Below are 288,358 nucleotides of genomic sequence, written 5' to 3'. Positions count from 1 at the left end.
GCCTGTTTTGTGCCAGCCTGATGTCTCACTGCCCTTTCAGGTTGAGGTGGATGCTTCGGAGATTGGGGCAGGGGCCGTTTTGTCTCAGAGAGGTCCTGGTTGCTCTACTATGAGACCTTGTGCCTTTTTCTCTAGGAAGTTTTCGCCTGCAGAGCGAAATTATGATGTGGGCAATCGGGAGTTGTTGGCCATGAAGTGGGCATTTGAGGAGTGGCGTCATTGGCTCGAGGGTGCTAAGCATCGTGTGGTGGTTTTGACTGATCACAAAAATCTGATGTATCTCGAGTCTGCTAAACGCCTGAATCCTAGACAGGCCCGCTGGTCATTGTTTTTCTCCCGTTTTGACTTTGTGGTCTCGTATTTACCAGGTTCGAAGAATGTGAAGGCCGATGCTCTGTCTAGGAGCTTTGTGCCTGATGCTCCTGGAGTCGCTGAACCTGTGGGTATTCTTAAGGAAGGAGTTATCTTGTCAGCTATTTCTCCGGATCTGCGACGTGTGTTGCAGAGATTTCAGGCTGGTAGGCCTGACTCTTGTCCACCTGACAGATTGTTTGTGCCTGCTAGGTGGACCAGTAGAGTCATTTCCGAGGTTCATTCCTCGGTGTTGGCAGGGCACCCGGGAATTTTTGGCACCAGGGATCTGGTGGCCAGGTCCTTTTGGTGGCCGTCCTTGTCTAGGGATGTGCGGTCTTTTGTGCAGTCCTGTGGGACTTGTGCTCGAGCTAAGCCTTGCTGTTCTCGTGCCAGCGGGTTGCTCTTGCCCTTGCCTGTCCCGAAGAGACCTTGGACACACATCTCTATGGATTTCATTTCTGATCTTCCGGTGTCTCGGGGCATGTCTGTCATCTGGGTGATATGTGATCGTTTCTCCAAGATGGTCCATTTGGTTCCTTTGCCTAAGCTGCCTTCCTCTTCCGATCTGGTTCCTGTGTTCTTCCAGAACGTGGTCCGTTTACACGGCATTCCTGAGAATATTGTGTCGGACAGAGGATCCCAGTTTGTTTCCAGGTTCTGGCGATCCTTTTGTGGTAGGATGGGCATTGATTTGTCGTTTTCGTCCGCCTTTCATCCACAGACTAATGGACAAACGGAGCGAACTAATCAGACTCTGGAGGCTTATTTGAGGTGTTTTGTCTCTTCTGATCAGGATGATTGGGTGACCTTCTTGCCGTTGGCTGAATTTGCCCTTAATAATCGGGCTAGTTCCGCCACCTTGGTTTCGCCATTTTTCTGCAACTCTGGTTTCCACCCTCGTTTTTCCTCGGGACATGTGGAGCCTTCTGACTGTCCTGGGGTGGATTCTGTGGTGGATAGGTTGCAGCAGATCTGGAATCATGTGGTGGACAACTTGAAGTTGTCACAGGAGAAGGCTCAGCGTTTTGCCAACCGCCGCCGCGGTGTGGGTCCCCGACTTCGTGTTGGGGATTTGGTATGGCTGTCTTCTCGATTTGTTCCTATGAAGGTCTCCTCTCCCAAATTTAAGCCTCGCTTCATTGGTCCGTACAAGATATTGGAAATCCTTAATCCTGTGTCCTTTCGCCTGGATCTTCCGGTGTCGTTTGCCATTCACAACGTATTTCATAGGTCCTTGTTGCGGCGGTACGTTGTGCCTGTGGTTCCTTCTGCTGAGCCTCCTGCTCCGGTGTTGGTTGAGGGCGAGTTGGAGTACGTGGTGGAGAAGATCTTAGATTCTCGTCTCTCCAGGCGGAGGCTTCAGTACCTGGTCAAGTGGAAGGGCTATGGTCAGGAGGATAATTCCTGGGTGGTCGCCTCTGATGTGCATGCGGCCGATTTAGTTCGGGCCTTTCACGCTGCTCATCCTGATCGCCCTGGTGGTCTTGGTGAGGGTTCGGTGACCCCTCACTAAGGAGGGGGTACTGTTGTGGATTTGCTTTTTGGCTCCCTCTAGTGGTTACTAGTGATTTGACTCTGGATATGTCAGTCATCCCTTGTATGCTCACCTGGGCCGTTAGTTCAGGGGTGTTGCTATATAAGCTCCCTGGACCTTCAGTTCCATGCCTGGCAACGTTGTAATCAGAGCTAATCTGTTGTGCTCTTGTCTACTGATCCTGGTTCCTGCTAGATTAAGCTAAGTCTGCTTTCTTGCTTTTTGTTATTTGTTTTTGTTTGCATTTTTGTCCAGCTTGTACTTAATCTGTATCCTGTCCTTGCTGGAAGCTCTAGGGAGCTGGTGTTCTCCCCCCAGGCCGTTAGACGGTTCGGGGGTTCTTGAATTTCCAGCGTGGATGTTTGATAGGGTTTTTGTTGACCATATAAGTTATCTTACTACATTCTGCTATTAGTAAGCGGGCCTCTCTTTGCTTAACCTAGTTCATTTCTATGTTTGTCATTTCCTCTTACCTCACCGTTATTATTTGTGGGGGGCTTGTATCCTACTTTTGGGGTCCTTTCTCTGGAGGCAAGAGAGGTCTTTGTTTTCCTCTTCTAGGGGTAGTTAGTTCTCCGGCTGGCGCGAGACATCTAGCGACCAACGTAGGCATGTTCCCCGGCTACTTATAGTGTTGGCGTTAGGAGTAGATATATGGTCAACCCAGTTACCACTGCCCTATGAGCTGGATTTTTGTACTTCGCAGACTTACCTATTTCTCTGAGACCCTCGCCATTGGGGTCATAACAGGTATGCAAAAGAACATCGAAACAAGCCTGATGCATTTTGGAAACAAGTCCTGTGGATGGATGAGGTTAAAATAGAACTTTTTGGACACGAGGTATGTATGGAGAAAAAATGGCACAGAATTTCAGGAAAAGAACATCTCTCCAACCATTAAGCATTGGGGTGGATCAATCATGCTTTGGGGCTGTGATGCAGCCTATGGCACAGGGAACATTTCACGGGTATAGGGAAGAATGGATTAACTGAAATTTCAACTAATTTTTGATTCAAACATAACACCATCTGTAAAAAAAGCTGAAGTTGAAAAGAGGATGACTTTTACAAATGAATGATCCTAAACAGACGTCAAAATCCACAATACACTACCTCAAAGGTGCAAGCTGAAATATTTTGCAATGGTCCTATCAGTCCCCTGATCTGAACATCATTAACCCCTTCCCGACCTTTGACGCCACGTAGGCGTCATGAAAGTCGGTGCCAATCCGACCCATGACGCCTATGTGGCGTCATGGAATGATCGCATCCCTGCAGATCGGGTGAAAGGGTTAACTCCTATTTTACCCGATCTGCAGGGAGAGGGGGAGTTGTACTTCAGCCCAGGGGGGGTGGCTTTGCCCCCACGTGGCTACGATCGCTCTGATTGGCTGTTGAAAGTGCAACAGCCAATCAGAGCAATTTGCAATATTTCACCTATGGAAATGGTGAAATATTGCAATCCAGCCATGGCCGATGCTGCAATAGCATCTGCCATGGCTGGAAATCATGTTCTGCCCCCCCCCCACCGCCCCCGATCTCCTCCCCAGTCCTCCGTTCTGTCCGGTACCCCCCTCCGTCCCCCTGTCCGCTCCCCCGTGCTCCTGTCCGCTCCCCCGTGCTCCTGTCCGCTCCCCCGGTCCTCCGATCCCCCCTCCTGTGCTCCGATCCACCCCCCCACCACCCCCTCATACTTACCGAGCCTCCCGAAGTCGGTCCGTCTTCTCCCTGGGCGCCGCCATCTTCCAAAATGGCGGGCGCATGCGCAGTGCGCCCTCCGAATCTGCCGGCCGGCAAAGTACATTTTGATCGCTGTGGTAGGTTCTATCACAGCGATCAAAATAAAAAAATAATAAATAAACCCCCCCTTTATCACCCCCATAGGTAGGGACAATAATAAAATAAAGAAAATATATATTTATTTTTTTTCCACTAGGGTTAGGGTTAGAACTAGGGTTAGAACTAGAACTAGGGGTAGGGTTAGGGTTAGGGGTAGGGTTAGGGTTATGGCATGTGCACACAGTGCAGATTTGGCCGCGGATCCGCAGCGGATTGGCCGCGGATCCGCAGCGGATCGGCCGCGGATCCGCAGCGGATCGGCCTCGGATCCGCAGCGGATCGGCCGCGGATCCGCAGCGGATCGGCCGCGGATCCGCAGCGGATCCGCAGCGGATTGGCCGCTGCGAATTCGTAGCAGTTTTCCATCAGGTTTACAGTACCATGTACACCTATGGAAAACCAAATCCGCTGTGCCCATGGTGCGGAAAATTCCGTGCAGAAACGCTGCGTTGTATTTTCTGCAGCATGTCAATTCTTTGTGCGGATTCCGCAGCGTTTTACACCTGTTCCTCAATAGGTATCCGCAGGTGAAATCCGCACAAAAAAACACTGGAAATCCGCTGTAAATCCGCAGGTAAAACGCAGTGCCTTTTACCTGCAGATTTTTCAAAAATCGTGCGGAAAAATCTCACACGAATCCGCAACGTGGGCACATAGCCTTAGGGTTAGGGTTGGAATTAGAGTTAGGGTTGGAATTAGGGCTAGGGTTGGAAATAGGGTTAAGATTACGCTTGTGGTTAGGGTTACGGATAGGGTTAGGGGTGTGTTGGGGTTACAGTTGTGGTTACGGTTGGGATTAGGGTTAGGATTAGGGTTAGGGTTGGAATTAGGGTTACGGGTGTGTTGGGGTTAGGGTTGTGGTTAGGGGTATGTTGGGGTTAGGGTTGTGATTAGGGTTATGGCTACAGTTGGGATTAGGATTAGGGGTGTGTTGGGGTTAGTGTTGAAGTTAGAATTGAGGGGTTTCCACTGTTTAGGCACATCAGGGGTCTCCAAACGCAACATGGCGCCACCATTGATTCCAGCCAATCTTGCGTTCAAAAAGTCAAATGGTGCTCCCTCCCTTCTAAGCCCCGACGTGCGCCCAAACAGTGGTGTACCCCCACATTTGAGGTACCAGCGTACTCAGGACAAACTGGGCAACAACTGTTGGGGTCCAATTTCTCCTGTTACCCTTGCAAAAATAAAAAATTACTTGCTAAAACATAATTTTTGAGGAAAGAACAATTATTTTTTATTTTCACGGCTCTGCGTTATTAACTTCTGTGAAGCACTTGGGGGTTGAAAGTGCTCACCACACATCTAGATAAGTTCCTTCGGGGGTCTAGTTTCCAAAATGGGGTCACTTGTGGGGTGTTTCTACTATTTAGGCACATCATGGGCTCTGCAAATGCAACGTGATGCCCGCAGATCATTCCATCAAAGTCTGCATTTCAAATGTCACTACTTCCCTTCCGAGCCCTGACGTGCACCCAAACAGTGGTTTACCCCCACATATGGGGTATCAGCGTACTCACAACAAACTGGGCAACAAATATTGGGGCCCAATTTCTCCTGTTACCCTTGTGAAAATAAAAAATTGCTTGCTTAAACATCTTTTTTGAGGAAAGAACAATTATTTTTTATTTTCACGGCTCTGCGTTGTAAACTTCTGTGAAGCACTTGGGGGTTGAACGTGCTCATCACACATCTAGATAAGTTCCTTGGGGGGTCTAATTTCCAAAATGGGGTCACTTGTGGGGTGTTTCTACTGTTTAGGCACATCAGGGGCTCTGCAAATGCAATGTGACGCCCGCAGACCATTCCATCAAAGTCTGCATTTCAAATGTCACTACTTCCCTTCCGAGCCCTGACGTGTGCCCAAACAGTGGTTTACCCCCACATATGGGGTATCAGCGTACTCACAACAAACTGGGCAACAAATATTGTGGTCCAATTTCTCCTGTTACCCTTGTGAAAATAAAAAATTGCTTGCTAAAACATCTTTTTTGAGGAAAGAAAAATGATTTTTTATTTTCACGGCTCTGCGTTGTAAACTTCTGTGAAGCACTTGGGGGTTGAACGTGCTCATCACACATCTAGATAAGTTCCTTGGGGGGTCTAGTTTCCAAAATGGGGTCACTTGTGGGGTGTTTCTACTGTTTAGGCACATCAGGGGCTCTGCAAATGCAATGTGACGCCCGCAGACCATTCCATCAAAGTCTGCATTTCAAATGTCACTACTTCCCTTCCGAGCCCTGACGTGTGCCCAAACAGTGGTTTACCCCCACATATGGGTTATCAGCGTACTCAGGAGAAACTGGACAACAACTTTTGGGGTCAAATTTCTCCTGTTACCCTTGCAAAAATAAAAAATTCTGGGCTAAAAAAATATTTTTGAGGAAAGGAAACACATTTATTATTTTCACGGCTCTGCGTTATAAACTTCTGTGAAGCAGTTGGGGGTTCAAAGTGCTCACCACACATCTAGATAAGTTCCCTTGGGGGTCTAATTTCCAAAATGGAGTCACTTGTGGGGAGTTCCTACTGTTTAGGCACATCAGGGGCTCTGCAAACGCAACCTGACGCCCGCAGAGCACTCCATCAAAGTCTGCATTTCAAAACGTCACTACTTCCCTTCCAAACCCCGACGTGTGCCAAAACAGTGGTTTACCCCCACATATGGGGTATCAGCGTACTCAGGAGAAACTGGACAACAACTTTTGGGGTCCAATTTCTCCTGTTACCCTTGGGAAAATAAAAAATTGTGGGCTAAAAAATCATTTTTGAGAAAAGAAAAATTATTTTTTATTTTCATGGCTCTGCGTTATAAACTTCTGTGAAGCACTTGGGGGCTCAAAGTGCTCACCACTAGTGTTGAGCGATACCGTCCGATACTTGAAAGTATCGGTATCGGAAAGTATCGGCCGATACCGGCAAAGTATCGGATCCAATCCGATACCGATACCCGATACCAATACAAGTCAATGGGACTCAAGTATCGGACGGTATTCCTGATGGTTCCCAGGGTCTGAAGGAGAGGAAACTCTCCTTCAGGCCCTGGGAACCATATTAATGTGTAAAATAAAGAATTAAAATAAAAAATATCGCTATACTCACCTGTCCGACGCAGCCGGGACCTCAGCGAGGGAACCGGCAGCGTTGTTTGTTTAAAATTCGCGCTTTTACTTGGTTACGTGAAGTCCCGGCTTGTGATTGGTCAGGGCGGCCATGTTGCCGGGACGCGGACCAATCACAGCAAGCCGTGACGAAATTACGTCACGGCTTGCTGTGATTGGTCCGCGTCCCGGCAACATGGCCGCCATTAACCAATCACAAGCCGTGACGTCACGGGAGGCTGGACATGCGCGTATTTTGAAAAGCGCGCGTGTCCAGCCTCCAGTGACGTCCCGGCTTGTGATTGGTTAATGGCGGCCATGTTGCCGGGACGTCACTGGAGGCTGGACACGCGCGCTTTTCAAAATACGCGCATGTCCAGCCTCCCGTGACGTCACGGCTTGTGATTGGTTAATGGCGGCCATGTTGCCGGGACGCGGACCAATCACAGCAAGCCGTGACGTAATTTCGTCACGGCTTGCTGTGATTGGTCCGCGTCCCGGCAACATGGCCGCCCTGACCAATCACAAGCCGGGACTTCACGTAACCAAGTAAAAGCGCGAAATTTAAACAAACAACGCTGCCGGTTCCCTCGCTGAGGTCCCGGCTGCGTCGGACAGGTGAGTATAGCGATATTTTTTATTTTAATTCTCTTTTTTACACATTATTACATTAATGTTGTTGCGATACCCGATACCCGATACCACAAAAGTATCGGATCTCGGTATCGGAAATTCCGATACAGCAAGTATCGGCCGATACCCGATACTTGCAGTATCGGAATGCTCAACACTACTCACCACACATCTAGATTAGTTCCTTGGGAGGTCTAGTTTCCAAAATGGGGTCACTTGTGCGGGAGCTCCAATGTTTAGGCACACAGGGGCTCTCCAAACGCGACATGGTGTCCGCTAATGATTGGAGCTAATTTTCCATTCAAAAAGCCAAATGGCGTGCCTTCCCTTCCGAGCCCTGCGGTGCGCCCAAACAGTGGTTTACCCCCACATATGGGTTATCAGCGTACTCAGGAGAAACTGGACAACAACTTTTGGGGTCAAATTTCTCCTTTTACCCTTGCAAAAATAAAAAATTCTGGGCTAAAAAAATATTTTTGAGGAAAGGAAACACATTTATTATTTTCACGGCTCTGCGTTATAAACTTCTGTGAAGCAGTTGGGGGTTCAAAGTGCTCACCACACATCTAGATAAGTTCCCTTGGGGGTCTAAGTTCCAAAATGGAGTCACTTGTGGGGAGTTCCTACTGTTTAGGCACATCAGGGGCTCTGCAAATGCAACCTGACGCCCGCAGAGCACTCCATCAAAGTCTGCATTTCAAAACATCACTACTTCCCTTCCAAACCCCGACGTGTGCCAAAACAGTGGTTTACCCCCACATATGGGGTATCAGCGTACTCAGGAGAAACTGGACAACAACTTTTGGGGTCCAATTTCTCCTGTTACCCTTGGGAAAATAAAAAATTGTGGGCTAAAAAATCATTTTTGAGAAAAGAAAAATTATTTTTTATTTTCATGGCTCTGCGTTATAAACTTCTGTGAAGCACTTGGGGGTTCAAAGTGCTCACCACACATCTAGATTAGTTCCTTGGGAGGTCTAGTTTCCAAAATGGGGTCACTTGTGCGGGAGCTCCAATGTTTAGGCACACAGGGGCTCTCCAAACGCGACATGGTGTCCGCTAATGATTGGAGCTAATTTTCCATTCAAAAAGCCAAATGGCGTGCCTTCCCTTCCGAGCCCTGCGGTGCGCCCAAACAGTGGTTTACCCCCACATATGGGTTATCAGCGTACTCAGGAGAAACTGGACAACAACTTTTGGGGTCAAATTTCTCCTTTTACCCTTGCAAAAATAAAAAATTCTGGGCTAAAAAAATATTTTTGAGGAAAGGAAACACATTTATTATTTTCACGGCTCTGCGTTATAAACTTCTGTGAAGCAGTTGGGGGTTCAAAGTGCTCACCACACATCTAGATAAGTTCCCTTGGGGGTCTAAGTTCCAAAATGGAGTCACTTGTGGGGAGTTCCTACTGTTTAGGCACATCAGGGGCTCTGCAAACGCAACCTGACGCCCGCAGAGCACTCCATCAAAGTCTGCATTTCAAAACGTCACTACTTCCCTTCCAAACCCCGACGTCTGCCAAAACAGTGGTTTACCCCCACATATGGGGTATCAGCGTACTCAGGAGAAACTGGAAAACAACTTTTGGGGTCCAATTTCTCCTGTTACCCTTGGGAAAATAAAAAATTGTGGGCTAAAAAATCATTTTTGAGAAAAGAAAAATTATTTTTTATTTTCATGGCTCTGCGTTATAAACTTCTGTGAAGCACTTGGGGGTTCAAAGTGCTCACCACACATCTAGATTAGTTCCTTGGGAGGTCTAGTTTCCAAAATGGGGTCACTTGTGCGGGAGCTCCAATGTTTAGGCACACAGGGGCTCTCCAAACGCGACATGGTGTCCGCTAATGATTGGAGCTAATTTTCCATTCAAAAAGCCAAATGGCGTGCCTTCCCTTCCGAGCCCTGCGGTGCGCCCAAACAGTGGTTTACCCCCACATATGGGGTATCATCGTACTCAGGACAAACTGGACAACAACATTTGGGGTCCAATTTCTCCTATTACCCTTGGGAAAATAAAAAATTCTGGGCTAAAAATCATTTTTGAGGAAAGAAAAATTATTTTTTATTTTGACGGCTCTGCGTTATAAACTTCTGTGAAGCACCTGGGGGTTATAAGTGCTCACTATGCATCTAGATAAGTTCCTTGGGGGGTCTAGTTTCCAAAATGGGGTCACTTGTAGGGGAGCTCCAATGTTTAGGCACACAGGAGCTCTCCAAACGCGACATGGTGTCCGCTAACGATTGGAGCTAATTTTCCATTCAAAAAGTCAAATGGCACGCCTCCCCTTCCGAGCCTTGCCGTGCACCCAAACAGTGGTTTACCCCCACATATGAGGTATCGGCGTACTCAGGAGAAATTGCCCAACAAATTTTAGGATCCATTTTATCCTGTTGCCCATGTGAAAATGAAAGAATTGAGGCTAAAAGAAATTTTGTGTGAAAAAAAAGTACTTTTTCATTTTTGCGGATGAATTTGTGAAGCACCTGAGGGTTTAAAGTGCTCACTATGCCTCTAGATAAGTTCCTTGGGGGGTCTAGTTTCCAAAATGGGGTCACTTGTGGAGGCGCTCCAATGTTTAGGCACACAGGGGCTTTCCAAACGCGACATGGTGTCCGCTAACGATGGAGATAATTTTTCATTCAAAAAGTCAAATGGCGCTCCTTCCCTTCCGAGCCTTACCATGTGCCCAAACAGTGGTTTACCCCCACATGTGAGGTATCGGTGTACTCAAGAGAAATTGCCCAACAAAATTTAGGATCCATTTTATCCTGTTGCCCATGTGAAAATGAAAAAAATTGAGGCTAAAATAATTTTTTTGTGAAAAAAAAAAGTACTTTTTCATTTTTACGGATCAATTTGTGAAGCACCTGGGGGTTTAAAGTGCTCACTATGCTTCTAGATGAGTTCCTTGGGGGGTCTAGTTTCCAAAATGGGGTCACTTGTCAGGGAGCTCCAATGTTTAGGCACACGGGGGCTCTCCAAACGCGACATGGTGTCCGCTAAAGAGTGGAGCCAATTTTTCATTGAAAAAGTCAAATGGCGCTCCTTCCCTTCCGAGCCCTGCCGTGCGCCCAAACAGTGGTTTACCCCCACATATGAGGTATCAGCGTACTCAGGACAAATTGGACAACAACGTCCGTTGTCCAGTTTCTCCTTTTACCCTTGGGAAAATAAAAAATTGTTGCTAAAAGATCATTTTTGTGACTAAAAAGTTAAATGTTCATTTTTTACTTCCATGTTGCTTCTGCTGCTGTGAAACACCTGAAGGGTTAATAAACTTCTTGAATGTGGTTTTGAGCACCTTGAGGGGTGCAGTTTTTAGAATGGTGTCACTTTTGGGTATTTTCAGCCATATAGAACCCTCAAACTGACTTCAAATGTGAGGTGGTCCCTAAAAAAAATGGTTTTGTAAATTTTGTTGTAAAAATGAGAAATCACTGGTCAAATTTTAACCCTTATAACTTCCTAGCAAAAAAAAAATGTTGTTTCCAAAATTGTGCTGATGTAAATTAGACATGTGGGAAATGTTATTTATTAACTATTTTGTGTCACATAACTCTCTGGTTTAACAGAATAAAAATTCAAAATGTGAAAATTGCGAAATTTTCAAAATTTTTGCCAAATTTCCGTTTTTTTCACAAATAAACTCAGAAATTATCGACCTAAATTTACCACTACCATGAAGCCCAATATGTCACGAAAAAACAATCTCAGAATCGCTAGGATCCGTTGAAGCGTTCCTGAGTTATTACCTCATAAAGGGACACTGGTCAGAATTGCAAAAAACGGCAAGGTCATTAAGGCCAAAATAGGCTGGGTCATGAAGGGGTTAAAAATCTGTGGCTAGACCTCAAAATAGCGGTGCATGCAAGACAACTGAGGAATGTCACAGAACTGGAAGAATTTTCCAAGGAAGAATTGATGAAGATTCCTCAAACAAGAATAGAAAGACTCTTGGCAGGCTACAAAAAGCGTTTACAAGCTGTGATATTTTCAAAAGGGGATACTAGTAGGTACTAACCATTCAGGGTGCCCAAACTTTTGCATGGGCCCATTTTCCATTTTGTAATTTTTAAAATTAAAATATAAGATTAAAATAAAAAAAATATATATATATATATATATATATATATATATATACCGTATATACTCGAGTATAAGCCGAGACTTTCAGCCCAAATTTTTGGGCTGAAAGTGCCCCTCTCGGCTTATACTCCAGTCACGGTCGGCGGTGGGGTCGGCGGGAGAGGGCGCTGAGGCATACTCACCTAGTCCCGGCGATCCTGACGCTCCCCCTGCCTGTCACACTGTCTTCGGGTGCCGCAGCTCTTCCCCTGTTCAGCGGTCACGTGGGACCGCTCATTAGAGAAATGAATATGGACTCCACTCCCATAGAGGCGGAGCCGCATAATTCATTCATCTAATCAGCGGTGCCGGTGACCGCTGACAGAGGAAGAGGCTGCGGCACCCGGAGACCAGCTGTCCGGGGGAAGGAGCCAGGGACGCCGGGAGCAGGTAAGTATCGCATATTTACCTTCCCTCGTTCCACACGCCGGGCGCCGCTCAGTCTTCGCGTCCTCTTTTTCTGACTGTGCAGGTCAGAGGGCGCGATGACGCATATAGTGTGCGCGCCGCCCTCTGCCTGATCACTCAGTGCGGAGAGACGCCGGGACGGGACGCTGAGGAGCTGCAAGCAAGACAGGTGAGTATGTATTTTGTTTTTTTTATTGCAGCAGCAGCGTTATATATGGCACAGATGTGGAGCATCTACGGGGCAACGGTGCAGAGCATTGTATATATGGCACAGATGTGGAGCATCTATGGGGCAACGGTGCAGAGCATTATATATATGGCACAGATTTATGTGGAGCATCTACGGGGCAACGGTGCAGAGCATTGTATATATGGCACAGATGTGGAGCATCTACGGGGCAACGGTGCAGAGCATTGTATATATGGCACAGATGTGGAGCATCTATGGGGCAACGGTGCAGAGCATTATATATATGGCACAGATTTATGTGGAGCATCTATGGGGCAACGGTGCAGAGCATTGTATATATGGCACAGATGTGGAGGATCTATGGGGCAACGGTGCAGAGCATTGTATATATGGCACAGATGTGGAGCATCTACGGGGCAACGGTGCAGAGCCTTGTATATATGGCACAGATGTGGAGCATCTATGGGGCAACGGTGCAGAGCATTATATATATGGCACAGATTTATGTGGAGCATCTACGGGGCAACGGTGCAGAGCATTATATATATGGCACAGATTTATGTGGAGCATCTATGGGGGCATAATCAAAGGTGCAGAGCATTATATATGGCACAGCTATCTATGGGGCCATAATCAAAGGTGCAGAGCATTGTATATGGCACAGCTTTCTATGGGGCCATAATCAAAGGTGCAGAGCATTTTATATGGCACAGCTTTCTATGGAGCATCTATGGGGCCATAATGAACTGTGCAGAGCATTATATATGGGGCAGCTTTATGTGGAGCATCTATGGGGCTATACTGAACGGTGCAGAGCATTATATGTGGCACAGCTTTATGTGGAGCATCTATGGGGCAATAATGAACAGTATGGAGCATTATATGTGGCACAGCTTTATGTGGAGCATCTATGGGGCCATAATGAATGGTATGGAGCATCTATTTTTAATTTTGAAATTCACCGGTAGCCGCTGCATTTTCCACCCTAGGCTTATACTCGAGTCAATAAGTTTTCCCTGTTTTTTGTGGCAAAATTATGGGGGTCGGCTTATACTCGGGTCGGCTTATACTCGAGTATATACGGTATATATAAAATTAAAAAAAAGGAAAACAGCACAAAAAATAACTAAAGAAAAGGTGAGAAAGGATAGTATATCCGAAACGTCGCCACGCCATTCAGGCATTAAAATTCAACTTTTCTTTAGTTATTTTTTGTGCTGTTTTCCTTTTTTTTATTTTATGTTTGGGGACCAGGAAAGTGCTGCACACTTGGAGATAACACTGGACGCTGTTCCAATTTTTTTTTATATATATATATATCTATATATATATATATATATATATATCTATATATATATATATATATGTAAATATATATATGTTTTGCCTAAAATACATAGGAAATCTGTCATTTATAACTTTAGGCCCTTTAAAGATCATTTCATCTTCAACTTGCTTCACAATAACAGTAGCTTTGACCAGGGGTGTCCAAACTTTTACATGCCACGGTGTATTTATCCATTTTACCATCATTATCTTCTCATCCAATCATTCATTCATCTTACTACTGAACCCATAATTCCCCAATTGTTTAGATCCTTATTCACACCTATATTTCTGGTATGTGTCTGTTTTAATTTCCTTGCCTGCTGTGTAAACTATCAAATTGTTTATATTAACTTATTTCACTTAGCACCTCCCCTTCCTTTGGTTCTGTGACCTGCCTCCCTGTAGCTCTTCCTTCTTGTTCACACCTGGTAACTTTCAAGTGTAAAGTTACAGAAATGTGTACAACCTACTGCTAACTGCACCTCCCTTTTATTTTTCCCATAACAACTCTATCACCATGCTTGCATATGCTCTTACAGTTATTGCTTCACTATTCCTTATTCTCCTAAGCAAATATTTCTCTCTTCTTCCCTCTTATCCACCCACCTGGCCTCATTTGCAGTCCTACGCCTAAACATCAGCATTGCACTATTCTTCTCATACCCCCTCTTCCTCTCTCTGTTTCTCCTGCTGGTGATATGTCTCCCAATCCTATTCCTCTGCAACTAGTACCCTCTATTATTTCTATTTTCTACCACTATGCAGCTACTAGAAAACCCCCAACCTCTCTATCCTAAAACCCATTCACTTGACCCACGCTCCTCTACTCATTCATTCTGGAGCATCTTCATCTGTAATAAACTCTTGTCATTCATGACCTCTTTACTTTTTGCTATATATTATTCCTGGGTCTCATAGAAACTTCACCCCCACACTACATTATGTCAATAAATTTGGTGGAGAAGTTGGCCTTCTCCTTTTTAGCACCTTCAACTCAATCCCACCATGGCCCTCCTTTATCCTACCTTCTTTTTAAGTGCACTCTGTCCGTATCCACTCTAAAGCCACCGATAAGTGGGGGTGTCATATTGTCAACTTTATCTAGGGTGCCAACCTCCTCTGGCAGGCAAGAACTCAGTGCTATAGGGTCTTCTAATCGGGGCCTAATAGCCTTTGAGATTTGCTTTGCACATTACATTAGGAACTTTTGTAATCTTTGTTTTTGCTTGCACAATAGCACTTTTTGCACATTGAATGATCTACCACTTTACATGGGGTTTATCACTGGCTAACGACTTTTAGGGCTTAGAACGGACAGCTGCCGTTGAGCAGGGGCGCCACTATCGATTACAATAACGGTGCCAACCTCCACTGTTAGGCAGCTACAGGCCAGGGAGACGTTCAGGTTTAATTAGGTTAACCCGATTAATGGGCCCCATTAACTCTGATTGAATTGGGTGTAGTTATATGGCTAGATTTTCTACACTTGGGAACATATTTTCTTGTTTTATAGAGATAATTAATAAAGTTTATTTTAGGGTATATGTTATACTTATTGTCATTCCGTGAATTGGTCTATTGAATTATGATTAGTGTATTGAAGTATGATTAGCGTATCCCCTTTATCTTCAGCCTTCTAGTGGTCATCATATACCAACACCCAGCCCCTGCCTTTATCAAAACCTTCTCCATCTCCACTTTCTCCCTGCTGACATTACGATCATCATGGGCGATTTCAACATCTCCATTGACACCCACCAGTCAGCAACCTCAAAACTCTTATTACTTGCATCATCCTTTGGTCTTATATAATTGTCCTCCACAACCACCCACACAGACAGACATACATTAGTGTGAAAAGACTGATGGAAAGCATGCCAAGACGCATGAAATCTGTGATTAAAAATTGTGGTTATTCCACACAATATTGATTTCTGAACTCTTCCTGAGTTAAAACATTAGTATTGTTGTTTCTAAATGATTATGACCGAGTTTTCTTTGCATTATTTGAGATCTGAAAGCACTGTTTTTTGTTTTTTTAATTTTGACCATTTATCCTTTTCGGGAAAAAAATAGAAAACGTATTGCTTGGAAATTCGGAGACATGTTGACAGAAGTTTATAGAATAAAAGAACAATTTACATTTTACTCGAAAAAATACCTATAAAGAGAAAAATCAGACAAACTGAACATTTTGCAATGGTCCCTTAATTTTTGCCAGAGCTGTATATTTTGCACGTAAACCTTTTTACTATGTGCAACATTATAAAATTAATGATGATTTAAAATAAATAATAACAATAATACTGTGTATGGGGGCATCATACTGAGTGTGGATTGTTGTAGGGGTATCATACTTTATATGGGCATCATACTGTATGTAGGGGGACTCTGTCGGGGCATTACACTTAGTGCGGGGAACTGTGAAAGCATCATACTGTGTGTGGGAGGCAGTATGAGTATCATATTGTACCTGTGGGAGAATCATACTGAGTGCAGGTGACTGGGGTCATCATATTATGTGTTTGGGCATTATTCCATGTGGTGGGCTGTAGGGGCATCATACTGTAGGGAGAATCATGGTATAAGCGCTGATTAACAGGAACAGTATGACATACTGCTTTTCATAAACTAAAAACAAAATAATAGATAAATACTTCTATGCCAAAAAATGACAAATGTATTCTAAGTATTCTAGGAGTGATACCTTTAATGGCTAACCAAAAGAATTATGTTTCCAAACTTTCGGAGCACAGAGATTCCTTCTTCAGGCAGTTTACAAGTTAATTACTGAGACAAGAGCACAACATTTAAAAGATATTACAATAGGACATTTGTGCATCCTGTAGGTTGGATGGGGTGATGCTTCTTAAAGATAAGACAGGAAATCAAATAAAGGGTTTTGTTACAAATAGAGAGGTGGTGGTAGTGATAGCTTTCAGTGATCTGGAGGTCTGGTGGAGGTGTGAACTGTGTCCATGCAGTGAGTCATAAATCCAGGTGTTAAATTGACCCATTATCAAGGAGATGGAAATCCTTATCAGTTTGAATTCCCAGATTTTCTACTCTCTGTTGTCCCTAAAATGACCTTTCAGTATTGAGACTTTTAAATCTAACATACAAGACCAAGGAAATATTTTCCCAGGAGCATATCCAGTTCATTCTTTATAGTGTGCTTGTGTAGGTTCATCCTTGTTTGTAGTTTTGCTAAAAGTTTCCCCAAGATAAGTACCTCCACATTGGAGGATGTGCATTTCTTAATCCATGATTTTATAGTGGGACTATACATTTTTTTCCCATAAATATTGTATTAGTCCCAAATTTTCCATTTTCACTAGAGTAGTTGGAGAAATTGGACAAATTGTTGCGCAATTTCTCCTGAGAACAACGATGCCCCTCATGTGGAGGAAAACTACTGTTTCGCACACAGAAGGGCCCGGAAGGGAAGGACTTGAATTTTGAAGTGGCATTTTGACTGGAATAAATTGTAAACACCATGTCATGTTTCAAGAGCCCCTAACATGCCAAAACAGTAGAAACGCCCTACATGTGAGCCCATTTTTTAAACTACACCTCTTGAGGAATTCATCAAGCGGTGTAGTGAGTATTTTTAACCCTCATGGAATTGCATAACACTGGGTTGTGAAAATAACAAATTATCATTTTTTCCACTAAAATGCTGCTTTGGTCCCAGGGGTAGTAGGAGAACAAGGATAGTGTACTTTGTTACACATTTTCTCCTGAGTTCACCAATACCCCATATGTGATCGAAAAGTATTTTTGAGGTACAGAGCAAAGCTCAGATGGGAAGAAGCACCAAATTGGAGTTCAGATTTAGCTGGAATGGTTTGGGAGTGCCATGTCACATTAGGAGAGTCCCTAACATGACAGAAGAGCAGAATCCTCACAAATGACCCCATTTTGCAAACAGCACCTTCACCTAGTGGTGCATTGAGCATACTGACACCTCAAGTGTGTTACAAAATGTTATACTATTGGCGACTGAGGAAAAATAAATTACATTTTTACTAAAATGTTACTTTAGCCCCAGATTTTGAAGGGGAAAATGTAAAAATGTGTTACATATTTTCTCTTGAATGTGGCAATACCATACATGTGGCTGTATAGTCCTGTTTGGCTTCACAGCAGGGTTCAGAAGGGAAGGAGCACTGTTTGACTACTGGAGCACAGATTTTCCTAGAATAATTTGTGGACATTTGAAAATTACACCCATCTAGGATGATTATGAAAATGAGAATGTAGGTCTTGCCGCAGTATTATTTGTTTTGATCTGGCAAGTGTTAGAATCTGTTTTGTTTTTGACCATCCGCCATCTTGTTGTGGTTTTCTGGCTGCTGGTCTTTTTCACCTGATGCTGGGTTGTCTTAGGTTAGGTGATTGTATCACCCTTTATTACCCAGCACCTGCCTCCCAGTCCTTGCTGGACAACAGTGTTAATCCACTAGAGTTCTGCCTAGGTGTTTTAATAGCTTTCTGTGTTTGACATTGTGCAGGTCTGGGACCTCCGGTTCTGCTATCCTTAAGGCCCCGGCACACATAGCGATTTACCAACGATCACGACCAGCGATACGACCTGGCCGTGATCGTTGGTAAGTCGCTGTGTGGTCACTGGGGAGCTGTCACACAGACAGCTCTCTCCAGCGACCAACGATCAGGGGAACGACTTCGGCATCGTTGAAACTGTCTTCAACGATGCCGAAGTCCCCCTGCAGCACCCGGGTAACCAGGGTAAACATCGGGTTACTAAGCGCAGGGCCGCGCTTAGTAACCCGATGTTTACCCTGGTTACCAAAAAAACAAACAGTACATACTCACCATCTGATGTCCGTCAGGTCCCTTGCCGTCTGCTTCCTGCTCTGACTGAGTGCCGCCGTACAGTGAGAGCAGAGCGCAGCGGTGACGTCACCGCTGTGCTGTACTTTCACTTTCCCTTTGCGGCGCTCAGTCAGTGTGGGAAGCAGACGGCAAGGGACCTGACGGACATCAGATGGTGAGTATGTACTGTTTGTTTTTTTTGGTAACCAGGGTAAACATCAGGTTACTAAGCGCGGCCCTGCGCTTAGTAACCCGATGTTTACCCTGGTTACCAGTGAAGACATCGCTGGATCCGTGTCACACACACCGATTCAGCGATGTCAGCGGGACCTCAACGACCAAAAAAAGGTCCAGGCCATTCCGACACGACCAGCGATCTCACAGCAGGGGCCTGGTCGCTGGTACGTGTCACACATAGCGAGATCGCTACTGAGGTCGCTGTTGCGTCACAAAACTTGTGACTCAGCAGCGATCTCGCTAGCGATCTCGCTATGTGAGATGGGGCCTTTAGTTTCTTTTTTCTGTTGGTTTCTGCAGCCTTCTCTGTATTTTCTATTAGGAGGTGACCTGTTTTTATACCCAGTCCTTAGATCTTTCAGGGAACTCCTTCCCCCTGTCTATAGTTCTTCACTTGAGATTAAACTAGGATCGTCGGTGGGTCTATTTGCAAGGAATGGGTTGCCCACTCCATTGTAGGGTATCAGCCTAGTCTCAGTGCAGGGTCAGTTTTCCCCCTTCTATCCTAGTTCTGTATTGCAGTTCCGTAACAGTTTGTCCAGCCACATATTTAAAAAAAAAAAAAATCTTTTCCCGGATTCCTTCAATAAGTGCAGCGTCCAAGAACTTGCTCAACGCTTGCAAGGTTAACTTTGGAAGTAGCCGACCTGCAACAGCACGTGAGTAATTACTCTGGAGCACGCTCTGAAGAACCTAAGGTAGGATTACCTGAGTTTTTTTTCTGGTAAACGGCAGGAATTTTTTACGCATAAAAATGCATGTTTACTATATTTTTGGCTTAGACCCAGATCCTCCGGGAGTGAATTACAGCGCGTAGGGATTATTATGTCTTTATTGCGCATTTGCGCATTTGCGCATTGGGCATTTTCATTACATCCTGATGATCCTTGTTTGATATCAGTAGAAGCATTTTTTCTGCTATGGGGTTGTTATATGATGATCCTGATCGGGTCATATCAGCTGAGGCAGAGCTCAGACGGCTTAAGCAGGGTTCTGTTGATGCTGAGAGTTATTGCACCCAGTTCAGACGATGGTCCGCAGAGGTCAGGTGGAATGTCTCAGCGCTCAAGAGTCAGTTTTTAGCAGGTTTGAGTGAAAGAGTTAAAGATTTGCTCATTGCATATCCTGCACCTGATACTTTGGAAACTGCTAGGCAGTTGGCTATCCGTGTGGATAGAAGATTGAGAGGCAGACAGAATGAAGAGAAGGCTCTTATAATGCTGGACCCAGTCTCTCAGGATAGCCCCGTCGACAGCGGGGAACCTATGCAACTTGGGGCGATGTCCTCTTGTTCACATTAGAGGGAGAAGAGGTTTTCTGAAGGGCTATGCTTGTATTGTGGTAAGGCTGACCATTTTATTAAGCAATGTGAGGTTCGCATAAGGAAAGATAAAAAAGGTCAGTAGGAGTAACACTCCAGTTCGTATTGCATTTTTACAGTTCGCAGGAGTTTTTTTTTCTGCTAATACCACATATCATGGTCATTCCATTGATTTTCAGGTAATGGTGGATTGTGGTTCTGCATTTAATTTGATTGATCAACAATTCCTAGCCAAATATAAGTTTGATTCTGAACCATTGTCATCTCCTATTCCTGTTGTGGCTATTGATAACACTCCTCTGGAACATGGGTGTATTTCTCGAAAGGTTATCAGGTTTCCACTTATTGTGAATATGGAACATCAGGAGTGTATAGACTTATTTGTTCTTGCTAAATTACATTGCCCAGTTGTCTTGGGTTTACCCTGGTAAAAGATGCACAATCCTTTGCTGGACTGGTCATCTAGTAGTATAAGGTCCTGGGGTCAGGGGTGTTATGGTAATTGTTGTAATGTTCACATTGCTGCTGTTGTGAAGAAGGAGCTACCTGAAGCCATTCAGGATTTCTGGAGGGTATTTTCAGAGGTTGAGTCGCAAGCTCTACCACCCCATAGAGATTATGACTGCAATATTGAGTTCGTCCCAGGTGCCACACTTCCTAAGAGTCGTTTATTTAATCTGACGATTCCCGAGAGGGAGGCCTTAAAGGAATACCTACAGACTAGTTTAGCTGTAGGTCATACCTTCTAAGTCCCCTGTGGCTATAGGATTCTATTTTGTCAAAAATAAGGATGGGGGCCTTAGGCCGTGTCTGGATTTTCGGGAGATTAATAAGATCACTATGCGCAATCCTTACCCGTTGCCGCTAATTCTGGATTTGTTTAACCAACTAAGCGGAGCAAAGTGGTTCTCTAAGATTGACCTTCGTGGGGCATATAATTTTCTGCGGGTAAAGGAGGACGATGAATGGAAGACAGACTTTAATACCCTGGATGGTCATTTTGAGTGTGTGGTGATGCCTTTTGGCCTTACCAATGCGCCTGCGTTTTTTCAAAATTTCATTAATGACATTCTGAGGTCGTTGATCGGTAGGAGTGTTATTGTTTATTTGGATGATATTTTGATCTATTCACCTGATCTGGAGTCACATTGGCAGAGAGTCTGCGAAGTTGTACAGATTTTGAGCGAAAACTCACTCTTTGCTAAATTGGAGAAGTGCGAGTTTGCAGTACAGAAAATGAGTTTTTTGGGGTACCTTGTCTCCAGTGATGGGTTTGAGATGGACCCGGTGAAGGTTCAGGCAGTGCTGGAGTGGCCTAGGCCTGAATGTTTGAAGTCGGTTCAGAGATTTTTAGGGTTTGCTAATTATTACAGAAAATTCATAAATAATTTTTCTGTGATCGCTAAACCTATAACTGATCTCACCAAGAAGGGTTCTAATACTGTCCAATGGTCCTCTGAGGCTGTTAAGGCTTTTGAGCATCTCAAGGAGAGGTTTAGCTCTGCTCCTGTTTTGATCCAAACAGATGAGACCAAGCCATTTCTGGTAGAGGTTGATGCCTCTTCAGTAGGGGTGGGGGTAGTTCTGTCCCAGGAGGGAGAGGATGGGGTGCATCCCTGTGCTTTCTTTTCTAAAAAAAATTTCGGAGACTGAGCTCAACTATGATGTTGGGAACAGTGAGTTGCTGGCTATTAAACTCGCGTTTGAGCATTGGTGACATTTTCTGGAGGGGGCTAGACATCCGATACAGGTTTTTACTGATCATAATAATCTAATATATCTGGATGCTACTCAGTCCTCTTCCTCCAAAACCAGCTTTTCCACCATTTTGAAAGATCAACTTTCCTCTCTATTCTCTAGATCACATCTCACCACCTCTGCCTTTGACCCGATCCCATCTCATGCCAAACCTCACCACAGTCTTCATCCCATCACTAATAAATGATGCCTTCCCATCATGCCCAAACATGCCTCAATCACCCCCATCCTGAAAAAGCCCTCCCTTGACTCATCCTCTCTGTCTAGCTATTGCCCCATATAACTTTTCCCCTATGCCTCAAAACTAGAGGAACAACACATTTATTTTGAACTGTCCTCCCTCCTCTTCTCCCACTCCCTCTTCAACCACCAATGACCTACTAACTGCCAAATCCAAGCGACACTACTCTTTCCTCTTCCTGGACCTGTCCTCTGCCGTCGACACAGTGGACCATTCCCTCTTACAACAGATTCTCTCATCTCTTGGCATCACAGACTTGGCCCTATCTTGGATCTCTTCATACCTAACTGACATTCCGCATTTCCCACTCACACACTACCTCCTCATCTCACCTCCTACCTGTCGGCTTCCCGCAAGGTTCAGTTCTAGGACCTCTGCTTTTCTCTATCTACACCTTGGCCTGGGACAGCTGATAGAAAATCCCAGAGCTTGCAGTATCATCTTTATGCTGATGACACACAGATCTACCTCTCTGGACCCAATATCACCTCCAGAATCCCACAACCAGAATCTCACCAGAATCCCACAATGTCTGTCTGCTATTTTATCTTTCTTCTTTGTTCGATTTCTAAAACTTTACATGGATAAAACATAATTTATCATCTTTCCCCCATCACTCAATTCCCTTCAACAGATCTATCCATCAAAGTCAATATCTGCTCATTTTCGCCAGTCGCCCAAGCTTGCAGCATCGAGGTAACCCTTGACTCTGATCTCTTCTTCAAAATACATATTCAAGCCCTTTCCACTTCTTGCTGACTTAACTCAATCAGTACTTTCCTTAATCATGAATCTTCAAAAACACTAGTGCATGCCCTTATCATCTCCCTCCTCGACTACTGCAACTTTTGCTTTGTTTTGTTGTCACCACATAATGTGGGACATTCTGAGATGTTGTGCCTGGTCTACATTAAATTGTAAAATCCAGATACGTGCACGGAAGAGCTACGCTGATACATTGAGCCTTGAAGGTCTCCCTTTATTACATCATGACATCACCTTATATAGGCATATATTAGTCATACATGGTAACAACATACATCTCATTGGCTAAAGGTAATTCTGTCTACACCCAGCTGAAGAGTTTAGGTTTCCTTAGGTTTCTTTTCTTCGTAATGTCTTCTCTAAAGGTACCTTCACACTGAGCAACTTTCCAACGAGAACGACAGCGATCCGTGACGTTGCAGCGTCCTGGATAGCGATCTCGTTGTGTTTGACACACAGCCAGCGATCAGGATCCCGCTGTGATATCGCTGGTCGGAGCTAGAAGTCCAGAACTTTATTTAGTCGCTGATCACCCACTGTCATCGCTGGATCGGCATGTGTGACGCCGATCCAGCGATGTGTTCACTTGTAACCAGGGTAAACATCGGGTTACTAAGCGCAGGGCCGCGCTTAGTAACCCGATATTTACCCTGGTTACCATTGTAAAAGTTAAAAAAAAACAGTACATACTCACATTCTGATGTCTGTCACGTCCCCCGGCGTCCCCAGGGTTAAAACTGCTTTCGGCAGGAGCGCTTGCTAATGCTGCGCTGCTGCCAAGAGCTTCCTGCACTGTGTCAGCGCTGGCCGTAAAGCAGAGCACAGCGGTGACGTCACGGCTGTTACTGCCGGCGCTGACACATTCAGTGCTGCAGGGAAGCTCTCGGCAGGAGCGCGTGCATATTAGCAAGCGCTCCTGCCGAAAGTAGTTTTAACCCTGTGGACGCCGGCGGGGGACGTGACAGACATCAGAATGTGAGTATGTAGTGGTTTTTTTTTTTACTTTTACAATGGTAACCAGGGTAAATATCGGGTTACTAAGCGCGGCCCTGCACTTAGTAACCCGATGTTTACCCTGGTTACCCGGGTGCTGCAGGGGGACTTCGGCATTGTTGAAGACAGTTTCAACGATGCCGAAGTCCTTCCCCTGATCGTTGGTCGCTGGAGAGAGCTGTCTGTGTGACATCTCCCCAGCGACCACACAACGACTTACCAACGATCACGGCCAGGTCGTATCGCTGGTCGTGATCGTTGGTAAATCGTTTAGTGTAACGGTACCTTAAGTCCGTTAGGCAAAGAAATTCCTAAGGGACCCCTTATCACAAAACACAAATACTAACTCAAACTCCATCTTGGAAAGCAGGAGAGAATACATGCAAAATATCCACAATAGAGTCAGGATAGATAAATAAATCCTGCTCTCACAGTGGCCTCCCCTCCAACACTCTCGCACCCCTCCAATCTATCCTGAACTCTGCAGCCGTACTAATCCACCTGTCCACCCGCTATTTCTCCGGCTTCCCCTCTCTATCAATAACTTCACTGGCTCTCCATTGCACAGAGACTCCAGTTCAAAACCCTAACCATGTGGCATGCAAAGCCATCCACAACCTGTCTCCTCCATACATCTGTGCCCTAGTCTCCCAGTACTTACCTGCATGCAACTTCCCAAGATCTCATTCTCTGCTCCCTTCTTACCTTCTCTTTCCACAATCGCATACAAGATTTCTCTACCCCACAAATTAGACTCTCGCCTTCTGTGTAAACCTTCAAAAGGAATTTGAACTGCAACCTGCAGTAAACATCGCTTCATTATAACGCTGCACGTCCAGCTCTCCCCTCACCTCCTGTGTCCTCTCCCATCCCCTTTAGACTATGAGCCCTTGCGGGCAGGGTCGTCTCTCCTCCTGGACCAGTCGGTGACTTGTACTGTTTAAAATTACTGTATTTGTTTTTCATTATTTATTACCCCTTTTCACATGTAAAGTGCCGTGGAATAAATGGCGCTATAATAATAAATAATAATAACAATAAAAAAAATATTTACATACTACTGTTTTATTGCATTTTATTCTACTTTTTTGTCAGCTGTATGATGACAAAAGTTTTTGCTACGATATTTTTCTTTCTTTTATTTTTTACAGTGTTTGCTGAAAGGGTTAAATAATGTGACAGTTACAGCTCTGGCAAAAATTAAGAGACCACCACATGAAAACCCTGTCATGGGCAGCGCAATCTCCAGACCTGAACCCCATTGAAAACCTCTGTAATGTAATCAGGAGGATGATGGATAGTCACAAGCCATCAAACAAAGAAGAACTACTTAAATTTTTGCGCCAGAAGCAGTGTGAGAGACTGGTGGAAAGCATGCCAAGACGCATGAAAGCTGTGATTAAAAGTCATGGTTATTCCACAAAATATTGATGCCTGAACCCTTCCTGAGTTAAAACATTAGTATTGTTGTTTCTAAATGATTATGAGCTTGTTTTCTTTGCATTATTTGAGGTCTGAAAGCACTGGGGTTTCTTTTAATTTTGACCATTTCTCCTTTTCAGAAAAAAAATACAAAATGTATTGCTTGGAAATTGGGAGACATGTTGTCAGAAGTTTATAGAATAAAAGAACAATTTACATTTTACTCAAAAATATACCTAAAAAGAGAAAAATCAGACAAACTGAAAATTTTGCAGTGGTCTCTTAATTTTTGACAGAGCTGTATATACAGCCTCAAATATGGCTGAATTACAACAATTCTGCAAAGTTAAGGGGGCCAAAATTCCTCCAGAGTGTTCTAAAAGACTCAAAAAGTTATTAGGTTTAGGGGGCAATCACTTTTTCAAACAGGCCCCTGCAGGTTTTCTTTCTTTCTTTATTTTTCCCTTAACAATAAAGACCTTAATTTTAAAAAAAAACTACATTTTGTGTTTACCTGTTTTATCTTTGTCTAATATCTAAACTTGTTTGGTGATCTGAAACATTTAAGTGTGACAAATATGCAAAAGAATAGAAAATCAGGAAGGGCTGTGAGGCAGTGAGGGGGATCATATGCGAGGGTCCCTATGTGTCCCCAGGATGCGGATGGGGTATTATTAACCCCTTTCTGCCAGCTGACGGAATAGTAAGTCAGCTGGCAGATCGCCTGCTTTGAGGTGGGCTCCGGCGGTGAGCCCACCTCAAAGCCGCGACATGTCAGCTGTTTTGTACAGCTGACATGTGCGCGCAATGAGCGCGAGTGGAATCGCGATCCGCCCGCGCCCATTAATTACTTAAATGCCGCCGTCAAGCGCTGACAGCGGCATTTATCTAGCGCTCCCGGCCGCGCGGCCGGATCTACTCGCACCGCTGACCCCCGTCACATGATCGGGGGTCATCGGTGCATTGCCATAGCAACCAGAGGTCTCCTTGAGACCTCTATGGTTGTTGATGGCCGATTGCTTTGAGCGCCACCCTGTGGTCGGCGTTCAAAGTACACCTGCATTTCTGCTACATAGAGGTGATCTGTACTTCACCTCTATGTAGCAGAGGCGATCGAGTTGTGCATGCTTCTAGCCTCCTATGGAGGCTATTGAAGCATGCCAAAATTAAAAAAAAAAAGTATTTAAAAATATAAAAAATAAAAAATATATAAAAGTTCAAATCACCCCCCTTTCGCCCCAATCAAAATAAAACAATAAAAAAAAATCAAACATACACATATTTGGTTGCCAAAAAATAGAGAAAAAGAAATTAGCACCGCTGTAGTGCACTTACCCCTCGTGCACGGAATTCATCCGAGTAGCTGAGACTCCATTGTCTCATATGGTCGGCCCTTTGAGGGTGCTGCATACGGTGAAAATACAAATGTGGAGAAACCAAAAAGAAAAAATGTAGCGCACTCCTCTTGTCCAGACAGAATCTTGATCTTTATTGGGACATCTTACAAAGACGAACGGGTGGGAGAAAACGTGTAGGAAGGAAAAGGACTACAGCTGTTTCGCGCAGAAGGCGCTTCTACAGGTCCCGGTGCCTGTAGAAGCCTGACCGGGACCTCTACAGGTGCCTGACCGGGACCTGTAGAAGCGCCTTCTGCGCGAAACAGCTGTAGTCCTTTTCCTTCCTACACGTTTTCTCCCACCCGTTCGTCTTTGTAAGATGTCCCAATAAAGATCAAGATTCTGTCTGGACAAGAGGAGTGCGCTACATTTTTTCTTTTTGGTTTATACACATATTTGGTATCGCCGCGTTCAGAATCGCCCGATCTATCAAGAAAAACAAAGGACTAACCTGACCGCTAAATGGCGTAGCAAGAAAAAAATCAAAACACCAAAATTATAGTTTTTTGGTCGCCGCGACATTGCATTAAAATGCAATAACGGGCGATCAAAAGAACGTATCTACACCAAAATGGTATCATTAAAAATGCCAGCTTGGCACGCAAAAAATAAGCCCTCACCTGACCCCAGATCACGAAAATTGGAGACGCTACGGGTATCGGAAAATCACGCAATTTTTTTTTTTACCACGTAGATAAAAAATAACCTAGACATGTTAGGTGTCTATTAACTCGTAATGACCTGGAGATTCATAATGGCAGGTTAGTTTTAGCATTTGGTGAACCTAGCAAAAAAGCCAAACAAAAAACAAGTGTGAGATTGCACTTTTTTTGCAATTTCATCACACTTGGAATTTTTTTTCCCATTTTCTGTTACAGAGCATGGTAAAACCAATGGTATCGTTCAAAAGTACATCTCGTCCCACAAAAAATAAGCCCTCACATGGCCATATTGACGGAAAAATAAAAAAGTTATGGCTCTGGGAAGGAGGGGAGCAAGAAACGAAAACTAAAAAATGGAAAAAGCTCCGGGGGTGAAGAGGTTAAACCCACTGGAGTGCCTTGTGTTCACAGCAGAACGCCTGTGAACACAAGACAAGATAAAAGAAAGAGTGGTTTGGGTCCAAGTAGTGACCCAGTCAGATTTTTAGGAAAATCCATCAAGGGCTTTTATTTTTAGAAGGATTTGTGTTGTGAACTCCGTTTTCAGGCTCCCTCTTGTGGTCACAGATGGTATTGTGTGACTTTGGTTTTTTGGCTCCCCCTGGTGGTTTGGTTTATTATCCTGCGGGTCTGCTGGATCAGCTGCCTCGTTATTCACCAGGGAGGCTCCTATTTAGCCCTGCTTCACTTCCACTTGTTGCCGGCTGTCAATGTATTCAGTGCTATTCTGATTACTCCTGATTATCTCGTTTTCTGCCTCTTCAGGATAAGCTAAGTTCTGTTTGAATATTTTTTGCTCATCTGCCTGCAATATGATTTCTGTGTATGATGAGTCTAGTCCAGCTTGCTAACATGTGATTTCTTTTTGCTGGTAAGCTCTGGGGTACGGAGTTGCTTCCCCCGCACCGTTAGTTGGTGCGGGGGCTCGAGCAATCTCTGCGTGGATATTTTGAATAGGGTTTTTTATTGACCGCACAGTTTCCTTCCTATTTTCTGCTATCTAGTATTAGCGGGCCTCATTTGCTAAATCTGATTTCATCTCTGCGTTTGTGCTTTCCCCTTAACTCACCGTTAATATTTGTGGGGGGCTATTCTATATCTTTGGGGTCTTCCACTGAGGCAAGTGAGGACTTACTTTCCCTCCAGGAATAGTCAGTTTCTCAGGCCGTGACGAGACGTCTAGGATTTTTAGGTAACGTTCCACGGCTGCCTATAGTTGTTTGCGGATAGGATCAGGTTGCGGTCAATCTAGTTACCACTTCCCCAGAGCTAGTAGTCTGTTCAGTTACTTAGCTAGTCCGACCTGCGATCCTTGCCACTAGGATCATAACAGTACAGCCAGCCCATAAAGTGTTAATTGCATGGCAGAAGCTGGAGAAAAGAAGCTTGGAGATTTTTTTTTTTTTTGCTGCCGTGTGTCTAGCTGCTGTGTGTCTGGCTTCTCTCCTCCTCTTAATCTTGGTGTGGCTCTGAGTTCAGCTGCTGATATGGATATCCAGAGTTTAGCCTCCAGTGTAGATCATCTTGCTGCAAGGGTACAAAGTATTCAGGATTTTGTTGTGCACAGTCCTATGTCGGAGCCTAGAATACCTATTCCGGAGTTGTTTTCTGGAGATAGATCTAGGTTCCTGAATTTTAAGAACAATTGCAAGTTGTTTCTTTCTTTGAAACCTCGTTCCTCTGGGGATTCTGTTCAGCAAGTTAAGATTATTATTTCTTTCTTGCGTGGCGATCCTCAAGATTGGGCTTTCGCATTGGCTCCAGGGGATCCTGCATTGCTCAGTGTGGATGCGTTTTTTCTGGCCCTTGGATTGCTCTATGAGGAACCTAATCTTGAGAACCAGGCTGAAAAAGCATTGTTGGCCCTCTCTCAGGGGCAAGATTATGCAGAGGTGTACTGCCAGAAATTTCGGAAATGGTCGGTGCTTACTCAATGGAATGAGTGTGCCCTGGCTGCAAATTTCAGAAAAGGTCTTTCTGAAGCCATTAAGAATGTCATGGTGGGGTTCCCTATGCCTGCAGGTCTGAATGAGTCAATGACTCTGGCCATTCAGATTGATCAGCGTTTGCGGGAGCGCAAACCTGCGCACCATTTGGCGGTGTCTTCTGAACAGACACCTGAGTCTATGCAATGTGATAGAATTCTAACCAGAAGTGAACGGCAAAATTATAGACGGCAAAATGGGTTGTGCTTTTACTGTGGTGACTCAGCTCATGTTATCTCAGCATGCTCTAAGCGCACAAAAAAGATTGATAAATCTGTCACCATCGGTACTTTACAGCCTAAGTTTATTTTGTCTGTTACCCTGATTTGTTCCCTGTCATCTTACCCGGTTATGGCTTTTGTGGATTCAGGTGCTGCCCTGAGTCTGATGGATTTGTCATTTGCCAGGCGTTGTGGTTTTGTTTTGGAGCCTTTAAAATTCCCTATTCCACTAAGGGGAATTGATGCTACACCATTGGCTACGAATAAACCTCAGTACTGGACACAAGTGACCATGTGCATGACTCCTGTTCATCAGGAGGTGATTCGCTTTCTTGTATTGCATAATTTGCATGATGTTGTCGTGTTGGGCCTGCCATGGTTGCAGACTCATAATCCAGTCCTGGATTGGAAAGCAATGTCTGTGTCAAGTTGGGGTTGTCAGGGAATTCATGGCGACGCTCCTGTGGTGTCAATTGCTTCATCCACTCCTTCTGAGGTCCCTGCGTTTTTGTCAGATTACCAGGATGTATTTGATGAGCCCAAACTCAGTTCTCTACCTCCTCATAGGGATTGTGATTGTGCTATAAATTTGATTCCTGGTAGTAAGTTTCCTAAGGGACGACTTTTCAATTTGTCAGTGCCGGAGCATGCTGCTATGCGGAGTTATATAAAGGAGTCTTTGGAGAAAGGACTTATTCGCCCCTCCTCCTCCCCTCTTGGTGCGGGGTTCTTTTTTGTGGCTAAGAAGGATGGTTCCTTGAGACCTTGTATTGATTATCGCCTTCTAAACAAAATCACGGTCAAATTTCAGTATCCTTTGCCATTGTTATCTGATCTGTTTGCTCGCATTAGGGGGTCTAGTTGGTTCACCAAGATAGATCTTCGAGGTGCGTATAACCTTGTGCGTATTAAGCAGGGTGATGAATGGAAAACTGCATTTAATACGCCCGAAGGCCATTTTGAGTACTTGGTGATGCCTTTTGGACTTTCTAACGCTCCTTCTGTCTTTCAGTCCTTTATGCACGACATCTTCTGCGAATATCTGGATAAATTTATGATTGTGTATCTGGATGATATTCTGTTTTTTTCGGATGATTGGGAGTCCCATGTTAAGCAGGTCAGGATGGTGTTTCAGGTCCTGCGTGCCAATGCTTTATTTGTGAAGGGCTCAAAATGTCTTTTTGGAGTCCAGAAGGTCTTTTTTGGGTTTCATTTTTTCTCCTTCTGCTATTGAGATGGACCCAGTCAAGGTTCAGGCTATTCATGACTGGACTCAGCCTACATCTGTTAAGAGTCTTCAGAAGTTCTTGGGTTTTGCTAATTTTTACCGTCGCTTCATCGCTAATTTTTCTGGTGTTGTTAAGCCATTGACGGATTTGACCAAGAAGGGTTCTGATGTTACTAATTGGTCTCCTGCGGCTGTGGAGGCCTTTCGGGAGCTGAAGCGCCGGTTTTCTTCGGCTCCGGTCTTATGTCAGCCAGATGTCTCCCTTCCTTTCCAGGTCGAGGTTGATGCTTCTGAGATTGGAGCGGGGGCTGTTTTGTCGCAGAGAAGCTCTGACGGCTCTGTGATGAAGCCATGTGCTTTCTTTTCAAGAAAGTTTTCGCCTGCCGAGCGGAATTATGATGTTGGTAATCGGGAGTTGTTGGCTATGAAGTGGGCATTTGAGGAGTGGCGACATTGGCTCGAGGGAGCTAAGCATCGTGTGGTGGTCTTGACTGATCACAAGAATTTGATTTATCTCGAGTCGGCCAAGCGGCTGAATCCTAGACAGGCTCGTTGGTCGTTGTTTTTCTCTCGTTTTGATTTCGTGGTCTCATACCTGCCTGGTTCGAAGAATGTGAAGGCTGATGCTCTTTCTAGGAGTTTTGTGCCTGACTCTCCTGGTGATTCAGAGCCAGCTGGTATCCTCAGAGAAGGGGTGATTTTGTCTGCCATCTCCCCAGATTTGCGACGAGTGCTGCAGGAGTTTCAGGCGGATAGACCTGACCGTTGTCCACCGGAGAGACTGTTTGTCCCGGATAGATGGACCAGCAGAGTTATTTCCGAGGTTCATTCTTCGGTGTTGGCAGGCCATCCTGGGATTTTTGGTACCAGAGATTTGGTGGCTAGGTCCTTCTGGTGGCCTTCCTTGTCGCGGGATGTGCGTTCCTTTGTGCAGTCTTGTGGAATTTGTGCTCGGGCTAAGCCTTGCTGCTCTTGTGCCAGTGGCTTGTTGTTGCCTTTGCCTGTCCCGAAGAGGCCTTGGACGCACATTTCCATGGATTTTATTTCAGATCTCCCTGTCTCTCAGAGAATGTCGGTCATTTGGGTGGTGTGTGATCGTTTTTCTAAAATGGTCCATTTGGTGCCCTTGCCTAAGTTGCCTTCCTCCCTCGAGTTGGTTCCTCTGTTTTTTCAAAATGTGGTTCGTTTGCACGGGATCCCTGAAAATATTGTTTCCGACAGAGGATCCCAGTTTGTGTCTAGATTTTGGCGGACCTTTTGTGCTAAGATGGGCATTAATTTGTCTTTTTCGTCGGCCTTCCATCCTCAGACGAATGGCCAAACCGAGCGCACTAATCAGACTTTGGAAACCTATTTAAGATGTTTTGTTTCTGCTGATCAGGACGACTGGGTGACTTTTTTGCCATTGGCCGAGTTTGCCCTTAATAATCGGGCTAGTTCTGCTACTTTGGTTTCGCCTTTTTTTTGTAATTCAGGGTTTCATCCTCGTTTTTCCTCGGGTCAGGTGGAGTCTTCTGACTGTCCTGGAGTGGATGTTGTGGTGGATAGGTTGCATCAGATTTGGAATCATGTGGTGGACAATTTGAAGCTGTCACAAGAGAAGGCTCAGCGCTTTGCCAACCGCCGTCGCTGTGTGGGTCCCCGACTTCGCGTTGGGGATTTGGTGTGGTTGTCTTCTCGCTTTGTTCCTATGAAGGTCTCCTCTCCTAAGTTTAAGCCTCGGTTTATCGGTCCTTATAGGATTTTGGAAGTCCTTAACCCTGTGTCATTTCGTTTGGACCTCCCGGCATCGTTTGCTATTCATAATGTGTTCCATCGGTCGTTGTTGCGGAGGTATGTGGTGCCTGTGGTTCCTTCGGTTGAGCCTCCTGCCCCTGTGCTGGTTGAGGGAGAATTGGAATACGTGGTGGAGAAGATCTTGGATTCTCGTATTTCTTGACGGAGGCTTCAGTATTTGGTTAAGTGGAAAGGCTATGGTCAGGAGGATAATTCCTGGGTTGTCACCTCTGATGTTCATGCGGCCGATTTGGTTCGTGCCTTCCATGTGGCTCACCCTGATCGCCCTGGGGGTTTTGATGAGGGTTCGGTGACCCCTCAAGGGGGGGGTACTGTTGTGAACTCCGTTTTCAGGCTCCCTCTTGTGGTCACAGATGGTATTGTGTGACTTTGGTTTTTTAGCTCCCCCTGGTGGTTTGGTTTATTATCCTGCGGGTCTGCTGGATCAGCTGCCTCGTTATTCACCAGGGAGGCTCCTATTTAGCCCTGCTTCACTTCCACTGGTTGCCGGCTGTCAATGTATTCAGTGCTATTCTGATTACTCCTGATTATCTCGTTTTCTGCCTCTTCAGGATAAGCTAAGTTCTGTTTGAATATTTTTTGCTCATCTGCCTGCAATATGATTTCTGTGTATGATGAGTCTAGTCCAGCTTGCTAACATGTGATTTCTTTTTGCTGGTAAGCTCTGGGGTACGGAGTTGCTTCCCCCGCACCGTTAGTTGGTGCGGGGGCTCGAGCAATCTCTGCGTGGATATTTTGAATAGGGTTTTTTATTGACCGCACAGTTTCCTTCCTATTTTCTGCTATCTAGTATTAGCGGGCCTCATTTGCTAAATCTGATTTCATCTCTGCGTTTGTGCTTTCCCCTTAACTCACCGTTAATATTTGTGGGGGGCTATTCTATATCTTTGGGGTCTTCCACTGAGGCAAGTGAGGACTTACTTTCCCTCCAGGAATAGTCAGTTTCTCAGGCCGTGACGAGACGTCTAGGAATTTTAGGTAATGTTCCACGGCTGCCTATAGTTGTTTGCGGATAGGATCAGGTTGCGGTCAATCTAGTTACCACTTCCCCAGAGCTAGTAGTCTGTTCAGTTACTTAGCTAGTCCGACCTGCGATCCTTGCCACTAGGATCATAACAGATTTGCAGGTTTGGTAGTGGGGTGAATCCCTCTCTCCACTCCGGGTTTTGGAAGTGGCTCTATGGCCACGATTCCATTTAAAGTCTGGCAGTTTTGTCTTGGGTGTGTCAGTTTTGGAGTTTGCAAGCTGCAGAGCAGGAGGCTCTGTGCACCCAGGTCTGTGTGGAGCTAACTCAGAGCCAGGCAACTCAAGGCAGCTGATGCACCTAAGAGACACAACGGTGCCATTGTCTATGGCAACAGGTTCTGAACACGAAAATATTTGTGGAAACCCGGCTGCGATTATTATTATTATAGCGCCATTTATTCCATGATGCTTTACATGTGAAAAGGGGTATACATAATAAAAAACAAGTACAATAATCTTAAACAATACAAGTCACAACTGGTACAGGTGTGGTAAACACACACACACACCCTTTCCGACAATGTTTGTAATATGACGCCCATGTCAGAAACCCTCCCTTTGATGCTCGGTGCTCAAAAAATAAGCCCTCACCCAGCATCAAATCACAAAAAATGCTGATGTTACGGGTCTCGGAAAATATCGCCATTTTGTTTTTTGGGGTTTTTTTACCTATGTTTTCATTTTTTTTTCACCACTTAAAAACCTAGAAATGTTTTGTGCCTATGAACTCGTAATGACCCTGGAGAATAATAATGGCAGGTCCGTTTTAGCATTTAGTGAACATGGTAAAAAAAACAAACAAAAACAAGTGTGGAATTGCATTTTTTTTGCAATTTCACTGCACTTGGATTTTTTGTTCCCTTTTTCCAGTACACGATATGTTAAAACCAAACATGTCATTCAAAAGTACAACATGTCCTGCAAAAAACATGCGCTTACATGGCCATTTTGACAGAAAAATCAAAAGTTATCGCTCTGGGAAGACGGGGAGCAAAAACCAAAAACGCAAAGATGGAAAATGGCCCAGGGGTTAAGGGGTTAATTTTAAAGATAAAAACAGGAAAAAAATTTGCGTGGGCTCCCGCATAATTTTCAGAACCAGCAGAGGGAAACCCGATGGCTGAGGGCTGATGTTAATATTCTGGGAAGGAGCCAATAGCCATAAAGTTTCCTAGGCTATTAATATCAGCTCACAACTGTTTGCTTAGCCTTTATTGTCTAGTTTACAGGGGGTCCCCAGAAAAAAAATTGACATAGGGTCCCATTATAGAATCTTACCAGCAAAGGCTAGATAGACAACTGCGGGCTGATATTAATAGCCTAGGAAGCGGCCATGGATATTGGCCCCCTCCCAGACTAAAAGCATCAGCTCTCAGCCACCCCAAATCTGGCATTTAGCCTCGCTGTTCCCACTTGCCCTGAAGTGGTGGAAAGTGGGGTTCATATTTGTGGGGTTGATGTCACCTTCGTATTGTCAGGTGACATCAAGCCCACAGGTTAGTAATGGAGAGGTGTCTATAAGACACCTATCCATTAGTAACCCCATAGTGATATCACATAAAAAAACACACACCCAGAATAAATTCCTTTATTTGAAATATTGACACAGACTCCTTTAATGAAACTTAATTAAACCATACTCACCAAACGCCTAATCCACCGAAGCAAACGTCTCCAGCAACAAAAATTAAATAACAAACCACAATATTCCTCACCTGTCCGCAGAGGAGATAATCCATAATGTCCCATGATGATCCTGATGACTTTGAGAGCAGTCACTGATATGATACACTGACAGGAGGTAATCGCTCCCACAGGGTAAAACTGAGCTGCCGTGAGAAAGTTCTCATGCAGTGGTGCCATAAGTGAGAGCTCTGGAGCTGATCAGCTGATGAACTCTGGTGAACTCTCTCACAGCAGCTCAGTGATACACTGCGGGAGCAATTACCTCCTGTCAGTGTATCGCCAGGTAGAGAAGTCACATCTCCCGATGTGACTGTTCTACACGTGAGATCGCCGGGGGACACTCGAGATTACGGGGACTACGGTGGATAGGTAAGTATATGTTGGTTTATTATTTTACATTTTTCTTTGAGATGAGAGCATCGGGAATTTGGTGTGAGGTTAGTATGATGTTTTTTTAATTTTTATTTGAATATGTAATTATTTAACTATTTTTTGTGAGCACAGGCGCCGGCTGATGAGACTAAGTCTCCCATCAGCAGCATCTGCTGTCACTGTTATCAGTGACAGCAGATATAACATGATGGGAGCAGTAATCTCATCAGCCCACGCCTGCTGACCTACGGTAAGCTTTTTACCGCAGGTCACAGTCACAGCTGCGGGGTCACACTGACATCTGACAGCATGACTGCAGCACTATGACTGACTATCTTGCAGGCGGTTGCTTTACCTCATCGGTGTTTCCCATGCTGTCATACAGATGAGAGCGAAAACTCAGCAAATCCGCAAACATTTTTATACCTGCATTTTTGCAGCGGATTTGACTGACAAAGTTGAAGGTAATGGGAGAAAAACACTGCTTGAAACGCACAAAGAATTGATATACAGCAGAAAAAAAACGGTTCCCAGAAAAATCCCCACAGGAAAATTGCCCACACGGAAAATTGCCCACACGGAAAATTGCCCACACTGAAAATTGCCCACACAGAGAATTGCCCACAAGGAAAATTGCCTACATGGAAAATTGCCCACATGGAAAATTACCCACACAGAAAATTGCCAATTACAGCATCACAAAGTTTCAGATCTATGATATTTGAGATGCAAGGTGAGGATGTTCCCATGATATATGATCAACTTGTGATTTACAGTTGACCTAGTGCAAAACTGCTAAAATGATGATCTGTGGTTTGCATCAGTCTGTCATTATCAACAATAGATATAGTCTGCCCTCATCTCTCACTGATTCTGCCTTACTCCTCACACCAGCCCAAAACAACAGCACAATGCACATGCAGAAACAGCAATAGTGTGATCCAAAAGAGCCATCACTGCTATCATACTCACAAAAATATCACTGCTGCTGGCAGAGATAGTTGGTCCTGGAAGCCTAGAAAGCACAGCAAAATGGTGAGTTTCTGTCACTTTTACCACTTGTTCTTGCTGACAATGTATGATGTGTTTTTGCAGTGGAGTAACTAGAGTCCGATGGGCCCCAGAGCGAAATTTGGACCTGCCCCCCCACACACACACACGTTGGTCAGATGTATTATTATTATTATTTATTGTTATAGCGCCATTTATTCCATGGTGCTTTACATGTAAGGAGGGGTATACATAATAAAAACAAGTACAATAATCTTAAACAATACAAGTCATAACTGGTACAGGAGGAGAGAGGACCCTGCCCGCGAAGGCTCACAATCTACAAGGGATGGGTGAGAATACAGTAGGCGAGGGTAGAGCTGGTCATGCAGCAGTTTGGTCAATCGGTGATTACTGCAGGTTGTAGGCTTGTCGGAAGAGGTGGGTCTTCAGGCTCTTTTTGAAGGTTTCGATGGTAGGCGAGAGTCTGATGTGTTGTGGTAGAGGGTTACAGAGTAGGGGGTGATACGCGAGAGAAATCTTGTATACGATTGTGGGAAGAGGAGATAAGAGGGGAGTAGAGAAGGAGATCTTGTGAGGATCGGAGGTTGCGTGTAGGTAAGTACCGGGAGACGAGGTCACAGATGTATGGAGGAGACAGGTTGCGGATGGCTTTGTACATCATGGTTAGGGTTTTGTACTGGAGTCTCTGGGCAATGGGGAGCCAGTGAAGGGACTGACAGAGGGGAGAAGCTGGGGAATAGCGGGGGGACAGGTGGATTAGCCGGGCAGCAGAGTTTAGAATAGATTGGATGGGTGCGAGAGTGTTAGAGGGGAGGCCACAGAGCAGGAGGTTGCAGTAGTCAAGGCGAGAGATGATGAGGGCATGGACTAGGATTTTTGCAGATTCTTGGTTGAGGAATGTGCGGATTCGTGAAATATTTTTGAGCTGAAGTCGGCAGGAAGTGAAAAGGGCTTGGATATGTGGTTTAATGGAGAGATCAGCGTCAAGGATTACCCCGAGGCAGGGAGCTTGTTTGACTGGGGAGAGTGGGCAGCCATTTACTGTAATGGAAAGGTTCATTGGGGGAGTCGCATGAGATGGGGAAAGATGATGAATTCTGTTTTGTCCATGTTAAGTTTCAAAAATCTAGCGGAGAAGAAGGATGAAATAGTAGACAGACATTGAGGGATTCTGGTTAGTAGGGAGGTGATATCTGGTCCAGACATGTAGATCTGTGTGTCATCAGCATAGAGGTGATACTGAAAGCCATGAGATTTTATGAGCTGTCTCAGGCCAAAGGTGTAAATGGAGAAGAGCAGGGGCCCTAGGACTGAACCTTGAGGGACTCCGACAGATAGGGGGTGAGGTGAAAAGGTGGTGTGTGAGTGGGAGACGCTGAATGTCCGGTCTGTTAGGTATGATGAGATCCAGGATAGGGCCAAGTCTGTGATGTCAAGGGATGAGAAGGTCTGCAATAATAGGGAATGGTCCACTGTGTCAAAGGCAGCCGACAGGTCGAGGAGGAGGAGGACAGAGTACTGTCGCTTGCTGTTGGCGGTTAAGAGGTCATTGGTGACCTTAGTTAGGGCAGTTTCAGTGGAATGGTGTGACCGGAAGCCAGATTGTAAGCGGTCAAAGAGGGAGCAAGAAAAGGATGGGAGGAAAGTTCAAGGTAGACGTGTTGTTCTAGTAGTTTGGAGGCATAGGGGAGAAGTGATATAGGGCGATAGCTAGATACAGAGGATGGGTCGAGAGAGGGCTTTTTGAGGATAGGTGTGATGGAAACATGTTTAAAGCTTGAGGGGAAAACACTAGTTGTTAGTGATAGGTTGACGAGATGGGTTAGGGTTGGGATGAAGACTGTGGTGAGGTTTGGGATAAAATGGGATGGGATTGGGTGAAGTGCACAAGTGGTGAGATGTGCTCTTGAAAGTAGACTGGAGAGTTGATCTTCTGTAATGGTGGAGAAGTTGGTTTTGGAGGTGGAGGGCTGGGAAGTCGGGAGGAAGGGCTCTGGGGGTTGTTGACCAAAACTGTCTCTGATGTTATCAATCTTCTGCTTTAAAAATGAGGCAAAGTCTTCAGCTGAGATAAGTGGGGAGGGAGGAGGTGCTGGGGGACCGAGGAGGGAGTTGAAGGTGTTGAATAACTATTTAGGGTTGTGAGACAGGGAGGATATGAGAGATGAGAAGTATGTTTTTTTTAGCTGTGGCGAGTGTGGTCTTGAAAGTAGTGAGGGACTGTTTGAATGCGATGAAGTACTCGTTGGAGTGGGATCTTTTCCATCTGCGCTTAGCAGCCCTGGAAGCTCGCCTCAGTTCTTTGGTCAGCCTGGTGTGCCAGGGCTGTCTGTTGATTTTGCGAGCTTTGGTATGTGTAAGTGGGGCAGCAGATTCCAAAGCTACAGCTATTGTGGTGTTATATAGAGCGGCAGCGTCATTCCCATTGTGTAAGGAACTTATATCTGTGAGAGGGAGGAGGGATTCAGAGATTGAGTGTAGGTCAAGGTGTTTAAGATTTCTGCGAGGGTGTTAAAGTTTGTGGGGTGGGGATTGTAGATATGGAGTGGAGAGGGAAGAAAATGTGAGAAGGTTGTGGTCAGAGAGAGGAAGAGGTGAGTAGGAGAGGTAAGATAGGGAGCAAAGGCGGGTGAAGATGAGGTCCAGTGTTTGGCCATCTTTGTGGATGGCTGTAGAAGACCATTGAGTGAGGCCGAAGGAGGAAGTGAGAGATAGAAGTTTAGTGGCAGCTGAGAGGGAAGTGTCAATGGGGATGTTGAAGTCGCCCATGATGATAGTGGGTATGTCCTCGGAAAGGAAATTAAGTAGCCAGGTGGTGAAGTGGTCAAAGAAGGTAGTGGCTGGCCCTGGGGGGAGGTAAATGACAGACAGTTGGAGGTTGGAGGGGGAGTAGATGCGCACAGCGTGCACCTCAAAGGAAGGGAGGGTAACAGAGGGTGGCAGTGGGATTGGGGTGAAGTTGCAGTTATCTGACAGGAGAAAACCAACTCCTCCGCCATGTTTGCTGCTGGGGCAGGGTGTGTGAGAAAGGTGGAGGCCACCATAAGAGAGTGCAGCAGGGGAGGCTGTGTCAGAAGGGGTGAGCCAGGTTTCGGTGATGGCGTGGAAGGAAAGTTTGGTAGTAACAAAAAGATCATGGATGTAGGAAAGCTTGTTGCAGACAGAGCGAGCGTTCCACAGAGCTCCTGTTAGTGGGACTGGGGAAGCAGGGGCTGGGTGAATGGGTATAAGGTTAGAGAGGTTATGGAAGTTTGTGAAGAAGAGCGTGGATGGGAGGTAGAAATGACTGTGGGAATGTGGTGAGGAGGACAAGGATTTGGAGTGATATCACCAGCAGTGAGAAGGAGCAGAGAAAGTGTTAGCAGGTGGGAGCAGGAGAGGGCATGAGGGGGCTGTGTGTGTTTGGAGACAGAGGATTGTATGTTAAGGAACAGTTTTGAGGAGGAGGTGAGATGGATGGGAAGGATTGAAGAAGAGATGAACAGTTCCTTACTTGGTGTAGGGATTAGGGGAGGTAGCAGAAAGTGAAGGATTATAGGGGTGAAAGTGAAAACAAACAGAAACATTGTTTACAGTGACTGGCCAGTTACCTTCAGTTCCCTTCTGGTTTTAATTCTACTGTAATCTTCACACTTATAGGAATCACACTGCAGACTGAAGTCATTGCAGACTTGAGCTATGCAATAGAAGTACAACTAAGTGCATTCAGGTGTGAAGCAGAGAGGAGTGGTCTCTGCTCAACTTGGTCAGAGAATTAAGAGTGGACCAGATGCATATAATCAAGCCAGAGTAAACAAGGTCATAAACAACACTGTTGTAGAGCTGGGGTTAGTTAAAAGACATACCATGTGAATGCTAGGTGCAGAGGCGAGTCTATGTGCAAAGCTGGGTGATGTACTATGTGCACTTCATAGACAGTCAGCAGGAGAGCTCGGTGGATGAACATACCATGTGAATGCTAGGTGCAGAGGTGAGTCTATGTGCAAAGCTGGGTGATGTACTATGTGTACTTCATAGACAGACAGCAGGAGAGCAGGAGAGCTGGGTGGATGAACATACCTGTCGGAAGAATAAAGATGCTTATTAGAGTGCGATGGTGGCAGGTAGCAGGGCACAGTCTGTATACATCTTTCTGTTGGGCTCCTGTATGGGCTCCTGTAGTGTTCTAAATTCTATAAAGACGTATGAATTGCCCCCTTCCTCCTTCATTATGTAGTAATGTCCCCCATCCTGGTATATATACCCATCATCCTGGTGAATATGTCCGCATCCTGGTATATATGTCCTAATGCTGGTATATATAGTCACCCATCCTGGTATGTATGGTCCACATGGTCTCCATCCTGGTATTTATGCCCCCTTTCTGGTATATATGTACCTATTCTGGTTTACATGGTCCCCAATCCTAGTGTATGTGTCCCCGTTCTGACCCTAATGCATAATTAAAAACAGTAACATTCATAGTTACATAGTTACATAGTTACATAGTTATTAAGGTTGAAGGAAGACTTTAAGTCCATCTAGTTCAACCCATAGCCTAACCTAACATGCCCTAACATGTTGATCCAGAGGAAGGCAAAAAAAACCCATGTGGCAAAGAGTAAGCTCCACATTGGGGAAAAAAATTCCTTCCCGATTCCACATACGGCAGTCAGACTAGTTCCCTGGATCAACGCCCTATCAAGGAATCTAGTGTATATACCCTGTAACATTATACTTTTCAAGAAAGGCATCCAGTCCCCTCTTAAATTTAAGTAATGAATCAATCATTACAACAACATATGGCAGAGAGTTCCATAGTCTCACTGCTCTTACAGTAAAGAATCCGCGTCTGTTATTATGCTTAAACCTTCTTTCCTCCAGATGTAGAGGATGCCCCCTTGTCCCTGTCTCAGGTCTATGATTAAAAAGATCATCCGAAAGGTCTTTGTACTGTCCCCTCATATATTTATACATTAACATAAGATCACCCCTTAGTCTTCGTTTTTCCAAACTAAACAGCCCCAAGTGAAATAACCTATCCTGGTATTGCAGACCCCCCAGTCCTCTAATAACCTTGGTCGCTCTTCTCTGCACCCGCTCTAGTTCAGCTATGTCTTTCTTATATACCGGAGACCAGAACTGTGCACAGTATTCTAAGTGTGGTCGAACTAGTGACTTGTATAGAGGTAAAATTATGTTCTCCTCATGATCATCTATGCCTCTTTTAATACATCCCATTATTTTATTTGCCTTTGTAGCAGCTGCCTGACACTGGCCACTGAATATGAGTTTGTCATCCACCCATACACCCAGGTCTTTTTCATTGACGGTTTTGCCCAGAGTTTTAGAATTAAGCACATAGTTATACATCTTATTACTTCTACCCGAGTGCATGACCTTACATTTATCCCCATTAACGCTCATTTGCCATTTATCAGCCCAAGCTTCTGGTTTACATAAATCATCCTGTAATATAAAATTGTCCTCCCCTGTATTGATTACCCTGCAGAGTTTAGTGTCATCTGCAAATATTGAAATTCTACTCTGAATGCCCCCTACAAGGTAATTAATAAATATGTTAAAAAGAAGAGGGCCCAATACTGACCCCTGTGGTACCCCACTGCTAACCGCGACCCAGTCCGAGTGTGCTCCATTAATAACCACCCTTTGTTTCCTATCCCTGAGCCAGCTCTCAACCCACTTACACATATTTTCCCCTATCCCCATTATTCTCATTTTATGTATCAACCTTTTGTGTGGCACCGTATCAAAAGCTTTTGAAAAGTCCGTATACACTACATCTACTGGGTTCCCTTGGTCCAGTCCGGAACTTACCTCTTCATAGAAGCTGATCAAATTAGTCTGACATGAACGGTCCCTAGTAAACCCGTGCTGATACTGGGTCATGAGGTTATTCCTCTTCAGATACTCCAGTATAGCATACCTTAGAATGCCCTCCAGGATTTTACCCACAGTAGAGGTTAAGCTTACTGGCCTATAATTACCGAGTTGAGTTTTGTCCCCTTTTTGTATATTGGCACCACATTTGCTATACGCCAGTCCTGTGGTACAGACCCTGTTATTATGGACTCTTTAAAGATTAAAAATAATGGTCTATCAATGACTGTACTTAATTCCTGCAGTACTCGGTGGTGTATCCCATCTGGGCCCGGAGATTTGTCAATTTTAGTGATTTTTAGACGCCGCCATACTTCCTGCTGGGTTAAGCAGGTGACACTTAATGGGGAATTTTTGTTATCACTGATCATATTGTCTGCCATGGGATTTTCTTGTGTAAACACTGATGAAAAAAAAGTCATTTAGAATATTGGCTTTTTCCTCATCCTCATCCACCATTTTCCCCAGACTATTTTTAAGGGGGACAACACTTTCATTTTTTAGCTTCTTACTATTTATGTAGTTAAAGAATATTTTGGGATTATTTTTACTCTCTCTGGCAATGAGTCTCTCTGTCTCAGTTTTTGCTGCCTTGATTTGCTTTTTACAGAATTTATTTAATTTTCTGTATTTATTTAATGCCTCATCACTACCTACTTCCTTTAATTCTCTAAATGCTTTCTTTTTGTCACTTATTGCGCCCCTTACAGCTCTATTTAGCCATATTGGTTTCCTCCTATTTCTAGTATGTTTATTCCCATACGGTATATACTGTGCACAGGTCCTATCCAGGATGCTAATAAACGTCTCCCATTTTCTTTGTGTATTTTTATGTCTCAGGATATCGTCCCAGTTAATTGCACCAAGATCATCTCTCATCTGTTGGAAATTTGCCCTCCTGAAGTTTAGTGTCCTTGTCACCCCTCTACTACACATCTTATTAAAGGATACACAAAAACTTATTATTTTGTGATCACTATTCCCCAAGTGACCCCCAACCCTTATATTTGATATGCGGTCTGGCCTGTTTGTAAATATTAGGTCTAGCAGTGCCCCCCTTCTTGTTGGGTCCTGAACCAGTTGTGAAAGGTAATTGTCTCTCATAGTTGTCAAAAACCGATTACCTTTGCTGGAACTGCAGGTTTCTGTTCCCCAATCTATTTCAGGGTAGTTGAAGTCCCCCATAATAATGACTTCTCCTTGAGTCGCAGCTTCATCTATTTGCTTTACGAGGATATTCTCCATTGCTTCCATTATTTTTGGAGATTTATAACAAACCCCTATCAGTAATTTATTATTTTTTCCCCCTCCCCTTATCTTCACCCACAGGGACTCTACATTTTCATTAAATTCACCTATATTATCACGCCGAATGGGTTTTAAGGATGATTTTACATACAAACACACCCCTACCCCTCGCTTATCTGTACGGTCATTTCTGAAAAGGCTATAGCACTGCAAGTTAACAGCCCAGTCATGGCTCTCATCCAGCCATGTTTCAGATATTCCCACCATGTCATAATTATGCTCCAACAACATTAATTCTAATTCGTCCATTTTGTTGGCGAGGCTTCTGGCATTAGTATACATGCACTTGATGTTCCTCTCTGTACCTCTATTCTTTCTTTAATTATTAACTGTTCTAACCCCACCCCCCATGCCACCGCCACCCCAACTTCCTTATTTGTGCCCAGGTCTCTATCTGCCCTATCTTCCCCTCCTATAAATTGAATACCCTCCCCCAATCCCTAGTTTAAACACTCCTCCAACCTTCTAGCCATTTTCTCCCCCAGCACAGCTGCACCTTCCCCATTGAGGTGCAGCCCGTCCCTAGCGTAGAGCCTGTTGCCCACTGAGAAGTCGGCCCAGTTCTGTAGGAACCCAAACCCCTCCTTCCTACACCAATTCTTGAGCCACTTATTAACCTCCCTAATCTCCCGTTGCCTCTCTGGCGTGGCACGTGGTACAGGCAGTATTTCGGAAAATACCACGTTGGAGGTCCTTGCTTTCAGCTTGCAGCCTAATTCCCTGAAATCATCTTTAAGGACCTTCCACCTACCTCTAACTTTGTCATTTGTGCCAATGTGCACCATGACCGCTGGGTCCTCACTGCCCCTCCCAGTAATCTGTCCACCCGATCAGCGATGTGTCAGACTCGAGCGCCAGGTAGGCAGCACACCATTCGACGATCCCTGTCTTTGTGACAGATTGCCCTATCTGTTCCCCTAATAATTGAGTCCCCCACTACCAGCACCTGTCTGGCCTGCCCTGCTCTCCTATTTCCATCCTTACTGTAGCAGTCACTCCTCCGGCTTTCAGAGGACATGCCTGGCTGCAGCAGTGCTACCCCTGTACTGGCACCCCCCTCATCTGCCAATTTAACGAACTTATTGGGGTGTACCAGATCAGGACTAGCCTCCCTGGCACTCTTCCCTCTACCCCGCTTTCTGAATGTCACCCAGCTAGCTACTTCACTGTCCTGCAGCTCCATCCTACCATCCACCCCTCATCTATCCCATTGAGCGTCTGCTCAGTGAGCAGAAGACTCCTCTCCATATTGTCTATGGATCTCAGTGTTGCTAGCTGCACATTTAGATCCAGAATCTGGGCTTCATAGTGCTCAACGTGCTCACATCTCGCACAGCAGTATGTACCCTCGACCGGCTGATCAAGGATTGCATACATGTGGCAAGATGTGTACTGGATGGCATTAACAATAGTGGAGCAATGGATTTCCTAATGGGGATTGCACCAGACAGAAACGTTAAATAAAAATAAATACAAAGTATTAATAAAAAACAGACAGCAATTCAGCAATTCCTCCCTTGGAAACTCCCTGAATCCAAAGTCACTGAATCACAAGTCACACTTACCGCCGTTCACACTTACGCTCAGGTCACACTCGCTAAGCTGAAGATTTAAAGATTTTTTTTTTCCACTCAGCAACAATCCACCTTGCTGTTCAATGCTCTACCAAAAAGGACTTGAGTCCCAAACAGATGCCCCTTATAACCCCTTAAGTATGAGCCCCCACCCTAAGTTAACCCCTTGTGAATATAGCTACTCCCAATTCAGCAACTCACACTAATTCACACAGGTATTTGTTAAAGGCTTTCCAAATACCTCTTCACTGAATCACAAGTCACACTTACCGCCGTTCACACTTACGCTCAGGTCACGCTCAGCTCGTTCACACTCGCTAAGCTGAAGATTTAAAGATTTTTTTTTTTTTCCCCTCAGCAACAATTCACCTTGCTGTTCAATGCTCTACTTACCTCTCCTCTGCTCCCATGTTGCCCAGTGTCCTTTGTAGCCACCGCACAGACCGGCAGCTGACATCAGAATGTGCGCCATTGTCATGCACCGCTCCTTGTGGCTGCACCTCTGATGTCAGCTCACAGCCACTGCACCGGCAGCATGTATCGCAGTGCAGGGACCCTACGGGTCTCTGCAACATGATGCATGCCATCTGGATCTGCTTCTTCAGTGAGGACGCAGATCCAGCAGAAGCAGGCACCTGTACCCACTTGCCTGGTCGTGGACTTGCTACCAGAGTCGTAACACATCTGTGTTTATTTCTATTGGTGAACCAATAGTCTTACCAATGTGTGTTCCCCTCCCCCTGTGTTGTCTGAATGATGTTCAACCCACGTGGAGTGCGGGCGTTCAGTGGCATGAGCCCTGGTTCTTGAGGGCTCTCAAAAGACAGCCAGGCCAGCAGAAAAGAGCACCCACTGACCCGTGTGTCTCCATAATGATGTCACTGACCAACAGAGGAGCCGAGAGCGCCATAGCTGCGTTGCTCTCCCATTGACTTCAGTGGCAGTGAATCTAGTGCCTGCACTTCCTTCCCTATCTACTTATGACTACAAAGAGTAAGAGTGAACAGATCCTACGTAGTTATGTATCATACACATATACTGCAGGAGGTGGTAGGCTTAGGATGAAAGAAAATGCAGAATGGATTTGAATGAGGGTCTCTAGGCCCAGACACACCACAATGACAGTGGAATAAGGGTCTCTAGGCCCAGACACACCACAATGAGAGTAGAATTATTGTTAGCACAGTGGAATGCCAACTCGTAAGAACAGAATCTGCACTCTGGGACTAGGGATGAGTGAACCGAACCTGTAGAATCTAGAGAAGTAAAGTGGACCCAGAGACCTTTGTTGAAATCCAGTCTGCATTTTCTTTGCTGCCTGTGTTGTGCTGTATTGTATTTCAATGGAGCCCATGGAAGTGAATTGGCTTTCCTTGTTGACATTATTTCAAATGGGCCTTCCAGCGCTCCCCCACCTCCATTGTTCCAATTGGCAATCCTGTCATTCCTTTTGGTACAACCCCAGTAAACAATGACTTTCCTGCTGTGCCAGCCAATTGTGTTTTGGTTAGTTAAAACATGTACTTTAATAGATCTATTATTATTATTATTTATTATTATAGCGCCATTTATTCCATGGCGCTTATCTATCCCCATATTTGTTAATTTATTTTCAATAAAAGTGTATTTTGAGTAAAATTCTATTTTTTCTTGTAGTGCAAACAATGGAGTTTTCAAAAAGCCAGAGGAACAACAAAGTTATGATTTACTTGGGATTTGAATATCTTGCATTTCGTACTATCAACGCAGTGGTGACTTGGAGATGCCGATTGCACCGCTCTTCAAAGTGCCATTCAATTCTCAAAACAAAGACGTCAACGTAGTTCAAGAACCAACAGAACATTGTCATGACTCCTACCGTCAAAAAGCAGAAGCAAACGTTGCCAGAAGCAAAATGAGAGAAGACATGAGAGCAGTAAGTGCTACTCCTCGCAACGTGATGGGAAAGGTGTTGTCTTTGTTGAGTAATGATGTATTGGCCCATATGCCAAGACAATGATTTCTTGCGAGAAGCCTGGTCTATCGTAGAACAGATGGTAATTTGCCTAAACCAAAAACTATACATTTTTGCATTCCGGAAAAGTATAGTCAACTGATGCTTCATGATTCAGGAAAGGAAGATCGAAACAGAATTCTGGTTTTAGAAGAATGCTTGAACTAAACAAAGATACAATCTATGGAGATGGCACCTTTGATAAAGTGCCCAATATGTTTTACCATCTGTACAGTTGACATGCCAAGGTGGGTAACTCATATCCGCCATGTTTGTACATTTTGCTACAAAGAAAGGACATGAACACGTATAAGAGAATGTTTGAAATAATGAAGCCACTGATTCCAAATCTGGCACCTCAAAAGGTTTTAGTGGATTTTGAGAAGACTTATATGACTGCAGTAAGGATTGCCTTTCCACATGCTGATGTTAAAGGGTGTTATTTTCATCTTTGTCAGAGTCTCATTAGAAAAATAAAAAATGTTGGTTTGAAAACAGAATATGAATCTAATATCAACATAAAAAATTACTCTGAAGTCTCTTGCTGCATTAGCCTTTGTGCCAATTGAAGATGTGAGATGTGTTTTTAATAAGCTTGCTGCCACCTTCCCAGATGAAGAATGCCATAATGAGGTGCTCACATACTTTTTTTCTACATATATTAAGGGTGCAGCTGGTAGAGATCCTCAATTTCCTATAAGAATATGGAATCATCATGATGCAGCCCTGGAACAGTCACCAAAAACCACAAACTGTTGTGAGGGATTTCACAATGCACTTAATTCCATGTTCCACTGCAGTCATCCCAGCTTGTGGTTTCTCTTTGATGGATTGAAGAAGGACATAGCTTGCCACAAATTAACACTGGCTAATGCACAGGCAGGTTGCCTTGAGATAGAAAAAAGAGGAAGTATGAGGGGCTATATCACATGGTGGCAACTTCTGTACAGGACTACCCCCAGGTGGAAGAGGTACTTAAGGAGAATAGCTAATTTGCAGTAAAATGGCTAATTTGCAGGTATGCAATGATTGTTTACTAAACCGGAGTTATTATTGTTATTAGACCTCTTTAATAAACCATACCTCCCAACCGTCCCGATTTCAGCGGGACAGTCCCGCTTTGGCACCGGGGTCCCGCTGTCCCGCTTCGGGCATTTAAAATCCCGAATTTGCGGCCGCCGGTGAAGCCCCGCCCACTTCCGGGACGTAGAGACGATTAGGACTAGTCCCGCACTCCGGGCGGGGTCAGTGACGTAAGCGGCCGGCATGATCACACTCTGCAGCCTTTGTTTAGTAAATCTGGGCCAGGAGATCGGGGAAGGAGGGACCAGCTGCGTGCGCGGCGCCGACTCCAGCCTGGTGTCTCCCCCACCACGCACCGCAACGCGCATGCGCGGGAATCTGTGGTACCCGATGCTGAGGCGCAGAGTCTGGTCCTTGTGTCACTCGGAGGCGGCAGCGGCGTGTGAGGGGGAGGCGGTCATCATTACCGGCACACACCGGCATGCATTGTGTATGGCGGATAAGGGGCGGCAGGGAGAAGCCTGCAAACCAGATAGTGCAGTGTGTCCATGCACCTCTCCATCCACAGGTAGCACTGTAACACCTCTAACAGTGCCAGCCAGCACCCTCCTAGTGCCAACCTGGCTGTGGGTGTGTGTGTGTGATGGCTGGGTGTGTGTGTGATGGCTGGGTGTGTGTGTGATGGCTGGGTGTGTGTGTGTGTGATGGCTGGGTGTGTGTGTGTGATGGCTGGGTGTGTGTGTGTGATGGCTGCGTGTGTGTGATGGCTGGGTGTGTGTGTGTGATGGCTGCGTGTGTGTGTGTGATGGCTGCGTGTGTGTGTGTGTGTGATGGCTGCGTGTGTGTGTGTGATGACTGCGTGTGTGTGTGTGTGATGACTGCGTGTGTGTGTGATGGGTGTGTGTGTGAAGGCTGCGTATGTGATGCATTTGTGTCAAAGCTGCATGTGTTTGTGAGCTGCGTTTGTGATGCTGCGTGTGTATGTGTGATACTGTGTGTGTGATGCTGCATGTGTGTGAGCTGCGTGCGTGTGTGAGCTGTGTGTGTGCTGCGTGTGTGTGGGCCGTGTGTGTGAGCTGTGTGCGTGTGCATGTGTGTGAGCGTGTGTGTGTGAGCTGCGTGCCTGTATGTCATTATACAGTATGGAGAACTGTGGCCATTATACAGTATGGAGCATCATGTGCGGTCATTATACAGTATGGAGCATCATGTGCGGCCATTATACAGTATGGAGCATCATGTGCGGTCATTATACAGTATGGAGCATCATGTGCGGCCATTATACAGTATGGAGCATCATGTGCAGTCATTATACAATATGGAGCATCATGTGCAGCCAGTATACAGTATGCAGCATCATGTGCGGTCAATATACAATACGGAGCATCATGTGCGGTCATTATACAGTATGGAGCATCATGTGTGGCCATTATACAGTATGGAGCGTCATGTGTGGCCATTATACAGTATGGGGCATCATGTGTGGTCATTATACGGTCTGGAGCATCATGTGCAGTCATTATACAGTATGGAGCATCATGTGCGGCCATTATACGGTATGGGGCATCATGTGCGGTCATTATACAGTATGGAGCATCATGTGCGGTCATTATACAGTATGGAGCATCATGTGCGGTCATTATACAGTATGGAGCGTCATGTGCGGTCATTATACAGTATGGAGCATCATGTGCGGTCATTATACAGTATGGAGCGTCATGTGCGGCCATTATACAGTATGGAGCGTCATGTGTGGCCATTATACAGTATGGAGCGTCATGTGTGGCCATTATACAGTATGGAGCGTCATGTGTGGCCATTATACAGTATGGAGCGTCATGTGTGGCCATTATACAGTATGGAGCGTCATGTGCGGTCATTATACAGTATGGAGCACTGTGTGGCCATATTTTTTTGTTTATAACTATTGTATATGAAACAGTGTGATCAGCAGTGCTAAATGGGTGTAGTTGGGACGTGGATATGGGTGTGACTAATTATGAATGGGTGTGGTCAGAGGCGTGGCCTAAAATTTGCCGCGGCGCGCTTCGCGCGCCGCTAACTTTGTCCCTCTTTCCCATCTTCAAAAGTTGGGAGGTATGAATAAACTGTTCCTGTTCAGGACTATCACCAGGTGGCAAATTATTTCCAGGTGTACAATGATTGTTTAATAAACTGAAGTTATTGTTGTTATCAGACCTCCTTAATAAACTGTTCTTAACCCCTTTACCCCCAAGGGTGGTTTGCACGTTAATGACCGGGCCAATTTTTACAATTCTGACCACTGTCCCTTTATGAGGTTATAACTCTGGAACGCTTCAACAGATCTTAGCCATTCTGACACTGTTTTCTCGTGACATATTGTACTTCATGATAGTGATAAAATTTCTTTGATATAACTTGCGTTTATTTGTGAAGAAAATGGAAATTTGGCGAAGATTTTGAAAATGTCGCAATTTTCCAACTTTGAATTTTTATGCCCTTAAATCACAGAGATATGTCACGCAAAATACTTAAAAAGTAACACTTCCCACATGTCTACTTTACATCAGCACAATTTTGGAACCAACATTTTTTTCTGTTAGGGAGTTATAAGGGTTAAAAGTTGACCAGAAATTTCTCATTTTTACAACACCATTTATTTTTAGGGACCACATCTCATTTGAAGTCATTTTGAGGGGTCTATATGATAGAAAATACCCAGGTGTGACACCATTCTAAAAACTGCACCCCTCAAGGTGCTCAAAACCACATTCAAGAAGTTTATTAACCCTTCAGGTGTTTCACAGGAATTTTTGGAATGTTTAAATAAAAATGAACATTTAACTTTTTTTCACACAAAATTTATTTCAGCTCCAATTTGTTTTATTTTACCAAGGGTAACAGGAGAAAATGGACCCCAAAAGTTGTTGTACAATTTGTCCTGAGTACGCTGATACCCCATATGTGGGGTAAACCACTGTTTGGGCGCATGGCAGAGCTCGGAAGCGAAGGAGCGCCATTTGACTTTTCAATGCAAAATTGACTGGAATTGAGATGGGACCCCATGTTGCGTTTGGAGAGCCCCTGATGTGCGTAAACATTGAAACTCCCCACAAGTGACACCATTTTGGAAAGTAGACCCCTTAAGGAACTTATCTAGATGTGTGGTGAGCACTTTGACCCAACAAGTGCTTCACAGAAGTTTATAATGCAGAGCAGTAAAAATAAAAAATCATATGTTTTCACAAATGATCTTTTCGCCCCCAATTTTTTATTTTCCCAAGGGTAAGAGAAGTAATTAGACCACAAAAGTTGTTGTGCAATTTGTCCTGAGTACTTCGATACCCCATATGTGGGGGAAAACCCCTGTTTGGGCGCATAGCAGGGCTCGGAAGGGAAGGAGCACTGTTTTACTTTTTCAACGCAGAATTGGCTGGAATTGAGATCGGACGCCATGTCGCGTTTGGAGAGCCCCTGATGTGCCTGAACAGTGGAAACTCCCCAATTCTACCTGAAACCCTAATCCAAACACACCCCTAACCCTAATCCCAAGGGTAACCCTAACCACACCCCTAACCCTGACACACCCCTAACTCTAATCCCAACCCTAATCCCAACAGTAAATGTAATCCAAACCCTAACCCTAACTTTAGCCCCAACCCTAACCCTAACTTTAGCCCCAACCCTAACTTTAGCCCCAACCCTAACCCTTACTTTAGCTCCAACCCTAGCCCCAACCCTAACCCTAGCCCTAACCCTAGCCCTAATGCAACGCCCCCACTGCCGCAGGGCCGAGGGGTACCCGGTACCGGGCCTCTGAGTCTCTGCTCTGGGGTTGTCACGGTGGCTAGGCCCCGGTCCGTGACCCTGCCGAGGGGCGCACAGTATCTGATGATAATGATAGAAGGATGTGGATGGTGGTAGTGGTGCTGTGGTGGTGCGGTGCAGTAAATAACGAGGACACCAGGTTGCAGTCTCTTTACCTCTTTACTGAAGATCTCTGGGTCCTCAGTCCGGAATCCGGATAACCAGGCTGCGCAAGTCCGGCCGGTCCGATGGCACCTCCAGAGTTCTCTTTGCAGGTGGAAATCTGTGCCTACCTGCTAGCGCTATGTGTTGCGGTCCTTCCCTGCTGTGCTTACAGAAAGTCCCCACAACTGTTATGTCTGTTTCTTAAGTTCCCTCACAACTCGATTAGATGATGTACTGCTAATCCTCCGTCCCTCCCTGATGTTACGGTTGGGACGGCACCCATTTGACGGGTAGGCTCGGAGCTCTTCCGGGACCCTAGAGTCGCCCCTCTCCACAAGTTGCCCCCCAAGACTGCATAGGTGATTTAGGTGAGACAGCCCGCCTTTATAACTGACTGTCCTGCCGTAGGTTCGAAGTATTGCCTGAAGCTGTATATAGAAATACTTCCTTCGGCGTTCCGGCCACCAGTTGTTTGCGCCTCAGTAGGATGTTGCCTCGGTCTTACAGCACAACCCCTACTGGTATTCTCCTTCTTGCTTTGATCTCGTTTCTCACTCAGCACAATCTATCTCGCTTCCAATCCCTCCTTGGGCACCGCCGCTATACTGAGCAGGCACGGTCCCGTTACGTTCGCTCAAGTTGCCAAGCCTCTGTCAGGATCCCACCCCTGACAGGGACCCTACTGAATCTTCTCCTGCAACACCCTCTGCCACAAGGTGTTGCTTGGCTCCAACCCAGTCAGCTTTCTGTCTAACTTCCTGCCTGACCCCCAGTTTTACCAGTGTGTGGAGAGTGGCCTAGTAAATAGAACCCTTAGCTCCCCCTGGAGGCCCGGCGGTGAAATGTATTGGTGTCTGTGATACCTGGTCAGATGAACTCCTTCAGTGCCATCAGACGTACCATAGCTCCCCTTAGTGGCGGAGCCACAGTACTGCAATGACCAGGACTCTGGGGCGCTGCACTCCCCCCTGGTTAAATCCAGTACTCCTGGACTGGGAAGAAAACAACAATACAGGTTAGCAAAAAGACATACAAATTTGTTGAGTGCAATAACAATAAGCATATTTGAACAGAGCTTCCCTTTATGGGAGGTGAGGACACTTGAACGTTACAAGCATGGTTAAATATTATAGCAACATGCTATAAATAACTTTTCTTACCCAACCGGGTATTCTACTTAGTACAAACTCTTGAACAATAATTTAACATCGCCTTTAAGGATGTACACTCTAAATCCGCTAAAGACCTTCTTATAATCACATTATAAGGCAATTTAACTTTTACATTCTCCTTCTTTAAATCTGCAGGACCGACTGTCCTAACGGCACCAGACCTACTGCCTCTCCTTTCTTACAGGACCGCTCCTTTCAGCCCGAGCCTTCTGTCTTTTCAACTACTATACACAGTATAGAACATAACATTACTTTCAGTTTAGGATCAATGAGCCATCTCTATATGGCTCCTAAGAGGACTCACTAACTAACCCCATACGGGTTCACTCTCTGTCCTCATTTTTCTATCAACATTATCAAACATTTTTCACAATTAACTTGTTAAGTACACATAACTTTCTCATGCAAACATTATCATCACTTTCTTTTTGTCAAGACGTTATCGCTATCTCTCAGTCTTAAAGCAATACCATTCTTTAAATGCAACAAGTGAACATCCCCTTTAAGAGGGGACCAAGTCTCTATGAGGTAGTATATCTTCTCAAGCTACCAGTCCATACTCAGCAAAGGCTCCGGTGCGGTAACTTCACAAAGAGTCCTTCTTTAAGTAAAACCAGTAGGGAGCACCTTTAAGAAGGTGCAAACTATTTACAAGCAGTTTGTATCATGCACTGTTCATGATTGCGGCAGTTCTGGAAACTTGTGCAAAACTTAGAAAAAGTAAACAAAACAATAGGGATCCCGGGTCAACAAAGGGATCCCTTTAAAAGTTAACCCAGGACGGGTTTAGCAGCAAACAGTAGACAAACAGTTAAGCAAGGAACTATTTACATTCTCGTGGTATCGAGGTTTATCTTCATAGTAAATCACAAGACATCAGCCGAAAGTGGGCGCCTTTCGACTGTGCAGGCCTTGATCCTAGGTCAGCAGCTGATGCCGCACCAGTATCACTGGTGGATTTTCCTGGTGCAGTCAGACCACCTGATGTCTGAACCCGAAGGCGGACTCTAGCCGTCAGCTCAGTCGCTGCAAGGAGACGTACGGCGGCAATATTGGTAAGATCTGTCGCGTCTGGTTCCATCATGGTTGACGTAGCAGATGACGCTCTCCCAAGCTCACAGCGGCGCACGTTCCGGGCATACCACCCGTATGCATTCTGATGACGGGTGTAAGTCACCTGATCCCCCTTTTGCAATGGATCACCACTTCGGCCACAGCAGGGAGTCTTCACGTTGCAATTGGCAACGAAGACGTCAGTTAGTAGCCCCGGTTCCTGTATGGAGCCCCATCCCCTCTTCGGGTGGAAGGCCAACACAGTGCCCCGCTTTACCATGTCCCTGTCATCACATGCAAGAGGCGATTGTTGTACCCTCGGTGGGTCGATCAGCTCTGCCTCTTTTTGCCTTTTCCAATGTAGGATCAAGCATTGTTTGTATTGTTCCCAGGTAAGCACAGGAAGGGTGAATCCTTCCTCCCGAACTCCATCTGGCCCAACCCGGGGGGTGTCCCACTGGAGGATCACCCCATCTGGGCCCACGTCGATGGGTTCTCCCATCCTAGTCGGCAGCGGTGGTACCAGCTTCCCCATCGCATCGGGGGGTAACACCACTAGCTCCGCCGAGAGGAGACTGCTTTTACTGGAGTGAGGGCCGGTCGCGGGAGCGGGATCGAGCGGGGGAGCAGGGGCGTCTTCCATACCTGCGCCTGATGCGATTCCACCGATGTCGATCCGGTCCATTAACGAGGGCGCTGGAGTCGGCTGCAGCCCGGACCGTGGCTCCTCCGATGTGGTCCCCGGATGCGGCTCCGTCCACCATGGTTCCTCCTCCGCTGGCTCTGAGGACGGGATGGGTAGACTCAGTTCCGCGGCCGGTTCCAAGGAATTCAGATCCTTCTGCTGCGGTGGACGTAGGTCCGCCTCTGGTGGATGAGGGCAAGCCGGGGTCACTCCTCCCTTGTTCAGGCACTTGCTGTTCATCATCGCTGCCTGATAGTCGGTGGCAGTGCATGCGCCTGGCTCCGCCATTCCTCTGAGGTCGAGCTTCTCCGTCACCCGCTTCCCGCCGTTGCACATCAAGGGGTCGTCCTCTGCTTTGAGGCAGGTCTTCGCTTTGCAGCAGGAGGTGCAGGGGGCGGTCGCCACTTCTGGCGCCACTTTTGTAGTCTCCTCCCAAGGCACGCCACCCTTCTTCTTCGGTGTAGCAATGGCGGCGGTTTTTGGCGGGAACTTTTGGCGGCAAACGGCACAGCACAGTCTTTATAATAAAGTACCGTCCAAGCACAATAAATCACAGTTCCAAGGCACACATGACCTGATTCTTCAGGCTTAAGTAGATCCTGTTCGTGATGCCAAGTTTTTGCAGCGCCCCCACTGCCGCAGGGCCGAGGGGTACCCGGTACCAGGCCTCTGAGTCTCTGCTCTGGGGTTGTCACGGTGGCTAGGCCCCGGTTTGTGACCCTGCCGAGGGGCGCACAGTATCTGATGATAATGATAGAAGGATGTGGATGGTGGTAGTGGTGCTGTGGTGGTGCGGTGCAGTAAATAACGAGGACACCAGGTTGCAGTCTCTTTACCTCATTACTGAAGATCTCTGGGTCCTCAGTCTGGAATCCGGATAACCAGGCTGCGCAAGTCCGGCCGGTCCGATGGCACCTCCAGAGTTCTCTTTGCAGGTGGAAATCTGTGCCTACCTGCTAGCGCTATGTGTTGCGGTCCTTCCCTGCTGTGCTTACGGAAAGTCCCCACAACTGTTATGTCTGTTTCTTAAGTTCCCTCACAACTCGATTAGATGATGTTCTGCTAATCCTCCGTCCCTCCCTGATGTTACGGTTGGGACGGCACCCGTTTGACGGGTAGGCTCGGAGCTCTTCCGGGACCCTAGATTCGCCCCTCTCCACAAGTTGCCCCCCAAGACTGCATAGGTGATTTAGGTGAGGCAGCCTGCCTTTAACTGACTGTCCTGCCGTAGGTTCGAAGTATTGCCTGAAGCTGTATATAGAAATACTTCCTTCGGCGTTCCGGCCACCGGTTGTTTGCGCCTCAGTAGGATGTTGCCTCGGTCTTACAGCACGACCCCTACTGGTATTCTCCTTCTTGCTTTGATCTCGTTTCTCACTCAGCACAATCTATCTCGCTTCCAATCCCTCCTTGGGCACCGCCGCTATACTGAGCAGGCACGGTCCCGTTACGTTCACTCAAGTTGCCAAGCCTCTGTCAGGATCCCACCCCTGACAGGGACCCTACTGAATCTTCTCCTGCAACACCCTCTGCCACAAGGTGTTGCCTGGCTCCAACCAAGTCAGCTTTCTGTCTAACTTCCTGCCTGACCCCCAGTTTTACCAGTGTGTGGAGAGTGGCCTAGTAAATAGAACCCTTAGCTCCCCCTGGAGGCCCGGCGGTGAAATGTATTGGTGTCTGTGATACCTGGTCAGATGAACTCCTTCAGTGCCATCAGACGTACTATAGCTCCCCTTAGTGGCGGAGCCACAGTACTCAACGACCAGGACTCTGGGGCGCTGCACTAACCCTAGCCCTAGCCCTAACCCTAGCCCTAACCCTAATGGGAAAATGGAAATAAATACATTTTTTTAATTTTATTATTTTTCCCTAACTAAGGGGGTGATGAAGGGGGGTTTGATTTACTTTTATAGTGTTTTTTATAGCGGATTTTTATGATTGGCAGCTGTCACACACTAAAAGACGCTTTTTATAGCAAAAAAGTATTTGCGTCTCCACATTTTGAGACCTATACTTTTTCCATATTTTGGTCCACAGAGTCATGTGAGGTCTTGTTTTTTGCGGGACGAGTTGACGTTTTTATTGGTAACATTTTCGGACACGTGACAGTTTTTGATCGCTTTTTATTCCGATTTTTGTGAGGCAGAATGACCAAAAACCACCTATTCATGAATTTCTTTTGGGGGAGGCGTTTATACCGTTCCACGTTTGGTAAAATTGATAAAGCAGTTTTATTCTTCGGGTCAGTACGATTACAGCGATATCTCATGTATATCATTTTTTTATGTTTTGCCGCTTTTATACAATAAAAGCTATTTTATAGAAAAAAATAATTATTTTTGCATCGCTTTATTCTGAGGACTATAACTTTTTTAATTTTTTGCTTATGATGCTGTATGGTGGCTCGTTTTTTGCGGGACAAGATGATGTTTTCAGCGGTACCATGGTTATTTATATCCGTCTTTTTAATCGCGTGTTATTCCACTTTTTGTTCGGCGGTATGATAATAAAGCATTGTTTTTTGGCCCGTTTTTTTTTTTTTTCTTACGGTGTTCACTGAAGGGGTTAACTAGTGGGACAGTTTTATAGGTTGGGACGTTACGGACGCGGCGATACTAAATATGTGTACTTTTATTGTTTTTTTTTATTTAGATAAAGAAATGTATTCATGGGAATAATATTTTTTTTTTCTTTATTCAGGAATTTTTTTTTTAATTTATTTATTTTACACATGTGGAATTTTTTTTTAAACTTTTTTACTTTGTTCCAGGGGGGCACATCACAGATCGCTGATCTGACAGTTTGCACAGCACTCTGTCAGATCAGCGATCTGACTTACAGCGCTGCAGGCTTACCAGCGCCTTCTCTGGACCCGGAAATAGTCCCTGCAGGACCTGGATGCAGCCCTGCGGCCATTTTGGATCCTGGGCCTGCAGGGATAGGAGGTAAGAGACGCTCGGAGCAACGCGATCACATCGCGTTGCTCCGAGGGTCTTAGGGAAGCAGGCAGGGAGCCCCCTCCCTGTGCGATGCTTCCCTATACCGCCGGAACACTGCGATCATGTTTGATCGCAGTGTGCCGGGGGTTAATGTGCCGGGGGCGGTCCGTGACCACTCCTGGCACATAGTGCCGGATGTCAGCTGCGATAGTCAGCTGACACCCGGCCGCACTCCCCCCGTGAGCGCGGCCGATCGCTATGACGTACTATCCCGTCGAGGGTCAGATAGGCCCAGGTCACCTCGACGGGATAGTACGTCTAAGGTCAGAGAGGGGTTAATAAACTTGTGAGTAGTTTTCTGTGTGGGCAGTTTTCGCTGACATTCTTCTGTGCTGCAGAGCATCTCACCTATAACTCAATACTATTCTCCTGCCCGGCAGAGCATCTCACCTACAGGGTAAAGGCACACTAGGGTATGCGTTATCGGAGCAATTTTTATTCACAACAGTCGCGTGAGTGCTTTCCGTATGGTCATGCGAGTGTGATGCGATTTAGCATTTTTTTTCTCAGCTAACATCAGTGTGACATCTGTGTCTGTCTGTGTGCTATGCGTTTTTACATGGTCTTTCTCATCTTAATATATATTTACCTTCACATCCTGTTCTGTCCAGATGTGTCTGGATCTCAGAATTCCAAGAGGTGGAAGTTCACCGACGGACCGTTATATTGGGACACCCAAGTGATGGGAGTCTCAATATGGAAACTGCTGGTGGTACTAGCCTCTTGAGCGGAATACCGTCGCACCACACACACACACACACACACACACAATCACACACTGTATATGCCATACACACCACACACACTGTATACGCCGTACGCACCACACACACACAAACTGTATGCGACGTACCCACTACTCACTCACAGTGTATACGCCGTATGCACCACACACACACACACACTGTATACACCGTATGCAGCCTCTTGCGTGGTACCACCAGCGGAACACCGTCGCGAACACGCCGCCGCCTGATTCACTGACTGCCGCCATCTTTGTACAGGAGGAGTGCATGCGCAGTTTTAATGTGACCGCCGCTATCTGTCTGCACAAAGATGGTGGTGGTCTGATTTTCTGCGCCTGCGTGAATTCCGCGCAGGCGCAGTGAATCATTCGGCTGATCCCGGCGGCAAATCCACGACATGTCTACAGGCATGGAGGAAGCCGGTCACATTAAAGGGGTTTTCCCATGAACGAAAATTCATTTTAAAAATTGTCTGTGTCTGACCATGGCAGGGGAGGAAGCAAAAGACAATACAGACATTACAGAGGATTCATTTTGTCAGGTAAAACAGTGGTGGAGAGACAGAGAGAGCACACAAGGGGGAGAGCACAAGGGGTACAGAGGTCAAAGAAGAGATGGCATGAGAGAAGACAGCAGATGGGGGAGAGAGAAAGCGCATAGGGATGAGAGAGACAGAGCACAGGGGGGAGACAGCACAAATGGGACAGCACATGAGGGGAGAACACAGCACAGGAAGAAGATACACAGCAGACAAGGGGGATAGCACATGGGGAAGACAGGTCAAAGAAGAGAGCACAGACTGGAGAAGTCAGCACATGGGGAAAGAGAGAGTGGATAGGTGGGCGAGCACATGGGGGGGAGAGATTCTCAACGCTGCAAAACCTGCCCCATCGTGACATTACCGCCCTCCCGATGTGATAGCATCGGGCCTCCATCTAGTGCTGTGTAATGTTCGTATAGAGAAAACAGACAGATAGGATAGATAGATTGAATAGAATAGACAGATAATTGCTGTAAAATGTAGATCAGGCTTACCAGTCTCTCGCCCATTAAGCCTCACACATATTCACTGCATTGACTGGCAAACAGCCAATCACAGAAGCTCACACTCTGTGAGAGCCTCTGTGATTGGCTGTTGCAGTCAGACTGCATTTCCTCGATCTGGACGGTGTTTGTGTTTGGTTGCCACCCCTGAAAATGGCGCTAGTGTGGCTGTAGCCATACCTGTATACTATCCCCCTGCCCTGCAGAGCATCTCACCTATAATTCCATGTTATTCTCCTGCCCTGCAGAGCATCTCACCTATAATTCTATATTATTCTCCTGCCCTGCAGAGCATCTCACCTATAATTCTATTATTCTTCTGCCATGCAGAGCATCTCACCTATAATTCTATATTATTCTTCTGCCCTGTAGAGCATCCCATGTATACATGTATACTATCCCCCTGTCCTGCAGAGCATTTAACCTATAATTCTATGCTGTTCTCTGTCCTGCAGAGCATTTCACCTATAATTCTATATTATTCTCCTGCCCTGCAGAGTATCTCACCTATAATTCTATATTATTCTTCTGTCCTGCAGAACATCTCACCTATACCTGTATACTATCCCCCTGTCCTGCAGAGCATTTAACCTATAATTCTATATTATTCTTCTGCACTGCAGAGTATCTCACCTATAATTCTATATTATTCTTCTACCCTGCAGAGCATCTCACGTATACCTGCATACTATCCCCCTGTCCTGCAGAGCATTTAACCTATATCTCTTTGCTATTCTCTGTTCTGCAGAGCATCTCACCTATAACTCTCTACTGTTATCCTGTGGGTATTCATGTCTGTGGGCAATTTTCTGCGGGCATTTTTCACTTATCATGTGAACATCTTCACCTTGCACCTCAAATATCATAGATCTGAAACTTTATTATGCTGTAATTGGCAATTTCCGTGTGGGCAATTTTCCATGTGGGCATTTTTTTTGTGGGAAATTTTCCTGTGGGCATTTTTCCTGTGGGCATTTTTCCTGTGGGCATTTTTCTGGTCACTGAAAAAAACGCACTGCAAATACTCAAAAGGAAATTTACTGATCATGTGAACAGCACTTCAGGATTGTCATTGAATTAGCTGGCATAGGGTTTTCATAGCATTTTTGGCTCAATTCACAGTGAAAAAACGCCTTGACAATGAAAACACATCAAAAACACACAGTAAGGCTACGTTCACATTAGCGTTGTGCGACGCAGCGTCGGGCGCCGCTGCGGCGACGCATGCGTCATGCGCCCCTATATTTAACATGGGGGCGCATGGACATGCGTTGCACTTGCGTTTTGTGACGCATGCGTCACTGCGGCGCACGCGTCAGGGCGCAGAGGATGCAGCAAGTTGCATTTTTTGTGCGTCCAAAATCAAGCAAAAAAAGGACGCATGCGTCACAAAACAATGCGTTTTGCATGCGTTGTACGTTGCGTCGCCGATGCGTCGCCGACGCAACACACAACAACGCAAATGTGAACGTAGCCTAGAACACAGCCTAAAATAGTAACACTGATAGTAATAAGCAGAATTAAGTTTGGCCTGACTGAATTTGAGAACTGCAGCATGAAATCTGCAACATATCAATTATTTCAGAATTTTTGTACCACATGTTTTATCTATGTTTTTGCACAATTTTTTGGTGAATAAAACTATTTTTATTAAACATGTACTATGAACAAAGCACACGTGTAATCCGCACCCAAAAAATGCTGGGACAAAAAATGTGCATTTTGAACTCAGCGTTTTTACTGCCAAAAGAGCAAGTGTGAACATAGTCTAAGGAATGTGCCCCTGAGACCTCATGGGGGATTGATAACCACAGAACCTCTAAACTATTGGGCAGTAAAACTGTGAGTCTTTGAACTACTCCAATCAACTGCTACAACTGTTTATTCTTTTCCTCATATTGTTTATTCGGCTTTAAATCACTTGTTTACCACAGTATTTCTCTAAGCTGACCCGGACAACAGAGAATGGGGATGGATAAGGGAACAATTGGAAGTTTTATTGCATTTCCTATGGTATGATTGTCTGAGGAAAGACAATTTTCACTAATTTCTCAAAAAAGCTTGTTCGGTTTAAATCCTTAAACATGCTTTATTTAACACACCTTTGTAAAATGCTTTGAGGGATGTAGATTGCCAAAAAGGGTTACCGGTACTTGGAGGTTTATATAAATATTTTCACCTCAGGGGCTCTTAGATTATTTTCTTATGATATGTAAATCATATAATTAAGAAAATTTGAAGGTAGAAAACGTGAAATTCCCTCAATGCACAATTGTGCACATCTATACTACTGAATTCCTTGAGGGTGTAGTTCCCAAAATTGGGTAACTTCTACTTGGTTTTCTGTGTGCTGGTAGTTCAGGTGCTCTACAAGAATGTCATGGTGGCCAAAAACTATTCTAGCAAATTCTGCACTCCAAAAACAGAATTGGACTCCTTCTCCTCTGAGCCTTGCTGTGTGTGCAAATAGCAGTTAAAACTACATAATATTCTAAAAAAAAGTTACACTAACATATTTAGTCAGAGGCATAGCTAAGAGTTCATCTCAAGAGGGGCGAAATATGTAAGTGGACCTGTGCAGGTAACTATGTTGTGGGTATAGGGGAACCTCAACAGATGACCATGGTGTTACTTGAAATTAATCTCTATTTAAAGACAAGGAAAGATATATATCTTGGTACCGTGTTAGCCAGTATGCTGCTCATTTTTTCCCTACAGATTTGCAGCAGATTAAAATCTGCATAATGTCAATTCTTGCAGCGTATTTCACCCATACTACTGAGTGGGGGAAAGTACACAACAAAAGCATGTCAAAAATGTGTAAAAAAAATAAATTTTACCCAGCGTTCTTCTTCCAACACATTAGGACATGCAGCAGAATTTTCTATCAAATACTGAACATGAGCACATAGCCTTAGTCTCTGTCCTGTGCCCCCCCCTTCCATTCATTATAAGTCCTTGATAGCATCACAATGAATTTGGGGGTGGGAGAAGACGCTATCAGGTACTGAACATCCTCCGCCACCTCCCAATTCATTACAATTCCCTGACAGCATCTTCTTCCACCTTTCAATTCATTATAAAGTGTCCTATGTACTTTACCGCCTCCTCTCCCACTCCCCAATAAATTTTATGTCCCTGAGAAGGGGGAGGATTCTATCAGGGACTTAGCACCCTCCTCCACCACCCAATTAATTTTACATCCAAATCTAACATCCTTCACCCCCTAAGTCCATTATAAGCCCCCCTTCCAATCCCCCACATTCCTAATTGAAACCCCATCCCATGATTGTCCTCTCCCCCACCTCCATCATTGCCTTCTCCCCCACCTCCATCATTGCTCTCTCTCCCTCCTCCATCATTGCCCTCCTCACCACCCCATCATTGACCTCTCCACCACCTCCACTATTGCCCTCTCCATCGGCTCCATCATTTTCCTCTCCACACCTCCATCATTTTCTCTCCACCACCCCATCATTGTTCTCCCCAACGCCTCCATCATTGCCCTCTCCACCACTTCCATCATTGTCCTCTCCACCACCTCCATCATTGTCCTCTCCACCACCTCCATCATTACTTTCTCCACCACCTCCATCATTGCCCTCTCCACTACCCTATCATTGCCCTCCCTACTTTCCCCCAAATGTATTGTTACAAAAACAAATAAACAGCACCACTCACCTCTCTGTATATTCCCCAACAGCATCAGCATCACCAGCAGCTTTCTGTCTGACACAGGCGTGTGCTGAATGCTGACGTCATCCAGCCGCACAACTGTGTCAGACAGAAAACATGGGCAGCAAGCAGAGAATGGATCCCTACAGCTCTGCTCTGTTGACATTTTCTCCTCTAGGCAACAGAGCTGCTTGGATTGCTCCCTCCTCACCACCCATGAGGGTAATCTGGCCATGGGCACCCCGGAAGCTCAGGGCAGGAGAAACAGGCCAGATTGCCATCATTATTAGCCACCCTGCAGGGGCCCCCCTCCAACTCCGGGTGCAGCTGCACCGGTTGCAGCGGTGGTATGTCCGTCCCTGATGCCCACCAATGAGCCCCTTACAAAGTAAAATGCCTTCTTCGTATGCTCTAGAGGGTAAAATTGCCCCGTCAGAAATATTAATGACCTATTCAAGTGCCCTAGCAAACAGTACCCATATTTTGCCACTTAGAAAATAATAATGCCCTCTGTGTACTCCTCTGACAGTCAGAATACTCTGCCTGCCCCTGTAACAATAATGCTTTTTAAATGCACATGTAAAATTTTATAATGTACGCTGACTCTCCCCATTTACAGCTTCCCTATACACAGTATAATGCCCCCACAGCTCCACAGTACTCAGTAAGGTGGTCCCACAGCTCCCCTATAAATTGTATGATGTTCCACTGCTCCCCCAAAAGACAGTATAATGACTCCCACTGTAGCTCCCACTCTGTATAATGGGGGATGCACTGTATTAGGGCCACACACTGTACGAAGACCAAACACTGTATGAAGGCCCCACATAGTTGCCCCCACACTGTATGATGGCCCCTTACACTTTATTATGTCCCCAAAGTCACACCACAAGTACTAATTAAAGTAAAAACATCATATACACCTAACCCCAGATCCCGACGAATCCGCCAGCAGACAACTATAAGGTTTGAGGCGATCAACGTGTTGATGTCATTATGCGAGCATATGCACAGGATCTCAGAGTCCCAGCACGGTGATGTGATCATGATACGCAGCCCAGACCCATCCTTGTCCTATGCATTACCCTCCTGTTTTGTGGATCTACGGTCTACAGAACGAAGAGCAATGTCGTAGGTAGACCACGTCTTCGGCCGGCGTCACACTCGGCGTAAGACAATACGGTCCGTTTTTTACGTCCGTACTACGGCCGTAATACGGAGAAATGTTCCCAAAATAGTGATCCGTAGTCAGGGTGTGTCAGCGTATTTTGCGCATGGCATCCTCGGTATGTAATCCGTATGGCATCCGTACTGCGAGATTTTCGCGCACGCTTGCAAAACCGACATCTAATGGATTTATGTGCTCAAATGTTCGGGAAAACATATATACAGTATATATATATATATGTCATTGAGACACATATATATATATTCTGTATTTAGATTTCATTCAGCGCGATATCTGTGAACAGCCGGTAATTCAATTACCGGCTTTTCATTTCTCCTGCACAAACCCGACATGATATGAGACATGGTTTTCATACAGTAAACCATCTCATATCCCCTTTTTTTTGCATATTCCACACTACTAATGTTAGTAGTGTGTATGTGCAAAATTTCAGCGCTGTAGCTGCTGAAATAAAGGGTTAAATGGCGGAAAAAATTGGCGTGGGCTCCCGCGCAATTTTCTCCGCCAGAATGGTAAAGCCAGTGACTGAGGGCAGATATTAATAGCCAGGAGAGGGTCCATGGTTATTGGCCCCCCCCGTGGCTAAAAACATCTGCCCCCAGCCACCCCAGAAAAGGCACATCTGGAAGATGCGCCTATTCTGGCACTTGGCCACTCTCTTCCCACTCCCTGTAGCGGTGGGATATGGGGTAATGAAGGGTTAATGCCACCTTGCTATTGGAAGGTGACATTAAGCCAGATTAATAATGGAGAGGCGTCAATTATGTCACCTATCCATTATTAATCCAATTGTTGGAAAGGGTTAAAAAACACACACACACATGATTTAAAAGTATTTTAATAAAATAAACACAGCGGTTGTTGTAATAATTTATTGTTCTCTCAATCCATAAGGAACACCCTCGCTTGGAAAAATAATAAACGCACAAGATACATACCTTCTGGTGAACCGTCTCGTCCCACGAAGTAATCCATCTGAAGGGGTTAACTAATATTACAGGCAGGAGCCCTGCTAATGCAGCTGTGTGCTCGTGCCTGTAATCCCCGGGTGCTGAAAGGAAAGCAGTGATCTGTACTTACATTGAGTCGCGGTGATGCGCCCCTGCTGGATGTTCTCATGAACTGCAGCCTGGGAACTTTTTCCCACGCTCCAGGTCATATGAGGACATCCACCAGGGGGCGCATCACCGCGACTGAAGGAAATGTAGGTCAATGACCTACATTTCATTCATTCGCCGGGGATTACAGGCACGGAGCACAGCTGCATTTAGCAGGGCTCCTGCCTGTAATATTAGTTAACCCCTTCAGATGGATTACATCGTGGGACGAGACGGTTCACCAGAAGGTATGTATCTTGTGCGTTTATTATTTTTCCAAGCGAGGGTGTTCCTGATGGATTGAGAGAACAATAAATTATTACAACAACCGCTGTGTTTATTTCATTAAAATACTTTTAAATCATGTGTGTGTGTGTTTTTTAACCCTTTCCAACAATTGGATTAATAATGGATAGGTGTCATAATTGACGCCTCTCCATTATTAATCTGGCTTAATGTCACCTTCCAATAGCAAGGTGGCATTAACCCTTCATTACCCCATATCCCACCGCTACAGGGAGTGGGAAGAGAGTGGCCAAGTGCTAGAATAGGCGCATCTTCCAGATGTGCCTTTTCTGGGGTGGCTGGGGGCAGATGTTTTTAGCCACGGGGGGGCCAATAACCATGGACCCTCTCCTGGCTATTAATATCTGCCCTCAGTCACTGGCTTTACCATTCTGGCGGAGAAAATTGCGCGGGAGCCCACGCCAATTTTTTCCGCCATTTAACCCTTTAATTCAGCAGCTACAGTGCTGAAATTTTGCACATACACACTACTAAAATTAGTAGTGTGGAATATGCAAAAAAAAAGGGGATATGAGATGGTTTACTGTATGTAAACCATGTCTCATATCCTGTCGGGTTTGTGCAGGAGAAATGAAAAGCCGGCAATTGAATTACCGACTTTTCACTAACACCGCTGCGTATTTCTCGCAAGTCACACTGCAGGTCCGTGTGGAATCCGTATTTTTCTCGCCCCCATAGACTTTCATTAGCGATTTTTTTGCGCAATACGCTGACAAACGCAGCATGCTGCGATTTTGTACGGCCGTAGAAAGCCGTATAATACTGAACCGTAATATACGGCTAATAGGAGCAGCCCCATTGAGAATAATTGTGCTGTATGTAATGCGAGTTTTACGGATGTAGTTTCTGCGCTCTTACGTCCGTAAAACTCGCCAGTGTGACGCCAGCCTTCCAGCATCTACTGCAGAGCTCAGCTGTGTACAGCAATACAGTTAAGAGTAGCGCTACAGTACAGTAGCAACTGTCCCTTTTACTTCCTCAGTAGCTACACTACTGGTTACAGCTCTTGGAAAAAAGGAGCAAATAAGAAAAGTGCAAAACAAGAAGTTCGTCTAGTTGGGAATAAGTTAATGAAATGTGCTTGTAAAGAAAAACTGCTGCTCTGAATCTTTCACTTACATCTGGGGGATGTATAGGTGCCCTATCTGCAAAGTTTTGTTCTCTAAATTAAGAAAAAAAATCTGCCCTCCTCCACCCCTTACTAGCCGGCCATTTCTCTCCTCTTCCTCAGTCTCATGACAGCAGTGTCATGAGTGTCATAAGTCTAAGGAAATCCAACTACTGGTAATAAGAAATCCTATATTAGGCATGTGCTAGATGTTATTTAGAAAAAAAAATCCATCCTCCTCCACCCCTTAAGGGCTGTCCCACACGTCCAGATAATTCCGGTACCGGAATAAATCGGTACCGGAGTTATCCGTGTCCGTGTGCCTGGGAACTCACGGAGGCCATACGTGCGGCACACGTGTGCCGCCCGTATGGCGAGTGGGTACCACACGGAGCGTGTGGTACCCACTCTGCATGGTGCTGAAGCTGCTGAAGCTGCGATTCATATCCTCTCTGCAGTAGCGTTTGCTGCAGAGAAAATATGAAGAATAGTGTTAAAAATAAAGATTTAGGTGTCCGCCGCCCCCCCACCCCCTGTGCGCCCCCCCGCTGGTCAGAAAATACTTACCCGGGTCCCCCGTCGGCTGTCGCTCCTTCCTGATCTGGCCGCGGCTTCTCCTGCATGCGGTCACGTGGGCCCGATCATTTACAGTCATTAATATGTGGCTCCACCCCCCATAGGGGCGGAGCCGACTATTCATGATTGTAAATGATCGGCCCCACGTGACCGCATACAGTAGGAGGCGCGGCCAGACCAGGAAGGAGCGAGGGAGCGGGTAAGTATTTTCTGACCAGCGGGGGGGCGCACAGGGGGTGGGGGGGCGGCGGACACATGGATCTTTATTTTTAACACTATTCTTCATATTTTCTCTATAGCAAACGCTGCTACAGGGAAGATATGAATACCGGCTTCAGCACCATGTGGGGGGGACAGCGCTTACTGTAGCGCTGTCTCCGGCACGCCACACGGACCCCAGACGGAGAATGTCCGTGTGAGGTCCGTGTTTTACGCGGACCCATTGACTCTATTGGGTCCGTGTAAAACGTGCGCTCCCACGAACACTGACATGTCTCCGTGTTTGGCACACGGAGACACGGTCCGCAAAAAATCAATGACATCTGAACAGATGCATTGATTTTTATGGGTCTACGTGTGTCAGTGTCTCCGGTACGTGAGGAAACTGTCACCTCACGTACCGGAGCCACTGACGTGTGAAACCGGCCTAATAGCCAGCCATCACACACCTAGCTATTTCTTCTTTGCCCAAAACAGCACCAATATTTAGAGCCGCCATGAGCATGAGGAAATCCTATTACGGGTAACTATAAAATGTTTGGCACATGTCTATGATCATAGGAAAATGCAGATATTATGGCGCTTATACTTTCCGCCAACTCGTGATGGGATTTGCTGGCTCCGCCATCTTCAGTGCTTTCTTAAAGGGAACCTGTCAGCAGGATTGTGCACAGTAACCTACAGACAGTGTCAGGTCAGTGCCATTATACTGATTACAATGATACCTTGGTTGATGAAATCCATCTTGTGGTTGTTGTTTAATCTTTATTTGTAGTTTTAAGTTAATGATATGCTTGCGCTCCTGGGCGGCCTGTGGGGGAGGGGGGTCTGCATGCGGTGCTCTCATTAGGTATTCATCTGTATGGCTTCTGACAGGTCACTGATCCCTCACTGACCTGCCCCCTCTTTTACATAATGAATATTATATATTTATTGAAAAAAAAACACATTCTGCAGGCAGGCGGCGGCACTCGCATCTATAATGTGTACTTAATTATTTTCTTTGATAGTATCCATAAATCCTAGCTGGCTAAGGACATTTCCTCTGGTACACAGCCACTAATTTGTCAATAAGCCTGGGGAGAGTGCTTCTGGGTAGCAAATAACGCATCAGGCTGAGAATCTATAAGCTCATCATCACGCCCCAGTGCACTTCCAGATACAGAATTACCTATTGTACGCCTGGTAGTAAGGAAACTAGAAGTATTGTCCTAATACTCTAACAAATCTAAGAAAACCATTGTTTTACTGCCAAGAGCCCCATGTTCACTTAGATGAATGGTTTAAGCCTGAGTCATCCTAAACATCAATTATTACACTGCACACACCCAAATAAAAATACAACAATGGTAAATTATATTACGCTCAGCTGTTTCCAGATGTCAAAAGCAAATAAGTTTCACTTTCATGTATTAGAAAACTGTAAATGTTAACACCTGGAGAAACATTCTTGTCACTTCACAAATTCTGGTGTGGCTCAGTAAGGTGGAGACTGAGGCAGCTGATCTGACTAGTGGCTGAGAGCTGCATGTTATCAGTGTGTGCTGAGACCTTCAGGACTCTTCATCCCAGTCCTAGCACATCTCATCTGGAACTCTAGCTGGCAAACATGTACTGCTGGGGCAACAACAGGTTCAGGCAGCTGGGTCTCATAGACAAAGGAGAGGAAGATGTTGCCTTCACACAAAATGACTACTTTTCATGTCAGATGGAGATGGGTGTCCGGAAGGTGGCATGTGGAGGGAGGCATACACTTTTTCTCCAAGAAGATGGCATTGTACTGTCATGTGGTGAAAATCTCTGTGGACAGTTGGGTAGGAAGACAAATACCAGCTCCTTAGGTAAGACATGAAACCATCCTTGTGTGTTGATGTTGACACATTGGTCCTTTTGTTTTTCCTATCTATCTATCTATCTATCTATCTATCTATCTATCTATCTATCTATCTATCTATCTATCCATATACATAGATAAATATCTATATATAGATATGTGTGTATAGATAGATAGATAGATATGGGATAGATAGCTAGATGTATATGCCAATACAGCTGAATTTGAGATCCAACTTTATGTAACTGTGTCTAGTTTAAAGTAATGGAATAAGTGGACTAAAGTCCTATGTAACTGCACAGGCTTCTGCTAGTCTGGGCTCCTGTGTGTGTTCATTCTTCTGCGTGATGCCTGACAAACCTGTCCCACAAGTAAATCAACACTTGTCATAATAATACTAAAAATTTCTCAACAGTCTGGGTTCATTTGTGATCATATAATGCTTCTATATTTAAAAAGCACAGAAAACATTTCATGTGATGCTATACAGAAATATAATCTAGATGTAATAAACTTCCTATTCACTGCCATATAAAACATAACATGAGCCTGTAATGTGTAGGATTCTCCATATTCCACATAAGGAAAGTCTGGAAAAATCAAGTTTCGTTTCTCCTTTTTCTGGTTGCTAAGTTTCACTTTCCTTTTACTCAGAGATAGATGGCACATTTGCACATTTGCACTCTGGGTGGAGGATGGAAAATGTGACACATAGTTTTCTATTTGCTTCCAATGTGCCATTTAATTAACCCATAAGGGAAAAGTTCATTTTTGACATTACTATATATTTTTTGGTAGCATTTCAGCAGCTGTAACCTTTATAATTTGAAGTTTGTCTCATTTGTTTGCAATTTGCAGAATTATAAAACACCAAAAAACGGAGTATATAAATCCCAAAACACATTATTAATATAAATAATATACTTTTATTAATTTAATCAAGACAGTAACACTCAAGTGAGACAGTACTACAAAATATCTATCACAGAATAAAATGCCAAGGAGGAACCAGATGACAGTGGGGGAGCAGTTAGAGACCATATAACACCACAGGAACTGCTAATATATAATTCATAATAGTTTATGCATACATATATCCATTATTTAAAGAGATAGTTAGTTTAATAAAGTAAAGTGCCATAGTGCCAGCCTACACTAATAAATAAAGTGTCACAATGCGCCCTTAGGCTAAGTGCCTCAGACCGGCGATGGCAAATAAAACTATGTATACCAGAGTACAATTGTCAACACTCCACTATACCAGGTGAAATGCCATAGTATCAACTTATATCCACCGATAAAGTGTCACAGTGCATCTTAGACTAACTACCTCATACTAGTTAACAAATAGCAGCTTACCCATCAGGTTCCAAGTGTCTCAAACCGCTCCGCTCACCGCCCCTTAACGCACGTTTCGCAAATATGCTTTCTCAAAAGGGGTTTAGTAATGCCGCGCTCTCCCACGAGTTAAAATAGGACGCTGACCGGAAGTCTCACCCGGCATAACGGCGCATGCGGACCCAGAGACTCCAATCCCTTGTTCCCTGCGGTCGTCTAAGTCGGGCACACACAGGGCGGAAATCCGCTCAATGACGTCAGAGTGTGTGTGCTCGGCATATGGAGATAACCGCTCAGGAGTTCCGGATCACAGAGCTCAAGGTGCGCACGCGCACAGCCGAAAAGGACGCCCTAAGGAGACCATAAGCGCAGCCATTTTCCAGGTGATCCAATATCAATGTCTGTCTTGTATAGAGATCTGCAAATCACAAGAGTCATACAGACTCACTCTATCAGGGCAGAACCAAATGTCATTCAAGTTCTTAGATACAGTATGGTACCAAGTGTACCGTGGCTCAGAGATATCAACACATCTAATAAATAATGACAATCTACCTCTTATGCAGGGAATCACTTCCCAACATGGAAATAGCCATGGAAGATGCTTATTCGCAAAGTGCCTCTAAGAGCAATCATTATAAGCAACATCCCTAACCAAATAAGTCCCACTATGTGCGATACCACACATTGGGACCGATCAGGAGGGATAAAAATACATTGCCCTGACACAGTACATAACATAATACAATGATTGTAGATATTAATGATGTATAACACAAATGACATTAATCCAAACAAAACATCAGAATACACAACATTTTAACACAGTATTATGTATACAATGACATATATAGTTATTCACAGTATCTTATATAACTAGCATTGTTCCAAGAAGCAGCTATCCGTCTTGATCTTGCTTGACAGCAGGCCTCCAGAGGTCCAATAATTGGTTATATGAAAAATCATATTGCGGCAGCGTCCCATACATATATAACTAAAACAAGAGAAACACACTTATTAGACCACAAAGAATTAAAAACAGATAAAGGAGTGTCATATGGAGAGAGGATACACAATATGCAATAATAAAGAATATGCAATAATAAAGAAAGTGAGGGACGAAGCTATGGTGGAACATATCCTCCCACCAAATTTTTGGTATCACAAAAATGGAACAAAACTAAGTTGTTCATTAAGTCCCTTCGGGGACATGGTGTCAAGGGTGACAATCCACCTGCATTCACGTTGTGCGAGTATTTGTTTGAGATTGCCACCCCTGACACCCCCACGGACCCTATCAATTCCCCTAACCTTAAGGCCAGTAGGATCGGATCCATGACATATACGGAAATGTCGTGGCAACGTTTTCAATGCTGCTATGTCCTTTGCCTCTTTTGCTGCCAAAATGTCGCGGACATGTTCGCGCGTCCTAACTTTCAATTCCCTTGACGTGAGACCAACATAAATAAGGGAGCAGGGACACGTAGCATAATACACCACGTGAGTAGTATTACACGAGATGTATTGACGTATTGTATATTCCCTGCTCCCGTCAGATGATTTAAAGGTCCCACATCTAAGGATGTTAGGACACGCGACACATGACCCGCAGGGAAAACAACCCAGTCTGGGATTAGATCTTAATAAAAACGAAGAAGAGGACTCCTGTTTGGCCACATAGTGGCTCTTCACCAGATTGTCTTTTAGGTTCTTTCCCCTGCGTTGCACCATACATGGGGCTGGAGACAAGTGTTTAACCAGGACACTATCTGTTAGCAAAACAGACCAATGTTTGGTCAAAATGTCACGGATCCGATCCCACTGGCAATTAGCTGTCGAAATGAATCGTATCTCAGGATCCCTTGACTGCCTCTTCCTACCAGATGGTACCAATAGATCCTGTCTCTGGGTTCGCTTAGCCCGTTTATAACCTGCCTTGATACACCGACGACTATACCCCCTGGCCATGAACCTATCCGCAAGTGTCGCGGACTGTCCCTCGAAGCGGGCCTCGGTGGAGCAGACACGCCTGTTCCTCAAAAACTGGCCAACTGGGATGGCCTTAATGGTTGAATAATTGTGTGCCGAGGAGGCATGAAGTAAGGAGTTAACAGCCGTCTCCTTTCGATAAAGATCTGTCTAATTTGCAGAATTAGTTGTAGATCTTTCAAGCACTATGATAGTTACTGTTTCATCGATATATTATTTTTTTTTCTATTTTTTTAATAACTTGCATCTTTACATTTAACCTTTATTTTAAGTCTGCGCCCAACACTCATTTTGCAATTCCCTTTTTTCTGCCCCTTTTTATGAAAGCCATTACTTTTTTTTTTTTTTTTTTTGCATCGACATAACGGTATGAAGTCTTGTGCTTTGTGGGATGAGATGTACCGTAGTTTTGGATTTTACCATACAAAGGAATGCAGAATGCAAAAAAAAATAATTCCAAGTGCGGTAAAAGGGTGAAAAAAAATACAATTCCACTATTTTTGGGGGGTTTTGTTTTTACAGTGATCTCTGCAGTAAAAATGACCTGGCAGCATGATTTTCTAGATCAGTTTGATTAGAGCGATGCCAAATTTATAACTTTTTTTTGTTTATTTAAATAGTGAAAATAAACTTGGAAATATGTAAAAGAAAAAAAAATAAGTCAATGGGGACCCGAACTTCGAAGCTGTAAAATGGCTATAAAATGGTCATACTAAGGAGCTGCAAAAGGAAGCAAAATGGGGGTAAGAGCAGGACAATTGCCCTGCAAAAAATGTGGATAGAAAAATGACTTAGGCTACTTTCACACTAGCGTCGGGCTCGGCCCGTCGCCGTGCGTCGGGCCGAGGTCCCCGACGCTAGCGTTGTCCCCGCCGCACAACGGGGGCAGCGGATGCATTTTTCCCACGCATCCGCTGCCCCATTGTGAGGTGCGGGGAAGTGCGGGGAGGTGGGGGCGGAGTTCCGGCCGCGCATGCGCGGTCGGAAAAAGCGGACCGTCGGGAGCAAAAAACGTTACATGTAACGTTTTTTTTCCCGACGGTCCGCTAACACACGCCCAAGCGTCGCAAAACGGACGCGACGTTTTGCAATGCGTCGCAAATGCGTCGCTAATGCGTCGCTAATGTTAGTCTATGACGAAAAAACGTATCCAGCAAGAACTTTTGCTGGATGCGTATTTTCGGCAAAACGACGCATTTGCGACGTATTGCAGTTAACGCTAGTGTGAAACTAGCCTTAAAGGGGTTATTTCACCATAGAAATCATGGTAAAATAGGAAGTAAATGAATAACAGAGACTGAGTTTTGCTACCGCCAGTCCAGTTAATAATTTTGCCCACAGAACATGGGGGAGAGAGTATCTCTACAGAAGCAGCTTACAAACGTCACCCCCAGGTCATGGGGCACAGTACCCCCACAGAAGCTGATTCAAATTTCCCCCACAGAGCATTGGAAACAATATCCCCACATAAAATTATTTTCAAATTTTAGCCTCAGACCATGGGGAACAATACCCTCACAGAAGATTTTAACAAATCTCAGCCTTAGGGCTGTCCCACACGTCCAGATAATTCCGGTACCGGAATAAATCGGTACCGGAGTTATCCGTGTCCGTGTGCCTGGGAACTCACATAGGCCATACGTACCCTGCATCGTGCTGAAGCCGCGATTCATATGTTCCCTGCAGCAGCGTTTGCTGCAGAGAAAATATGAATAATAGTGTTTAAAATAAAGATCTATGTGTCCGCCGCCCTCCCACCCCCTGTGCGCCCCCCCCCCCCCCCGCTGTTCAGAAAATACTTACCCGCCTCCCTCGTTGCTTCCTGGTCTGGCCGCGGCTTCTAGTGTATGCGGTCACGTGGGGCCGATCATTTACAGTCATGAATATGTGGCTCCACCTCCCATAGGGGCGGAGCCGACTATTCATGATTGTAAATGAGCGGCCCCACGTGACCGCATACAGTAGGAGGCGCGGGGCAGAGAGGAAGGAGTGACAGCCAACGTGGGAGTGGGTGAGTATTTTCTGAACAGCGGGGGGGCGCACAGGGGGTGGGAGGGCGGCGGACACCTAGATCTTTATTTTAAACACTATTATTCATATTTTCTCTGCAGCAAACGCTGCTACAGGGAACATATGAATCGCGGCTTCAGCACCATGTGGGGGGGACAGCGCTTACTGTAGCGCTGTCTCCTGCACGCACACGGACCCCAGACGGAGAACGTCCGTGTGAGGTCCGTGTTTTACACGGACCCATTGACTTTAATGGGTCCGTGTAATACGTGCGCTCCCACGAACACTGACATGTCTCCGTGTTTGGCACACGGAGACACGGTCCGCAAAAAATCAATGACATCTGAACAGATGCATTGATTTTTATGGGTCTACGTGTGTCAGTGTCTCCGGTACGTGAGGAAACTGTCACCTCACGTACCGGAGCCACTGACGTGTGAAACCGGCCTTAGAGGCAATTGGTGCCTGAAATTTTGTGCTGTAAAATGGTGGTAGTAAGGGGTAGGGTGCGACAAAAGGAAGCAAAATAGGGGTTAGAGCAGGACAATTGCCCTGCCAACAAATGTGGATAGGAAATTTACTTAAAGTGGTTCTGTTGTGAGGGGGTGGACCAAGGTTCTTGCACCCCTCTACAAATGGAGATTTGGCACTTACTTAAAATAAAAGAAGCAAAATCTTGAACCAGGGTGCCGAGGTCCAAGTGGAGATGGAGGTGGATGTGGTGATGTATGTGCAAGAGGCAAAGTAGGAGCTAGCCAGCACAGTTTTTTTTTGCTTTTATCTTTTTTGGTATTTATTTTATTTTTAAGGGGAACTAACGGAAAAAATAGAGAATAAATCACAAAAACAAAGTATTATCTTGAATAAGGAGGCCGAAGTCCAAGTCAAGGAAGAGGTAGACGTTGTCATGTAGGTTTAATAGTTAGTCAACCAAATAAACAACTATATGTGTGGTCGTGTATCTGTTTAAATACATAACACCTATAGATATGAAACAACAACCAATGATTTAAGATTAAAATATACATTTTATTATAAACACAATAATAACAGTTTAAAATTCAGGAAAGGACCACCAGGTGGCAGTAGAATGCAGGTTATCATACAAGGGCATGTCAATAAATTTGGAATAATTAATTTCTTAAGGAAATCAGATAATGTAACGAGCATGGAAATCTCACCATAAATGATCAAAAATTGAGGTAATTTTGCTTATATTGCACTGTTCACATTTCATAGTATATTCCATATGGAAAAGTAATAGATAAACTGAACATAGTGCATGTGGCAGAATTGATATTACAAATAAGTACTCAAAAAATAAATACAGTGACAAAAAAGTCAAATTTACCCAGAAAGTCTAAATAAATAAATAATTAATAATAAACTACCTCTAAAGTGCACCAAATAAATCACATTGCACTGCGTGTTAATAATTCAATATAAAGTGCATATGTCAGGAAAGTATCCATTTAAAGTGAACGCTGTGCATGAGTAAACGATATAGATAAATAGATAATATACCTCCAAAAATAGATATAATAAAGTGCCGTGCACAGTAAATAAAGGAGGGAAACAAGGATATAAATAAAAATCAAATAGTTACCAAGTACACCAGAATGTAATCATGTGAAATGTTTCCATGGTCAGACATACCCTGATGATAAGCCCGCACGGCCCAACACGTGTTTCGCTTCAGCTTTGACGAGGGAGACATTTATGGTGAGATTTCCATGCTCGTTACATTATCTGATTTCCTTAAGAAATTAATTATTCCAAATTTATTGACATGCCCTTGTATGATAACCTGCATTCTACTGCCACCTGGTGGTCCTTTCATGAATTTTAAACTGTTATTATTGTGTTTATAAAAAAATTTATATTTTAATCTTAAATCATTGGTTGTTGTTTCATATCTATAGGTGTTATGTAGGTTTAACAGTCAAAGTAGGAGTTATCCCACATGTTTTTTTTGTTATTTTTATCTTTTTTTGGTATTTATTTTATTTTTAAGGGGAAGTAATTGAAGTAACAGAGAACAAAATACAAAACCAAATAGTTATCTTGAACCAGATGAGGTACATGTTGTGATGTAGATATAACAGTTCAAGTAGGAGGTCGCCAACATTTCTTTTTTAATTTTTAAGAGGAACTAATGAAAATAACACAAATAAATACAAAAACAAATTATTATCTTGAAACAAGAGGTTGATGTGCAAGTGGAGGATGAGGTAGACTTTGTCATGTAGGTTTAACAGTCTGATGTGGACAGGTACTCTTCCACCGTGTTGCGGAAATGCTGCCTCCTGCTGATATGAACCATATCAGATGGTGGTGCCGGATGTTGTGGCCTGCAGAAGAATTGTTTTCACATTTCATCCGTGCTGACCCTGCCTTCCGAGGTGCTGACAGTGTCCCACTTGCGTTAGTGACTTCCTCCTTCTCCTTCACCTTGTTCTTTCACTGAGCTTCTCCTGTCAGGTGGGAAAGCCATCAGTGGTTTCTGTACCAGCATGTGCTGGACCATTAACCTAACCAGCTTGCTCTGCATCTATCCTGCCCTCTGTAACCATGTCCACAGCACGTTGTTGAAATAAAGGACAAAGGTTTTTTTATCGGAAGATTTGTGTGGTGCTGCTACTTTCTTCCCTGTTTGGATTTTTTCATCATAGTGACTAACAAAAAAGTGAATAAAAGCGATTAAAAATTTGTATGTAAAAAAAAAAATTATATAACTAAAAATGCCAAATCGTCCTGCAAAAAAAAACAATCCCTAATATGGCCCATTCAGCAAAAAAAATTAAAAAGTTACAGCTCTCAGATTATGACGATTCAAAAGCAAATTCATTTTTGTAAAATATTGTTTTTAGTCTGTAAAAATAGCAAAGCATAAAAAACCTTAAATCTGGTATCACTGTAATCGTACCAATGCTACGAACAAATGGGTCTTATCACTTTTACTGCACAGTGAACGGCGCAAAAAATAAAAACTAACTGAATTGCTTGTTTTTGTTTATTCAGATTTTTCAAACACAGAATGAAAAGTGATGAGAAAATATTATGTACCTCAAAATGGTACAAAAAATTTTTCAACATGTCCTGCAAAAAATAAGCTCTCATACAGCTCTGTTCGATAAAAAATAAAAAAGGAACAGCTCTCAGAATGTGGCTATGAATAAAACTACCGTACTCTTCATAAAATAGGATTTTTACTGTGTAATGTGCTGCAACAAAATGTAAACACGTGATAAAAATCTGGTATCGCTGTAATCACACAGACCCGCAGAATAAATCATCATAAATTATCACTATTACTGCACGGTGAACCCCGAAAAATAAGAACCATTGTACTACTGTCTATTGACTCATTCTACCTCCAAAAAATTGTAATAAGGCTCAACTCACATTTATTCTGCGCTCTCCACTGAGAGCTTACGCTGGGGTTTCCGTGTAAATTCCCCAAAACCGCAATAGAAAAAAACCCAACAGAACCACTCACTTATGAAGCAGATGGAGTCACTTTGGATTTGTCTCTGTTCCAGCGGTGTCCCATCATCTTCAATGTCTTTTTACAGCACAAGTGTGGATGACTACAGATCTGTGCACGCCTAAAAAGATGGATACCACCGGAGCAGACTCTAAACGGAGTACAAATCGTCTCCATCTGCCTCATTATGGTAGGTGGTTCTGTTAGGGGTTTCGTCTAAATCACATTTTTGTGGGATTTACACTGAAACCCAAAAGTAAGTGCTCAGCATAGGACACAAGAATGTGATCCCATCCTTATACTGGAAGTGATCGAAAAATATAATATACCCCAAAATGTTACCAATAAAATCCCTAATTTATCCAGCACAAACCAGCACCCACTCAGGTCCGTCATTTGTCACTGGAACTATAGGGGGTTCCCACATTACTGGTAGAACAATGACTCTGGAAAAGCGACATGGCTCCTGCCCCCCTCAAATAAAATCCAGTGAATTCTGTTCCCAAATCCAAATGCCCCCTTCCATCTGAGCCCCACTGTGCCTAAACCACAGTAAGCTGCCACATGTTTAGCATTACTGTAATGGAGAGAAGGAACTTAATTTACAGATGGGTATGGCAAGAAGCAAAATCTAGGCACAATGTATGGGGGCACTATATGAGGGCTCTACATTGTATGGTGACACAATGTATGGGTACTAGAATTGCATTTTTCAATTACCCAGAAAAAAAGCCTGGCATGGATGTTACAAAATTGTCTCTGTAGCCATAAATGAATTAATAGATGCTGTTTTCACATGTCAGTAGCTCTTCAAATGCGACATGGCATTCACAATCTATCCAAGGCAAATAGCGCTCTTACCTTTCCTATCTCTCCATGTGCCCAGGCAGGAGTTTTTGACCACATATGGGGTATCATTGCACTCGGGATAAATTATGGAGTCTGTTTTCTCCATTGTGAAAATTACAAATTTGGGGCTAAAACGACATTTTCATGAAAAAAAATTACGATTTTCAATATGACAACCTAATGTTATCAAATTCTGTGTGGCACTTGCTCAGAATGCTCACAATACCACTGGGTCAAATCCTTGAGGGGTGCACCTAAATTATAGTTTTCTCCACATATGGGGTATCGCTGTACTTAGGAGAAACTGCACAACAAATTTTGGGGTCCATTTTCTCCTGTTATACCTGTGAGAATAAAAAATATTGGGGCTTGAAGTACATTTGTGTGGGTAAATTTTTTTTTTCACATCTCTACGTTATATGATTCTATGAAGCACCTGGGGGTTCAAGGTACTCAAAACACATATACAGTTGTGCTCAAAAGTTTACATACGGCAGAATGTTTGCTTTCTTGGCCTTTTTTCAGAAGATATGAATGATAACACCAAAACTTTTTCTACACTCATGATTAGTGGTTGGGTGAAGCCATTTATTGTCAAACTACTGTGTTTTCTCTGTTAATATCATAATGACAACACAAAACATCCAAATGACCCTGATCAAAGGTTCAGATACCCCATTCCTTAATACCTTGTATTGCCCTCTCTAACATCAATGACAGCTTGAAGTATTCTGTGGTAGTTGTGGATGAGGTACTTTATTTTCTCAGATGGTAAAGCTGCCCACTCTTCTTGCAAAAAGCATCCAGTTCCTGTAAATTCCTGGGCTGTCTAGCATGAACTGAGCACTTGAGATCTCCTCAGAGTGGCTCAATGATATTGAGGTCAGGCCACTAAAGAACCTTCACTTTATTCTGCTGTAGCTAAAGACAGGTCAACTTGGCCTTGTGTTTTGGATCGTTTTCATGTTGGAACGTCCAAGTACGTCCCATGCACATCTTCCGGGCTAATGAGTGCAAATTTGCCTCAGTATTTGCTGATAACATACTGCATTCATCTTTCCTTAAACTTTGACCAAGTTTCCTGTGCCTTTGTAGCTCACACATCCCCAAAACATCAGCGATCCACCTCCGTGCATTACAGTAGGAATGGTGTTCCTTTCATCATTGGTCTCATCACTCCAAATTACCTTGTTCCAGAACTTTTGAGGCTTGTCTCTGTGCTGTTTTGTGTATTGTGGGCGAGATATTTTGTGGCATTTGCGCAGTAATGGGTTTCTTCTGGTGACTTGACCATGCAGTCCATTTTTCTTCAAGTGCCTCCCTATTGTGCATCTTGAAACAGCCAGACTGCTAGTTTTCAGAGATTCCAGTATTTTAGCTGATGTTATTTGTGGGTTTTTCTTTGCATCCAGAACAAATTTCCTGGCAGTTGTGAACAAAATTTTTGTTGGTCTACCAGAGCAGAGCCTGCTCCACCTGTGTCCGCCATAAAAGATCAATGAATATTCACTTCTCTCCATGCCTATAGGAGTGGAGAGGAGTGAATATTCAATCCCTTAAGTAGCGGGCAGAAAGGAAGCCGGCTGCTGCGGCTAACAGCGTGTCTGCTATTAAAGAGAAATGAATATTCATTGCTCTCCACTCCCATGGGTGTGGAGAGCAGTGAATATTCATTTCTCTTTAGCAGCGGGCACAGGAGTTAGCTGCAGCAGCCGACTCCTGCCTCCTGTGACCAACTGCTCCTCCGCTGTCGCTCCCCCACATTTTACTCCACATTTTTGGAGGAAAAAAGTGCATCTTATAGTCCAAAAAATACAGTATATATAGATCTATTTCCTAAAATACAATGAAAAAATGCCAACTTTAACTTTAAGCCTGTTAGCGATCATTTAATCTTCAACTTGCTTAACTGTTCACAATAGCATTAATTTTAACCAGGGGCGCCCAAACTTTTACATGCCACTGTATGTATGTATATATATACCGTATATACTCGAGTATAAGCCGAGATTTTCAGCCCAAATTTTTGGGCTGAAAGTGCCCCCTCGGCTTATACTCGAGTCATGATCGGTGGTGGGGTCGGCGGGTGAGCACTGTCACATATTCACCTGCTTCCGGGGCTCCTGTCGCCCCCCCTGCCCGTCCAACTGTCTCCGGGTGCCGCAGCCTCTTCCCCTGAGCGGTCACGTGGGACCGCTCATTAGAGAAATGAATAGGCTGCTCCACCTCCCATAGGGGCGGAGCCGCCTATTCATTTCTCTAATGAAGCGCTGCCGGTGACCGCTGATAGAGAAAGAGGCTGCGGCACCGAAGACAGGCAGGGGGAAGGAGCGGGACGCCGGGAGCAGGTAAGTATGTCATATTCACCTGTCCTCGTTCCAAACGCCGGGCGTCGCCATCTTCCCGGCGTCTCTCCGCTCTGACTGTTCAGGCAGAGGGCGTGATGACGCATATAGTGTGCGCGCTGCCCTCTGCCTGATCAGTCAGAGCGGAGAGACGCCGGGAAGATGGCGCCGAGGAGCTGCAAGCAAGACAGGTGAGTATGTGTTTTTTTTTTTTTTCTTTATTGCAGCAGCAGCAGCACAGATTTATGTGGAGCATCTATGGGGCAATGGTGCAGAGCACTATATGGCACAGCTATGGGGCAATGGTGCAGAGCACTATATGGCACAGCTATGGGGCAACGGTGCAGAGCACTATATGGCACAGCTATGGGGCAACGGTGCAGAGCACTATATGGCACAGCTATGGGGCAATGGTGCAGAGCACTATATGGCACAGCTATGAGGCAACTGTGCAGAGCACTATATGGCAGAGCTATGGGGCAACTGTGCAGAGCACTATATGGCACAGCTATGGGGCAATGGTGCAGAGCACTATATGGCACAGCTATGAGGCAACTGTGCAGAGCACTATATGGCAGAGCTATGGGGCAACGGTGCAGAGCACTATATGGCACAGCTATGAGGCAACTGTGCAGAGCACTATATGGCACAGCTATGGGGCAATGGTGCAGAGCACTATATGGCACAGCTATGGGGCAACGGTGCAGAGCACTATATGGCACAGCTATGGGGCAACGGTGCAGAGCACTATATGGCACAGCTATGGGGCAATGGTGCAGAGCACTATATGGCACAGCTATGAGGCAACTGTGCAGAGCACTATATGGCAGAGCTATGGGGCAACGGTGCAGAGCACTATATGGCACAGCTATGAGGCAACTGAGCAGAGCACTATATGGCAGAGCTATGGGGCAACGGTGCAGAGCACTATATGGCACAGCTATCTATGGAGCAACGGTGCAGAGCACTATATGGCACAGCTATGGGGCAACGGTGCAGAGCACTATATGGCACAGCTATGGGGCAACGGTGCAGAGCACTATATGGCACAGCTATGAGGCAACTGTGCAGAGCACTATATGGCAGAGCTATGGGGCAACGGTGCAGAGCACTATATGGCACAGCTATGGGGCAATGGTGCAGAGCATTATATATATGGCACAGCTATCTATGGGGCAACGGTGCAGAGCATTGTATATATGGCACAGCTTTATGTGGAGTATCTATGGGGCCATAATGAACGGTGCAGAGCATTATATATGGCACAGCTTTATGTGGAGCATCTATGGGGCCATAATGAATGGTATGGAGTATCTATTTCTAATTTTGAAATTCACCGGTAGCTGCTGCATTTTCCACCCTAGGCTTATACTCGAGTCAATAAGTTTTCCCAGTTTTTTGTGGCAAAATTAGGGGGGTCGGCTTATACTCGGGTCGGCTTATACTCGAGTATATACGGTATATAATTTTCTGATGATTTTTCCTTTTAATAGTGGTTCATGTAATTATTTATTACAGAGCAAATATATTCCCTGGAAGCCCAGACAATTATAGATGTCAGTTGTGGGTTTAACCATTCTGTGGCAATTTGTAATGAAGGTAACATATTCACCTGGGGTCAAGGATCAGAAGGACAACTTGGATCAGGACAATTTCCTCAGCAGTCTCCTATTCCTAGGTATAGTATTATCCTAACCAGCTTTTATATTTGGTTCTTTTAGTGTCAGAGAGAAAGCCAAGACTAACATGGTACAGTGCCTATACTGTGTTGGTGTGTTCAGATTATATGTTCTTGCCAGTGATGTTTGCTTAAGTTGCCAAAAGACGCTATTTTATAAAAAATTATAACATAAGTGTTTTCAGATAGTTTTTGATAGTGTTAGGGTGTGAAGTGATGATTGCCCATTTTTTTCATACCATAGGAAGATAACCGGTTTGTCTGACATAAGAATAATACAGATATCTTGTGGACACTTCCATACAGTTGCCCTTTCAGAAGGTAAATAATCACCAAGCTTATATTACTGTAAACTGACCAAATTATAGTGTTAATTAGGTCCTTTCTTTAGAATATTTACAGTAACTTTTGAACACGCTTTAGATTCCTTTATGGAAGGTTGTTTGTTGTAGGCTCTGTAGGTTCCTAGGGCCCTTAGTATACAGAGCTTTTTCCAGTCTCATCCTTCTTATAATAAAATGATCACTACACTCAGTCACTAGAATTCTTACCTGGAAATTAGAGACAGGGATAAATTTAGATAAGAAGGTGAATCCACATCAATACATTGAAGTGGACCCCTATTTTGTGGTGGATCATGCTGGGAGTTTTCTACACCTAGGGTGACCCACTGTGATTCTTCTTCAACCAAGGCATAGTGAGATGTCTCAAATCTTATAGCCAGTACTGCTCCTCTGCCCTATCCCTTTGCATTTGTAGGGCCTCGGTCACATCTGTGAAAGCAAAATCGCTCCGCTGTTGATACAGAAAAGTAGGACGAGTGTCATGCAAGTACAATGCACTTTTTCTCACCTAGAATCCATATGACATGCATATGCAATCTGTATGCAATGCGTTTTTAACATGATCTTTTACATACTGTAATTCTATGTAGTTTAAAGCTACAAACTAATAAAGCAATCTAATAGATAGACAGATGCCACAAACCCCCTACATATAATAAACTAGCAACCTTTAGTACCTTTCATGTGGTACTAAAAGGTGTTTTTTAGGCTTATTTAACCTATTAAATAAAACATTTAAAAAAAAATGACGTGAGGTCTCCCCTATTTTTGATAACCAGCCAAAGTAAAGCCGACAGCTGTAGGCCTATATTATCAGGCTCGGAAGGTCCATGGTTATTTTGCCCTTCCGAGCCTAAAATTACAAGCCTGCAGCTGCCCCAGGATTGGCGCATCACATTAGATGCACCAATTCTGATGATTTGCCCGACTCTTCCCGATTGCCAGGGTAATGGTTTATTGATATCAGCTGTGCAATGTCCACTGGCATCAGCCCGTGGGTTTAGTAATGGAGAGGCGTGTATCTGACACTCCCATTATTAACCCAGTAAGTTGAAAGAAAAAAACACAAACACATATTTTATTTTAAATAACCCCCCCTCCTGACTCACCTGTTTCACCAATTTATTTAAAAAAAAAAAGATGATCCAAAGTAGTCCTGGGAATCCAAAGTAGTCCACAAATGGGCACCTGAAAGATATAAAAAGAGAGAAATAACCAATTTATTATTACAAAAAAATCCCCGCAGCTCTGACGTAATCCATGACGTTCCCATGACGTCCACCGATTCAGTACTGCAACCTATGGAATGTTGTTCTGAGAACGATGCTTCATAGGTCACTTCCAATCATGTCTCATCATCTATCCTGTATCTATCTATCTGTTCTATCTATATATCTATTCTATTCTGATGGTTCACAATGTGAATTTACGGTACTTGGCTGATGAAATGTCGGGTTTCCTTTGAGATAGGTGCATAAAAATCAGGTGGCACATACATGGCCCATGTGCTGTTCGATTTTTTCTCTCTCATCCGTTGACTTGTATGGATGAGTCTCGTCCGATATTATTATTATTATTATTATTATTCATTTTTATAGCGCCATTTATTCCATGGCGCTTTACATGTGAAATACGGGGGAAATATAGACAAATACAAGTACATAAGGAGGGAGCAGACATTCGCAGCATGCGGTAATTTTTTTCTCATCCAAATTTCAGCTGAGAAAAAAAATCACAGATCAGTACTGGCTCATTGAATAACATTGGTACAAGTGAAATCCGAGTTTTTATCGGATTGTACTCGTCCGATTTATACGCAAATGTGAACAAGGCCTAAGATGCTTAGTTTTTTAATGTGGGATTTCACTTTGGTGTAGACATGATATTCTTAATAGTATTCTTGCCATTCTCTTTCAGATAGTAATGTTTTTTCTTGGGGAAAGAATGATGTTGGTCAACTGGGCCTGGGCAAACAGGTACCTAATCAAGCAAGCCCTCAACTTGTGAAGTCTTTGAAGGGAATTCCACTGGTTCAAGTCTCTGCAGGAGGTTCTCAGAGTTTTGCTCTGTCGATGTTAGGAATTGTGTTTGGATGGGGAAAGAATAATGCAGGACAAATAGGTCTTCAGAGCGATACTTTAAGAGGTAGATTGTGCTTACGGTCATATTAGTCATCTCTATAAATACTTAGTTCAAAGAGTTACCTTTGTGTTCTTTTTTTCTTTTTTGTTTTTATTAGCTGGTGTGTTTAAGCCATATGCAGTAAGCTCTTTGAGAGATAAAGGTGTTATCTATATCAGTTGTGGAGATGAACACACGGCTGTATTAAGCAAGGTAAGTATGACATTTTATACTCGCTGTGCCCAATATCAGAATAGTTACTGTAATACATGATATACCGTATTTTTCTAACTATAAGACGCACTGGACCATAAGACGCACCCCAAATTTTTAGAAGGAGAATAGGGAAAAAAATGTATCAAATGGGGGTCCGTCTTACAGTCCGAATTCAGCTTACCGGGGGGGGATCAGCAGCGCTGGTGGAGCGTAGTCACAGGGGGTGTTTGGTTTGTTTCGGTGATTTGACTCCCATCCCAGGCTGGTGTGGGCAGGTGAGGCTGGTGTGGGCAGGTGCGGCTGGTGTGGGCAGGTGAGGCTGGTGTGAGAAGGCGGCTGTTGTGGTCAGGTGCGGCTGGTGTGGGCAGGTGAGGCTGGTGCGGGCAGGTGCAGCTGGTGTGGGCAGGTGCGTCTGGTGTGGCCAGGTCCGTCTGGTGTGGTCAGGTGCGGCTGGTGTGGACAGGTGCGGCTGGTGTGGGCAGGTGCGTCTGGTGTGGACAGCAGCGCCTGGTGTGGGCAGGTGTGGCTAGTGCAGGCAGGTGAGAGGGTGGTACTCGGTGGTGCGGGGGGGGGCTCCGCCGGCATTTTGTGAAAGTCCAGAGGCCACCGCACATCCAATGCTGTAATGCCTCCGGGAAAATGGCCGGCGGCGGTGCACGCTCAGATTGAGATCTCATCACCAAGATCTCGTCCTGAGATCTCAGGAGATCTTGGGATCTCAGTCTCAGCATGCGCCACCCCTGGTGGCCATTTTCCTGGAGGCCAACCGCATAGCAGCAATGGATGTGTGGGGCCTCCGGGCTTTCATAAAATGCTGGCGGAGCTCCCCGTTCCACAGACCACCACCACTGAACCTGCTGCACCAGCCTGGTAAGGGAGTGTGATCATTGCCCAGCAGCTTCGGACCGGGACCGCCGCAGAATCACCTGACTCCTGCTGCCACCACAGTATTTGTAAGTATATTCCGACTATAAGACGCACCCCCATTTTCCCAAAAAATGTTTGCGGAAAAAAGTGCGTCTTATAGTCTGAAAAATACGGTAGTAAAAATATTGAGGGCTTTCATACTCCTAGAACATTGAATTATCCATTAGTATAATATCGCAGAAAAGGGTATGTTTAAGTGTATAATGATCATATAAAACTCATTTCGAGACATCATGCAGTTGTAGTCACAATAACAAGCTTATATATCTTCTCCAATCTCCATAATTGTCAAAAAATAATAAAAGGTATTATATTAGTAATACATCTGTTGGTTAACTAGGAAAAATGATATTTGCAAGCTTTCGGAGTACAGAGGCACCTTCCTCAGGAAAGTTTACAAATGAATGACTGAGATAACAGCACTACATTTAAAAGATGTTGCAATAAAACATTTAGACATGGGGTGATATATCGTTAAGATAAGCAAAAGACTTAAAACTGAGGTTTTTGTTACAGATAGAAAGGCAACAGAATGGCTTAAGTATTCAGAGATCTGGAGCCTGTCTGACGGAGCCAAGTATATCCATGAAGTCTGTCATAGGTGTTAGATTGAGTGCTTAGACCAATGACTTGAAAATTATTTTCCTTCTCTGTCATTCCTAAAATAACCTTTCTATATTAATGCAGTTTTCCCAAAGTTATCCTCTATCGATAGGACATGGAATACAGTCCTACTAATCAAGTTTAAGTACATAATGTGGAATATCTCCTGAAAAAAAATGAATCAAGTGAAACAGTTTTTTATAAAGAGCACTAGTGTTAAATGCAAAAGAGCAAATGATAAACAATCATTTAAAACAAAAAAACAATGAGATGAAAAAATAGAAAAACCTAAAGCATGATATGACACTGGTAGTGGCACCCTTCACATTAAATTAGTATGGAAACACATTTTGACTCGCCTGTGGTAAATCAAAAATGAGAATCACCTGTGATTAATTGTCGGTGTCCATGTGACATGAATTAGCCAATAAATGATGTCTTCAGTGTTTTAAAAAGCCACATAGTAGGCCATGTTCCTTTATCACAGTGGTGAACACAAAGGAGCTGTCTGAGGACATCAGACTTGCTGTTATTTGCAAACACAAGACTTCAAAAGGGCATAAGGTCATCTCCAAAGACCTTGGTATCCCAATTTCAACAGTGCGCGATATTATTAAGAAGTTTGTCAAGCATGGAGCTGTCAAGAACCTCCCTGGACCAGGAGAGAAAGAGGAAAATTGACAATAGATGTCTTCAAAAGTTGGTGCAAATGGTGGAAAAAAACACTAAGTCAAACATCCAAAGGCCTGAAGGCCAACCTGGAACAGCCTGGGGTCATGGTTTCAACAAGTACCATATGCCACACACTACACCAAGCAGAGCTTTATGATGATGGCCAAGGAAGAAACCATTGCTGAAGAAAAGTCATGAAAAGGAATGTCTGATCTTTGCCAAAGAGTACCTTGACAAACCACAATTCTTCTATGAAAATGTTCTGTGGACAGATGAAACAAAAATAGAGCTTTTTGGCAATACAGAGCAACAGTTTGATACAGACAGCGCAATGAAGCTTATAAGGAAAAGAACACCCAATCAACAGTTAAGCATGGTGGAGGATCTATAATGCTGTGGGGTTGCTTTGCTGCGTCTGGTACTGGAGACCTTGACCGTATCACAGGAATCATGAAATCAAAGAATTATGAAGAGATTTTAGACCGAAATGACCTACCTAGTACAAGAAAAGTTGGTGTGAGTCGAAGATCATTAGGTCTTCCAGCAACACAATGACCCAAAGCACAAATCCAAAAGTACACAGGAATGGTTTAAAAAGAAAAAATGTAGTTTTAAAATGACCAGCAATCAATGAGTTCTGACCTCAATCCCATTAAAAATCTTTGGGTTGAACTGAAATCTGCTGAAATCTGCCATTTGCAAAAAGAACCCTGCAATCATTGAAGAGCTTGAACAAACTGCAAAGGAAGAGTGGGAGAAAATACTGGCTGAGAAGTTCAAGAAGCTTATTGATGACTACAAGAAATATTTGGAGGCTGTCATCAATGCCAAAGGGTGTGCAACCAAGTATTAATTACGGGTGCCTTTATTGCTGCACATACTGTTTATTCTGTTTCTTCTTCAAAACTGCAACATGTAAGTTGAAAAACAATGTTTTATTGTTGTATCACTTTGGACCACTAATTAAAAAATCCTGAGGATATAACGTTAGTACATTTCCATTTATTTATGATGATATTGTACAGTCTATGAAAAAAAAATGAAGGGGTGCCAATAATGATGCGCAGGACTGTAACTTACCGATTGCTAGAGGTTTGACTGCTGAGAATTCTCCTTGGCGGAAACACTCCTTGCTCCATTGAGCATGTGTAACTCTGCCCCATTTATTGTCTATGGGAATGTCAGAGAAAATGAAGTAAAGAAATATTCTTGAATTTACTTTTCTTCTCATGCACACAGCCACCCAACTTTAAAGGAACATAACCTAACAAAATTACTGATTATGCTAACCCCAGACTCCTGCAGGCAATTACATAGTTACAATGATGTTTTAGCCAAACTGTGTGTAGTGGTTTTGCTATAATTATAAAGTAAAAACTTGCCTCAGAGAGTAGAAAACCATTACCCCAAGTCATCCTGCAATATACTGGCTGAGACACAGCCTTGGTTTAACGAAACATCCTTTCTCTTTGATTGAGTGCTCCAGGCAAGTGACATCAGCGCTGATGTCTTTGAAATACATCACAGTCACTTGCATGATCCGGGTTCAGTGTCAATGTGCAGTGAGCTTGGTGAGACTTAGGTGCAGACACTTTGGCTCATTGCTCATGAACTACAGTTGTGCTCAAAAGTTTACAAACCCTGGCAGAATTTTTGCTTTCTTGGCCTTTTTTCAGAGAATATGAATGATAACACCAAAACTTTTTATCCACTCATGGTTAGTGGTTGGGTGAAGCCATTTATTGTCATATTACTGTGTTTTCTCTTTTTAAATCATAATGATGACCCAAAACATCCAAATGACCCTGATCAAAAGTTCACACACCCTGGTGATTTTGGCCTGATAACTTTCACAGAAGTTGACACAAATGGGTTTGACTGTCTACTAAAGGTAACATACTCACCTGTGATCTGTTTGCTTGTAATGAGTATGTGCATAAAAGCTGAGTGAGTTTCTGAGATCCAGACAGACTCTTGCATCTCTCATCCCGCCACTGATGTTTCTGGATAGTGAGTCATGGGGAAAGCAAAAGAATTGTCAATGGATCTACAGGAGAAATGTAGATGAACTGTATAAAACAGGAAAGGAATTCAAAAACATATCCAAGGAACTGATAATGCCAGTCAGCAACATTCAAACTGTGATTAACAAATGGAAAATCAAGGGCTCTGTAGAAACAAAACCACGGTCAAGTAGACCAACAGAACTGTTGCCCACAACTGTCTCGCTTGCCCTGCATTCCTGGGAGTCTGTGGCTCTCTCCGGGTCTGGTCTTCCTAGGAGATAGCATCGGTGAGTGTCACTTATAACTCCCTTCATGATAAAAAGTTTGTATGGAGAAAGAAAGGCACAGAATTCAGGAAAAGAACATCTCACCAACCATTAAGCATGGGGGTGGATCAATCATGCTTTGGGTTGTGTTGCAGCCAATGGCACAGGGAACATTTAACGGGTAGAGGGAAGAATGGATTCAATGAAATTTCAACAAATTCTTGATGCAAAGATAACACCATCTGTAAAAAAGCTGAAGTTGACAAGATAATGGCTTCTACAAATGGAAAATGATCCTAAGCACATGTCAAAATCGACAATAGACTACCTCAAAAGGTGCAAGCTGAAGGTTTTACAATGGCCCTCACACCCTCCTGATCTCATCATTGGAAATCTGTGGCTAGACCTCAAAATAGGAGTGCATGCATGACGACCCAGGAATCTCACAGAACTGGAAGAATTTTCCAAGGAAAAATGGATGAAAATCCATCAAATAAGAATTGAAAGACTCTTGTCTGGCTACAAAAAGCATTTGCAAGCTGTGAAACTTGCAAAAGGAGGTGTTACAAGATACTAACTATGCAGGGTGCGCAAACTTTTGCATTGTCCCATTTTCCTTTTTGTAATCTTTAAAATGTAAAATATGAAAATATTTTTTTTTCTAAATTACAAAAGAAATGTGTCACCTTTAACTTTAGGCCTTGCTTAACTGTTCACACTAACAGTAATTTTGACCAGGGGTGCCCAAACTTTTATATGCCACAATAGATACTCACTGATGATGGTTTCATGCAGAGTAATTTGAATGTCCCTATTTATTATCCCATCCAATCCAGAATCCAGTACAAAACTACTACCCTCATCCACAAAGCACTCCATGGCTCAGCACCACCCTACATCTCCTCTCTGGTCTCAGTCTACCAACCTACCCGTGCCCTCCGCTCTGCTAATGACCTCAGGTTAGCATCCTCAATAATCAGAACCTCCCACTCCCGTCTCCAAGACTTTACACGTGCGGCGCCGATTCTTTGGAATGCATTACCTAGGTTAATACAATTAATCCCCAATCCCCACAGTTTTAAGCGTGCACTAAAAACTCATTTGTTCAGATTGGCCTACCGCCTCAACGCATTAACCTAATTATCCCTGTGTGGCCTATTAATAAAAAACAACAACATAATCACGTTCCTCCATCATGTTCTCATACACTTTACGCAGTTAATAGCCTCTGTGTCTGTACTGCTACATACTTAGGCTGTTAACTGGTTCATGCAGCTTTACATGAACACCCGAGCCTTACACTATGGCTGGTCCAAATAACTAAAGCAATTGTTACCATCCACCTCTCGTGTCTCCCCTTTTCCTCATAGATTGTAAGCTTGCGAGCAGCAGGGCCCTCATTCCTCCTGGTATCTGTTTTGAACTGTGATTTCTGTTATGCTGTAATGTCTGTTGTCTGTATAAGTCCCCTCTATAAGTTGTAAAGCGCTGCGGAATATGTTGGCGCTATATAAATAAAATTATTATTATTATTATTATTATTATTATATTGATGCCTGGACCATACAATACAAGCACTTTTTTTATCTTTTGTGTCACCCATATTTCCGTGCAATTTGGTTTTGAATTGTTCTTGGATGGTAGCCCTGATTCAAAAAGGTCTTTCTGAGGCGACCTAGAGACAAATTCAGGAATTCTAACCGATAAGAAATGTCAAGTCTATGAGAAATGGGCTTAATTTAGGCTTTGCATATATGCCCACTACATGTATACACTTTACACCCTTATCAGACTGACTCTAGATCCCTAAAGTCTACACCTCCTTTGCCCTCTGTCTGTAATAAAAACCTCAATTTTATGGCTTTAGCTTATCTTAATGATATATGAGCCCATGTGCAGATGCCTTGTAACATCTTTCAAGTGTTCATTTGTAAACTTTCTAAATTAAGAGGTCTTTGTGCTCCATAACTGCACTACTTATAATACTTATAGTTTTTTTTACATCACATAAAATATCTGATTAAAATCATTCTATGCCTATTTAGAGCGGATTTATCGCCATAAATTAAAGCTGCTTCTTATTACGCCAAGTAATAATTATGACCTGAACTACATCTACTGGTAGACCAGGCCTGCTTTCCTAATTAGTATTAAAACTTAACAATTAAAAATAAAAAAATAAAAATTAAAAAATTAGAAATTAGAAAATTTCATATAAATTTAGAGAACATTTTAATTTAAGTTCAAAAGGCATCTGTCAGAAGGAACGCACAGGTCATAGAATGTTGAATAAAATGATACCTTGATATCTGCGATCCAGTGGTTTATTCCAGAGAAATCAACAATTTTCTAAATACGTAAATGAGCAGTTAAAATCTATGGTCCGACATAGATCTCCCTAAGAATCTGCCTCTTGTGCTTATTTTAAATGAAAGGGGGCCCTACCAGTGTAGGACTTGAATCTCAGTAGAACAGAATTTCCATCATTACATGTCTCACATTGGTAACTCCCGCTTTGGAGGCAGATTCTTAGGTCACGTTCACATGTTCAGTGTTTGGTCAGTATTTTACATCAGTATTTGTAAGCCAAAATCAGGAGAGGAACAATCAGAGGAAAAGTATAACAGAAACACGTCACCACTTCTGTATTTATCACCCACTCCTGGTTTTGGCTTACACATACTGATGTAAAATACTGACCAAATACTGCTAGTGTGAACATGGCCTTAGACAGATCTGCATCTGGCCCATAGATTTTAATACCTCATTTACATATAAGAAAAATGTGGACTCATCTTGAATAAAACATCAAATTGCAGAGATAAAGGTATAATTTTATTCAGCTTTCTATTACAACAATGCAGGGCCGGTGTTAGGATAGGGCAAATTAAGCATTTGCTTAGGGCTCACACTCCCCAAGGGGTCACTAGGCAGCGTCGGCGTGCTGTTAATAGCGGCAAACCACGTGGCCACTATGGGGGCAATGAGTCAGGGGGGCCCGATGCCAGCGCTGACTCCAGACAACCCCAGCGCCTGGCATCACACATTCAAATGTATCAGCATCCTAGATCGATGTCGATACAGTTCAAAGTAATGATAGAGGAGGAAGTGTCAAGCGATGCTCCCTCTCCCATTATTCCCTCTCTGTGTCTGACATAGTAGGTGCGATGATGTCACTTCATTGCACCACGCTGTGTCGGGCAGTGGAACTGCAGAGGGGACATGCTGCAGAGACCGTACCAGCGGGTGAATGAGGGGAGGTGAAAATTGTTTAAAAAAAAAAATCAGTGAGTACGTGGTGGCAGTAATACTGGGAGACTATGGGGTGTGTATTATACCATATGGAACTGGAGGACTATGGGGGCTACATTATTCTACATGGAGCTGCATTATACTATATGGGGTTCCATTATACTATATGGGGGCTGCATTATACTCTATCAAGTCCTATAGGTTGTGTATTACACTATATGTACTATATGGGGAGAGCATTATACTCTTATCAAGGACTATGGGAGCTGCATTATACTATATGGGGTCTGCATTATACACTATCAAGGACTATGTGGTGTACATTATAATGTATGTACTATATGGGGGCTGCATTATACTCAATCAAGGACTATGGGGTGTCCATTATACTATGTGAACTATATGGTGGTTGCATTGTACTATATGGGGGCTGCATTATACTCTATCGAGGACTATGGGGTGCATTATATTGTATGGAGAAATATGTGGAGTGCATTATACTGTATGGAGGACTATGGGGAATGCATTATACTATATGAAGGACTATCAGGTACATTATGATATGAGGAGTGCATTGTACTATATGGAGGACTATGAGGGTGCATTATACAATATGGAGGATTATGGGGTGCATTATACTAAATGGAGGACTATGGGTCATGCATTATACTATATGGAGGACTATAGGGTGCATTATATTAAACAAGCAAAATGCTGCCTATTAAGTGGAATGCCCGCCAGGGCCGTGGGGTACTCTGTACCGGGTCAGGTCTTAAAGGGGATGTCACGGTGGCTGCGACCCGGTCCGTGGCCCTGTGGCACCCAATAAAAGGGGAATGTCTTTTAGGGGTTTTATGAATAAAGTCTATTGTTCGTGACGCCACCTGTGGTTCTCGGTCAATTGGGACCGACGCTGCTTAAAGGGGTCCTCTGGGGTGATGTTGTTGCAGCAAGATGGTAGCGCTTCCCACAGGTGAAGCGGGGTCCCCAGGGCTCCCAAGGTGTTTGGCAAGCATGGTGTATGCCGACGAATAAGTGGATGACACAGAGTTGTAAAGTCTTTACCTGGTTTACTGGTAGTAGCAGTCCACAGTCCAAGGTACCAGGTACAAGTGTTCTGCGGTCTGGCCGGCTCGGAGGCAATGGGAGAATCTCCTTCCCAGTTGACGTCTGTGAGCCTTTCCTCATTGCGCTGTTTTGTGAGGTCCCAGCTGCCTGAAGCTTTCTAACAAGGTCCTCGTTCTTTCCCCCTGTCCTGGGACAGGTACCTGCATGATGGACAGCTTGAGCCGTTTTAGAGGGACTCTATCGTGCCCCGGGCTCTTCAGGTGCTGCTGCGTCTCAGGTGTCGTGTGGGCCAATTACATACAGTTCTTGGCCCTCCGGTTCTGCTCTGTGTCGTAGGGTCCCACAAAAGCCTCTGGCTCCCGGTACCCGGCTGCTGTGCTCTGGCTCTGAGGGTGTCTGATCGCAGTTCCCCTCTGTGCCTTTTTCTCTCCTTTGCTCCTTCCCTCAGTAGCTCCACCACATACAACCCTTCAGGTTTTCTCACTCCTTCCATAGGCTGCAGCTCCCTCGTGGCTGCTCGGTGTCTCTGTCTGCTCTCAGTTCCAGACTTCCTTCTCCTTCAGTATCTCTATCAGACTGTCCTAACTCCTCCTCCAGGTCAGGATACATATAGCTCAGGGAAGCTCCCCTGAATCCGGGTCCTGAGCTCCCCCTCCTGGCCTGGATTTGGAATGTGTTGTGTGTGGGTGCCTTACCTGGTAAAGAGATCTCCGTTGCCTCCAAGCATGATATTACCCTCCCCGAAGGGAAGGCAACATCTCTAACAACCGGTTACTTGGGGTATTACACTTGCATTGTTTATACCAGAACAAAAATCATCGTTCTTAGCAGAACATCGTCCGGTGAAAACTGCAGATATGCTGCTCATAACATTATACTGTATGGGCACAGATTGATCTGTGCCCATCATTTTTCCTCAGCCGATATAAAGAGGCCGGGAAACAAGCATCAAACGACTTAATTAATGTCGATCACGCTCATTTAGTGGCCTGAACTCAGCGCATGTAAATACAACCAAAATGTTTCTGTGTGATGGTGCGATATGCTAGCATTTGGAACCCCACTTTAAACTTTTGCCCAGTCCCCCACTTTGTCTAAAACTGGTCCTGCCTGCATGCTCGGGTAGATGCATTTAGGAGGTTTAATCCTACTGACAGATTCCCATTATTTAAGTTAATCTGTTAGTAGGTCACAATTTATTATAATAATAATTTTATTTATATAGCACCAACATATTCCGCAGTGCTTTACAAATTATATAGGGGATTTCTACAGACAATAGACATTACAGCATAACAAAAATCACAGTTCAAAATAGATACAAAGAGGAGTGAGGGCCCTGATCGCAAGCTTACAGTGTCACGGGGCTACCGCGACTGAGAGGTTTCAGAAAACCGCAGCGCTCTGGGCCTCGTTCACACACAGTGAACAGAAGCTCTTCTCCTGAATTCTGACCTGGCTGCCTTGTGCCAGCAGTGCAGGAATTAACCTTGTTGCTGAAGTTGCTGAGAGCTTGGTCTCTCAGCTGAATTGGATTTTGTAATATCACCTGAGATAAGGGCAAGTCAGGGCCCCTTTATAGTGTCAGGGACAGGTGCGGGTCCCAGTATGCCGTCCTGCCCCTTTAACACCATTTACGGCGTGACATACAGTGTATGAGGAATAAGGGGAGACATGAGAGGTGGATGGTAAGAATTGATTTGTTGTTCGGACCAGCCATAGTGTAAGGATCGAGTGTTCATGTAAAGCTGCATGAACCAGTTAACTGCCTAAGTATGTAGCAGTACAGACACAGAGTGCTATTAACTGCATAAATGAACATGAAGCGAGGAACCTGATTTTGGTCAATTTGTGTCAAAAACTGGACTATACATTAATAAATATAGACTAAAGATTTTCTATTATTCATGTGATCAGAATACCACACAAAAAGTTCTAATTTTCAATGAAGGATGAGAGGTCCATGCTCTGGAACTTCCATTATTGTTGAGGGGTACTCAGTCTTTGTTTTCAGCTGAGGAAACAGACTATGATACGTTAATTAGGGTGGTAAAAATTCTTGACAGCCCTATTCATATTGGCTAACATATGTAAAAAAAAAAGAGGTTGTGTTAAGACAGTCGATGTCCGATAAGAAATCCCTTTAATTTAAAGTGGTGATTTTCTCATCAATGTTGTATTTGTAATTCATTTCTAACTACTGCATGTTCTAGAAAAAGTAACGCCAACATATTCCAAATTTTGTTTGCTGACTTTATATCTGTATATTTGTATCAGGCGGGCACGGTGTACACTTTTGGAGAAGGCTCACGTGGACAGCTAGGGAAGAGTTCTGTTACTCACACTTTTGTGCCTCAGAAAATTGAAGAATATGAAGGTCAGGTTTCACAGATAGCCTGTGGAAGGTAAGACAAATATGGGAAAAAAAACAACAACAAACAGTGTGGTCTGCAGATTTGAAGATCCACAGCATGTTCTCGGCTGACCTGCATTTTTCTGCTGCATGTGAATGGGGTTTTGTTTAGTATTATATTATCAAGGGTAATATAACACAAATGAAACATCAAATATACAGCGTTAGGCTGGCTTTACATATCCGAGCCTGGACCACGATTTACAGGGCAGCAGATCTCCTGACTCGAACTTGACATCCTCATAGACATATATGTGTGAAGCAGGCATAAGGCTAGGATCACATTGCGTTAACAGCAGCCGGTTCAACACATGCGTTAACGGGCTGCTGTTAACGCAAGTGCCGACATTCCATCACGCTAGCGCAGATAGAGCTAGCAGATGCTCTATCTGCGCTACCAGTGACGGACCCGGAAATGCTGCAGCCCGCGTCCCAGGGTCCGTCACTCAATGACGGCACATCGCTAGCACATGCCCATTGTGGGCGTGCATTAGCGATGCATCCGACATAGGGCATAATGGCGGAGTTAACGGACTGCGTCTAACGGACGCCACAGACGCAGTGTGAACCCAGCCTTAGTGAAGTATTTCTACAAACTATTATTATTATTATTTATTTATTATTATAGCGCCATTTATTCCATGACGCTTTACATGTGAGGAGAGGTATACATAATAAAAACAAGTACAATACAATCCTATTCAATAGTATTTTTTTGTGTTTCTAGTTATCACACACTCCTATATGTTTTCACATCTCATCAAATTATATCATTTGGTCCTGGACTGCAAATGAAACCAGATAACCTTCCATCCGAAGAGTCACTGACATCTGACATTAGCAATCTATTCAGCTCAAAAGGTACAGTGTTCTTTGTTCAGAATGAATTAGATATGTAAAAATGTTGCAATCTTATTAACAGATAATATAACACATGCTAGATCTATTTCTACAATTTTCAGTGACTGCATTAAAGTGAACTGTCAGCAGGATTGTGCACAGTAACCTACACACAGTGTACTACTTGGTTGATGAAATCCATCTTGTGGTTGTTGGTTAATCTTAATTTTCAGTTTTGAGTTAATGAGACTCTCATGTTCCGGGGTGGCCTGTGGGGAGCGTCTTCATGTGGTGCTCTGCTTAGGTATTCATCAGTATGGTTTCTGACAGGTCACTGATCCCTCACTGACCTGCCCCCTAGTTTACATCCTGAATATAATATGGTTTGAAAAAATATTCACATTCAGCCTGCGGTGTAGCATGATACGGAGGATAATATGCATATTTCCAATTTATTTACACATATAGCTTTGTCTGTAGGTTTGACGCTGCCTGCAGGTTACTGTGCACAATCCTGCTGACAGGTTCCTTTTAAAGTATTTTCATGGAGGTTTTGTAATGTCTCCTATTTTCAGATCTGAAGGACATTCATTTAAAGCAGATCTTCACAGGAAACAATGTCGGCTTTGTAACCTCCACTCTTCAACCACAGGTTTGACTTCATTTAGCATGATACAGTATGAGACTTTTTTTGATATGACGCTAAACATTGCACACCTAATCCCATTTAGGGCCCATTCACAAGTTCAATTTTTCCATGTATGAGAAAAAATGACCCATTATTCTGATTAGACTCTGACCAGAAAGTGGTGCGAGTGTCATCCGTTTTCTGCTTCCATGGAAAAACTTTTTGAAAAAAAAGTTTCTCCATCTTCTCTATTCTGATAGTTCATGAAAATTGGACTGCACTCGGATGTCTTACGAGCATCATCTGATTTTTTAAATGTGATCATTGACTTATATTGCCGATTAAGATCCGCCCCTCTGATCAAAATCAGACATATGTCCGATATTTTCCGCTGATCACTTGGTCTGAGAAAAAAATCGTACATGTGCACAGCACCATAGAATATCGTATGTACAAGTGTCCTTCATTATTATTCTTGAGAATTCAATGGACTTTGTTTGAGAATATACATCTTATACCATGTATTCATCTGGTTTGGATCACAACTGTAGAACAAAAGTTACAATTGGAGCTCCTGTGCTACAAAAACTCTTTGTTTCTGAGCCTGCAGAGAAGCAATACTTTTCCTAACATACTTTTACCCTGTTTAATCATTCACAACATTTAAAAAAATATTAACTCACTTCACATTTCTCTTATCCTAATCTAATCTAAATTTTTTTATATAGCGCTAACATATTCCGCAGCACTTTACAGTTTGCACACATTATTATCGCTGTCCCCAATGGGTCTCACAATCGAAATTCCCTATCAGTATGTCTATGTCTTATCCTAGCAAAGTACTGTGAGCAAACATGTTTCTGTTGTATATATCTCCAATACATGTGAGCTACAGAAATGTCACCATCTTACAAGATGAAACTCATATTAACAACACACTTTCCCTTTAGTTGCTCTTTGTAGTGTCAGAGGTTGCATGGGTGTCACACCAAAATATTTACTCACATGATCCATTCACCCTAGACTTCAACTACCAAACATGGCATAATCCAGTTGTACAGCTTGTACACATGTGTGTTGTCTGAGGGTAAAACATTTTTGAAGCTACGAAGAGTAAGGGATCATTCAGATGCCAAAATTTTATCAGTGTTTTTTTTTAACAGAGTTTCATCAGAGCGTCAGTTTTTCCAATCACATCTTGGTCCAAGTGTCATCAGTTTTTCTCGGATGAAAAAGCAAAAAGTAGAATCTTCTCTACCTTTTTAATTCTAGCAGTCCATGCAAAAGGACATCATTTTGATTAACTATGGTCTTTTTTTCACAGACCCATAAACTTACATTACCAATTTTGGTTTGACATTAGGATCAGTATTGAACACTTTTCCCTGATTTAATGAGGATTGCAAGGTCCGCCAAAGATTACAGACCTGTGAACGGCCCAATTCACTAATATAAGAATGATTGGTATCTGTGAAAAACACTAATAGCACTCGTACCCCAAAAAATACCTTGTGAATGATCCCTGGGGTGAAAATGCTGCAGGTTTTAAAGTGATTTTACCAGCAAAAATCAAGAAAATAGTCTCATAAAACAATCTTTTATTGACGTAGATTTAATAAATAAGTAACAACAAGCAAATAAAAAGCAAAGTAACCAAAAGGAGGACCACATAAACCATGTGTATGAATGTTTGTAAGTTATATGGTATGGTCACGACTCTGTTGTCGGGTGTCCTGGGTCTAGGAGAACCTTCCCTGTCCCTAGAGCTAGGGGCACGATAGCTCACCCTGTTTTCCGGGTTACTTCTGATGGTGAAGATGCCGGGGCCACGTTCCTTGCCTTAGCTCCTGAATCCGCCTTTAGTCTGTACCCTTCCCCCACCCAGGGAAGAGGGGAGTAGTAGTGTACTGTAATACACCAACCAGACTAACAAGGTTATGCAAATAGGGATAAAAGAAAATACCAATCATAGAAATATACTCACACAAACAACAGAGGCGTACAATGGGTAATGGAGGATGGGATAAAACCACAGTAGGAGAAGAGGCATTTGCACACACTCAAAACTTAGCATTCACAGATAAATCCATCAAACGCCTTCTAAAATAACTACCAACAACAACCTTCAACCATGCAGCATAAGCTAGCTGTGACAATGAGTGCTTGCCAGGTCCCAGATTATATAGGAGATGGGAGTGGATAACAGTGAACAGCTGAGATCCTTAATACAGGAAAGCTTCCAGGAGCTCTCAACTGAGCAGATTAACACCAGCACTGCAAAAAGAATCCTGCACCGTTTAATATAAAGGTGAAGTGCTTCTAATCAGTGCAGAAGTAGGAGAAATGAGACGCTGCTGTATTTTGGCTCCTTTCTGTCATGGTAAATCCGTGACAGTATGCTTTCCAGTGCCTAGTGTACGTCCCTGTGAACAATGCCAAATTAAATATATGTTACACTAAAAAGCACTTACGTCTTGTGATGAGGAAAATAAATAGTTGCTATGTAATCCTGGTGCCCAACGCACAATTCTCCCTAGCTTTGTCAGGAGGCGTGCCTTTTTTTAAACTGAACCTGCCACATCGGATAACACTATTATCCTGCTGATATAGTGTCAATCTTAAATGGATGAAAATTTACCAGAAATGGGATGAACATTTTTTTTTAAGGAATAGATTTAATTTTTGATCCGTGCATTAGATGTATGGAGTTGTGAGGTAATTATGATGAACAAAAGAGTATTGTTTTAAAAACGTCATCTTTTCCTAGGTTTCATCAACTGTATATCATTACCCCCTCGTATAGTGGAGGCCGATCACAGAACTTGTAGTGTAGATGGTGAAATCCAGGACAAATCTGTAGCAAAATCTGCATGTAGCAGAAAAACGTCAAGGAATCTGGTTGATAGTTTGTCAGCAAAGTAAAAATGCAGATTGTGATGACTGTATTTGTGAATAAGACTGCATTCACACATCCATGTGACATGTCTTAAGTGTGGTCTGATGTTTTAGCAGACAGCACTTTGACCTTTAGAGTAGAATGGATATTTTCAAACATTCAATATCGATTAAAACTATGGATCTGAGGGCTCGCTCACACTTGCGTAGCCATTCGATGAGCGCCATCCCATGTTTTATCGACTAGCACTCAGACCAATGTTATACTATGGGGGCAGTGCTGATCAACTTTTTTTCTCATACTGATTCGGCATAAGAAAAAAAGATCGCAGGCATGCTGCTAATCGCTCCGTTATTCGAATGATCTGCATCCATTCTAGTCTGTGGGTGCGTGGAAATCATCAGACTGCATCCAGATGATTTCTGAGCGCAGTCCTATTTCCACGGACTCACAGAATGAAGAACATAGAGATATTTTGTGCTTCATCTTTTCCTGATAGTGTGCTACAATTCTCACATCCAAGAGAATAGGATCACACTAAGGGCCCCTTTCCACTTGCGAGAAACACGTCCGTGTCTCGCATGTGGAAACCAAGCTGTGGCGCCGGCACTTTGGAGCGGAGCGTGCAGCTCCATGTGTTCCTATGCAGCCGCACGCTCCGCTCTGGAGTGCCGGCGCCACAGCTTGGTTTCCACACGCGAGACACGGACGTGTTTCTAGCAAGTGGAAAGGGGCCCTAAGCTGACACTCCGAGCAGAGTTTGATCAGAGTGGCATTAACATAATCGATCTAGATTCTTGCATGAGAAAATCTAGGCTCGTGTGACTCCAGCTTGAAAGTGAGATTGGTGCGACTGAGAACATGTCTATTCTGATCCGATTTTGCGGATAAGAATTAGCTATTAAAGTCAATGGGGATCCATGAGACACATATGCAAATCAGGAGGTTTCTGACTGTCTTCTGTTTTGCATCAATGTCTCATACATTTGTTGCTCATTGACAAATTTGAATAAAAACACTGGAAGGTAAAAAGCGGAAGAGACTAGGATGATACATGAGTTAAATAATCAATCTGTTTCTCTTGAATTGTAAGGCTATGTTTCCACAATGAGCTTTTGTTACGTTTTTGACACTGCATATTTTTGCCATGTCAAAAATAAAGCGTCATACAGTTTCAGCAATGTGGATGGGATTTATAGAAATCTGTGGTGCATGTTTCTGATCTGCTGAACGTCAATTTCTCATGTGGGGACACTGAGTTTTCTGTGCAAAAATTTCCCATAGACTTGCATTAGATGCAAAAAATCCGCAGGAAAAAATGTACGCGTTTTTAGTGCATTTCCATGGCAGAAACGCATCAAAAACGCATGTAACCCACAGCTAAGTATATCAATAAAGTTTTGTTAAAGCCAAACACAACACAGGACGTATAAAAAAATCAGCTCAAATTTAAAGCATGACACCAAAAAGAGACAAAACCCGCAGCGTTAAAACGCGATAAAAACACGATACAAAAAAGTGATGAAATAACGCAATAAAAATCCCAAGTAACCTAATTTAAATAACAGCTGCAGAAACGTTGCAGAAATTCTGCAGCCACAAAAACTCAACAAAAGCTCATCGTGGGAACATAGCCTAACAGCAGTCATATGGATGTGTCAATGCAGCCTTATTCTTAGGCCTTCTTTCTCCAGGAAGAATCATATATATATATTTTTTGCATTATTCATTTATGTACAGTTATTAAAAAAATGCTTCTGTTTCTTCCTGTAGACTCACACTATCACTCTGATAACTGATAACCTACAAAAGATTTGCCGACTAGATGGGACGGTGGTAAAGAACTGGATAGATACAAAATCTGGAAATCCAAAGCGGCAGGATGCAAAAAGGTTTTTATTTCATAGTTTTATTATATGGAACATTGTGTCATGTAAGAAAAAAACCCACAAAGTATCCTTAATTTGTAGAGTAAGATGCAGCAGCCTACTACATACCGTCCATTACATAAAATACTCATTCTCCCTTGATTAACTGAGGGAGACATAAAATGATCAATATGGCTTCATATTTAGCAATACTTTAATACAATTGTATCATGTGAATGTCCCTACAAGCCAAGACCATCCAATACAAGGCCTGTGGATTAGCGAAATGTGTGAAAGAAGAAGGATGAAGCAAAAGACCCATGTGCCGTGTGAAAAGACCCATGTGCCGATTCATCATTTTCTAAGTCAATATCCTTTATTATGACTTTAGCTGCGGTTTTGGTGCCAAACTCATCAACATGGTGCACGCAATTCATGTATATGGCGCAAAGTCAAAAATGGGCTTTATTCTGGTCTTGAACTGTTTTGTGACTCTTGGCACCAAAAAGTTGCAAAAATTGCACAAAAATTGGAGTTGCATCAAATTTTGTGACAATTGATGAATAAAACAAACATCTGGAATTGCTAGACTCTTCCAACAAAGGGGAAAAAAACAAACAAATGAGTGCGTATAAAACAGACCGTAACTAGAATAATGAATTGAGAGTAAACAAAAATAACACACAAAACGACAAAAAAAACAAGCGCAAAGGCAATGATGAATCGGGCCTCAGTGGTGTCTGGAGCTACTTGTCTTCCACTGGCACTGGAAACCTGCAGCAACGGGATGGCAAGATGGATTCAATCAAATATCAAGGAATCCTTGAAGGAAAGCATCATATCTTCTGTAGGAAGCTGAAACTTGTCAGTGATAACATGGAAAGAGGGTAGACTAGTCTGGAGACACTAACGTCCTATCGACTAGTCAAAGTCCGCTTTAGCAAAGTAAATGGAGACATTATAAATGCTTTTATACCTTGTTTTCACTCAATAATGTTATACAGGGCTGGTTAGAAAGGAAATTTGCTCATGCATGGATGAAAAAGCAATCCATATGCTTAGATAACTTTTTTTTTCTTTTTCAGGGAAATTCACAAACTTTTTTCATCACCTGCTTGCCTGACTGCAAGTTTTTCAAAGAAGCGGTATGGAAAAAACTGCATTTCTTTCGGTTATTTTTTTTTTGCTACATTAGAAAATTACAGTTTGAAAGTAGTTGTAAGAATTTTTTTATTTTATTTGTGCATGAAAAAATGACAAACAAAGCGCTGTGAGAATACTAATATGTTTTTAGAATAATATGAAGAAACGCACTTATTTTGAACATACTGTTCCAGTGCATATACATTTATAAGTATTCTTCATTAAAGGGAACCTGTCAGCAGGATTGTGCACAGTAACCTACACACAGTGTCAGGTCGGCACCATTATACTGATTGCAATGATACCTTGGTTGAGGAAATTCATCTTGTGGTCGTTGTTTAATCTTTATTTTCAATTTTGAGTTAATGATCTGCTCCTGCTCCTGGGCGGCCTGTGGGGGTCTTCATGTGGTGCTCTGATTGTGTATTCATCTGTATGGCTTCTGACAGGTCTGTGACGGCAGTCACAACCCACGGACAGGCCATGAATCAGTGCAGTCAGACGTTCTGGGGTCAATACCAAAAGATCAAGTAGTAAACCAAGGGAAAATACGAAGTCATAAGTCAGGCGGCGTCTGCAGCAGGGGGAGAAAGGCCTGCCTCCAGGACTGAAGAAAGGTATTTTCTGACAAATTACAAAACGGATTATTTCTGCAGTTACAGCACCCAGAACTAAAAGCCACCTTGTCAGAATGCAGCATTACTGCTGCACAAGGTGGCTCTTTTAGTTAAAAACGCCTGGGGGGGGGGGGGGGCAGGTTCCCTTTAAAGCAAGCTTTTGACTGGCAATGATCTGGGCCAGACAGTTCACCTAAACAGCAGGGCAGTTACCCAGAACATGGATCACCTGTGGAAATCTCTGCACCTCCCAGTCAGATAGGTCAACCGAGCTGTCAATCAAAGCACTGACAGCTCAGCACACCCCAGCACAGAATAAGAATGACAGAGCTGTCCATCACAGAGTCCCAGACACTCTGAGCAGAGGAATCGTGACCTGCCCTCTAGTTTACATGATGAATTATATATATATATATATATATATATATATATATATATATATATATATATATATTTATTTATTTATTTTTATTTTTTTTACTCCAGTAGATGCTACTGCGCAGACATCGGTGGCACCATCTTGGCATTTTTTTCTCTAGCAAAATGGCGCTGCCGGTGCCCGGCTATGTGGATTACGCAGGAAGCATAAATAATCAACATCAATCAGAGCAGGAGGACGACGATCAGAAGCCGAGAGGAGGGATAGACTCCTCAGCAAAGACGCCTATAGGACAGGACCGAAAGGGTTTACATAGAGCACAGGAGAATTTCAAAAGCTTTTTGGGATGTACACAGAGGGAGTCAGGGGATTATATACCCCTTCATAAAATGCAGCACAGGTGCTGAGTAAGGTGATAGTCTTAGTTCACACATGAAAAATCTGGTGACAATCTTCCCTTTAAGGCCTATAGCTATCACTTGTCTGTAAATTAACTTTTCATGCACTCTAATGTTTTGGAGCATTGAAGGTGGGGGTGGGGGGGGGTGTTGCGATCACCTTCCTTACATCTAGCAGATTTTAGAATATAAAAGGCTTGACAGTAACATACATATAAAATAAATAGATATGTCTACAATTATATAACTTATGTTTTCTGCCTTATAGTGATTCTTCATCTGACCCATCTCCTCCAATAGTGGATCTTATTGTTGCAGAACAAATGTTCACAAAACTGTGCCAAAACAAGTGGATTGCTGACATTGTAAGTGATTTTCTGTAGTTGATTTCTTATTCATGCGATGAGCCGAAACCCCCCCTGACATGGTAATTTCATTGTTAATCTACAGTACAACTAGTTGGTCCTTTTGTATTTTAGTTCAGAATATAATGATGTTACTAAGGCCTCTTTCACACTTCCGTCTTTTAGCTCCCGTCGAAATCTGTCGATTTTTGAAAAAACAGGATTTTGCAAATTTTTCTGCAGGATCCTGTTTTTTCCCATAGACTTGTATTAGCGACGGATTGTGACGGATGGCCATCCGTTTCAGCCGTCGTGCACTGGATCTGTCGGAAAATTGCTGTCCGTCGGGCGGAGAAAACGTTCAGAGGAACGTTTTTTCTGCACGTCGGAAAATCGCTCAGCGACGCTCGCTGACCGTCACACACAGGAATCCTGCGACGTATCCCGTTTTTCTATTCTGAGCATGCCCGGAAGGATTTTCTAGCCAGGGGAATCTCTCTCTATATCCAGAAATGTCTTCATTCAAATTCAGGCAGCGCCTAACTCAAGTCATCCGTCAAGAAACTGGATGCGTTACATCCGTTTTCCACTATTTTTAAGACATCCGTCGATATGTCACATTCTGACGGCCGCCTGCCAACGGAAGTATGAAAGAAGCCTAAGAAGTTAAAAAATGTGAATTTCTTTAGTTTTTGTTCTTTTTCTGCCCTTCTTCCAAGAGTCACAACTTTTTCCTATCAACATAGCTTTATTTTCCTCGACTAGTTGTAGTTTTGAAGGACACCATTTACTTTACCACACAGTATACTGAAAAACTGGAGAAATTTCCATGTGGAATGAAAAGGTGAAAAAAAAAAAACCCCTAAACAATGCCACCATTGTTTTTCAAATTTTGTTTTTACGGCGTTTAGTGTTCTGTAAAAGGACCTACCAAAATTATTTTGCGGACCAGTAAGATTACAGCATTAGCAAAGCTAAATAGTTATTTTCTTTTTTACAATTTAGTCATTTTTAAAAATACTAAAAACTTTGTAAAACTAATTAAATTTGGTTTCTGTTGCCATTTCCTGAGACCCATCCATTTTTTTTTTCTATCAATAGAGTTTATCAGGGCTTGTTTTTTTTGGGTGGTGAGCTCTAATTTTTAACAGTACCATCATATTGTTCGATGACATTTTTTTTGGGGGGGATGATCAAACATGGCACTTTTTGCATTGCAGGATAGGCACAGCACTCTGGAAAAAGGTGCTCAAGTTGCTCAAGCAATACCATATGTAGGACTAAATGCATATGGGATGGAAGTTATACCACTGAGGACTAATGGTGCTACTTAGCTCCATTAGTCCTTTGAGGTATACAGTGACATGTAAAAGTTTTGGTTCCCTGGTCAAGTTTACTGTTATTGTGAACAGATAAGCAGGTTAGAGATGAAATCATCTCTAAAAGGTTAAAGATGCCACATTTCCTTTGTATTTCAGGCAAAAATATATATATTTTCTTTTTTTCCTTTTACATGTTAAAAATTAAAAAATGGAAAATGGGTTGCAAAAGTTTGGGTTCCCTGCATGGTAAGCAGGGCTGCCACTAGAAATTTCGGGGCCCCATACTGGCAACATTTTCGGGGCCCCTTTAAGACTCCGCCCAGGCTCCACCCCAGCCCCGCCTCCAACCCTCGAACTGTCCACAGCACCACTGCTGTCTCTTGGAAAAACTCCACTTCTCACCAATCACACATTAACAGTTCCCATCACCAGATCACACACATAGCCAGCAGATTTTGTTTTGGCCAAAAGGTTTTTTTAATGTGACACGATGACAAGGTAGACTCTTTTGGCCGGGCCCTACTCTACTCTAACTTATCAAACATTTGTTAAAATATGCAATACAATTTAGGTATATTTTTATTTATTTTTCAATTTTTCAAATGACCAATAATACCACATACAAGGGACAAATACCACAACACCATGACCAGACACCACATTATCACCACATAGTGACCTATAATACCATCTACAAGGAATAAATACTGCCACACATGTGCAGACCACATATTACCACCACAGTGACCGAACAATATCGCATACAAGGGACAAATACCACCGCAGCATGTACAGACCGCATATTACCACCACATGGTAACCAACTACATACAAGGAACAAATACCAACACAACATGACCAGACCACATATTACCACCACACGGTGACTGAATAATAGCACGTACAAGGAACAAATACCACCACACCATGACCAGACCACATATTACCACCACATAGTGACCAAATAATAGCACATACAAGGAACAAATACCACCACACCATGGCCGGACAACATATTACCACCACATTGTGACTGAATAGTACAATACTGATCGTTAATAAAAAAAAAAATACTATCACCATAAGTGCCATTATACATAGGAGATCTGTACTTATTATGCAGTGTCTGTGTACAGGTAATACAGTGGTCACCGGTGCCATTATACACAGGAGCTCTATATATAGTGTCAGTGTACATGTAATACAGTGATCACTAGTGACATTATACACAGGAGCTCTGTGTATAGTGTCAGTTTACAGGTAATACAGTGATCACCAGTGACATTATACACAGGAGCTCTGTATACAGTATACAGTGTATGGTGTCAGTGTACAGGTAACATACTGATTCACCAGTGACGTCTCTAGCTGAAGTCCTTCATCTTTGCGTTTCTTTTTAATCCAGCACAGATCGCCATCACTTCTTTCAGCCAGGACTCGTCTCTGCATAAAATAACACAGTTATCTAGAGCACCGCTTCCAGAGCACATTCCCCACTTTTTCCCTTTCTTCTACACTACACATCTGAATACAGACATTCACCCACCATTAATATATACTGTAACTGGTTATTATGCAACCCACCATTCCAAATATAAATTATAATACGCCACTGAGCCCCTTCTAGCTATACATAGCCACTTCCCCCATTTAATATATACATTAATTAGCACCTGTACTCTTTCCCCCCAATTTATTTCCAGTCACTTTATCCTCAACGATCCCACTATGTACCTCCTGCTCTAACCCTAACTCCGATTCATTATAGTTACATGCCCCTTCTGCCTCAATTCATTGTCATGTCTTCTCTCTCTCCCACCCCCTATTCATTATCAACTGCTCTTCCCCACCCTGAAAATTCATTTGCTCTCCCTACCTTCAATACACCATTGGCTCTCTCCACCCCCACCTTCAATTCAATTGCTGTCCACCGTCCCTCACACTCACTTGATGTACAATCCCCATTACCCCCACTTCATCATTTGCAGTTTACCTTACTTCATCATTTAGTCCCCTTTCCCCCCTTCACTTCATCTGCAGTCCCCCTTACTTTATCATTTGCAGCCCCCTATCATTTCATCATGTGCAGTACCCCCTCAAACACAATTCATCATCTGCAGTCTCCATCACTCCCACATCATTTGCAGTCCCCATCACTTGCAATCACCATCACCTCATCATTTCCAGTCCCCATCACCCCTGCATCATTTTCAGTCCACATCACCCCCACATCATCATTTGCAGTCCCCATCATCATTTGCAGTCCCCATCACCCCCACATCATCATTTGCAGTCCCCATCACTTGCAATCCCCATCACCTCATCATTTCCAGTCCCCATCACCCCTGCATCATTTTCAGTCCACATCACCCCCACATCATCATTTGCAGTCCCCATCATCATGTGCAGTCCACATCACCCCACATCATCATTTGCAGTCCCCATCACCCCCACATCATCATTTGCAGTCCCCATCACCCCAGCATCATCATTTGCAGTCCACATCACCCCCACATCATTATTTGCAGTCCCTATCACTCCCACATCGTCATTTGCAGTCCTCATCACCCCCACTTCATCATTTGCAGTCCCCTATCATTTCATCATGCGCAGTGCCCCCTCAAACACACTTCATCATCTGCAGCCCCCTATCATTTCATCATGCGCAGTGCCCCCTCAAACACACTTCATCATCTGCAGCCCCCTATCATTTCATCATGCGCAGTGCCCCCTCAAACACACTTCATCATCTGCATCCCCCTATCATTTCATCATGCGCAGTGCCCCCTCAAACACACTTCATCATCTGCAGCTGCAGCCCCCTATCATTTAATCATGCGCAGTGCCCCCTTAAACACACTTCATCATCTGAAGCCCCCTATCATTTCATCATGCGCAGTGCCCCCTCAAACACACTTCATCATCTGCATCCCCCTATCATTTCATCATGCGCAGTGCCCCCTCAAACACCCACCATTAATATATACTGTAACTGGTTATTATGCAACCCACCATTCCAAATATAAATTATAATACGCCACTGAGCCCCTTCTAGCTATACATAGCCACTTCCCCCATTTAATATATACATTAATTAGCACCTGTACTCTTTCCCCCCAATTTATTTCCAGTCACTTTATCCTCAACGATCCCACTATGTACCTCCTGCTCTAACCCTAACTCCGATTCATTATAGTTACATGCCCCTTCTGCCTCAATTCATTGTCATGTCTTCTCTCTCTCCCACCCCCTATTCATTATCAACTGCTCTTCCCCACCCTGAAAATTAATTTGCTCTCCCTACCTTCAATACACCATTGGCTCTCTCCACCCCCACCTTCAATTCAATTGCTGTCCACCGTCCCTCACACTCACTTGATGTACAATCCCCATTACCCCCACTTCATCATTTGCAGTTCACCTTACTTCATCATTTAGTCCCCTTTCCCCCCTTCACTTCATCTGCAGTCCCCCTTACTTTATCATTTGCAGCCCCCTATCATTTCATCATGTGCAGTACCCCCTCAAACACAATTCATCATCTGCAGTCTCCATCACTCCCACATCATTTGCAGTCCCCATCACTTGCAATCCCCATCACCATCACCTCATCATTTCCAGTCCCCATCACCCCTGCATCATTTTCAGTCCACATCACCCCCACATCATCATTTGCAGTCCCCATCATCATTTGCAGTCCCCATCACCCCCACATCATCATTTGCAGTCCCCATCACTTGCAATCCCCATCACCTCATCATTTCCAGTCCCCATCACCCCTGCATCATTTTCAGTCCACATCACCCCCACATCATCATTTGCAGTCCCCATCATCATGTGCAGTCCACATCACCCCACATCATCATTTGCAGTCCCCATCACCCCCACATCATCATTTGCAGTCCCCATCACCCCAGCATCATCATTTGCAGTCCACATCACCCCCACATCATTATTTGCAGTCCCTATCACTCCCACATCATCATTTGCAGTCCTCATCACCCCCACTTCATCATTTGCAGTCCCCTATCATTTCATCATGCGCAGTGCCCCCTCAAACACACTTCATCATCTGCAGCCCCCTATCATTTCATCATGCGCAGTGCCCCCTCAAACACACTTCATCATCTGCAGCCCCCTATCATTTCATCATGCGCAGTGCCCCCTCAAACACACTTCATCATCTGCATCCCCCTATCATTTCATCATGCGCAGTGCCCCCTCAAACACACTTCATCATCTGCAGCTGCAGCCCCCTATCATTTCATCATGCGCAGTGCCCCCTTAAACACACTTCATCATCTGAAGCCCCCTATCATTTCATCATGCGCAGTGCCCCCTCAAACACACTTCATCATCTGCATCCCCCTATCATTTCATCATGCGCAGTGCCCCCTCAAACACACTTCATCATCTGCAGCTGCAGCCCCCTATCATTTCATCATGCGCAGTGCTCCCTTAAACACATTTCATCATTTGCAGCCCCCTATCATTTCATCATGGGCAGTGCCCCCTCAAACACACTTCATCATCTGCAGCCCCCTATCATTTCATCATGCGCAGTGCCCCCTCAAACACACTTCATCATCTGAAGCCCCCTATCATTTCATCATGCGCAGTGCCCCCTCAAACACACTTCATCATCTGCAGCTCCCTATCATTTCATCATGCGCAGTACCCCCTCAAATGTAAGGAGGTTGCTTTCCCTGCTCCTTGCCTGGAACCACTTAGTCAGACAGCTGGGTTGTTGGGGGGAAGACTTTCTGCCCTGGACAGAGGGGACGTGGTGACTGCTGGGAAAAGAGAGGGGAGTGGTCAGAAAAGTGCGGGAGAGAGAGCGCGCCAGAGAGGGGACAGCGTGCCAGAGAGAAAGCAGGCTACAGTGCCGCGCTCCCCATGACAGAGTGCTCCCCGTGAGGGCACTAAGGCTGGAGTGAGAGTGGGGACTTGGAAGCCTCCATAATCTGAGAAGACTCTTCCCCTGACAGTGCAGAGACAGTGACTCAGTGCAGCCCTGGTGACCGCAGTCACAAGCAAAGATCCCTGAGTGTGATAAGTAACTGCCCAGTGTGTGTGTGACAATCGTTATTACAGAGAAGCTGCCAGGCTTACGGAGACTCCTGCAGCAGTGACGGAGAGACTGTTATTTCCTGGTTCCAGATTCACTTTGGGAAGAGCAGGCTGCAGAGACTTAACCCCGGACTTTCCAGGAGACACAGAAAAGACCAGAATCTCAAGCCCTGCTGGTGACTGTATCCACGTTGGAAAAAGGACCCTCCAGTCAGGATCTCCCTGGGCTGATAAGTTACCAGAACACTCGTTAACCCTTTTGATTCCGCTTAATTGTTTACTGTTTACTGTTTGACTCCATTAACCCCCTGTTTACTCCCTGCGAGGAGAATTTTACCCCTGTTAATAAATTCCCCTCAACAGTTGGTCTGTCTGTTCCGTGGTGACATACTCAGTACCTGCATCCTATTACACTTGGCGTAGTCGGCAGGATGTCACACGGTAGCGCAGAAGGGGCAGACCAAGCAGTTGAGAGAGGTCCCAGGTCTAGCATCTCCCTGGGAGCCATGTTAGCTAACCTGCCAAAATTTTCAGGGAGTAATGTCATGTTGTGGGGTTGGACGGAGAGCATCCGAGGGATGATGCGGATGCATCCTATGACACCGGCTCTGCAGGCGGAAATAGCTGTGATGGCCCTAGAGGGGGATGCACGGGACTCTGTTATGCTCAGACCCCCCCAGGCGAGAGATACCCTGGACAAAGTAATATGTATACTTGAGGAGACGCATGGGGACCCCACTGACGTAGGGGAGCTGCGCATGCGACTGTTCCGCCGGGTACAAAGAGAGGGGGAGACCGTGACTCAATATATGAACGCACTGCAAGAGCTTCATACTGCCATTATACGGAAGGACGGCGTAGGTGTGGGGACAGTTGACATTGTGCTGCGAGACCAACTGGTGACAGGCTTGCGAGACGTGTTGATGAAACAGGCCCTGCAAGAGCGCATGCGCGTAAAGCTAGATATGACTTTCTCTGAGGTCGGGAGTGAGGCACGCACGCGCGAGCAAGAGCAAGGGGTGGTAGGGCCAGTGGGAAAGGTATGGAGCAGGGAGGTAACAGCCCCTCAATGGGTAGAAGACTTGAAGAAGGAGGTTAAGCGAGTCCGTGAGGAGGTGGCTGAATATAAGAAGATCCGTGCTGCAGAGTACAGCCCTCCGGTGCGAGAAAGAGAGGCCGCCTGTTATGAGCCTTAGTGGCTGAGGATCACAAATAGACCAGCAAGTGAATAAACTAAGGACGAGCTCTAGGGAGATGGTAACTGGACTGATCGCAAATCTGAACCTATCCAACACAACTAGAGGTAGCCGGTGAACGTGCCTAAAAAATTCCTAGACGTCTCGAGCCAGCCTGAGGAACTAGCTACCCCTAAAGAGAAAGAAAGACCTCGCTTGCCTCCAGAGAAATTATCCCCAAAGATATAGAAGCCCCCAACAAATATTAACGGTGAAGTAAGAAGAAGGCACATACATAGGGATGAAATCAGATTCAGCAAAAGAGGCCCACTAGTACTAGAAAGCAGAAAATAGAGCAGGGGTCTATGCGATCAATAAAAAACCCTTACAAAATATCCATCCTGAGATTTCAAGAACCCACACACCAACTCACAGTGTGTGGGGAGAAACTCAGCCCACTAGAGCAACCAGCAAGCGAGGGTATTACATTTTAGCAAGCTGGACAAGAAAACATGATAAACACTGCTGATCAAAAAATGAGCAAACAAAACTTAGCTTATCCTGGATGGACTGGGAGCAAGGTAGTCAGAAGGAATCTGAGTAGCACTGATTACATCGACAGCCGGCAACAAGTGGAAGTAAAACAGAGCTATATAGGAACCTCCCAGAGGATAACGAACCAGCTGATAGCCAGAGACCAGCAGGATAACAGACAAAGCCACCAGGGGGAGCCCAAAGCAAAAGTCACACCATACCACCAGTGACCACAAGAGGGAGCCTGAAAACAGAGCTCACAACAGCCGCCCTCCAAAGTGAGACTAGTGCCGCTCGGCGAAGAGTACTGCCTAGATGCTACAACTGTGGAGCACCCAGTCAGAATGAAGAGGAGGCAATGTGGACCCTTGATTCCCAGCTGAAGATAAGAAGAATCTGGGAGGAGATTGAGAGTCTGGGGAAAGTGTCATGATCTCAATGGCAAGAGATCATAGCATCAGCATATATAGGAACTAGCTCTTGGAAGATGGAAACTGAGCTGACCATGAACTAAACCTAACGCACAACTAGCAGTGGCCGGGTAGCATGCCTACGTTGATTCTAGATGCCCAGCACCAGCCGGAGGACTAAATAAAGCTAGCAGAGGAAAATATTAGTCCTAGCTCACCTCTAGAGAAATACCCCGAAAGGAGACAGAGGCCCCCCACATGTATTGGCGGTGAATCAAGATGAAATAACAAACGTAGTATGAAAATAGGTTTAGCAAATTTGAGGTCCACTTACTACATAGCAGAAGACAGAAAGGACACTTTCATGGTCAGCTAAAAACCCTATCAAAACACCATCCAGAAATTACTTTAAAACTCTGGCATTAACTCATAACACCAGAGTGGCAATTCCTGTTCACAAGAGCTTTCCAGACACAGTAACGAAACTACAGCTGTGAACTGGAACAAAAATGCAAAAACAAACATGGACAAGAGTCCAACTTATCTAGTAGTTGTCTAGGAGCAGGAACAAGCACAGAGAGGCTTCTGATAACATTGTTGACCGGCAAGCAACTAACAGAGCAGCAAGGTTATATAGCGACTCCCACATCTTGATGGGAACAGGTGAACAGAGAAGATGAAGACACCAGTTCAATTCCACCAGTAGCCACCGGGGGAGCCCAGAATCCAAATTCACAACAGTACCCCCCCCTCAAGGAGGGGGCACCGAACCCTCACCCGAACCACCAGGGCGATCAGGATGGGCCCTATGAAAGGCACGAACCAGATCAGAGGCATGAACATCAGATGCATTCACCCAAGAATTATCCTCCTGGCCGTATCCCTTCCACTTGACCAGATACTGGAGTCTCCGTCTGGAAACACGAGAGTCTAAGATTTTCTCCACAACGTACTCCAACTCACCCTCAACCAACACCGGAGCAGGAGGCTCAACGGAAGGCACAACCGGTACCTCATACCTGCGCAATAATGACCGATGAAAAACGTTATGAATAGAAAAGGATGCAGGGAGGTCCAAACGGAAGGAAACAGGGTTAAGAATCTCCAATATCTTATACGGGCCGATGAACCGAGGCTTAAACTTAGGAGAAGAGACCCTCATAGGGACAAAACGAGAAGACAACCACACCAAGTCCCCAACATGAAGACGAGGACCAACACGACGACGGCGGTTAGCAAAAAGCTGAGTCTTCTCCTGGGACAACCTCAAATTGTCCACCACCTGCCCCCAGATCTGATGCAATCTCTCCACCACAGCATCCACTCCAGGACAATCCGAAGATTCCACATGACCAGAGGAAAATCGAGGATGAAACCCCGAATTACAGAAAAACGGGGACACCAAAGTGGCAGAGCTGGCCCGATTATTGAGAGCGAACTCCGCCAATGGCAAAAAAGCAACCCAATCATCCTGGTCAGCAGACACAAAACACCTCAGATATGTCTCCAGGGTCTGATTAATCCGCTCAGTCTGGCCATTCGTCTGAGGATGGAAAGCGGACGAAAAAGATAAATCTATGCCCATCCTAGCACAGAATGCCCGCCAAAATCTAGACACGAATTGGGTCCCTCTGTCAGAAACGATATTCTCAGGAATACCATGCAAACGAACAACATTTTGAAAAAACAGAGGAACCAACTCGGAAGAAGAAGGCAACTTGGGCAGAGGAACCAAATGGACCATCTTAGAGAAACGGTCACACACCACCCAGATGACAGACATCTTCTGAGAAACAGGCAGATCTGAAATAAAATCCATCGAGATGTGCGTCCAAGGCCTCTTAGGAATAGGCAAGGGCAACAACAATCCACTAGCCCGAGAACAACAAGGCTTGGCCCGAGCACAAACGTCACAAGACTGCACAAAGCCTCGCACATCTCGTGACAGGGAAGGCCACCAGAAGGACCTTGCCACCAAATCCCTGGTACCAAAAATGCCAGGATGACCTGCCAACGCAGAAGAATGAACCTCAGAGATGACTCTACTGGTCCAATCATCAGGAACAAACAGTTTATCAGGTGGGCAACGATCAGGTCTATCCGCCTGAAACTCCTGCAAGGCCCGCCGCAGGTCTGGAGAAACGGCTGACAATACCACTCCATCCTTAAGGATACCTGTGGGCTCAGAGTTACCAGGCGAGTCAGGCTCAAAACTCCTAGAAAGGGCATCCGCCTTAACATTCTTAGAACCCGGTAGGTATGACACCACAAAATTAAACCGAGAGAAAAATAATGACCAGCGCGCCTGTCTAGGATTCAGGCGCCGGGCAGTCTCAAGATAAACCAAATTTTTGTGGTCAGTCAATACCACCACCTGATGTCTGGCCCCCTCAAGCCAATGGCGCCACTCCTCAAAAGCCCACTTCATGGCCAAAAGCTCCCGATTCCCAACATCATAATTCCGCTCAGCGGGCGAAAATTTACGGGAAAAGAAGGCACAAGGCCTCATCACGGAGCAGTCAGAACTTTTCTGCGACAACACTGCCCCAGCTCCGATCTCAGAAGCGTCGACCTCAACCTGAAAAGGTAGAGCAACATCAGGCTGACGCAACACAGGGGCAGAGGAAAAACGGCGCTTAAGCTCCCGAAAGGCCTCCACAGCATCAGGGGACCAATCAGCAACATCAGCACCCTTCTTAGTCAAATCGGTCAATGGCTTAGCAATATCCGAAAAACCAGCAATAAATCGACGATAAAAGTTAGCAAAGCCCAAAAATTTCTGAAGACTCTTAAGAGAAGAGGGCTGCGTCCAATCACAAATAGCTTGAACCTTGACAGGATCCATTTCAATGGAAGAGGGGGAAAAAATATATCCCAAAAAGGAAATCCTCTGTACCCCAAAAACACACTTAGAACCCTTCACACACAAAGAATTAGACCGCAAAACCTGAAAAACCCTCCTGACTTGCTGGACATGAGAGTCCCAGTCATCCGAAAAAATCAGAATATCATCCAGATACACAATCATAAATTTATCCAAATAATTGCGAAAAATATCATGCATAAAGGACTGGAAAACTGACGGAGCATTTGAAAGACCAAAAGGCATCACTAAATACTCAAAGTGGCCCTCGGGCGTATTAAATGCGGTTTTCCACTCATCCCCCTGCCTGATTCGCACCAAATTATACGCCCCACGAAGGTCAATCTTAGAGAACCACTTGGCCCCCTTTATGCGAGCAAACAAATCAGTCAGCAACGGCAATGGGTATTGATATTTAACCGTGATTTTATTCAAAAGCCGATAATCAATACATGGTCTCAAAGAGCCGTCTTTTTTTGACACGAAGAAAAAAACGGCTCCTAAGGGAGATGACGATGGACGAATATGTCCCTTTTCCAAGGACTCCTTTATATATTCACGCATAGCAGCATGTTCAGGCACAGACAGATTAAATAAACGACCCTTTGGGTATTTACTACCCGGGATTAAATCTATGGCACAATCGCACTCTCGGTGCGGAGGTAACGAATCAAGCTTGGATTCTTCAAAGACGTCACGATAGTCAGACAGGAACTCAGGAATTTCAGAGGGAATAGATGATGAAATGGAAACCACAGGTACATCCCCATGAGCCCCCTTACATCCCCAGCTCAACACAGACATAGCTTTCCAGTCGAGGACTGGGTTGTGAGATTGCAGCCAAGGCAATCCTAGCACCAAATCATCATGTAGATTATACAGCACCAGAAAGCGAATAATCTCCTGGTGATCCGGGTTAATACGCATAGTTACTTGTGTCCAGTATTGTGGTTTATTATTAGCCAATGGGGTGGAGTCAATCCCCTTCAGAGGAATAGGAGTCTCCAAAGGCTCTAAATCATACCCACAGCGTTTGGCAAAGGACCAATCCATAAGACTCAAAGCGGCGCCAGAGTCGACATAGGCGTCCGTGGTAATAGATGACAAAGAGCAAATCAGGGTCACAGATAGAATAAACTTAGACGGTAAGGTGCAAATGGAAACAGATTTACCAAGCTTTTTAGTGCGCTTAGAGCATGCTGATATAACATGAGTAGAATCACCACAATAGAAACACAACCCATTTTTCCGTCTAAAATTCTGCCGCTCGCTTCGGGACAGAATTCTATCACACTGCATACTCTCTGGCGATTTCTCAGTGGACACCGCCAGATGGTGCACTGGTTTGCGCTCCCGCAAACGGCTATCGACCTGAATAGCCATTGTCATGGACTCATTCAGACCCGCAGGCACAGGGAACCCCACCATAACATCCTTAATGGCATCAGAGAGACCCTCTCTGAAAGTCGCCGCCAGGGCGCACTCATTCCACTGAGTAAGCACAGACCATTTACGGAATCTTTGGCAGTAAATTTCCGCTTCATCTTGCCCCTGAGACAAGGACATCAAAGTTTTTTCTGCCTGAAGCTCCAAATGAGGTTCGTCATAAAGCAACCCCAAGGCCAGAAAAAACGCATCCACATTGAGCAACGCAGGATCCCCTGGTGTCAATGAAAAAGCCCAGTCTTGAGGGTCGCCCCGGAGCAAGGAAATCACAATCCTGACCTGCTGTGCAGGATCTCCGGCAGAGCGAGATTTCAGGGACAAAAATAATTTGCAATTATTTCGAAAATTCTGAAACCCAGATCTATTCCCCGAGAAAAATTCCGGCAAAGGAATTCTCGGCTCAGATACAGGTGCATGACAAACAAAATCTTGCAAATTTTGTACCTTCGTGGCGAGATTATTCAAACCTGCAGTTACACTCTGAAGATCCATTGCAAACAGGTGAACACAGAGCCATTCAAAGGAGAGAAAAAAAAAAAAAAAAAATTTTCAGCAGACTACTTATTTCTCTCCTTTCTCAGCCAAGGATTTTAACCCTTTAGTGGCCGGTCAAACTGTCATGATCTCAATGGCAAGAGATCATAGCATCAGCATATATAGGAACTAGCTCTTGGAAGATGGAAACTGAGCTGACCATGAACTAAACCTAACGCACAACTAGCAGTGGCCGGGTAGCATGCCTACGTTGATTCTAGATGCCCAGCACCAGCCGGAGGACTAAATAAAGCTAGCAGAGGAAAATATTAGTCCTAGCTCACCTCTAGAGAAATACCCCGAAAGGAGACAGAGGCCCCCCACATGTATTGGCGGTGAATCAAGATGAAATAACAAACGTAGTATGAAAATAGGTTTAGCAAATTTGAGGTCCACTTACTACATAGCAGAAGACAGAAAGGACACTTTCATGGTCAGCTAAAAACCCTATCAAAACACCATCCAGAAATTACTTTAAAACTCTGGCATTAACTCATAACACCAGAGTGGCAATTCCTGTTCACAAGAGCTTTCCAGACACAGTAACGAAACTACAGCTGTGAACTGGAACAAAAATGCAAAAACAAACATGGACAAGAGTCCAACTTATCTAGTAGTTGTCTAGGAGCAGGAACAAGCACAGAGAGGCTTCTGATAACATTGTTGACCGGCAAGCAACTAACAGAGCAGCAAGGTTATATAGCGACTCCCACATCTTGATGGGAACAGGTGAACAGAGAAGATGAAGACACCAGTTCAATTCCACCAGTAGCCACCGGGGGAGCCCAGAATCCAAATTCACAACAGGAAAGCCCTTACTGCCGTTTTGGGGACCAGCGGCATACCCCGAGGTAACGTGCGGGAGCCGCCAGAAAGAGTTAGAGGAGAGGTGCGCAGCATGAAGAAGGCTTCGGTGGTGGCTCCAGAGTGTAACTCTGTATCCTGGGGTGAAGAGCAACCGCAGATGAGAGGTATTCCCCGCCGAGGTCAACGATCCAGACTGAAGCGCCCTCCAGACAGACGCAGACGTGAGTGCTGGACGTGCAGAAAGGTGGGACACATGTCCAGAAATTGCCCTACCCGAGAAGAGCGGTGGCAGAGATCTGCTCACCCCTCTGAGGGTCCTGCAAACTGGAGGGAACGTCGCCCCTGGAGGCAATGGTACGGCAGGAAGAGAAGAGTTCCACCTAAGGCAAGACAGTACCACGATGTCGGACGCCAAGGAGAGATGGAGAAGGTGTCAAGCATCTCTGGTGAAATTACTGCGCTGTCCCAACGCGTAAAGGCGAGCCTAGTGGATCTACAGCCTGGGTCTGAAGGTTTTATTGGTGAGACTCAGCCCGGAGGAAAGAAAGTGACGTTCGCTCGAGAAGACCACCGAAGTGCTTTACTACCTTGCCCAGCACGAGTTCCCGAAGAAGGAGAGAAAGTGCCAAGTGTTCCTGCGACACTCGTTTTCAAGGTCCGAGCTGATGAGAAGGAGGAACCACTGATGTCGTCCCCTGATGTGAAGAGTGTGTTGGCTGTCAGCTCACCAGTTCCTGTTCGGACAGGGGAAATGGAGCAGCTGTGTGAGACAGGGCGTGTGGCTGAGAAGCCCTGGGAAATGATGCCCGCAGAGCCCGGCGCAGATGACAAAGAGTCCGGCCTGCATGGTCTTAATTCATCTGACTCAAGCTGTGACGAGAATGCTCCTGTCAAAGAGAGGGGGAGCTATGGAGAAGAATTGCTTAAACTAAGCCCCCAAACTGAGGAGCCCGAACAAGAAGTCCCTAAAGTTTCCGATAACAACAAGGAGGAGGAAGAGTCATCTACGCAGACATCTGCTAGCGGCAAAGCTAAGAAGAAGAAGAAAAAGAAGAAGACAGCAGTTGTTGATGAAGCAGAGAAAGCATATCTCAACCTGACTGATGAGCAGCTCCTAAACCATTTAGTCTGGGAGTATGTACAAGAAGAAAGGCAGAAGGATATGCGAGAATCGCAGGTATCTGACTCCCCTCCAAAGAACAAAGAGAAGCACGAAGAGTCCTCGCCCGTGGAATGGCGAGCTTTAAGAGAGGGGGAATGTAAGGAGGTTGCTTTCCCTGCTCCTTGCCTGGAACCAATTAGTCAGACAGCTGGGTTGTTGGGGGGAAGACTTTCTGCCCTGGACAGAGGGGATGTGGTGACTGCTGGGAAAAGAGAGGGGAGTGGTCAGAAAAGTGCGGGAGAGAGAGCGCGCCAGAGAGGGGACAGCATGCCAGAGAGAAAGCAGGCTGCAGTGCCGCGCTCCCCATGACAGAGTGCTCCCCGTGAGGGCACTAAGGCTGGAGTGAGAGTGGGGACTTGGAAGCCTCCATAATCTGAGAAGACTCTTCCCCTGACAGTGCAGAGACAGTGACTCAGTGCAGCCCTGGTGACCGCAGTCACAAGCAAAGATCCCTGAGTGTGATAAGTAACTGCCCAGTGTGTGTGTGACAATCGTTATTACAGAGAAGCTGCCAGGCTTACGGAGACTCCTGCAGCAGTGACGGAGAGACTGTTATTTCCTGGTTCCAGTTTCACTTTGGGAAGAGCAGGCTGCAGAGACTTAACCCCGGACTTTCCAGGAGACACAGAAAAGACCAGAGTCTCAAGCCCTGCTGGTGACTGTATCCACGTTGGAAAAAGGACCCTCCAGTCAGGATCTCCCTGGGCTGATAAGTTACCAGAACACTCGTTAACCCTTTTGATTCTGCTTAATTGTTTACTGTTTGACTCCATTAACCCCCTGTTTACTCCCTGCGAGGAGAATTTTACCCCTGTTAATAAATTCCCCTCAACAGTTGGTCTGTCTGTTCCGTGGTGACATACTCAGTACCTGCATCCTATTACACAAACACACTTCATCATCTGCAGCCCCCTATCATTTCATCATGCGCAGTGCCCCCTCAAACACACTTCATCATCTGCAGTCTCACTCCCCTCACCTCACCCATTTGAAAAAACAAAAATAAATTTTTTTTTTATACTTACCTCAGTCGTTCCGGGGCGTCTAGTGTTTCCAGCAGTGAAGCAGCAGCTAGAATGTATGGGCTGCTGAGAGGACCTGACAGGAGCCCATGCATTCTAGCACATTCACTACTGAGATTGCTAGAATGGATGGGCTGTAGTCAGGACCTGCAGGGAGCCCATTCATTCTAGCTACAGCCGAGCAGGAGCTGTGCAGCCGACTAGACGGCCATGCACAGCTCCAAAATGGCTCCCGGGCCCCAGCGCCGACGTGTGCGCGGCACTGCACAGTATTTTACTGCATGATGGGGCCCGATCAGTAGAAGCACAACAGTTGGGCCCCGGATCTGCGGGCCCCTCTGTGTACTGCTGCTGACTGGGCCCCATACAGCAGTAACGGCTGTAATGCCCTGATGGCGGCCCTGATGGTAAGTATCTAGTGGCACCCCCTTTTGCAAGTATCACAGCTTGTAAATGCTTTTTGTAGTCTTTCAATTCTTGTTTGAGGGATTTTCATCCATTTTACCTTGGAACATTCTGACAGTTCTGTGAGATTCCTGGGTCTTCTTGCATTCACTGCTATTTTGGGGTCTAGCCACAGATTTTCAAAGATGTTCAGATCAGGGGACCATGAGGGCCATTGTAAAACATTCAGCATTTGCCTTTTGAGGTAGTCTATTGTGGATTTTGACATGTGTTTAGGATAATTATCTATTTTTGTAGATTCCATCCTCTTGTCAATTTCAGCTTTTTTACAGTTGGTGTTATGTTTGCATCAAGAATTTTTTTGAAACTTCATTGAATCCATTCTTTTCTCTAGCTGTGAAATGTTCCACATGCCATTGACTGCAACACAACCCCAAAGCATAATTGATCCACCCCCATGCATAATGGTTGGCGAGATGTTCTTTTCCTGAAATGCTGTGCCCTTTTTTCTCCACCCATACGTTTGATCAATGTATCTAAAGAGTTCTATTTTAACCTCAGCGGTCGACAGAACTTGTTTCCAAAATGCATCAGGCTTGTTTAGATGTTCTTTTGCATACTTCTGACTCTAAATTTTAGGGCTTGTTTCCATTTGCGAGAAACACGTCCGTGTCTCGCATGTGGAAACCAAGCTCTGGCGCCGGCACTCAAGAGCGGAGCGTGCGGCTCCATGTGTTGCTATGCGGCCGCATGCTCCGCTCCCAAGTGCCAGCACCAGAGCTTGGTTTCCACATGCGAGACACGGACGTGTTTCTCGCAAGTGGAAACAAGCCCTTATGGTGAGGACACAGGAGAGGTTTTCTTCTGATGACTCTTCCATGACGGCCATATTTGTGCAGGTGTCTCTGAACAATAGAACAATGTACCACAACTCCAGAGTGTGCTAAATCTTTCTGAAAGTGTTTTGCAGTCCCGTAGGGCTCTGATTTGCCTGACGAGCAGCTCTCACTGAAATTTTACTCTATCTTCGAGACCTTATCTTGACCTCCACTGTACCTGTTAACTGCTATTTCTTAATTACAGTTTGAACTAAGGAAAGGGCAACTTGAAGATGCTTTGCTTTCTTCTTATATTATTCTCTTTCTTTGTGGGCTTGCACCATTTTTCATTTTCAGAGTGCTAGGAAACTGCTTAGAAGAACCTATGGCTACTGTTTTTTGGCACAAGCTTACAGGAAACTGGGTTTTTATAAAGCTGGGAAAATTGCATCACCCTACCTTTCATAACTATAATAGTTAATAAGCCATAACCCTAATAGGCTAATTAAGGTCTGAAAACGCAAATCTCCAAGGGTGCCAAAACTTTTGCATCAGCCCATTTTCCTTTTTGATATTTCTAAAATATAAAAATGACAAAAAAATATAAAAAATGACAATTTTTTTTTCTTCTAAAATATGAAGGAATTGTGTCATCTTTAACTTTAGACATTTTAGAGATCATTTCATCTTCGACTTGCTTAACTGTTAATAACAACAGAAATTTTGACCAGTGGTGCCCAAACTTTTACATGTCACTGTACCTGCTGTCACACATGTGCACACGTGGGATAGCATGTATACTTCAAAGGAAACAGATAAGCACCAATCTATCTGGAATCTGATGTCTGATGACAGTCATGTGTAATGAACAAAATGTCACATGTTTTATCCTGGGATTGTGCAACTATGAACGCATTCAATTTACAAATGATAATTGATCAAAGAGTTCTTTCTATAATATTGAAGTTCCATTTTTTATTTATTACCGCTTTTTACATACCGGGTATGTGCTAAATACTTTTATATTTTGATAGATTGGAGTTTTACAGGAGCTAAGACATTTAGGCTTTATAGGACCAATATGATGGTGGAAATGGGAGGCTTTCAGTAGGCCCCATCACAACACCCCACGATGCAAGCGCATCTGAACGGAAGCCCACACCAGTTAAAACAACAAAGATTTACACTGGCATCCAAGAACTTAAACAGAGAAGATAATCCATATATTGGGGTAAATGCTGTTATAACACAGCCCTGTATGGAGCAGGCTCAGCCCTGTATGGAGCAGGCTCAGCCCCTGAGCCAGCTCCATGCACCTGATGTGTGATTTACATGCACATCAAATGTCAAGAAAAGGATAATATTGAGAAAAAGCGGTTTTAGAATTTATTGAATAATTTTCATTCTGCAAATCTGTGGAGTTTTGAAATCACAGTGTTATGCTAGTCCAGATAAGAATCTTAGTGTAGAAACACAAATTCTATAAGGTTGAACTATTATAACTTGTTTTTCTTGCTTCCTTATAGATATATTCAAGTTTGAGAAATGAACTGATTCCAGCAACTGAGAATCTTCCAAATCTCTTTGAGGCACTGTCCATCTTTCTTATAATCCCAGCATTCCCTATAATGCACGATCCTGACATATGCTTGCCATTGGCAGCTCCTTTTGCCCAGGCCATCAACAATCTCAGCTCAAATGCTTTAAAAATGTTGGGTATGTTCTTGCTTTTACACTTCTCAGGACATGTTAGTATTATAATTGTATGTTATTCCTGAGTTTTATAATGATGGCTCCCACTTGGGGTTTAAAGATATCGAAGATGTGGAATCTCTTCTTGGACTTCTCAATATAAGAGATTGGTGTTCCTTCTTTGATAGACTCATCCATGGTTTACATTGTTATCCATTAATTTTGTTCCCATCCAATCAGGTGATATTGCTGGAAACCTGTAATTCGATTCATACAACTAAAAGTATGGGGAACATGAATCAGAACCTGGCTGCACTATTGTCAGAGAAAATGTAGCTTGAGGAGTCCACCAATGACTGTATGAAGAGAGAAGACTTGTCCTACCTGCTCCCGGCCCTCCTCTCCCCTCACCTCTGTAGCTGACTAACCGGTCTCTATCGTGTGTGTATTTAGCTGGGAAAATATCTGAGAGCATTTCAGAGAAAAATAAACCTGGCTGCAATCGTGTAGCATGGTTCTGGTTCATGAATCTAGTGACATGTTCCCTTTAAGACAACCACTTTAAAGGCGACCATTTATCATTTTTCTTTTTGCTTAAAGGGGTTGTCCCACAAACAAAGTACATTTTAATTAATAGATCTTGAAATAAAAATAGGTTCCACAATTGGATGTGTTTAAATAAAACATTCCTGTTGTGAGATAATCTTATAAATGTGCCCCTGCTGTGTACTGTGTAATGTCTGTGTCTGACCATACAGGAACATGGTCTGACCATACCACAGCTCCTGGGCATGGGAGGACGCAAAGAATATACAGACAGGACAGCAGGGGATCGCAGCTGATTTTTTTAATTTTTTATTTTGTGAGGCAAAACATTTCACTTCCTGTTTTTAAGCAATGTTTTACCTCAAAGAATCAGCTGTGATCTGGTGCTGTAATATCTGTATAGTATTTTGCTTCCTCCCCTGCCCAGGAGCTGTGGTATGATCAGACCATGTTCCTGTACGGTCAGACACAGCCATTACACAGTACATAGCAGGGGCATTTTTCGTTTATTACATCCAATTGTGGAAATTTTAATTATTCAAAGACCTATTGATTAAAATGTTGATCAAAATTAGCTTTGTTCTTGGTAAAACCCCTTTAAGCGCATCTGAAATGGAACATTAGACAAATACAGTTGATTCAAATTTTTCATACATTTTGCATCTACAGCTTCTATGAAGATCTATGATTCTTCAGAAACTCTGTAGCTCGATCCTGTGGTCATTGTCTTTTCCTTCTGTCTCCTACATCTTACCAACCTACTAAATGTTTGCTAACAAAGGGCAGGGGCCGATGGAAGTGAGTATGGCCATAGGATCAGAATATAGGGTTTGTTTATAGTCCGCTAGTATGGAGACGCATGGATCTTCATTGAAGCAGTAGTCTCAAAATAGTTGGAAATTTTTACTCATGACCCATTGCAAAGTTAATGTGCCTTTTATGTTACTGTACATACTGAAGCCGGGAAGTGTACACCCAGCTACAGAGGCGCAGCGAGGCTGCCAAAATGAGCGATTTATTGCAAAGCTGTGCCTTACTAAAGATACGTTCACTGAAGTTGCAAAAAATGTTGACAGAAGCTAAAGAGGCAGAATCATTTGATGCCCAACCAATTCAATAAACTTTTGTAAAGCCTCTGAAAGAAATGAAACTACCTAAAAGGAAAATTGCCTTTGTTGCTCAAAGTAACCAATCACAGCGCAGCTATTATGTCAAATTCTGCCTTTGTAATAAGAAAGCTGTGTTGTGATTGGCTTTTCAGGGCAACAAATACTTGTTTTTTTCCCTTTAGACTTTTTTTCTATAAATCTGCCCCATAAAGTTTAATGAATCACATATTTTCTTTTATATTGTAGGCAGTATATTGTGGTGTATATAGTTTTCTTTAAGTGTACTTTTATATACAGCTCTGGCAAAAATTAAGAGACCATTGCAAAATTTTAAGTTTGTCTGATTTTTCTCTTTATAGGTATATTTTTGAGTAATATGTAAATTGTTCTTTTATTCTATAAACTACTGACAACATGTCTCTTAAGTTCCAAGCAATACATTTTGTATTTATTTTCTGAAAATGTGAAATGGTAAAATAATTAAAAAAATGCATTGCTTGCAGACCTCAAATAATGCAAAAAAACAAGCTCATAATCCTTTAGAAACAACAGTACTAATGTTTTAACTCAGGAAGAGTTCAGAAATCAATATTTTGTGGAATAACCATGATTTTTAATCACAGTTTTCATGCATCTTGGCATGCTTTCCACCAGTCTTTCACGGTTCTTTTGCGTGACCTTATGCCACTCCTAGTACAAAAGTGTAAGCAGTTCTTCTTTGTTTTATGGCTTGTGACTATCCATCTTCCTCTTGATGACATCCCAGAGGTTTTCAATGGGGTTCAGGTCTGTAGATTGGGCTGACCATGACAAGGTTTTGATGTGGTGGTCCTTCATCCACACATTGATTGACCTAGCTGTGTGGCATGGCGCATTGTCCTGCTGGAAAGAACAGTCCTCAGAGTTGGGGAACATTGCCTGAGCAGAAGGAATCAACTGTTTTCCAGGATAACCTTGTATGCGGCTTGATTCATTCGTCCTTCAAAGATTAACCTGTCCAATTCCAGCCTTGATGAAGCATCCCCAGATCATGACTGATCCTCCATCAAATTTCACAGTGGGTACAAAACACTGTGGCTTGTACGCCTCTCTAGGTCTCCATCTAACCATTAGACGACCAGGTGTTAGGCAAAGCTGAAAATTAGACTCATCAGAGAAGATTACCTTACTCCAGTCCTCTATGGTCCAATCCTTATGGTCTTTGGCAAACTTCAGCCTGGCTCACCTCTGCTTCTCATTGATGAAAGGCTTTATTCTAGCTTTATATGACTTGAGTCCTGCTTCTAGGAGCCTGTTACGAACTGTTCTTGCTGTGCACTTCACCCCAGCTGCCATTTGCCATTCCTTTTGTAGGTCACTTGATGTCATCCTTCGGTTGCTGAGTGACATTCGAATAAGATGACGGTCATCCCGGTCAGTGGAGAGTCGTTTTTGCCCTCTGCGGGTCTGTAGCTTTGTTGTCCCCAATGTCTGCTGCTTGACCTTGTTGTAATGGACTGCCATCTTTGAAGTTTTAAGGATGGAGGAAACATGATGCTCACTGTGTCCATCTGCTAGTAAAACCAGAATTGAGCCCTCCTTTTCCTCACTCATCAAGACTTTTCTTTTCAACTCCTTTGGCATGGTTAAAGTTATTTTTTCATTCCTATTACTTTTGGCATATTACTAGCACTTGTTTTGCCATCAAGCTTGTCCTATTGCAAGAGGATTGTGAACATCACAGTAGGGTTTTTATACTTTTCTTTGTTAAATAAGATTTGGTTCAGGTGATCACCTAATCAGAAGCACATTAAGTAAAATGAGGTTTACTCTGGTTGGAATTCAACTGACACTGAAATGGAAGGCTGTCAGTCATGTAGAGAAGCTGATTTTTATAAAACTGTGCAGTGGTCTCTTAATTTTTGCCAGAGCTGTAGATACCAGTAACAAAAAATATCCTATTCTCAAAGCAGTGACTTCTCTGTTGTCATTTTTCAGAGGCATTATGGTCATCTTTGCTTGAACCTTCACTGACGAAGCAAATCCAAACGTTTAAGATTGCCTTGGTATTATCTGTTTTTGATCACAAGGATTCTACTAAGAATGTACTAGAAGTGCTAAAGAAGCTGTATAAGGTGAGTGTGAGCTGGGATGGAATCTGTGTGGTCTTATTTTAAAAACTACAAGTCGACAATTATGACTCCACCACAATTGTGACTCTTAAAATTTGCATATTTTTGTGCAATGCCAAACTTTGGGTGCGTAGTGGGTGGGGGGTTAACCTCCTGCTAAATTTGCTGCTTATTAATTCATTGGGCTTTTTTGATTGAGACCTGTGTATGAAAAGCAATCTTAGGCTACTTTCACACTTCCGTCGGTACGGGGCCGTCGCAAACCGTCGGCCCGACGTACCGACGGACGTTGTGCTAAATTTAGCACAACGTGGGCAGCGGACGCAGTTTTACAACACATCCGCTGCCCAGTGTGATGAGTGGGGAGGTGGGGGCGGAGTTCCGGCCGCTCATGCGTGGTCGGAAATGGCGGACACGTCGCACAAAAAAAGTTACATTGAACTTTTTTTTTGTGCGTCGTGTCCGCCAAAACACGACGCATCCGTCGCACGACTGATGCAACGTGTGCCCATCCGTCGCTTATTCAAGTCTATGGGCAAAAAAAAAGCATCCTGCAAGCACATTTGCAGAATCCGTTTTTTGCCTATAAGGACGGATTGCGACAGAGGGCAAAAGACGGAAGTGTGAAAGTAGCCTTAGGCTGGGGTCACACTATTGAAAAAACATTGCATAGCACTCGGAACACTGTTTATCTATGGGGCAGCTTCCATCACCGTTTGTTTTCTCTGGCATATTCTACGTGAGAGTGAAATCGCAGCATGCTGCGTTTGTATGCATATATTCCCCGAGTCTCGCCAATGCAAGTCTATGGGTGCGAGAAAAAAAAATCGAACACCACACATCAGTGTGACGTGCGACAAATACGCTCACATTTTCCTCATTTCAGCCCATTGAGCCATTAAATTCATTGGGGAAAAGCAGTGAGAAATGTAAAGCCATATGGATGTCATACGGATACATAGATGCGAGAAGATCGCATTGCAAACGCATTACACACAGATGACCATACGGAGAACATTTGTGCGACTATTGGCTGAGAAAATTGGACCAATTTTTCATACGTTAAGTGTGACTCCGGCCTTAAAGTTGTTGTCTGGTCTTCTTTTGAAAGTCTGCAGTCACTCTCTGTGGCTGGAGACTTCTGAATCCTTACATCGTGCACCCTGCATGCTGTGTTATGACCCCAATGGCGAGGGTCTCAGAGGAACGTGGAAGTCTGCAGAATACAAAAATCCAGCTCATAGGGCAGTGGTAACTGGGTTGACCATATATCTACTCCTAACGCCAACACTAGAAGTAGCCGGGGATCATTCCTACGTTGATTCTAGATGACACGCGCCAGCCGGAGAATCTAGCTACCCCTAGTAGAGGAAAACAAAGACCTTTCTTGCCTCCAGAGAAGGGGACCCCAAAGCTGGATAGAAGCCCCCCACAAATAATGACGGTGAGGTAAGAGGAAATGACAAACACAGAAATGAACCAGGTTTAGCACAGAGAGGCCCGCTTACTAATAGCAGAATAAAGAAAGGTCAACAAAAACCCTATCAAAATCCACACTGGAAATTCAAGAACCCCCGAACCGTCTAACGGTCCGGGGGGAGAACACCAGCCCCCCTAGAGCTTCCAGCAAAGGTCAGGATATAGATTTGGAACAAGCTGGACAAAAATACAAAACCAAAACAAATAGCAAAAAGCAAAAGGCAGACTTAGCTGATATAACTGGAACCAGGATCAGTAGACAAGAGCACAGCAGACTAGCTCTGATAACTACGTTGCCAGGCATAGAACTGAAGGTCCAGGGAGCTTATATAGCAACACCCCTAACTAACGACCCAGGTGCGGATAAAAGGAATGACAGAAAAACCAGAGTCAAAAAACTAGTAACCACTAGAGGGAGCAAAAAGCAAATTCACAACAGTACCCCCCCCTTAGTGAGGGGTCACCGAACCCTCACCACGACCACCAGGGCGATCAGGATGAGCGGCATGAAAGGCACGAACTAAATCGGCCGCATGAACATCAGAGGCGACCACCCAGGAATTATCCTCCTGACCATAGCCCTTCCACTTGACCAGGTACTGAAGCCTCCGCCTGGAGAGGCGAGAATCCAAGATCTTCTCCACCACGTACTCCAACTCGCCCTCAACCAACACCGGAGCAGGAGGCTCAGCAGAAGGAACTACAGGCACAATGTACCGCCGCAACAAGGACCTATGAAATACATTGTGAATAGCAAACGACACAGGAAGATCCAGACGAAAAGATACAGGATTAAGGATTTCCAATATCTTGTAAGGCCCAATAAAACGAGGTTTAAATTTGGGAGAGGAGACCTTCATAGGAACAAAGCGGGAAGAAAGCCATACCAAATCCCCAACGCGTAGTCGGGGACCCACACCGCGGCGGCGGTTGGCAAAGCGCTGAGCCTTCTCCTGTGACAACTTCAAGTTGTCCACCACATGATTCCAGATCTGCTGCAACCTATCCACCACAGAATCCACCCCAGGACAGTCAGAAGGCTCCACATGACCCGAAGAAAAACGAGGATGGAAACCAGAGTTGCAGAAAAAAGGCGAAACCAAGGTGGCGGAACTAGCCCGATTATTAAGGGCAAACTCAGCCAACGGCAAGAATGTCACCCAATCGTCCTGATCAGCAGAGACAAAACACCTCAAATAAGCCTCCAAAGTCTGATTAGTTCGCTCCGTCTGTCCATTAGTCTGAGGATGGAAAGCAGACGAAAACGACAAATCAATGCCCATCCTACTACAAAAGGATCGCCAGAACCTGGAAACGAACTGGGATCCTCTGTCTGACACAATATTCTCAGGGATGCCGTGCAAACGAACCACGTTCTGAAAAAACACAGGAACCAGATCGGAAGAGGAAGGCAGCTTAGGCAAAGGAACCAAATGGACCATCTTGGAAAAGCGATCACATATCACCCAGATAACGGACATGCCCTGAGATAGCGGAAGATCAGAAATGAAATCCATGGAGATATGTGTCCAAGGTCTCTTCGGGACAGGCAAGGGCAAGAGCAAACCGCTGGCACGAGAACAGCAAGGCTTAGCTTGAGCACAAGTCCCACAGGACTGCACAAATGACCGCACATCCCTTGACAAGGAAGGCCACCAAAAGGACCTGGCCACCAGATCTCTGGTGCCAAAAATTCCCGGGTGACCTGCCAACACCGAGGAATGAACCTCGGAAATGACTCTGCTGGTCCACTTATCCGGGACAAACAGTCTGTCAGGTGGACAAGACTCAGGCCTATCAGCCTGAAATCTCTGCAACACACGTCGCAGATCCGGAGAAATAGCTGACAAGATAACTCCATCTTTAAGAATACCAACAGGATCAGCGACTCCAGGAGCATCAGGCACAAAGCTCCTAGAAAGAGCATCGGCCTTCACATTCTTTGAACCTGGTAAATACGAGACAACAAAATCAAAGCGGGAGAAAAACAATGACCAGCGGGCCTGTCTCGGATTAAGGCGTTTAGCAGACTCGAGATACATCAGATTTTTGTGATCAGTCAAGACCACCACACGATGCTTAGCACCCTCGAGCCAATGACGCCACTCCTCAAATGCCCATTTCATGGCCAACAACTCCCGATTGCCCACATCATAATTTCGCTCGGCAGGCGAAAACTTCCTAGAGAAAAAGGCACAAGGTTTCATAACAGAGCAACCAGGGCCTCTCTGTGACAAAACGGCCCCTGCCCCAATCTCCGAAGCATCCACCTCAACCTGAAAGGGAAGTGAGACGTCAGGCTGGCACAAAACAGGCGCCGAAGTAAACCGGCGTTTCAACTCCTGGAAAGCCTCCACGGCAGCAGGAGCCCAGTTAGCTACATCGGAGCCCTTCTTGGTCATATCCGTCAAAGGTTTCACAATGCTAGAAAAATTAGCGATAAAACGACGGTAGAAGTTAGCGAAGCCCAAGAACTTCTGAAGACTCTTAACTGACGAGGGCTGAGTCCAATCAAGAATAGCTCGGACCTTGACTGGGTCCATCTCCACAGCAGAAGGGGAAAAAATGAACCCCAAAAAGGGAACCTTCTGTACACCAAAGAGACACTTTGAGCCCTTGACAAACAAAGAATTTTCACGCAAAATTTTAAAGACCAACCTGACCTGCTCCACATGCGAATCCCAATTATCAGAAAAAACCAAAATATCATCCAGATAAACAATCAAAAATTTATCCAGATACTTCCGGAAAATGTCATGCATAAAGGACTGAAAAACTGAAGGCGCATTGGAGAGCCCAAAAGGCATCACCAAGTACTCAAAATGACCTTCGGGCGTATTGAATGCGGTTTTCCATTCATCACCTTGCTTAATGCGCACAAGGTTGTACGCACCACGAAGGTCTATCTTGGTGAACCACTTGGCACCCTTAATCCGGGCAAACAAGTCAGACAACAGCGGTAAAGGATACTGAAACTTGACAGTGATCTTATTTAAAAGCCGATAATCAATACAAGGTCTCAAAGATCCGTCCTTTTTTGCCACAAAAAAGAATCCCGCACCAAGAGGGGAAGAAGACGGACGAATATGTCCTTTCTCCAGAGACTCCTTGATATATGAACGCATAGCGGTATGTTCAGGTACCGACAGATTAAACAGTCTTCCCTTAGGAAATTTACTGCCTGGGATCAAATCTATAGCACAGTCACAGTCCCTATGAGGAGGCAGTGCACTGGACTCAGACTCACTGAAGACATCCTGATAATCAGACAAATACTCCGGAACTTCCGAAGGCGTAGAGGAAGCAATAGACACAGGCAGGGAATCCCCATGAATACCACGACAGCCCCAACTTGAGACTGACATAGCCTTCCAGTCCAGGACTGGATTATGGGTCTGTAACCATGGCAGCCCTAAAACAACCAAATCATGCATTTTATGTAAAACCAGGAAACGTATCACCTCGCGGTGTTCAGGAGTCATGCACATGGTAACCTGTGTCCAATACTGCGGTTTATTTGCTGCCAATGGTGTAGCATCAATACCCCTAAGAGGAATAGGATTTTCTAATGGTTCAAGAGTAAAACCACAGCGCTTAGCAAATGAGAGATCCATGAGACTCAGGGCAGCACCTGAATCTACAAACGCCATGACAGGATAAGATGACAGTGAGCAAATCAAAGTTACAGACAGAATAAATTTAGGTTGCAAATTACCAACGGTGACAGGACTAACAACCTTAGCTATACGTTTAGAGCATGCTGAGATAACATGTGTAGAATCACCACAGTAGTAGCACAAGCCATTCCGGCGTCTATGAATTTTCCGCTCATTTCTAGTCAGGATTCTATCACATTGCATTAAATCAGGTGTCTGTTCAGACAACACCATGAGGGAATTTGCGGTTTTTCTATCACATTGCACCGAATTAGGTGTCTGTTCAGACAACACCATGAGGGAATTTATTTATCCGGAGAACAACGAGTAAATACCAAAAACAAATAATTTAAATATGACAATTGCTTTTATTATTACCAACATAAATTAATTTATATACAAATTAGATACATAGGTCATGATAAAACATGTGAATCACACCAAAGTGTTTAGATATGACACAGGATGGGGCATATCAGACTATAATCATAAATAAATAATGGGGGATCATTAGATGCTTTTAAATAAATATCAACAAATTCACTGGGGACAGTGCATCACAAATTGTGATTGCACTTCCTCCTGCTCATACCAGTGTACTCACACCATGTGCTAGAGACAAAAATAGATGGTTCAGTTAATCACCTACTGCCAGTGCAGCTTATCCTATGCACACACATGCTGCGATTAACTAATCCCTCATTAGTAAAAGACAATAGTAGCTGTATTTACCCATAATGAGGTCCGATATCCAGCTCCAACCTGTGTCAGGAACTTAGGGGTTCCTGACACAGGTTGGAGCTGGATATCGGACCTCATTATGGGTAAATACAGCTACTATTGTCTTTTACTAATGAGGGATTAGTTAATCGCAGCATGTGTGTGCATAGGATAAGCTGCACTGGCAGTAGGTGATTAACTGAACCATCTATTTTTGTCTCTAGCACATGGTGTGAGTACACTGGTATGAGCAGGAGGAAGTGCAATCACAATTTGTGATGCACTGTCCCCAGTGAATTTGTTGATATTTATTTAAAAGCATCTAATGATCCCCCATTATTTATTTATGATTATAGTCTGATATGCCCCATCCTGTGTCATATCTAAACACTTTGGTGTGATTCACATGTTTTATCATGACCTATGTATCTAATTTGTATATAAATTAATTTATGTTGGTAATAATAAAAGCAATTGTCATATTTAAATTATTTGTTTTTGGTATTTACTCGTTGTTCTCCGGATAAATAATATATCTATGAGTGATTATACCTACATAGGTCAAAAATAGTGTCTGGTGCCGTATAGAAATAACCATGAGGGAATTTGCGGTTTTGCGCTCCCGCAACCGCCGGTCAATTTGAATAGCCAGTGCCATAGTATCATTCAGACCTGTGGGAATGGGAAAACCCACCATAACATTCTTAATGGCTTCAGAAAGGCCATTTCTAAAATTAGCGGCCAGTGCACACTCGTTCCAATGTGTCAGCACGGACCATTTCCGAAATTTTTGGCAATACACTTCAGCCTCGTCCTGCCCCTGAGACATAGCCAGCAAGGCCTTTTCTGCCTGAATCTCAAGATTGGGTTCCTCATAAAGTAAACCGAGCGCCAGAAAAAACGCATCAAGATCAGCCAATGCCGGATCTCCTGGCGCCAGCGAAAAAGCCCAATCCTGAGGGTCGCCCCGTAAGAACGAAATAACAATTTTTACTTGCTGAGCAGAATCTCCAGATGAACAGGGTCTCAGGGACAAAAACAATTTACAATTATTCACGAAATTCCTAAACTTAAACCTGTCTCCGGAAAACAGTTCAGGAATCGGTATTTTAGGTTCTGACCTAGGATTTCTGATAACATAATCTTGTATGCCCTGCACACGAGTAGCCAGCTGGTCCACACTTGTAATCAAGGTCTGGACATTCATGTCTGCAGCAAGCATAGCCACTCTGAGGTAAAGGGGAAAAAGAAAAAAAAAACTCAGAATCTTCTTTCTTATAATCCCTCTTCTGCAATGCATTAAACATTTAATACTGGCCTGGCAAACTATTATGACCCCAATGGCGAGGGTCTCAGAGGAACGTGGAAGTCTGCAGAATACAAAAATCCAGCTCATAGGGCAGTGGTAACTGGGTTGACCATATATCTACTCCTAACGCCAACACTAGAAGTAGCCGGGGATCATTCCTACGTTGATTCTAGATGACACGCGCCAGCCGGAGAATCTAGCTACCCCTAGTAGAGGAAAACAAAGACCTTTCTTGCCTCCAGAGAAGGGGACCCCAAAGCTGGATAGAAGCCCCCCACAAATAATGACGGTGAGGTAAGAGGAAATGACAAACACAGAAATGAACCAGGTTTAGCACAGAGAGGCCCGCTTACTAATAGCAGAATAAAGAAAGGTAACTTATATGGTCAACAAAAACCCTATCAAAATCCACACTGGAAATTCAAGAACCCCCGAACCGTCTAACGGTCCGGGGGGAGAACACCAGCCCCCCTAGAGCTTCCAGCAAAGGTCAGGATATAGATTTGGAACAAGCTGGACAAAAATACAAAACCAAAACAAATAGCAAAAAGCAAAAGGCAGACTTAGCTGATATAACTGGAACCAGGATCAGTAGACAAGAGCACAGCAGACTAGCTCTGATAACTACGTTGCCAGGCATAGAACTGAAGGTCCAGGGAGCTTATATAGCAACACCCCTAACTAACGACCCAGGTGCGGATAAAAGGAATGACAGAAAAACCAGAGTCAAAAAACTAGTAACCACTAGAGGGAGCAAAAAGCAAATTCACAACAATGCTGTCAGGATTCTCCGGTGTTGCCAGCGAGAGCGAACAGTTGTGTGGCCGCAAGTATACGATTTGCATACATGTGGTCAGATGCTGTCTTGACGTGCTCCACTGAATTAAGCAAGGCTGAGCACATCTAGTCGGAAGTATGGAAATCACGTGGCCGTCCGCTCTCAAGCTTAAACACCATGTGATGCAGCGGTAGCACTGTATGCAGTGAAATGGCAGTGACCCAAGCAAGTTCAAACAAAACGTTCCTTTATTGTGTTACTTCACACAGTCTATTAGCAATACACAGTACACGACTTCTTCACACAGTCCATTAGAAATACACCATACATGGCTTTAGATTGCAGTCCGTACACAGGCCAGACTTCCCTTTGTCCCTTTGTCCAGTTTCCCTGGGGCAACCGCACGCTGGTAAAAGTCTCTTTACTCACGCTGTGCGCCACACGCTATCCTCCGGATTGCAGCCTGGCAAACACAAGACAGCCTGGGACGCACGGTGTCAGTCTCTTTGGTTCCTTTTGCCCGTGTTGCTCCACACACAATGAGCTCTGCAGACAACTGCTCTGTCTGTCCCTCATGGCCTCACTATGCCTCCATGCGCATTCTGGAGAGCACAAACAGCGCCCCCTAGCTGTAACGGGTCACTGCCTCACAACCATAAAATCATAACAGCATGCATAGTATGCAGCTACTTTAAGTAAATGCTATCCAAGAGTGAAATCTGCACATATGCCCTTAAGAAACTCTGGCTAAAGATTCAGAATAAGATTTAAGCCATGTTTACACGTTCAGTATTTGGTCAGTATTTTACCTCAGTATTTCTGAGCCAAAACCAGGAGTGGCTGATAAATACAGAAGTGGTGACTAGAGATGAGCGAATATGTTCGGCTCCCTCCTTATTCGGCAAGCTATAGCGCTTACTGAAGAAGCTGCAGCGGGAACCCGGATACCTGGAGCGCTCCGATAATCAGGTGTCCGGTGCTGCAGCTGCATGTGTCACGGCTGTGTGACAGTCACTCACAATATATGCATGAGGAGCCTGTTTGTTGTGACTGTCACACATCCGCGACACATGCAGCTGCAGCACCGGACACCTGATTATCGGAGCGCTCCAGGTATCCGGGTTCCCACTGCAGCTTCTTCGGTAAGCGCTATAGCTTGCAGAATAAGGAGGGAACCGAAGATATTCTCTCATGTCTAGTGGTGACGTGTTTCTATTATACTTTTCCTCTGATTGCTCCTCTCCTGGTTTTGGCTACAAAAACTGAGGTAAAATACTGACAGTGTGAATGTGAACTTACTGTTTAAACCTGATTCCTATCTAGTGTAGAATTTATAACCAACATTTCTGTATATTTGTGATGCAGGCAAACATGAAAGCTGGTTACAAAGTACCAATAAACTTCTTCTGCGTGCCTGAAGTCTCCATTGTAATCATCATCCCTGCAGACCTTCAAAACTGGCGGATCTATCAAAGGGAAACTGTGAGTAAATGATTTTACTTTCATAAAATTTCATGGGCAAAGCTGGTGTGTATTTTACCAAGAAACCACAACAGAAATACGAGGCTGACATTTGATTTCTGGCATAAATGTGTCTCCGGAGCCGCAGAAGTATTTGCCCTATTGTGGGATGCCAGTGGTTTCAGCCAGTTAAGGACTGACTATAGATATTAAATATCCTGGCAGCCTGCTCATAACTTGAAATGATGTTTTAGAAGTGTTTCTCCCTCTGTGCTCCTCCCTTTGCTCTAAGCTTCATGACCTCGCTCAGTGGCTTACCATCTCTGGTGGCAGACCACCGGCCACTAGGGGGCCCCATGATTTCTATGTACGCCCCTGTCCTCGCTGATACTAGACTGTATATCCCAAAGCCCAATCCTCACTGTCTGTGCAAGCAGTCACAGAGAAGTGTTAGTAAATGCTATTATTTTACATGGCGAAGATTGGTAAGAGTACATTTAAAGCACCACGCCGGCTTTTTCTTTAATTTTACTGTTGGGATGGTATCACTAATGTATGTTCCCTGCTCCTTGTAATATACCTACCTACCATCGTCTTCTGCCACTCCAGTCATTTTCTTCAGATTGTGACCTGTTGGATCATTCAAATGTTTGCTGAGTGATCTGGAGGTCAGTTCTAAATGTAACTCTTAAAACCCAAACAAGGGAGCGCTTGTGACTGTTAGATCAGATTTCCGGTCAGTCAGAAGATCCGGTCACAAGATAGCAGAACGGGACTGGAGCGGTACAGGGAAGAGTAGAAGACAGCAGCTGCTATGTATATTACTAGGGGTAGGGAACATGCACTGAGATCACTCCAGGGGTGAAATAGTAAAAAAACCTCAAAATGCTAAAGTTGTATGCAACATGTAAAATACTTTACACATTATATGACACATAACCCTAACAAAGCCATAACCTAGTCTTATCCCAGTCCTACCCATATCCATTCATATCCAATCTATCCCTATTGGTGATGAGCGAACGTTCTCGGATAGCGTGTTATCCGACCATGCTCAGGTGTTATCTGAGTATCTCGGGCATGCTCGGATAATATGTTAGAGTCCCTGTGGCTGCATGTTTTGTCGCTGTTTGACAGCCGCACCACATGCGGGGATTGCACAGCAAATCTGTCATGCTTGCATTTACCTTAAAGTGAACCTGTCAGCAGGATTGTGCACAGTAACCTACAGACAGTGTCAGGTCGGCGCCGTTATACTGGTTACAATGATACCTTGGTTGATGAAATCCGTCTTGTAGTTGTTGTTTAATCTTTAGTTTCAGTTTTGAGTTAATTATATACTTGTGCCCCCGGGGCGGCCTGTGGGGGGTCTTCATGTGGTGCTCTGATTAGATATTCATATGTGTGGCTTCTGACAGGTCACTGAACCCTCAATGACCTGCCCCTTATTTTACATACTGAATATAATATGGTTTGAAAATAAAAAAAATTCACATCCATCAGGCAGGATCTGGTGGCGATAATGTGGATAATAAGCCTGTTTTCATTTTATTTAGACATATAGTTTTGTTATAAAAAAATTATCAAAATGGTGCTGCTACTGCACAGGTGTGGCCAACGGCGCCATTTTGATTATGATAATTTTTTTTTTACAACAAAACTATATATCTAAATAAAATGAAAACAGGCATATTATCCACATTATCTCCGCCTGCTCCTGCCTGATGGATGTGAGTTTTTTTTTATTTTCAAACCATATTATATTCAGTATATAAAATAGGGGGCAGGTCACTGAGGGATCACTGACCTGTCATAAGCCATACAGATGAATATGTAAGCGGAGCACCCCATAAAGCCTGGGCAGTGCACAGCTAACACATACACAGATATGGCAGGAACCAGCCAAGCGGAATAGCAGGATACTGGTATCAGTGGTACAGAAACAAGAATGCCACCTGTAAGCCCTTGTGAAGGATTGCCGAGATAGGAAATGCAAAGTGCCCCATCTGGAATTATCTAGTCTGGTGACGATCTGACAATTATACACCCAGTAAAGTGGCAGCTGGACAGGTCGTGGATGGGAAGTATGTGTCCGCGAGATGCCAAGTCTCGGTAATGTAAGACCCGGAGAAGCAGGCTCCAGCACACTTAGTGCTGAGAGGTGTTTTTATGAGCTCAGATTATGGGTCCAGGCTTTACGAGCAGCTGAAAGAGCTGGGTGGGATCAGCTGGGTGGCTGCTCATGTACCTCCAGTCCAGGTCTTGGAAGGTCTGATTTAAAGCAGCTGGGGCTGGTGCATTTGAAAACATTAATCAGGCTTTTTTCTGGTTGTATAGGATTATTGTCTTTTTCCTGGCAGAGTGGCCTTTCAGCCCATGTTGATGCAGTACTTGTTTCACTGTGGATATTAACACAATCGTACCAGCTTCCGCCATCATCTTCACAAGGTCTTTTGCTTTTGTTATTGGGTTGATATGCACATGTCGGACCAAAGCACGTTCATCTCTGGGACACAGAACCCGTCTCCTTCCTGAGCGGTATGGTGGCTGGACATTCCCATCTTGTTAGCACTTGCATATAATTGTTTGTACAGATGAACGAGGCACCTTCAGGAATCTTAAAATTGTATCCAAGGATGAGCCAGACTTGTGCAAGTCCACAATTCTCTTCCTGATATATTGGCTGATTTCTTTAGACTTTCCCATGATGCTACACAAAGAAGCAGTGTGTTTCAGGTGTGCATTAAAATACATCCACATGTTTCTCTAATTAACTCAGATGTTGTAAAAAAATCAGAAGCTTCCAAACACATGACATCATTATATGGGAAATCTAGAATTGTTTAAAGGCATAGTAATCTTAGTATATGTAAACTTTGACTTTGCAGTAATTAATAAAAATGCCTTAAAACATTCTCTCTCTATCATTATTCTGGCATTTGGCAAATATGAATATTTATGGTAATCTATATTAACCTAAAACCGGAAAGATTTATTCAGATTTCATGTCAGATACTGAGAAAAAAATGCATATGTGTCTTTTTATATAGTATATTTAAACTTATGGTTTCAACTGCATGTATTCAACTTTTTTGTGATAACACCCTTAAAAATTTCAGGTGCAAGCAATTCCCTTCATAAGTCACATGCTTAGTTAAAGGAAGTCCATCTGTGTGCATCTAAGTGTCACATGGCCTGTCATTATATACATACATTTGCAGAAAAGCCACAGAAGCTGCAACACCATTAACCCCTTCATGACCTTGGGATTTTTCCCGTGTTCGTGTTTCGCTCCCCTCCTTCCCAGAACCATAACTTTTTTATTTTTCCATCAATATGGCCATGTGAGGACTTATTTTTTGCGAAACGAGTTGTACTTTTGATTGACATCATTGGTTTTACCATGTCGTGTACTAAAAAACGGGAAAAAAACTCCAAGTGCGGTGAAATTGCAAAAAAAGTGCAATCCCACACTAGTTTTTTGTTTGGATTTTTTACTAGGTTCACTAAATGCTAAAACTGACCTGCCATTCTGATTCTCCAGGTCAGTACGAGTTCATAGACACCAAACATGTCTAGGTTCTCTTTTATCTAAGTGGTAAAAAAAAATTCCAAACTTTGTTAAAAAAAAAAAAATTGTGCCATTTTCCGATACCCGTAGCGTCTCCATATTTTGTGATCTGGGGTCGATTGAGGGCTTATTTTTTGCGTTCCAAGCTGACGTTTTTATTTATAGCACTTTTGTGCAGATATGTTCTTTTGATCGCCCGTTATTGCATTTTAATTCAATGTCACGGCAACCAAAAAAACGTAATTCTGGCGTTTCAAATTTTTTTCTCGCTACGCCATTTAGCGATAAAGTTAATCAATTTTTTTATTGATTGGGCGATTCTGAACACGACGATACTAAATATGTGTAGGTTTGATTTTTTTATTGTTTTATTTTGAATGGGGCGAAAGGGGGGTGATTTAAACGTTTATATTTTTTTTATTTTTTTGACGTTTTTTTTTACTTTTTTTTTTTTACTTTTGCGATGCTTCAATAGCCTCCACGGGAGGCTAGTAGCTGGCACAACTCGATCGGCTCAGCTACATGGGAGCGATCATCAGATCGCTCCTATGTAGCTGAATTCCTGCATTGCTATGAGCGCCGACCACAGGGTGGCGCTCACAGCAATCCGGCATCAGCAACCATAGAGGTCTCAAGGACCTCTAAGGTTACTATGCAGATGCATCGCTGACCCCTGATCGTGTGACGGGGTCGGCGATGCGCTCATTTCCGGCCGATGGCCGGAAGCGCCGGTTAAATGGCGCTGTCAGCGTTTGACAGCGGCATTTAATTAGTTAATAGCGGTGGGTGGATCGCGATTCCACCCGTCGCTATTGCGGGTACATGTCAGCTGTTCAAAACAGCTGACATGTCCTGGCTTTGATGCGGGCTCACCGCCGGAGCCCGCATCAAAGCGGGGGTTCTGACCTCGGACGTACTATCCCGTCCGAGGTCAGAAAGGGGTTAAGCAAGAGCCACCACTAACCAAACAACACCATGAAGACCATAGAGATCTCCAAACAAGTCATGGACAAAGTATCTCTGATAATCCCCCGGAGCACCATCAAAATCGATTATCATCAATTAGAAAGAACATGGTACCACAGCTAACCTGCAAAAAGAGAGCTGCCCACCTAAACACTCAGACCGAGCATGGAGGGCTTTAATCAGAGAGACAGCAGAGAAACCAAAGGTAACTCTGAAGGAGCTGCAGAGTTCCCAAGCAGAGACTGCTTCATCCATACGACCACTACAAGCGAGACACTCCACAGAGGTGGCCTTTATGGAACAGTGGGCAGAGAAAAAAGCCTTTACTTACACACAAAAATTGTAAGGCTCATTTTGAGTTTGCCAAAAGACATGTGGGAGACTCCACAAATGTAGGAAGGTGCTATGGTCAGATGATACAAAAATTGAACTTTTTGGCCACCAAGGTAAGCGCTATGTCTGTCGCCAAACAAACACATCTCATCACCGCAAGAACACCATCCCCACAGTGAAACGTGATGGCAGCAGCATGCTGTGGAGATGTTTTTTGGCAGCAGGGACAGGAAAAATGGTCTGCGTTTTTGGGGAAGAAGATGGGTGGGGCAAAATACAGTTATGTTCTTCACCAAAATCTGTTTTAGTCTGCAGTGATTTAAGACTGGGACGGTGGTTCACCTTCCAACAAGAAAATGACCCAAAGCATACTGCTAAAACAACACTTTTTAGAGGAAAAATGTGAATGTTTTGGAGTGGCCTAGTCGAAGCCCAGACCTTAATCCAATAGAGAATCTATGGTCAGACTTGAAAATTGCTGTTTACCAGAGGAAACCATCTAACTTGAAGGAGCTGAAGCAGTTTTGCCTTGAGAAATGGGCAAAAATCCCAGTGGCAAGATGTGGAAAGCTCACTAAGACTTATCGAAAGCGACTTGCAGCTATAATTTCCACAAAAGGAGGCTCTACAAAGTACTGACTTTGGGGGTGAATAGTAAAGCACACTGAAGGTTTCTGTAATTTTGTCCTCCTTGTTGTTTGCTTCACAAAAAGAAAAAAACGAAATGTTCACAGTTGTAGGCATGATATTTACATAAACTGATGCAAACCCTAAAAAAAAAGTGAAATTCCAGGTTGTGGGTTAGCAAAACACAAAAATTGCCAATGGGGTGAATACTTTCGCAAGCCACTGTACTTCACAAGTGTCCCACTTCTCAAGCATCTTAATGAGGAAGCACAGTTTAATGTGGAATATTTAGATCCAAGGGCTTCTCAGTCTCTTGTCAACAAATAACTAAAATTGGGAGAAACCCTTTTTAGCTATTTAATTAAACCCTCATATCTCTGCAGTTTACAACTGCTTGCCATGAAATACTGGTTCAACAGGAATGTGTTCCTGCTCAGCGCCATTTACACAGCAACAACAGTAAAAGTACTAGTGATTCTTAGTCAAAGAAATGTCCATGCAAAAAAAACGGAGTGCATAGTAGATTATTATAAATTTACCGGAATGTGTTGCCCATGCTACACCAACATGATATTTCTGGAGGATACACTGATCCGTCATCCGTCAAACTCTGTACCGTTTCAATAAGGCCTCTTACTCAGCCCCTCTCTTATTTCTCATGCACCACAATTAAAAAATAGACGCGGGGAAAAAATTCCTTGGAAGTTCACATGGCCATGATTAAGACATCAAGTCGAAACGAGTCGGAATAACGCTGCTACTCCATGAATTCTTTGTGCATGAAGCTGTAAGATAAGTTTTATCTTTTATTTTCTTTGAGTGGATTACCATAATAATAATTTTTAAAATGAAGAAATAAGCAAAAAAATTTCACTTCAAATTCCTGCTGGATTTTTTCGTATCTTTTTCTATGGACTGTGTGCTCCACCTTCCGTGCAGGAGCAGATGAGAGGTAGCAGATCATCAGGTGAGCTGACCACTTGCGTGTTTTTGTATGATTAAAAAATGTTCAGGAACATAAAAAATACTGGAAAGATGGAGGTTACATTAAAGGATCACTACTGACATATATGGCAGACAATTTTAAATATAACAGTATAACCACAAATAGCAACCAATAAATGAATGGCAAATTATATTCATCAATAAGACTGCATATCAATATCAAAATATTAAATAAAGTGCTTAGTGCAAATAGATTATTTATTAAAATATTTATCCATTAATGCCATTAATATCACAATTGGCCACTAGGTGGTACTCTAGTTCAGAAAATTAGAGGAGTGAATATATTTGCTGCCAAGATCAAGCCAACACAGCTATAACAGCGTTCTAGGTACAAATCCACAGACAATAATGTTTAGACTATATACATATTCTAAGGTGCAATATCCAATCAAAATAAATACATATTAATATATAGATCAACCCCAACTGTGTCCTGCAAACTAGGAGATACAAGTGGCCGATGTGATTAATGAATGGAGTTTTTAAACACCGCAAGTAATTAACTGGAGAATTCAGAGTCCGCTGTGTGTGTTGCTGTCAGGACCTAAACCTCCCGCCCCGACGCGTGCATTTCGCTGCCCTGCTTCAGAGGTAGGCTCAGGAACACTGTCTCATTAAGTTCTTTCACAGGTTTATTATATATATATGGCATAAATAGTGTTGAGCGATACCGTCCGATACTTGAAAGTATCGGTATCGGAAAGTATCGGCCGATACCGGCAAAGTATCGGATCTAATCCGATACCGATACCCGATACCAATACAAGTCAATGGGACTCAAGTATCGGACGGTATTCCTGATGGTTCCCAGGGTCTGAAGGAGAGGAAACTCTCCTTCAGGCCCTGGGATCCATATTAATGTGTAAAATAAAGAATTAAAATAAAAAATATTGCTATACTCACCTCTCCGACGCAGCCTGGACCTCACCGAGGGAACCGGCAGCGTTGTTAATAATAAATAATAATAATCTTTATTTTTATATAGCGCTAACATATTCCGCAGCGCTTTACAGTTTGCACACATTATCATCGCTGTCCCCGATGGGGCTCACAATCTAAATTCCCTATCAGTATGTCTTTGGAATGTGGGAGGAAACCGGAGTACCCGGAGGAAACCCACGCAAACACGGAGAGAACATACAAACTCTTTGCAGATGTTGTCCTTGGTGGGGTTTGAACCCAGGACTCCAGCACTGCAAGGCTGCTGTGCTAACCACTGCGCCACCGTGCTGCCCATTGTTTGCTTAAAATGCGCGCGTTTCCTGCTTCCCGCGACGTCACGGCTTCTGATTGGTCGCGTGCCGCCCATGTGGCCGCGACGCGACCAATCACAGCAAGCCGTGACGTAATTTCAGTCCTGAATGCAGAAATAGGCATTCAGGACCTGAAATTACGTCACAGCTTGCTGTGATTAGTCGCGTCGCGGCCACATGGGCGGCACGCAACCAATCACAAGCCGTGACGTAATTTTAAAAATGCGCGCGTGTCCTGCCTCCCGTGACGTCACGGCTTGTGATTGGTCGCGTCGCCCATGTGACCGCGACGCGACCAATCACAAGCCGGAACGTAATTTTAAAATCCTGAATGCCTAGAATTAGGCATCCAGGACCTTAAAATTACGTCACGGCTTGCTGTGATTGGTCGCGTCGCGGCCACATGGGCGGAACGCGACCAATCAGAAGCCGTGACGTCGCGGGAAGCAGGAAACGCGCGCATTTTAAGCAAACAACGCTGCCGGTTCCCTCGGTGAGGTCCAGGCTGCGTCGGAGAGGTGAGTATAGCAATATTTTTTATTTTAATTCTTTATTTTACACATTAATGTTGTATTTTACACATTAATGTTGTTTCGATACCGATACCCGATACCACAAAAGTATCGGATCTCGGTATCGGAATTCCGATACCCGCAAGTATCGTCCGATACCCGATACTTGCGGTATCGGAATGCTCAACACTAGGCATAAACCATGATGAGGACAAAGTAAACATGGCCCCTCAGGACAAAACAAGAAAATAAAACAAAATAGTATATTAGTCCATTCATGTGTGGGGAAAACTGCCCGCTCAGCAGAAATCAGCATCCAAAGCTTCAGTTTCCTTCACAAGACACAACGCACTGGAGCTCCATTACCTACCAAACGCTGACTGCCTCTGGAAGCCAGCTATTTAAGCCCCAGACAACACCCTGGGGTGGAGATAAGGTGAACATCCTCCCACTCACTCTATGGATGTCCACATAAAAGCTAGTCCATTATAAGCTCGCTGCCTCGGGGTAATCCTTGACGCTGATCTCTCCTTCAAACCACATATCCAAGCCCTTTCCACTTCCTGCCGACTTCAACTCAAAAATATTTCACGAATCCGTTCATTCCTCAACCAAGAATCTGCAAAAACCCTAGTCTATGCCCTCATCATCTCTCGCCTTGACTACTGCAACCTCCTGCTCTGTGGCCTCCCCTCGAACACTCTCGCACCCCTCCAATGTATTCTAAACTCTGCTGCCCGACTAATCCACCTGTCCCCCCGCTATTCCCCGGCCTCTCCCATCTGTCAATCCCTCCACTGGCTCCCCATTGCCCAGAGACTCCAGTACAAAACCCTAACCATGACGTACAAAGCCATCCACAACCTGTCTCCTCCATACATCTGTGACCTTGTCTCCCGGTACTTACCTACACACAACCTCCTATCCTCACAAGATTTCCTTCTCTACTCCCCTCTTATCTCCTCTTCCCACAATCGCATAAAAGATTTCTCTCGCGTATCACCCCTACTCTGGAACCCTCTACCACAACACATCAGACTCTCGCCTACCATCGAAATCTTCAAAAAGAACCTGAAGACCCACCTCTTCCGACAAGCCTACAACCTGCAGTAACCACCGATCAACCAAACCGCTGCACGACGAGCTCTATCCTCACCTACTGTATTCTCACCCATCCCTTGTAGATTGTGAGCCTTCGCGGGCAGGGTCCTCAACTCCTCCTGTACCAGTTATGACTTGTATTGTTTAAGATTATTGTACTTGTTTTTATTATGTATACCCCTCCTCACATGTAAAGCGCCATGGAATAAATGGCGCTATAACAATAAATAATAATAATAATAATAATAATAATAAATTAGCATAACCCCTCCAGCACTTATTGTGCTGGAAAAAACTCTGGGTTTTATATCACTGACTCAATCAAGCGTAGTGACACATATCTCCCCTCCAGTACTTTACCAGTGACTTTGTCAAAAGGGATTATCGGGGACTTTTCATTTTTTCATATTGGGATAAAAACTTACCAGCGCATACTTGGTAACTACCTACATGTTCTGTCCGGCAATGATCTCTGCCAGCTCAGAGTGGTCACGTACTGCTCATGCTGGCTATTGTCCTGTTACCGGTAATGTCATTGTAAGAAGGTAAAACACAAGAAGAGTCTGGGGGCGGTTACCTTCTCGGCTCTATGCCTGGAACCATTGAGCTGTGCTGCAGGTTCCCCAAGGGGCAGACTTAGAGACTGGGACAGGAAGGAAGCGGGCAGAGAGCGGGAAAGGCACGCGCGCAGGGGACAGAGCAGCCTGAGCAGCTTGCAGAGCAGGGTGCAGCTGCGCTCTGGAGAGAGAGAGCTCCCGGTCTGAGGACTAATAGAGGGAGACTGCCCAGAAAGACTGCATCTTGTGAGTACATGAAAGCGGACTCTGCTGTGACTGGAGAGGGGCGCTTTGAGACCTGTGTAGAGACATTGGCCCGTGCAGAGACTTCGACCCCCTGGTCCCCGCGGTATCAGTACAGAGACTGCGATTCCTGGTACAGTGACTTAACAGTGCAGAGCCCCTGATTCCTGGTACAGAGACTTAACTGTGCAGAGCCCCTGATTCCTAGTACAGAGACTTAACAGTGCAGAGCCCCTGATTCCTGGCTGTGCTGTAAAAGCTAAAGACTCAGAGCCTGTGCATACCACATTAACTCCCGAAACCCCAGGCAGCAGGCTCCTACAGACTACTCCGCCCACGGACAACAGAGGGACGACAAGTGCCGCTGTTTCTCGGCGCCTACGTTGGAGAAGACGACCCTCCAAGCAAGTCCTCATCAGACTGATAAGTGTCCTTTTCTCAAGAAATCCTACTTAATTGTGTTATATTGTTTGACTCCCATATTTTTGCTCTGTTTTGTTGCTAGTTATTTTCCATTTCTTCCTCCCTGCGAGGAGAGCCTAATTCCTGTTATTAAACCCCTCAACTGTTGGTCTGTCTGTTCCGTGGTGCCTAACTGCGGGGAGCACTATGTCCCGGAACACAGCGAAATACTTCCGGGACATAGTGCGGCGGCGCATGCGCACTAATGCTTTTCAGCTTTGCCCGCAGTTGGGCAAAGCATACTGCGCGTGCGCAAGGCAAGACTGCATTGCGCACGCGTGTACTACGGAGGAAACCTACTGCAATTCAAAAAAACATTGCGGCCAGCGGGAAAGGAAGGGGTGAATGAAACAAGAGAAAACATCGCCCATCGGACCGGACACAGGGCCCGCCAAATTCAGGTGACAGAGTCCCTTTAACCCTTAGGCTGGGATTACACAAGCGAGAAATACACCCGAGTCTCACATGTTAATACCTGGCCCTGCCACAGGCACTCAGGAGCAGAGCGTGTGGCTCCATGTATTGCTATGCGGCCCCACGCTCCACTCCTGAGTGACGGCGGCAATGCTGGGTATTAGGCTGGGGTCACACATGCGTGTTTTACGGACGTAAGAGCGCAGAAACTACGTCCGTAAAACTCGCATTACATACGGCACAATTATTCTCAATGGGGCTGCTCCTATCAGCCGTATATTACGGTTCAGTATTATACGGCTTTCTACGGCCGTACAAAATCGCAGCATGCTGCGTTTGTCAGCGTATTGCACAAAAAAATCGCCAATGAAAGTCTATGGGGGCGAGAAAAATACGGATTCCACACGGACCAGCAGTGTGACTTGCGAGAAATACGCAGCGGTGTTAGTGAAAAGTCGGTAATTCAATTGCCGGCTTTTCATTTCTCCTGGACAAACCCGACAGGATATGAGACATGGTTTACATACAGTAAACCATCTCATATCCCCTTTTTTTTGCATATTCCACACTACTAATGTTAGTAGTGTGTATGTGCAAAATTTCAGCGCTGTAGCTGCTGAAATAAAGGGTTAAATGGCGGAAAAAATTGGCGTGGGCTCCCGCGCAATTTTCTCCGCCAGAATGGTAAAGCCAGTGACTGAGGGCAGATATTAATAGCCAGGAGAGGGTCCATGGTTATTGGCCCCCCCGTGGCTGCAAACATCTGCCCCCAGCCACCCCAGAAAAGGCACATCTGGAAGATGCGCCTATTCTGGCACTTGGCCACTCTCTTCCCACTCCCTGTAGCGGTGGGATATGGGGTAATGAAGGGTTAATGCCACCTTGCTATTGTAAGGTGACATTAAGCCAGATTAATAATGGAGAGGCGTCAATTATGTCACCTATCCATTATTAATCCAATTGTTTGAAAGGGTTAAAAAACACACACACATGATTAAAAAGTATTTTAATGAAATAAACACAGCGGTTGTTTTAATAATTTATTGCTCTCTCAATCCATTTGCAGGCCCTCGCTTGGCAAAATAATAAACGCACAATATACATACCTTCTGATGAAACGTCACGTCCCACGAAGTAATCCATCTGAAGGGGTTAATTATTTTACAGGCAGGAGCCCTGCTAATGCAGCGGTGTGCTTGTGCTTGTAATTCCCCGGCGAATTAAGGAAATGTAGGTCATTGACCTACATTTCCTTCAGTCGCGGTGATGCGCTCCCTGGTGGATGTCCTCATATGACCTGGAGCGTGGGAAAAAGTTCCCAGGCTGCAGTTCATGAGAACATCCAGCAGGGGCGCATCACCGCGACTCAATGTAAGTACAGATCCAGCTTTCCTTTCAGCACCCGGGGGATTACAGGCACGAGCGAGTGGTTTATCGCAGCTCGTGCCTGTAATATTAGTTAACCCCTTCAGATGGATTACCTCGTGGGACGAGACGGTTCAGCTGAGGGTATGTATCTTGTGCGTTTATTATTTTGCTAAGCGAGGGCCTGGAAATGGATTGAGAGAGCAATAAATTATTAAAACAACCGCTGTGTTTATTTCATTAAAATACTTTTAAATCATGTGTGTGTGTTTTTTTTAACCCTTTCAAACAATTAGATTAATAATGGATAGGTGTCATAATTGACGCCTCTCCATTATTAATCTGGCTTAATGTCACCTTACAATAGCAAGGTGGCATTAACCCTTCATTACCCCATATCCCACCGCTACAGGGAGTGGGAAGAGAGTGGCCAAGTGCCAGAATAGGCGCATCTTCCAGATGTGCCTTTTCTGGGGTGGCTGGGGGCAGATGTTTGCAGCCAGGGGGGGCCAATAACCATGGACCCTCTCTAGGCTATTAATATCTGCCCTCAGTCACTGGCTTTACCATTCTGGCGGAGAAAATTCCGCGGGAGCCCACGCCAATTTTTTCCGCCATTTAACCCTTTATTTTAGCAGCTACAGCGCTGAAATTTTGCACATACACACTACTAACATTAGTAGTGTGGAATATGCAAAAAAAAGGGGATATGAGATGGTTTACTGTATGTAAACCATGTCTCATATCCTGTCGGGTTTGTGCAGGAGAAATGAAAAGCCGGCAATTGAATTACCGGCTGTTCACAGATATCGCGCTGAATGAAATCTAAATACAGAATATATATATATATGTGTCTCAATGACATATATATATATATATATATATATATATATATATATACACTCACCGGCCACTTTATTAGGTACACCATGCTAGTAACGGGTTGGACCCCTTTTGCCTTCAGAACTGCCTCAATTCTTCGTGGCATAGATTCAACAAGGTGCTGGAAGCATTCCTCAGAGATTTTGGTCCATATTGACATGATGGCATCACACAGTTGCCGCAGATTTGTCGGCTGCACATCCCAAAGATGCTCCATACAAGGCAGGATGGATCCATGCTTTCATGTTGTTTACGCCAAATTCTGACCCTACCATCCGAATGTCGCAGCAGAAATCGAGACTCATCAGACCAAGCAACGTTTTTCCAATCTTCTACTGTCCAATTTCGATGAGCTTGTACAAATTGTAGCCTCAGTTTCCTGTTCTTAGCTGAAAGGAGTGGTACCCGGTGTGGTCTTCTGCTGCTGTAGCCCATCTGCCTCAAAGTTCGACGCACTGTGCGTTCAGAGATGCTCTTAGGCCTACCTTGGTTGTAACGGGTGGCGATTTGAGTCACTGTTGCCTTTCTATCAGCTCGAACCAGTCTGCCCATTCTCCTCTGACCTCTGGCATCAACAAGGCATTTCCGCCCACAGAACTGCCGCTCACTGGATTTTTTTTCTTTTTCGGACCATTCTCTGTAAACCCTAGAGATGGTTGTGCGTGAAAATCCCAGTAGATCAGCAGTTTCTGAAATACTCAGACCAGCCCTTCTGGCACCAACAACCATGCCACGTTCAAAGGCACTCAGATCACCTTTCTTCCCCATACTGATGCTCGGTTTGAACTGCAGGAGATTGTCTTGACCATGTCTACATGCCTAAATGCACTGAGTTGCCGCCATGTGATTGGCTGATTAGAAATTAAGTGTTAACAAGAAGTTGGACAGGTGTACCTAATAAAGTGGCCAGTGAGTGTATATATATATATACACTCACTGGCCACTTTATTAGGTACACCTGTCCAACTTCTTGTTAACACTTAATTACGGATCAATATTTTGGGAACATTTCTCCGTATTACGGCCGTAGTACGGACGTATAATACGTGGCGTATTGTCTTACGCCAAGTGTGACCCCAGCCTTAACATGCCAGACTCGGCCGTATTTCTCGCATGTGTGATCCCGGCCTTAGGGTATGTGCACACGTTGCGGATTTTGCTGCGGATCCACAGCGGTTTTCCATGAGTTTACAGTACCATGTAAACCTATGGAAAACAAAGTACGCAGTGCACATGCTGTGGAAAATAACGCGCGGAAACGCTGTGTTGTTTATTCAGCAGCATGTTCATTCTTTGTGCGGATTCCGCAGCGGTTTACACCTGCTCCATTATAGGAATCCGCAGGTGTAAAACCGCAGGTGGAATCCGCACAAAAACCGCATAAAATCCAAGGTAAATCCACAGGTAAAACGCAGTGCTTTTTACCTGCGGATTTCTCAAAACAGGTGCAGAAAAATCCGCAGAGGTTCCATCTACGTGTGCACATACGCTTATAACTATCCTAACAAAAAAAAAAATGTTGTTTCCAAAATTGTTCTGATGTAAAGTAGACATGTGGGAAATGTTATTTATTAACTATTTTGTGTGAAATATCTCTCTGATTTAAGGGCATACAAATTCAAAGCTTGAAAAGTGCTAAATTTTAAAAAATGTCTGCCATATTTCTGTTTTTTCATAAATAAACGCAAGTAATATCAAAGAAATGTTACCACTAACATGAAGTACAATATGTCACGAAAAAACTGTCTCAGAATCAGCGGGATCCGTTGAAGCGTTCCAGAGTTATAACCTCATAAAGTGACAATGGCCAGAATTGTAAAATTTGCCTGTTCATTAAGCTGAAAATTGGCTCTGTCACTAAGGGATTAAGGCTCATTCTCTCTACATTGTTTTCACAGGAGACTGAAAATATTGCATCACTTCCAATATATTGTCGTTATCCATTCATCCTTACATTTGACATCAAGGTTCAGTATTTGCTTGTGGATGCTTTACTGAAGAAAGAAGTAAGTTCCCTTTTTAAAATTGAATAAGGCTGGAATGACACATGAGGTTTTTTAACCCCTTTCTGCCATTGGATGTACTATTCCGTCCATGTGGGGTGGGCCCTAATTCCCAAGGACGGAATAGTGCGTCCAGCGCGATTGGCCGCGCTCACGGGGGGAGCGTGGCCGATCGCGGCCGGGTGTCAGCTGCCTATCGCAGCTGACATCCGGCACAATGTGCCAGGAGCGGTCACAGACTGCCCCCGGCACATTAACCCCCGGCGGTATAGGGAAGCATCGCGCAGGGAGGGGGCTCCCTGCGTGCTTCCCCGAAGCAACGCGATGTGATCGCGTTGCTGCAAGGGTCTCTTACCTCCTATCCCTGCAGGCCCCGGATCCAAAATGGCCGCGGGGCTGCATCCGGGTCCTGCAGGGATTACTTCCGGGTGCAGACCAGGCTCTGGTAAGCCTGCAGCACTGGAACTCAGATCGGTGATCTGACAGAGTGCTGTGCAAACTGTCAGATCAGCGATCTGTGATGTCCCCCCCGGGACAAAGTAAAAAAGCAAAAAAAAAAATTTCCACATGTGTAAAAAAAAAAAAAAAAAAAAAACCTAAATAAAGAAAAAAAAATATTATTCCCATAAATACATTTCTTTATCTAAATAAAAAAAAAAAATCAAACAATAAAAGTACACATATTTAGTATCGCCACGTCCGTAACGACCCCACCTATAAAACTATATCACTAGTTAACCCCTTCAGTGAACACCGTAAAAAAAAAAAAAAAAGAAACGAGGCAAAAAACAACGCTTTATTCTCATACCGCCAAACAAAAAGTGGAATAACACGCAATCAAAAAGACGGATGTAAATAACCATGGTACCGCTGAAAATGTCATCTTGTCCCACAAAAAACGAGCCGCCATACAGCATCATCAGCGAAAAAATAAAAAAGTTATAGTCCTCAGAATAAAGCGATGCCAAAATAATTATTTTTTCTATAAAATAGTTTATATCGTATAAAAGCGCCAAAACATAAAAAAAATGATATAAATGAGGTATCGCTGTAATCGTACTGACCCGAAGAATAAAACTGCTTTATCAATTTTACCAAACGCGGAATGGTATAAACCCCTCCCCCAAAAGAAATTCATGAATAGCTGGTTTTTGGTCATTCTGCCTCACAAAAATCGGAATAAAAAGCGATCAAAAAAAATCTCCCGTGCCCAAACATGTTACCATTAAAAACGTCAACTCATCCCGCAAAAAACAAGCCCTCACATGACTCTGTGGACTCAAATATGGAAAAATTATAGCTCTCAAAATGTGGTAACGCAAAAAATATTTTTTGCAATAAAAAGCGTCTTTCAGTGTGTGACGGCTGCCAATCATAAAAATCCGCTAAAAAACTGCTATAAAAGAAAATTAAACCCCTCTTCATCACCCGCTTAGTTAGGGAAAAATAAAAAAATTAAAAAAAATTATTTATTTCCATTTTCCCGTTAGGGCTAGGGCTAGGGTTAGGGCTAGGGTTAGGGCTGGGGCTAGGGTTAAGGCTACAGTTAGGGTTGGGGCTAAAGTTATGGTTAGGGTTGGGGCTAAAGTTAGGGTTAGGGTTTGGATTACATTTACGGTTGGGAATAGAGTTGGGATTAGAGTTAGGGGTGTGTCTGGGTTAGAGGTGTGGTTAGGGTTACCGTTGGGATTAGGGTTAGGGGTGTGTTTGGATTAGGGTTTCAGCTATAAATGGGGGGGTTTCCACTGTTTAGGCACATCAGTGGCTCTCCAAACGCAACATGGCGTCCCATCTCAATTCCTGTCAATTTTGCAGTGAAAAGTCAAACGGCGCTCCTTCCCTTCCGAGCTCTCCCATGCGCCCAAACAGTGGTTTACCCCCACATATGGGGTATCAGCACACTCAGGACAAATTGTACAACAACTTGTGGGGTCCCATTTCTTCTCTTACCATTGGGAAAATAAAAAATTGGGGGCGAAAAGATAATTTTTGTGAAAAAATATGATGATTTTTTATTTTTACGGTTCTGCATTATAAACTTCTGTGAAGCACTTGGTGGGTCAAAGTGCTCACCACACCTCTAGATAAGTTCCTTAGGGGGTCTACTTTCCAAAATGGTGTCACTTGTGGAAGGTTTCAATGTTTAGGCACTCTCCAAACGCAACATGGCGTCCCATCTCAATTCCAGTCAATTTTGCATTGAAAAGTCAAATGGCGCTCCTTCGCTTCCGAGCTCTGTCATGCGCCCAAACAGTGGTTTACCCCCACATATGGGGTATCGGCGTACTCAGGACAAATTGTACAACATCTTTTGGGGTCCATTTTCTCCTGTTACCCTTGGTAAAATAAAACAAATTGGAGCTGAAGTAAATTTTGTGTGAAAAAAAGTTAAATGTTCATTTTTATTTAAACATTCCAAAAATTCCTGTGAAACACCTGAAGGGTTAATAAACTTCTTGAATGTGGTTTTGAGCACCTTGAGGGGTGCAGTTTTTAGAATGGTGTCACACTTCGGTATTTTCTATCATATAGACCCTTCAAAATGACTTCAAATGAGATGTGGTCCCTAAAAAAAAATGGTGTTGTAAAAATGAGAAATTGCTCGTCAACTTTTAACCCTTATAACTCCCTAACCAAAAAAAATGTTGGTTCCAAAATTGTGCTGATGTAAAGTAGACATGTGGGAAATGTTACTTTTTAAGTATTTTGTGTGACATATCACTGTGATTTAATTGCATAAAAATTCAAAGTTGGAAAATTGCGAAATTTTCAAACGTTTCGCCAAATTTCCATTTTTTTCACAAATAAACGTAGGTAATATCAAAGAAATTTTACCACTATCATGAAGTACAATATGTCACGAGAAAACAGTGTCAGAATCACCAGGATCCGTTAAAGCGTTCCAGAGTTATAACCTCATAAAGGGACAGTGGTCAGAATTGTAAAAATTGGCCTGGTCATTAACGTGCAAACCACCCTTGGGGGTGAAGGGGTTAATGGAAACACGGGAGTTGATACAAACGGTAGGAGAGTATTAGTTTTTCCTTTTGGATTTGCTCCTGACATTGATTCTAAAAACTGAACCAAAAACTGTGATTCATTAAATGTGTATGGGGAAAAGCTTTCTCATGTGTATGGCCACCTTTACACAGAAAGGGCTTATGCACATGGCTGTATGTGTGATAAGGATCCCAAATATAAAAAAAACCACTTAAATCTATGGGCCTTTACTATACTTCTATACAGAACAGCACACAGGAGGGATTATACTCCACACTTGCCATCTGATATCCCATGAAAGTTAATGTAGTTTCCCATATAACTCTATGTGAAGTATAAGGGTATGTGTCCACGTTCAGGAAACGCTGCGTTTTTGACGCTGCGTTTTTCTGCAGCGTCAAAAACGCAGCGTCCAGATGTTACAGCATAGTGGAGGGGATTTCATGAAATCCCGACTCCACTATGCGTTAAAAAACGCATGCGTTTTTGCCGCGAAAACGCACATGCGGTGCGTTTTTTCAGAACGCAGCATGTTGCTACAATGAGCAAAACACGCAGGAACACCGCAGGTGACCTGCCAGTGACCTCAGGTGCAGTTTTGGTCAGGATTTTACTTGCATAAAATCCTGACCAAAGCCTGAAGCAAGCCTGAACGTGGACACATACCCTAAGGACATACCTGCAGAGCTGCAGCGTCAAACAAGCAGCGTCCAGATGTTCCAGCATAGTGGAGGGGATTTTATGAAATCCCGTCTCCACTATGCGTGGAAACCCGCACGCGGCGGGCCTGCGACTACGGACATGCTGCGCGTCTTTTCAGGTCGCAGCATGTCCATACACCTTGCGGGGACGCAGCGTCCCCGCAAGGCATATCACAGGGCGCTATGGGAGAGAGCGATCATCCCGGATGTGAAGAGTTAACACATCCGGCATGATCGCATCCCAGAAAGGGGGCGGGGCATAGCGCCGAGCGGCTTCGCCGCTGCGGCGATACCGCCGGCCATCCTGAACGTGGAAACTTACCCTAAGTGTACCCACTGTGGGTGATTTTAGTGGTGGAGAAGAGTCAGTATGGACACTGAACCTTTGCTTGCCAGCAAGCTGTGATTGCACTGTATGCTCTAACACTTTCTATCATCACTGTGCTACAAAAACTCCTCTGTGGGATTGGACAGACCACATCGCAAACCTTTACTCCCTATGTGCATCAGTGACATCTTAGTATGCACTTGCTCTCTTGAGTATTGAACATTGTGTGTGCTTACTGCCCAACAAGCCAGTAAAGCCTCCACCAAGCAAGAGGGAACTACACTTAGTTATTTTACTTGCTTATATTGCACCATTATTTTTCACAGTGCTTTACAAACATCAGTAGCATCACTGTCCCCATTGGGCTCATAATCTAAATTCCCTATCAGTGTGTTTATGAAATGTGGAAGAAAACCCATGGAAACATAGGGAGAAAATAAAAGGTCCTTTTAGAGGTCCTTGGTGGGATTTGAAACGAAGACTCCAGTTGTCCAAGACTTCAGTGCTAACTAGAGCGGAGCGACTTTTACTTTTTTCAGATCGAGTCGGGTTTTGCGAAACCCGACTTTGTCAAAAGTCGGGTCGGGTGAAATCGGCCGATTATTGCAAAAAGTCGGGGGCTGACTGAAACACGAAACCCAATGCAAGTCAATGGGGAATCAAAGTCAGCAGAGAGTGGAGGACAGGAAAACACCTACAGTTCCCATTTTAATGCGAAAAACATCAATTTTTATTACTTAAGCTTGTCAATCTTAATTTACTTTATAATAATAGTTAGGCATTGAAAACTGGGGGTCATTTGGCTAAAGTTGTGGGGGGTAGGGCTGGCTCAAGATTTTCGTGGGTCCAGGAAACGCGGAATACGTCACGGCAGTGGAGCAGGGAGAGGTAAGTATTTCAACTTTGCAAGTGCTGTGATCCTGAGCAAGCAGGGGGCCCACTCGTTGGCACTGGCACAGGGCCCCTCATAGTACGGCGGTGTGTTTGACGGCGGGTGGCGCCTCCCACTGGCAGAGACACTTTTGCGTACTATGAGGGGCCCTGTGCCAGTGACGTCGCCAACGAGTATGCCCCCCCCCACCTGATGAAGGAACCTGCACTTTCATCTGCACCTTCCTCTTTGTCCCTGTGTAAGGTGGTATAGTATGCGGGAAGGGGAACCTGACTTTCAGCAGGGTCAGATTCTGGCTGTGTAGAGTGCAAGGGGAATGTCTTGGTCTGGGTCAATGTACCAGCAGACTCATCTAGCAGTGGCTGGGCAATGGGCAGAATGAGGAGGAAATACAGATATAGGCCCAAATAATAAAGTAGGCTAAATGCAGTTCAAAATTGGTAACAGGACTAAACAGGCGGCATTGCTTTGTTCAGTGGAGGAAAACTGTAATGAGTGGCCGACACAGTTAGTAGGCCCAAATAATAAAGTGAGCTAAATGTCTGCCAAAAAATTGTTCATAAATAAACAGGCGACATTGCTTTGCTCAGTGTCGGAAAATTGTAATGAGTAGCAGACTAATTTAGTAGGCCCAAATAATAAAGTGGGCTAAATGTCTGCCAAAAAATTGTTCATAAATAAACAGGTGGCATAGCTAGGTACAGGGATGGGCTCCTCTGCTGAGCAGCAGACAGTGGTAGTAGGCGCAAAGTATTAACTGGTCTAAATGGAGGCCAGGGCCCCTGTATATTTTAACGATCATCTATCATTTCAACAAATTTGTATTGGCAGTGCCATTGAAGGATTTAACAGCACAGACTACACAGTGGTGGAGCAGGGAGAGGTAAGTATTGCAAGTGGTAGAGCACTGTTCGAGCTGGGGGGGAACACTCTAGTGGGCGGCGGTACTGGCACAGGGCCCCTCATATTACGACGGTGTGTCTGACGTTGGTTGTGCACCACCACCGTCAGAGACACTTCATTGTACTATGAGGGACCCTGTGCCAGTGCCGTCGCCGAAGAGTGGGCCCACCCACCTGTCCAGGCAAACGGCACTCGCACGGGTGCTTGCGCCAGGTGGTGACCACAGCCCTGTGGGGGGAGTCAGCCCATTTAGGGAGGTATAAAAATGGCCTATGGTGGACATTCAGCAGCTGCAAATGGAGGAATTGGAGAAGTCAGTAAGAGGAGGCCAAAAGCAAGACATTTTTCAGGCAAGCTATTTGTCAGCAGGGGAGGTGGGGCAAAATAATTTGAAATCCATGATTGGTTCATTTTAATGAAGGTTAGATCATCAACATTTTGGGTAGCCAGACGTGTCCTTTTTTCAGTCAGTATTGAACCAGCAGCACTGGAGACTCTTTCTGATAGCACACTAGCAGCAGGGCAAGCGAGCTCCTGTAATGCATATTCTGCCAATTCAGGCCAGGTGTCTATTTTAGATGTCCAGTAATCAAAGGGGAATGACCTGTGAGGGAGAACATCGATAAGGGCGGAAAAGTAGTTTGTAACCATACTGGACAAATGCTGTCTCCTGTCACTTTGAATCGGTGCAGTAGTACCTGTCGTGTCAGCGGTCATTGCGAAATCACTCCACAACCTAGTCATAAAACCCCTCTGTCCAACGCCACTTCGGATTTGTGCACCTCTAACACCTCTGCCATGTTGCCCCCTATGGCTCGTGTGAGAACCATCACCGCCGCTGTGTGCTGGGAATGCCTGAACCAAACGGTCTACAAGAGTTGCTTGTTTGGTAGCCAATATTTGCTCAAGGTTCTCATGTGGCATGATATTTTGTAATTTTCCTTTATATCGTGGATCCAGGAGGCAGGGCAACCAGTAATTGCCATCGGTCATCATTTTGATTTGGGGCAATGTTCCAGGTGTCAATTCTCTGCTTGTGTTGGGTTGAGGAGCACTTTCTTGCAAACATCAACATTTCAACATCACTTGTGTCCCGCAAAAACCCTGTACCTGACCTTGCAACGCCACCAGTTTCTATTGCCCCCTGAGAAGCATCCTCCTCCCATAAATATTCATCCCCATCATCCTCCTCCTCCTCCTCTTCATCCGCCACCTCGTCCAGGAGAGTTCCCTGAGCAGACAATGGCTGACTGTCATCAAGGCTTCCCTCCTCCTCGGCTGCAGACTCCTGCTCCTTAATGTGCGTCAAACTTTGCATCAGCAGACGCGTTAGTGGGATGCTCATGCTTGCGTCGTCTGCACTTACCAGCCGTGTGCATTCCTCAAAACACTGAAGGACTTGACAGAGGTCTTGTAGCTTCGACCACTGCACACCAGACAACTCAATGTCTGCCATCCAACTGCCTGCCCGTGTATGTGTATCCTCCCACAAATTAATTACAGCACGCCTCTGTTTGCACAGCCTCTGAACCATGTGCAGTGTGGAGTTCCACCTTGCTGCAATGTCGATTAGTAGGCGGTGCTGGGGAAGATTCAGCGATCGCTGATGGTTCAGCATACGGCTGGAGTGCACGGGCAACCGGCGGATGTGCGAGCAAAGTCTTCGCACCTTCGGGAGCAGGGCTGGTAACTCCGGATAATTTTTGAGGAAGCACTGCACCACCAGGTTCAAGGTGTGAGCCAGGCAAGGTATGTGTTTCAGTTCTGAAACGGCTATGGCAGCCATAAAATTCCATCCGTTATCACTGACTACCTTGCCTGCCTCAAGATGTACATTGCCCAGCCATGACTGAGTTTGTTGCTGCAAGTACTCGGCCAGTACTTCCGCGGTGTGTCTGTTGTCGCAAAAACACTTCATTTGTAACACAGCCTGCTGACGCTTACCACTAGCTGTTCGATAATGGGTCACCTCGTGTGCAACACTGGCAGCTGCGGATGGAGTGGTCGTGCGACTGCGGTCTGGATGAGCTTTCGCTTCTGGAGGAGGAGGAGGAGGAGGAGGGGTGGCGAACGCCTACAGCCAACTGTTTCCTAGACCGTGGGCTAGGCAGAACTGTCCCACTATGGCTGTCCCCTGTGGACCCTGCATCCACCACATTAACCCAGTGCGCCGTGATGGACACGTGGTGGACATGGCGGATTGACAGAGGGTTGGTGATAGTATTCTTGATGTTGGCCTACATACAGTGTTTCCTACCAATAACCTTGTGATTCCCTGACTGCTTTGGCCTTGCAATGATACCTCCACATTTGCTGCTGGTGGTGTCCTAACCGGTGGGCTTACAGTGTGGGAAGCAATGTAGCGTTGCTGACTACCTTCATTCTGAGCAGGTGCATCAACGGTACGGGACGTTTGGTAGTTAGTCCAGGCTTGCAAGTGCATGCTGGTTAAATGTCTAAGCATGCACGTTGTATTTAAATTTTGAAGATTCTTCCCTCTGCTAAAGGTCTTTGAGCATTTCTTACAGATAACTTTTGACTGATCATTTGGATCTTGGTAAAAAAAATTGCCACACTACACTCTTCCTACTATGGAATACCTTTTCAGGCATTGCACGCTGTGCTACTTTCACCGGATGGCCACACTGTGCTAAAACTGTTTTTGTTTTTGGCAAACGTTTTTGGCCTGATACGGGCCTGCCAGAGGACAGCTGTTGCGATGTAGATGGCTGCTGCGGATCATCCTCCTCCACTTCTGGGCTACTGGCAGCGGCACCCTCTTCCCCCAATGGCTGCCAATCTGGGTCAACAACTGGGTCATCTATCACCTCCTCTTCAATGTCATGTGCACCTTCCTCTGTGTCACCGTGTAAGGTTCTATAGCGTTCGGGACGGGGCACCATAGTCTCATCAGGGTCAGATTCTGGCTCAGTACACTACGAGGGCAATGTAGTGATCTGAGTCAATGGAACAGCATAATAATCTAGCTGTGGCTGTGCAACAGAGCACTCCATGTCTGATTCATCTTGTAATGGGCAGTTAACAATTTCCCTTTCTAACCCAGGCACGGTATGTGTAAAGAGCTCCATGGAGTAACCTGTAGTGTCGCCTGACGCATCCTTCACTTTTGGTTTGGGTGAAGGACACAAGGAAACGTCTTGTTCCTGACCGGGAGCATCCACTGACAACTCGCTGCTTTTATATTTGGAACTTTCTGAAGAGGAGGCGAAAGAGCTAGAGGCTGAGTCAGCAAGGAAAGCCAAAACTTTTTCCTGCTGCTCCGGCTTTAAAAGCTGTTTTCCTACTCCCAGATAAGGGAGCCATCGAGGCCTTGTGTAGCCAGACGATGACGCTGGCTCAACACTTCCAGCCTTAGGTGCTATTGTGCTTTTTGCCACTACCACCAGATGCACCACCACCACCACCATCAGCACCAGCTGGCAACCACCGCCCAAGGGCTCTTCCACCAGACTTCCTTATTTTTTGGAAAATCTAACCAAAATAACAACCTTTATATGGTACTGTAAAACAAGGTAGAAGGTGTATATAAACTTGTTGAGAATGTAAATCTCCCTTTTTTTGGGGGGGAGACTGAACCAAAACAACATAAAACAACACAATGTAAGTGGCAGAAAGTGGCTGGCTGATATATGACAAACTAACAGGACTGAAGTATATCCACTTTGTGAGAATTTGAATCTCACTTTTTTTTGGGAGACTGAACCAAAACTCAGGCCCAGTGTATATAACAACACAATGTAAGTGGCAGAAAGTGGCTGGCTGATATACGACAAACTAACAGGACTGAAGTATATCCACTTTGTGAGAATTTAAATCTCCCTTTTTTGGGGGGAGACTGAACCAAAACTCAGGCCCTGTGCATAAAACAGCACAATGTAAGTGGCAGAAAGTGGCTGGCTGATATACGACAAACTAACAGGACCGAAGTATATCCACTTTGTGAGAATTTAAAGGGACCCGGTCACCCCCTCCAGCCGTTAGAAACTAAAAGAGCCACCTTGTGCAGCAGTAATGCTGCATTCTGGCAAGGTGTCTCTTTTAGTTATTGGTGCAGTCAAAGCAAAAATAAAGCATTTTATAATTTCGCAAAAATACCTGTCTTTAGCCCTGGAGGCAGGTCTTAACCCCCCTGCTGCACATGCCATACTGCCGATGCTCAAGGCTTCTTCGGCGCCAGGCGCCTCCCCCTCCACGCTGTTTTCAAATCAAATCCGGCGCCTGCGCTGTTTTGTTCTGCCTGGGGCAGGCGCAGTGAGCGCTGCCCATCATTCCTCAGATGCAGCCCAGCTGACTGCGCCTGTGTGGCCACCCAGCTTGTGAATCCCAGCCCCGCAGTGTGTTATGCATTATGGACAGTGCGGGGCTGGGATTCACAAGCTGGGTGGCCACACAGGCGCAGTCTGCGAGACTGCATCTTAGGTCAGACGGGCAGCGTTCACTGCGCCTGCCCCAGGCAGAACAAAACAGCGCAGGCGCCGGAGTTGATTTGAAAATAGCGCGGAGGGGCGGCGCCAGGCGCCGAAGAAGCCTTGAGTGACGGCAGTGTGGCGTGTGCAGCAGGGGGGTTAAGACCTGCCTCCAGGGCTAAAGACAGGTATTTTTGCAAAATTATAAAACACTTTATTTCTGCTTTAACTGCACCAATAACTAAAAGAGCCACCTTGTCAGAATGCAGCATTAGTGCTGCACAAGGTGGCTCTTTTAGTTTCTAACGGCTGGAGGGGGTGACAGAGTCCCTTTAAATCTCCCTTTTTTTGGGGGGGAGACTAAACCAAAACAACTCAGGCCCTGTACATAAAACAACACAATGTAAGTGGCAGAAAGTGGCTGGCTGATATACGACAAACTAACAGGACTGAAGTACATCCACTTTGTGAGAATTTGAATCTCACTTTTTTTGGGGGGAGACTGCACCAAAACTCAGGCCCAGTGTATAACACAACACAATGTAAGTGGCAGAAAGTGGCTGGAAGATATATGAAAAAATACAAGGACTGTAGTACAATTTCAATCTCCCTACAATGATCTCAGGACAAGTATGGCAGCAATAAAAAGGACTGCTGCACACAAAAGTGTGGACAAATAAACAAGATAACTGTGCAGAATGGAGCAACAGGATTTTTGCTTTTAAAAAAGCAGTTGGTTTGCACAGCAGCGTGCAAACAACAATGCAGCTATCAGGGAGCCTTATAAGGCAGCCTAATAAGCTACAGAGCTGATGCACAAAAATCGAGCCTCCACTGTCCCTGCAAAAAAAAGGTGGTGTTGGACAGTGGAAATCGCTACAGTACAAGCAGTTTGGGGGTTAATCTTCCCTCCCTAACTATATCCCTTCTTCTGATGAAGCTGCAGCAACCTCTCCCTATGCTGAGATCGGCAGAAGTAAGATGGCGGTCGGTGTGCACGCCCCTTTATAGCCCCTGTGACGCCGCAGAAAGCAAGCCAATCACTGTCATGCCCTTCTCTAAGATGGTGGGGACCGAGACCTATGTCATCACGCTGCCCACACTCTGTGTCCTCCTTCATTGGCTGAAAAATGGCGCTGAAAGTGTCATATGAAACGCGACTTTTGTGCGCAGATCGGCAACCTCATGGCCAATCCCACACTAGGATCGGGTCGGGTTTCATGAAACCCGACTTTGCCGAAAGTCGGCGATTTTTTGAATTTGTCCGATCCGTTTCGCTCAACCCTAGTGCTAACCACTGAGCCACCATATATATTTATTACACTTCAGACTGGTTTTGCAATTATAATTGTAATGTAAGTATTACATCATTGGGTTTGAGATGAATAACAGCAGCTGCAGGAGAAAGGTTTTAAACATACAATTCCTTCTTTGGGCTATGAAAGCTCAGGTTATTACAAGTTGAAGCCAGTGATTGAGGTGTGTCCGAAAATCTGCTAGTGTTATCCACCTGAAACCAAATAAAATAAATACCTATAATTTAAAAATAAATTCTAAAGTGAGGTTCCTCTTCTTTGGGTGATGCTTGGTATGCATCGGAGCCTTGGGTGCCCATCACCCTCTCACTGGCTCACCGGTTGTCCTTTTTTTTAACCACTTTTGACGTGTATTAGCCACTGCATACAAGGAACGTCCCACAACACCTGCTGTTTTGAAGTTGCTCTTATCCAACAGATCAACTTCAAGATCTAACTGTTCACTTGGAAACTAATATATTCCATCCCTTGACAGGTGCTATTGAAATCACATGATCAATTGTATTCCTCTCAATTGCCCATATGCTTCATCCTAGGAAACTAAGGTACAAGCCGGTCAAGAGCTTGTGCGGAATAGAATGCAGGGCAACAGCGATATCCCCAGAATACCTTTCTTACACTTCAAACTCAGACGTCAACATCTCCTGGAAGACGCACTGAAGAAGTTGAGCATCGTGGAAGATTGTGACCTACAAAAGCAATTACTGGTAAAATCCGTAGAGTGTTCACTATAAACTATGAGTACAGATCGTTGATTTTTTTTTGCATCCAGCTAGTAATCCATATCTAAAAATATCCTTCTCTTTCCATAAGGGCATATGCCAATTACATTTTCTTTAAAATTTAGGGTAGACAGGAATATCAGAGTCCAAAAAAACTAAGGTTCTTGGGGATATTAAATGAAAGTTGTCATATCTCAATACGTTTTCTTTTAAGGTGGAATTTAATGGTGAGACGACAACTGGTAATCGAGCAGCAATGACCGAATTCTTCCTGTTAGTGGCTGAAAAAATGGTACAACCTGACTGTGGGCTGTTCACTTGTTCTGATCCACTATTACCAATGTGGTTTCCCAATCATGTAAGTTCTTTTCAATCTTTAATAGCATTTTTTGGTTTTTACATGAATACAAACTATGTAGGATACTAAAATCTGACCTTGATTTTACAATATTGCAAAATGATCTGGATAAGATGTCTGACTGGGCAAACCCTTGGCAAATTAGATGTAGTGCAGATAAATGTAGAGTAATGCACCTAGGACGGAGTAATCCTATTGCTGCACATACATTAAATGGGAGTATACTTGTGACTACAGAAAAAGAGATGGACTTGTGTATTCTGGTTACAAGTAAGCTGAGCAGCAGTACTCAATGTCAAGCAGCAGCTGCAAAAGCAAACAAGATTTTAGGGTATATAAAAAAAGATAAAATCCTGTGATCCCAACGTATTATTACCCCGTTTATAAATCACTGGGGAGGCCATATCTAGAATATCCAGATCCGGTTTTGGGCTCCACATTTTAAAAATTATATTCAGAAGTTAGAGTCAGTTTGAAGGCGGGCAACTAGATTATTACAGGGATGGAAGGCCTCTCATATGAGGAGAGGCTGGAAAGGTTGGGCTTTCTTAGCTTGGAAAAAAAACGCCTCAGAGGGGATCTCATTTACATGTATAAATATGTGTGATCAGTACAAAGGACTGGAACATGACATATTCCTTCCAAGGACCATACTAAGGACCAGGGGGCACTTATTACTGGTGGAAGGAAGACGATTCCGGCAGCTAAACAGGAAAGGGTTCTTTACAGTTAGAGCAGTCAGACTGTGGACTACTCTACCACAAGAGGTAGTAATGGCAGACACTATAACAGCTTGTAAAAAAGGGCTGGAAGATTTCCTCAGTACACATAACATTGTGGGTTATAGGTAATTTAGTGACAAAATGTACAAGTGGTGAAGAAAGGTTGAACTTGCTGGACCTAGGTCTTTTTCAACCTATGTAACTACGTAACTTAGCAAACCTTTTTAAATGTATTTTGTCAGACATAGTATTTTGTGACACAGTTGTCTATGGGTTGTGTCTGGTATTGTAGCTCTCTAAATTGTCAATACTTGTGGAAGCACATAGGAAACTTGGCTACTATCTAATACAGGGATAGTGGATAATTCCCTTTTCAAAAGTCATCTTTATATTATTAATGATAACACAATAATTATTATTTTTTTATTGCAGCCACTGGTGGACAAAAAAATGTATTATCACTATGGAATACTATGTGGATTGGCAATTTTCAACGAGTTCACTATTTATCTACCATTTCCGCTTGCCTTGTTTAAGAAACTTCTGAGTAAAAAAGTTACCCTAGAGGACCTAAAAGAGCTACAGCCTACCATGGGGAAGTAAGTCACAGCTAACTTCCTACTGATTAACACAACATATGCTTTTCTGGAGGACGTATATATTAAATTTGTGTCACCCTAGTGTTCATTACTACGCATACAGCTGCTTGTTAAATGTTACTTACATTTAGGGCTTGTGCAGAGAATTTTATTTTTGGTCTGAGTGAGATCCAATAATTCATCGGATTGCATTTGGACCGATGATAGTCTGTGGGGCAGTTCATGTCCAATTTTTTTTCCTTTGACAGAGTCTGCTTGAGAAAAAAAAATTGCAGCATGCCCAACTTGTATCTAATATTCAGATCGCACTCGGCCATGTAAGTCAATGAGTCCATGGAAAATATCGAACTGCAGTTGGATGATATCTGAGTGCAGTCTAGTTTTCATGGACTTACAGAATGGAGAAGATGGAGACATTTATTTTCTTCATTTTCTCCTCATCCGAGAAAATCGGATCACACTGATCAAACTGTGATCAGAGTATGATTAGCACAATCAGCCCGATTTTCTCGCAAGAGAGAATATACAGAGGTATGACCCTAGCCTTAGTTCGTAGCACAAGGCAGAGAATTTCATTGCAAAGAAAAAAACTATTCCACTTTTAACAAAAAATTGCCATGGATTGCAATGAAATTTGGACATGTGAATAACATTCAGTAATTTAATTGAGCTTCACCTGTTAAAGCCACATGCCCGTAAAACGCATAGAAAATCCCCTTCAATGTGTGTTAAAATTGTGTGCGTTGTACGCCATGTAGCTTTCAGATGTGTACTGTTTAGAGGCAAAATCTTGAGGTAATTAGTCCAATGTAGGCAACAATATTCATTGTGGAGCTAGATTAACGGGAACCCACCATCAGGTTTTTTCCTATGTAAACTTGCAGCACCACGCTGTTATCTCTTGTTTTAGTTACCTAATATTCCCTCTACCTCACCCTTGCAACGACGGATAACTTATAATAATTACTTTGAACTTGTCCTGTGTGGTATGACAATAAACAGCTAGAGGTCCAATTTTCACCTCCCTCCAAATAGTTTCTATTCGGTTCAGGTCTGTAGACTGGCTAGGCCACTCCAGGACCTTGAAATGCTTCTTACGGAGCCACTCCTTAGTTGCCTTGGCTGTGTGTTTTGGGTCATTGCCATGCTGGTGTTGGGTTGAACAAATTAATAAAATGTTCACTTCACTTAAGTTGCCTACTCCTGGCCTAATGGATATTGATCAGGTGCGCACTAAAGAAATAAACATATGACACACACACAGTCAGATGTAAACTCTCCATGATCAATCTATGGCTCAGCTCCAAAGGGCTTTATTCAGTCAGAACACAAGTTTATATATTTCCTGTAAGGGGGCTCGGTTAGCTCTAAAATGGGAGTGATCGGATGTATTCCATTGGTTAGTGGGTTGGGCAATGAGCAAGTCCATGGGTGGATCCATGAGGTCATCAGGGTGGGTTGGTCCATGAGGTCATCAAGGTGGGTGTCACTGTGGGCGGATCCATGAGGTCATCAGGGTGGGCATCATCTTGGATACCAGCACATGGCATGCTGATACAGGAAATGGCAGCCATCTTTAGTGTCTCACTTTGATCTGGGAAAACTTATGTAAGGTTAAACAATACACGTTATGGGTCACTTCTATCAATCTCTTACGTCTTGAGGTTAATTAAGTATTTGATCTTATGGCTCTCCTCAACACTGGAAGACCCAGCCACGACCCATCCTCAATGCTCTTACTGAGGGAAGGAGGTTATTGGCCAAATTCTTGTGATACATGACCGGATCCATCCTCCCTGCAACATGGTGCAGTCGTCCTGTCCCATTTGAATAAAAGCATCCCCAAAGTATGATGTTTCCCCTACCATGCTGCACAGTTGAGATAGTGTTCTTGGGGTTGTACTCATCCTTCTTCCTCCAAACACGGCCAATGTAGTTGATACCAAAAAGTTATATTTTGGTCTCATCTGACCACATGACTTTTCCTATGCCTCCTCTGCATTATCCAGATGGTCATTGGCAAACTTCAAATGGGCTTGGACATGTGCTGGCGTGAGCAGGGGGACCTTTTAATCCATGACAGCATAGTGTGTTATTAATGGTAATGTTTGAGACTGTGGTCCCAGCCCTATTCAAGTCATTGACCAGGTCCTCCCGTGTAGTTCTAAGCTGATTCCTGACCTTTCTCCGAATCACCCTTACCCCACAAGGTGAGATTTTGCATGGAGCCCAAGACTGAGGAAGATTCACAGTTAATTGGGGAGGGTGCCTTATATACAAGATGCCTCCCAGCTATTGGCTGAGCACATTACTAAATGCCTCCCAGGTGTTAGTGGGGGGCATTTACCATGTGCGCGTGCTGCCCTTTTAAGAGACTTGGAAAATACCACCGCCTTGACATTCTCTTCACCAGACCTACTAGAGACTGAAGATCCCTGCTCAGGATCCATCTTCAGCCTGGTCTACAAGACAACACGTGCACGACGTAGGGAGGCTCCTGGGGTGGGTCATTGGTACAATCATCGCGACTGTGTGGGGACATCACCTCCGCTTCTCTTTTTTTCGGAGGCAGCAGCACACAGAGACTCAGCGACTAGCAAACCTGATGGAGAAGATGGCAACGCTGCTAGCTGACCTGGACAATGGGGACCAGACACCTCTTGTGACTTGGCTGTCCCCAATGAAGCACCCCACGGAGTCTCCAGACCAGAACGGGCACTTGAGTTATTAGGTCTGGCCGATCGATGGGAATACCAGACAGCACATGTAAGGCAATCTTCTCTGTGTATGATGCTCCAATCTGGGGCTCGAGCTGTTCAGACTTGACTTGACTGTCTCTGAGTAGGCCTCTTCCTTCACCTAACAACACCCTTACCGGATTCTGGAGCTGTCGGATGGGAATCTGACACTAACTCTTCATGGCTTGCAGCACAAACTCTCTCGCCGAACTGAAGCCTCCACATGCCACGGATAGTCACAGTCATTTGTGGAAAGGGAATACTAACGCCAAGGGCAGTCTCTCTGACTTGCCCAAGATTTAGGATTTTTTTAGGCTTCACTGGACAAAGAACGTCAGGATGTTCCACACAACCATAGCGGTACTGCAATCCTATCTCGCGTATGAGTTCCAGATTCTGCTCAGCCTGCCAAACACAGTCACCTTTACGGATTCCACACGGGTAGCTGCCTCAACAGGCTGGGGAATGGGTGGTCTTGGAAAAAGGCAGAGTCAGACATGACGGTTTCCTCACACACGTCACTCATCTGGACTGCTCTTGGAAGCTGGGAAAATAAGTTTTTTCAGAAGATTTTGGGTTTGGCGCATCAATGACCATTTAGAATGCCACCAGGAAGGTCTGCAGGTCCGAGGTGATAGGAGCCCCTTTCTCCCATAGTAGGTTGAGCCATTCCAGGGCATCTCCTGCTAGGTAGAACATTAGAAATCTCCCCTTGGCCCGATCGGAGGAAAACTGCTGACAGAAAACTTAATAGTGCCGCATGCACTGCTCAAAGAACCCAATGGCACTGCTTCAGATCCCCATAGTACCAAGGCAGAACAGACAGGACAGGTTCCACTTCAGAGGCATAGGTTCCTGGTTGCATAAACACAGCTGTAGGTATTGCAACTTGGGCTGGTGTAGTCAGGGCTTCTGATTGGGAATCCTGAGTCTCTGGATGAAAACTGGCCAAACAACGATTCAAATATCTCCAAGAATGGAGGACCATGGAGCTCAATGGGGCCCATAGCCTGAGCAAACTGTTACACTCGCAGGTGGCGTATGTGGTTCATGGACCCACTGTGCAAAGGACTAGACCTACCCTGGAGGGGCGTAACTAATCAGCCACCTTGGTGTTCACTGGAGCCTCTAGTGGTGAGGTCAGGCTTGTGCGGCAGGTTGCTGCCAGGTACCACTCCAGGGCGGTGTTCTGCAGTAGCAGCTGACCTCCAGCATCCAAGCTGTTAATCAAGATTCCTACACAGGGCAGGACGTCCACTGGGACAAGTGCAGACAGGATGGCTACTTGGAACAGGTTCAGCGTGTGCAAGCAGGACAGCCATTTGGGACAGGTGCAGACTATACTGACAGTATGACCACTAGGGACAGGTACAGACATACAGATCTCGGGTAACAGTTTTGGTATTGCCAGTGTGGCCGCTGGGTAAAGATACCGCAGATGCGGTTCCAGGAAATAGACACTGCCGAAGTGTTCACAGGACAACAAGGACAACGTATACTGGACTATTGAGACACAGGATACGGGAATAGCTTTTAACAGACTAGGGACAGGGAACCTGGCAACATACTGTTGCACACACCAAACCACCTTACAGTAACTATAGGGGTTGCTCAGGCACCTCCCAATTGGGGAGGGTGCCTTATATACAAGATGCCTCCCAGCTATTGGCTGTGAGACACCTTGCAGGGGAGCACATTACTAAATGTCTCCCATGTGTTTGCAGGGGACATTTACCATGTGCGCGCACTGCCACTTTAAGAACAGGGGAGCGCACGCTGCTAAGACAGTGTGGCATGACAGCATCAGACAGGGAGTACACCGGTACCATGCCAGAGGGATGGGGTGGTGAGTAAGCCGGCATCCTTGCATGGAGGAAGAAGGGAACACCATGCAGGGGCACCAGTCATAGCACTACATATGGCTCATTGGTGAAATCCATATCTCCTATATAGTTATGGCTAGTGATGAGCGAATATACTCGTTACTCGAGATTTCTCGAGCACGCTCGGGTGTCCTCCGAGTATTTTTTAGTGCTCGGAGATTTCGTTTTTCTTGCCGCAGCTTAATGATTTACATCTGTTAGCCAGCATAAGTACATGTGGGGGTTGCTAGGGAATCCCCACATGTACTTATGCTGGCTAACAGATGTAAATCATTCAGCTGCAGCAAGAAAAATGAAATCTCCGAGCACTAAAAAATACTCGGAGGACACCCGAGCGTGCTCGAGAAATCTCGAGTAACGAGTATATTCGCTCATTACTAGTTATGGCACATCTTGGGATATGTTATAAGTGTTTGAGATGGGAATACTGCTTAACTGGTGTGGCTTATATGAATGAGCTACATATATGAAGAGCCCCTACATTAATATTAGACCTCAGACCTCTGAACATCAGGCCCCAGAACAGACCCACTAAATATATTTAGACATGTTTCTTACTTAACCAATGGGATAACTATAACTATTTTTTAGGAGTATGCAGAGACTACTGGATACTGAAAATGAAAAAGATGTGGAGAACCTAGATCTGTACTTTACTGTAAGTATATTATTACACAATAAGAAATTGTCAGTTTTCATTGAACAAGTCCTTACCTGCTCTGAAGTTTATTAAAGGTGCATATTACACATACTCTGCAGTTCTACTAACACATTTATTATCATTGGCTATGGGTAAAACTATCATCATTAGAACTGGTGATAAAGTGGGTGACTGATCTGATTGAACTAATTACCCAGGTCATAAAACTGAACCTGCGTACACTGGATAGTCTGCTCACGTAAAAAAAAACCCTTATGTTATTCCTTAGTTTAGTTGTGTAATCGTGAGCTATAGCTTAGTGAATAAAAGGGTTATTCCCAATATTATAATTATGTACATGCATTTTTATTCAAGTGTGCCAATATAAATAATCTTGAAATCTGGGATATTTTTCAGATATTATTCCCTAATGATGCAATCTCCCGGCTCTATTTATCTTCTATTGTCATTGGAACCGTCCTACTGTAGATCCAACGGTATTGATTGACCATGTGCCGTTCCTTCTCTCTGACTGCCCTAGGCTGCTACTATAGCTCTTATCAGATAACTCAAATATGGGCAGTTTTGCTGTTCTGTATCACTGGCCCTGTACTCCCTCAGGTCATGCTCTCACTAAATCAATAAATTTCACATTCTACACAGAAATACCGGAGCTAGCTTCCAGCACTGATAATCTCTTCTGTGCCTGCAATCAAATCTGCTGTGCAGAGGACAGTTCAGCTCTAAAAGCAGCTAGATTCCAACACAACTGAACGTTGCTGGGAATGCACTCAAATCAGCTATGCCAAGGACAGTTTACCTTTAGTGCAGTCAGTATCCAACACAGCTCAACTGTGCTACCTGCACTAGAATCAGCTGTGCAGAAGAGAGCTTAGCTTAGAGAGCAGCCAGCTTCCAACACAGCTCAACTCTGCTGTGCCTCCACTAAAATCAGCTGTGCAGATGAAAGCTCACGTCAGAGAGCAGCCAGCTTCCAACACAGCTCAACTATGCCGTGCCTCCACTAAAATCAGCTGTGCAGATGAAAGCTCACGTCAGAGAGCAGCCAGCTTCCAACACATGTCAACTATGCTGTGCCTCCAGTAAAATCAGCTGTGCAAATTAAAGCTCCCGTCAGAGAGCAGCCAGCTTCCAACACAGCTCCACTATGCAATGCCTGCACTCAGATGTGTAGAAGAATGCTCAGGTCAGAGAGCAGCCAGGTTATAACATAGCTGAACCCTTCTGTGCCTGCACTAAAATTAGTTATGTAAGGGAGAGCTCCCCTCAGATAACAACCAGCTTCCAGCACAGCTCAATTGCTGTGATCAGCTGTACAGAGGAGAGCTAAGCTTAGGCCGGTGTCACACTGCCGTAGGATACGGTCAAGTGCTATGTAAGAAAACATTGCATAGCACACAGACCAGTGTTAATCTATGGGGCAGCTCACATCACAATTTATTTTCTCAGGCGAATTCGACGTGCGTGTAAAATTACAGCATGCTGCGATTTTCACCAAGACTCGCCAATGCAAGCCTACGGCGAGAGAAAAATTATCGCACAGCACTCGGACCATGCGAGCGCTGTCCAATTTTTACACATTGGTGTCCTTTAAAAGTCAGCAATTCATGTGCCGCATACGGTAAAATCACACTGACAGGTTAGAGTAGAAGAGATAGAATAGATATATACACATAGAATAGAATACATAGATATATAGATGTCAGTGACACACACATACATATTTATATATATTACATAGATAGATAAATAGGGTAAAAGCTGGCAATTCATGTGCCACGTACAGTAAAATCATACTGACAGGTTAGAATAGATACAGTATATACACATAGAATACATAGATATATGTAACTGGATAGTCACTGGAAACAGTGTTTCTGTTTGTTTTCACTCTCACCCCTATAATCCCTCACTTCACTTTCTGCTAAACCCGTAGTCCCTACACCTAGCAAGGAACTGGTCATCTCTTCCTCCATCCTCCCCATCCATCTCACCTCCTCCTCAGATCTGTTCCTCAACATACAATCCTCTGTCTTCAAACACAGACAGCCCCCTCATGCCCTCTCCTGCTCCCACCTGCTAACACTCTCTCTGCTCCTTCTGACTGCCGGCCAGGTCTCTCCATATCCTGGTCCTCCTCACCACATCTTCACAGTCATTTCTACCTCCCATCCATGCTCTATCACAAACTTCTGTAACCTCTCTAACCTTATACCCATTCGCCCGGCCCCCCTTCCCCAGTTCCACTAACAGGAGCTCTGTGGAACTCTCACTCTGTCTGCAACAAACTTTCATACATCCATGATCTTTTCATTACTAATAAACGTTCCTTCCTCGCTATCACCAAAACCTGGCTCACCCCTCCTGACACAGGCTCTCCAGCTGCACTTCCATATGGTGGATTCCACTTTTCCCACACACCCCGCCCCAGCAGCAAGCATGGCGGAGGAGTTGGTTTTCTCCTGTCAGATAACTGCTCCTTAACCGAAATCCCACTGCCACCCTCTGTTACCCTCCCTTCCTTTGAGGTGCACTCTGTGCGCATCTACTCCCCCTCCAACTGGCTGTCATTTACCGCCCTCCAGGGCCAGCCACCACCTTCTTCGACTTCTTCACCACCTGGCTACTTCATTTTCTCTTCGCTGACATCCCCACTATCATCATGGGTGAATTCAACATCCCCAATGACACTTCCCTCTCAGCTGTCACTAAACTTTTATCTCTCACTTCCTTCTTGGGCCTCACTCAATGCACTTCTTCAGCCACTCACAAAGATGGCTACACACTGGACCTCATATTCACCTGCCTCTGCTCCCTATTTAACCTCTGTAACTCACCTCTCCCTGTTTTCCCACAACCTATTTACATTTTCTTCCTTCTCCTCTCCAGGTCCACAATCCCCTCTCCACAAACTCGCACATACTCGCAGAAATCTTAAACACCTTGATTTACACTCACTTTCTGAATCCCTCCTCCTTCTTACAGACATAAGTTCCTTACACAATGCGGGCACTGCTGGCGCTTTATATAACACCACAATAGCTGGAGCTCTGGAATCTGTTGCCTCTCTCACACATACCAAAGCTCGCAAAATCAACACACAGCTCTGGCACACCAGCCTGACCAAAGAACTAAGATGGGCTTCCAGAGTTGCTGAGCGGAGATGGAAAAGATCCCACTCCAATGAGCACTTCATCACATTCAAACAGGACTTGTCCTCTGCCTTTGACACAGTGGACCACTCCCTATTTCTACAGACCCTCTCATCTCTAGGAATCACAGACTTGGCCCTATCTTGGATCTCATCATACCTAACAGACTGGACATTCAGCGTCTCCCACTCGCACACACCTCCTCACCTCGCCACATCTGTCAAGGTTCAGTCCTAGGGCCCCTGCTCTTCTCCATTTACACCTTTGGCCTGGGACAGGTCATAGAGTCCCACGGCTTTTAGTATCATCTCTATGCTGACGACACACAGATCTACATCTCTGGACCAGATATCACCACCCTACTAACCAGAATCCAACAATGTCTGTCCGCTATTTCATCCTTCTTCTCAACTAAATTTCTAAAACTTAATATGGACAAAACAGAATTCATAATCTTTCCCCATCTCGCTCGATACCCCCAAATGGACCTATCCATTAAAGTAAATGGCTGCTTACTCTCACCAGTCCCACAGGCTCACTACCTTGGGGTAATCCTTGACTCCGATCTCTCCTTCAAACCACATAGCCAAGCCCTCGCCACATCCTGCCAACTTCAACTCAAAAATATTTCCCGCATCCATACATTCCTGAACCAAGAATCTGCAAAAACCCTAATCTATGCCCTCATCTCCAGCCTTGACTACTGCAATCTCCTGCTCTGTGGCCTCCCCTCTCGCACCCATCCAATCTATTCTAAACTCCGCTGCCTGACTAATCACCTGTCCCCCCGCTATTCCCCAGCCTCCCCCCTCTGTCAATCCCTGCACTGGATCCCCAGTACCCAAAGACTCCAGTTCAAAACTTTAACCATGACATACAAAGCCATCCACAACCTGTGCCCTCCATACATCTGTGACCTCGTCTCCCGGTATGTACCTGCATGCAACCTCCGATCCTCACAAGATCTCCTTCTCGACTCCCCTCTTCCCACAATTGCATACAAGATTTCTCCTGCGCATTCCCCCTACTCTGGAACTCTCTACCACAACATAGCAGACTCTCACCTACCGTGAAAACCTTCAAAAGGAACCTGTAGACCTACCACTTCCGACAAGCCTACAACCTGCAGTAACCACCAATCCACCAAACCGCTGCACGACCAGCTCTTTCCTCACGTATTGTATCCTCACCCAAATCTTTTAGATTGTGAGCCCTCACGGGCAGGGTCCTCTCTCATCCTGTACCAGTCGTGACTTGTTTTGATTGATTAAGATTATTGTACTTGTTTTTATTATGTACCCCCCTCCTCACATGTAAAGCGCCATGGAATAAATGGCGCTATAATAATAAATAATAATAATATATAGATGTCAGTAACACACACATATTTATATATGTATTTATATTGCATAGATAGCTACTGTAGATAGAAGAAAAGCCAGCAATTCATGTGCCGTGTACTGTAAAATCACTGCAGGAGCCGACAGGATAGAAGAGATGGATTACATACTGTAAATACAAATAGAATAGGTAGATATATAGATGTCTGTGACAAATACAATTAGTGCAGTGTGTGTGCAAATTACTGCACATGTATTAATAAAAGATTACAGTAATTTTTGGAAAAAAATGGCGTAGGCTCTCGCGCAATTTTCGTATCCAGCAGAGGGAAAGCCGATGGTGCAGATGTTTATAACCTGGGATGGGGGTAATACCCATGGAGCTTCCCAAGCTCGCAGCTGTATACTTAGCCTTTACTGGCTATTAAAATGGGAGATCCTAAAAAAAAAAAAAATACAGAGGGTCCCCCTATAATAACCAGGATATGCAGACAGCTGCGGGCTCATATTAAAAGCCTAGGAAGTAACCATGGATACTGGCCTCCCCATGCTTAAGTCCTTTAATTGAAAGAATGACACAGATTCCTTTAATAATCTTAACTAAACAATACTTACGACCTCGCCCATTCCCTCAATGCCCTTGTCATCTGCAAAAGAGCTAAAAAAACAAACAATATTCCTCACCTTTCCGCAGAGATGCTTTTAATCTATTTGTCCCACAACGGGTCCAGCTCTGCTATATCTAGATGGCAGGCTGCATGATGCGACCATGCAGTCTGTCATCCAGCAGACACACTGAGCACCGTGTGCTCAGTTTCTCTCTGTGAACTCCTATTACCTATCTGACGGTACCGCGAGCGTGAGAAAGTTCTCCTGCTCGCGGTGCCATCTGACAGGTCCTACGAGTTAACGGCCAATAAACTCACTTCACCTCTCTGATGTCAGCGCTCGCGCCAACGTCACATAGGTGAAGTGAGTTCATTGGCTGTGAACTCGCAGGACCTGTCAGATGGCACCGCGAGTGTGTGTGTGTTTTGACAAATATTTCCTTTGAAAACGATGTGTGACTTAGAGAATTGCTCTATGTAAAAGCTAATGTTAAAATCACATTGCAATCGCACTGCATTCGGATGCTAGTTGTGAAAAATCGGAATGTACTCTCATGACACTCATGCGACTTTCATCAGGGAGACTCTGACCGATTTTTCATACGTTTAGTGTGACTCCGGCCTTAGAGAGCCGCCGGCTTCCAGCACAACTTATATCTGGTATGCCTATGCTGGGTTTATTATGGAGTTTTCAAAATAAAATGAGTCTTATAGTTAAATTCTATTGTTTTAATTGTTTCTTTTTCCATTACAACCTGAAGTTTTTAGGGTTTTAGGGTTGCATACACATTTTGGGACATACAACTACTTTTTTTTGTTTGTTTTTTTAAATTTCAATATTTTTATGGGAGGTGAGATGAACAAAAACTCTAAATGGATTGTGGCTATTTTCTTAGGAGTCATTCGCATAAAGATATAGAACACAGACATGCATGACAGGTCAAATGAACATGTTCCTTTTTTGAGTTCGATATAAGATATTAACGTCTTGCTGATTCTTGCAGCTGTCCTGGGAAAACCAAACCGTAGAGCTGGTCCCCAATGGAGCAACAGAGCGTGTGACCCATTTAAACAAGTATGTATAAAGTGATCCTGACTTTCTCAAATGGCACCAAATGCACGTAGTACAGCTTTTGCTAGATTCTGGGTGGTTATAAACCCTTTAAGAACCAGGCAGTTTTTTTGTTTTTTTTGCTCTTAAGTTTTTTCCTTGCTTTCTTCCAAGAGCTATCATTTTTTTTATCTGCCGACATGGCTGTATGAGGGCTTGCTTTTTTATGGGACAAGTTGTACTTTTGAATGACACCATCCATTTTACCATGCAACATACTGGAAAATGGGAAACAATTCCAGGTGCGGTGAAGTTTAAATAAAAAAAACCTAGGTGAGCAATTTTTTTTTTATGTTTTGTTTTGAGGGCAATCATTGTTTGGAAAGAATGATCTAGAAATATAATTCTACCAAACTTGCAGATTTTGCTTTATTTAACAGTGAAAAAAAAATTGTTTGTGTCATCATTTTCTGACATCTGAAACCAAAATCATTCAATGAAGGTGGGTGATGGCTTGTTTTTTTTCGTGGCAAGCTGACGTTTTTATTGATACCATTTTGGGGTAGATAAGACATTTTGATCGCTTACTATTGAATTGTTTCCAGATGTTTGAAAAATCACAATTCTGCCATTTTAATTTTTTTTTCTTGTTACGGAGTTTACCTGATCGGATTAATTCTACATTTTAACTGATCTGACTTTTGCATACAGGTGACATTAAATATGTTTATTTTTTAATATTTTTATTTTTAATTGGAGAAAAGAGGGGTGAGTCAATTCAATTTGTTTATATATTTTTAGAATTTTTTTTAATTCCCCTAATGGAATCTGAACCTGCGATCATCTGATCACCTATGCTATACACCGCAATACAAGGGAATAGTAGCATATAGTAAAAATCATGGTTTAATATAAAGCCCAACGACAGGATGAGATTCAATGGAGTACTGTAATTCCAGGCACTGGGTTCTTCAGCAGACCCCGAGCTCTCATGGAAATCGCTAGGCACCCCATGATGTAATCTCATGGAGGGACCGATGGGCCCATGGAAATACGCGCGCTGTCCCTTTGTCATACATTGTAAATTGAGAGATTGGCAGCAGAATTTAGCATGTTAACAACAGCAGGTGGAGCTCGGTTCCTCTTATAGTTGTTAGAGGCAGATGATGTCTGAATAACATGACCACCATCTGCCGTGGGTGATGCAGTCTAAGCCCTGGACAGGGCAACGTAATCCATTTTACTCAACTCTACCACTGAGCCTAAGGTCTCTGCTAATGATTCACACACACATGTACGGTAATGACAAGCGACAGACATCTGGACTTCCTGTCAGTCATCCCACTGAGGAATAATACATTTAGCCATAGATATTTAATAGCTGGCTGACCAAAGTCAGCCATATACAGTTATATGAAAAAGTTTGGGCACCCCTATTAATCTTAAGCTTAATGTTTTATAAAAATTGTTTTTTTTGCAACAGCTATTTCAGTTTCATATATCTAATAACTGTTGGACACAGTAATGTTTCTGCCTTGAAATGAGGTTCATTGTACTAACAGAAAATGTGCAATCTTTATTCAAACAAAATTTGACAGGTGCATAAGTATGGGCACCCTTATCATTTTCTTGTTTTAAATACTCCTACCTACTTTTTACTGACTTACTAAAGCACTTTTTTTGGTTTTGCATCCTCATTGAGCCTTGAACTTCATAGCCAGGTGTATGCAATCATGAGAAAAGCTACTTAAAGTGGCCACTTGCAAGTTGTTCTCCTGTTTGAATCTCCTCTGAAGAGTGGCATCATGGGCTCCTCAAAACAACTGTCAAATGATCTGAAAACAAAGACTATTCAACATAGTTGTTCAGGGGAAGGATACAAAAAGCTGTCTCATAGATTTAACCTGTCAATTTCCACTGTGAGGAATATAGTAAGGAAATGGAAGAACACAGGTACAGTTCTTGTTAAGGCCAGAAGTGGCAGGACAAGAAAAACATCAGAAAGGCAGAGAAGAAGAATGGTGAGATCAGTCAAGGACAATCCTCAGACCACCTCCAGAGAGCTGCAGCATCAACTTGCTGCAGATGGTGTCACTGTGCATCGGTCAACTATACAACGCACTTTGAACAAGGATAAGCTGTATGGGAGAGTGATGCGAAAGAAGCCGTTTCTGCAAGCACGCCACGAACAGAGTCGGCTGAGGTATGCAAAAGCACATTTGGAGAAGCCAATTTATTTTTGGAAGAAGGTCCTGTGGACTGATGAACCCAAGATTGAGTTGTTTGGTCATACAAAAAGGCGTTATGCATGGTGGCAAAAAAACACAGTGCGTTGTATAGTTGACCGATGCACAGTGACACCATCTGCAGCAAGTTGATGCTGCAGCTCTCTGGAGATGGTCTGAGGATTGTCCTTGACTGATCTCACCATTCTTCTTCTCTGCCTTTCTGATGTTTTTCTTGGCCTGCCACTTCTGGCCTTAACAAGAACTGTACCTGTGTTCTTCCATTTCCTTACTATGTTCCTCACAGTGGAAATTGACAGGTTAAATCTCTGAAACAGCTTTTTGTATCCTTCCCCTGAACAGCCATGTTGAATAATCTTTGTTTTCAGATCATTTGACAGTTGTTTTGAGGAGCCCATGATGCCACTCTTCAGAGGAGATTCAAACAGGAGAACAACTTGCAAGTGGCCACTTTAAGTAGCTTTTCTCATGATTGCATACACCTGGCTATGAAGTTCAAAGCTCAATGAGGTTACAAAACCAAAAAAAAGTGCTTTAGTAAGTCAGTAAAAAGTAGGTAGGAGTATTTAAAACAAGAAAATGATAAGGGTGCCCATACTTATGCACCTGTCAAATTTTGTTTGAATGCAGATTGCACATTTTCTGTTAGTACAATAAACCTCATTTCAAGGCAGAAACATTACTGTGTCCAACAGTTATTAGATATATGAAACTGAAATAGCTGTTGCAAAAAAAAAACAATTTTTATAAAAACATTAAGCTTAAGATTTATAGGGGTGCCCAAACTTTTTCATATAACTGTACACTTTGAGATAACTGTTTCTCACTACTTCATCATAACCTTGGCCAAATATGCCTATTTAGTTCAATGAGGAGTAAGGCTGATTTCCCAGCGATCAGACATGCTGAAATCCAACATGCCCAGTCTAGAACCACACACATGAAATTGTCATCCTTTTCACTTATGTAGGAGGTGTAATAATACTAATATTAGCAAATACCTCCAATTAGAAATGTAGTATAGTTCTTCTGATTCGCTATGTCGTTTATCTCACGTACAGGTCATTGCAGTAGTTTAGGTATCCATGGTCACTAGAACTCATACAGTGACAGTTAGTTGCTAGTGGTCACAACCATGGATACCTAAGCTACTGTAATGCCCTGCACATGGAGTTATCGACATCGTGAATAAAAACTATACTACATTTCTAATTGGAGATGGGAATACCCATTTAATATTTGACCAGCTATATAGTGTTATATATGCATGCTGAGTAGCAGTATTTAGAACAGACTTCCAATGGAAATAACCACTAGAAGGAAGTCAAAGAAAACTCGTCAGAGAAACACAGCCAGCTTTTTCTTGAAGCTTCTTCCTACATCAATAATGATGCGGGAATGCTGGCGTCTAAAAGACACCATGTGCACACACCATTCTAGATTGTTCACTACTCCGCGCGCCAACGGACATTCTGCACACAAAACACTAAGGGACAATGCTACTTGTAGCAGTTCTGGTGAGCATGTGATAGATCACCAAGTGTCTGGTAGGGGTTAAACATATTAAGTCTTAGGCTGGGTTCACATTGCGTTCCTGGTGTCCGTTAGACGGACTACGTTACACCGTGGCATAACGCGGTGTAACGTAGTCCGTTAACGCCGCCATTGAATACAATGTCTGACACATCGCTAGCGCACACCCACAATGGGCGTGTGCTAAGGATGTGCCGTCATTGAGTGACAGACCCCGAGACGCGGGCTGCGGCGTTTTCGGGTCCGTCACCGCTAGCGCAGATAGAGAAGGCAGATGCTCTATCTGCGCTAGCGTGCTGCCATACCAGCACTTACGTTAACAGCAGCCCATTACCGTATGTGCTGAACAGGCTGCTGTAAACGCAATGTGAACCCAGCCTTAGAAGATCTAGATCAGCTCTGTATTGTGGGTTTAGAGTGTTGAATTGCTTTGTAAAAAAAGATAAAAAGATAAATTCCTAAGATACCTTTATAGGAAATTTTAAGTGGGGACATAATGTTTAAAAACAAATAATAAGGTACACCGTGAAACAAGAAGTAATTCCATTAGTGCAAAGACAATAACTATAAAGAAAGTATCCCAATTAAAGGGTTGTCTGTCTTCCATTTTTTATTCCATTGTTTTCTTCATTCAAAATAACAAACTAAGCTGGACTTACCCATACCACACTATGCCCCCAGTCTTTGTTGATATTGTAAGTGTTTGCCACCTATCCCGGTTATCGCGGTCACTGCTTCCCTCCCCTGGGTCTGCTGCCCTCTGTTTTGCAAGTTGACCGGCATGGCTCTATGACTCTAGAACTTTTGTGTTTAGTTTGTATGGGGTTCTTCACCATCAATTCCTATTGTGCATTCACCTGGTTCTACCATTTCAACACGTAATACCCTTTGCCTACTGGAGAACCCTCTGCTACCCACCCTCTGGATTTACCCCGTGGTTGCAGTTAGCTATTATACTGTTGTTGGCTTTGTTCACATGGAACATCCATTCCTGCACTATGCCTGTGGTTCCTCTGTCTCCCTTGATTATTGCTTTGGCCTTGCCTGCATACTCTCTGCATCTGTCTCCATTAGTGTGTGCCAAGTCCTTGCTCCACCCATATATTCCTGCCTGCTGCACAAAGTCCCAGGTCTCTGTGTGCCCACCTAGACACAAGGCTTTGTGGCTTCACTTCACCAGGTAAGCCTAACAATATTGCTCTAGCAGTGACCATCACATGACCTCTGCAGCCAATCACTGGGCTTAGTGTTCTACTGCATTTATGGAGCGCCCCCATGGGGCCATGGGGTACTCGGTACTGGGTGCTTCGGTTCACAGAGGGAATGTCACGGTGGCTGACCCGGTCCGTGGCCCTGGGACGTCCGTGTAAAAGGGAAAGGTCTTTAAAGTGGAAATGTTTGTGACGCCACCTGTGGTATTCGGTCAGGGTGACCGACGCTGCTTTAAGGGGTCCACTGGGGTGATGTTATGGCAGCTAGATGGTATACTTTCCCACAGGTGCAGTATGTCCCCAGGGCTTCCCAGTATGTAGATGGTGGATGTGAGAGGCGCAGAGAAGAACGAGGACACAAGGTTGCAGTCTCTTTACCTTTACTGAAGACGTCAGAATCCACAGTCCTGGGCACCAGACCACAGGGTAGGAATAGTCTGGCCGGTTTGGAGGCAAGTCCAGAGTCCCCTTTGTCCAGGTGGAAATCAGTAGCCTTCCCTTGTGCTGCAGTGGTGTAGTCCCTTACTGCCTATGGCTTCACATAAGGTCCTCACAGATGTAATGTCTCTCTCTCTGTTCCCCATATAGGATAAGACAAACCCGTATGACTGGTGGCTTGAGGCTGTTTATAGGGACTCTAGCACACCCCAGCCTCCAAGGGGTGCCACCGTGCCTCCTGGGTGTAGGGTGGACAGATAACTTGCAATTAGCTGTCCTGACGGTCTCTGGAGCAAAGCATAAAGGTCGCTACTCCCTCGGTGTTCCGGCTACCGGGATTCTGCACCTCGGATGGAGGCAGCCGGTCCCCTTCTGGTTTCCTCTCCTTTGCTCTGACTTCCTTCACGCTCTCTGCAATCTGTTCGGCTTTCTATCCGTCTGTTTCCTAGGAGCTGCCTCACTTTAGGCCACAGGGCTCCTCTCCTTCCTTTCCCTCTGTCTCTCTGACAGGAACTCAACTCTTTCCCTGCAGATCAGGATGTTTTTAATGGGGGAGTTCACCTTAAACAGGCTTAGAGCTCCCCCTTCTGGTCAGGAGTGTGAACATGTTGCATGCATTGTGTTACCTGACAAAAAGTTCTCCTTCATTGCCTCCAAACGTAGCATCACTCTCCTTGAGAGGAAAGCAATACCACTGCGACGACCACAACCCTGGGGCGCTGCATTTACATTGGCATCTCCAACAAGCTCAGTGATTGGCTGCAGCAGTTGTGTGATGTCATGGTGACATCGCTGCTGCAGCTATATTGACCAGGGAAACCAAAGAGAGACATAGAGGAAGCCTCTGGAAATAAAAAAGGACACACAATATAATGTAACAACTTTATGCCTTAAAATCATTGTACAATTATATTATCTACATTACCCAATCATTATCCAGCATTGCTCATTCATAAAAACCCTGATCCTCGAAGAGTGTCAGAGTGATTTTTAACAATTTTTTAGGAGTGACATATGTTTTGTTAACGTGCACATTCAACTTTATTTTAGTAGAACTTTGTATAGTTGAAACTTAAAAAAAAATGTAATAAACAGAGAATTGTTTTTCTCATTTTCCAACAAAATAGTAAAATACTACAATAGGAAATACTTCATTGATGATTGGAAAAAGAAGCAACTCATTGATAGCTTGGTCAAACCTGTGATTGTTGTCAGACCTGCATGTTGTAAGAAATTGCTGCTTTTGTAATAGCAGCTAATAAAGGCAGGCTGCTTTATAGGACTGCACATTCATTATATGGCATTATATCTTCTAGGCAGAACTATGTCAATAAATGTGTGGACTACATTCTCAATACATCAGTGGCAGAGACGTATGAAGAATTCAAGAAAGGCCTCTACAAAGTCTGCGACAAAGATATATTCTTATTTTTTCAGCCTCAGGAGCTGAAGGATCTTGTCGCCGGTCACAGCAACTATAACTGGGCTGCATTCGAACAGGTAACTGGCGGGAAATGGTGTATGTTATAGCCGGCAGTGCTATTACTGTACAGGACTGTGCAGAGGAAAGCGACAGAAAGCAACAACGAAAAATATGGACAGAATTAAAAAAGAATGGCTGCTCTTTTTCAATCCATGGGTTCGTGGACTCCACAGTAATTACTGTGTCGCTTTGTGACGCTCTCTGTGACAGTGTGTGAGGTGCACACTTGGGCCATTTTGACCGGAGTCTTGATGAGGGGGTGCGCTGGAATTAGACACTACTGATTCAAGAAGGGTGCACGCTTCTTCATGAATCTGTAGCGTCTCAAAAGAGGCGTGCACCGCAAGAATAATCTTACTCCAGTCAGGTCCTGGAGTGAGATTTCCGACATACAGAATGCCACAGCTCGTCACGATTTAGTAGAGCTGTGACCTCCCGCCTGTTAAAAGTCATATCGAACAAATTCTACCACTAACGTGAAGTTTAATATGTCATCATGAAATAACAGTCTCAGAATCACTGAAGAGTTCCAGAGTTATTACCACATAAAGCGACAGTGGTCAGAATTGTTACATTTGGCCTCGTCATGAGGGTGAAAACAGGCTTTGGGAGGGTGAAAGGGTTAACAAGTTACTATACTGTATAATTTTCTGCGTTGATAGCTGAGATTATGGTAAATCTGCAAGTTTAGATCAACAACATTCATATCGATATGAACACATCTTTTAAACTTCCCTTCCACAGACCACGGTTTACATGGGCAAGTATTCTGCCAAACACCCAACTATTATTAGGTTCTGGAAAGTTTTCCATCAACTGCCACTGGAGAAAAAGAAAGCGTTTCTCTGTAAGTACATCACTTTTAGCAAACAGTTTTGTGCAATTTTTTAAAAATTTCTCTTCAAGTATATTCACACTTTGTAGAAGTCTTGCAGGAATAAATGGGACGATGGCAGAAACGTCTATGAGAAATCTGCCTCGTGGCCAACCTTACCGTATGTAAGACAATCTGGCCATGCATATCTGCACTTATTCTATATACTGGCACCTAGTGGGTTACTTTATATACTACAACTATACGCTGCTTTTGCAACCCGAGTTGTCAGAAAACGCAGTCATCCTGGAATGAGGCCTTCATAACACAAAGTTGGGGGTAAATCCTCAAAATAAATTATCTGTTTGTATTTTAGATTTCATAACAGGAAATGACAAAATCCCAGCGCTTCTGGCACAGAATATTTGTATGAAGATCTCCTCGTTTGGGGTCCCAAATGAAAGTTATCTTCCAGAGGCAAACACCTGCTCCCGACTACTCCTTCTCCCAGAATACTCAACCAACGATGTGCTGCGCAGAAAGCTCCTTCTTGCCTTGGAGAACAACAAAGGGTTTGATAAAGATTAGATACCAGGTCTTCAGCACTTCTAGTTACAGAGAATGAAGGCATGTTCTGCTTGAACCTAGGCTATACCCTCCGGTTTGCTGTGCATTATTTTATAATTACCGTATATATGATTATATAAGACGTACAGACTGATGTACAATAGTCTTTCATTTTTTACAGAATACCAAGTGTAAATGTTAGAACTCAAGAACATTCGCTATATGTATGAAGGAAATATACTCTTAAAGTATTTTAGTACACACATTAATAGCCCATGAAAATAATTCTGGAGCATCTTTTCTTATTACTGTTCCTTTGTTATTCCTCCTAACACTGTTTGAATAAATGAAAACTACCGGTAGTTGTTACCACGTCCGGGTGTCTCACTTTTATACCAGCCTTTTGCTATTTGACCAGAGATTCAAAGTTTGTTTCATCACACCAAACAAATGGCTGACCACATTACACGTGGATGCCCGAGGAACTCTTTGTTTCCATCTCTCCAGTCACAGAGGGGTGCTGAGTTGGAGAGCCTTAATCTATGACATTCATATTCCATAAGACCTATGGATCGGTTGTTGCCTTATCGAGACAAGTCCTCTGCTTTTCATAGGGTTTAAAGTGTAAAATCCTCATAGATGACCACTGTCCCCCAGCGATATCAGCTAAAGTCTGAGCAACAAGACCCACCGCTTCCTATTGATAAAGAGTTGTCCATTTGAAACAGCCCCTTTAAATAAACGTCTAGCATTCATACTATGGGAGTGCAGGTAAGGTGCATTTAGCATACATTTTGTGAGATCCCCTTTTCCATGTATAGACATTAGTGATGAGCGAGTGTACTCGTTGCTCGGGTTTTCTCAAGCACGCTCAGGTGACCTCTGAGTATTTATAACTGCTCGGAGATTTCGTTTTCGCACAGACTCAAGAGTGACAGCTTCATAGAAATATATGAAGCTGTCATACTCGGGATAGCGGTGGCCAGTCTGTGCATTAGCAATCCGTGTTTGGACTGATTGACACGGACTTTTCAATGGGCCCAAAGATGGAAGCCCCAATAGTTAAATGAAGCCGCAACACAATGTGAACATGGCCTCAGAGAGAAGTGTTTTGTCCAAACAGCTGCTCTTGGAAAAAGAAATGCTTCACACCTCTTAATGAATCAGTGTCTGACAAATAGCGTGCGCATCACCACTAATCTAATTCCAGTCAGTGACTGGACTAAGATCTCTGGTGTAAGGTACACTACAGTTCGCCATGATTTTGACAATCTATGGTATGTGATGCAGTGACCCCTGTGGCAGCTAGGGGGGCGCTGCATGGTCTCCCCAGTATACGCACGGAGGCGTATTGAGGCTGTGAGAGTGCATGGCAGTTGCATGCATGGATGTGATGTGAAAAAGTCCGGCATTGTGGTGAATGGCCGATATGTGTGTCGCAGAGGAGGAGACTGCGCTGCCAGCCTGAAGCGATGTGTTCTGGGACCTATAGTCCCACAAGTATTTTGCATGTTTATAATGGGAGGTTGGCAGGGCTAGTTATGTGAGATGGGCGGGACAAACTAGCCACACACCCACACTCCCACCCAGGGGATGGGTTACGGGTATGTAATGAGACCAGGGTGTGGGTCACATGGGCTGGGTGTGTAGACCTGTATGGTACAGGTGCAAGGTCCTGATAGAAACCTCTGTGTTGGGCGTGCTAGCCCTGAAGAGCATGTGATGGGACTTTGCTACTGGTGGCCTGGGTATTGGACGGTCCCAGCTGGGGATGGACGTCCTGAATAGTACCCGGACTGGTCACCTGTGTGATCCTGAGTAACCTGGGTGTTGGCAGGTCCTGGGAGTAGGACCGGATCCCTGAACAGCCCGAGGTGTGGACCGGGATCTGCAGAGCCAGTGACAGCTACTGTGTGGGGAAGCTACAGTCCTTCGATGGGTCTGGACTGACTAATGTGTGCCGGCCTGGCAAGTTGGTGATCCCTGAGGCAGCTTACCCGGAAGAGAGGACTGACAAGGGGTCAGCAGGTGGAGCAGGAGCTCCCGTAAGGTACCTCCATAGACTGTTGGAGCTTATGGTTTCTTTGAACTGTGTGGTAATCCACGGCAACTGGTCACTAGAGGACCAGCGTGTTTAGTTGCTGCAAATGGATAATGTATGGCGTGCGGTCACCCACGATAACTGGACAGAGGTTTGGCGTGTTTAGTGACCGCGGTTTAAAGCCGTATACTGCGATGTGAAGATTAATGTAAAGACTGTTTGCTGGTTGTTCATATTTTCTGTGGTTTATGATGCCATAATAAACCATATAGACTGTTTTGTTTGGAAAAACCGTGCATGAATCCCGTGCCAAGTTAGTGTCCCCCAATACACTCAGTGAGAGCAATCTTACAGGTATCACACCCCAGCTCTGCCCAATTGGCATGAAAACTCCAATGGTCAACATTTTGCAAGTTTTTGAACCGATGTATATGTTCTCGTTTTAGCAAAATACAAATTGCAAGTCCATATATAGAAATATAAATAAGGATATGCAGCCACCCAGCTAACAAGGAATGTTGCACAATGTTCGCATAGGAAATAGTAAAGAGAATCTGACATCCTATGAGGAATCTGAGGATTCATCAAGACAGGCCATTTCTTGCCGGTGGAGTAAGATGCTCCTTATTTATAAAGAGGTTCAATGCTAGAAATGTTACTCCAATGCCCGACTGGAGTAAGGTTTCTGGTGTAGGGCATGCCACAGCTCGTCATGAATTAGATGAGCCATGGCATCACACCCCAGCTACATCCATTTTGGTGCAGCTGTGGATATCGACTTGAAATTGTCAAAAGTCACAACATTTTTGTGCAATTCTGAGAATTCTGGCGAAATTGCTTTGATTATTATTATACATTTTTATAGCGCCGTTTATTCCATGGCACTTTACATGTGAACCGGGCAAATATAGACAAGTACAATAAACATGAGTAAAACAAGGCACACACAAGTACAGGAGGAGAGAGGACCCTACCCGCGAGGGCTCGCAGTCTACAGGGGATGGGTGAGGATACACTAGGAGAAGGTAGAGCTGGTCATGCGGCGGTTCAGTAGACTGGGGATCACTGCAGGTTGTAGGCTTGTCGGAAGAGGTTGGTCTTCAGGTTCCTTTTGAAGGTTTCTGTGATAGGCGAGAGCCTGATGTGTTGGGGTAGAGAGTTCCAGAGTATAGGGAAAGCACAGGAGAAGTCTTGGATGCAGTTGTGGGAGGAAGAGATGAGAGAGGAGGAGAGGAGATCACGAGAGGATCGAAGGTTGCGCTGAGGTAGGTACCGGGAGACCATATTACAGATGTATGGAGGAGTCAGGTTGTGAATGGCTTTGTATGTCATGGTTAGTGTTTTGAACTGTAGCCTCTGGGCAATAGGAAGCCAGTGAAGGGCCTGGCAGAGGAGAGGCTGGGGAATAACGGGGAGACAGGTGGATTAATCGGGCAGCAGAGTTTAGGATGGATTGGAGTGGTGCCAGAGTGCTGGAGGGGAGGGCAGAGAGTAGGAGGTTGCAGTAGTCGAGGCGGGAGATGATAAGGGCATGTACTAGTGTTTTTGTGGCTTCATGGTCAAGGAATGCACGGATCAGGGAAATGTTTTTGAGTTGGAATCGGCAAGAGGAGGCAAGGGCTTGGATATGTGGCTTGAAAGAGAGGGTAGAGTCAAGGATCACCCTTTGATGAAGTGGAACCTTAGTGTATGTGTATTGATAATAATCACTAACCCAGTAATAGGTCTTCTACCCAAGCCTAAAATTCACAGCATTTATGTGAAAGACACACAAAGCAAAAGAATGCTCCAAGCAACGTTTAGTTGCTCCTCCTTCACCCCTGCTTTAATCACAACTCCAATAGTTTGTGTCAGTACTCAAATTTTCAAAGCAACTATACAATCTTACCACAGTCTGGTATCCTTCACACAGCCATAGCGTTAAAGGAGTTATCCGATGTAGGGAAAAAAAAAAATACATTTTAAAAGGGGTGGTCCAAAACTCAATTTTTAATCCTAAATGTCTATTTATTGTAATTAATTGTTATTCTCATATACCTTAATTAATAAGTTCCTACTGTTCCCTCTCTAATCTAACTGCTTTATTTTTTTTTTACCTACTTCAGTCTTGATGACAATTCCTTTGGGAATCCCTAGTGCAAGCTGTGATACTCAGACGGGACATCAAAGGGAAAAGGCTGTGGTCACTGCTGCAGTCTGTGTCCCCACCTTGTAATGAAGAATCATAAGTGACGCCCTTTTCAGGGGCGGTGGTCAATTCCGACGTATATGCTTAGTTCAAGCTCCCTTGTCACTGCACAATATTTTTCTCAATGCGCAGTGACAGTGCACTCCCTCGCCGTCTCTAATGATAAGTGACAAAGACAGCAAAATAGCCCATGTTCAATGTGCATTGTAAGTAGAGAACATGGCGAGTAAGGACCAACCCCTGAAAGTGACATCTGTTTTGGGGCAAGGCAACAGTGCACTCTTGCCGGCTTGTTACTTTTCATCAGAACCGGCGAGGGAGTGCATTGTCAATGTGCATTGAAAAGAATATTGCAGCTCGTACTGAGGATATGTTTGACTTGACAACAGATACATGCTCAGTAGGGCAGGGACTACCTCAACCCCTGAAAAGGACTTCACTGATGATAAGACAGCCTGCAGCAGTGAGTGCAGCCAAGGAACCCTGATGACGCTACTGGGGAATGTCAAGCAAAATATTAAAGGGAACCTGTCACCCCCAAAATCGAAGGTGAGCTAAGCCCACCGGCATCAGGGGCTTATCTACAGCATTCTGTAATACTGTAGATAAGCCCCCCGATGTATCGTGAAAGATGAGAAAAAGAGGTTAGATTATACTCACCCAGGGGCGGTCCCACTGCGGTCCGGTCCGATGGGTGTCGCGGTCCGGTCCAGCGCCTCCCATCTTCTTACGATGACGTCCTCTTCTTGTCTTCACAGTGCGGCTCCGGCACAGGCGTACTTTGTCTGCCCTGTTGAGGGCAGAGCAAAGTACTGCAGTGCGCAGGTGCCAGGAAAGGTCAGAGAGGCCCGGCGCCTGCACACTGCAGTGCTTTGCTCTGCCCTCAACAGGGCAAAGTACGCCTGTGCCGGAGCCGCAGCGTGAACACAAGAAGAGGACGTCATCCTATGAAGATGGGAGGCCCCGGACCGCGACGCCCATCAGATCGGACCGCCCGTGTGAGTATAATCTAACCTCTTTTTCTCATCTTTCAGGATACATCGGGGGCTTATCTACAGCATTACAGAAGGCTGTAGATAAGCCCCTGATGCCGATGGGCTTAGCTCACCTTCGATTTTGGGGGTGACAGGTTCCCTTTAAGACATAAGTAGGTAAAAAAAAAATAAAAGCAAATTGGAGAGGGAAGGACATATCAGAAAAAATTATATTACAATAAATAGACATTTAGGATTATAATTAGTATTAGTATCAAACCACCCTTTATAAGGCAAAGATGGGCTTAAAGTAAAAAAACTGGTTGCATACTCCCTTCCAACAGATTGAGAGGTATGTACTGCCTGCAAAAGCAATACTTGTTCCATTTGCAAGAAACAAAACCGCTTCAGTGGCCAGGTGACTAGAAGAGACATGCTCTTCTAGTCCCCAGACCGCTGCAGCCAATCACAGGCTGCAATGGTCCTGTTAATTTCAAACAGACCAGACATGGCTTCCAGGGCAGACAGACAGAGCAATCTGTGCTGGAAGATAAATGTCAACTTTTTTTTTTAATCTTAAGCGCATCCATGCCTTAAAATCATTTTCTTCCTATATAGGACAACCCCTTTTAAGAGTTTCCACACAATCTCACATGAATCTATTATGTTATAACCATATCTTGGTGTGGAAGTTCCAGGCTTAAGTAACAGTGGCCCCCCTTTGAGATTACAAGCATTGCCATAAAGCCAGCCGGGATCACTGCCGGGAGTACAAGCACGGAGCTGTCAATCAGGATTGCACGCACCTCCAGCAACCAGGAAGTCAAGAGGCATAGGAGTGGTGTGCGCCTGAGGAAAAAAGATAGGACTAACACTTTAATATTCCAGAACAATGGGGCCACAGCCCCACAGAAGTAGCAATCTTGGAGCGTTTTATCTCTGCCAAGTGTAACTTCCAAACAAGCACTGTACAGGTACAGCTCCCCCCTTCGGATGGCTGATATGGGAGACGGATGATTCAAAGCTCTGCATTACATATTGTCCCCCATGATAGCATATAATAATAAATAATTTTATTTATATAGCGCCAACATATTCCGCAGCGCTTTACAACTTATAGAGGGGACTTGTACAGACAATAGACATTACAGCATAACAGAAATCACAGTTCAAAACAGATACCAGGAGGAATGAGGGCCCTGCTCGCAAGCTTACAAACTATGAGGAAAAGGGGAGACACGAGAGGTGGATGGTAACAATTGCTTTAGTTATTTGGACCAGCCATAGTGTAAGGCTCGGGTGTTCATGTAAAGCTGCATGAACCAGTTAACAGCCTAAGTATGTAGCAGTACAGACACAGAGGCTATTGACTGCATAAAGTGTATGAGAACATGATGCGAGGAACCTGTTTTTTTTTTTGTTGTTTTTTTTTTATTAGGCCACACAGGGATAGTTAGGTTAATGCGTTGAGGCGGTAGGCCAGTCTGAACAAATGCGTTTTTAGGGCACGCTTAAAACTGTGGGGATTGGGGATTAATCGTATTAACCTAGGTAGTGCATTCCAAAGAATCGGCGCAGCACATGTAAAGTCTTGGAGACGGGAATGGGAGGTTCTGATTATTGAGGATGCTAACCTGAGGTCATTAGCGGAGCGGAGGGCACGGGTAGGGTGGTAGACTGAGACCAGAGAGGAGATGTAGGGTGGTGCTGAGCCATGCTGAGCATATTGTAGAAGTACTTAAAAACTGGGGTTGCATAAGGTTTATAAATAGTATTTATTACAGAAGAGAATAAATCATTGTGACTCTTTTCCAGGAAAGAAAACTGATCTTACAAATCACAACGTGGTTTAATTATGTCTGAAAAGCTTGAGTCCCATCCATGTCCACAGATGAAAAAACACATAGACGGGTAGGGTGATGGGCAGCAGCAGACTGTAGAAACACACACTTGACATGCTGGTACATCCTTTGGGGAAATCAGCGTCAACTGAGGCCGAATAAAGGATTCCAGAGAGTGATAAGAGAGGCACGAGCACAGTCAGTGTGGGGAGAGATAGAAACATGGCTTCAAGGTTGGCAACCACGTTCCTCCAGAATGCTACTGCTGTGTGTCATCAGATTCCTTTGTCGTCTGGTCTTTGTTAATCATCCGAGCATCCTGAGGAATCATATTGGGTATCCCATCTACTATAGGATAAGCAATACCAAGCTCGTCGTTAATTAGTTCGTTAGTAGATTCGTTATACCTGGAATATAAAAATAGGGTTTTAGTGAGATGTCTAGTATATCATATACATGAGGGTTGAAAAGAGTGACACTAATATTATTGTTACAACTCCCATAAAATACAATAGTGAAAGCTGCACACAGACATAATACCTTCGTGGAGCATAGATATCTATTTTCTAAATCATTTATAATGCCCAACTTCAATTTTTTTTTTGCAAAGGCATAAATATTTCCCTTACTATCATGAAAATACACATTTCATAGACAATATACTATGAAGGTCAGGGGACCATACTACTGTAGTCTGATTCTAGCCTGCAATGCTGCAAGTGATTGACAGGTCTCCCTTGCATGTATGTAGGAAGATCTGTCACTACTAGCAGTGATGGAAAGATGTGGCCAGAGCCAGAACCGGACTAATCTCATCTCTTCTCTCCCTATACTCCCTGGATTTTCAACATGCATCTTAAAAAAAAAAATAAAAATGCTGCAACATGTTAGACAATAAATCAGGCTGCAATTGTGCAGCGACGCTCTGATTCATGCTTCCCGCAGCTTCGACAGCAGAGCTGACTGACATTGTAAAACTTCCAAAAGTCAGAATTTTTTGTGCAACTATAAATTGCAGAACATTTTGCAACCTTTCAAGCAGTTTTATGCCAGAAAGCTGCTTGAGGAATCAGCCCCTAAACATGCACTCACACATCCTAGATGCTTCCACTATCTAGTCGGCACCCGCACAAGGCTAAGGAAACAGTTGGAAGCAAGAATGAGCGGTGCGGTGTAGCAATTTGTATGATCTAACTACCTGCTGTCCTACTCAACCTCATTTCCCAGGGAGCACAAAGCATTGTAGACAAAAGACAAGCAAGCGCTTCTGAACTGCACGATTTCTCACTACAGATACAAAGTGCCGCTACACCGTAGAGCCAGGGCTGTGAAGTTGGTAAGCCAAACCACTGCCACCAACTCCAACTCCCCAGCCCTCCTTCACTACTGAGCATGCACATAAAGTGCAGCACAGATTCAGCTCAACTTAAAGCGGAAATCCTTAGATCAGGAACAGAACAGACATTTATAGGACATTTTATAACTTTCCAAAATTCTTATGAAAAACATTTACAGCACATCCTGCATTGAACTACTGTACCAATTTATTATATATTTTAGCAGTTGGAGTCGGTCCATTTTATACTGACATAATGAACACCAAGTCCACTGTAGAGCCATGAATGCCCAAGCTCAACTTGAAATAAAAAGGAAAATACACTGGAGGGAGTAAAGCTTTCTAGGGCACCTACAGATGGGACAAAATTGGCCACAGCAAAGTGTACATTTGTTATCTATGGATTGTATTAAGGATTTTGCCCTATGCCAAGGAAAACCCAGAGAAAGAATTGGAATGCTGCTATTTCACAATCTGCATGTATAGATAGGATTTGTAAGCTGTTTTCTGCACAAATGTCTGAGGAAACTACATATGTGCATTTAACACTGTGTGCTTTAATGTAGGGTCACACTGCATTCAGTGCCTGGAAGTCTGACACCCTCATGATGCTACACAATGGCCAGTTATTCCCATGTACAAAAATGCTGCTTTTATTTTGCCCACACAATAGCAATCTGTTCTGATGATTGCTATTTCTTTCTGCAACGTTATGCAATTTCTATGCATTTTTGGTGCAGATTTGGCATTGCTTTTTAAAGCAGAAACAATTGGGTTCTGCTAAAAAAGGGCATCTGCATTGTTACATGCCTTCTTTCAGGCTCTCCACAGAAAATTATTAAAGCACCAGTATTTTTTATTTCAGCACTCGAGTGGAGTCATTAATGTAAGCTCCCTGCCCCATGTCTCATACTTACCAGCCGCCATCTTCTTCTATTATCAGCGCTGTTCCGGTCAGTTGTTGTGACCTGTCAGACCGCTCCAGTGTTTGCTAGCTGAGCCAGAAGTCACAACTCAATGCAAGTCTATGAGTGCCAGAATGAAACCCTCAGACTTTAGGTATGTGCACACGCTGCGGATTTTTATGGATTGATTTACGTAAATCTGCAGGTAAACCGCACTGTGGATTTCCTGCGGAATTACCTCGATTTTTTTGCGGATTTTGTGCGGATTCCTATTATGGAGCAGGTGTAAATCGCTGCGGAATCCGCACAAAGAATTGACATGCTGCGGAATAAACAATGCTACGTTTCCGCATGTTTTTTCCGCAGCATGGGCACTGTGGATTTTGTTCTCCATAGGTTTACATGGTACTGTAAACACATGGAAAACTGCTGCGAATCTGCAGCGGCCAGTCTGCTGCGGATGTGCAGCAAAGTCCACAACGTGTGCACATAGCCTTACACTGAGAGCTTGTGACCGTTCAGCCAGTCAGAAGTTGCAGTCGCAAAATGGAGACATGAGACCAGTACAGCGCCAGGAAGAGCGGATGATGGCAGCTGGTATGTATAGGAACTTAGATTACCGTATATACTCGAGTATAAGCCGAGATTTTCAGCCCAAATTTTTGGGCTGAAAGTGCCCCCTCGGCTTATACTCGAGTCATGATCGGTGGTGGGGTCGGCGGGTGAGCACTGTCATATACTTACCTAGTCCCGGCGATCCTGTCGCTCCCCCTGCCCGTCCCACGGTCTCCGGGTGCCGCAGCCTCTTCCCCTGAGCGGTCACGTGGGACCGCTCATTAGAGAAATGAATAGGCGGCTCCACCTCCCATAGGGGCGGAGCCGCCTATTCATTTCTCTAATGAAGCGGTGCCGGTGACCGCTGATAGAGAAAGAGGCTGCGGCACCGAAGACAGGCAGGGGGAAGGAGCGGGACGCCGGGAGCAGGTAAGTATGTCATATTCACCTGTCCGCGTTCCACACGCCGGGCGCTGTCTCCATCTTCCCGGCGTCTCTCCGCTCTGACTGTGCAGGTCAGAGGGCGCGATGATGCATATAGTGTGCGCGCCGCCCTCTGCCTGATCAGTCAGTGCGGAGAGACGCCGGGAAGATGGCGCCGAGGAGCTGCAAGCAAGACAGGTGAGTATGTGTTTTATTATTTTTATTGCAGCAGCAGCAGCACAGCTATGGGGCAATAATGGACGGTGCAGAGCACTATATGGCACAGCTATGGGGCAATAATGGACGGTGCAGAGCACTGTATGGCACAGCTATGGGGCAATAATGGTGCAGAGCACTATATGGCACAGCTATGGGGCAATAATGGACGGTGCAGAGCACTATATGGCACAGCTATGGGGCAATAATGGTGCAGAGCACTATATGGCACAGCTATGGGGCAATAATGGTGCAGAGCACTGTATGGCACAGCTATGGGGCAATAATGGTGCAGAGCACTGTATGGCACAGCTATGGGGCAATTATGGACGGTGCAGAGCACTATATGGCACAGCTATGGGGCAATAATGGTGCAGAGCACTATATGGCACAGCTATGGGGCAATAATGGTGCAGAGCACTGTATGGCACAGCTATGGGGCAATAATGGTGCAGAGCACTGTATGGCACAGCTATGGGGCAATAATGGTGCAGAGCACTGTATGGCACAGCTATGGGGCAATTATGGACGGTGCAGAGCACTATATGGCACAGCTATGGGGCAATAATGGTGCAGAGCACTGTATGGCACAGCTATGGGGCAATAATGGTGCAGAGCACTGTATGGCACAGCTATGGGGCAATAATGGTGCAGAGCACTGTATGGCACAGCTATGGGGCAATAATGGACGGTGCAGAGCACTATATGGCACAGCTATGGGGCAATAATGGTGCAGAGCACTGTATGGCACAGCTATGGGGCAATAATGGACGGTGCGGAGCACTATATGGCACAGCTATGGGGCAATAATGGTGCAGAGCACTATATGGCACAGCTATGGGGCCATAATGAACAGTATGGAGCATCTATTTTTATTTTTGAAATTCACCGGTAGCTGCTGCATTTTCCACCCTAGGCTTATACTCGAGTCAATAAGTTTTCCCAGTTTTTTGTGGCAAAATTAGGGGGGTCGGCTTATACTCGGGTCGGCTTATACTCGAGTATATACGGTAATAGCACCACTCCAGTGCTGCAATAAGAAAAAAAATGTTGGTGCTCTAAGGGGAAAAAACAAAACACACTAAAAAAGTAACAGGATGTTATATGGCGGCTCGCGTACAATCTGATATTTTTGAGCGCTCCCATAGACTTGTACAGAAGACTCATGTGACACTGAAGAAACTAGAGCAGACGGCGACACTTGTCAGGGAGGAAGGCCGTCACCTGACAACTGGGCTGAATTACATTGTTCCTGGAGCGGAGAGTCTGACACTGCCGGCACAGGGCCGTGCAATACACTCATCTGAACAAGCCCTTACAGCGGCTGACTCCCAGCTGGAATACGGGACAAGTAGTGCATGCGCAGATTTTTTTCTTTTTTCACAGGCAGAACATTGGTCCGTAGACGACGTTCACTCTGTCAGTATTTTACCTCAGTATCTGTAAGCCAAAATCAGCAGTGGAACAATCAGAGGAAAAATATAATAGAAACATAAGCACCACTTCTATATTTATCACCCACTCCTGGTTTTGGCTACAAATACTGACCGTGTGCACGTGGCCTACCGCATTGCATTGGTCACCGTGCCGTCCGTAATGATAACACAGGTAAGTACGCGCTCTGTCATGGCTACACCCGGCATCGGAGTTACCTCAGAGCCTTCCTGGAGAGGGGGCAGACCAGGAGCTGCAGCACTGAGGGGTCAAACGCCGCGCTGCCTGCGCCCTCCCGCCCGCCGGGGGCCGAGTGCAGACCCTGCCGCCTCACTACCGCCCGCTGGAGGATCCCTCTCCACACACCGAGCCCCGGCATGCTCCACCGGCTCCAAGGACACCAGCACCGGCCTCTTACCCACAAGCCTCCGCTCCTCCAAGTCACAATAGTACGCTGAGAACTCCCAATCATTCACTTCCGGGTTCAATAACTTTATTAACACAGTGAACCGTCTACACTCACACCAGGCATTATACATGCTCTGTAGTGTGTAACCCTTCCTCTGCCGTTCTGTGGAGTGCACACTGGCTTATAAACGCTGATAAATTCGGCCATTATGTTCCTCAGCCACGACCCTCGGATCAGCAGCTGACGAACGTCAGTGTCCAGGGAAGGTGACCGATAGCAGAACCAGCCACTAGGGGGCGCATGAAGCACGTGTACTTATAGGGCTGATACTGCCTTTCCCCCAGTGACGGCTACAGAGGCACAGGGCTGCAGAGGCTCGGGGCTACAGAGGCACAGGGCTGCAGAGACTCGGGGCTACAGAGGCACAGGGCCGCAGAGACTCGGGGCTACAGAGGCACAGGGCTGCAGAGGCTTGGGGCTACAGAGGCACAGGGCCGCAGAGACTCGGGGCTACAGAGGCACAGGGCCGCAGAGACTCGGGGCTACAGAGGCACAGGGCCGCAGAGACTCGGGGCTACAGAGGCACAGGGCCGCAGAGACTCGGGGCTACAGAGGCACAGGGCTGCAGAGACTCGGGGCTACAGAGGCACAGGGCTGCAGAGACTCGGGGCTACAGAGGCACAGGGCCGCAGAGACTCGGGGCTACAGAGGCACAGGGCTGCAGAGGCTTGGGGCTACAGAGGCACAGGGCTGCAGAGACTCGGGGCTACAGAGGCACAGGGCTGCAGAGACTCGGGGCTACAGAGGCACAGGGCTGCAGAGACTCGGGGCTACAGAGGCACAGGGCTGCAGAGACTCGGGGCTACAGAGGCACAGGGCTGCAGAGACTCGGGGCTACAGAGGCACAGGGCTGCAGAGACTCGGGGCTACAGAGGCACAGGGCTGCAGAGACTCGGGGCTACAGAGGCACAGGGCTGCAGAGACTCGGGGCTACAGAGGCACAGGGCTGCAGAGACTCGGGGCTACAGAGGCACAGGGCTGCAGAGACTCGGGGCTACAGAGGCACAGGGCCGCAGAGACTCGGGGCTACAGAGGCACAGGGCTGCAGAGACTCGGGGCAACAGAGGCACAGGGCCGCAGAGACTCGGGGCTACAGAGGCACAGGGCTGCAGAGGCTCGGGGCTACAGAGGCACAGGGCCGCAGAGACTCGGGGCTACAGAGGCACAGGGCTGCAGAGACTCAGGGCTACAGAGACTCGGGGCTACAGAGACTCGGGGCTGCAGAGACTCGGGGCTACAGAGGCACAGGGCCGCAGAGACTCGGGGCTACAGAGGCACAGGGCTGCAGAGACTCGGGGCTACAGAGGCACAGGGCCGCAGAGACTCGGGGCTACAGAGGCACAGGGCCGCAGAGACTCGGGGCTACAGAGGCACAGGGCCGCAGAGACTCGGGGCTACAGAGGCACAGGGCTGCAGAGGCTCGGGGCTACAGAGGCACAGGGCTGCAGAGACTCGGGGCTACAGAGGCACAGGGCTGCAGAGACTCGGGGCTACAGAGGCACAGGGCTGCAGAGACTCGGGGCTACAGAGGCACAGGGCTGCAGAGGCTCGGGGCTACAGAGGCACAGGGCTGCAGAGACTCGGGGCTACAGAGGCACAGGGCTGCATACACACAGGGCTGCAGAGGCTCAGGGCCACAGGGAGCAGCGGGGCTACAGAGACTCAGGGCTGCATACACACGGCTGCAGAGTGCAGAGGTCATGGCTACAGACGCACAGGGCTACAGAGACTCAGGCTATGTGCACACGCTGCGGAATGGTGTGCGGATTATTCCGCACTGTTTTTGGTAAATCTGCAGGTAAACCGCACTGCAGAATTTCTGCGTTTTTTGTGCGGATTCCACCTGCGGTTTTACACCTGCGGATTCCTATTGTGGAGCAGGTGTAAACTGCTGCGGAATCCGCACAAAGAATGGACATGCTGCGGAATGTAAACCACTGCGTTTCCACGCGTTTTTTTCCGCAGCATGTGCACTGAGGATTTTATTTTCCATAAGTCTACATGGTACTGTACACCTCATGGAAAACTGCTGCGGATCCACAGCAAAATCCGCAGCGTGTGCACATAGCCTCAGGGCTGCAGAGGCACATTTTTACGCCGTTCCTCATGCTTTATAAGTGATTAGGCAACTTTATTCTTCGGGTCGGTGCGATTACAGCGATACCAGATTTATATCGGGTTTTTATGTTTGGCTGCTGTCATCCACACATGCATTTTTTGCAAAAACTAGTTTTTGCATCGTCATATTTTGATAGCTATAATTTTTCCACATTACTGTTGACAGTTATATGAGGGCTTGTTTTTTGCGGGACTAGCTGACGTTTTTATTGGTATCATTTTTGGGTACATGACATTTTTTTGATCGCTTTCTATTCTAATTTTTGGGAGGCAAAATGAACAAAAAACAGTAATTCAGGTAATCTCTCCTGCAGTGTATCTCTGAGCTGCTGTGAGAGTTCACTGGAGTTCATCAGCTCCGATGCTCTCACGGCACCGCTGCGTGAGAACTTTCTCATGCAGCAGTAGTGCTGTAAGGGCTGTCCCACACGTCCAGATAATTCCGGTACCGGAATAAATCGGTACCGGAGTTATCCGTGTCCGTGTGCCTGGGAACTCACGTAGGCCATACGTGCGGCACATGTGTGCCGCCCGTATGGCGAGTGGGTACCACACGGAGCGTGTGGTACCCACGCGTGTGGTACCCTGCATCGTGCTGAAGCCGCGATTCATATGTTCCCTGCAGCAGCGTTTGCTGCAGAGAAAATATGAATAACAGTGTTTAAAATAAAGATCTGTGTCCGCCGCCCTCCCACCCCCTGTGCGCCCCCCCGCTGTTCTGAAAATACTTACCCGCCTCCCTCGCTGCTTCCTGGTCTGGCCGCGGCTTCTAGTGTATGCGGTCACGTGGGGCCGATCATTTACAGTCATGAATATGTGGCTCCACCTCCCATAGGGGCGGAGCCGACTATTCATGATTGTAAATGAGCGGCCCCACGTGACCGCATACAGTAGGAGGCGCGGGGCAGAGAGGAAGGAGTGACAGCCGACGTGGGAGCGGGTGAGTATTTTCTGAACAGCGGGGGGGCGCACAGGGGGTGGGGGGGCGGCAGACACATAGATCTTTATTTTAAACACTATTATTCATATTTTCTCTGCAGCAAACGCTGCTGCAGGGAACATATGAATCGCGGCTTCAGCACCATGTGGGGGGGACAGCGCTTACTGTAGCGCTGTCTCCTGCACGCACACGGACCCCAGACGGAGAACGTCCGTGTGAGGTCCGTGTTTTACACGGACACATTGACTCTATTGGGTCCGTGTAATACGTGCGCTCCCACGAACACTGACATGTCTCCGTGTTTGGCACACGGAGACACGGTCCGCAAAAAATCAATGACATCTGAACAGATGCATTGATTTTTATGGGTCTACGTGTGTCAGTGTCTCCGGTACGTGAGGAAACTGTCACCTCACGTACCGGAGCCACTGACGTGTGAAACCGGCCTAAGGGAGATCACTGGAGCTGATCAGCTGATGAACTCCGGTGAACTCTCTCACGGCAGCTCAGAGATACACTGCCTGAGCAATTACCTCCTGTCAGCTCCCAAAGTGATCAGGATCGTCATGGGACATTATGGATTACCTTCTCTGCGGACAGGTAATGAATATTGTGGCTTAATATTTTATTTTTGTTGCAGGAGATGTTGGCTTCGGTGGATTAGGCATTCGGTAAGTATGGTTTAATTAAGATTCATTAAACGAGTCTGTCATTATTTCAAATAAATTACTTTATTCTGGGCGTGTGTTTTTTTTTATACAATATCAGTATGAGGTTACTAATGAATGTGTCTTATTGACACCTCTCCATTACTAACCTGTGGGCTTGATGTCACTGACAATACAAAGGTAACATCAACCCCACAAATATGAACCCCACTTGCCACCTTTACACGGCAAGTGGGAAGAGTGACGCTAAGCGCCAGATTTGGCACATCCTTGTTGTGAATTCTGCTCTTGGGCTCCCTCCGGTGGTTATTGGTGGTAGTGCAGTTGTCTTGGGGTTGTAATCCGGGCAGGTGTTTCTGCTGATTGCAGCTCTATTAGGTATTTAGGTGTGCAGGATCCATGAGTCTGTGCCAGTTGTCCATTGTACTTGGAGGGATTGCATCTCTCTCTGGCTCCGCATGCCCTGCTGCAAATTCAGCTAAGATAAGTGTCTGTTTTTTTGTCTCTGTGCATACATGCAGTGTGCTTTGCAATCCAGTGCAATTTATTGTGTTTTTGTCCAGCTTAGACTTTGTTTGGATTTATCAGTCATGCTGGATTCTCAGGAGATGCAGATATACTTTCTATGTCTTTAGTTAGATGTGGAATATTTGTATTATCTGCTGTGGATGTTTTTAGAATTCTGTCCTATCCTTTTCTATTTAGCTAGAAGTGCCTCTTTTGCTAAATCCTGTTTTTCTGCTTGCGTGTGTCTCCTCTTATACTCACAGTCAATATTTGTGGGGGGCTGCCTATCCTTTGGGGTTCTGCTCTGAGGCGAGATAGAATTCCCATTTCCATCTATAGGGGTATTTAGTCCTCCGGCTGTGTCGAGATGTCTAGGACGTGTTAGGTACATCCCACGGCTACTTCTAGTTGCGGTGTTAGATTAGGGTTTGCGGTCAGTACAGGTACCACCTACTCCTGAGAAAGTCTCTCATGCGGCTCCAAGGTCACCAGATCATAACACATCCCATAGATGCACCTTTTCTGGGGCGGCTGAGAACTGATGTTTTTAGTCTGGGAGGGGCCAATATCTATTGTCCCTTCCCAGGCTACTAATACCAGCCCACAGTTGTATGCCTAGTCTTTGCTGGTTAGATTTTATAGGTGGACCTCATGTCAATTTTTTTCTGGTGTCCCCCTGTAAACTAGCCAGTAAAGGCTAAGCAAACAGCTGTGAGCTCGTATTAATAGCTTGGGAACCTTTATGGCTATTGACTCATTCCCAGAATATTAACATCAGATGGCGGCTTTCCCTCTGCTGGTTGTTAAAATTACATGGAAGCCCACGCAATTTTTTTTTTCTTTAAAATTAACAGTTGCTGTGCTGTCTGGTTACAGCCTATGTACGTTCGTTTTGTTAACGCTTTTACATAGGCTGGTGACAATGTGTGTTTGTGTGCGTTTGTGTTTACTTATCGGCTTAGCGATGAAGGTGTCAATGACGGCTGCTGACTCAGCCCTAATCACATTACCCTGATGCCATTGCATCAGCATGAAAAAGTTTACAAATTATATCACAAAACTTCTTTTTAAATATCTTTATTTAGCTCAAAAAAGCCTTCATTGCTGTATAAAAACACATACAAAAAAACCCATCAAAAACTTGCCTTTTGTCCTCAGCGTTTTTCCTGCCAAGAGATGCAGAAACTTTGTGCACATAGCCGAAATCTCACACACAGGAACAGCCTTAGGTTGAATGGTGGCCTGTGTAAAGTTGATAAAATAGTTTTTTTACTCAGTTTCACCAGGAAAGGTGTGCGCAGGAGGCTTTTTATTATGTCCTAGGAAAATTCATTGAGGCCAGGTACACACATCAGTGTTTTGTGGTTCATCCGAAGGTCACGCTACAAGGACTAGCCGCTGGTCTCCTCACCCGAACTCAACAGATTCATCTATGTAGCCAGTCCACACATTGCGCTCCTAAGAACCCTGAAACACTAATGTGTGAATCTGTCTACCCACATGTAGTGTTTTATAAACTACTGCAAATCTGTGGTCAGCAATTTGTTCCTGAAATCCTCATCAAATAGACCTCTGTTCTCACTCTTAGGGCTTGTTTCCACTTGCGAGAAACACGTCCGTGTCTCGCATGTGGAAACCAAACTGTGGCGCCGGCACTCCAGAGCGGAGCGTGCGGCCGCATAGGAACACATGGAGCTGCACAGCTCCGCTCCAAAGTGCCGGCACCACAGCTTGGTTTCCACATGCGAGACATGGATGTGTTTCTCGCAAGTGGAAACAAACCCTTAAAGGGGTCTTCCCATCTCATACGTTCATGGCATATCAAAAGAACAGGTTCCACTGATGCATATCATTCAAAAGGTAATAGGAATATACCCTATAAATTTGGACAGCATATAATTACCACGGACAGGCCAGTACTATAAATCCTACATCAAACCTTGGAGTAAAAAGTCCCAAAACACTTACTTAAAAAGAGTAACAATGAGTTTTATTAACATTAATTTTATCAAAAGATCACATACAGACTTAAAAAACAAGGTCCAGACAGAGTTAGTGTACAGGGGACATAGCACACTGTAGTTGCAACACGGGTTCAATGAGCAGATCACTTGAAAATATATATACTATTACAATCCTCAAAAAAAGTGCATAGTAAAGTGCAAGAGTATATAATGTTAAAGCCTCCAGATAGATAAATCTCTATATGGCCCATAATATATCCATAGCCAGGAAGAGGTAAAGTAATGAAGACATGCTAATCTTACCCATTAAGTATGTGCCAGTGTGTGTCCAGCAGCCCCTTCATGGCATGGCATATCAACAGGATATCCCATAAATGTATAGTAGGTGCGATCCCACTAATGGGACCCATATCTATCTCAATAACAGGACCATTCTCTGATTTTCATGGAAATTCTTGTACAAATGAATAGCAATTTTGACCATGTTTTGGTCTCCTGCAGCGTCAATGCCCCATTCTCTTTTGTGGCATCCGCATCTACTATACATTTGTGGCATATCCTATGGAAATATCATAGATGTATAAGAGGGGAATGCTTCAGTGAGCCCCCTGTTGCTTGTTGTAGTGGCCCTGTATTTACACCACCCACCTCAAAATCAAATCATACAAATATTAAAGGGATTGTAAAAAGATAGAAAATACTATGGCAGCTGTTCATGGGTCTGTCTGGTACTGACCCAAACATCACTGCCTTATGGCTAAGCTGTCAATTATTTACTTATGAACAACCACTTTAAAGGGAAGCCGTCATCAGAAAATTACATAGTGTTTAAATCTATTTTTTTGTTGTTTGTTTTTAAACCTTGGTAATGTGCATTTCTTCACATCGTGATTAGGTATGAAGGGACCTGTGGAAGTTCAGGTTCACCTGAACTTTAGTCCGAAGTTCGTTTCAGGTACCAGATCTGTACCCAAACTTGAACCTGAATACGAAGCCCATAGAAATAAATGGAGACCCAAACTTTGAATCTCAAAATTCTTTCTCTAGCTCTATTTCTCTCTGTAAAAAGAATTCCAGGAGAAGTCCGTGTACAAAGCCCTAAATTTACAGTTTGGATTCACTCATCTCTAATCGTTATCTTTGTAAAAAAAAAGATAGTAATCTTGCAATTTTCACACAGGGTGCAGGGCCTTCTTAGACTTCCTATCCTTTCAGGAAGAGTCTGAATCAAGGCTCCTTTTTTGGCATTTTAGAATCAGAATTACAATAAAAGATAACACCTATAGATAGAGCTGATAACACAGGATCCACCAATCACAATAAGTGATGTCATACCCGACCCTATTCCCCTCCCTTCATAATAACCTTTGCACATGCTCATTAGATGCACCAATACAAAGGATAAGGTCAGGATATGACCATTGTGGGTAATGTACATGTGAAATAGCACTTTCGTACTAAGAAAGGTCCATTGCAAGTACATTAGATAGAGCAGCTATTGAGCACATACTAAAGCTCACGTAACTGAAATGTAATGCAGATACAATTGGATTTAGATTGGATATTTTAGCATTTCATATATTATTTTGTGGAAGCATAAATATTGTGACAAAGGCCATTTACACTCTATGAACATTCAAAAACGTGTGAACCACTGTAGTAATTAACAAAGTACTCCCAGTCATTTTTTTATTACCTAAACCTATTTAAATGTGTGTGTACTGTAGTGATACATGTGTTTATATACTTACTTCTCACGATCTTGCCGGGTTTCCAGCACCGCTCTGGTCCTCCTTTTAGTCACATGATGACAGAGATGAGGGTTTTCAGCAGACCCCTGATTGTCATAGCCACACATCTGTCCTCAAACGGGAGGCTGGCAAGCGTTCCAATTAAATGCTACTGTCAGAGATTGACAACGGCATTTAAATAGTTAACCCGGCATCAGATGCCACCTGTATAATATAGCTAGAATCTGACATGTGTAGTGGGAGCTCAGCTCTTTAGCTCTCTCCACACTTAAGGAGCCCTAACCAGAACATTAATACACTGTCTTTTTACTGGAAGGGGTTAATTTTTGATGTATTGATTATTTCTCATCACTACTATCCATTCTTGAGATCAATCTAGTTAGATACTTTCATACCTTACAATAAATCATCTCAGAAAAAGGCAGTTTAAAGAGGAAAAAAAAGCAACTGTGTCATTTACTTTAAATTAATTCTAAAGTTTAGGGCTCTTTGACTAGGTCATCGGCTACGGCTGCAATCTATCGGAGGTGGAGGGGTCTTCTACCCATAGTGTACAGCCCTTGTAAGCGCTTTCCAGCTGAGCTTGTAAGCATTACTCTGAAGCTGAATGCCAATTCATTTCTCAGAAGCTGAAGAGGCAAAACTGCATCTTTTTAGGCCATGGGAGAGCCCATAGTTCAGGGCAGCTGTGCCCCTGGTCCAAACTGTCAATTATCAGGAGTGCACCATCCCCTGGTAAGCAGGAAGCTGGGAGGCAGAGGAGCTGTGTGCTCCTGAATAATGAAGATGGGATGAACCCTTTAACTTTTACCATTTGTTAATAAAAACAAAGTTTACAAAAGTTTCATAACCTTTTTAAAAAAATTATGTTTGCCCACCACTGTTTGGCCTCTGTAAACACTGAGATTATATTTAAGTCCATTTTTTCCTTATCCCAGAGCATCAAACACCGGTATAATCTTCAAGTCCAATTTCCTTGTATCTGTTTTCTCAGCCAGTCTTACTTTTGTGTGACAAAATCTTCCCCATATATTTTATTTGGCACACAATTTAGGTTTGCTTCATAACTTCTCATTTGAAAACAGTAGACAGTAAAGCTCCAAAAGTTCGAAAGGCTAAGTTACTCACATGTCTTGCTGACATCAACAAGCCAAGTCTGAGCTTGATCATTTCTTACCTATGGCAAAACTGAAACGTATTTCTCTCACCTCCTTTAATCATTGAAATTAAATGCTCCAGGTATGTCCCACAGGAAACAAAAGTAGCTTTATATTTTACGTGAGAATTTCTCAAGTAGTAGTGAATAAATTAGAGTATGGAGAACACTGAAAAGCCTGTATTGCTGGGAAACCATTTTTAACAGCTGCAAATAGGAAAATATAGTTCAGCACATCAGGGAACATGTAAGGGAACTATTGTCAGCAGATCAGGGAACATTTATTCCCATTACAAGGTAATGTGGCAGATTAGACGCCCAACTGCTGCTCCATTTGTTTACTATGGGGCTGCGGAGTGCTACACTCGACTTCTTTCAGAAGACCCATAGAGGATGAATGGGATGGCGGTCGGTGTCCAACCTGTCTCTCCATGTTCTTGGATTAATGCTTCTCAATTTAGATTGTACAGTCAAAACCCCGTTCAAAGGTTCTTCAGTTTACTCCTAGTGGTTCCCAATGACCTTGTGACCAGAGCAGACAAGGAAAACTCACCGAGATCAAGTTGTGAGATTATAAATAGATCTGATCAGAAAAGCCAGCCTCTTTTATAGGAAAATAAAGAGCATAATACAGTGTAATATGACATGATTCCAATCACTTGACCATGCTCGGGTGTTGTCCTCCAATCATATTAATAAAAAACATATTACGTAGATAGACACACATACCTCCCAACCGTCCCGGATCCCGCGGGACTTGTTGTGGATTCTGTTGGTGGGCTCCCTCTGGTGGTTACTGCTGGTACTGGGTGACTTTGGTGGGTTGCGGCCTTTGGTTTCCACCTGTCCATCAGAGGCTGGGTGTTTCCTATTTTACCTGGCCTTTCTGTCATTTCCCTTGCCGGCTATCAATGTGTTCAGATGTGCTCTGTTTGGTTCCTGCCTACCTGCTCCCAGATCTTTCAGGATAAGCTAAGTGCTGATTTTCAGTTGTTTGGTTTTTGGTCCAGCTTGCTTAGAATGTCTCTATGCTAGCTGGTTGCTCTAGTGGACTGAGGTTCTCCCCATGTGCCATGAGTTGGCACATGGGTTCTTGTAATCTCAGGATGGTTTTTTTGATTAGGGTTTTTTGCTGACCGCTCAGTCCCCTTTTGTATCATTCTGCTTTCTAGTTTTCAGCGGGCCTCTATTTGCTAAAGCTATATACATCATCTCTATGTGTGTGCCTTCCTCTCATTTCACCGTCAATACATGTGGGGGGCAACTATACCTTTGGGGTTAATTCCTCTGGAGGCAAGTGAGGTCTTGTTTTCTCTGCAGTACTAGTTAGCTCTTAGGCTGGTGCGTGGCGTCTAGAACCAACGTAGGAACGCTCCCTGGCTATCTCTAGTTGCGTTTGTCAGGCGTAGGGCAGCGGTCAGCCCAGGTTCCATCACCCTAGAGCTCGTCCGATATTTGTTATACTTTGCTTGTCCTGTGCTATCCCTAGCCATTGGGGATTCATGACAGGGACTGTCCTGATTTTGACAGTCAGCCCCGGGATCCCGGGCGGGACACTAATGTCCCGCACTACGTGCCTGGGGCGGGGACAATGCAGGGGGCGGCACCTGAGTAGCTTAGGTTTGTGGCTGTTTTTTTTTTCTTATACATGCTGGGTCTCCTCCACCCGCCCCCTGTGTGTGCGGCGCTGCCACGCTGAGGCAGAGAGCCAGCAGCGATCAAGATGAGAGGTCAGCGACTCACTACCTCCTGTGTGTGCACGGAGCTCCGGCTTCTCCTGCTCTTAGCTGCTATCCCGGCAGAGAAGGAGAGACGGGGGAGGTGCCGGGACAGTGCAGAGCTGTGAGCAGCCGGAGAAACTGAAGAGCTGCACATGGACAGATCAGCCGCCCCTGCACCACAGAGGAGATTGTGTGTGTGTGTGTGTGTGTGATGTGTGTGTGTGTGTGTGATGCTGCATTTGTGTGTGTGTCATGTGTGTATGAGGTATCTGGTGTGTGTGATGGCTGGCTGGGTGTGTGTGTGATGGCTGGGTGTGTGTGTGATGGCTGGGTGTGTGTGTGTGTGATGGCTGTGTGTGTGTGTGTGTGATGGCTGGGTGTCTGTGTGATGGCTGGGTGTGTGTGTGTGTGATGGCTGTGTGTGTGTGTGTGATGGCTGCGTGTGTGTGTGATGGCTGTGTGTGTGTGTGATGGCTGTGTGTGTGTGTGATGGCTGCGTGTGTGTGTGTGTGATGGCTGCGTGTGTGTGTGATGGCTGTGTGTGTGATGGCTGTGTGTGTGTGATGACTGCGTGTGTGTGTGTGTGTGTGTGATGACGACTGCGTGTGTGTGTGATGGCTGTGTGTGTGTGTGTGATGGCTGCGTATGTGATGCATTTGTGTCAAAGCTGCATGTGTTTGTGAGCTGCGTTTGTGATGCTGCGTGTGTATGTGTGATACTGTGTGTGTGATGCTGCATGTGTGTGAGCTGCGTGCGTGTGTGAGCTGTGTGTGTGCTGCGTGTGTGTGAGCTGTGTGTGTGAGCTGTGTGCGTGTGCATGTGTGTGAGCGTGTGTGTGAGCTGCGTGCCTGTATGTCATTATACAGTATGGAGAACTGTGGCCATTATACAGTATGGAGCATCATGTGCGGTCATTATACAGTATGAAGCATCATGTGCAGCCAGCATACAGTATGGAGCATCATGTGTGGTCATCATACAGTATGGAGCATCATGTGCGGTCATTATACAGTATGGAGCATCATGTGCAGTCATTATACAGTATGGAGTGCATGTGCGGCCATTATACGGTATGGAGCATCATGTGCAGTCATTATACAGTATGGAGCATCATGTGCGGCCATTATACGGTATGCATGCCGTCATTATACAGTATGGAGCGTCATGTGTGTTCATTATACAGTATGGAGCGTCATGTGTGGCCATTATACAGTATGGGGCATCATGTGCGGTCATTATACAGTATGGAGCATCATGTGCGGTCATTATACAGTATGGAGCATCATGTGCAGTCATTATACAATATGGAGCATCATGTGCAGCCAGTATACAGTATGCAGCATCATGTGCGGTCATTATACAATACGGAGCATCATGTGTGGCCATTATACAGTATGGAGCGTCATGTGTGGCCATTATACAGTATGGGGCATCATGTGTGGTCATTATACGGTATGGAGCGTCATGTGTGGCCATTATACAGTATGGAGCGTCATGTGTGGCCATTATACAGTATGGGGCATCATGTGTGGTCATTATACAGTATGGAGCATCATGTGTGGCCATTATACAGTATGGAGCGTCATGTGTGGCCATTATACAGTATGGGGCATCATGTGTGGTCATTATACGGTATGGAGCGTCATGTGTGGCCATTATACAGTATGGAGCGTCATGTTTGGCCATTATACAGTATGGGGCATCATGTGCAGTCATTATACAATATGGAGCATCATGTGCGGTCATTATACAGTATGGAGCATCATGTGCGGTCATTATACAGTATGGAGCATCATGTGTGGCCATTATACAGTATGGAGCATCATGTGTGGCCATTATACAGTATGGAGCGTCATGTGTGGCCATTATACAGTATGGAGCGTCATGTGTGGCCATTATACAGTATGGAGCATCATGTGTGGCCATTATACAGTATGGAGCGTCATGTGCGGTCATTATACGGTATGGAGCATCATGTACGGCCATTATACAGTATGGAGCATCATGTGTGGCCATTATACAGTATGGAGCATCATGTGTGGCCATTATACAGTATGGAGCATCATGTGTGGCCATTATACAGTATGGAGCACTGTGTGTGGCCATTTTACAGTATGGAGCATCATGTGGGGTCATTATACAGTATGGAGCACTGTGTGGCCATATTTTTTTTGTTTATAACTATTGTATATGAAACAGTGTGATCAGCAGTGCTAAATGGGTGTGGTTGGGACGTGGATATGGGTGTGACTAATTATGAATGGGTGTGGTCAGAGGCGCCGCAAACTTTGTCCCTCTTTCCCATCTTCAAAAGTTGGGAGGTATGGACACATATGGATCTAAAAAGCCTACACACCCCTGTTTTTTAACACATACATTGTGGCATGTAAAAGTTTTGGCACCCCTGGTCAAAATTACTGTTATTGTGAACAGTTAAGCAAGCTGTAGATGAAGTGATCTCTAAAGTGCTAAAGTTAAAAATGACACATTTACTTTGCATTTTAGGCAAAAATGTATGTATGTGTGTGTGTGTGTATATATATATATATATATATATATATATATATATATATACACACAGTATATATATATATATATATATATATATATATATATATATATATATAAATATATCTAATCTATAAAGCTGAATGTGTGTGTATGTTCGGGATTGGCATCTGCACCGTCGCAGCTGCAGCCACAAAAGTTTGCACAGTCACACGTCTGGACCCCGAGAGCGTCATAGGCTATGTTGTGAGGCGAAATTTTTTACCCCGCGAGTTCCAATTCACCAAACAATTTTGCCCCTATCTACATAATGGGGAAAAAGTGAAAGGAAAAGTGTTGGAGGCAAATTGACAGCTGCCAGATGTGAACAAGGGGGACTTAAAGAATGAGAGCGATGGCGCCAAAGAGTATATACCATACAGTTGCTAAGGTGGGGCCCCGACATGGGATATGAACACACACACAAAATGCGCCACACACTACCACGTGCTTGAACACATACATCACCCTCAGCACACATTTCACCACACATACACCAACCTCGCCACATAAAAGTCGAAACACAAAAGTCGCCGCTCAAAACTCGCCACGCGCAAAACTCGCCACATGCAAAACTAGGCTCACGCAAAACTCACCTCATGGAAAACTCACCTCATGGAAAACTCGCCACATGCAAAACTTGCACACGTGGAAAAATTGCCACATGCCCAAAAGTTGCAACACATGCAATTGTTGCCTCACACAAAACTTGCACCTACTCAAAACGCACCACACATAAAACTCGCCACACGCAAAACTCGCCATGCGCAAAACTTGCTGCACACAACTTGCTACACTAACCTGTCACATGCAACTCGACACACAAAAAGTTGCTACACGCATGTCGCCACACAAAACTCATCTCACAAAAGTCGCTACATGCATGTCGCCACACGCAACTCAACACACACAACTTGACACATGAAACTCGCCCTAAAACACACACAAGTCTGGTATTATCCTTCAAAAATAAAAATCTGATTAATAAGCAGACAAACCACAAGAGCAACAAATGGACCATATAGGAATCCGGCAGCTGTCAGTCACATGACCTGTCTATTATGTGTATGTGTGAGCTAATATATACTGCCAGGGGGTGGGCTTACTGTTGGCTGGGGATTTATCAGGCTGCCAATTTAGCTTACAAATACTGAGGTAAAAATACTGACCAAATAACGTGTGAACGAGGTCTAATATAGGAGGAGATGACACAGATATATACTATATACAGGGGAGATGACACACAGGTATATACTATATACAGGGGAGATGACACACAGGTATATACTATATACAGGAGCAGATGACACACAGGTATATGCTATATACAGGAGGAGATGACTTACAGGTATATACTATATACAGGAGGAGATGACATTCAGGTATATACTATATATAAGAGGAGATGACATGCAGGTATATACTATATACAGGAGGAGATGACTTACAGGTATATACTATATACAGAAGGAGATGACATACAGGTATATACTATATACAGGAGGAGATGACTTACAGGTATATACTATAAACAAGGAGATGACATACAGGTATATACTATATATATAAGAGGAGATTACACACAGGAATATACTATATACAGGAGGAGATGACATACAGGTATATACTATATAAAAGAGGAGATGATACATAGGTATATACAGGAGGAGATGACATACAGCAGGTACATACTATATACAGGGGAGATGACATACAGGTATATACTATATACAGGAGATGACATACAGGTATATACTATATATAGGAGGAGATGACATACAAGTATATACTATATACAGAAGAGATGACATACAGGTATATACTATATACAGGAGGAGTTGACACATAGGTATATACAATATACAGGAGGAGATGACATGCAGCAGGTATATACTATTTACAGGGGAGATGACATACAGGTATATACTATATACAGGGGAGATGACATACAGGTATATACTATATACAGGAGATGACATACAGGTGTATACTATATATAAGGGACATGACAAACATGTATATACCAAGAGGAAAATGAGAGGTGTGAGGTGAAAATGAAAAGGTGTGAGTGCAAAATGAGAGGAATGAGGGAAAATTAGAGGTGTGAGGTGAAAATGAAAAGGTGTGAGTGCAAAATGAGAGGAATGAGGGAAAATAGTGGAGTGATCGGAAAATGACAGATGTGAGGTCGAAATGACATGTGTTAGGGGGGAATGAGAGGAGTGAGGGGGGAATGAGAGGAGGGGAAAATAAGAGGAGTGAGGGGGAAAATGAGAGATGTGAGGGAGAAAAAGAGATGTGAGGGGGAAAATGAAAGATGTGAGGGGGAAAATGAGAGGCGTGATGGGAAAATAAGAGAAGTGAGGTGCTATAACTAACCACAGATATTTACTATGCCCAGGCAACGCCGGGCTCTTCAGCTAGTATATATAAATATATATATATATATATATATATATATATATATATACACACTCACTGGCCACTTTATTAGGTACACCTGTCCAACTTCTTGTTAACACTTAATTTCTAATCAGCCAATCACATGGCGGCAACTCAGTGCATTTAGGCATGTAGACATGGTCAAGACAATCTCCTGCAGTTCAAACCGAGCATCAGTATGGGGAAGAAAGGTGATTTGAGTGCCTTTGAACGTGGCATGGTTGTTGGTGCCAGAAGGGCTGGTCTGAGTATTTCAGAAACTGCTGATCTACTGGGATTTTCACGCACAACCATCTCTAGGGTTTACAGAGAATGGTCCGAAAAAGAAAAAAAATCCAGTGAGCGGCAGTTCTGTGGGCGGAAATGCCTTGTTGATGCCAGAGGTCAGAGGAGAATGAGCAGACTGGTTCGAGCTGATAGAAAGGCAACAGTGACTCAAATCACCACCCGTTACAACCAAGGTAGGCCTAAGAGCATCTCTGAACGCACAGTGCGTCGAACTTTGAGGCAGATGGGCTACAGCAGCAGAAGACCACACCGGGTACCACTCCTTTCAGCTAAGAACAGGAAACTGAGGCTACAATTTGCACAAGCTCATCGAAATTGGACAGTAGAAGATTGGAAAAACGTTGCTTGGTCTGATGAGTCTCGATTTCTGCTGCGACATTCGGATGGTAGGGTCAGAATTTGGCGTAAACAACATGAAAGCATGGATCCATCCTGCCTTGTATGGAGCATCTTTGGGATGTGCAGCCGACAAATCTGCGGCAACTGTGTGATGCCATCATGTCAATATGGACCAAAATCTCTGAGGAATGCTTCCAGCACCTTGTTGAATCTATGCCACGAAGAATTGAGGCAGTTCTGAAGGCAAAAGGGGGTCCAACCCGTTACTAGCATGGTGTACCTAATAAAGTGGCTGGTGAGTGTATATGTAATCATTTTTTTACATTTTAAAAATTAGAAAAAGGAAAATGGGCCAATGAAAATGTTTGGGCATCTTTGGAGATTTGTGTTGCGGAGAAACAGCATTGTATCTTAGTTAGGCAGGCGTCTATTTTTAGCACGCCAGGAAGGATAGACTGTTATCTTTTATGTTGACTTTTGAATTTATGTGTTTCTTTCTGGTTGGTCAATAAAACAGGCTTTTGCTTGTGCAAGCCTGTAATATTGTTTTGTAAATTGACATTTGATGTAGCATACTGTGCTCTTATCCTGGATGACTAGTGATGTTTGCTATGTTTGGAATTCAAAACAGAAGAGGAAAATCTGTGCAAATAGATAACATGATCAAACAATGCGAGTTGATCTCATCAGCATTACCTGTAAATGCCGAATGAATGAAATTTGTAAATTATAGAAAGAGGTTATATGCCTGTGTATAGAAAGAGGCAGAGATAGCCAGAGATTCAGCCAAAACATCCAAAGGACCAGAGACAGGACAGCAGCCAAGACATCAAGGCTCCATCACGAGGGACACAGATTTATCATTCTACAGGATGTTAGCTTAGGGGACCATGGTCTCGGTTGGACGAATACAGATCTGCTTCATTGACCATCGCTGAACCATGCATACGTTTGTGAAAACCAGGTTGGGACCATCCAGTCTCCTAGAATCTATGGATACATTTGGAGAAAGCCAGGATTGAGACCTGCCGGTCGCCTGGCTCCATGGAGATGTTCAGAGTAGCCAGGTTGTGACCCTTCGGTCAGCTGGTCTTGTAACGGAAAGGATTGTCATCTTCCTAAGCTTGTCTTTACCTTCTCTCAGTGCTTGCCACAGGTGGGGTAGTTGGCCCTGGAGGATGAAGCCAGGTAGCGACCTTGCAGTAAACTGGCCCTTGTACCTGAATGGACTGTCGTCTTCCTACTCGCTACCTACTCTCTCTGTGCATGCCACAAGTGGGGTTATCGGCCCTGGAAGATCTGAAGTAACAGCTGCTATTATTCCGGCGAGTCAGCGGAAGGGTGAGACTATAATGTGCACCTTCTTGGGTACTGTGCTGGGACTGTTTTATATGTTATCAGCTTGTTTTTTGGTTTAATAAAGTATTGCCACACTGTTTTACTCTCACCCTGTGTTGTCTGAGTAGCGTTATGCCCATTTGAAAAGGTGTTTGGTGGGATGACCCCAGCCTATGTGGTTTCGGCTAGCGGATCAGAGCGCCCACCGATCCCCCATGTCTCCACATGTGTGCTCAGATAACTTTGGTTTCAGACCTTAGTTAGCCTATTAGGGTTATGGTTTGTTTACTATCATCTTTCGGAAAGGCCCGGTGATGCAAATTTCCCAGCTTTATAAAAGCAATTTATAAAGTTTAGGTGGCTGGATAGTCACCTATTGATGACCTACATATACTAGCAGGCAAAGGTTTGGCCACCCCTGGTCTAAATTACTGTTATTGCAAACAGTTAAGCAAGTTGAAGATGAAATGATCTCTAAAAAGGATAAAGGTAAAGATGACACATTTCCATTGTATTTTAGGAAAAACAAATATTTGCATTTTTTACACTTTAAGAATAACAAGAAGAAAATTGGGCCGATGCAAAAGTTTGGGCACCCTTAGAGATTTGTGTGCTCAGATAACTTTGACCAAGATTTCAGACCTTAATTAGCCTGTTAGGGTTATGGCTAGTTCATCATCATCCTTAGGGAAGGCCAGGTGATGCAAATTTCTCAGCTTTATAATAACCCAGCCAGCCTCCTCTAACCTTGTGCCAAAAAACTGCAGCCATGGGTTCTTCTAAGCAGCCGCCTTGCACTGTGACAATAAAAATGGTGGAGGCCCACAAAGCAGGAGAAGGCTATAAGAAGATAGCAAAGAGTTTTCAAGTTTCCCTTTCCTCAGTTCAAAATGTAATTAAGAAATGGCAGTTAACGGAAACTGGAGGTCAAAATTAGGTCTGGCAGACCAAGCAAAATTTCAGTGAGAGCTGCTCGTAGAATTGCTAGAGAGGCAAATCAGAACCCCCGCTTGACTGCAAAAGACCTTTATAAAATTTAGCAGACTTTGGAGTTATGGTACATTATTCTACTGTTCAGAGACACTTGCAAAAATACGGCCTTCACGGAAAAGTTATCAGATAAATCTATTCTGTGCCCTCACAATAAAATTAAGTGTCAGAAATATACAAAAGAACATCTAAACATGCCTGTTGCATTTTGTAAACAACTTCTGTGGACAGATTAAAATAAAACTCTTTGGCCACAATGATGAAAGGTATGTGTGGAGAAGAAAGGACACAGAATTTCAGGAAAAGAACATATTGTTAACCATTAAGCATTGGTTTGGATCAATCATTTTCAGCCAATGGCACAAAGAACATTTCACAGGAAGAGAGAATGGATTCAATGAAACTTCAACAAATTCTTGAAGCAAACATAACATCATCTGTAAAAAAAAGCTGAAGTTGAAAAGAGGATGGTCTCTACAAATGGATAATGATCAGTGATGAGCACACGTGTTCTGATAACTTCTTATCCGAGCAAGCTCCGGTGTTATCTGAGCATCTGGGAGTGCTCGTATGTTATGTTCGTGTGTCTGCAGCTGCATGATATGCGGCTGTTAGATATCCTCAACACATGTGAGGATTACCTGTTTGCTCTGCAATCCACCCCCAAATAGTATTACTGAAAATATTATGTGGAGCCCATTTAATCATCAAATTTTGAGACCACTGGTTTACGTAAAGTTCAATGTACATTGTCAAAAAATGCTATTTAAAGGGAAACTAATGGCCATTACATTCTGTCCAATCCATGTGCAGTATATATCAGACTTGGACTGTATGATTTCAGCCATATATGTTTAACTGTGAAACATTGTGGCGTTTCAGAGAAAAAAATAGTTTGATAGGCCGAGCGGCATGAGAGGGCTTGCTGCCCTGGAGTGACAGGGCTCTCCCCTCGTGATTATCACTCCAGAACAGTCTCCGTGAAAAAGCCTGTCCGTTTTATCTCCCATGCGGCTTTGTAACTGGCTGATGTTAAACTACATTTTCCTCTGAAACATCGCAGCTGGTATTTTTTATTGCTTCACTTGTTTGCTGCTATGCCTCTGATCTCAAGGGTTAAAAACTTCAGGACAAATGCTGAAAGAATTTACATATTGCTTTATTTTTATTAAAAGTGCACCACAAGTCAAAAACCTAAAGAAAAAGCGCACCATGTGAATGACATTTTAGAAATGTCATCTCTATTACTGTGTTTCTCCCATCCAAAAAATCGTGTGCATAAAACGCATCCAATCGCAATGTGTGAACAAGAGGAAATCTTCAAACAGACTTGCATCACTTTCCAATATTTGACAGAAATTAATCAAAAAAGTTACACTGAACTAAGATATTTGTGAAAGATACAACACAACAGAATCAGGCAAACACTCACCATGAAGCAGAAACTTTGGCAGAAATCAGAGGCAGACAGCTCAGTTAAGTAGCTGGGCAATCTTCAGAATAGAGAACACCAACAACTCTGCATGATCCAAATTCCATAGGGCAGCAAAACTGTCACTCACTGAGCAGAAGAATCATGACAGCACCCACTCTTCTGGGTGGGGCACTGGACCCCCAAGTTTCCCAGGAAATCTGTGATAAAAGGCCCTGACCAGACAATTGGCATTTACGGCTCGAGCAGGGACCCAGGATCTCTCCTCCTGTCCATAAGCTCTCCAATGAATGAGGTACTAGAGAGAATTATGGACTTTTCGAGAATCCTACAATCTTTTGCACTTTAAACTCAAAAAGTGTCATTGACTGAAGCCGGCGGAGGTGGAAATGAAGTAGACAAAACCGAAGGGGAAAACTTTTAGCAGTAATGTATGGAATACGTTTGTAATGCGAAAATAAGTAAGGAGTTTTAATCTTAAATCCACCAGGTTAACTACCTCCACAATATCAAACAGACCAATAAACTTAGGACCCAACTTCACTGATGGCACTTTCAATTTTATATTTTTGGATGATGCCCAGACCTTATCCCCAACTTGGAATGTGGGACCCATTAATGTTTCCTATTGTCCTTCCATTTCTGGCAACTCTGAACCATCCCAATATTCTTCTGAACCTCTCCAGACATCCCCAAGTTTCCGTATGACAACTTCCTATTCCAGGAGAACCAAAACTCATCCTCGAGAATTCACCAAAATGTGGATGAAAACCATAATTACATAAAAATGAGGTTCCAGTAGACTGGCTAAGCACACTGTTGAAGGTGAACTCGGCAATATGTAAGAATGAGAACCAGTCCTCCTGATGAGCCACAATGAAACACCTTACAATTAGTTCCAACGGCTGATTTGTCCTCTTTGTCTGTTGGCTTCAATGTGGTACGCAGAGAAAAACAACAAGTCAATCCCCAATTTCTTACCAAATGCTCTCACTAGACAAAGGCAAATCAGTAATGAAATCCATGGACAAATAAGTCCTCGGTCTTTCTGGAATAGGCAACGGAGCCTATTCCCCTGCCGACCAGTTTTGACAAACTTTAGCACATGTGAAAACCTCAAAGGGAATACCAAACCATTAATATCATTAAGCATGGATGGATGGATGGCAACCAAAGGACTTAACATATAGTTTTTTGCATAGCAGTCCCCGGGGTGACCCCTCAAGACGGAGTCATGAATCACTTGCAACAGACAAATCTTATATACAGGGGCACAAATAATTTAGACCCAGGAGTAGTGAAAGAAACCAATGACTGGATTTTGCGAATCTCAGCCTCCAATTTCGAGAATACCATAAAAAAAACTGTACCCTGAGGAAGAATGGAGAATGGATGTTCTGGAGGAGAAACTGAATCAAACTGCATGACAAAGCCTCAACCTTAACATTCTTAGAACCCAGCCTGAACGTGATGGAAAAATTTAATCTAGAAAAACTAAGAAACCACCTGGCCTGTCTCGATGTTAAACATTTAGCAGATTCAATATGAGCTACATTTTTATGATCCGTCACAACCTTGACCTAAACAATTGCTCCATAAAAAAAATGCCTCCATTCTTCAAAAGCTAGCTTGACATTGAGCGGCTTGCAATTTCCAACATCATAATTTCTCTCAGGAGACAAAAATTTTTTAGAAAAAAATTCACATGGCTACATCCACCTCTACAATAAACGGTTTCTGAAGATCGGGTTGAATCAAAACTGGAGCAGACATAAAGCACTCTTTACTTTTTATTTATTAATGTATGAAAGGCCTCAATGGCATCCGACAATCAAACCTTAAGATCTTTATGAGATCAGTAAGAGGTTTAACGATCTGTGACAAACCCCTAATACATTTTCTATAGCAATTGGCGAATTCTAAAAAACACTGTAGTACTTTAAGGTCTCAAAGTTGAACCCAGTCAGTTATAGCCTGCAGCTTCCCAAGATCCATCTTAAACCCTTCAGCAGATACATTGAACCCCAGAAAAGATATTTCTTACACAGAGAAAGTACACTTTTCTAATTACAAACAAAGAATTTTCCCTGAGTTTTTGGAAATCATAACAAACATACTGATAGTGTGAACACTGGTCAAATTAAAACAAATTATGTCATCAAGGTATACCACAGTAAACCTTCCAATAATAACAGAAAAAAATGTAATTCATAAAGTTCTGAAAGACAGCATGTGCATTGGTTAACCAAAAGGCATGACCAGATTTTCAAATAGATCCTCAGACTCTACCACTCATCAACCTTCCGGATATGTATCCAATTATAAGCCCCTCTAAGATCAAGTTTAGAAAACTATTTAGCCCCAGTAATCTGATTATATAGGTCGGGATGAGTGAAAGTGGGTAAGTATTCTTAACCATAATTTTGTTTAGTTAACGGATTTCTAGGCAAGGGCGGAGAACCCCATCTTTCTTTTTCACAAAGTAGAAATCAGCAGCTACAGGCAAGGAGGAAGGTTGGATATGACCCTTCCGTATACTTTCATTTAAATATTCTTTCATAGCTGTCCGTTCAGGTCCTGACAAATTGTATAGGTGAGCTTTAGGCAATTTGGTGTTAGGAATAAGATCAATAGCACAATCATAAGGACAATGGGAAAGTAGTATTTTTGCCTCTTTTTCGAGAACATATTTGTGAAGTCCTTTAGGTATGTTGGCAGACTCTGCAGACTAGCGGAGCAAATTTGTACAGAATGAAGACATTTCTGGCAATTGGGGCTCCACTGAACAATATCCTTTTGACACCAATCTATAAGATGATTATGAATATGCAGCCATGGAAACCTGAACACCAACCCAGCAAGTAACTTATCCAACAAATAACAGAAGACTCAGAGTGAAAAGTTCCCACCATTACCAGCTGGACAAAGTTCTGGAGAAAGCGTGTCTTGTCAATGGTGACAATTTGAATGGGTCTTTCCAATCTAATCCTAATTTAAGAACCAATCTAGAATCAATAAAGTTTGCAGCAGACCCACAGTCAATGAAAGTTAGTTCAAATAACCATAGATTCTGAAAACAAAGTTCAACAATACTTTATCTGTGGAGTAAAATGGTACCTGGAAGCCTGGGTGACCTCTTTGATAATCACCCAGATGTTTTGCTACAGCTTGTTTGCTTGATGGTATATTGAGCAGCCTTGAGATAATGCCCAGCACAACCACAGTAGAGGCAGAGTCCGAGATTGCACCACCTTCTCCACGGTTCGAGAGCTTGCTGTTCCAGCCTCCGTTATTTCCATCTCAGGCAAGAAAACAGACTTAGAAAGAATTACCGAAACCCCCTGTCACTCCATGTCTTTCCTGAATTCTACGATCCATACGAATGGCCTGAGTCATAGCTTCCCACAAAGAACAGGATGGAGTATACAGTACAAAGCCAGAGGGTCCTTAAGAGTATCTGTAAGGCCACAGTGAAACTGACACCTGAGAGCAACATCATTCTACAAAACCTCATAGGACAATTGCCGGAACTTCGAACTATAATCCTCAGCAGTTAGGCCCCCCCTGAGTCTTGGCCTCCAACAAATGGACACTGTCAGGTTCATCGTAAATCATCCCTAAGGCATCAAAAAAGGCATCAACGGAAGACTGTTCTGGGGCTAGTGGGGACAAAGAGAATGCCCAAGTCTGAAGACCATCATGCAATAAGGACATGATTATTCCCACCCGCTGGAACTCATCCCCAGAAAGACGGAGTCATAGAGGAGAAAATAGTTTATAGCTCTCCTTGAATAACTTAAACTGATGCCTCTCTCCCGAAAATCTTTTAGGAAGTGCCACAACTGGTTCGGAGCCGATCAACTGAATGTCAGCAGGTCCAGAAGTCAGAGCTACTGTTGATAGTGGATAGCTTTGTGAAACACCTAGAGTACTAAACTGAATCTGCAACTGGGACTGTGATGATTTTAGCCTCAGATTCGTCACCTGATCACAGTGTGAAAACTGAATCCATTGGTGAGAAAAAATTACTATAGGGCCAGACATAACGTGATGCTAGTCACTACTCATAGACAGACCGTAAGGCAGAAAAGTCTGATGTTCCGGGGTCATTACCAAGAAAGCACTTAGAAAACCAAGGGGAAAGACAAAAGCATAAGTCAGGTCACGGCCCGGGGTTAGTGGATCAAAGCAAAATGACAAGACGAAGGGATAGTCAGAACACTGTCCAAAGAGGCAGTGGAAGATCAGAACTCAGCACAACAGAATCACACACACACACCAGGAAGCACAAATTTCGTTTGGCAGGGTTCAGAGGCAAACAGCTCAGTTGCTGCGGCGCGTGTTTAATGATGTCTATGAGGCATTTCCTCTAACACGCGCCGGAACTTGAGCGCCGGACCCGATGCAGGTGTGGGCTGAATATGGCGTTCCCACATGCGAACACCATTGGCAAATCGAAAATCACAGGGGGTATTTAGGGAGGTAAGGTGAGGATGGGACACACACTCCCCTTGAGAAAGCACGTGAGTTGCGAAACGCGCGTCGGGGCGTTCCCATAGCGGCACTTATGATGGGTAAGCATTGATAGTGAACATTTCTAATGGCTTTTTGTACTTCTTATGGTGTTTTCAGCTCTATTTATCCGGGTTTTATATATTACCTACTTGCCTTAAAGGATTCTTTATGAGCTTTAGCACAGAGACTTATTATTTTTCATTAATAGTGTTCAACATTGTATTAATATTTGCTGCTTGGTATGGAATTTAGACTGAGTCCTTTTTTCTATATATCCTCACATAGTATGATGTATTTTTTAACAAATGTTTTTTTTCAATAAACTTTATTGATTTTATTTTGTGTAGTATGGTGGTCTGTGAGTACTCTGTACTCATTTTTTGGTAAAAAGTATTTAATCGTCCACTATTTTTTGGATTCTTGGTATAAATTGAGAGGAGTGATCATAGTAATGCTCCTGGCTAAGATTAAACATTTATGCTTTTTGTATCTTTGTTTTGATATATTTGTTACTGTGTTTTTCACAGCGTTTGATTCAAAGCAGATGGACTTCAGAGCGCGTGACCAGGCGTGGCTCACAAAACTTAATGAGGTGTTTAAAGAGGACTCTAGTTTGTTTTTAGACAATAGGGATATCAAAGAACAAACTGGCAAATTAAAAGATTTGCTCCACAGGCGTACTAGAGTCTGGTGGAATAAGGCCTTCTTGCAGAGGTATTTAATTAAAGGGCTAATTCCGCGTGGACTCCGGGTTCAGATCTTCCCCTCCTTCATGGTGGAGGATGAGACCATTAAAACGAAATGGGAAAGAATTGCTGGGGAATGCTCCAAAGGTTTTATGGAGTTACTAATCCAGTTGGATGATAATAAATTAAAAGAAATTGAAAAAGACATTGAGGGAGTCCAGGCCAATCTTAAAAAAGAACTGTCAGATAAAAATCTGGAGGATATGAATAAAGATTTAGAACAAAGTTTCCAGAAGTGGGAAACTGAGATTTGTAACATCAAATCTAGGAAATTTCAGAGAGACTCATTGGACTCACAAAATCATACTATGTGTAGATGGAGAAACAAAAATAGCAAAAAAAGACCTTTTAATAGGTCACGATCCACATCATTATCTTCATGTACATCAGTGGCTGAATCAAAACCAAGTGGGTCTGAGTCAAGGTTGGAAGATATTGGCATTCCTGGATTCCAGAAAGATTCTAAAAGAAACAACACTAAATTCTATAATAAAAAGAGGAACATTTCCCCACAGCGACAATCCACTAGGAAGACCAGGAATGGTAACTTAGAGGTAATTAACCTATCGTCCCATCAATTAACAAATGCACAGGTGGAGGTTTTAAAATTTGGTCTCACTTTTTCTCCAACTAACGGTTTTAATTATTTTTCAGCCGTAAAGGACCTCCACCTCTTCTGCCGCAAACTGGTCCTAAAAAAATTACATTGTCGACATGATCAGATGAATAATGCTGCCGTCATTACTGAACAAGAGACTCTCAACATTTTGGAGGAGCTCTTAGAGGAACAGAAAATAACAACGGCAGGTAATTTCCCTACTTCCATCCTACCCAGATCACTGACCTTCCCTCCTTTGTCGGTCTGCCCACAGGTTGAGATTTTCTCAAAATTAGTCATGAAGGATTTTAAAGAGTTACCACGTCATATTAAGAATGATAACTTGACTGGTATACAAAGGCGGGCCCTCAGAGAACTTAAAGCCCTTGATGATGTGGTCATCAAGGCGGCTGACAAGGGAGGGAATGTGGTGATCTGGCCAGTTGAGCAGTATGAACGGGAAGCATACAAACAATTAAGGAATAAAGACAATTACTCAAAACTTCCCAGTAGTCCGTTATGTGAATTTGCGGACAGGTTGCATAATATACTGCATTTGGCCTTTGAGATGGGTGTGATTCCCAAAAAAGTACTTGATGGATTGATAGTGAAATTTCCTAAAATTCCCACTCTATATTTACTTCCAAAAATCCACAAAAATCCGGTGGATCCACCGGGGCGTCCGATAGTCTCTGGCATGGGGGGGCTATGTGACCCTGTTTGCAAGTTTATTGATCATTACTTGAAACCACTTGTTGAGACCTTGCCCTCCTATGTCTGGGACTCTTCGGACGTCCTGGTGAGAGTGGATGGTATTACCCTGGAACCAGATGTGTGGCTGGTGACCGCAGACGTCGAGTCCCTCTACACTTCCATTTGTCATGAGGATGGAATAAGAGCCGCCCGTTTTTTTCTTGAAATGAGTAATCTTGATCAACTATTAATTGATTTGATTTTGGAGTTGTTGGATTTTGTTTTGAAACATAATTTTTTTACTTTCAAGGACCGTTTTTATTTGCAGGAGCGCGGCACTGCCATGGGTGCGGCATGCGCGCCGTCGTATGCCAACCTCTTTCTTGGGTATTGGGAGAGGGAGGTTGTGCATTGTGACGGTGCGTGTGCCGCCGACCATGTGCAGTGCTGGCTCCGCTATATTGACGATCTCTTGATTTTTTGGAACGGATCCAGAACTGATTTGGAAAGATTCATTAATGATTTAAACCAGAATCCGTATAACATCAGGTTGACCTATAAAATTGAAAAAAGTGTTATAGACTTTTTGGATATCCTGATTTTAGTTGATCAAGATGGCACTATTCAAACGGACATTTTTCGAAAGAAAACATCAGTTAATGCGGTCCTGCATGCATCCTCCTCGCACACACAGGCAACTAAGAAAGCAATTCCAATCGGCCAGTATTTAAGGGCAAAGCGTACCTGCTCTACAGAGGGGAGATTTGAGATACAGGCCGGTGACCTGAAGGAAAGATTTCTAGATAGGGGCTACAGCCATAGAATGATCAAAAATGGATATTGTAGGGCAAAGAACACACCGAGGGAGAAACTCCTTGTTACAACACGAAAGACACGGGAGGATAACTTTAAGACGAGATATATTTCGACTTTTAATTGTCGATGGCATTCCATCCGACAAATTCTCACCAAACACTGGCCAGTATTAATGACAGATCCAGTGCTGCAAAAGGAAATTTCATCAGCTCCTTTAATGACAGCTAGACGTAGTAAAAACCTAAAAGATCACTTGGTTAGGAGCCACTACACAGCAAAAATAAAAAATCCATTTGGTGCCTCTAAACAAAGATGGGGATGTTTTCCGTGTGGAGACTGCCTCGCATGTAACAAGGGCAATATAGTTAGAGGGAATTGCTTTTCTTCAGTAGATGGGACTCGGTCCTTTGCGGTCACCAGCTACATATCTTGTAGTACGGCATATGTTGTATATTATGCGGTTTGTCCGTGTCACAAGGTCTATATCGGTTTAACATCGAGAGAACTACGTATTGGGACCAGAGAACACGTACGGGACATCATTGCGGCAGGAGAGGTGGATGACCTTTCGGTTTTGAAAACAATACCCAAACATTTCAGGGTGTACCATAACTCTGACCCAAGAGGGTTTAAGGTTAAAGGTATTGATAGGCTCCACTGTGGCATTAGGGGGGGTAATACCAAACAAATTCTGGCCCAAATGGAATCCAAATGGATTATTGAATTAGGAACTATGTCGCCTGATGGGCTAAATGAGAAGATTAGCTTTGTGCCTTTTTTGTAATCCCTGTTTTTTATGTTTTTGTCTGTGTGTTTTTAATATTCTTCTTTTTATATATTTTGCATACTAGTAGTAGGACTATCGTTGTTCTACACATGAGACTCTGATGATTCTTACCTCAATTTCCGTCGAAAGAAGATCCATCCATCCATCCTCAAACTCCCCTTCTTCTCTCTGGTGATAAATGGAGGGCCATTATTCCTGAAAAATGAAAAATGATGGAAAAAAAGACACTATATGGACAATTTGGAAGATTCTACATTGCCCTTTTTGGACTTTAATTATAGTATCAATGCATTGAATATGTTTTTAATGCATTTCTGTGGGTTTTATTCTGAGGATAATTAGGCTTATGAGCACAATTTGCACAATATTTTGTTCATAATTTATTATTTTGTTTTTTGGTCTTTATATGTGACCCATACATGGTATTTTTATTTGGTACCCTGCAACCAGGGCGCTTTATGTTATATATGCACATGCACTTTAAACTTTTTCTTCTTTGTATTTTTGTTTGTGTTTTTGGATAGAGTAGCATTTTGCACTTTTTTCTTGTTAGACACCTATTTGAGGTGACACATTATATGTGTATATATATATGCACATTTTATTATTATTAATTATATATTTATTATAGAAGCAATTTTTGCAGACCCTAGTGGTTTATTATTTTGCACTTATTTAATACCTTATTGTTCTCTCAATTATGAATTTTGGGCAATTATGGGTTAACTTTATAGAGATAATATGGACAAGTGCATGTGCGGTTGTTTATATTTATATTTGTCTTTTATATTGTCCCTTTTAGTGGGTTATGCAAAAACAGTACATATAGTGCTACCTTTATAAGATTGTACTGATACGCGTATGTATATTAGCCGATTTTGAGCCTATATGTGTATTTTGACTTGGCACGTCCATTTTTGATGTAATATGCGCATATGCGCCTCCCTCTTTTCTTCCGGTGCTGACACGCGCATGCGTATTTGCTTACCCCTCTCTTTTTTCTGATTCGTATGACGTGGGCAGATTTTTTGGGCATGACCATTGAGATGGTACTGACATATATGTGGCCATTTATGTTCGCTTCACATTAGTAAGGTATGGACGGATAGTAACTTTAGTATAACCTCTCCAAAGATGGCGCCGATATGCGCACGCGCAGTTTTCTATTTCCTTACGATATGGTTTATTGAGAGAGGGTGTCTTTAGTAGGGCTTCATAAAGATGGCGCCGATATGCGCATGCGCGATCACATATTCTTGCCCTTGCATCTAGCACGGCCTCTCTGAAGCTGCGGCGCGTGTTTAATGACGTCTATGAGGCATTTCCTCTAACACGCGCCGGAACTTGAGCGCCGGACCCGATGCAGGTGTGGGCTGAATATGGCGTTCCCACATGCGAACACCATTGGCAAATCGAAAATCACAGGGGGTATTTAGGGAGGTAAGGTGAGGATGGGACACACACTCCCCTTGAGAAAGCACGTGAGTTGCGAAACGCGCGTCGGGGCGTTCCCATAGCGGCACTTATGATGGGTAAGCATTGATAGTGAACATTTCTAATGGCTTTTTGTACTTCTTATGGTGTTTTCAGCTCTATTTATCCGGGTTTTATATATTACCTACTTGCCTTAAAGGATTCTTTATGAGCTTTAGCACAGAGACTTATTATTTTTCATTAATAGTGTTCAACATTGTATTAATATTTGCTGCTTGGTATGGAATTTAGACTGAGTCCTTTTTTCTATATATCCTCACATAGTATGATGTATTTTTTAACAAATGTTTTTTTTTCAATAAACTTTATTGATTTTATTTTGTGTAGTATGGTCGTCTGTGAGTACTCTGTACTCATTTTTTGGTAAAAAGTATTTAATCGTCCACTATTTTTTGGATTCTTGGTATAAATTGAGAGGAGTGATCATAGTAATGCTCCTGGCTAAGATTAAGAAGGGTTGATTTGGTGTGCACTCAGCCTGAATACAGGTGAGGTGCTGGTGCAATGGACCTAAAGAAAAACGTAGGCTTCTCTCCTACGACCTTCACTGCACAACCCTAGCAGAGTACCACAGGCAAAATAAGATACCTAGGGGACTCAGGTGCAATTTACATCCCACCCTTTTTGCAGATAACCCCGAATATTGTGAGAAATACAAGAGGATCCTTAATAAGTGTTCTCTTGATATTATCATACTAACAATAGAATTCCTCCAGAGGGCAATAGCGGAGACTAAACAGAATATTCAGAATATAGAGACACAGCTTTCTACTACCCTTTCTTCTACGGAGTGGTCTTCCCTCAAGACCAAGACTGAGAAGGCTTTAACAGATCATCAGAAGGTCCTACAAGAGCGCAAACGACTTAAATTCCAACGAGACTCTGAGGACTACGCCACTAATAAAGTCTACAAATGGACCAAATCCTCTACCTCCACCTGGCGCAGACCAAGATATCAACGCAGAGAAGGTTCCTACAGCTCCGAAAGCGACTCCTCGACCCATTCCAACCGTCGCCATTTTTTATCCAAGGGACGCAGAGGGGGACATCGCGAAGGAGACCCACAAGGAGAGCAAAGCGAAAGAATGACCACAAGATCACAGGTGAGACGACGAACCTAGTGGTTAATATATCGGACTATCTTCTATCCCCAGCTGAACTTTCAGTACTCCAGAAGGGTTTGTCCTTCTGTCCGACACCTAATTGGAACGCTTTGCAACTCAAAAAGGACTTGGAAAATTTCTATCGGACAATTAGACTAAAGACTCATTTTGGTCTGAATACTGATCAGACTCGGGCTCCAGAACTTCCAACTGAAGTTGATATACCACCAGCCTTGTCTATCACCACCCTTGGGCTCCGTAATCGGAGCAATTTCTGTCCTCCTAAAACCTATCATGCGGCGGAAACCTTTATTTCTTTGGTGGACCATGAGGTCGACTCACTTATACACCAACAGCGTCTTGGTCTATTTCCTCCTCACTCCAATCTCTCCTCCACTGAGAAACAAGCTCTGTCCTCTCTTCACGCTAATACATCTATTATAGTGAAGCCAGCTGACAAAGGGGGAGCGATCGTCGTTATGAACCGTGCACAGTACATAGGGGAGATTAACCGACAACTAGCTGATACTAATACCTATGATATCATACCAAGAGACCCAGTGGCAACCATCAGTCACAAAATCAAAACCATGATCGACACCTACTTGACCCAACATACCATCGATCAAAAAACAGCCACTTTCCTTATAAATCCCCATCCTGTGACACCGGTTTTTTACATATTACCCAAAATCCATAAATCGCTACTAAATCCCCCAGGCCGACCTATAGTAGCCTCTACAGATTCTGTCCTGTCTCCTCTATCTGTCTTTTTGGAAAGAATACTTACACCACTAGTCAGAACCACCCGATCCTTTCTCTTGGACACGGGACATTTTCTTGATATCATTAAACGGCTTGACAGAGTACCACCCGACAGTACTTTAGTTACACTTGACGTAAATAGCCTCTACACGTCAATCCAACACACTAAAGGTATCGAGGCCACTAAACATCTACTATGTCTGTCTTCAATATCAGAAGACGCCAAACAACTCTGCATGGACCTACTTACCCTGGTGCTCCATGAGAATTATTTTTTGTTTGAGGACACCTTTTACGTACAAAAGTGCGGCACCGCGATGGGTTCGAACGTTGCGCCAGCGTATGCCAACGCGTTTATGAACCACTTTGAAACAACCCATGTGTTCACCAATAACCTTTTTTTGCAGCACGTTCTATGTTATCACCGCTATATTGATGACATTTTCCTCATTTGGACTGGTACTTCTGACGCATTGACATCCTTTCACTCCCACCTAAACTCTGTTCTCCCGGAGCTTCAATTCACTATTCATTTTGACAGCATCTCAGTACCCTTCCTAGATACCAAGGTCCTCAAGGACACCAATGGTAGTCTCTCCACTGATATGTATTGCAAACCCACTGACTGTAATAGTCTTTTGCACTACACCAGCTGCCATCCACGTTCACTAAAAAACAGTCTGCCGCGTTCCCAACTACAAAGGGTAGCACGTATCGTCTCTGACCCAGTGACATTATCTGACAGATTGGACACAATGACCTCCAAATTCCAAACACGGTGCTATCCTCCTAAATTGCTCGCTGTAGAGAAAACACGCATCCTTTCACCTCCATCACCTCAGCCCCCGAGAAATACACGAGAAAGGATTCCTTTCGTACATGTATTTCATCCGCTGGTACCCAAAGTACATTCCATCATAAGGCGGCATTGGCCACTCCTAGCGAAAGCTTATCCCACTATTTCTCCTTTTAGTGAACCAGCCTTGATGTGCAATAAAAGACCTCCCAACATTAGGGACAAGCTCGTGAGGGCTGATATCGGTAGCAAGCGTCCTACCACCATGCAGAGGGTATTGAGCACTCGGCGAAACGGCACATTCCCCTGCCTAAATTGTGCAGCCTGTTCAAACGTAATTAAATCAGACACCATAACGCACCCAAGATCTGGGAAGTCATATCCAGTACGCGGATTTCATACGTGCGACTCCAACTTTGTTGTCTATTTAATAAAATGCCCATGCGGTCTCCTGTACGTAGGGGAAACCACGCAGCACATTAAGGACAGAATTGCTAGTCACAAGTCCACGATTAGGTGCGGAAAAAATTGGTTACCTCTACCTGACCATTTTACCAAATTTAGACATACTGTGGCCCAGCTCAAATTTCAAGTCATTGAGCACGTACTGTTGTGAATTTGGATTCTGGGCTCCCCCGGTGGCTACTGGTGGAATTGAACTTGTGTCATCATCTTCCCTGTTCACCTGTTCTCATCAGATCTGGGTGTCGCTATATAACCTGGCTTCTCTGTTAGTTGCTTGCCGGTCAACAATGTTATCAGAAGCCTCTCTGTGCTTGTTCCTGCTCCCAGACATCTACTAGATAAGTTGGACTTTCGTCCTTGTTTGTTTTTGTTTTTTGGTTCCAGTTCACAGCTGCAGTTTCGTTACTGTGTCTGGAAAGCTCTTGTTGATCAGGAATTGCCACTCTGGTATTATGAGTTAATGCCAGAGTCCTAAAGTAATTTCTGGATGGTGTTTTGTTAGGGTTTTCTACTGACCATGAAAGTGTGCTTTCTGTCTTCTGCTATCTAGAAAGCGGACCTCAAATTTGCTAAAACTATTTTCCTGCTGCGTTTGTTATTTCATCTAAAATCACCGCCAATATATGTGGGGGGCCTCTGTCTCCTTTTTGGGCATTTCTCTAGAGGTGAGTCAGGTCTTATATTTCCCTCTGCTAGCATTATTTAGTTCTCCGGCCGGCGCTGGGCATATAGGGATAAAAAGTAGGACATGCTACCTGGCTACTTCTAGTTGTGCGGTAGGTTTAGTTCATGGTCAGTACAGTTACCATCTTCCAAGAGCTTGTTCCTATATAGGCTTATGCTAGTTCTCTGGCCATGGAGATCATGACAGTTTGACCGGCCAACTAAAGGGTTAAAATCCTTGGCTGAGAAAGGAGAGAAATAAGAAGTCTGCTGAGAGTTTTTTTTTTTTTTTGTGCTCTTAATTGGATCACTTGCCAGTCTGTCTATGCTGCAGTCTTTCTTTTTTTTTCTCTCTCCTTCTAATCTTTGAATGGCTCTGTGTGCACCTGTCTATAATGGATCTTCAGAGTGTAACTGCAGGTTTGAATAATCTCGCCACGAAAGTACAAAGTTTGCAAGATTTTGTTGTTCATGCTCCGGTATCAGAGCCGAGAATTCCTTTGCCGGAATTCTTCTCAGGGAATAGATCTGGCTTTCAGAATTTTAGAAATAATTGCAAGTTATTTTTGTCCCTGAAATCTCGTTCTGCTGGAGACCCTGCACAGCAGGTTGGGATTGTGATTTCCTTGCTCCGCGGCGACCCTCAAGACTGGGCTTTTTCATTGGCACCAGGGGATCCTGCGTTGCGCAATGTGGATGCGTTTTTTCTGGCCTTGGGGTTGCTCTATGAGGAACCTCATTTGGAACTTCAGGCAGAAAAAACTTTGATGTCCCTATCGCAGGGGCAAGATGAAGCTGAAATTTACTGCCAAAGATTCCGTAAATGGTCTGTGCTTACTCAGTGGAATGAGTGTGCCTTGGCGGCTACTTTCAGAGAGGGTCTCTCTGATGCCATTAAGGATGTTATGGTGGGGTTCCCTGTGCCTGCGGGTCTGAATGAGTCCATGACAATGGCCATTCAGATCGATAGGCGTCTGCGGGAGCGCAAACCAGTGCACCATCTGGCGGTGTCCACTGAGAAGACGCCAGAAAGCATGCAGTGTGATAGAATTCTGTCCAGAAGCGAGCGGCAGAATTTTAGACGGAAAAATGGGTTGTGTTTCTATTGTGGGGATTCTACTCATGTTATATCAGCATGCTCTAAGCGTACTAAAAAGCTTGATAAATCCGTTTCCATTGGCACTTTACAGTCTAAATTTATTTTGTCTGTGACCCTGATTTGCTCTTTGTCATCTATTACCACGGACGCCTATATCGACTCTGGCGCCGCTTTGAGTCTTATGGATTGGTCCTTTGCCAATCGTTGTGGGTATGATTTAGAGCCTTTGGAGACTCTTATTCCTCTGAAGGGGATTGACTCCACCCCATTGGCTAATAATAAACCACAATACTGGACACAAGTAACTATGCGTATTAATCCGGATCACCAGGAGACTATTCGTTTTCTGGTGCTGTATAATCTACATGATGATTTGGTGCTAGGATTGCCATGGCTGCAGTCTCACAACCCAGTCCTTGACTGGAGAGCTATGTCTGTGTTGAGCTGGGGATGTAGGGGGACTCATGGGGACGTACCTTTGGTTTCCATTTCATCATCTATTCCCTCTGAAATCCCTGAGTTCCTGTCTGATTATCGTGACGTCTTTGAAGAACCCAAGCTGGGTTCACTACCTCCGCACCGTGAGTGCGATTGTGCTATAGATTTAATTCCGGGTAGTAAATACCCAAAGGGTCGTTTATTTAATCTGTCTGTGCCTGAACATGCTGCTATGCGAGAATATATAAAGGAGTCCTTGGAAAAGGGACATATTCGTCCATCGTCATCTCCCTTAGGAGCCGGTTTTTTCTTTGTGTCAAAAAAAGACGGCTCTTTGAGACCATGTATTGATTATCGGCTTTTGAATAAAATCACGGTTAAATATCAATACCCATTGCCGTTGCTGACTGATTTGTTTGCTCGCATAAAGGGGGCCAAGTGGTTCTCTAAGATTGATCTCCGTGGGGCGTATAATTTGGTGCGGATCAGGCAGGGGGATGAGTGGAAAACCGCATTTAATACGCCCGAGGGCCACTTTGAGTATTTGGTGATGCCTTTTGGTCTTTCTAATGCCCCTTCAGTCTTCCAGTCCTTTATGCATGATATTTTCCGCGATTTTTTGGATAAATTTATGATAGTGTATCTGGATGATATTCTGATTTTTTCGGATGACTGGGACTCTCATGTCCAGCAAGTTAAGAGGGTTTTTCAGGTTTTGCGGTCTAATTCTCTGTGTGTCAAGGGTTCTAAGTGCGTATTTGGGGTTCAGAGAATTTCCTTTTTGGGATATATTTTTTCTCCCTCTTCCATTGAGATGGATCCTGTCAAGGTTCAAGCTATTTGTGATTGGACGCAGCCCTCTTCTCTTAAAAGTCTTCAGAAATTTTTGGGCTTTGCCAACTTTTATCGTCGATTTATTTCTGGTTTTTCGGATGTCGTTAAGCCATTGACCGATTTGACTAGACAGGGTGCTGATGTTGCTAATTGGTCCCCTGATGCTGTGGAGGCCTTTCAGGAGCTTAAGCGCCGTTTTTCTTCTGCCCCTGTGTTGCGTCAGCCTGATGTGGCTCTTCCTTTTCAGGTTGAGGTCGACGCTTCTGAGATCGGAGCTGGGGCAGTGTTGTCGCAGAAAAGTTCTGACTGCTCCGTGATGAGGCCTTGTGCCTTCTTTTCCCGTAAATTTTCGCCCGCTGAGCGGAATTATGATGTTGGGAATCGGGAGCTTTTGGCCATGAAGTGGGCGTTTGAGGAGTGGCGCCATTGGCTTGAGGGGGCCAGACATCAGGTGGTGGTATTGACTGACCACAAAAATTTGATTTATCTTGAGACCGCCAGGCGCCTGAATCCTAGACAGGCGCGCTGGTCATTATTTTTTTCTCGGTTTAATTTTGTGGTGTCATACCTACCGGGTTCTAAGAATGTTAAGGCGGATGCCCTTTCTAGGAGTTTTGAGCCTGATTCACCCGGCAACTCTGAGCCCACAGGTATCCTTAAGGATGGAGTTATTTTGTCAGCCGTTTCTCTAGACCTGCGGCGGGCCTTGCAGGAGTTTCAGGCGGATAGACCGGATCGTTGTCCGCCTGATAGGCTGTTTGTTCCTGATGATTGGACCAGTAGAGTCATCTCTGAGGTGCATTCTTCTGCATTGGCAGGTCATCCTGGAATTTTTGGTACCAGGGATTTGGTGGCAAGATCCTTCTGGTGGCCTTCCCTGTCACGAGATGTGCGAGGCTTTGTGCAGTCTTGTGACGTTTGTGCTCGGGCCAAGCCTTGTTGTTCTCGGGCTAGTGGATTATTGTTGCCCTTGCCTATTCCTAAGAGGCCTTGGACGCACATCTCGATGGATTTTATTTCAGATCTGCCTGTTTCCCAGAAGATGTCTGTCATCTGGGTGGTGTGTGACCGTTTTTCTAAGATGGTCCATTTGGTTCCCCTGCCCAAATTGCCTTCTTCTTCCGAGTTGGTTCCCCTGTTTTTTCAAAATGTTGTTCGTTTGCATGGTATTCCTGAGAATATCGTTTCTGACAGAGGAACCCAATTTGTGTCTAGATTTTGGCGGGCATTCTGTGCTAGGATGGGCATAGATTTGTCTTTTTCGTCTGCTTTTCACCCTCAGACTAATGGCCAGACCGAGCGGACTAATCAGACCCTGGAGACATATCTGAGGTGTTTTGTGTCTGCTGACCAGGATGATTGGGTTGCTTTTTTGCCATTGGCGGAGTTCGCCCTCAATAATCGGGCCAGCTCTGCCACCTTGGTGTCCCCGTTTTTCTGTAATTCGGGGTTCCATCCTCGATTTTCCTCCGGTCAGGTGGAATCCTCGGATTGTCCTGGAGTGGATGCGGTGGTGGAGAGATTGCATCATATCTGGGGGCAGGTGATGGACAATTTGAAGTTGTCCCAGGAGAAGACTCAGCTTTTTGCCAACCGTCACCGTCGTGTTGGTCCTCGGCTTTGTGTTGGAGATTTGGTGTGGTTGTCTTCTCGTTTTGTCCCTATGAGGGTCTCATCTCCTAAGTTTAAGCCTCGGTTCATCGGTCCGTATAAAATATTGGAGATTCTTAACCCTGTTTCCTTCCGTTTAGACCTCCCTGCATCCTTTTCTATTCATAACGTTTTTCATCGGTCGTTATTGCGCAGGTATGAGGCACCGGTTGTGCCTTCCGTTGAGCCTCCTGCTCCGGTGTTGGTTGAGGGTGAGTTGGAGTACGTTGTGGAGAAAATCCTAGACTCCCGTGTTTCCAGACGGAGACTCCAGTATCTGGTCAAGTGGAAGGGATACGGCCAGGAGGATAATTCTTGGGTCACTGCATCTGATGTTCATGCCTCCGATCTGGTTCGTGCCTTTCATAGGGCCCATCCTGATCGCCCTGGTGGTTCTGGTGAGGGTTCGGTGCCCCCTCCTTGAGGGGGGGGTACTGTTGTGAATTTGGATTCTGGGCTCCCCCGGTGGCTACTGGTGGAATTGAACTTGTGTCATCATCTTCCCTGTTCACCTGTTCTCATCAGATCTGGGTGTCGCTATATAACCTGGCTTCTCTGTTAGTTGCTTGCCGGTCAACAATGTTATCAGAAGCCTCTCTGTGCTTGTTCCTGCTCCCAGACATCTACTAGATAAGTTGGACTTTCGTCCTTGTTTGTTTTTGTTTTTTGGTTCCAGTTCACAGCTGCAGTTTCGTTACTGTGTCTGGAAAGCTCTTGTTGATCAGGAATTGCCACTCTGGTATTATGAGTTAATGCCAGAGTCCTAAAGTAATTTCTGGATGGTGTTTTGTTAGGGTTTTCTACTGACCATGAAAGTGTGCTTTCTGTCTTCTGCTATCTAGAAAGCGGACCTCAAATTTGCTAAAACTATTTTCCTGCTGCGTTTGTTATTTCATCTAAAATCACCGCCAATATATGTGGGGGGCCTCTGTCTCCTTTTTGGGCATTTCTCTAGAGGTGAGTCAGGTCTTATATTTCCCTCTGCTAGCATTATTTAGTTCTCCGGCCGGCGCTGGGCATATAGGGATAAAAAGTAGGACATGCTACCTGGCTACTTCTAGTTGTGCGGTAGGTTTAGTTCATGGTCAGTACAGTTACCATCTTCCAAGAGCTTGTTCCTATATAGGCTTATGCTAGTTCTCTGGCCATGGAGATCATGACAACGTACCTCGCCCCAGGAGAGGGGGAGATCATATTAAACTTCTCAAGGCACGCGAGACACACTGGATTTATAAATTGGATACCTTGACTCCAAAGGGACTCAACAGAGAGATTGATTGGCGGGTATAAGCATGATTTGAATTATTGTATTTAATCCATAACCACATTTCTTTTTCAGACTCGTTAATATCTTACTACTCCCATTCCACTAAATTGGGTGAGTTGCCCTTAGCCTTATAGCCTCCATAACTGTATCTTACCTATCTAGGTTGTGCAGCTTTTATTTTGATTTTTATTTTTTATTTCATTTTCATTTTTAATTTTACCCTACTTGGTTGTAGCTCTTTTTGCCCTGTGGTAGATTATAACTCCTATATCCCTAGCCAGACACCATGCACTCTGGCATTATTGCCGTCGTATAGCCCCAGTACCTCATTCACACTACAGGTAGTGCACTACTAAAGCACTGCTATGGCATTCCCAGACCGGTGCGCAGCCCTTATATTACTATCAGCGTACTGCACAACTTCTCCATTCAGCGTTACTCCCAGCTGCAGGCGGCGCTTGGTTGCTAGGACACCATAACCAGCACCAGCGCTTGCGCAATCAGGCCCCACAGTACAGCGGCATGTCACTTCCGGTCCGCACCAACCACTTCCGGTGCGGCGGACATTAAAGACACGCACGCCGTCTCCACCATAGACCAGGCACACGCTACATCTGAGCACAGCGCGGGAGCGCCGCTCACATACAGGAACTACTCAGGTAATAGCCACTAGCTTCATCTTGGTCTCTACATTCAGGCTGGTATACTATGGGAGTACCATATGCGCATTTCTTGCCCTAAACAGGTCCACACTATTAGAAGGGAACTTCTATTGATATATACGTACCTAATACAGTATCCAAGGTAACCTAACAGATTCTATGGGCACCTTTTCCAAATATACTACTGCAGCTAACCTTTGCTCACTATCTCCACAGAACGCCTATATTGCACCGCTGGGACTATTTCCTCCCTATGCACCAATCTATTATCTGATAAGGTAATCACCTGTGCAACTCACTACCTGTATTCTGAGATATGCTTTGTTGTCATTTGCAGTTATGTGTATTCAGGTTCTTGGATTACATTATATATGTAGCAAATAAAGTACTATTAGGAGTATTTCTTTTCCTCTGCATTGTAGATACTCTATTGGCACTCATTGTTATTCCTATTCACAGGATGCACAGGACTATTTTGTACCTTCACCTACACTCGACCCCTGGTCGTCACTTCCACAGACGTCCTCGTATGTCTGTTAGTGGACACGTATCTTCGCTTCTTCCCTTTACCTCTAGGATGACTCATGATTGTTTTTGTTGTATTATTTCATGTTATTTAATTTATTTGTGTTGTTTTGCGTATTTTCCTTTTTTTCTACAGCGAACACGTGAAAAAGGCTCTGGTTGAGCCGAAACGTTGTTGTTTATCGCATATACTGTAATATTCTGTTACGCTCCCAATAAACTAATAGAATTCTTGCATAAACTAAATTCATATGAGTGTGCGGTGAATTTCAACAATCCTGGCTAAGATTAAACATTTATGCTTTTTGTATCTTTGTTTTGAAACAGCTCAGTTAAGTAGCTGGTAAATCTCCTTAATAGAGAACACTTGGAGAAAAACCCAGCACCTCCTAGTCAGAAATTGGACGACTGAGTTATGTATGTGTTCTATTTGTGAAAAACAAATACGTGAGGTTTGGATATCTGAATTAGGCCTAATTTTGTAATTCAACATTCCAGTACACTAAATTTAATGAAAGAAAAATATCAATAACCATGGGCTCAATTTGTAGTGTGTCAAAGTTGGGTTTAATGGGCAGACATTGTTTTTTTTTCTTATACCCGTACAGTGTAACAACACCGGAGCAGTTACTTTGCTGTTGCCATTCTACTTAATTCTGTGGCTGGAATGCTTTGGCAAAGTCAAAACAGCAGTATGCTATGTAGTGCCTATTAACCTTTTACACCTTATTTGTATTTGGACTTCGACCATGCAAGATTGTTAACATACGGTAATAGAAACTTGGAACAAAAGGAATTAGACCATTCTGAAATTAAAAGTGGAAGCTGGAAAGCAAATATGAAAGCTGCCCATGTTCCAGAATAAGTTATGTGCAAACACAATTACGTTTACAAGAACAGGTAAGCACCATAAAGGAAACTTGTGTGTAGACTGGCATTATACCAAGAAAGACATTAATTATTGTTGTAAGCGCCATTAATACAAAGCATCTAAGGTGCAGAGAACAGTTATCAGTGTCATATTTTTTTTACCTTTGCTACAAAGGAAATTAAATTTTCATCTAAAAAGGCAAATAGAGGTCTATAAACTAGCACTGTGTGTCCTTGATTAAATAAGACATAGTTACTTACCGGTAATGGGATTTCTGAGAGCCCATGACAGCACCACGGAGCGAGGGGATCCGCCCTTCAGAGACAGGGAACATACAGATAAAAAGAGCGGTACCTCTCCCTCACATCAGTTGATTTACAGAGCACAGGAGGACTTACAGGTTAATGACAACAAAAAAATGTATCCTTTATCAGTTTATACTGCTTATCAGAAAAAACACTGTGTCTATACATAAACACACTACAAACAGTGAAAACATGCTCACCACACACGTGATGGGAGGGAATAAATGGGTGCTGTCATGGGCTCTGAGAAATCCTGTTACTGGTAAGTAGCTACGTCTTTCTCCTTGCCCCATGACAGCACCACGGAGAAAATGACAGAGATTTGTAACTTTAGGGAGGGTCCACAGCCTGAAGAACCCTTCTCCCGAAAGTTAAGTCAGAAGAAGAGGCTAGGTCCAGCTGATAGGGCTTAAAAAAGGTGGAAGGTGAAGACCAAGTGGCAGCCTTACAGATCTGCTCTATTATTAGCTCCGACATTTCTTAGTTCTCAGACCCTCCAGGGCGATACTCCCACTAGATGAGTAGGCCAGGGATATAGCATCTTTTATCTATCTTGCCAAGGTACTCTTGGAGGCCTTGATTCCATTTCTAGGCCCCTGAAAACACAAAAAGAGAGCCTTCCTACACCTCTGGGTGGACTCTAGGTACTGAACCAGACATATTCTAAAGTCTATGGTGTGGATTCTCTCTTCTTCCCTATTCTTAGGGTTAGGGCAAAAAGAAGGAAGGATTACCTCCTGGGATCTATGAAAGCGAGATGCTACCTTTGGCAAGTAGACAGGGTCAGGTTTCAGAATAACCCTATCATCTAGTATTTTAGTGAAGGAAGGGCCTGCAGATAAGGCCTGTATGTCACTTACCCTCCGAACTGATGTTAAAGCCACAAGGAGGACCGTTTTGAATGATAGGACCTTGGGAGGGGCTGAATTTAGAGGTTGAAAAGGAGGACCTGTTAGGGCTGACAGGACTAGATTTAAATCCCTTGGTGCTAGCTTCTTGCTGACTATTGGCCTTGATCTTGCAGCTGCTCAAATAAACCGAGCCACCCATGGATTGCCAGCTATATCCTGATTATATAATGCTCCTAGGGCTGCTACCTATACTTTTAAGGTGCTAATTGCCAGGAGCTGTTCTAGACCCTTCTGCAGAAACTCCAGGATCTCAGTGGTTGGAACCCCATCCTGGTCTCTTACCCCTGAGGTGGACAGGAATTTTCTCCAGGTCTTACCATAGGCTCTTGTGGTGACAACTTTTCAACTCTTTAGCAGAGTAGAAACCAAATTTGGAGAAAAACCTCTATCCCTCAACAGCACCCCTTCAAATTCCATGCTGTTAAATGAAGGTTCGCTGCCTGAGGGTGGAACATCGGTCCCTGAGAAAGTAGGTCCGGAAGTTCCAGCAGAACCCAAGGATCAGTAATCGACAACATCCTCAGCCAGGAGAACCAAGTACTTTTTGGCCAAAAGGGAGCTATTAATATTATTCTTGATTTGTCCTCCCTGACCTTCCGTAGAACCGCTGGAATAAGAACAATCAGGGGAAAAGCATATGCTAGGCTCTGAGTCCATGGAATCATGAAAGCATCTAAGGTCTGAGGATTCCCCCTGGAATCTAGGGAGCAAAAAGCTCCACCTTTCTGTTGATGACATTGGCAAACAGATCTATGACCGGGAGCCCCCACATTTTCACAATCAGTTTGAAAATAGACTGCTTCAGAACCCACTCGCCCTGTGGGCCCAGAAAGTCTGCCTTTTGGTTTTCCACCGCCCGAATGCAATGCGGATAGGGATAGAAGATTGTTCTCTGATAAACTGAAAATATGGGATGTTGTGTCCATTAGGGCCCGGGACATGGTTCCCCCCTGATGGTTTAGATAGGTCATTACTACCTGATTGTCTGAAAATACCCGTACACAATGACCCTGTAGAATAACCAGGAAATCTGATAGGGCGTGACTCACTGCCAATAGCTCTTTTTGGTTTGATGATACTTTGATCTATTGGCCCTTCCAAACCCCCTGAGTAATTTTATCGCCCAGATGAGCCCCCCCATCCTGTGGGGCTTGCTTACCGAGACACCTTCGTTACCCAAATTGGACAGATTGCTGACATATCTCCACCAATCAAGGGAATGAATAGTGGTTAAAGACAGAGTCATATGGCCCTCTAAGTGACCCTTTGGTGAGGCCTGGTTCTTTAGAATGTCCCACTGGAGTTCCCTGGTGTGTAGCTGTGCCCACTGGACTGCTGGTAAACAAGCGGAAAAGGAACCCAGTAAGAACATGGCCTTCCTCAATGTCATGGAAGGGCTCTGTGAGGCTTTTGACACCAGGTCTATGATCTTTCCCTTTTTCAGTACTGAGAGATGGCGCCTCTCGGATCTGGAAAGGGAAGACTTAGTAGGCGTAGCTGGACCAGGTACATCAAAGGCTTTACGGAAGGCCACCAGGAAGGACTCAAAGTCCGAGATGATGGGATCCCCTGCTTCCCAAAGGGGAGTCATCCATATTAGTGCATCTTCAGCCAGGTAGGACATGATGTATCCCACCTTGACCCAGTCGGGGGGAAACAGGCTGCATTACCCTGAATGTAGTGCAGGCACTGCTCCAGGAACCCTTGACACTCTTTAGGATTCCCATAGAACCTAGGCGGCTCAGCTGGGTCGCGCTGCTACTCCTCATAGGCCAGAAGTTGCTTGTAGAGAGCATTTGAAATTATGATTGGGCCCGAGGTCTCCTCAATTTGAACTACACAGGGCAGAACAAATTCTTCAGGTTGCTCGTACGGGTAAAGAAAAAGTTCATCATGCTCTGCGAGTGGTAAGACATGAGATACTGCGGAGGCCATGGCCTGTGCAAACTGTCACGCTCACACCCTGACTGATGGGCGTGAGCCAAGGGGGTTTATGGCCCCACTGTGCCACGAACCAAACTACCCTGGAAGGGGCGTGACTATGACAGCTGCCTTGGTCTTTTCTGGAACCTCTGATGGTGAGGTCAGACTTGTGCGGCAGGCAGCTGCCAGGTGCTACTCCAGGGTGGTGTCTGGCTGTGGCTGCTGATCCAACTTGGAGAACAGGAATACTAGGAAAGGTGCGGGCATCAGGCAGGACTGGCAGAAGAGCACGGCTGAAACTCAGACGAGTAGGCTGGCACGGCTGAGACACAGGGCTGGCAGAGACACAGGGCTGGCAGACACGGCAGAGACACAGGGCTGGCGGAACGGCAGAGACAAAGGGCTGGCAGGAACGACAGAGACTCAGGGCAGGCAGGAACGGCAGAGACTCAGGACAGACAGGCACGGCAGAGACACAGGGCAGGTTGGTGTGTATGAAGGAACAGGTAGGGACCTGTTCACACAGGAGATGCAGGTAAGGAAACTAGCAGGAACGAATGGAGTATGAAGGAACAGGTTGAGACCTGTTCACACAGGAGGTGAACTGCAAGGTATGCGGAGAGGAGCTGCAGCAAGAGATTCTGCAGCAGCTAGAGCAGAGCGAAACCGCAAGGTATGCGGAGAGGAGCGGCAGCAAGAGATTCTGCAGCAAGAGCAGAGCGAAACCACAAAGTATGCGGAGAGGAGCTGCAGCAAGAGATTCTGCAGCAGCAAGAGCAGAGCGAAACCACAAGGTATGCGGAGAGGAGCTGCAGCAAGAGATTCTGCAGCAGCAAGAGCAGAGCAAAACCACAAGGTATGCAGAGAGGAGCTGCAGCAAGAGACTCTGCAGCAGCAAGAGCAGAGCAGAGTGAAACCGCAAGGAATGCGGAGAGGAGCTGCAGCAGCAGAGTGGAACGGAGCAGAATTGCAGCAGTGCAGAGCAGAGGTAGAAAAGTGATTCAGAATGAACACAAGTAAGGACACAGTAGGGAAAGAAGTACAGACAAGGAGACAGTGGTAGGACAGAGTTCAGACAAGGTAATGGAATGAGACAAGGTACTGGAACAAAGACACAGGGACCAGGATATACAGCCTCCTGGAGGGCAGACAGATAGGTACAAGGCAAAGCAAAGAGAACAGCCTTCAGAGAAGGCAAGACACAGAGCAAGGCCTGGCAGCTCAGAAGCAAAACACTAACTGAGTTAACACATTGCACAGGCCCAGTCCACAGGGTGGAGCTGCCCTAAATACTGGAGGCCTCTTGGTAATTGTTCAGGAACAGATTAGACAAGTGTGCCCTGATTCCATAAGAACCAGAGAGTTCTGGCTCCGCCCCCTCTATACACACAGCTAGGAAGGATGCAGAGAGCAGAGGCACAGAATATGGAGCTGGCAACAGACAGAACACAACATGACATGGAGCAGTGAGTAAGATGGTGTGTGAGGGATGGGAGGCCATGTAGTGATGCCAGCAGAGTTGTTACACAATTATCAAGACACACTCAATAAACGAGTGGCTCTGCAGGTGGGGACTACAGACCACATCTCAGTACCAATGCGTTCTGTCTGTTGTTTTGGTCACTTTTGAATGCCGGTTGTGCTTTCACACTCGTGGAAGCATGAGACGGGCTCTACAACCCACACAAGTGGCTCAAGTAGTGCAGCTCATCCAGGATGGCACATTAATGCGAGCTGTGGCAAGAAGGTTTACTGTGTCTGTCAGCGTAGTGTCCAGAGGCTAGAAGCGCTACCAGGAGACAGGCCTTTGTGCAAGGAGAAACAGGAGAAGCACTGCCAGAGCCCTGCAAAATGACCTCCAGCAGGCCACAAATGTGCATGTGTCTGCACAAACAGTTAGAAACTGACTCCATGAGGATGGTCTGAGTGCCCGACATCCACAGATGGGGGTTGTGCTCACAGCCCAACACTGTGCAGGATGCTTGGCATTTGCCACAGAATACCAGGATTGGCAAATTTGCCACTGTCACCCTGTGCTCTTTAAAGATGAAAGCAGGTTCACACTGAGCACATGTGACAGATGTGCCAGAGTCTGGAAATGCCGTGGAGAATGATCTGCTGCCTGCAACATCCTTCAGCATGACCGGTTGGGCAGTGGGTCAGTAATGGTGTGGGGTGGCATTTCTTTGGAGGGCCATACAGCCCTCCATGTGCTCGCCAGAGGTAGCCTGACTGCCATTAGGTACCGAGATGAGATCCTCAGACCCCTTGTGAGACCATATGCTGGTGCGGTTGGCCCTGGGTTCCTCCTAATGCAGGACAATACCAGACATCATGTGGCTGGAGTGTGTCAGCAGTTCCTGCAAGATGAAGACATTGAAGCTATGGACTGGCCCACCCGCTACCCAGACCTGAATCCAATTGAACACAGCTGGGACATCATGTCTCGCACAATCCACCATGTCACGCTGCACCACAGACTTTCCTGGAGTTGGCGGATGCTTTAGTCCAGGTCTGGGAGAAGATCCCTCAGGAGACCATCTGCCACCTCATCAGGAGCATGCCCAGGCGTTGTAGGGAGGTCATACAGGCACGTGGAGGCCACACACACTACTGAGCATCATTTCCTTGTCTTGAGGCATGTCCACTGAAGTTGGATCAGCCTGTAACTTCATTTTCCACTTTAATTTTGAGCATCATTCCAACTCCAGACCTCCGTGGGATATTAGTTGTGATTTACGTTGATCATTTTTAGGTTTTATTGTTCTCAACACATTCCAATATGTAATGAATAAAGATTTACAACTGGAATATTTCATTCAGTGATATCTAGGATGTGGGATTTTAGTGTTCCCTTTATTTTTTTGAGCAGTGTACTTTATGTGAAGACTACAGAACATCAGATGTTATGCTGGCCATATATTATCCTCCATGTAACACCTAGTGGCTCTAAGATCGTGGTCGCAGAGGGTGCAACCATGACCGGGCCTGTGGAGTCAGGGGGCCTCCTACACCTGCCCAGTCTGCAGCTGAGTGTACTCTATTGACCATTGGCCTACCAGAGGCGGCAGCTGACGACGGCATGCCCGTTACGTACGGTGCTGGACGTCCCTGCCATGTGCCGCTCACCCCTTCTACAACAGATATGGAGGAGAAAGAAGATGCTGCTTGCCCCATGAGCAAGCTAGATGAGAGGAAATATTTTTTTTTTGTGTTTAAATGTGTTTAAGGAAAGCGCCAGGAAGGGGACATTATTCCATAAGGGCCCAGGATAGGGACATTATTACATACAGGGCCCAGGACAAGGACATTATTACAAATAAGGCCCATGACAGGGGATATTATTGCATACAGGGCCTAGGACAAAGATATTATTACATACAGGACGGGGACATTATTACATATATGGCCTAAGAAAAAGACATTATTACTTACAGGGCCTATGACAAGGACATTATTACATACAGAGCCCAGGATAGGGAACATTATTACAACAGGGCCTAGGACAGGGACATCATTACATACAGGGCCCATGTCAGGGCCATTATTACGTACAGGACCCAGGACGGGGACATTATTACATACATAGCCTAGGACAAGGACATTATTACATACGGGGCTAGGACAAGGAGATTATTACACATAGGGCCCAGGACAGGGGACATTATTACATAAAGGGCCTAGGAGAAGGTCATTATTGCATACAGGGCCCAGGGCGGGGACATCATTACATACAGAGCCTAAGACAAGGACAATATTACATACAGGGCCTTATAAGGACATTATTACATGCATGGCCCAGGACGGGAACATTAATACATACAGGGCCCATGACAGGAACATTATTACATACAGTGGCCAGGACGGAGGACATTATTGAAAACAGGGCCTAGGACAAGGACATTATTACAAACAGGGCCCAAGACGGGGACATTATTACATAAAAAAAAAAAAAATATATAAACTTCGGCACTCCAAGTTGCAAGTAAATGAAAATTTATGTGTAAACTTGAATCACAGACATTTACATTAAACCAACGTTTTGGCCAGTACGTGGCCTTTATCAAGGTACATCTATAAGATGCAAACACAAAACATAACGTCAAAACAGTGAAGCATAAAAAAAACAACACATCAATTAACAACAGCAGTTTCAATGTAAAACGTGGAAGCTGTTAGACGTATCTAAATCAATTCTGTGTGGGCACTATACAGGACTGTTGAAATGGCCATAAGGTAGCTCAACGAGAGAGGTACAGGAGGATACCTTGTGGGCTCTAAATAGAAGATATGTAAATAATAATAATAATCTTTATTTATATAGTGCCAACATATTCCGCAGCGCTTTACAGTTTAACAGTTTCAAACACAACTGTCATAAGTAACAACGTTAACAATACAATAATTAAAGTAAAATAAGACGACCCTGCTCGTGAGAGCTTACAATCTATAATGAGGTGGGGGAGATACAAAGTACAGGTGTGTATTTACAATGATGTATTTACAATGATGGTCCAGCCATCTTCAGGGGGTGTGGGATAGATGGAAGTCGTGAATGGGCTACACACACAAACATAAAACGACTGATTAGGGAACGTGATAGGCCACTCTGAACAAATGCGTTTTGAGCAAGCGTCTAAAACTATGCAAATTGTGGATGGTCCTAATATCTTGGGGTAGAGCATTCCAGAGGATTGGCGCAGCACGGGAGAAGTCTTGGAGTCGGGAGTGGGGGGTACGGATTAGTGCAGAGATTAGTCGCAGAGCTCAGCGGTCGGTTAGGCCGATAGACCGAAATTAGGGAGGAGATGTAAGGGGGTGCCGCACTGTGGAGAGCTTTGTGGCTGAGAACAAGTACTTTGAATTGGATTCTATAATGAATGGGCAGCCAGTGTAACGACTGGTGTAGAGTGGACACGTCTGAATATCGATTAGCTAGATGGACAAACCTGGCTGCTGCATTAAGGGTGGACTGGAAAGGGGAAAGTCGAGTAAGGGGGAGGCCAATTAATAGAGCATTGCAGTAGTCCAGGCGGGAGTGGATCAAGGCGACAGTGAGGGTTTTTGTTGTTTCCATGGTGAGAAAAGGGCAGATTCTAGAGATGTTCTTTAGGTGTAAGCGGCAAGAGCAGGCAAGAGATTGTATATGGGATGTGAAGGAGAGATCGGAGTCAAACATAAAACCCAGACAGCGCGCCTGCTGCCGGGGTGTTATTATGGTGCCACCCACGGAGAGGGAAATGTCAGATTTAGGGAGGTTAGTAGATGGTGGGAGCAGAAGAAGTTCAGTTTTGGAGAGGTTGAGTTTCAGATAGAGTGCAGACATGATGTTGGAGACTGCAAACAGACAGTCAGTGGCGTGCTGTAGTACAGCGGGGGTAAGGTCAGGGGATGACGTGTATAGTTGTGTGTCATCGGCATAAAGATGGTACTGAAAGCCAAATCTGCTGATGCTCTGTCCAATTGGGGCCATGTAGAGGGAGAAGAGAAGGGGGCCAAGGACTGAGCCCTGAGGTACCCCAACAGTGAGAGGAAGAGGAGATGAAGTGGAGCCAGCGAACAGAACACTGAAGGAGCGGTTAGAAAGATAGGAAGAGAACCAGGAGAGAGCAGTGTCCTTAATGCCTAGTGACTGGAGCTCAGATATTCTATGTATAAGAGTAAGAAAAATGGGGGTCTCAAACTTGGGGACTGAGAGGTAGACCGCATCTATAAAAATTCATTTGGCTCATTCAAATGCGTTAGAGTCCAAGAAAACTCTTACAAGATTGTCACAAGGTGGTGTACTACTCCGGATAAAACACATAACTGGTTTCCCAACATCTCCCCCACGTGTTGGCGATGTGGGATAGTTAAGGGGACATTCCTACATATATGGTGGTCATGTGAGAAGATCAAACCATTCTGAGGGAGCACCCTGAAAATTATCACCAAGGTGTGCATGCTCCCTGAACTTCAACAACCGAGTCTCATTTTTCTTAATGGGTCTAGTAGTCTGACTCAATCCAGGCATAAAACATTACTATTACTCTTAGTGGCGGCAGCCAAGTTACTAATCCCACCAAAGTGGCACACCTAAAATTGCCCGAGCGCTTCGGAATGGGTACATAAAGTTGACCAGGTCTATCGCATTGAGGAGATAGCTGCATGCACACACTACTCAACTTTTGGACAAATTTTGGAGAACCTGGGCTCCATGGATGGCATATAGGAAATCCAAGGAATATACTGTATAGGTTTATGGGGGACAGACCTCCACACAGATGTAATAGTCGTGTAGATTCGAAGAAGATTTAATAATACATTTAATGATTATCTCATACTACAATACAATGATAGACCTCATCTTGGTCTCACTCAGATATTGCCGTGACCCGCCAACCCTTCCATTCACCCTCTTGGGTGTTGGCACATATGCAACAGATACAGACTTATTTGTGTGCAGGAGGAGTTTACACTTTTTTGACAGTAGATGGCGATGTTGTTACTGTTATATGCTTAGTTGAATGTAATGCATATGCAGCGCCCCAGAGTCCTGGTCTTTGCAGTAATGTCGCTCTTCCATCAGGGGGAATGCTGTTACGTCTGATGGTACTAAAGGAGTTCACCTTACCAGGTATCACAGTCACACACTACACTTCACACTCCAGTCCACCAGGGGGAGCAAAGGTTCTATCTACTAGGCCACTCCTCACACACGGGTAAAACTGGTGGGTTGGATAGTGAAGTCAGAAGCTGCCTGGGTTTGACCCAGAGAGGACCTGTCAGGCAGACAGGAGGAAAGGAGGAACATCTGAGCTGCAGACAGAGGGTCCCTGTCAGGGGTGGGATCCTGACAGAGGCCAAGCACGAGATAGAACATTACGGAGCTGCGCCTGCACCCATTGCGGCAGCATCCTAAGAAAGGACACGAAGCGAATTGTATTGTGGAGAGTGCGAAACGAGATCACAGCACAAGGAGATAATACCGGGAGGAGTTCTGCCCCAAGATCGGCAGCCTCCTTCTGAGGCGCGTAGCCGGTGGCCGGAACACCGAGGGAGTAATAGGCTCTACGCATTACTTCAGAGACCGGCAGGACAGTTAATTCCAAGTTGGTTGCCCGACCTTAATACCTATGAAGACACGGAGGCAAATTGTGGGAGAGGGGCATCTCTAGGGTCCCTATAAATAAGCTCCAGGCCTACCCCGTCATAAGGGTTGTCCTATCCATACCATCTGGGGGACAGAGAGAGAGAGAACATCAGAAACATCCACGAAAGTTGTGAGGACTATCCCGTGGTGCTCAGCAGGGAGGTACTACAACACACAGGCGCTAGTAGGAAGGCTACTGATTTCCACCTGCACAAGGGAGCTCTGGATGTGCCTTCGGACCGGCCGGACTCAGCCAGCCCTGTGATCTGTGCTCTGGACTGCGGACGCTGAAGTCTTCAGTAAAAGGTAAAGAGACTGCAACCTTGTGTCCTCGCTATTCATTGCGCCTTACATCGTCCACCATCACCATCTACCCATCTGGGAAGCCCTGGGGATACACTTCACCTGTGGGAAGTTACACCATCTAGCTGCCATTCCATCACCCCAGTGGACCCCTAGCAGCGTCGGTCACCCTCATCGAATACCACAGGTGGTGTCACGAACACCGTATAAACTTCACCTTTAATTGGGCGCCCCTCAGAAGGGCTACGGACCGGGTCGGGCCACCGTGAGATCCCCAAAACCTAGGGAGAAAGACCCAGTGCCAAGTATCCCATTGCCCTTGCACGTGGGGGCGATCCACATATACTTGTTGTACTTTGGTTTCACTTTCTCTCTGGTAAAAGGTCCTGCAGTCTTTCTGTTATGCTGTATTAAAAAGCTGATACATGTACCTCATGTTCTGTGAAGATAAAAGTTGAATTACCCCATATAATCTACTCTCCAAGTTTCCTTTGCAACCAAACTATGCAACATTTTTATCCTCATAATATATTTGCAATCATCATATTATATAGCACTGTGTACTTACAATTGATCATTTTGCCTTTCTACCCAGTTAATTATTTTCTTTGCTCTATGTAGAAACTGGAAATCTCTTGTCCCTGCATTTACCATCCCCCTCTTCAACTCCTGACCCAGCTGCTCTCTTCTCCCCATGCCAGGGACTTTTGTAGTGACTTATGACTCATGCAGGAAAAAAATACTTTCTTTCTACATAGAGCTTAGAAGGATTCAGCCAGTCAGTTTTTAATCATGAGATGTCATAGACCTAATTTAAAAGAGAAGGATTAGCTGGGTAAAAGGGCAAAATAAGCAATTGTAAGTACAAAGTGCTATATAAAATGATGCTAATGTAGGGGGATGGGCAGGTTGCCATGCCCCTTCAGAAGCCTTCATGTAATTTTGTATAGTGTAATGTGTACTGTGTGATACATAATGTTATGTGATGTTAAGTATAATGAACACAAAATAGCAATAACGTTGTTATAGTCTGCACAGCACCAGACAGTGAGTAGTGTAAGATAGAGTTAAGGCCCCGTCACACATAGCGATTTACCAACGATCACGACCAGCGATACGACCTGGCCGTGATCGTTGGTAAGTCGCTGTGTGGTCGCTGGGGAGCTGTCACACAGACAGCTCTCTCCAGCGACCAACGATCAGGGGAAGGACTTCGGCATCGTTGAAACTGTCTTCAACGATGCCGAAGTCCCCCTGCAGCACCCGGGTAACCAGGGTAAACATCGGGTTACTAAGCGCAGGGCCGCGCTTAGTAACCCGATGTTTACCCTGGTTACCAAAAAAAACAAACAGTACATACTCACCATCTGATGTCCGTCAGGTCCCTTGGCGTCTGCTTACTGCTCTGACTGAGTGCCGCCGTACAGTGAGAGCAGAGCGCAGCGGTGACGTCACTGCTGCGCTCTGCTCTCACTGTACGGCGGCAGTCAGTCAGAGCAGGAAGCAGACGGCAAGGGACCTGACGGACATCAGATGGTGAGTATGTACTGTTTGTTTTTTTTTACATTTACGCTGGTAACCAGGGTAAACATCGGGTTACTAAGCGCGGCCCTGCGCTTAGTAACCCGATGTTTACCCTGGTTACCAGTGAAGACATCGCTGGATCGGTGTCACACACACCGATTCAGCGATGTCAGCAGGACCTCAACGACCAAAAAAAGGTCCAGGCCATTCCGACACGACCAGCGATCTCGCAGCAGGGGCCTGATCGCTGGTACGTGTCACACATAGCGAGATCGCTACTGAGGTCGCTGTTGCGTCACAAAACTTGTGACTCAGCAGCGATCTCGCTAGCGATCTCGCTATGTGTGACGGGGCCTTTAAATCCAGAGTTTAGCCCAGATCTAAACTAGGGAGTAGTAGGTATGCAGCAGGATCAGAAAGGAGTTCCCAGTAGTTAGAAAGAGCCCAGAGTGTGCACAGTAAAGACCTCAAGTCCAGGGTGCGCAGTGCTGCATGCAGTGGGTGTCCCTGTGGCAAGAGAGGAACTACCAGAGCAGGTAGTACGAGAAGAGATAGCTGAGAAAAGAAGCGAGTAGCAGTCCGGAATTCAGACAGAAAGAGATAAAATGCCGGGGCCTGGGGCAGGAAGGCTAGCAGGACAGTGGGAGTCTTCATCAGAGAGGGAACGAAAGGCAGAAAGTAACAAAAAGCAAGAGGAAGAGAATACGTATATCATTATAGCTACTAAGCGTCTACAGTAGAGAAAGTGTTGCCATATTGGGACTCATCCTCTCCTATGGAGAAATAACAGGATGTGTTGCTACAGCCTGGAGTCTAAGACTCTTGTGGATTGGAAACTAAGAGCAGCTGTGAGGGGCCATTCCATACCACCTCGACCTTTGAGGTCCCCACTGAGGAAAACAGAAGCTCCCAAGATAGTGTGCTGGGCTGTGCAAAGTGTGGAGGAAGTAAGCTAAGAAGAAGAGCGCTTTCAGGAAAGAGGGAAATGTGTGTGTCCATGTCGCTGAAGGTTAAAGAAAATCCTTGAAGATAAATGCCTGCTATCTGCTGTATAAAGTTGATATCAACTTGTTCTTCAGTAAAAAGTTTAATTTTAAATGGTGGTCTCCTAACATGAACTGGTTAACAACTTGTCCTGGGAAAACAGCCTCATCGGCTACATGCGGCCTGCGAATCGCCCCTACGACAAGTCCACACACCCAACCAGGACCCCCACGTTCATGTAACGTGATGGGCACAGGAGACAAGAAACTCGCCCATGGCTACTGTCCCGTGCCTTATTACAATTGCAATATATTAAGAGGATAAAAATTTTCATGGGACTGCGTCTAATATTTAAAGGGAACCTGTCACCCCCAAAATCGACGATGAGCTAAGCCCACCTGCATCAGGGGCTTATCTACAGCATTCTATAATGCTGTAGATAAGCCCCTGATGTAACCTGAAAGATGCGAAAAAGAGGTTAGATTATACTCACCCAGGGACGGTCGCGGTGCGGTCCGGGGCCTCCCATCTTCTTACGATGACGTCCTCTTCTTGTCTTCATGCTGCGGCTCCGGCGCAGGCATACTTTGTCTGCCCTGTTGAGGGCAGAGCAAAGTACTGCAGTGCGCAGGCACCGAGTCTCTCTGACCTTTCCCGGTACGCTTTCCCTTTCCTGTACGCTGGATCTCCTGTGGTACTGGAATGTGAATATGACACCACCTATTATCTTCAATCAATTCATGTCTAAGAAAATGTTTTTCTGTTGTTTTTCTTTTACTGTTAGATATCCACTTTAATATAGTTTTATATACTGTATACTGTATAATAGTTTTAGAAAGTTTATGTCAAGGCTAAGAATGAATACATTTCAAAACTATTGTTTATTAATCCCTGACTAATCCCTAATTCATGAGTTGAATTTGCATATCATTGTGACAGCCCAATCCTACTGATAATACAGGGATCAGTTCCTTGTTATATATGAGACTTACTTTAGTGCTTATCTGTTACTTCTTAAATCCATCTTTATTTATATAAATGTGATTGAGGACATGATTTTGTCAAAAACACAAAAGATGACCAATCACTTTCCAGTCTTTCCAAATGTTTCAGACTATGTGGCAATTCCCATCTCATTAATCATCAGTAAATTAATTCATCATTAGTTTTTCTACCAGCATATGCTTGTATTCCTGCATGTTGCAATCCATCTCCAGTGACTGAAGTAATAATGATACATTGTTCTTGTAGCGGGGATCCAGCAGGGTGGCCAACCATTAATCTGGACTGGTAACAATGCAGGCAACTCGGCGGTCATTGCGCAGGCACAGCAGCATGTATTGGCTCATGTGTGCCAGGCTGCCCAGAGGGAATGACAAGATGTTCTCGGTATGAGGTACAGTATATCATCAGGGTACTCTATATCACCCCAACCACCCTCCAGTGATGCCTGTGAGCTGATCTAAGTACCACCCTGACGTGAACACGGTTGTTTCTCCTTCCTCTCCCCCTCCTCATCATCATCATAATCCCAATCTGTCCCCTGGCTGTACAGTTGGGTACCTGCTTGATGTTAGTACAGTAAACCACCCTCTGCACCATGTGTGGACGACAGGCCTGATAACAGTGTGAATTGGGTCTGCTCCACCTTCTGTTCCTCTTCCTCCAGTGCCACCACCTCATCCATCATGGCCTGAATTGTTTGTCTCCAGCAGACATATAAGTGATATAATAAAATCTGATATGTCTTCTTCAGCGATGTCCATATTGATGAAATATATGAAGCAGCGCAACACAACACATATCCTGAGCCCAGCCCAGAAGCTGCAGGAAGACAGCTTATGTGGTTATTAGTTAAAGAGAAATTAATATTCACTGCTCCACACACATATAGTCTCAGGCATGACGTCACTGTCATGCATTGATTACAAGCATAAATCAGCTGCTGGCATCCGAACAGGACCAGCGAGGGAGCACAGGGAAGGTAAGTAGAATGGTTTGTTTTTTTATGTTTCTCTGATGGGACCATGCATACCAGGATGAGGTTGGGGACCATGTATACCAGAATGGGGATAAGGGAACCAGGTATATCAGAATGGGGATGAGGGGACCATGTATACCAGGATGGGGATGAGGGGACCATACATACCAGGATAGGGATGAGGGAGCCATGCATAACAGGATAGGGATGAGGGAGCCATACATACCAGGATAGGGATGAGAGGACAATGTACACCAGGATGAGGATGAGGGGACCATGCATACCAGGATGGGGATGAGAGGACCATGTATACCAAAATGGGGAGGAGGGGACCATGTATACTAGGATGGGGACGAAGGGGCTATGTATACTAGGATAAGAATGAGGGGGCCATGTATACCAGAACAGGGATGAGGGGACCATGCATAACAGGATAGGGATATAGGAGCCATGCATAGAATGATAGGGATGAGGGAGCCATGCATACCAGGATAAGGATGAGGTGGTCACACATACCAGGATAGGGATGAAGAAGCCATGCATACCAGAATGGAGATGAAGGGACCATGCATACCAGAATGGGGATGAGGGGATCATGAACACCAGGATGAGGATGAGGGGACCAAGTATACCCGAAAGGGGATGAGGGGACCATGTATACAAGGATGGTGATGAGGGAGCCATGTATACTGTACCTGGATTGGGGACATATACTGTACAGACAAAAAGTTTGGACACACCTTCTCATTTAAAGATTTTTCTGTATTTTCATGACTATGAAAATTGTACATGCACACTGAAGGCATCAAAACTATGAATTAACACATGTGGAATTATATACTTAACAAAAAAGTGTGAAACAACTGAATGGTTTAACGTTTTTTGAAAAGCTACCCGGAGCTGGCGGATCTGCTAGTGAAAGTACGCCACCTGTCTGCCCATTTTAGAAAGTCAGCTACAGCTTCAGCCGCCCTTGCCGTGCTTAAGTAGCATTTGCAGCTTCCAGCTCACCGGCTGGTGTGTGATGTTCCCATTCGCTGGAACTCTACACTGCATATGTTAGACAGGATTTGTGAGCAGAAGAGGGCAGTTGTTGACTACCAACATCAACAAGGCTGTCGATATTTAGTTCAGACTCCACACATAAGCCCTCAAAAGTGGACATGGATGTCCGACATATGTACCATCCTCCAAAACTTTGAGGACTGCACCAAGATGGTGAGCGTCGATGACGCCATAATTAGCATCACCATCCCGCTTCTCAGCATTCTGAAAACCTCTCTGCTCACAATTAAAGAGTATGCATTGCAGGCAGAGCATGAGGACTTGGAGCAAGGAACCATACAGGGGGATTACACTCAGCCCAGCCTCATGGCTTCTCAACGTGGATTGGTAGGCAATGAGGAGGAGGAGGAAGAACAGGAGCTACTTTCATGCGCTATAGACAGTACTACAAACACAGCTGTCATACCGTCAGTTCAGCGGAGATGGCCTGAGGACAGGGAGGAGGAGGATGAGGAGGAGGAAGACAGCATGGTAAGTCATTCTGTTGGTGAGGATACGGAAGTCTTGTCTGTTAGCAGTCTGGCACACACGGCGTTTCACGTGACCCTCGCATTATAAAAATTTTGGGTGACACTCATTACTGGTTGGTGACACTTCTAGACCCACGCTACAAGGAGAACTTTCAATCTCTTCTACCAGAGGCAGAGAGGTGTACTAAAATGTTGCAGTACCAGAGGGCCCTTGTAGCGGAATTACTTAGAAAATTCCCATGTGAGAACGTTGGCAGCCGACGTCAGAATTTGTTGTACAACCAAGGAGTCCAAGCGAGAGAGACAGAAGTACAATCCAGCTCAGGTAAGGGAACAATGGCAAAGTTCTGGGACAGTTTTCTCAGACTCTCCTATCATGACGGCACAGAGGCAAGGGGTGCTGTCACAATAAGTGCAATGTTTGGGAAGATGGTGAGGGAGTCAATTGCAGATCGTACAACCGTCCTCCGTGATTCCTCTGTGAGTTTTAATTATTGGGTATCCAAGCTGGACACGTGGCATGAACTGGCTCTCTACGCCTTGGACCTGGCCTGCCCTACTGCTAGCATTCTGTCAGAGCAGGTTTTTAGTGCTGCTGGTGGAATTATAACAGATAAGCGCATCCGCCTGTCAACTGAAAATGCTGACAGGCTGACTCTTATAAAAATGAACAAGGGCTGGATTGGGAAAGACTTCTGTACACCACCAAGTGAAAACAGCGAAACATAACCTCAAATGCATTCTCTCTTTTGGGGAGGTGTATAATCATGCACCTCTTCACAACCACACATGGGTATATGCTTCCAGATTTGGTCTGTTTGTTGTTATCCTCCTCATTGTCCTCATCATCCAGAACCACTAGATGACCAGGGTGAACGTGCTCTGTACTATTATAGGCTGGTGCATTTTGGGGAAGGGGGCTGTGATGGCACTATTTTATTTAATAAAGAAAGGACTCCACATTGGGGAATTTGGCATGACATTACATTGGGCCTACTTCTTAACTTCGTCTCCTGCAATGTGTCCTTTAACTGCCACTAGATCAACAGGGTGAACATGCTCTGTACGGTGCCTTTTGGGCAAGGGGGCTGTGATTTCACTATTTCATTTAGTAAAGAAAGGACCCCACATTGGGGAATTGGGAATGACATTACATTGGGCCTACTTCATAACTCTGTCTCCTGCAATGTGTCCTTTAACTGCCACTAGATCACCAGGGTGAACGTGCTCTGTAAGGTGCATTTTGGGCAAGGGGTCTGTGATGGCACTATTTTATTTAGTAAAAAAAGGACCCCACATTGGGAAATTGTTTGTCAGCTCATGCCCTCCATTACAAGTCTCGGAGACCCACACCCATACATTGAGCCTGCTTCTTAACGCTGTTTCCTTATCTCCAGTGACATGACCTGGGTGAACATGTTCTGTATTTTTATAGGCCCCAGAATTTTGAGCAAGGGGGGCTGTGATGGCAATAGTAGTATTTTTAAAAATGGTACCCTCCATTGGTGAAACCACATCCTTGTTGGCAAAGACTTCATAACATTTGTGAACCTTAAAGAGCTCACTTGAAAAGCTCCTTTTTGTGTTGCCTGGTTGCTCACATTGGACACAATACACTTCATATAAATTTGATAAAGCAATGCTGTTAGTTTGGCTCAGTAGTTCATTACAAATATTTATTTGTCGACTATATTAGTTTCTCTCCTTCAGAGCCATAACCTCAAATGTACAAATAGCGAATATACAAATGGCGATTTGGAATCCAGATTAAAATACTGTATACCGAATGCATTCAGACAATCACTTAGCTGCATTTCTTGTAAAACATTTACAGATGTGACAGACAATGCTCATAGTGACACAATCTTGAGAAATGTTTGTTTATTCACTTCACAAACAGTTCTAAGCCTCTATATGTGTGCTGTTTGAAACTCTGCCTGTGGTTGTTTGATCTAAATCTTTGTGGCTTTTATATTCTAGGGTTTATGATGACTCCATGATATCTCAGTTTCATACAACCTTGAAAGCTGGCCACTTGAAGTCTGGGTGAAACTAGAGTTACTTCATAGTGTAAATCACTATATAAGACCAGAGAAACATGACTAAGACAGATGCCAAAACTGGGGTACCTGTACATGTACAGTTTGCTGATACCTGCATAATTGGGAATGCCCATACAGTGTAGGTAATCTCCCAAGGGTTCTCTGTCTTGGTGTTGCTTCTCTGGCGGATGATGTTTAAAAGCTTCTTGTGGATGATGTAAGTATACTGTATGTAGTTAATCTTCATATATACGTAATCACTATATGTATTTAATCCGTATATGTACTTATTAACCTTCGTATGTTAACATATACAAAGGTGTACGCACTCACACTATTCAATCATACTATTACTTGAATTTTGTATTTTGCAATAAAATTGCATTGTATTGCAAGTATTAGCCTTATTTAAAGCCGTATCTGAAACTTAGTGTTAAAAACATGGCAAATAAAATTGCCAAATTCTCCTGTAAATAATTCGGCAAAGAGGGAACCATCATACCATTAAAAAATATGAGTGGATTTTCATGGGCCCATCCAGTATGTGGGTTCCAAGGCGTAATGGGGTGCATATGACTATGCAGCAGGGCTGGTCTTGCTGCCAATGTGCAAAACAAAGGAGTACGGAGTACAAAATGCATATTGTGAAGTGGATTTTCATGGGCCCATCCAGTATGTGGGTTCCATATGACTGACTATGCAGCAGGGCTGGCCTTGCTGCCAATGTGTGAAACAAAGGAGTACGGAGTACAAAATTAATATTGTGAAGTGGATTTTCATGGGCCCATCCAGTATGTGGGTTCCAAGGCGTAATGGGGGGCATATGACTATGCAGCAGGGCTGGCCTTGCTGCCAATGTGTAAAACAAAGGAGTACAGAGTACAAAATGCATATTGTGAAGTGGATTTTCATGGGCCCATCCAGTATGTGGGTTCCAAGGAGTAATGGGGTGCATATGACTGACTATGCAGCAGGGCTGGCCTTGCTGCCAATGTGTAAAACAAAGGAGAACGGAGTACAAAATGAATATTGTGAAGTGGATTTTCATGGGCCTATCCAGTATGTGGGTTCCAAGGCGTAATGGGGGGCATATGACTATGCAGCAGGGCTGGCCTTGCTGCCAATGTGTAAAACAAAGGAGTACGGAGTACAAAATGCATATTGTGAAGTGGATTTTCATGGTCCCATCCAGTATGTGGGTTCCAAGGCGTAACGGGGTGCATATGACTGACTATGCAGCAGGGCAGGCCTTGCTGCCAATGTGTAAAACAAAGGAGTATGGAGCACAAAATGCATATTGTGAAGTGGATTTTCATGGGCCCATCCAGTATGTGGTTCAAAGGTTCAAAGGCTTATTGGGGTGCATATGAATTGGTAGCAGGGCAGGCCTTGCATTCAAGACAACACTTTTTCAGGAGTCCCCCCTTCTTATGAAAGGGGTATTGTGGTGCGTCATAATTCTTGGCAGCCCATCCACTCACAGCATAGGCTACAACAGCTTAGGAGACCCACTGTTTAATAATGGCCCTTAAAGAAGATTAATACCGCCTGATGCCGCAGTAAAAATAGGCTCTGTGACTTTAAGAGTCCATCCTTCATAAATGAAACAAGATGGGTCTGCTTATGTGTCACACACCATATGGCCAGCTAGGGGTGTTAAATGTTACAATGACATTTCCCAGTGAATGCATTTGTAGTGGTTGAAAGCAATGTTAAAGCTGAAAAACGCTTCAAAAACGCTGCGTCCGAACTAAGCCTAAGTGGGGGAGGAAATGTTCTGTCTGGGGTTAAATATTTGGCCTTACAGGCAAGTCATTAACCTGCAAAGGATGTACCGTGACATATTTCCCAGCAAAACCCATTTTGGTTTCGTTTTCATGTGTTTTTTTGTGGCACCTGGAAAAAAGGCATGAATCTCGGAAAAAAAAGTTTACAGCTGTGAACTAGGAGTCAGGAATGCTTTCAGGGGCGATCCTCATGATGTCCCTGTGTCATTTGTACAGTGTTTCCATCATTTTCAGACGCTTTTAGACCTTAAAAGGACCCCCGAGGGGGATCACGGTAAAAATACTCTGGTCTCCCATAGACTTACATTGGGCTCGTTGTTCTGGCCGAGTACCCGAGTCTGCCAATCTGCTCGACTCGAGCAACGAGCACCCGAGCATTTTAATGCTCGCTTATCACTACACCTCATTCATCTGTCCGAGACTTGCCTATGTCTGCAGCTGGGCTCGCTGGGGTAAGGTGAGTATATGATGTTTATTCATATTTTTTTAGTCAAGTTATGGCCATAATGTGCAGGGCCCCACCAAAATAGTGGGGGCTACTAATGGGTGCCTGTATAAATAGTGGGGACTACTAAAGAGGCTATCATATATAGTGGGGGCTACTGGGGGGCTATCATAGAGTGTTGGGGCTACTAAAGGGGCCATTACACAGTGTGGGGGCTAGTAAGGGAGCCATGATACAGAGTGGGGGCTACTAATGGGGTCATGATACATAGTGAGGGCTATTTAGGGTGTCATGATACAGAGTGGGGGCTACTGAGGGGGTCATCATACAATGTGAGGGCTACTGAGGGTGCCATGATACAGTGTGAGTGATACTAAGGGGGCCATGATAAAGTCTGGGGGCTACTAAAGTGGCCATGATACAGAGTTGAGACTTCTTAGGGGCCATGAAACAGGAGACTACTGTGGAAGCCGTCATACAGTTTGAGGACTATTGTGAGGGCCATCATACAGTGTAGGAGCTAATGTGGGGTCTTTGTACAGTGTGGGGGCAACCCTACATTGATGAGGCCATCAAATAGTTTTGTCAGTATACTGTGTCGGGGCTGCTATCCTGTGTGGGGGCATTATACTGTGTGTAGGAGAGCACATTATACTGTGTAGAGGGAAGCTGTACGGGGAGAGGTGAGACATTATTAAATGTTAAGTGGGCACTTAGTGTTCTAGGGGCACTCAAATTATTGTGACTGTCAAAGGGGCACACAGAAGGGCATTATTATTTTCTAGAGGGCAAAATGTGGGTACTGTTTTCTAGAGCACTTGCACAGGGCATTAATATATCCTAGAGGTTTGTTTTACCATTTAGAGGGCACACAGTACCATACAGTGGGTTCAGTAACAGGGACACATAGGGCAGCAGTAGCTCAGCATTGGGGTATAAGCAGGATAGGCAATTTCATTAGGCTGGGGAGAGATGGGGACGTGCTGGAAATGTGAGAAATGATATGTAATCTCTGCAGACGAGTTCTAGCTGGAAGAAGTTGTCATGTCGGAATGAGCCAGATGGAAAAGATGGGAAACGTTGACAACTCCACTAGAAAGAACGTCATCTGTATGTCCCTATCTGTAACTGTACTGTAATTCCTTACAGTGGAATGTTAAACTTTGGACACCCCAGGCCAAATTGAACATTTAAGCAAGCTGAAGATGAAATGATCTCTAAAAGGCCTAAAGTTAAAGATGACACATTTCCTTTGCAATATATATATATATATATATAGAGAGAGAGACCAAAAGTTTGAATCGTGTTTCAAAAAAATTATTTACATAATGGGAATTTTAAATCAAATAAATTAGTGAACATGCATCCCCTTAAAAAATAATTTTATTTCAAGATATTTAAAATACACCACCCAGTGTTTATTGGCAGCAAAAAAAACTGCCTAATTTTAAGACCAAGGTCTAGCGCATACCCTACACTAATCCTTACTGACCCCTGCCTAGCTGTGGAGGTTGGCACCCTAACAACGATTTTTTGGCGCCCCCACTCAGCGTAGGCTATCCCTCTCTGCCCTATCTCACCCTACAATGCAGGTGAGAAAACAATAGCATAAGAACAGAGATGAAAAAAGACAAAAAAATGGTCAAAAAAATAAAAAAACTAAATATAATAAACTTAGCAAAAATATGGGGTGAAAGGCAGTTAATAGGAATAAGATATCGTTTCCTTACAAGAAATATAGCAAATTAATTACATGCTATATTCTAATGGGTATGCTACCATTTTTGCCACATAGATATTGTATTCAGGCTAAAACAACTTCTTTTGGACTAGCACCCATACCACAAAAAAGATGTGTCAAAAAGGATAAGGAGTAACAAACAGTATGATAGTGGCTATGGACATGCCTACGGTTATCTACTATTGTGCAGGTACCTTACATTGATTATTAATGTGGTCAGTTATCAACCTAATGAATGTGTGGATGCATATGCCACTATGATATTGGATATAAAACATAAGGTTGATGGCCTCCTTTTTGACACATCTTTTTTGTGGTATGGGTGCTAGTCCAAAATAAGTTGTTTTAGCCTGAATACAATATCTATGTGGCAAAAATGGTAGCATACCCATTAGAATATAGCATGTAATTAATTTGCTATATTTCTTGTAAGGAAACGATATCTTATTCCTATTAACTGCCTTTCGCCCCATATTTTTGCTAAGTTTATTATATTTAGTTTTTTTATTTTTTTGACCATTTTTTTGTCTTTTTTCATCTCTGTTCTTATGCTATTGTTTTCTCACCTGCATTGTAGGGTGAGATAGGGCAGAGAGGGATAGCCTACGCTGAGTGGGGGCGCCAAAAAATCGTTATTAGGGTGCCAACCTCCACAGCTAGGCAGGGGTCAGTAAGGATTAGTGTAGGGTATGCGCTAGACCTTGGTCTTAAAATTAGGCAGTTTTTTTTGCTGCCAATAAACACTGGGTGGTGTATTTTAAATATCTTGAAATAAAATTATTAGACCAAAAGTTTGGACACACCTTCTCATTTATAGATTTTTCTGTATTTTCATAACTATGAAAATTGTACATTCACACTGAAGGCATCAAAACTGTGAATTAACACATGTGGAATTATATACTTAACAAAAAAGTGTGAAACAACTGAAAATATGTCTTATATTCTAGGTTCTTCAAAGTAGCCACCTTTTGCTTTGAGGACTGCTTTGCACACTGTTGGCATTCTCTTGATGAGCTTCAAGAGGTAGTTACTGGGAATGGTTTTCAATTCACAGGTGTGCCCTGTCAGCAGGGCCGGCATCAACACCCGGGCGCACCCGGGCAAGTGCCGGGGCCCTGAGCAGGCAGGGGGCCCACCCGCCTGCTCCGGGCCCCGGCACTTGCGATACTTACCTCTCCCAGTACCAGCGCTGCAGCGTCTTCCATCCTCTGACTGTAACGTTCAGGTCAGAGGCCGCGATGACGTCACCAGTGCGCGCCCTCTGCCTGAGCAGTCGCAGCACAGAGAGCAGGAAGACGCCGACGCTGAGGAGTCCAGAGCAGAGCAGCGTCAAGCAACGAGAGGTGACTATTTCTTTTTTTTTTATATTTGGAGCAATATATGGGGCCCATCAGAAGGGGCCCATATATGGAGCATTATATGGGGCTAATTCTATATGGAGTATCTTATGGGGCCAATAATATAGGGAGCATCTTATGAAGCCATTTCTATAGGGAGCATTATATGGGGACAATTTAATATGGAGCATCTTATGTGGCCAATTCAATATGGAGCAGTGTCTGGGGCCAATTACATATGGAGCAGTATATGGGGCCAATAATATATGAAGCATCTTATGGGACTAATTATATATGGAGCATTTTATATGGCCAATTATATATGGAGCATTGTTAAAGGGGCCCACCGGGACTCTTTCGCCCAGGGCCCATGAAAACCTGGAGCCAGCCCTGCCTGTCAGGTTTAATAAGTGAGATTTCTTGCCTTATAAATGGGGTTGGGACCATCAGTTGTGTTGTGCAAAAGTCTGGTGGATACACAGCTGATAGTCCTACTGAATAGACTGTTAGAATTTGTATTATTGGTTATGAAAAAGTCTCGCACTCAACTTAAGTATGAATACGTGAATTTATTTTAGTAGCACCAGAAACGTTTCAGTCCTAGTGGACTTTCATCAGTCACGTGCTGTGCCTGGTTTGAACAACAACCACTATCATATGCAAATGGTATGCGTGTTGTGCAATTAAAGGCCGCCGTACTACAAGTCAGGGAAAGTTATAAGAGGGTATATAGAATGACTTGACTATAGTAGTAGCAGAAATGGGGCCGGAAGTACCCGAAAACACAGGGTGTCCAAGGGCTTTTGTAGCTGTGCTTGTGTGAGGAATTCCTCCAGACTCGGTATCCACCGTTTGTCTCTGAGTTTGTTCAGTGTGAACGTACAACTTTCATAGTTATGAAAACACAGAAAAATCTTTAAATGAGAAGGTGTGTCCAAACTTTTGGTCTGTACTATATATATGTATGTATGTATATATATATATATATATATATATATATATATATATATATATATATATACACTACTCAAAAAAATAAAGGGAACACTAAAATCCCACATCTTTGATATCACTGAATAAAATATTCAGTACATAGTGGAATGTGTTGAGAACAATAAAACCTAAAAATGATCAACGTAAATCACAGCTAATATCCCACGGAGGTCTGGAGTTGGAATGATGCTCAAAATCAAAGTGGAAAATGAAGTTACAGGCTGATCCAACTTCAGCGGAAATGCCTCAAGACAAGGAAATGATGCTCAGTAGTGTGTGTGGTCTCCATGTGCCTGTATGATCTCCCTACAATGCCTGGGCATGCTCCTGATGAGGCGGTGGATGGTCTCCTGAGGGATCTCCTCCCAGACCTGGACTAAAGCATCCACCAACTCCTGGACAGTCTGTGGTGCAACATGACGTTGGTGGATGGTGCGAGACATGATGTCCCAGATGTGTTCAATCGGATTCAGGTCTGGGGAATGGGCAGGCCAGTCCATAGCTTCAATGCCTTCATCTTGCAGGAACTGCTGACACACTCCAGGCAACTGAGGTCTGGCATTGTCCTGCATTAGGAGGAACCTAGGGCCAACCACACAAGCATATGGTCTCACAAGGCATCTGAGGATCTCATCTCAGTACCTAATGGCAGTCAGGCTACCTCTGGTGAGCACATGGAGGGCTGTGCGGCCTTCCAAAGAAATGCCACCCCACACCATTACGGACCCACTGCCAAACCGGTCATGCTGAAGGATGTTGCAGGCAGCAGATCACTCTCCACGGCATCTCCAGACTCTGTCACGTCTGTCACATGTGCTCAGTGTGAACCTGCTTTCATCTGTGAAGAGCACAGGGCGCCAGTGGCGAATTTGCCAATCCTGGTGTTTTGTGGCAAATGCCAAGCATCCTGCACGGTGTTGGCATGTGAGCACAACTCCGATCTGTGGACGTCGGGCACTCAGACCATCCTCATGGAGTCGGTTTCTAACCATTTGTGCAGACACATGCACATTTGTGGCCTGCTGGAGGTCATTTTGCAGGTCTCTGGCAGTGTTCCTCCTTGCACAAAGGATAAGGTAGCGGTCCTGCTGCTAGGTTGTTGCCCTCCTATGGCCCCCTCCACATCTCCTGGTGTACTGGCCTGACTCCTGGTAGCGCCTCCAGCCTCTGGACACTACGCTGACAGACACAGCAAACCTTCTTGCCACAGCTCGCATTGATGTGCCATCCTGGATGAGCTGCACTACCTGAGCCACTTGTGTGGGTTGTAGAGTCCAACATTCAAAAGTGACCAAAACATCAGCCAGAAAGCATTGGTACTGAGATGTGGTCTGTGGTCCCCACCTGCAGAACCACTCCTTTACATCTGTTGTCTATTCCATTTGCACAACAACATGTGAAATTGATTGTCAAACAGTGTTGTTTCCTAAGTGGACAGTTTGATTTCACAGAAGTTTGATTTACTTGGAGATATATTCTGTTGTTTAAGTGTTCCCTTTATTTTTTAAGCAGCGTATATATACAGTGGTGGGGGGGAAAGTATTGAGTTAGCCAACAATTGTGCAAGTTGTCCCACTTAAAAAGATGAGAGAGGCCTGTAATTGACATCATAAGTAGACCACAACTATGAGAGTCAAAATTAAGAAAACAAATTAAAAAAAAATCACCTTGTCTGATTTGGCAAGATTTATTTTGCAAATTATGGAGGAAAATAAGTATTTGGTCATTAACAAAAGTTTATCTCAATATTTTGCTATATATCCTTTTTGGCAATGACAGAGGTCAAACATTTTCTGTAAGTCTTTACAAGTTTGGCACACACTGTTGGTGGTATGTTGGCCAATTCCTCCATGCAGATCTCCTCTAGAGCAGTGATGTTTTGGACCTGTCACTGGGCAACATGGACTTTCAACTCCCTCCAAAGGTTTTCTATGGGATTGAGATCTGGAGACTGGCTAGGCCACTCCAGGACCTTCATATGCTTCTTACGAAGCCACTCCTTCATTGCCCTGGCGGTGTGCTTGGGATCATTATCATTCTGAAAGACCCATCCACGTTTCATCTTCAATGCCCTTGCTGATGGAAGGAGGTTTGCACTCAAAATCTCTCGATAGATGGCCCCATGTTGTCCTGGTCCCTTTGTAAAGAAATAACCCCAAAGCATGATGTTGCCACCCCCATGCTTCACAGTAGGTATGGTGTTCTTTGGATGCAACTCAGCATTCTGTCTCCTCCAAATACGACAAGTTTTGTTTCTACCAAACAGTTCTACTTTGGTTTCATCATACCATATGACATTCTCCCAATACTCTTCTGGATAATCCAAATGCTCTCTAGCTAACTTCAGATGAGCCTGGACATGTACTGGCTTAAGCAGGGGACACGTTTGTCACTGCAGTATCTGAGTCTCTGGTGGCATAGTGTGTTACTGATGGTAGCCTTTGTTACAGTGGTCTCAGCTCTATGCAGGTCATTCACTTGGTCCCCCCGTGTAGTTCTGGGATTTTTGCTCACCGTTCTTGTGATCATTTTGACCCCAAGGGGTGAGATCTTGTGTGGAGCCCCAGATCGAGGGAGATTATCAGTGGTCTTGTATGTTTTCCATTTTCTTATTATTGCTCCCAAAGTTGATTTCATCACACCAAGCTGCTTACTTATTGCAGATTCAGTCTTCCCAGCCTGGTGCAGGGCTACAATTTTGTTTCTGATGTCCTTCGACAGCTCTTTGGTCTTCACCATAGTGGAGTTTGGAGTGTGACTGTTTGAGGTTGTGGTATAGCAAATCTACCGCACTCCCTAAGTGGAATATCTTATGCAGAAATGTAGATTTTGAAATGCTAATTTATTCAAATACAAATATAATCAATCATATACATCGGATCAAACAAAAGGTAGCTATTACAACGTGTACATGCGACACAAAATGGTGACGTTTCGACCCTCCCGGGTCTTAGTCTAAGGTCGCTTAATCCAGGTACTGTGAGTGACTCTTATTGTTTGGAGCAAGATGTCCCTGTAATATCCAGGGGCGGTTACAGCTCTTTTGAATGTGTGGCCTGGTTGGTAATCCGTTTCAGAATGGAAACCTTAATAGATAGCCTGTAGTCTAAGCGGCGCATCTGCGTCTTGCTAATGATAATGCCTTGTGAATATGGAATCCTTGAAGGATGGATGAGCAGCGCTCCTGCATCAAGACCCACTCAATAAAGAAGTGGTTCTGCAGGTGGGGGACCACAGACTACATCTCAGTACCAATGCTTTCTGGCTGATGTTTTGGTCACTTTTGAATGTTGGTTGTGCTTTCACACTCGTGGTAGCATGAGATGGACTCTACAACCCACACAAGTGGCTCAGGTAGTGCAGCTCATCCAGGACGGCACATCAATGCGAGCTGTGGCAAGAAGGTTTGCTGTGTCTGTCAGCGTAGTGTCCAGAGGCTGGAGGCACTACCAGGAGACAGGCCAGTACACCAGGAGGTGTAGAGAGGGCCGTAGGAGGGCAACAACCCAGCAGCAGGACCGCTACCTCAGCCTTTGTGCAAGGAGGAATAGGAGGAGCACTGCCAGAGCCCTGCAAAATGACCTCCAGCAGGCCACAAATGTGCATGTGTCTGCACAAACGGTAAGAAACTGACTCCATGAGGATGGTCTGAGTGCCCGATGTCCACAGATGGGGACATAGCCCAACACTATGCAGGATGATTGGCATTTGCCACAGAACACCAGGATTGGCAAATTCGCCACTGGTGCCCTGTGCTCTTCACAGATGAAAGCAGGTTCACACTGAGCACATGTGCAGACGTGACAGAGTCTGGAGACGCCGTGGAGAGCGGTCTGCTGCCTGAAACATCCTTCAGCACGACTGGTTTGGCAATGGGTCAGTAATGGTGTGGGGTGGCATTTTTTGGAGGGCTGCACAGCCCTCCATGTGCTCACCAGAGGTAGCCGGACTGCCATTAGGTACCGAGATGAGATCCTCAGACCCCTTGTGAGACCATATGCTGGTGCAGTTGGCCATGTGTTCCTCCTAATGCAGGACAATGCCAGACGTCATGTGGCTGGAGTGTGTCAGCAGTTCCTGCAAGATGAAGGCATTGAAGCTATGGACTTGCCCGCCCGTTCCCCAGACTTGAATCCAATTGAACACATCTGGGACATCATGTCTCGCACCATCCACCAACATCACGTTGCACCACAGAGGGTCCCATAGTTGGCAAGTGCTTTAGTCCAGGTTTGGGAGGAAATCCCTCAGGAGACCATCCACCGCCTCTTCAGGAGCATGCCCAGGCATTGTAGCGAGGTCATACAGGCACATGGAGGCAACACACACACAACTGAACATCATTTCCTTGTCTTGAGGCATTTCTGCTGAAGTTGGATCAGCCTGTAAATTGATTTTACACTTTGATTTTGAGTATCATTCCAAATCCAGACCTCCATGGGATATCCATTTTGATTTACATTGATCATTTTTGTTTTATTGTTCTCAACACATTCCACTATGCAATGAATACAAATTTGCAACTGGAATATTTCATTCAGAGATATCTAGAATGTTGTATTTTAGTGCTCCCTTTATTTTTTTTTAGCAATGTGTGTGTATATATATATATATATATATATATATATATATATATATATATATATATATTTCTAGATCTAATATATATATATATATATATATATATATATATATATATATATACAGTATATGTGTGTACATGTGTAAATCTAAAATGCAAAGGAACTGTGTCATCTTTAACTTTAGGCCTTTTAGAGATCATTTCATTTTCAGCTCGATTAACTGTTCACAATAACAGTAATTTTGACCAGTGGAGCACAAACTTTTGCATGCCACTGTATATATTCTGCAGGACTACTACCTACCACTATATGGTCACTGTGAAGATACAGCATGCATTCTTAATTAAGCCAGACATATTTTTCTTCTGTGGGTCAAGAGACATAGGCCACTGTACATATGAACCTGAATGTTGACTCCTAAATTGATATTCATCTCATTGTGCTGCTATCCTTGGAAGACAGGGACGCAGGGTAATTGAACAATCGATGTTTGCTAATATGTTGATTACTCATTGTATTAGTCCATGAAACTTGTTGACATGCAAACAGGGAAATACAAACTATGCAGATTGATTGAATAGTTGAACAATGAGAGATGACTTCATCCCACCTTCCCCCTGACCTTTGGATGATGGCCTGAAGGACAGTTGTGAACTATGAATGAGGGATCTGCCTCTGTTCTCAGAGAGACTTTACATGAGAGTAGCCAATGCACCATGGGTTCAACCGGAGGAATACAGATTTGAGACACTCTACGAATGCCAGCTTAGGGGACCACAGCCCCAGCTGGAGGAACACAGATCTGCTCCATTGATCAACCCATGGAGACATTCAGAGAAGCCAAGTTGGGACAATCAGGTCACCTGGCCACATACCTCAATGGACTGTCAGCTTCCTGAGCTTGTCTTTACCTCCTCTCTGTGGTTGCGTGCCAATAGTGGTGTGCCACTGGTGGGGGTAGTTGGCCCTGGAAGTTCCGAAGTCGCAGCCTCTCTAATCCCGGCGATCCAGCAGAAGGGTGAGACTCTGTAATTTGCATCATTTTGTGTATTTACTGTGTCTGTATTATATGTTATTGTCTATTGGAGGTTCAGTAGAGTATTGCCACACTGTGTTACCCACATCCTGTCTGAGTGGTAGGGAAGAAGTGCAGACATTCAGTGGGATGAGCTCTGGTCCTTGCGGTCTTTCTAAAGACAGTTGGCACGAGAGCACCCACCGACCCTCGTGTCTCCACAGTCACCATATGGCGGTAGTATCAGTGTCGGTCTTTGTATAAAGTTTTTTTTATTAACAGCGTGGTCATGTGCTGAGGTTCTCCTACATCCATTATTAGGGTTCGCCATCATAGTTGTAATCAGGGTTACCTGATTAGGAGCCCACTCAGAAGTTTTGCTCCCCGAACCAAAATCCCAGCTACGCCTCTGTGTACATCTATTATTTTCCACACAGGCATGCCAATGATGTCCAGAATCCTGGAAGGGAAAACCTATATTGGTAAAAAAAAGACAATGCACAAAAAAAGCTTTCTCTAGGATTTGCATAAAAGTGGAAGCATTCTGAAAGTCTATGACACGTGCCTGTAAGCACATTAACTTGTCATTACTCAGCACACTCTACTTGACAAGTGATAAGAGTGATGTAGACCACAGGATACAGTGCATCCTGTTTACAATCCAAACCACAAGGAAATGTGTTAATCAAAAGAAACCTGAATTTGGCAACAACATGATAACCAGCATAGTCATCTTATATCAACTTTGTACCATTATTACTTTGTTTTACTTTTATGACGTTTTTTTTTTCAGCATTTTGCACTCCAGACCTGACAGCGTCTATACATATCACTTGGTTGTCAGGTCCTCTTCTTGAAACTATCATTTGTAATGAAATCATTATATTTCCTATGTCCTCTTATGAGTAACATACCTGCTGCTTCATATTGGACAGTGTGAGTTATGTATACATAGAGTATATATACAGCTAGACAAGTGGATAATCATTATTCAGTGATGCTGTAAAAGATTATCGCCTATAGGGTATTCTCAAGTATATAAAAAAGTGGGATAGTAAAGCTGATGATGGTATTATCAGTGCTGGACATTTTGGTGGAATATTCAAATCAACGCAACACGACACACAAGTCTCACATGTAAAAGACAGATCAGCTGTCAAGTGCCGGAAAAGGTGCTGGCTCAGACGATGAGCAGCAGGAGGCGTCCAATGACGGACACTGCCCGTCATTGGACGTTAAGGGGTTAATGATATATATGAAAATCTAATTCTACAAATGAAAAAAGCTCATCTCCATACAGAGAAGGCATGTTTATGAGGAACAGCTTATGAGTAGAGATGAGTGAACCCGTGGATGTTCGTGTTCTGCTGGTTCGGGTCCCGGTTCAGGTCACGAACTTGACCCTGGACCCCAAACCCCATATAAATCAATGGGGACCCAAACCCAAAATGGCTATAAAATGGTCATAGTAAGGGCTAGGAGCTGCAAAAGGAAGCAATATGGGGTAAGAGCAGGACAATTGCCCTGCAAACAAATGTGGATTGGAAAATGACTTAAAGTGAACCTGTCAGCAGAATTGTGCACAGTAACCTACAGAGAGTGTCAGGTTGGTGCTGTTATACTGATTAAAATGATACCCGGGTGATGAAATCCGTCATGTGATTGTTGTTTAATCTTTATTTTCAGTTTTGAGTTAATGATATGCTCGTGCTTTGGGGCGTCAATTGCCGATAGCTGCTATTGCGCAGGCCCTTGCGGCGCCATCGTGGAGGAAATGTTTTTTTTTTTCTCTAGCAAGATGGCGCCGCCGGTGCCTGTGCAATAACAGCTATCAGATCTCCTCTACCTTTTCAAATGGATTTTTTTTTAATTTCAAGATAACCTCAACCACATTAATTATAAACTCAGGACATATGCGATTATGCTGCATATATGTACATGTAATATTCATTATGCAAACTAGGGGGCAGGTCACTGAGGGATCAGTGACCTGTCAGCAGTCTTCATTATGAATACCTAATCAGAGCACCTCATGAAGATCCCCCACAGGCCACCCTGGAGCATGTGCATATCATTCATTCAAAACTACAAGTAAAGATTAAACAACAACCTCAAGATGGATTTCATCAAACGAGGTATCATTTTAATCAGTATAACTGCGCCAACCTGACACTGTCTGTAGGTTACTGTGCAAAATCCTGCTGATAGTTTCCCTTTAAAGGGGTTATTTCACCATAGCAATCATGGTTAAATAGGAATTAAATGGATGACATAAACTGTTATCAGTGCCCTCACGGAGACTGAGGTTTGCTACTTCCAGTCCAGTTAAAAATGTAACCCACAGAGCATGGGGAGAGTATCCCCACAGAAGCAGCTTACAAAATTCGCCCCCAGACCATGGGGCACAGTACCCCCAGAGAAGCTGATTCCACTTTCACAACAAGATCATGAGGAACAATATACCCATGTAAGATTTTAAAAAAATTTCCAGCCTCAGATCATGGGGAACAATACCCCCCACTGATCCTGATTCAAATTTCACCACAAGAGGCAATAGGTGCCTGAAATTTTGTGCTGCAAAATGGTGGTAGTGAGGAGTAGGGTGGTGCAAAAGGAAGCAAAATGGGGGTAAGAGCAGGACAATTGCCCTGCAAACAAATTTGGAGAGGAAAATTACTTAAAGAGATTCTGTTGTGAGGTGTGTAAGAGTCATGTCGGTCTGGTAGTCGGGGGCAGGTATATCTCGCCCAGGTATTTGTCCTATGTGAATTAGGCCACTCAGTATCTTCAGGATACCGAGGGGTTAATAAGTGCAGGAATAAAGGCTGACCAGCTGGAGGTTTCAGGTGTCAGCCTGGGGCACACAGATTGCCTGTCTGTGTGAGACAAACGTGAGTGAGAGCGGTGCTCAAGGACTGTATGTTGTTAGCTGGGTGGGAGAAGCCCCCCAGTTGTTAGATAGCAGCTTATTTGTTTAGTTAGTGCCGGACAGGCTAGGATTTATTTTTATGTTTTGTTTTCTGTATTTGCTTTCACTTTAATAAACCTGACCTGAGGTCAGTTAACTTGGAAACCTGCTGTCGCCTCAGAGTTCAATGCACAAACCACGTGACCTTTGACCCCAGGAAAGGCGATCCCGGAGTGTTTTGTCACATTGTGGTGGAGAACGCGGGCATCGCGTGGCACAGGCGACAGTATGGAAGACGTGGTGAAAGCCCTAGTACAGTCCACTGCCGTACAGCAGCAGGCCACTGACGCACAGCATGAAGCTAATCGCTTGATGGCCGCACAGCTGAAGGAGTTATTGGACATGACGGTTGCAGACCGCCAGCTTCTCCAACAGGTGGCGCAGCGCCTGGTGAGCATGCCTGAGGTAGACCCGGAAGCAGAGTCCAGAAGGATCCATGTGAGTCGGTACTGGCAAAAGTTGACTGCAGAAGATGACGTCGAAGCATACCTGACAACGTTTGAGCGGACGGCGCTGAGGGAGAAGTGGCCGAAGGCACGATGGGCCGATTTGATTGCTCCGTTTCTCTCCGGCGAGGCCCAAAAAGCTTACCATGACTTGGACCCGGAAGTCGCTCAGGACTTTGAGAAGCTGAAAGTTGAGATCCTGGCCCGGCTAGGTGTGACGACGGCTGTCCGTGCGCAGAGGGTACACCAGTGGACATACCAGCCTGATAAACCGCCACGGTCTCAGATGTTCGACCTGATCTACTTGACAAAGAAATGGCTGCAACCCGAGGTATTGACAACCCCAGAAATAATCCAGCGGGTTGTCCTGGACAAGTACCTGAGAGTGCTACCTCCAGCGCTGAAAAGGTGGGTAAGCCAAGGAAATCCCACGACAGTGGATCAACTTGTGGAGTTGGTCGAGCGTTATTCCGTGGCAGAAGGACTTCCCGACGAAACCGCTAGCACCCGGTCTGTGCCTTCTCCTCGTGGAACCGGTAAGACTGTTCCAGCGACTGCGGGTGAAGGAAAATCGCCCAAAACTGTGGGGGAGGAACCCGGGACTGCTCGCACTCCGAGACCGAGAGTATTGGACGGTGGTCTCAGTAGGGGGCCTGTTAGGTGTTTCCGTTGCCGTGAGAAGGGCCATGTTTCTGCGAACTGTCCTGTTACCACTGAACCTATGCAGTGCGATGTTATAGACTCTAAGAAACGCATGTCTTTGGTTACACGGCTGGTGAATGTGAATGCGGGCCAAAATGATATAGCAAAACACCTGTGTGAATTATCTGTTGATGGGAAAAGTGTTGTGGCGTTACTAGACTCTGGAAGTGTGGTGACTCTGGTGAAAGCTAGTCTGGTGGCCCTTCCGTCTGGTTCGTCTGACAAATTCTCTGTAACGTGTGTGTATGGTGACACCTGCTCGTACCTAACAGCGGTCATACCGATTTCCACTCCCTATGGGTCTGTGCAACACAAAGTGGGACTCGTTCCCGCATTGTTACATGATATAATCCTGGGTAGGGATTTCCCCCGTTTCTGGCAGTTATGGGAGAATCAGTTGCTCCTTCACGGTAGCTGTGAACCTTCCCCCATGCCATCTGGAGGTCCCGAGTTCCTAGACGGGACCCCACAGGAAGATGTTGCTGGGGAGGTTATTGAATCTAACCTTCAGTTCCCCTTCTCAGTTATGGCGGGGGAAACTGAGGAAACCGAGGAAACTCAGCGAGAGGCGGAGGCAGACAGCCATCCAGCACCCTGCCTACCTGATTTGGGAGTCCAGTTGGATGACTTCCACAGCGAGCAAATGAGAGATCCTACCCTGACTCCGGCTAGGAAAAATATAAAAATGATAGATGGGGTACCCGTAGAACCTGACACTAGGCTAGCGTACCCGTACATGGTTCTTGAAAATGATTTACTCTACCAGGTAGAGAAAAAAGGGGAAGATATTGTGCAACAGTTAGTGGTACCCAAACCTTATCGGCGGAAGGTACTGGACCTGGCCCACGGACATATAATGGGGGGACATCTGGGGGTACAGAAAACCACAGAAAGGATATCGCATTGTTTTGTGTGGCCCGGAATACATAATGATGTGCGTAATTATTGTGAGTCCTGTCCAGAGTGCCAAGTCTCTGCGCCTAAAACTCGGTTCTGTAGCCCTTTGGTACCCCTCCCTATCATTGGGGTCCCTTTTGAGAGAATTGGGATGGATCTGGTTGGGCCCCTTCCCCGGTCCGCACGTGGGCACCAACATATCCTCGTCATCATGGACTATGCCACTCGTTACCCAGAAGCCATCCCTTTGCGTAACACTGCTACCAAAACGATCGCCAAAGAGTTGGTACAAGTGTTTAGTCGGGTGGGAATTCCAAAACAGATACTCACCGACCAGGGGACTCCCTTTATGTCAAGGGTGATGAAGGAGCTCTGCAGGCTCTTACAAATAGACCAGTTGCATACGTCTATCTATCACCCTCAAACAGATGGGTTGGTTGAGCGGTTCAATAAAACCTTAAAACAGATGCTCCGGAAGGCGATAGACAAACATGGGAAGAACTGGGATTACTTGTTACCCTATTTGCTGTTTGCCATTAGGGACGTTCCCCAGTCTTCCACAGGGTTCTCGCCTTTCGAGCTATTATACGCCCGTCGTCCCCGTGGACTGTTGGACGTCGCAAAAGAAACCTGGGAAGGTCAAGTCACTCCCTTTAAAACGGTGATAGACCATGTAACGCAAATGCAGGACCGTATTGCTGCTGTCATGCCCGTTGTTAGGGAACATATGTTACAGGCCCAGGGAGCCCAGAGGCTAAGTTATGATAGAGGCGCCAAGGTCCGTACGTTTGCACCCGGGGATAGGGTGTTGATCTTAATCCCTACGGTGGATAGTAAATTTCTGGCGAAATGGCAGGGCCCCTTTGAGGTCATGGAACGAGTTGGAGAAGTGAACTATAAAGTGCACCAGCCTGGTAAGAGAAAACCAGAACAGATTTTTCATGTGAATCTGATAAAACCCTGGAAAGACCGCGCTGCCCTAACAGCGGATCTGCCCCGTCCGGTTTGCTCACCTACCGTACCGGAGGTGCAGATTGCCGAGACTCTCTCTGAACGACAAAAATCTGAGGTTAAGCAGTTTTTGTTACAGAACCAACAGTTTTTCTCGGAAAAACCTGGCCAGACTAGGCTAGTGAAACATGAGATTGTCACAGAGCCTGGTGTCACAGTTCATGTAAAGCCATACCGGATTCCGGAAGCACGCCGTGAAGCCGTCTCCCGGGAGGTGAAGGCAATGTTGGACATAGGAGTCATTGAGGAGTCGCACAGCGCCTGGTCCAGTCCAATTGTGTTGATACCTAAGCCGGATGGCTCTATACGGTTTTGCAATGACTTTAGGAAACTGAATGCGGTTTCTAAATTTGATGCCTACCCTATGCCCCGGGTCGATGAGTTGATCGATCGGCTGGGTAAAGCCCGATACATTACGACTCTGGACCTAACAAAGGGGTACTGGCAGATCCCTCTGGCCGAGGCGGCCAGAGAGAAGACGGCATTTGCTACACCGGAAGGGCTGTTCCAGTATATCTACATGCCGTTTGGACTTCACGGAGCCCCAGCAACGTTCCAGAGATTGATGGATCGAGGCTTGAGGCCCCACAGGCAGTACGCTTCTGCCTACCTAGACGACATCATAATTTACAGCGTGGACTGGGAAGCTCACCTCCGGAAGGTACAGGCGGTGATTGATGACCTGAGAGACGCAGGCTTAACGGCGAATCCCAAGAAATGTCACATCGGCCTTGAAGAAGCCCGATACTTGGGCTACGTGATTGGCAGAGGAGTGGTTAAACCCCAGATCGACAAAATACAGGCAATTCAGGGCTGGCCGCAACCAGTGAACAAGAAACAAGTTCAAGCTTTCCTGGGCATTGCCGGCCATTATCGCCAGTTCATACCCAACTTTGCGGCCATGGCTACCCCCTTGACGGATCTTACCAAAGGAAGGGATTCCGTCATGGTAAAATGGTCCTCAGCGGCTGAAGAGGCCTTCCACAGTCTGAAACGGGCTTTGTGCTCTCAGCCAGTACTAGTGACTCCTGATTTCAGCAGCGAGTTTGTGGTGCAAACTGATGCTTCTGATACTGGTGTCGGAGCTGTACTTTCCCAGGTAAGGGACGGAGTCTAACACCCGGTCCTCTACCTCAGTCGGAAACTGAATGTACATGAGCAGAGGTATGCCGTGATTGAAAAAGAGTGCCTAGCCATCAAATGGGCTCTCGACTCCCTCAAATATTACCTGGCAGGTAGGAAGTTTAGGCTGGTCACGGACCATGCCCCTCTCAAGTGGATGCATCTCCACAAGGACCGTAATAGTCGGGTAACCTGGTGGTTCCTTGCCCTGCAGGCTTACTCTTTCACGGTGGAGCACCGCTCCGGGGTGCAGATGGGGAACGCTGATGCCCTGTCCCGAGTACACTGTTTGGAGAGTATTCTTGCTCGACCTGAGTGGTCTGAGCAGGGGGGGAGGATATGTAAGAGTCATGTCGGTCTGGTAGTCGGGGGCAGGTATATCTCGCCCAGGTATTTGTCCTATGTGAATTAGGCCGCTCAGTATCTTCAGGATACCGAGGGGTTAATAAGTGCAGGAATAAAGGCTGACCAGCTGGAGGTTTCAGGTGTCAGCCTGGGGCACACAGATTGCCTGTCTGTGTGAGACAAACGTGAGTGAGAGCGGTGCTCAAGGACTGTATGTTGTTAGCTGGGTGGGAGAAGCCCCCCCAGTTGTTAGATAGCAGCTTATTTGTTTAGTTAGTGCCGGACAGGCTAGGATTTATTTTTATGTTTTGTTTTCTGTATTTGCTTTCACTTTAATAAACCTGACCTGAGGTCAGTTAACTTGGAAACCTGCTGTCGCCTCAGAGTTCAATGCACAAACCACGTGACCTTTGACCCCAGCAAAGGCGATCCCGGAGTGTTTTGTCACAGGTGGTGAACGAAAGTTCTTGCATCCCTCTACAAATGGCAATAGGGCACTGACTTAACATAAAATAAATAAAAATAATCTTAAACCAGGAGGCCGAGGTCCAAATGCAGGTGTTATTTTTATCTTTTTTGTTATTTATTTTATTTTTAATGGGAACTAATGGAAATAACAGAGAATAAAATACAAAACCAAACAATAATATGAACTGAAAGGCCGAGGTCCAAGTCGAGGATGAGTTACACATTGTACTGTAGGTGTAAGAGCCCAAGTAGGAGGTCCCATCCTTTTTTTTTAGTAATTTTTTATATGGTACAGTTGTCTAGTCAGCCAAAGGTACAGACAAGTCCTTTGTGATCCATGCATCGATCATTTTAGTAAATGTGTGCTTGCCCACGTTGGCTGTGGATGCGCCCGTCTGCGATTACACCCTCTGCTGTGCTAAACATACATTCGGTCAGTACACTTCCTGCATGGCAGGCCAGCACCTCCAAGGCGCAAAAGGGCAAGCTCAGGCCATGTATCCAATTTGGAGACCCAAAAGTTAAATGAGGCAGACCCATCAGTTATAACGTAGAGATGTGTGGACAGATACTCTTCCACTATGTTGTGGAATCGTTGCCTCCTGCTGATATGGACCATATCAGATGGTAGTGCAGGATGTTGTGGCGAGCGGAGGAAGTGATTCCACATTTCGGCCATGCTAACCCTGCCTTCTGAGGTGGCAGGGTTAGCATCTCAGAAGGCAGGGTTAGCCTCTTCCTCCTCATCTTCTGCCTTGTTCATCCACTAAGTCCCTGCTGTATGGTGGGTCTAGCAGCATGCGCTTGTATTCACGCATTTTGCAATCCTGGTCCAAGGACGAAAGTAAAGATGGTACATTGTCCTTGTAGCAGGGATCAAGCAGTGTGGCATCCCAGTAATCAGAACTGGTAATAATACAGGCAACTCGGCGGTCATTGCGTAGACACAGCAGCATGTATTGGCTTATGTGTGCCAGGCTGCCCAGAGTCACAGACAAGCTGTCCTTGGTGGGAGGTGTATGGTCTGGGTTCTCTGTATCTCTCTGGTCATGCTCGTGTGATGCCTGTGAGCAGCTTGGAGTGCCACCCTGCTGGAAACACAGTTTTTCAACGTCCTCCTCCTCCTGCTCATCCTCATCCTCCAAAACTGTCTCTTGGCTGGACCTTTGCGTACCAGGCTGCTGTGGGTACAGAAATGCACCCTTGTGTGGGTGACAGGCCTGATAAAGGTGTGAATGTTGCCTGGTCCTCCTGCTCCTCTTCCTCCTGTGCCACCACCTCATCCATTATCGCCTATAGGGTATTCTCAAGTATACAAAAAAGTGGGATAGTAAAGCTGATGATGGCATTATCAGTGCTGGACATTTTGGTGGAATATTCAAATCAACGCAACACGACCCACAAGTCTAACATGGAGGTCCTCTTATTCATGGTGTTCTGCCTAGTGCCTCGTGCATGCGTGCTGCAGCTGACACTCGACTGTTGCCTGCTGCAACACGCACAGTCTCTGCAGCATATGCAAAGTGTAGGTTCACCTTGTTGGTACACCACATATGAGGCGGTGAGCTGAAAGGCAGAAGTGACACTGCAGCACAGACAGGCGAGCAGCAGCAGGGTGAGAATGCCGAAAGCGCGCACACACTGCCCGCACTTTCCGCAGAAAATCAGACATATTTGGATACTTATAAACCTACAAAGAAATCCATGGCCAAAACGGAAAACATCCCCCTGTGGCTTTAAATGTGTATACCAAAGATTTGCTCAAAACACAGCAACGCAAGCTTAAGCCTCTATATTCAGATAAATAATGGGCAACCGCATTGAAGCCCAAATAGGGTATGTATCTCAAGAGATCATGAAATGGCAAGAGGGAGTTCGTACAATAGACAAATAAAATTTTATTAGACATATATCAATACAAAATTTAGGACAAAAGTGTACATAGGTAGAATCAGGGCAGTTTCTAGCCCAAAAATGACACAGGGCGAGAGTAGGAAATTTCTCCCCCCCCCCCCCCCCCCCCGGCACCGAAAATAATAAACATTATTTTTGTGGGCTTGAGTAATAAATAGAGAGCAGGCTTGTATCTTCCCTTTTTTTAATAAATTATAATTTGCCTTTAACTTATATAGAACTTGGGGAAAAGGGACAAGCTAATTATTAACGGTGAGAACAAAGTTGTAGGTAAATAATATCTATTAATTATTTTGGAAACAGATCCTAAAAATTGTAGGTTGCAGATTTATGAGAAACTGACTCTTCTAGATTTAGCCGCTGCAAAAGCATTAATAGCTTCCGAATAATTCAGCTTTTCTGCCAGTTCATTTTCTAATTCCAGGTCACATTTACTAATCTCTTCTAAAAGGAGATTGGCGAGACTTTCCCCAGATGTATCAGTAGCAGGACGATAGCCAATAAAATGTTCCTTTATTGCTACGTGATCATCATCTATATCAACAAATCTTAAGGTGTATGACAACTGTTCAGTGTGACCTGCATCTTGTGTGCAGTCCAACATTATTGAAAAATACTTAGATCTTTTGGCTTTTTCTAGAATACATTTCTTCACCTGAGAGGCCATCAAGCAGATAATTTCATTTTGAATTAAATTTCCACAGTAATGTGTATGGATTTCCTGGGAAGTAATTCGTTTTAAATGATCTCTCATTACTGGTTCAAATTTTCCAAGAAGCTCTATAAGCCCAAGGAAATGTCCATTATTTGGTGTAAACAATGTATTTGACGATCCTCGAAAAGCTAAATTATTGGTTGCCAGGTATACAGTTACTGCCATAACTCTTTCCAACACTTCTCGCCTGGGTGAGGATGCCACCAGACTGCCAAAGATGAGGTAAGTCAGCTGGGCCCCCTCCCGGGTTTCATGCTGTGGGGCATGCCAAATCAGCATGCCCCAAGGGTGGTTGGGGGGGGGGCAGGTGTGGGGGTCCCCATCCAAAAAAAAAGGCTAGCCCAACCCATCCCATCCCTCAGACCCCCTCACCTGTTCAGTGTGTCAGTGCCCTCTGCCCTCTGAGTCTGAGCGCGCTCAGACTGCTAAATGGGGCTGCTGGGAAGGGAAGGACTAATCCATAGGCAGGGGGTGGGCATTTTTGCTATACTGCTACCACTGTCAGACTAGACTGCAGCCTGTCCTGTCCAGCATTGAAATTGGCAACAGCCAGGCAGCCTAGTCTGACAGTGATAGTGTGTGTGCTTAGCTCTTTGATCACTGTCTCAGGGAGCGCCCGTGCTCAGCCGAGAGCGCGGCGCCCCTGCTATCAGTGTGGGAGTGGCCGAGCTGCCTCATCCTGGCTGTTCATTCTCGCTGTTCATCCAGCGCGGAGCGGAGGTGAGTCATACCTCCCAACTTTTGAAGATGGGAAAGAGGGACAAAGTTTGCGGCGCGCTTTGCGCGCCGCGGCAAATTTTAGGCCACGCCTCTGACCACACCCATTCATAATTAGTCACACCCATATCCACATCCCAACCACACCCATTTAGCACTGCCGATCACACTGTTTCATATACAATAATTATAAACAAAAAAATATGGCCACACAGTGCCCCATACTGTATAATGGCCACACATGATGCTCCATACTGTATAATGAACACACATGACGCTCCATACTGTATAATGGCCACACATGATGCTCCATACTGTATAATGAACACACATGATGCTCCATACTGTATGACCGCACATGATGCTCCATACTGTATAATGACCGCACATGATGCTCCATACTGTATAATGACCCCACATGATGCTCCATACTGTATAATGGCCGCACATGATGCTCCATACTGTATAATGAACACACATGATGCTCCATACTGTATAATGACCGCACATGATGCTCCATACTGTATAATGACCGCACATGATGCTCCATACTGTACAATGACCGCACATGATGCTCCATATTGTATAATGACCGCACATGATGCTCCATACTGTATAATGACCGCACATGATGCTCCATACTGTATAATGGCCACACATAATGCTCCATACTGTATAATGACCGCACATGATGCTCCATACTGTATAATGACCGCACATGATGCTCCATATTGTATAATGACCACACATGATGCTCCATACTGTATAATGACATACAGGCACGCAGCTCACACACAGGCACGCAGCTCACACGCACGCAGCTCACAAACACATGCAGCTTTGACACAAATGCATCACACACGCAGCCATCACACACACACGCAGCCATCACACACACACACACGCAGCCATCACACACACACACACGCAGCCATCACACACACACACGCAGCCATCACACACACACACACACGCAGCCATCACACACACATGCAGCCATCACACACACACGCAGACATCACACACGCAGCCATCACACACACACACACACGCAGCCATCACACACACACGCAGCCATCACACACACGCAGCCATCACACACACACAGCCATCACACACACACAGCCATCACACACACACAGCCATCACACACACACAGCCATCACACACACACAGCCATCACACACACGCAGCCATCACACACACACAGCCATCACACACACACGCAGCCATCACACACACGCAGCCATCACACACACGCAGCCATCACACACACGCAGCCATCACACACACGCAGCCATCACACACACACACGCAGCCATCACACACACACGCAGCCATCACACACACAGCCATCACACACACACACGCAGCCATCACACACACACACACACGCGCAGCCATCACACATGCAGCCATCACACACACACGCAGCCATCACACACACACACGCAGCCATCACACACACACACGCAGCCATCACACACACACGCAGCCATCACACACACACACGCAGCCATCACACACACACACACGCAGCCATCACACACACACACACGCAGCCATCACACACACACAGCCATCACACACACACACGCAGCCATCACACACACGCAGCCATCACACACACACACACGCAGCCATCACACACACACAGCCATCACACACACACGCAGCCATCACACACACGCAGCCATCACACACACGCAGCCATCACACACACGCAGCCATCACACACACGCAGCCATCACACACACGCAGCCATCACACACACACACGCAGCCATCACACACACACACACGCAGCCATCACACACACACACACGCAGCCATCACACACACACAGCCATCACACACACACACGCAGCCATCACACACACGCAGCCATCACACACACACACACGCAGCCATCACACACACACAGCCATCACACACACACACCCAGCCATCACACACACACACACGCAGCCATCACACACATCACACACACACAATCTCCTCTGTGATGCAGGGGCGGCTGATGTCCATGTGCAGCTCTCTGCTGAAGTCTTCAGTCTCCTGCTCACAGCTCTGCACTATCCCGGCACCTCCCCCGTCTCTCCTTCTCTGCCGGGATAGCAGCTAAGAGCAGAAGCCGGAGCTCCGTGCACACACAGCCAGAGGTAGTGAATCGCTGACCTTTCTTCTTGATTGCTGCAGGCTCTCTCCTTCAGCGTGGCAGCGCCGCACAGGGGGCGGGAGGGGGGGGGGGTGTTGCGCGGGCGGTCAGGAGGCAGCTTTTATATAAAAAAAAAAAAAAACAGGCTCTCTCTACGTCCCGGAAGTGGGCGGGGCTTCACCGGCGGCCGCAAATTCGGGATTTTAAATGCCCGAAGCGGGACAGCGGGACCCCGGTGCCAAAGCGGGACTGTCCCGCTGAAATCGGGACGGTTGGGAGGTATGGGTGAGTGGCGGCGCCGAGGTGGCCGCAACCATTATGTGCGGTGCGGGGGGGGGGGCGCGGCGACGCGAGGCGATGATCTGACCGCTCAGCTGTCAGATTTGCAGCTGAGTTCGGGCAGGGCGCGCCCGCGCTCAGCACTGAGCGCGGCATCCGCGCCCCTGACAGCCCTTAAACAGCAGCAGCAGCGGGCAGGGGACCACCGGGGCCCGAGGCCTCTCCTGCGCCCCCCGGCCCCACGGCGCCCCGTGTGGCCGCCCTGCCCGCCCTGTTGAAGAAACGGCCCTGGGTAGAATACAGCTAAAAGACATACATGCTGGCACCGTGAAGGATTACATCAGTGGGTGCCAGAATGTAGAGAAATAAATAAACGTGTCTCAAGGAACACGGCCGCACACACAATAATATGAGAGGCAGAGAGCACAAATAGTATACAATGTATGAAGTAGAAGATCATATTCGATTATAGCCAAAAAGTGCCATTAGACTCTCTGTTTGTCATGCCTGATTAAACTGCACGCTACTGTTTACACCGGAAGGCTGCATGCTTCGCTGAGTGCTCTATCGGAGTACATGACCATGTGAGCAGCCATTAATAGACTCAGATGGTTAGTGCTGATGTCCGGTGAAAGAAAGTACTTTTATATGGGATTAGCCTTTAAATCTGTCTCCAATATCGAAACAGGCAACAGTCATGATAAGGATTATAATGCTTTACCTTGCGACATGATGCTCTCTGTGTGCCGCCGTGTCTATGGGACGTGGAGCGGCCCCCAAACGCAGGGCAGCGGGGTACTCGGTACCGGGTCCCTTCTGTCTCGGTTCTGGGGATGTCACGGTGGCTCGACCCGGTCCGTGGCCCTGCTAAGGGGCGCCCAATTAAAGGTATAGGTGAGAGTTTGTCAAGTGTTCGTGACGCCACCTGTGGTGTTCGGTCAGGGTGACTGACGCTGCTAGGGGTCCGCTGGGGTGATGGAATGGCAGCTAGATGGTGTAACTTCCCACAGGTGAAGTATGTCCCCAGGGCTTCCCTTGATGAGTAGATGGTGATGGTGTAGGTCGCAGTAAATGACGAGGACACAGGGTTGCAGTCTCTTTACCTTTTTACTGAAGGCTTCGGCATCCACAATCCAGAGCACTGCTAACAGGGCTGGCAGGTGGAAATCAGTAGCCTACCTACTAGCACCTGGGTGTTGTAGTACCTCCCTGCTGAGCACCACGGGATAGTCCTCACAACTGTCATGTATGTTTCTGTTCTCTCTCTCTCTCTCCGTCCCCCAGATGGTTTGGATAGGACGCACCCGTATGACGGCATAGGCCTGGAGTTATTTTATAGGGACCCTAGAGACGCCCCTCTCCCACAATTGCCTCCGTTGTCTTCATTAGGTGTAAAGGTGAGACAGACAACCTAGAGTTAACTGCCCTGCCGTAGTTCAAAGAGCCCATTACTCCCCCGGCGTTCCGGCCGCCGGCTACACGCCTCAGAAGGATGTTACCGATCTCGGGGCACGACTCCTCCTGGTTCTATCTCCTTTGTGCTGTGATCTCGTTTCTCACTTCTCCACAAAATACTTCGCTTCTTGTCCTTTCTTAGGATGCTGCCGCAAGGAAGTGCAGGCGCAGCTCCGTAACGATCTGTCTCGTGCTAGGCCACTGCCAGGATCCCACCCCTGACAGGGGCCTCCCTGAGTCTTCCCAAGCAACGCTCTCCTCTCACTAGATGTTACCTGGGCAAAACCCAATGAGCTTCTCCCTAACTTCCTATCCAACCCCCAGTTTTACCGGAGTGTGAGGAGTGGCCTAATACATAGCACCTTTTGCTCCCCCTGGTGGCCGGAGTGTGAAGTGTAGTGTGTGACTGTGACACCTGGTCAGGTAAACTCCTTTAGTGCCATCAGACGTACCATCACTCCCCCTGGTGGAAGAGCGACAATACTGCAACGACCAGGACTCTGGGGCGCTGCAGACGCGCTATGCACGAGCGAACATATCTTTTAGCGCAGACGCGCTCTGCTTGCGCGCTGCACCCGCCCTATGTTGTGGGCGGCCCGGGCGCGTTGCCATGGTGATGGGAAGTGATGATGGAAGTCCTCTTTCTCATCGTCCGCGTCGCGCGCCGGGCCTTCCCCCCGTGGGGCGGGGCATCGCGGGCAGCGGCGCATCGATTCGCTGATTAGCCCCCTCTGTTATATACTTATACCCATGACCCCTATCTTTTAACCACGCCTCCTGACGAAGCCGTAGGCGGTGAAACGCACGTCGAGGCATAGCGTGTCCCATAGACACGGCGGCACACAGAGAGCATCATGTCGCAAGGTAAAGCATTATAATCCTTATCATGACTGTTGCCTGTTTCGATATTGGAGACAGATTTAAAGGCTAATCCCATATAAAAGTACTTTCTTTCACCGGACATCAGCACTAACCATCTGAGTCTATTAATGGCTGCTCACATGGTCATGTACTCCGATAGAGCACTCAGTGAAGCATGCAGCCTTCCGGTGTAAACAGTAGCGTGCAGTTTAATCAGGCATGACAAACAGAGAGTCTAATGGCACTTTTTGGCTATAATCGAATATGATCTTCTACTTCATACATTGTATACTATTTGTGCTCTCTGCCTCTCATATTATTGTGTGTGCGGCCGTGTTCCTTGAAACACGTTTATTTATTTC

General features: G+C 44.7%; 2 protein-coding genes and 1 long non-coding RNA gene across 3 annotated transcripts; 2 read left to right on the top strand and 1 right to left on the bottom strand.

Moving 5' to 3' along the window:
- Positions 1–69,571: 69,571 nt before the first annotated feature.
- Positions 69,572–188,396, top strand: HERC6 (HECT and RLD domain containing E3 ubiquitin protein ligase family member 6). The gene is made up of 23 exons (XM_077276388.1): positions 69,572–69,916; positions 83,446–83,605; positions 83,850–83,926; positions 85,867–86,094; positions 86,189–86,283; positions 97,358–97,485; positions 98,221–98,354; positions 98,909–98,985; positions 103,631–103,749; positions 104,811–104,870; positions 106,531–106,627; positions 125,701–125,890; positions 129,499–129,635; positions 138,940–139,056; positions 154,228–154,335; positions 166,436–166,606; positions 166,836–166,979; positions 168,134–168,300; positions 173,513–173,579; positions 179,687–179,757; positions 186,478–186,661; positions 187,389–187,491; positions 187,835–188,396. Exons 1-23 carry the CDS (start codon positions 69,685–69,687, stop codon positions 188,044–188,046), a joined length of 3,078 nt encoding a protein of 1,025 aa, XP_077132503.1. The 5' UTR covers positions 69,572–69,684; the 3' UTR covers positions 188,047–188,396.
- A 6,588-nt stretch (positions 188,397–194,984) lies between these two features.
- On the bottom strand, positions 194,985–200,506 carry PIGY (phosphatidylinositol glycan anchor biosynthesis class Y). The gene is made up of 2 exons (XM_077276376.1): positions 200,357–200,506; positions 194,985–195,476 (listed from the first exon to the last, which is right to left on the bottom strand). Exon 2 carries the CDS (start codon positions 195,291–195,293, stop codon positions 195,078–195,080), a length of 216 nt encoding a protein of 71 aa, XP_077132491.1. The 5' UTR covers positions 195,294–195,476; positions 200,357–200,506; the 3' UTR covers positions 194,985–195,077.
- Positions 200,507–239,258: 38,752 nt separating this feature from the next.
- On the top strand, positions 239,259–240,664 carry LOC143773313 (uncharacterized). The gene is made up of 4 exons (XR_013215151.1): positions 239,259–239,996; positions 240,083–240,141; positions 240,216–240,277; positions 240,459–240,664. It is a non-coding gene; the product is annotated as an uncharacterized LOC143773313 (long non-coding RNA).
- The last annotated feature ends 47,694 nt before the right edge of the window (positions 240,665–288,358 follow it).

The sequence above is a fragment of the Ranitomeya variabilis genome, chromosome 1 (genome assembly GCF_051348905.1).
Source record: "Ranitomeya variabilis isolate aRanVar5 chromosome 1, aRanVar5.hap1, whole genome shotgun sequence".
Taxonomy (NCBI): Eukaryota; Metazoa; Chordata; class Amphibia; order Anura; family Dendrobatidae; genus Ranitomeya; species Ranitomeya variabilis.
The sequence above is the reverse complement of the archived record's forward strand: the minus strand, read 5'-3'. Positions and strand labels throughout refer to the sequence as shown.

Coding starts and splice junctions, on each gene's coding strand:
- HERC6 (XM_077276388.1), top strand. CDS start 69,685: ATGTACTGCTGGGGCAACAACAGGTTCAGGCAGCTGGGTCTCATAGAC. Junction 86,284..97,357: donor ACACGGCTGTATTAAGCAAG/GTAAGTATGACA, acceptor TATTTGTATCAG/GCGGGCACGGTGTACACTTT. Junction 166,980..168,133: donor CAATGTGGTTTCCCAATCAT/GTAAGTTCTTTT, acceptor TTTTTATTGCAG/CCACTGGTGGACAAAAAAAT.
- PIGY (XM_077276376.1), bottom strand. CDS start 195,293: ATGTTTCTATCTCTCCCCACACTGACTGTGCTCGTGCCTCTCTTATCA.